This window comes from Rhinolophus sinicus, chromosome 14, assembly GCF_057876585.1.
Source record: "Rhinolophus sinicus isolate RSI-liver-muscle chromosome 14, RSI-T2T, whole genome shotgun sequence".
Classification (NCBI taxonomy): Eukaryota; Metazoa; Chordata; class Mammalia; order Chiroptera; family Rhinolophidae; genus Rhinolophus; species Rhinolophus sinicus.
In genome coordinates, this window is record NC_142514.1 from 175,802,540 (window position 1) to 176,062,752 (window position 260,213).

The following is a 260,213-nucleotide window of genomic DNA, read 5'->3' on the forward strand; positions in this document are numbered from 1 at the left end:
CTTGGAAAAAAGTCCTGGAAGTGCACACTGTTCCCCAATAATGTCCTCTTCCCCTTCCCCAATAAAATCTTTAAAAAAAAAAAAGTATTGTGATGAACATTTTTGATGGTCAAATTTTTCCTACACATGCTTAGGATAGAGTCCCAGAAAACAGATGGTAGATGACAGTCTCAAGACTCTTGGTGCATTATAACCCCCATTTTTCAGATGAGGAAACAGACTCAGAGTGAGACTCACCCAAATTCACCTGGCTCATGAACACACCGCTGACACTTGGGTCTAAGACTTCTGCTTCCTAGATGACATTCCTCGTTAAGCTACTCACGGTGTGCTCCATGGACCGACCAGCAGCATTGGTTAACCCTGGAAGAGTGTTAGAAGTGCATAATCTCAGGCTCCACTCAAGACCTTGTGAATTGGAATCTGCTTTTGCCATGATCCTGAAACGACGTTATACACATTATATGCTGCTTACAACACATCCTCCCCTATAATCCTGTGAAGTGCTCTGAAATGAGGCAAAACACCACCAGTTTTGGTGTTACCATTTTCTCCTCAGCTTTGAAATGCCTCTTTCACATTTCCTTGCTTAAGGGCTGTGCGCAGTGTGCCCACCTCATGAAGGGATTTGTTAATGTCATTGTAAAACACCAGAATCTTTAACTTGCCTCCATATTATCCCTGCATATGGCCAAACCCTCCTGCTCAGAATTGTACAAATAGCATTTAGGAATAATTTTCAGTAAGAAATTGTCATAGTGAGGGAGAATGAGCATTATACCAGGAGTTCTGGTCCAGGTTCTACCATTAACAAGCTGGGTGATCTTGGGGGCCATTGAATCATTCTCTAGTGAATTAGAGACAGTGATGAGCACACACTTTGTACATCATAAAGCACTGGACACCACTCTGTGGGAAGGCTATATTTAGATATCATCTTCCTTGTGAGAGAAATGAAGGCGTTTAGACCAGATGATCCTTGGGGCAAATATTCAGAGGATCACATCCTTCTAAGGAAGCCCCTTTTGGGTTGGATTCTACCAGAACTCTCCAGGAACATAATGACAGAGAGATAGGAGTCAAACCAGGGTGGGTAAGAGCGAGAGCTTGGAGTCACTGAACTTCAAAGTGTCTTTTAAATCTAAGAACTTAACGATCTTCTACCATTCCAACATGAAAAAAGAATCATAGAATTCTAGCCTCAGCAGGTCATTTTGTGCAGTGACCTGCTTCCAGGAAAGAGAGCAGCTATTCCATTCTTTAAAAAATTGGATTTATTTCAAATCCCATTTCTGGTATTAAAGTAGTGTTTCTTCTTGTATGAGATTCGATTAATTTCATTTTCCTTAAGCACGTAAGTAATCAGAGACCAAGCTCAGGTCTTCCCAATTAGACGTAATTATAGAAGGCACTGATGTCTGGTTCATTTTCCTTTTTTTTCTGTCCACATATTACCTCTCTTAGAGGAAGGAAGTTAAAACCTTTACATAGACTCTGTTTTGTAACCACATTTCTTAAATTTAGAGTTGAACATTATTATGACTAAATAAGCAGCCCTGACTCAGCCCCTTGGAAAACCAGATAAAGGAATGTATGTCACATGCAGCAGATTTCAAAGAGTGGCCAACGATGGCCATTGAACATCACAATAACTTCTTCAGAAAAAGGAAACAGAGAGTTTTGAGACTAAAATTCAAAGTTTCCTTTTATTTCAATGTATTACACAATCTCTTTTCTTATAATAAATCAGGTTATGTCTTTTTTTTCCTTAAAGCCCCTTTGATATAGATAGGGGTGTTAAATTGAGCTTTTAGATATTGAGAGGTCAGTATTTCTAAAATCCCCAGGTTCCAAGAGAGGGAAAAAAAAGGAAGAGGGAATATTTCTATCACTTTCAACAGCAGAATATCTGCACAAGTGTCTATCACTTAATGCCCATTATTTAGGCACTGGTGGGAAATTAATCACTCATTCATTTCACACACATTCCGTAAAAGCCTATTAGCTGTCAGGCACACTTAGACCTCCCTGGTGAAAAACATGGATCCTGCCCTCACGGAGCTTAGAACAGAAGGGCGTACTGGGTGCAAGGATAAGGGAATGCACAGATTAGTATAGTGTAGAGACATCAAAGACAGACAATTCTTCCTAAGGGATTGAAGAAAGCTCCCTAGAAGAGATGTCCCTCGGGCTGAGGAGGAGATAGCCAGGGAGATGAGGGAGTGAAGGGTGTTTTAAGCAGAGGGAACGGCAAATGCAAAGAAAGATACAGAGGCAACGGAGAGCTTGGCAAAGAATTAAGCATGACAGAATCATGGCAGGTGTGGGGAAGATACAGGAGTGGGTGGTAATTTCAGCAGCATTTGCTGAAATAAATCAGACAGATTGAGCCAAAATCCCCATTGTATAAAGATTTCAGAGATTAAAGTTACTTACAGGCACTTTAGCAATAATACCTGTTAGGAGTGAACTTTAATTTGGAGAAGGTACCATGTCAAGAAATACATTGGCATTACTCCAAAGTAGAGATTATAATTCTAATTTTGCCTGGGCTTCTTTTTTCTTTCCCGCTTTGAGCGTAAATGCTTCATTTTTCTCTGGAAGAGAATAATCTCAGCACAGACAGCATTTGATGCAGTGCGCATTTGATCTGGTTGATTCAGGAAACAGATGCATCCTCTTGGTCTCAGCACAAATTGTTGGGGTTTCTTTTTTCTGGTTTCACCAAAGCCAGATCTATGTCTCGATCAGCACAGAGGAAAAAAGTAATTACTGAAGTATTAGTGTGATTATTATTTCCTGATATGAACTGCTGCATTCCTTACTTGTATCTGGTTCTCTCCCTGGTCCAGGGATAGAAAATTTAAAACAAACTCTTTTTGAACAAAGCCTATATTAATTATTTTTAAACTTGTTTGCATTGGAGAACTTTTTGACAATGTAATGAAAAAGATAAACCCTTTCCTCAGAAAAAATTCATTATTTTTCTCACAGCTACAAAATGGAACATGGTTTCAATAGGTTCACAAGCCTCCTGAAGCCCCAGAGGACCCTTGGGGAATCCGTAGATCTTGGTTAAGACCCATAGACCTCTGGTCTATACAGTCAGAAATAAAATGGAAGAACCGCTTTTGAAATTGGACCGTGACAGCGGTCTCCTAATTCTGGCAGTACACTTTGGGAAGTCAGAATAAACTTGAATTGCATTGGCCATATAGATGCTCAAGCCTCTGCTACAACATTGATTCAGAGGGTGGGCCTTAGTTTCCCAAATGTCCCCACCTCTACGCCAACCCAAGCATGAGAAGAGGTCCCTGAGAGGAGAAGGCAGAGAAGCAAATCACTCAAGACTTTTCATTTTCTAAAGTGAAGTCGCTCCAGCCTTGGAGTTAGAAGACCTGGTTTTAATCAAAGCTCTCCCACTTTCTACTTATGCAACCTTGTCAAGTCCTTTACCTTCTTCGAGTATCAGCTTTCTCATCTATAAAATGGGGAAAATTTTAATACCCACCTCTCAGGGCCTGTTGTGAGGATTTAATGAGATAACAAATATGAAAGTACTGTTGACCTTAAACAAATAGACAGCCAGATATTTCTCCAGCAAAATGGGTGGATTCAGGAACAACAAAGAATCGCAAATGGGACCGTGCAGACTAATGGCATACCACACACAAGTCCAAAGAAACAAAGGAGAGGAAGCTCTTTTATGGACTTGGGAGGGGCTGTTATAAACAAAAAGTCCATTGGAGGACCTGAAAGTTGGAAGCTTAGTGGCTTTTCATTGGCTGAGTTATGGCAGTTTTCCATTGGCTGAGCTGTTACTGGGCGAGGAGGAATCGTTTCTTCCACCTGCAGAAGTAGTAAAGCAGAACCACTTCTTATAAGAGATGCAAGGTATGGCTCCTCATGTTGGGGTCAATGGTGTGCATTGAGTGACACGTGTGTGAGTGTTCTCTCTTCCAGGCTCCGGACTCCATTTTATCTGAGGTTTCTGTTTATTAATCTTCACAGTACTTACCAGACGTCTGGCTTATAGATAGTGCTTGACAAATGTTAACTGAAATTCAATTCTCCCAGGGCAGAGTAAGACCTTTTAGAGACCCTAAGTACTGAAAAAATTATGATGAGGGACTTCCAGTTTCCTGTCTGGCACGTAAGGAGCTTAGAAATTGCCACTCTGTCCTAACAATAAGTAAAAAGCTGAACAAACTGAAAAGTTAAAACTTTTCTGTGAGCCATCAGAAAAGTGAGGTCACATGGCAAACTGCTGCTCCACAAATTGGAAAGACAAGTGAATACAGGTAGATGCAGAGAATCACAATTTACAGGTGCAGAACTCGCCATGGGAACAAATGATGGGGTCGGAAAACCTGAATTGTAATTGACAAATTGCTGGAGGAGGCTCATGTGGAAACTCTGAGAAGTAAGAACTCCAGAGAAATACAATCATGGGGGGTTCCCACACTTTTTTGTAACATAAATTATTGTTTAATAGGCACACTAATTTATAGCTGACAAATACAGACTTAAATTTATGTCTCCCATAACAAATACTTAAACTCCAATTTTTTTTTAATTCAAGTTTATTGGGGTGACAATTTGTGGGGACAGAGCCAGGAGTGCAGTTTCCAGGCTCTCAGCCTCACGCTAAAAGGTGCTCACTTGGGTAGTAAATGGCCATCAACTGTGATTGGATGGCCATCAGCTGTGGCTAGTTGGCCATTGTAACCAGTGAGCCATTGGCCACTAATATAACTGCTGTGGCTACGCTAGCAGTAAAAACGAGGGCTAGCAAGAAGATGGTAGCTGAGCTAGCAAGCGCGGATTGCAGTTAGCATGGCGGGTTGCGGATCTTGTGGCTCCTGCCTCCTGTGTCTCCAACCCGGCTGCCAGTGAGACTATAGTAGTATGACTCCCCTATCTATAGCTCTGTGGGTGTTCCTTTTTTGGCCTCACCACATCCTGCATTCTTATGTGGGGAGCGGGACTAGAAACCCTGCGTGCCACCCCACGTGACACAATTGTTAGCAAAGTTACATAGATTTAAGGTGTACAATTCTGTAATACATCATCTATATATCACATTGTGTGTTTACCACCCAGAGTCAGTTCTCTTTCCATCACCATATACCACGTTTCCCTGAAAATAAGACCGGGTCTTATATTAAGCTGTTCTCCGAAAGACACATTAGGACTTATGTTCAGGGGATGTCATCCTGAAAAATCTGCTGGCGCTTATTTTCCGGTTAGGTCTTATTTTTGGGGAAACAAAGTATTCGATCCCCTTTACCCTCATCTACCAGCCCCTTACCGTCTGGTAGCCACTAAAATATTGTCTGTGTCTATAAGTTTTGTTTCTTCATTTGTTTTTCTTGTTCTTTTGTTGTTTTCAGTTTTATATACCACATATCAGTGAAATCATATGGTTCTCTACATTTTCTGTCTGACTTATTTCACTTAGCATTGAGGTTATAATGCTAAGCGAAATTAAGTCCCACACTTTTGTGAGTTCTACCTCCAGGAGCTCTATCAAGCAGAAAAATACTGATACTGCCAGCAGGTGGAGGTGAAAAAGCAACTATTTTGAAACACGCCAGAGCATTCTGTTCTTAACAAGTCCTGCTTTCAGGAGAAACTATTTTACCAGAGTTTATCCTACTGGGGTTTTATCAGAGCCTAAGCCACCTGGGGGAAGGTAAGTACCCCACTCCAGGCCCCTCTAGCCTTCCACATGGGGAAAGGGAAATACATAACTCCAGGCCCTCTAGCCACCTGGTGCCACCTAAGGTCGGGGGAAACTGAGATGCACTGGTGAAGTTGATAGTCCAGGGTCAGGGGCGCAACAGAAAGACTGAGATCTAATTACAGAACCATGGAAAATGATATGGGTCAGAATCTTGGATCTACACAAAGAAAGGAAAAGCATTGGAGAATGAATAAGTGAAGGTAAAATAACATTTATTTTTCTTATTCTTAATTGATCTAACAGATAATAGTTTGTTTAAAATAATAATAGCAATAATGTATTTGATTATGTACGCTTATGCTTATATATGCTTATGTATAAGTGAAATGAATGACAGCAATGATACAAGGGGTGGGAGGGAGGAATTAGGAATATTTTGTTATTATAAGGGACTTGCACTACCTCCGAAGTGGTATAGTGTTATTTGAAAGTAGACTTCGCTTAGTTATAAATGTGTATTGCAAACTCTAGGCAAAACACTAAAAAAAGTTAAAAAGTATAACTGATATACTAAGAGAGGAGAGAAAATGGAATCATAAAATGCATAGTAAAAACTATAGAAGGCAGAAAAATTACAGGAGGAAAAACAGGAATAAGGAACAAGAGCAACAAATAGACAACAGTAACAAATATGGAACTTATTAATCCAGCTATATCAATGGTCACCTTAAACATCAGTGGTCTAAATACACCAATTAAAACACAGAGATTGTTGGAGTGGATCAAAAACAAGACCCAAGTATATGTTGTCAATAAGAAATCCATTTTAAATGTAAAGAAACCTATAGATTAAAAATAAAGGGATGGAGAAAGACATGTCATGTTAATACATACTAATCAAAAGAAAGTGGGAGAAGCTGTCTTAATTTCAGACAGAGCAGACTTCAGAGCAAGGAAAGTTAGCGGGGATAAACAGGGCGGGATGTAATAATAAAGGGGTCAGTGCTCCAAGAAGACACTCCTTAATGCACAGGCACCTAGCAACGGAGCATCAAAATACATGAGGCAAAAACTGAGAGAACTGCAAGGAGAAATAGACGAATCTACTATTACAGTGCTAGACTTTCACATCCCTGTATCAGAAATGTACAGATCCAGCAGGCAGAAATTCAGTAAGGACATAGTTGAACTCAACAGCACCATCAATCAACCGGGCATAATTGACACCTATAGACTACTTCATCCAATAATGTGAGGTCACACATTTTTCTCAAGTTCACATGAAACATTCACCCAAATAGACCACACTCTGGGCCATAAAACACACCTTAACAAATGAAAAAGAATGTAAATCATGCAATGTCTACTTTCAGACTATAACACATTTCTAAATAACGCATCGTCAAAGAAGAAATCTCAAGAGAAATGAAAAAAATATTTTGAACTAAATGCAAATGAAAACACAACTTATCAAAATGTGTGGGATGCAGTGAAAGCAGTGTTCAGAGGGAAATTTATAGCATTGTATGCATAAGTAGAAAAGAATACCTAAAATCAACAATTTAAAGTGGAACCTCACCAAAGAAGATGGCAAGTAAGCGTATGAAAAGATATTCAGTGACGTATGTCGCTAGGGAAGTACAGATTAAAACAACAATGAAATACCACTAGCCAAAATCCAAAACACTGACAACACCAAATGCTGGCAAGGATGTGGAGCAAAAGAAACTCTCATTCAGTGTTGGTGGGAATGCAAAATGGTAGAGCACATTGAAAAACAGTTTGGCATTTTCTTATAAAACTAACCATACACTTCCTATGTGACCCAGCAATCATGCTTCATAGTACTTACCCAAATGAGTCGAAAACTTATGTCCACACAAAAGTCTGCACATGGATGTTTATAACAGCGTTACTCCTAACTGTCAGAACTTGGAAGCAACCAAGATATTCCTCAGTAGTTGATGGATGTTTTAAACAAACCGTGGTCCATCCAGACAATGGAATATTGTTCAGCTCTAAAAGAAATGAGCTTTCAAGCCACGAAAAGACATGGAGGAAACTTAAATGCCTATGACAGAGTGAAAGAAGCCAATCTGAAAAGGCTGTGTACTGTATGATTCCAACTGCATGACATCTGGAAAAGGCAAAACAATGAAGACAGTAAAAAAATTAATGGTTGCCAGGGGTTGGTTGGGGGTGGGGGTGAATAGGCAGAGCACAGAGGATTTTTAAGGTAGTGAAACTTCACTGTACAATACTACACGGGTGGATACATGCCATTATGCATCTGTCCAAACCATAGAATGTATGACACCGAGTGAACCCTAAACTGTAGGCTTTGGGTGATAATGATGTCTCAGTGTAGGTTCACCACTTGCAACAAATGTACCCCTCTGATTGGGGATGTTGATTGTGGGGGAGACTGTGCTTGTGTGTGGACAGGGGGTATATGGGAGCTCTCTGTACTTTCTGCTCAGTTGTGCTGTGAACCTAAAATGGCTCTGAAAAGTAGTTTATTAATTTTTTTAAAGCGCCAAAAAATTGCCGTGCACCTCTATTACCATAAGCTTCATTTTCCAAGTCAGTACCTAGCACCGAATTCCCCAAACACAGGTCATAACCAGGGAGGCCAGGAAGGAAGCATTCTTGGGTCAGTGTGGGGCGTCCTAGTCAGGTTGACAGGCAAGAGAAGGGTTTCCTCTGAGGGTTCATCATCAGGACTCCTGCCCATGGGCCACCCTCCTGGCCAGTCTGTCCCTTCCCTCTCTCTGTGCCCTTGCAGTGGCCACCTCAGCTCTTGGAAAGTGCTCACACAGCCCAGTGTAGCTGCCTCTTGGTTGTGTCGATCACCTCAGGGCTCAGATGTCATTTCTCTTTCTAAAGCAGAACTGAAATTTCACCTGGGCAGTCCGCTCTAGTGATCACAGAACTTTCGTTTCCTTTTTATTGTAGGGAGAAAGTTCTAAACACTATTATTTCACCAAGAGAAACTGGGTGCTGGGTGGTGAGTAGCTGGGGGGGTGGGGCTTGGTTCACACCTGTGGTTGCTAACCAGCAAAATCACTGGAATCACCTGGGGGATCTCATTAAGATGCAAATTAGCAGGCTCCACCCCAAGAGGAGGTTTGTGGAGGGCAGGAGCCTATAATTTCTTTTTTTCTGTTTTTTGTTTTGTTTTAGTTTTAAATTACTACTTTTTTGCCCAGTTTTATTGAGATATAATTGACTTACTGCACTGTATAAGTTTTGAGTGTACAGCATAATGATTTGACTTACTTGTATATCTATATTGTGCAATGATTACCACAATAAGTTAACATTCATTGTCTCATAGATACATATATATTTTTTTATTCCCCTTGTAATGAGAACTCTTAGGATTTACTCTCTTAACTTTCCTATACATCGTACAGCAGTGTTAATTACAGTTATCATGTTGTACATTACATCCCTAGTACTTATTTATCATGTAAGTTTGTGCCTTTTGACCACTTTTATGCAACTTCCCTTCCCCCTAGCCCCTTCCCCTTTGGTAACCACAAAATCTGATCTTTTTTCCCATGTATTTGGTGTTTTTTGTGTTTTCTTAGATTGTACATATAAGATCATACAGTATTTGTCTCTCTGACTTACCTCACTTTGCATAATGCCCTCAAGATCCATCCATGTTGTTGCAAATGGCAGGATTTCCCACTCCCCCCCTTTTTTTATGGCTGAATAATTAAGTGCTCCTCATGTGATTCTGAGGACCTTCCAGCATTAGGAATCATTGGCAGAGACAAATAGAGCTATTACCGCATTCTGCCTGAGCATCGTCTTCCCTAAACTTGCCGCACGTTTTCATGACTCATTACCTCTGATCACATCTCCCTCTCACAGTTCCTCCTCATTACATTTGAATATCACTTTATTATGTCGCTTATATGATATCATAGGTGTTTCCTTACTTCTTTCCTTGACCAGATGAGCTCTTCAAGGGCAGAGGTCATGTCTCGTTCATCTTTGAGTTCCCTGCACCCAGGGTTGCCACAAAGAGTTGAGCGGGGTTTTCACTGTACGAGGAGCACAGCGTGAGGAGCACGTGGGCTGAATCCTGCCTGACTCACCAGATCATGAGCCCTGATTTTGACCTTTGACTGTCTGGAGGAGGGGTGCCTTTTCCAATAGAACAACAGTGCTATCCGGGCTAGTGTGGGCCCTGTGTGCAGTAGCGTCACAATAGTAGCACCAAAGCTAATGTTCATCGAGCGTCCATTCCAAGAAGGGCCTGGAGTTAGCATTTTTGGTAGAGGGTAGGTGACTAAATTGTGTTTGTTGAAATAAAACCTTCTTCCTTCCTCCTCTATCTCTCATAATGTCATTCTGCAAGGCCCAGCCAAATACTGGGGGTGCCAAAAATATATATATACCAGTGGACGTTTTAGTCAGTAGTTTGCTGTAATCAGAAGTGTCTGGATGCAGATGGTAACCACTTTGAGCACCTCTTGTAATTGCAGAAGTTGAATGTGACTTGTATTCGTCTTTTGTTATCAGTATACGAAGATCAGACAATTAAGTTCACAAACTTGTTGCAACGATGTTGCTCACCTTTTCTGATCTCAGAGGGATTTTTCATTGTGAATTTGTGCCAACTAGACAAACAGTTAACCAAGTTTACTATGTGGAAGTGCTGAAAAGGCTGCGTGAAAAAGTTAGACGACCTGAACTTTTGGCCAATAATTCATGGCTCTTGCATCACGACAATGCACCAGCTCCCACGACACTGTCTGTGAGGGAGTTTTTAGCCAGTAAACAAATAACTGTATTGGAACACCCTCCCTACTCACCTGATCTGGCCCCCAATAACTTCTTTCTTTATGCGAAAATAAAGGAAATATTGAAAGTAAGACATTTTGATGACATTCAGGACATCAAGGGTAATACGACAAGGCCACTCCAGAAAAAGTTCCAAAATTGCTTTGGACTAGGTACTGGCGTCGGTGCGTAGCTTCCCAAGGGGAGGACTTCGAAGGTGACCGTAGTGATATTCAGTAATGAGGTGTGTAGCTCTTTTTCTAGGATGAGTTCACAAACTTAATTGTCCGACCTCGTATATTGAGTATTACAAATTTTAATACAGTTTTCCTTTCTTAAAATGTGTATCCATTTTTTTGGCGCCCCCAGTATAACTTCTTGGTGCGGTGCTCCTCCAGCCCCACTTCGTTGCTTCCTCCTCGGAGACACGGCAGTACCTGGTTTCCATCTCTAGAGTGCCACTTTTTGTGGTCTGACTCATATGGGAGTTGGTTCCCCCACTGCCTCTGAGCCCCTCAGGGCCAGGGACCACGTATCTCAACCCTGTAGATCCTGGGTGTCTACACATCGTAATGAAGGTTTATTAAGTGAACAAACACCCCAGCCCCAAGCGGCCCTTTAGACTCTCGGTTTCACCAGATCACATAAAGTTGTGGTAGCTTTCATCCCTTTCACCAGAAACTGGAAGTAAAATTTCAGTAATTAGTGTTAATTCATTCTATACATGTACAACTATATATATATATATATATATATATATATATATATATATATATATATATATATATATATATATAATATGTTTGTATGTATATGTATGTATATTTATACATGATATATATATGTACACATACTATATCAATATATCTGCTTTGTAGGCAGCATTGGGCCAAGTTACACAGGTGATGATTGGCAGACAATTGTGCTTGTTGCTCATTCTCTGATGATATTCAAGTGTCTGCAGTGCTGGGTTACAGCTACGTGTGAGGGATTATGCATTTAGGCTCCACTGATGCAGTAGACAGTTCTGGGGTTGCTCCATGTTTGAGATTTCAAAATAAGTCCTGCTCTGGGCTAGCATTCCTCTATCCAAGCAGGAAGTACAGAAGAGGGATTGACTCCCATAATTGCAGGAGTTCCTTCTTAATTGACCCACGTGGATCCTGACTTGTACAAATAATGTGGGACATGAGGGTAGGAAGTGAAACATACACAATTATGGCCAACCGTGGGGATGTTGTTGGGAGAGATCAGTGCTCACTCTGGCGCCCCTTTGTTGATTAGATTAATCTGATTGAGGCACCAGGGCCTCTAGAAGTCAAAAGAAGCTCAGGATCTTTCTGGTTTTTTCAGTTCCTTATAAATGAAAATATGAAGGTCGAAAGCAGTGTGATACAAAGTGTGGTATATTTTAAATGCTTACATTTAATATTTTTACCACAAAAATAAAAATGTAGTTTCATAATGTTATTCACAAATTATATGAGCTTCTAAAGCAATATTAATTCAATGTAGATTCTACCTGACAGGGTCCAGTATCAAGTATAATTCCACCCGTGTAGTACAGTGACTCTACGTGTAAGTGCTTTTGTGGGCGATGCCAAAACTCTGGGTTGGAGGTTTTTGTCCACATGAGGTCTCGATTACGTGCCTCTCATCTCTTCCCCCAAACCATACTAAGCTTGCCTAGTGTCACAGACAGAACTTACGCCCTGCTATAGAATCTGTTTATTGAATTAATGGGAGCTGAGAGCATAAGGTGTAATGGAATCAAATTGCTTTGGGGGTATCGAAGAGGGTGAACTGGGGGAGAAGCATGGGCCACATGACTGGAAGCCCCGGCCATTTAAAAATGCAGATTTTCTTGGTCTTCCACTGGAACTTCAAAGGAAAGAGAACTTGTTTCAAATTCAGGCACAGTTGGAAAAGCACAGGGTTGGTCTTAGAGAGTCCTTTTGACTTGTGGACTAAGCGTGTTCCTGTGTAACCTCCTCTTGAGTTAGGTGTACATACAGAATGGAATGTGCTGTGGTTATAGGACAGAGTTAATGAGGGTGGTTTTCCGGCAAATCAAATACTTGTTTATGCACATTCTTCCTTCCTTTGGATATGAAGTCATATACTCTTCTGGGGCCCTCTCTAAGTCACACCAGAAGAGGTGGAGACACACAGCAGTATCTGAGGTCAATCAGAAGAAGAAAAGCCCTGTGAAAGGTAGAATTTGTAGAACTGTAACCTTCAATAGCCCCGGGTCTCAGACTGACCTGTGACCCTGGCCAAAGACAGCAATCAAGGGAAGACAAGTTTATACTATACTGTGGGCCGGGATCAGCAGACTTCTATAAAATGCCCAAAATAGTATTTCAGGCTTGTGGGTCTCACAGTCTCTATTGCAGCTGCTCAGCTCTGCCGTTGTAACATGAAAGCAACCATAGATAATCCATAAATGAATGTGTGAGGCTGTACTCCATTAAAATTTTACTTACAAAACAGGTGGCAGCAGATTTGGCTCACAGGTACACTGGAGTCCCACAAGCAGAAATCTGTGCATCTTCCGGAAATATCAAGTTTAAAATATGATTGAAGAGCACTCTTGAATCCATAAAAGGGACTCCCCGCTTTAAGTGGGCTTGAATCTCGGATCAATTATGTACACATTGTGGAACTTTGGGAAAAACACATAACTTCTTTCATCTTAGGTTTCTCATTGTAATAGGGAGATGATAAAACCTGTCCCTCCTACCCCAGGATTATGGTGACACTGAAATGAACTGAAATGCATCAACAGAAAGAAGCTCTTATTAATGCTATAATAGAATTGCTGAAATGCCTTTTGAGTTAAAGACTAAAGCTCTTTAATAGAAGAGATTGTGCTTATTCACCATTGAATGTTTAGCACCTGCCACATATTGGCACTCTAAATGTACTGATGTTACAAATGAAATAGATAAAATATTTCCTTTCAGATCAGTGGGGTATTATTTGAATAGACTGAAGCAATAGAAGCCCATGGTGGATGATTTGAAATGAGGATGTGGGTCATTTAATGTTTGTAGTTTAGTGACATTTGGGGAGTGTTTTTGAACCAACCTGCCTACACGACTTTGGACATGGAGAGAAGAGCTCCCATCAGGATATTACATACGCATTTCCAACTCCAGTCAGATATATTGGAACTGTTCCATAATTAAGGGAAGATTTTCCCTCAGGCCTTTCGAAGTTTCTCATTCGTAATATCGTCATCACAAGAGAACCCTAAGCCACCTGAGTATCTCTGGGACCACCGCTGATTCAACACTCTATCCCATGATTGGACATGACCAGGGGCACATACTCCTCAGACTCATGATACCAGCTTGGTAAACAAGTCAAGGGCTTGTTTGGTGTTTTACATCTGTGTCATTGCCAAAAGAAAGGCTAAAGATTATAATTAGTTATGAATACTACCGCTGCCAATGGAAAGAAAATGAAGCAAAAACCTCAGACTGCTTGTATCCTAAGTGGAAGGGAATGGCCCCATTTGTCTTTTCATTTTGGAGGCAGTAGTGAACAATGGAAAGAACATGAGTTTTGGAGCTAGCCAGACATGCCTGAGTTAAAATCATGACTATAGCATGTGAGAGATCTGTGGCCTTGCATGGTTGACTTACTCTCGGTTTTCCATCTCAAGGTTGTTGTGAGAATAGAATGAATCCATGTAAATGAAAGTACCTAGCACAGTGCTGGTGGGTCCATTCTTGGATGAGAGTGGGGGAGCGTCCTGAGAGGTGAGGGTTGTTGTGGGCTGGGTCGCCTCCCACAAAGGGGTCTCCACAATGGCCTTCTTCCAGGGCTCTACCTTCTGTTCATCATGTTTCGGGTCAATGAAACCACTCTTGGCTGAGAGTAGTTGAGAACCATTCCTGATCAGGGTATGATGTGGGGAAAGACTCCTGGACAGTTGTGAAACGAGTGACCAAAAGACTAACGGGCAGGGAGAGAGGCCCTGAGTGACCATCCCAGGGAAAGGAGACACCACCAATGACCCTTTTATTCATTCCCTACTAAAATTTCCCTCTATTAGCTTATATAATAAGGACTTGCCTGCACTGAATGTAATGCAGGTGCTCTTGTAGCAATTTGAGAATATGGAGTGCTGGTTGGGAGAGCTGGCTTTAGACTTAGGCTACCTGTTCGGCAAGTGAGTTGGCTTCTCTGAGTCTCCACTTCTTTATTCCTGAGGATAATAGTCTGTGTTCTCTACTTTTGGTGTCTTTTCCTTGCATTGTGGCTGCTGCCTCCTCAGCTCTGCAGCTCACTCATAGCCTTCAAGGTTCATCACTGAGGTTTCTGGGTAGAACTGTTCATTTCAAACCCCACTCCCCAGAAGCTGCTGGCCAGCCTATGGTTGCCTGCCTTTGGGTCAAGTGCCCAGCCCAGATCTAATCAGCATGGCCAGCAGGGAGACGGGGTGGATGCGGTCACATAGAGTAACCCAGAGCTGGCTGTTTGGCCAGGGACTGTAGACGGGGCCATTTCTGGTAGGAGGCTGTGGATGTGATGTGCACCATTACTGATGTCCGGGACATAGAGATAAGACCGAGACCCTTAACACAAGGTAGACAGTGTTAACTTCAGTAGAAGAAATGCTGATAAAGAGCTTTACAAGTTCAGACTAGAAAGAACTTGCTTTCTAGCTAGGGAACGGGCCTCCAGAGCATCTTCTACCCTGGGTCAGTCAGGGCTTTCCCCTGACTTGAAGGTAGGGGTCAATCCTACCCACACCTCATGACTCGGAAATGCAGGGAGTTTCTAAATCAGCCCATCCCATCACCTGGCCACAAGCATTGATTCAAGGATGGGTGTACGACAAATGTCAGGCCAGTCAGGGACAATGAGATCTACCAGGAAACAGACGTTCCTCTTGTCTGCTGAATGTGAACACGGGAGAACGTGGCCTTAGAAAGCACTGGCAGCTATCTTACAGGAGCAAGGGGAGAGACTTCTGAGAAGGGAAGCCTCCCTGAGGAAGTAGAGTGGAAGGAAGGAGGAAGGAGGAAGGAGGAAGGAGGAAGGAGGAAGGAGGAAGGAGGAAGGAGGAAGGAGGAAGGAGGAAGGAGGAAGGAGGAAGGAGGAAGGAGGAAGGGGAGAGGGAGAGGGAGAGGGAGAGGGAGAAAGAAATTGGGCCTGGATATATCATTTTGTGAAAATACGGGGAGTACAGGGTGATAGTGAAAAATACAATTTGCTGGGAGCACTGGAGCAAGGACGTCAATATTGGAAAGGCAGATTAGAAGGAGATTACTGAGGGTCTTAGATGGGGGCTAAGAGCTCTTTCCTATAGGCAATTGGAAACTCTTGGAAGTATTTAAGTTCTGTGATATGAGTGGTATCGGGGATAAATTAATGTGTGCAAAGTAGACCGGAATGGTGAGAGGCTGCAGGTGGGGAGACCACTGGAGTTTACTGCAATAATCTGGAGACCCGAACTAGAACAATGTCAGGGGGGCTGGAAAGAGGAGAAGGATGTGAGAAAATGAGACTACAGATTCAAGATTTTAGAGTAAGATTTTGTCATTTACAAAAGGCTGCATGAATGAGGGAAGGAGGGAGGGTGCTTACATGCAAGCCGAGGCTAGAAGAGCACCACAGCTCCAGTTCTTGAATGGCTCCTCTAGGCCAGTAGCTTATCACCATAAAAGATGGATGTAAAAGATTAGACAACAGAGGAGACAAAATATGTTCTTTAGGTACATTGCCACGATGCAAATGGATGATGATGAAATTTACAACACTGCAAAATAGCCTGTGGTGTTGACTTCTGAGCCTCACCATCAGCAAACTTCAGGAGTTATTTATAGAGATTGCTAGCAACACACTTTGAAAGAGGTGGCACAATACACAAGCATCTGTTGAGATTTGAACTTTTTCTCTAACTAGCTCTGTGATTCTTTGTAAATCACTTACCCTCTCTGAGCTGTAATTGCCTCAACTGTAAAAAAAGGGAAAGATAAAGCTTTCCAGGCTTATGGGCCTTACCTCCTGATCTCATAGACAAACTCCCTGCCATGTTCTAATAAATAAAAGGTAAAACAAATAAAAATATTAAAAATAATAAATGAAATGTGAATATGTTTCAAATCTCCCTCCTTTTCTTTCTCCCTTCTTTTCTTCTTTTCCTGAGCAGGCTTTGTATTTGCAGGCTGACCCTCCACAGGTACTATCTGTATTGTCAAAGTTTGTTAGGTTTCACGCAGCTCTTATGGTTAATCAGTCTTCTGGATCCTAGTACCATCTGCATTACAGAATCAGGAAGGCCTTTGCTTGCCCTGTATTCTATAATGAGGGAATAACTAATGCACAGTATTTTATTACAATGAATTGCTTAAGGAGCTAGAAAGTAGCCCTGGTGTATCAAATGGGAGGGAGGGTGGTGTACCTCAGCAAGGGGCTGCGGGTGTGGCCAGCGCTGTGATTGACATGTCTGGAGCAGGGAATAATATGGATGGCTAAAATGCAAGGGAGAGTGACAGAGGGCTGAAGGAGAAGCATAGATGAAGTACCGTGGCTATGGGAGAGCCACCATTGTGGATCCAGTGTCATTGATCTGTCAGCAGCTCCCCATTTTCCCTCCACTACCATTTATCGAACGCTTACTATATGCTAAGTGTTTGCACTATTTTGTTCAATTCTTGAAATAACTCTACGAGGTAGGTAAGGCATTAGTATTATTATTATGCTCATTTAACAGATGAAGAAAGTGAAGCTTAGGTCACTTGTCCAAGTGACAAAGACAACTAGTAAATGAGAGAGCAAGGACTTGAATTGGGCTTTACTGATTCTATAGCCCATGGTTTTAATTGTCATCCCAGATCACCTGTGCTGAGATTTCCTGGGACACCCTTTCTTATCTTTTCTTTTATAGGCACATGATTTATATCACCCATCTGGACTGAAAAAGGGGATTCGGGAACTATTGTCTCTCCAAGATTACTCAGTGCTTTGATTTCTCCCCTGAGAGCCACACTGCCTGTCAGCTAGAAGGTGCTGGAAAGAATTAGATTGCTCCAGGGTATTCACTTGTATGCAATTTATTATTCTTAGAGATAAGGCCTAAAGAGACCTCTATGTTGCATTATACTTCCTCCAGTGAATGAAAGCAGAAGGGCGTCTGTTTAGCATTTGAGACCTGGCTCACTTTAGTTAAAATAGAAAAATAAATATTAAAACACAGTAATTCATAGGCTCACTCCCTCTGTGGCTGGTTTGCCCACTGCTTTGAGTATGGGACTCAGTGGCGATAATTTAAATTTGGGGCTGCCGGAAAAGGATGTCCTTGCTCTTAATTGATTGATTGGGAAGACTAAAGATCTCCCTTGGTGAGGGCTTAGACTCCCTCCTGGATCTAACTGTCCTAGCTCTAGATCTGAAGCTTGGAAAAAGTCCTGAGAATCTCTCGGAGGGTGGGATAGAAGGAGACATCATCTCATTCAATACTTTCCTCTAATTGTGGAATACACTAAAGCTCAGCATGACGTGCACCTGCCGCCTGCCCCTCCAGACCTGCTCTCCACCGTTCTCCATGCTGTGCTGTATTCTGGGAGACTGCCCTGTGTACACTACGTCCATGGGTTCCCTTACCCTCTGGCTTGCAGTTCGGTTAGGCCACAGGAAGCACCCACAAGAGATCAGAGGGCAAGAAGAGAGAGAGGAAAGGGCACTATTTCTTTAACTCCCTCCCTGCTTGGGTACCCTGGGTGGGCTGCATCCCTCCTCTGACGACCAAGCTCCTAGAACGTCGCCCTCTCCATATAAGCTGCCCTCTCTGGTCCAGGTGACTGCTTCTCCTTCGTTCTTTCAAGGCCTGCGGATGGTAAGGGCTCCTTGCGGTAACTAGCACTAAGATATTCCACTATCCATTTTGTGCACACGTCTTTGGAAATAGCCTTGTTATCACACTCTAATCAAATTACCCAGTTTGGATATGCCATCTGCTTCCTGCTGGGGCCCTGACTGATACACGCAGAGAGGTTAATGACTTGCCTGAGGTCTCAGGAGGATTTGATTACATACCAGTAGGTGCTAATAAGAAGAGATAACACTGGCATGTTTTATAGTTTACAAAGTACGTTCATAACCATAATCTCAGGTGCAGGAAAGGTATTAAGCTTTCTACTTAGAGACGAGAAATTGAATCTCAGAGGAGAGGAGGGATTCACCACAGCTGGTGAGCATCAGAGCCGTCCTCAGACCCAATGCGTGGGTTCTCCCAATCACACCATGACCCGCCTCCAGGTCAGGGCTGAACCTCTAATCCTTTACCAGCACAGCTCCACACCTGGAACATCAGGAAAGCAAACACACAGAATTCCAGCTTCCAGGTCCAGAGCTAATGATGCTACATATGCAACCCAACAACTTGTGAGGCAAGCGGTGTCATCCCGATTTCATAGATGAGGAAAGTGAGGCTCACGGGTTAAATATCTTCCTCAACGTCACGCAGCTGGGAAGTAGCTGGAATCTGAACCCAGGCCCGTCTGCCTGCTCCTTCCACTCCCCCCCTCCTCTGTGTGCAGAGATGTGGATTTCTGAAGGGACTGCAGGCTGCAGGTGTAGCACACCCCCTGTTGCTTCTCCCATCTAGCAAGCCTGGCCTTCACACTGACTCTGGGATCTTGGCCTGGCTTTCCTGTTGGGCAGCCAAGGAGTCTTCTGTGGATAAAACATGACAGAAAGTGGAGTGTAGCTGATTAAGACCAAGAAGTAACAAGGCAAGGCCAGGCGAGCCCTTTCCCTGAGACAGCCTGGGGAAAACCCAGCCAGGGTCAGAACCGCCTCTGCTCTCACTTCTCAGGGGGTAGAGGTGCTGGGAGCAGCTGGCACAGCATCCAATCAGCAGGGCTGAACGGTCGCTCTGATCTACGAACCTAGTGGCAAAAACATCCCTGTGCCCATCAGCTTTCATGGCGTAAAAGCAGAGTCAGGGGCTCTTGTTGGATGAACATTGACCTGGGTCACCTACTCTCTGGGTGGCCTTAAGGACTCGTTTCCCGAGTTTGGGCCTCTTTCCTCATCTGAAATATGGTGGACATGGGTGAATCCAATGCTCTGCCACCTGTCTTTCTAGTCTGTCCTTTATGAGTTTGGGAGTCTGGGGGAGTATGTGAGCCTTCTATGACCTCCCCACTCGTCCCCTGTCTCACACCCCTTACCTGGTCCCTTAGCAGCTGGGAAGTAGCAGGACATCAGGGTTGTAATATTGATGGATTTGCATCAATCAATTCACATTTTCTTTTCCCCTTTTGCTCACATCCATAAACAGCTGGCCAAAATCAGATGGTGGCTTGTGGTTGTGGAGGGGGCAGGATGGGGCTCAGGACTTTGTCTGCACAGTATTTTCACCAGCCGCCAATCCTTGAGTGGTGTTTTACAGTCTTAGAAAGTAGTACAGGTGAAGAGCTGGTCCAGTTTCCCCTTTACAACAGCGACAAGCATAGCCTGGGGTACTAAGCGAGTTGCCCACCTAGTGACCCAGTGTTAGAACTGGGCCTGTATCCCCCCACTCTCATCCCCATGCACTGTACTCTCATCACCAAAGGAAACCATTACTATGCTTCGTGATGGTCTCCACTTGAAGCTACTGCTTTAAGAAAGAAACAGATCTAATACACATCCAGTGTGGGGGAGGGGAGACATAGAAAGAAGAGGGCAAAAAGAAGAAAACAAAATGGGGTGATTCAATGCCCTGCCATTTTGGGGTAAGCAGAGCAGGGCTATTGTGAGATGACCTGGAGCCTGGCTTAAAATCCAACAGAGACTGAACTTGTTCTTATTGGCAGGTTCAAGGGCTGGTGGTCACTGTGCTTTCTGTTTAAGGAGGGCCCTTGGCCAGAATTTCTGAGTACTCAACTCAAGCCAAGTGATAAAGCAATTACCAGTAGACTGAAAAAGGGAGAATGCTTCTCCCGGCCAAGTGAGGAGCAGGGCCTCTTGGTATAGCCCAAAGGATGGTGTGGTCCCCGGGGTAGGTGGTGTGGGGACAGAGCCAGGAGTGCAGTTTCCAGGCTCTTGGCCTCACATAGAAATGTGCTGGCTCAGGTAGTAAATGGCCATCAACTGTGATTGGATGGCTATCAGCTGTGGCTAGTTGGCCGTCAGCTGTAACCAGTGAGCCATTGGCCACTAATATAACTGCTGTGGCTACCCTAGCAGAAAATGGGGGCTAGCAAGAAGATGGTGGCTGGGCCTGCAAGCTGCGCAGTGAGGGTTGAGAATTGTGTGGCTACTGCTTCCTGTTTCTCCAACCCAGCCGCCAGCGAGAGTATAGTGGTATGACTCCCCTACCTATGGCTCCGTGGGTGTTCCTTTTTGGCCTAGCCACATCCTGCGTTCTTATGTGGGGAGCGGGAGCAGAGACCCCGCAGGCCGTCCTGCACGACAGGTGGGGTGCGTACATCTTCAGGGACGTTTGCTGTGTGGGAAGATTTGCTTCCCTCTATTGCCTATCTTTAGACATTGGTCCTTCTTTCATGTATCCCAAGGAATAACTGTTTCCCGGTGCATTTTGGCACTGAAGACTGTGCTTCCTCTGGCCTATTTTAAAAAGTCCGTTTAAAGCTTAAGACACAGAATTTCAGAGTGTCAGAGCCCAGAAAGACCTAACAGTGCATCTTGTTCCGACCCACTTACTTACCACGTGGGGTAATTGAGGTTCATAGGTGACAACTGGCTCACTGAATGTCATGCAGTTATTGGCAGTGCCAGGCCTAAGACATAAGCTTTCTGATTTCATTCTGTGTGCTCTCGTGTTGGGCATCAGTTTCAGACACACGGGAAGTGTGTTCCAGCCAGCATGGGATGGTGAAACGGAGTTAGTGCTTCTAACTACGGAACAGTAGGCTTAACTCCATAAACATAATAATGAGCTGAGATTTATTCAGAACTTATTATATCCTAGCCATTATCTCATTTAATGTCCATAGTAGCCTATGAAGGAAATGTTATTATTGCAAGTTTTTCAGATGAGACAACTGAGGCTTAAAGAAGTGACATACTTGCCCAAATTCACACAGCCAAAGAGTAGCTGGAAGGGTTAGAAGGTTAGAACTGAAGTCTGTTTCATGCTAATCCCTGCTTCCAGGTCACTGATTAACCTAAAATAATCCTGTAACATTTGGTCTGAAATGAGACACAACTTTTAGGCATCTTTTCCCTTCATCTCTGAATGTTTTAAGTAAATCTACATAGGACTGAACTTGTTCTCAAGCTCTAGTGGCCAAAAGAATCACCTAGAGAGCTTCTGAAAATCCAGATTGCTGGCCTCTCCCCCAGAGTTTCTGATACAGAAAATCTAGGGTATTAGAATCTCTGGGATAGGGACTGAATTTCGGATTTCTAGCAAGTTCCCAGGTGAAGCTGCTGCTGTTGATCTGGGGACCACACACAGAGACTCCCTTGTTTAAAGGGATCATTAAACAACTTGAATGTCAGCTGAATTTTCTTGCATTGGGTCTCATTTTCCGACTATTCAGGAGCAAAGCTGTAACTCCTCAGTGGAAGAGATTCTTGTCAGGAAATAGGAAATCAAGTGATAATATTGTTTCCCTTAACTACCATCTCAAAAAGGGTTGCTGAGGGGGTCTTCAGTTGAGATGAATTGTCAGGAAGACTAAGGATTTAGACTAAAAAACACAGGCTGTTGCAGCAGAAAGGAATAACCAGCCATTTCTTCAGTTCCTGCCTGACTCTCAAGATTGAGAGTCCAAGATTGAAAGTGTGACTGGCTGAGCTCAGGTCACATTCCTGAGTGATCATTGTGGCCAGGGAAACGCGGTGCTCTGATTGGCCAAACCTGAGTCACATGCCCACTCTGAAAGCAGGAAGTGAAATGAACACCAGAGCCTGAGAAGGGGATGTGGGTGATCCCCCTAAAGGAAACCTGGGGATGAGGACAACAGAAAGAAGGGTGAAAACCACACACGCCCACTTTTCTAGTTGCCAAGCAACCTTTACCTTGTTCTGGTTACTCTTCTTCCCCCAAGTTTTCCTGGCACAAACGCTGACCTTTCTATAGATGGAAAAGGGCCAAAACCAGGAGGCCTTGAGAGAAGTGAAAAGAGATCTGGGCTGGAGATTGGGGTTTTAGTCCTGTTTCTGCCATGAACTTCCTTCCCTTCGTGAGTCTGTTTTTTCTTCATCTGTAAAATGAGGAAACTCTGTGGGCCCTTGCAATTCTGATAGGCTGTGGCTCTGGGCAGTGTCACAAGCAGTGGAGCCCTCCCAGTGCCTTTCACATGATATCTCGGAAATGAAGGACGCTTTCTCTAAACAAGGGTGGCCCCTGCCATGGAATAACATGGCCTGTGAGAAAAAGCCTCTAACTCCCCAGCATCAGTTAGACTTGTTTTGATTCCCGACTTTGATTCCTGATTCCTCTATTACCTGTATGACCTCGGCAAATTAGATTAACCTCTCTGAACTTCCTTCTATAAAGTGGAATTAGTGATAATTCCTGCCTGGTCTCAGAGTTTGTTGAGAGAATGAGACAATGGATGTGAAGTGATTCGTAAGCCCCAAAGCGCTGTGAATATGGAAGGCGCACCCACCCCAGGCTCCTGCCTCCCTGGCTGGTGAGGTTCAGGGACTCAGTGATCCTGAGAAAAGGCTGGTGCTCACATTCAATGAGCATGAGCCCTCCCACAAGGCACATGTCTGCTAGTTGTAGTGCACTGGTCCTAAACTTTGTTGTTCTGCACATGTGTGCATTTCAGGTGGTAAACTGAGGCAACTGGAAGGGTGTGGTAGGCGTAAGAGGGGGATGGCACTGATGATTCTAAATCTTGCAGGCAGAATCCGGCCTGGAGTTTCAGTATGGGGTCCCAGGACCCAGTGGCTGGCAGTGAGGGAGCAGGAAGCTTGGCTCTGCCCCTCTCTTCTGATCACCCTGTCTCTCCAAGCAGGCATTCGGACCGAGGCTTCCCTCTGACTTTCTAGTGGGGAGGGGGCTAACCATCTCCACTCTGATATCTCACAGTCATCTCAAATTAATATGTTCAGAATAGGTTTCTTGCTCTCAATCCCCATCTCCAAAATTTTTCTCCTGATTCTGTAAATGTCACGTACAGCCATGCGGTCGCCCGTGCCAGATACTTATGGGTAATGACCTTTGATATCTCTCTTTCTCTTTCAAATTCCCCTCCCCCCATCTATCATCAAACCCTATTTCCCCTCTAAAGTATATTTTATTTCCACTCATTTTTTTCCCACCACTAACATGCCATCTAAAACTGTCATCTCTTAACTGCAACCGATGCCTAACTAGTTTTATCATTTGGGGTCCCGTCCCCTCCATTCCTGTGTACACATGTCAGCCAGAGTAAACTTTCCAAAATGCAAATCTGATGGTGTTATTATCCCTCTTGCAAATCTTCAAAGGCCTGTTACATTTGGGATGAAACCCAAGGTCCCCAGTGAGGCCTATCAATCCCTCCCGGAACTGGCCTTTGCCCACCTCCCCAGCCCAGCCACTTCTCACTGCACTCCCCGCCTTGCTCCCGACACTGGCCACACTGGCCATCCAGTTCATGAGCAGGCCAGGTTCCTGCACACCCTAGCATCCCAATGTCCTTTCCCGTGTGCCCATTCTCCTTTCTTCACATGGCTCCTTCTGTTCATCTTTCAGGTCTCAAATGAAGGGTCACTTTCAGAGAGGCCTCCCTTAATGACCCTGTCCAAGTATCCAAGTACTAATCCCCCTGCCCCTCCCCACTTCCCACCTGTTTTTCTCTCTCTTGGGAGTCTGTTTGTTTCCTGCATGGTACTTACTGTAGTTCAGACTGTGTTTCCCCGAAAATAAGACCTAGCTGCACAATCAGCTCTAATGTGTCTTTTGGAGCAAAAATTAATGTAAGACCCGGTCTTATTTTACTGTAAGACCCGGTCTTATTTTACTGTAAGACCGGGTATAATATAATATAATATAATACCGGATCTTATATTAATTTTTGCTCCAAAAGACAATTAGAGCTGATTATCCTGCTAGGTCTTATTTTCGGGGAAACACTGTAGTTGTCACTGTGTTCATTTAGTTGCTTATTGGCCAGCTCCACCATAAGCTTCACAAGGGTAGGGAAAGGTAGGCCCAGCACCTATTTGCTTAATAAATAGTTCTGGAATCAGAGGACAAATGCAAAAATTACAGGCCTTGTCCCTGTGATGTCTTTAGATTTTCCTCAAAGGTGCTACACTGTAAACCAGTAATTGTAGGTACCCCATGGGAGTCAGGAATAAAGAGAAATGCTGGCAGTGCCGAGCTGTACCCAAGTTGGTAGAGTGGTCTACCCTGTCCCTTGGTCTTGACCTTGACTGTGCCCTTCCCCTGCCACATGTCCACAGGTACACAGCTGGACCCTCAAGCTCTCCTAAAATGGCTTTTAGGAAAGGCTCTGATAAACTCTGGTACACTGGGGAATGAGAACAGATACTGTATCCTTCAGAACAAACAATAACCCAGGATACTTGGGAGGACAAGGATTTTTGTGACGTTTCCTGCAGGACTGACTACAGGGCCCAGCACAAAATGAAAATGTGGACCCCTTGTTAAAAACTTATTAAGAATTTCAGATGGTGACAGCATAGCATTACACCAAGTGCAGGGGCCCCTCTGAGTGCAGGCTGCACCCCCACAACGCTGGTCCTGCCTGCTGCCTGCAGAGATAGGCAGGAAATTAGTTTGGATTTGCTGGGCCGGCCCTGCCACTTGTGGGCCCTCCAGCTTCCACGAGACCCTTTTCCTTCAGTCTGAGAATGATACTGGTTCTAGACAGGACTCCCAATGTCCAGGATGTACCAGTCACGCAAGAGGCTGCTGCCACTTCTCTATCCCCAATTTCCCCCAGAATCCGTGGTTTCTAGCTAAGCCAGTTGACTCAGCAGAGCCAAGTTTATTTTCTTTTATCTAGTAGCTTAAGGAAGCAGGGAAGTTGCTTTTGTGAAACTCCCTAGATGGTAAACATGACGACATTCTTTCCTTCTGTTTATAGGAACACACTGGTATGGAGGGAATTGCTGTTGCCACCACAGGGTACTGTTTACCTGTCCTTCACACACCTCCAGCCAGCCAGTGGGATAGCCCTCTGAGGGGGCCCAGAGTTCAGGAATTTGGCTTTCTTTTAGGGGTGGGGAGAGACAGAAAGAGGAAGAGTGAGGGGTGTGACCCTGAATGAGAATGGGAGGGGACACTGGCTTTCATTTCCTGGAAGCCACCAAGGGAACCTCTGAATACATTTGTCAGAACTGCATGACTCAATCAACATATGTTTTAAATATATAAATATACTTGTTTTAATTGATTTTATTTTTGAATAAGTACTACATTCTTTTTCCCCCTTCTTTTTATTCTTTTCTTTGTCTTTTTTTTTTTTTTTTTTTGGGTCTTTAGGTAGTATATTCTTTTTTTTTTAAAGGAGGGCGCAGCTCACAGTGGCCCATGTGGGGATCAAACCAGCAATCGTGGTGTTATTAGTACCACACTCTAGCCAACTGAGTTAACCGGCCACCCAAGGTAATATATTTTTATGGTTCAAAATTCCCAAGTTGCAAAAAGGTGCATGTTCCTTACAGCCTGGTGGAGAACCTTGGGTCAGGGCAGCATGGTCTTTATTCCCTATGAGGTCCTTGGGACTGAAGCCGTGACCCCCATGTCCAGTCCATCCCCCGGAGCCTGGCACAGTAGAGCCTTGTCCGTAGTAGAACCTCAACACACGTGTGTTGTGCATGGTGTAGAAGGGCCGCCCTGGTTTGTAAGGTGACACTGTGTCCATACATGGGCCAGCTGGGGATGCTTAGGGGACTGTGATTAGCACATTGCTGTTACTTGATGATGTTCTAGCGGGTCTATCCAAGTCAGCACTCTCTTGTTTTCTATTTTGGGTCTTATTTCACCAGAATGATTAAACAAAGGGGAAATCATCAAAAACCACAGCAAAGCCTGATGGGGCAGAGGAAAAGGCAGAAATGAGCATGTGGGACAGAGAAGGGTGATGAATATACAGTAAGCCAGCAAGAATCCTAGGGACCAGCAGCCCGGACTAAGCTGGAGTGAGCAGTGGCTGCAAAACAGGACCATCTGGCAGAGTCTTTGGGGAAAGTGCTTTATGGAAAGGGGGCTGAGTCCGAATAACTTCACCCTGGGAACCTGTTAATTGTCCTGACTTGTAAGGGACGGAAGCCACAATTGCTTCAGAATTTTTGTGTGTTTTTTTTCCCCCTGGAAAGTAGCATGAACAGAAATTCCAGCTGAAGGGCCAGTTTCCCCCTCCCTGCTTCATTCTGGGGGCTGGGCTGGGCAGGCAGTTCCTTTCTCTGAAGAAGAGGAACCCGTGTTTGCATTCTATTCCTGGGGCTGCTGGGAGGGAGGGTCTGGTTTCCCCGCATTCTTCCCGTAGGTGGAGACTGACCTGGGATACTCCCTACTGCAGAGGCTCTGGGTCCCCTGTGGGTCACCGGAATGTCGCCCGGGGGATACCTCGAAGTGGAAGAGACCTGAAAGGAGCACTCAAGGGATCCAAGAGCACTCCCTTGGGTGCTCTTGGATCTCCCCACAGCACCCAAGGGAGATCCAAGAGCCTAAAGTGGCCTAGGACAGAGGCAAAGGGTGGAGGGGAGGAGGCTTGATTGCCACTGGAGCTTCCGCTGATGCGAGTTTTTTTTACCAACACTTTTGGTCAGAGGCTCAAAGCTGCTGCTCTGACACCATGCACCCCACACCCTCTCCTCCAGGGACCACGGAGCTGCTGTACCCACGTGCCACTTGCAGCTATCCAGCACTTTTGATGTGGGTGGTCCAAGCGGAGACGTGCTGTAGGTGAAAAATACACCCTGAACTTGGAAGTCTTTGTATGAAAAGAGAGTGTAAAATATCTCGTTAATAACTTTTATATTGATTCCATGTTAAAAGGATAATATTTGGATATATTGAGCTAAATAAAATATATTATTAAAATTAGTTTCACCTATCTACTTTTCTCAGTGAGGCTATAAGAACATTTAAAAGTACGTATGTGGTTTGCGTTCTATTTCTTTCTTTTGGGGGGTAAGGGAAACAGGACTTTATTGGGGAACAGTGTATACTTCTGGGACTTTCCCAAGTCAAGTTGTTGTCCTTTCAGTCTTAGTTGTGGAGGGCGCAGCTCAGCTCCAGGTCCAGTCGCCGTTGTTAGTTGCAGGGGGAACAGCCCTCCATCCCTGGCAGGAATCATCCCTTGCGGGAATCAAACTGGCAACCTTGTGGTTAAGAGCCCGCACTCCAACCAACTGAGCCATCTGGCACTGGCCCACGTGGCAATCGAACCGGCAGCCTTCGGCGTTAGGAGCACGGAGCTCCAACTGCCTGAGCCACCGGGCCGGCCCTGCATTCTATTTCTAGAGGCCAGTGCTGGTCTGGAGTATCTGTGTGTGAGGCTGGGGGTAAGCCTGCAGGGACCTGGGCAGATTTTAAACTGGGAGGTGTCACTAATTTAAATATTTTTAAAAATACATCATTTTGCTGAATCAGTCACCTGTGAGCAATAACAAAAATCAGGGGGTCATAGGGAGAAGGGGATTCTGTGACATTTACTGTGCCAGGAGATAGATTCCAAATCTGGAAGAAGACTCCTAAGAGAGTGGAGCTGAGCGTTCATTCTACATTTATTCAAAAATAGGTACATTGAGGGCTTTCCTATGTGCATGTTCTAGGGGCTGGGCATCCAGTAGGGAGCAAAGGAAAGATTTCTGCTCTCCTGGAAAGGGTAGGTCTACGTGGGAGATAGACAGTCCATAGTCTAAATGCATGCAAGAAATGCAAGAAAAGATGGCACGTTAGACGGGGATAAGTGAGAGGGAGAAAAGTCAAGCAAGGAAGAGGGCTTTGAATTTGAACATGGTCGTCGGGGAAGGCTTCATGGAGAAGGTGAGATTGGAGCCAGCTCTTAAGGAAGTGAGGGAATGAACTAGAACTAACTGCACAGGTCCTGGAGAGGGGCATTCCAGCAGAGCAGCCGGGAGGCTAGAGTGCATCTGCTGTGTTTGGGGACGTGCAGAGGGGGAGCAGGAGATGAGGACAGGAAAGTAGCAGGGAGCAAACTGCTCAGGGCCTCTAGGTTTACTGGGTGAAGTGGGGCATGTCAGGTGTTATGAGCTGAGGTGTGACGCACAGATTTACATCTTCACAGGATCATTGTGGCCACTGAGTAGAGAATAGACCCTAGGGGGCCCCGGTGGAAGCCAGGAGACTGATTAGAAGGCTTTGCATTAGGGTAAGATGGAGGGGCTCCACTGTGAAGTCCCAGTGGAGATGAATGCCCAGAGTTGTCTGGGTGGCCCTCGGGGATTTCTTTTCTCAGCTCAGAGCTGAGGTGGCTGTGTTCCCGAGGCAAGGATAACTGGTGGTCCATTCCCACACATCTAGTGCTTTTGTCCTCCACCTCATCAACTCCGGGCTGGTCCTCTGGTTCACCTCAGGGTGGTGGTACTCTCAGTACCTCCGTTCTCCCTACAGCTGGTTCCTCCTCATCACTCAGGTCTCAGCTTAAATGTCACCGCTCAGAGAGGCCCCCAACCAGTGCCTCAGGAAGCCCCTTGCCCTCTGATGTCTATATTACCATAATTTATTCATTTCGTTGCCTTAGTCACTGGCTGAAGTGATGCCTTTATTTGCTTACTCTGTTGTCTCCCACCTGCTTGGTCACAATGTGTTCCCAGGGCCTAGAGCAATGCTGAGAGGACGGCAGCACACATCCCGCCTCCTGCAAACAGCCAGAGGTCTGTCTGCCTTACTCAAACTTGAGGAAAGAGCGAAATAGGCATAAACTCTGGTGCTGGGTAGATTGGGTTCACTTGCTTGCTATGTGATCTGGGGCAATTTCCCCTCTTTCAGCCTCAGTTTTACCATTTGTAAAATGGGGATAATACAGGTATTTACCTCATGAATGTGATTTCAGGAGTGAGTGACAGTCATATAAATTGTTTAATCAAGTACCTAGATCTATTATAATCATTATAATCCTTAACAGCTGCCTATTTACATCTTATTCTCTAATTGTTTGATTTCCTATCCAATGTTCTGAACTCCATTTTCCTTAATCAAACACTCTAGAACAGTGTTGTCCAATAGAACTTTCTTTGATAGTTGAAATTTCTATATCTACACTATTCAATATGGTAACTACTAGCCCTAAGTGGCCACTGAGCACTTGATATGTGGTCAGTACGACTGAAGAGCTGATTATTACATTTTGTTTCACTTGAATTAACTTAAATTTACATTTAAATAGCCACATGTGGCTAGTAGCTACCATTTTGGACAGGGCAGCTCTAGAAACTAAGAGGCATGGGAAGAAAAACTTTCTCCTTTAAAGAAAAACATTTGGGAGAATTTTAAATAAATGCAGTAGTTTTAAAGGGTGTTTTACAGATCTAAATCCACTGTATCCAATGTGGAATACAAGTATATATTATATGGACGTTGATTTGCTCACAAAATGTTGGGATGTTTAAATATATGAAACTCCTGAACAAAAGAGGACATCTCTTCCCTTCATTTTCTTTTTCCTCCTCCACTTCATCGACTCTGGTTACTCTGCTTCTTTTCTGTTTTTCTCTTCTTTCTGGGGCTTCATGCTCTGGCTAGAGCTGAGAGCAGCCTCAGTGGGTGGAGGGTTGACAGGGAGAAAACGGCCTTGATTCACTTCTCCCCTGTTGTCCAACGACACCCTGGCTCCATCTCAGGACTAGGAGGGGGCTGCCACTTTGGTTGTTCATTAGATTCAGATAACACAGATCAGCACAGGACAATCCAGTTGTAAAATCATGAATTTTTGAGCTGGGAGGTACCTTAGAGACAGTCTAATCCAATTCTTTCATTTTATAAATAAGGACGTAAAAACCCAGAGAGGGGAAGTGACTTAATGGAAACGTCGGACTCTGACCCTATCCTTTTGCTTGTCCTATCACTCAGTGGACAGCCCACGCAGTTTTCCCATTCGTTTTCTTAAAAACAAAAGCAATTCAAACTCAACTACATTACACCAAACCAGACGTTTAGATTTTGTTTTCCTACTCCCGAGTCTTTTAGACAAATCTCAGTAAAAGTTTTTGGACTTAATGCACGGGGGGAAAAAAACATTAAAGACATTTTGGGAATCTGGGTGAAAGAAATAGTGTCATTCTTGTATTATTCTTATAATATTTTTGTAAGTCTGAAATTATGTTACAATAAATAATTTTTTCAAAGCTAAACTTTTACAAGGCCCTAAAAAAGAAAAAAAATAGGGACAGAATTTTAAAACGCAAAAAATCCTTGTTTACTTTGGTAAAAATAATGTCTATCTGGATGGAGAGAGACGTTACTTAAGAAGGGATTGTTCTCAGAATATGTATAGTTGAGGGAGGTCTGTCTGTCTGGGCTTCTGTTTAAGCCTCTGTGGATTTAAGGATCCAACAAATGCTGGCGGAGTACCTCCAATAGAGGGCGATGCAACATTATGAAGAATATATCACATCCCATGGGTTTAGGGTAACATTACTTAAAGTGAATTCTAAAGTGTTAACAAATAGAGCAGAGGCATTGAGAACCTTAGAGCCAAATTCTGTCTACATCCCATTTTACAGACGAGCAAACTGAGACTTGAAGAGGGAAAACAGCTGGCCCAGGGTCATAGCCATAAGCGGCACAATTGACTTGCAAAGAATAACCACAGCTATCATTCACACCTCCCTATGTGCCAGGCACTGCATTTCCTAAGCACTTTATATGCATTATCGATTTAATCACACCTTCACCCAACTCCGTTTTTTTTTCAATTCCGAAGCTGAGGCTCAGGGAAGTCAGTAATTTATTTGATGTCACTAATCAATGAGATTCTGGCTGTGCTCATAGCTAACATGCCATTCTGTCCCACAATTTTACTGGAGTACCCACCCTTAAAGAATTGATTGCCTAATAGGGGAAGACAGGACACAATCATCAAAAGAGAAATTATCTCAGCACCTACTGATGGATACACACACACGCACGAGGAACCAGAGATTCAGTGAAGGAAGATTCCTGGGACTGAACAAAGCAGAAAAGGAAGGGGCCACTGAAGTGGTGGCGTGTGAGTGGCTTATGAAAATGGGCAGGTTTAGAGATGGTGAAGAGAGAGCAGAGAGCAGAGATGGGGAGAAAATAGGGGAAAAAACATAAAGTCCGGTTGCGTAGGGCAATGAGTCTAAAATCTTGACTCCTATCTCTGCTACCCCATCTCAACCTCTATTAACTCCATCAGCTGGTCTTGTTACCTCTACTTCCAGAAACATCTGTGATCCCTCCACTTCTCTCATCTGCACTGCCACCCCCAGCTCAAGCCATATCACCCCTTACCTTGACTCTTCAAAAGCCTCCAAAGTGGTCACCTTTTGGAGGTGCTTTTCTTATACTTCCCACAATTCCTTCTCCACACAACAGCCAGAGTCATGTTTTTCAAACATATATCAGGTCATAGCTTCCCATGCACTTAGAATAAAATCCAAACTCCTCACCAGGCTCAGCTTGAGCTGTCCCCTGCCTACCTCCCTGACCTGGTCTCCTACCAAGCTCTTCCTTGCCTGTGTTGCTTTGGCCATACTGGCCTTCTTTCTGCCCTGGGCATATGTGAAGTATCCTGGTCACCTCAGAGCCTTTGTCCTTGCAGTTGTTTTATCTGGAACACTGCTCCCGGGTCTCCACATGGCTCTCCCTTTCTCACTCTGAACTTCCGTAAAAGTGGCCCCCAGAGAAGCCTTCCTGACCACCGGACCTGAGGTAGTCCCGCTGCCTATCTATCACTGTGTCCTACTTTGTGCTGTGTAATGCGCCACTGTGATCTTAGCACAACAGTGATGTTACTGTCCGAGATCATTTTGTTTACTTGTTTGCTGTATTGTTCATCTTTTCCCCTCTATAATGTAATCTTCACAGACAGGAACGTGCCTTATTTACCACAGTGAAGCCTAGAGCTGTGAATGTCTGGGACATAGTAGGGATGTCATACATAGTTACTGAATGAATGAGTTGAATTGATTGAAGCAGAGAAGTCTGGTGCAAAAAAGCAGGGTGGGGTGGGGAGATAGCTATGTCTGAAAGGGTCAGGGCAAGATGGAGAAGGGGCTCAAATAGTAAGCTAAACCCTCCCACTGTATTCTGTACACAGTGAGGACCCACTCTAAAGGCTTCGATTTCCTGAAAGCAAGGTTTGTTCATTTAGTTTTCAAGTAATGTGTGAGATGCACTGAAAGGGAAAGCCTGGAGACAGGCAGTCGAGTCAGGGGACAAGTGGAAACCCAGGCAAATGCAGAATGAGTTTTTTAAAAAAAACTAAGTAAATTCCCTGCTTTGACCAGATATCAACGACAACAACCACAACTCATCATTACATAGAACTTACCATATGCTTTTGTTTGACTGTCTCAGCAGACCCAGCCGGAATGTCCCCCAACGGAGTGAGGTCTGGAAGAGAACTGGAAATGGAATCAGATGGACAGAGGTTTCAGCTCGTCCTGATTCTGCAATTATGGTTTGTGGGTAAGACCATGTGAGTCAGTCTTTAAAGGGTTAACAATCAAGCGGATTTAAGAATTTAAAAGCCTTAGCCCCAGAAGGTGCCTAGTCCATACCTTTTCATTTCACAGATAAGGAAAGGTAAGATGAGAGGAGGGAAGTGAATTGCCCTAGGCCAGGAGGCCAGAAGAGCTGCTTCCTCTGTCTTCCAGAAACATTTCTTCTCTCTGAGTTAGGTTTCTTCGCCTAGAAAATGCAGACACAGTCTTCTGCACAAGATCAAATAAATATTGTAAGAGGGCTTTGCAAACCACGAAATGAGGGGCTCACATGATGTCTTATTATTATTTGGCCATAGCTGCCAGCTTGGCTTTAGCTCAGACCCAGATTCATTTTTTCAAAAAACTTTTTAGTGCCTAGTGATGCATGTCCTGTTCTCAGCACTGGAGATACTGCAGTGAACACAGCCCCTCGCCCTCTCAGCGCTTACCTTCTGGTAGTTGTGTGTGTGTGTGTGTGTGTGTGTGTGTGTGTGTGTACGTGCGGGGGTGCGTGCGCGTTCTGTGGTGCTAAGCTCTATGGAGAAAAGTAAAGCAGGAAAGGTGAATGGGGAATTGCCAGAATGGGAGGAGGGCTGGAATTATAAATAGGGGTTGGGGGGTCCAAGAGGGTCTTTCAGAGAAAGTGGCCCAGATTCTGGACTGCTCCTAGCACTCAAGTGGGACCTTTTAAAATTTAAAAATGTGTTTTAAAGAATGTTATTTGTTTGGGGGCAGCAGAGCCTCGAGGGAAAGGCTGCTCCATTGTTAGGGTGTGCAGTGATGACCACCTGACACTGTGGCTGGGACCGTGAGCTGCAGAAACGAAACCTTTGTCATCAGCACTGTTTTAGACCATCAGCTGCAACTTTCTGCTTCCTTCTCACAAACCAAAGCCAAGCAAAAAACTTCAGGGGTTAGCAGAAATAATTTTCATAAATTATATTTTCACAATTTTCAAAATTTTCATTCATCCTCACGTCTTCTTTGAGGAGTTTGGGAAAGGTGGGAGAAGTGTCATTGGTTGAGCCCCACTGTGTGCTGAGCGCAAGGCTAGGCTCCAACGCACTCCATCCCATTTTATCTTCCAGGCAGCCCTACAAGGGAGGTATTATTGTTCCATTTGGTAGGTAAGAAAACTGAGGCTCAGAGTGCCAGTGTGACTTGCCCAACATCAGCACAGCTGGGAAGTGACAGACCAGAGATTGAAACCCAACTCAGCCTGGCTCCATATCCTGTGCTCTCTCTGTGACAGCCCCTTCCCTGGACTGAGAGCCGAAGGTTTTGAAAGCAGCTACTGAAACCTTTCCCAGAAGGAATCTGGAAATTACATAAGCCAACTCCTGCATTTTACAGATCAGATGTTAACAATACAAGTATGCCTACACACCTGACAGCATGGATGCAATTAGGGTTTCCAGGCGGGAATTCCCACCTGGCCCAGGCTCAGGATTTTTTTTCCGCTTTCCCATCCCCAAATCCTGAGATACAAACTGTTTTCTGTTCTCCATGATGAATTGTTTCCACAAAGTGAGGGCCAATACTACCAATTTCAAGGAGCCGATTTTCCCGATTTCCCGACCAACTTTTCTCGGATTCAGGAATGGAAAAGTGAAAAAAATTGCCAAGAACGGGTGGGAATTCCCGCCCGGAAACCCTAGCGATAAATAGGAAAAATGTCTCAGAGATACACTAAGTAGTATGTTTATTTCCCATTGTGGGTATTACTGGGTTCAAGGAGCCAATTTTCCCGATTTCCCGACCAACTTTTCTCAGAATTCGGGAATGTGGAAGCGGAAAAATAATTCTTGAGAATGGGTGGGAATTCCTGACCGGAAACCCTAGGTGCAATGGATGTTGGTTCACTGTCTTTGCAGATTAGAAAACGGAGGTTTACAGAGATGCCCAAGGTCCTTGCCTGAGGTTACACAGCAGGTTAGCTGCAAATTCATACTTGAAGGCAGCTCCAGGCACCTAGAGCTTTTCACTACCCTCTGAGACACTTAAGGCTCAGAAGTCAAAGGCTGTAGAGTCAATGACGAAGAGAAACAGTGGGAACTGTGGGGCCTACAGAGGCGCTGATGTCCAATTCACAAGACCCCATGGGCAGGAGGAAACTGAGAATAAAGTCTGAAAGTCCCCCTTCCCTCGGCCCTGCCTCTCTTCCCCAGAAAGGGATACAATAGAAAACCTCTCTGGGTGGCTTTTATTCAGATTTACAGCCAAGCAGTATTTATTTAGCTCTACTGGGCACCAGGCATTGAGCTCCACCCCTCCAGGCCCTGGCAGGTCAGTGAGCGACAGATAAGCAAACAGACACTGGAACCTGTGCCTTAAGTGCTACCCCTGGACTCAATCAGCATCAGGTGCTGTGGGGCTCAGAAAAAAAGAGGTTAAGTGGTGTCTCCAAGGCCACTGGAGCTGACAGGCACTTCCTATAGTATCTTCACAGAAATTCCCCGAAAATATCCACTCCTGTGTTTCTCAATGAACAATTATCTTTTAAGTCTTCTATAAAAATGATTATTATAGAGGATTGGACGGGGGGATGGGTAGGGATGTGGGGCCAATAACAGGGAGCAGCCATGAGCCAGCAGGTGATGCTGAAGTCACCACTGAGATTTGGTGCTGCTTAAGCTGCACAGACATGCCTCTGCGGTTACATCAGATTTGCTTTTCCAGGTGCTTCGCTTTGAGAGGCAGGCTGAGGGTGCGCGCTGAGGGCTGATGTGTGGCTGCTTTTCTTGGCTCCTCATGCACCGGGTGAACCTAAATAGCATTAATAATGGCAATAGAGAACATTTAACGGGCCTACGTGCAGGGGCTGGGGAGCTGATGTGTGTCCCACTGAGTGCCTGGTCTGAGGGGTGGGGCTAAGGCTTGGGGGAGGGGCTAAATCAGAAGACGGGCGTGGCTCACATTTAGTCTTCCCAGCGCCAAATCAAGTCACTTGATTTTCCTTCCCTGTTCACAGATGAGAAGGCAGAGGCTCAGGGACTTCAAGGTCTCACAGCAGGTGAAGCTTTAGAACTCAAGTTGGTCTAGACTCTATTTCCCCACCTGTACGTTGGATATGTGTGTGTGTGAGGGAGGACTTGATTCCTTTTTCTATTTTAGTGAGTAAATGCTGGGGGTGGAGGGAAAGGGGGAGGGGAGGGATGCTGGTAACCTTACTATTAATACTTTTGGAGCTGTCTCTCTTTGTTTGGGAAATTCACCAGGATGGGCCCCTATCCAAACATGAGACAGTCTCCGCCCATTGTCCTTAGGGAGCAGGGTGGGGTCACCCCAATCTTCACACAGATGCAACATACTGCCTTGAAAGTTCTCTTTAATGAAGCAAACTTTCACCCTTGAGGAGCGGGGAAGAAATAGTCTTGCTGGAGAGAGATTCCAAATACTGGACATTAAGTGCCTCCCTGGAAGTTTATTGAAGATGGAATAATGGAGACCAGGAAGGTACCACGGGCCCTTGTGACTCTAGTCTGAGCCATCAGGTCACTCATTCATTCATTCACTCATTCCTGTGTGTCACCAGCTCCGCTAGACTTTGGGAATACACTGGTCAGTTGCCCCTAGCTGAATTTTGGGGAGTTAAAAGGGCAGCAAAGCAGACCCAAATATGGTAACTAAGACTGGAGCTGACTATTGGACCTGCGAAGCCCACCTGGGGTCTTGATGCTAGGGTGGTGGTAGGATGGAAGGCTCCAGGTCACAGTATTATTCAGCTATTTTAAAATCAGGATGATCAAGTGGATGATGAATTAATGGTTAGAGGCTACAGTCAGGGAAATGCAGCTTAGAGACACGTTTGGCTAGTAAAGAGTGTCTTCTAATTTGAATTTAAATGCCTTTAGGTGGGGATTACATTCCCAACTTCCTTGGTTCTTACCACTCCCTATTGGCCCCATGGGATTCACATAGTTACAAATCGACCATCTGTCCAGCCCCTGTGGCTAACAGTTTTCCACCCTAATACTGTGTTTCCCTGAAAATAAGACCTAGCTAGACAATCAGCTCTCATGTGTCTTTGGAGCAAAAATTAATATAAGACCCGGTCTTATTTTACTATAGTATAAGACTGGGTCTTATATAATATAATATAATCATATAATATAATATAATATAATATATTTTACTGTAAGACCAGGTATAATATAATGTAATATATAATATAATATATAATATAATACCAGGTCTTATATTAATTTTTGCTCCAAAAGACGCATTGGAGCTGATTGTCTGGCTAGGTCTTAGTTTTGGGGAAACACGGTGGTAGATGTCTCGATGTCTCCAAGTTTTGAGAGTCTATTATTTTATTCAAGTATTAATGAACCAAAGGTAGATGTGCAGAATGTGGTGTGGTTTTAAACTTTGAGCCTTTCTCTGTTTTTCACTGCAATGGAATAATCATGGTGATCTTTATTGATGACAACAATAACGGGTGATAAATAATGATGAATAAGCTGACATTCATTTCCATTCATCCCACAAATGTTTATTGAGGGCTGCTATGTCTCATCCCTTTTCTAGGTCTAGGGAATACATCAGTGAAGAAAGCAGATATTATAAAAATGGAACTTGAATTTCAGTGCGGGTGGAGGGAGACAGACAATAGAGAAGATACATGATTGACATATTAAATGATGAAAAGTACTAAGGAGAAAAAGTTGGGAAGGGAGTAGGAAGAGTTGGAGAAGGAGGAGGGGTTGGAGAGGGTGGCCATTGCAAGCTTCCCTGAGAAAGTGAATATTTAATAAAGGCCTGAATTAAGAGAGGGAGCTGGCCATCTGGGGCAAAAATTCTAAGCAGAGAAAACAGCAAGTGCAAAGGCCCTGGGGTAGGATCAGGTCTGGTGCGTTAGAGAAACCCTGTCAACACACCAGCACTGTTCTAAGTCTTTCCCTCCTGTGAGGGAGTTACTGCTATTCTTCCGACTTACAGATGGCAAACGGTGGCAGAGACGCTAAGAAACTTGCTCCAGGTTAAATAAGAGGCAGAGCCAGGCTTCTAACCAGAGCCTGACACCAGAACTCCTGCTCTTAACTACTAAGCTGTGTTAAAGAATGATTTCATTGGCCTGGGTAGACCCTGGTACTGAAGATTTACACTTCCAGCTCTAAGCAGCCTTCCCAGTCCTGGAGGAAAACCCTGGGCGTGGTGGTAGGGGATCGAGTGACTCAGGCCTTGGCTGGCTTCCTGCAGAGTCACTGCTGATGCGTCCTGAAGGGAGGAGAGCGGTACTCAGGCCTTACCTCCTCACACCGGCAGCTTCCTGCCTTTCGGGGGAGATGCCTGGTGCCAGGCCTTAACCACACACACTGTAGTTGGGTGATTCCGCCTGGCTTCCCCAAGAGCTCTGCTGTGAAGTTGTGGGTGGGCTCCATTTCCTGGTGTGGTCCCACCACCAGCGAGAGGGAACAGCCCTGGAGGTTGACTCTCTGCCCAACCTTGCCCTGCAGTCTCCAGCATGTCCTGGATGGACACGTTCTGTCCCTTGTCAGGCTGTCTGTCTTCTCATGTGACCTATTCAAGAACAGCTGTGTGCGTGGCCTGCCAGTGCAGAGGAGAACAAGGAGCAGAGGGCAGCCACACACATGCCCCTGGGCTGCACAGTGCCCACCCCTCGACATACTCATTCACAAATGCAGTAAGGAAGGATTGGGGAAGTTCTAGCATATGTGTACCAGGTTTGTTCAGATTTCAAAACAGGGATTAATGAATAATAACCGTGTATGGAGCACTTACTATGTGCTGGGCAGTATTCTAAGCACTTACCATGTTTTATAGGCTCAAAGAGGTCACAGCTAGGAAAGGACAGAAAGGACTGTGGGAGCAAAATCCTGGAGTCATGAAAGTGCAGGCTGGATGTAGGGAGCTGTGAGGGGCTGGAACAAGAGGATAGGGGAGTTAGAGTGAGAGCTGTATGTGGAGACGACAGTGGCACCAGACTGTAAAGCTGGACTTGAGTTCACAGGTAGGGAACCACTGAAGATTTTTCAGCACATTTCTCCTTGGTACCCCAGAGCTGGGCTGTGTTGCTTTGGTTTATGGTCACCTTGGAGCACGGATGGTGGGGATTGAACAAAAACAGTGGGAGGAACCCAGATTGTTTGTGTGGTCAGGAGACCTCTCACTTGCTCCTTGCTCACCAAGAACTTCTGTATTTGCTGAACATCTGTTGCAGAGTACCCTTAGATAAGAACTGCATGTTCCAGGAAGTGTCCTGACATGGACAGGTGCTGCCCGCAGCTGGCTTTGGCCACACCTGCCTCCCCTGATTCATCTCTTTTCCTGGCTTTCACCTTCTTGCTCTCCAGTTCTAATGTGCACATTAGTTATGTCTGTCTAGCTAGCCTTTCTACTTCTTTACCAAACTTCTCCTCCTCGTTCCTCTTGCGTGATCTGGTGAGGCCTCACAACACCTTCTAGTGGTAACGCCATTAGTTACCTACCCCATCTAGTTTCTTTCCTTCCTGGTGTAAGAAACCCCAATTTTGTTCAGGATAACCACATGGCCAGCCCCAGGCAATGCATCATGATATGTTTAAGCCATGACAACACTATTTCCCACTTTCCCAGCATCCCTTGCAGCTAGAGGTATCTATGGGACCCTGCTTTAGCTAAGAAGACCTAAGGGGAAGTCTGCTTTGGGGCTTCTGTGAAACCTGTTGATTTTTTGTCAAAAGGGAACAGTCCCAGCTTCCTCTCCCTGACAAGCCCTTCCCCCTGCCCCCAACTGAAACAGAGTTCTGATGGCCTGAACTCTCTGCAGCTGGGAGGGTGTCAACTGAAGGTTGTCAGCAGCAGTCATTTGGAGAAAGCCTGCCTTCTGAGGAGGGAGTATGATCAAACACAGACAGAACAGCAACAGGGCAGGGAAAGAGAGAAAAAGTTGAGGCCTTATTTAAATGTTAGTATTCATACCTGAAACCAGCACACCTCTGGAATTTTAAGTTATGTGAGCAATACATACTTTCTTTTTTCCTTGTGCTTGAGATGGGTTTGCATAATTTGTAACTAAAGGCCCAGGTCCCCTATCTTGACAATGAATGTCTAGCAGGGCTCCCACGTTCCTCTGACTGCAACACATATAAACTTGACTGACCATTAGGATGTGTATGAGGGCTCCAGTCACACACAACATCTACCTGCCCACCCCCAACCTCAGCACTTCCCTCCCCAACACACACACACACACACCCCTCCATCTCTACCCTCTTGGTCAAAAACTGGCTTAGGGGAATGAGGAATGAGGAAACCCAGGTGTCACCATATACCAAAGCCACTTCAACTCCACAGTGTCCTCAGAACGCCCTCACAATATCCTTGTTTGAGAAACAGTGGGGTTAAGAAATGGGAGTCAAAGAAAAACCAATGGTGTGGACATGGGTGGGGTGCCGTGGGGTCTGTCTGATCTGGGAGGGACCTTAGAGATCATGTACCCTCCCTCACTGGTTTGTTCATTCATACAATACATGTTTTTAACCTTTTAAAAAATTATTAACTGACACATAATTGACATATAACATTATATTAGTTTCAGTGTACAATTTAATGACTTGATATTTGTATATGTTGCTAAATGATCAATATAGTAAATTTAGATAACATCTGTCACCATACATAGTTACAATTTTTTTCTTGTAGGGAGAACTTTTAAGATCTGCTCTCTTAACAACTTTCAAATATACAACACAGTGTTATTAACTGCAGTCACCATGTGTACATTATATCCCATGACTTAGTATATTATAACTGGAAGTTTGTACCTTTTGATCCCCCCTCATACATTTTTGTCCCCCTCTCCCACCTCCCGCCTCTGGCAACCACCAGTCTGTTCTCCATGCAGCACATTTTTGTTGAACACCTGCTTTGTGCCAGACTCTAAAATGGTCCCTGCTTTCTCGCTATAGGTGAGGAAATGTGAAGTACAGTATAAGAAAGATATAAAAGAAAGAAACAGACTGGTGAGTCTCCATCTTCCCTCAGGCTTTTCAAAGAGGAAATGACCTTAAAGTAAAACAGATGAAATTCAGATCGTCAATGAGAGAGCCTTACTATTGGGTGGGATTTGGGATGTTAAAAGGACGTGTCACACGGGGATTTAGAGTCTCCTTTCCAGGAAACCTTCAGGAATGAAGACCTAAACCACTGACTCATCTTTCCCCGGCGTCTCCATGGCGTAATGCATAAAGACAGGGCTTCTGAGTGAACAGGCTTATGTTTGCATCCTGATTCCTTTCTTGGAATGTGTGGGATTAGACAAACTGCTAAACCCGAGTCTCGGTTTCCTTAGAGCTCTTGTGAGCATTGTATGAAGACAGTAATACTATGTAATGCTTTTTGAGGACTTACTATATTCTGGTTTTCATCTAAGCTCTATACATCTATTCACTCATTGAATCCTCACAACAAATAAGGAAACTGAGGCATAGAAAGTTCAAGTACTTGCCAGTCAGTTGCAGAGCCTGGCTTTGAACTTGGGGCATCTGGCCACGGAGCCTGTACTTGTAACCAGTTCACTTCCTGCTGCCCTTATTGGTAAAATGGACATGACTCCCTTATTTTAATCACTAGAGAGGATAGAGAAGGGGCAAGAAGCATGTGCCCTGGAGCCACACTGTTCAAATCCTAGGTTTATCACCTGTCAGCTGTGTGACCTGTTATGATGATCCCTGTCTTGGTTTCCTCATTTGTAAAATGGAGCTGATACTAACAGTCCTAGAATTTTTATGAGGATTGAGTGAGTTAACACAATAAACTTGGAATTGTACCTGCCACCTGGTAAGTGCTTAATAAATACTGCCCACTATTTTAGGTCTCATCAGGGAGGTCTCCCTTCCCAATCTGATTTATGTTTCCCACTGTTATTTACCCTCTTAGCACCCTATTCCCTTCCTATACAACCCTTAGGACAATTTGCAATCGTATACAGTGTTTCCTCAAAAATAAGACCGGGTGTTATATTAATTTTTGCTCCAAAAGATGCATTAAGGCTTATGTTCGGGGGATGTCATCCTGAAAAATCATACTAGGGCTTATTTTCCGGTTAAGTCTTATTTTCGGGGAAACACGGTATAAGAGAAACCACCTCACAGGGTTGTTACGGTAGTTCAGTGAGATGTGAGTAAAGCACAGAGCTTGGCACATGTTTGGTTCTTGGCAAGTGCAAGTTGTTATATTATTATCCTTATTATTTACACGGGATTCCTTCCTCGTTGAAAATCGCTGACATATCTACATATCGATAATATCACCAAATCTAAGGCACCCATCAGTTGTAACCCACACCATTACTGGTGTATTTCTAAAAAATAAGAGACCATGACACAAAGCCTTCCTGTCACTTAGAATTTTCAATCTATGCATATTAAAAAGGCTCTTTAAAGTCTTACTTAGACATAGATTTTTATCATATATTAAGCTGTTCTGTTTCCTTGCTGTTTTAGCACACAATAACTTTTCATTTCAGTGCCTAATTAGCATGGAACTTTTTGAAGACATTGTAAATGGTGATTGAATGCAACACTTGTAGTGTTACTCATGCGCAAAATGCAAGGAAACTCAAGAGGGGGAGCTGTGACCAAGTTTGTGCGTGTGCAATCGATGGCAACTACATCACGACTTTCTCCCGGCTGTCAGCAATTTGAGATGCCACCAACACCCGACGTTATTTCAGAGGTGTAAAAATATGAAAAAAAAGGGTTATACATTTCATGAAATACACTATTAAAATTTCAAGGTTACCCCCAACAGGGTTATGGTTCCTTACGGTTTTCCAAAAGCCACCGTAGTTTAAATCAAACCTATTTAGGTTTTCCTTCTATGAAAACCTATTTAGGTTTTCCTTCTATGAAAACCTATTTAGGTTTTCCTTCTATGTAATGACCTCTTCTTTAACATTCAGCTTTGTGTTGGTTAAGGCAATGCTAGCTGCTATAAAAGATAAACCCTAAAACCACACCAGGTATTGCTAGAAAGGTTTATTTCTTGTTCATGTGAAGTCCAAATCAGGCGTTTCTTATGGGCAGCAAGGGCTTTACCCCCTGTGGTCATTCAGGGACCAGGTACATAGAGATTTTGCCACATAGGACTGGTCATTTCAAAGGGTTGCCCAGGGTCCACAGACACAGAAGGTTTTATGGGCTGAGGCTGGAGGTGGCTTGTACAGCCCACTGTTTCTCACATTCTGCGGTCAGAGCTTGATCACATGGCCACATCTAGCTGCAAGGGAGGCTGGGAAATGTCCTCTAGCCGTGTCTACTGGAAGAAGAAACGGAGTTTGGTAATCGGTACCAATTTCTGCTCCAAGCTTTACAGGGAATCAAAGCACTGTGATGGGCATGCTGGGTACATTAATTCACGTCATCCCCACAGCAACCCCACAAACGGGTATTATCTTCATGCTACAAAGAAAGAAACTGAGAGGCTCCAAGAGGTAAAATGACATGCCCAGGGCCATGTTGCTCCACAGCCATGGAGGCAGAGTTGAGGCCTTGTCTGCCTGTGTTCTTCCCGTCATACCCACTTGCTTCTTTGAATTAAACAAGATGGGATAGGGGAGAGAGACAGACCGTAGTCTTTTTTTTACAAGGCTGAATCACATAAACGGTATCCTTCGTTTTCGTTCCAAGGCCAGAGATTTCACACATAGTCAGTCACTTCTTACCAGTGGGTGGGAGGGGACCAGGCTACAGCGTTTGTTACCCACTAATCGCGTGGCTTTCTTTTGGCTGGGTCTGGCTATGAGCTGTCCTCTTCTGGGTACATGCCATTTGGAAGCAGTCATATAGACAATGGAGATATAGCTATAGATCAGATGTTGATGTACATGAGCTGTAGATATAGATATTAAAAAGAGACTTAAAAGTAAAAACAACCAGACAATACAATGTGTAGGTGCCGATTGGATGCTAGTTTAAAAAAATGGCATTAAAAATATTTGGAGGGTCTGGCCTGGTGGCGCAGGTGGTTAGAGCTCCATGCTCCTAACTCCGAAGGCTGCCGGTTCGATTCCCACATGGGCCATTGGGCTCTCAACCACAAGGTTGCCAGTTCAATGCCTGGAGTCCTGCAAGGGATGGTGGGCTCTGCCCCCTGCAACTAAAGATTGAACACAGCAACTTGAGCTGAGCTGCCACTGAGCTCCCGGATGGCTCAGTTGGTTGGAGTGCGTCCTCTCAACCACAAGGTGGCCGGTTCGACTCCCGCAAGGGATGGTGGGCTGTGCCCCCTGCAACTAGAAATGGCAACTGGACCTGGAGCTGAGCTGCGCCCTCCACAACTAAGACTGAAAGAACAACAACTTGAAGCTGAACGGCACCCTCCACAACTAAGATTGATTGAAAGGACAACAACTTGACTTGGAAAAAACGTCCTGGAAGTACACACTGTTTCCCAATAAAGTCCTGTTCCTCTTCCCCAATAAATTCTTAAAAAAAAAAAAAAAAAAATATTTGGAGAACAATTGTATATATTTGAGTACTAACACAGTACTTGATTATATTAAGGGATTATTATTAATTTTGTTGGTTGTTATAATGGTGTTGTGTCTGAGTAAAAAATGTCTTTGTGTTTTAGAGATGTATACTGCAGTATTTAAGGTGAAATGTCATGATGCGTGTACTTTAAAACACATCAGCAACAAAAACAGCAACAGAAAACTAGATGAAACAAACTAAGCAAAATATTAAGAACTGTGAAATGTCGGTAACAAATATGAGGATGTTCATTATATTATTTTTTTTCCTCTGTGACATATACTGTTTGATGTAAGACAGTGGGAATACATGGATGAGCCTTAAAATTTTGTAGTGCTTGTCACTGTCTGGTATTTTTCTTGCTCTGTTCCTTCATTGATGGATCAGTCAATTTTCTCTACTCCTTCCACTCCCCTCCCCGACTGTAACTCCATGAAAACAGGGACCAACCTATTTTCAACGAGTTCTAGCACCTGTATCCCATTTAGCACAGTACCTAGTACAAGGTTGGGTTTTTAATTATTTTTTTTTGCGGATAAGCTGAATTCTCACGGATATTGTTGGCGCTCGTCCATCATTGCGGGCCTCTGTTTTGGTTCCCCCTGGTTCTGGCTGCATCTCTGGCTCCCCAGTTTCCCCTCCACAGCCCTCCCCTGCCTCCCTGCTCACCGGAAGCTGCAGGCCGCTGGTGGCTGCAGTGCCTATTAGCGTCACAGCAGGAGCTTGCATTGTCTCCCACCCTCCCCTGTGACTGGCTGCCACCACGCTGCTGACTCCTGGAGGGTAGGGACCTTGCCTTCCACTCCTTGGTGGTTGCTGAAGCACTCGCCTGCGGCACACAACCGGTGCTCCAAAAACCATTCGTGGATTGCTCACATGTACTCATCCTCCTTCTGGACCCACTTCCCTTTTCATGGATGAGAAATGTTTTTCATGTGTTTATTCCCCCCCTCCATTATTTTTAATTATACAAGTAACACGTGGTCATTGCAGAAAAATTAGAAAATGGAAGTAAACTAAAAGAGAAATGATGAAAGGGTCTGAAATCTCATCTCCCATAGTTACTATGGTGGTTGCATTATTAACTTTTGTGCGTATGTTATAATAAAATGTTTTTCTCATAAAGAGAAAATAAAATGGGATTATTACGGGATCCCATAAAATGGGATTATTTTCATCTTGCTTTTTCTCCCCAACAAAATATTGAAAATATTCTTCCAAAGCGATAGGTATAAATCGATGCCATTTTAAATATCTGTAAAGTATTCTCTTAGAAGGTTATACTGTCATTTATTTAACTAGTCCCCTCTTGGTGGGCATTTAGGTTGTTTCTAATTTGCTAGTGTACTGACCATCCTTACATATATCTCTCTTTGTGCACATGTCATTTGTCCAGTCGTTCATTCAGCAATTTTCCATTGAGTCCCTTCTTTTCTAGGCAGTGGAGAAAAAAACAGTGGATTTTCTGGGGGTAAAAATGACTTTATTATTGTGGTTGTTGTTATTGTTATTATTATTATAGACTTTTAATACATTGCGAAGCTCCAGAGAGACTGGATTCGTTTCCATTCCCACCTGCACTGTGTGTGTCCTGGGCCCCATCCCACCATTGTCCTGAAGAGCCAGCTCCCATGCTTATACAATATGACCCTGTCCCCTCAGCCACATTGATTGGACCAGGGTGGGCATGGGATCCAAGCTGTGCCAATCAGATTCCTTCTGGGAACTGGGATTTGAAATGGACTGGGAGCTGCTATCAGAACCTGAAATAGAGGTGAGGAAACCAGGAAGAAGGGCACAAAAACACAGCGACGTGCGCCTGCAGGGGAGAAGCAAGAGGCAGCTGTGCAGAGACAGCTGGCCTGGCTCTTGGTGGCTTTCCAGTTCTTGGTGCCATGCCTGGGGGAGGCCCTGTGTATTCCTGCCTTGGGGAGTCTGCCAGACACCCCAGTATTCTCATAATAAAGCCCCCCCTTTTACTTCAGCTGTCTCTATAACCTGCAAACAAGTGAACACAAATGTCACCTAAAATGGGGAGGAGGGCCAAACATCAATCTTTCTGAGCCTCCATCTCCTCATCTGTGAGATGGGAATAGTACAGCGCCCATATCTCTGGACTGCCAAGAGGGCCAAGTGTATGAATGTTTGTAGGGCTGCAGGCGGTGTCTGTCCTGGTTCACCAGAACCTGTGCCTGACAGGGTAAAATACCTTGACTATCATCCCTGACTGTATGTGAAAGAACTTTAAACTTTAAAATGGTAGTACACTGTGTGCACGTGTGCACATGCCTATGTATATGTATGGATTCCTCCTCCCATCCCTGTCCCCATTCTGACTTTTCCTGTAACTCCTCCATGGCTTTAGACAAGTCACTATCCTCTGGGCTTCATTTATTTATAGGTAAAATCAGGATTGAATGCCTGACCTCTAAACTCCCTTCCAGGTCTGGCAGCGGAAGTTTGAGTTGGCTGACTAATACCTGGTGTGGTCCAAGCATGCGGAGTACACACCTGCCTCAGGTTGGTGCTGAAGGCCAGGTGCCGGGAGCCGGGAATCCTCCCAGGTAACAGATGCCAGGTTGAATTAGGGAATTGGGCAGGATCCCTGCACTGCTCTGCCCTGTTTAGGTTTATGGTTCTGCTATGTGGATGTCTTGCTCCAGGCATAACGAGTCTCCAGGTTGTCATTGTGTCAGCGAGGATCAGAGTAAAGAAAATCTAGCTCTGCCAGAAAAGCCAAGACCTTGAGGATACCTGCTGTAGCGTTACCTACACTGGGATCACAGCTGGTCTACAAACTCCTTTTCTGCTGGATTTCGCTTGGGACCATGGCGAAATCAGTACCAGGCCCAAGATCAGCCCAGCCCAGGCCAGTTTGCTCTCCCAGGGCCCAGTGGCTCAAGGCAAAAATGCTTCATGTTCTTTATGTCTTTGGTGATTGCGAACTTCTAGGCTTGGCTAAATCAAGCAGACTGACACTTCTTAATAGCCCAGGCATTCACAGAGGTCAGTTGAAAAGGGTGGAGGCCCAGAATGAGGGCGATCTTATTTCCTTCCCTGCCATGCACCCAGGTGAGGGAGCAGTGTGAAGCAGGTCGTAGAACAGATGCATTATTGCTAAAGCACCGCTGATACCTAGGTCAGCTGTGCTACCATTTAGAAGTCACTTAACCTCTCTGAGCCTCAGTTTCTTCATCTGTAGAATGAGCAGGTTGGAGTGGATGGTCTCCATGGTTCTTTGTCATGTGTTACTTTTTTTTTTTTTTAAGATTTTATTGGGGGAAGGGGAACAGGACTTTATTGGGGAACAGTGTGTACTTCCAGGACTTTTTTCCCAAGTCAAGTTGTTGTCCTTTCAATCTTAGTTGTGGAAGGTGCCATTTAGTTTCAAGTTGTTGTCTTTTCAGTCTTAGTTGTGGAGGGTGCAGCTCAGCTCCAGGTCCAGTTGCTGTTGCTAGTTGCAGGGGGCGCAGCCCACCATCCCTTGCGGGAGTTGAGGAATTGAACTGGCAACCTTGTGGTTGAGAGCCTGCGCTCCAACCAACTGAGCCATCCGGGAGCTCAGCGGCAGCTCAGCTCAAGGTGCCGTGTTCAATCTTAGTTGCAGGGGGCAGAGCCCACCATCCCTTGCGGGACTCGAGGAATTGAACTGGCAACCTTGTGGTTGAGAGCCCAGTGGCCCATGTGGGAATCGAACTGGCAGCCTTCGGAGTTAGGAGCATGGAGCTCTAACCGCCTGAGCCACCGGGCTGGCCCCATGTGTTACATTTTATAATTCCCTGAATCACAGGATGAAAACCCTGAGAACAGCAGCAGCATCTTTCAACAGAGTGGACACAAAGCTCAGGAAAAATGCCTGATGACCATGTCAACCACAGAGGAAATGACAGCAATAGATGAATAAGAATCGAGCGAGATGAGGAATTTGTGTATATGTCCCTGTCTTGAAATTGTTCATTTATTGTGTACATGTAGGAAATTCAGGGGTCTCTGTGTCATGGTGTCCTTGGGAAGAGGCTGAAGGTTAAAGGACCATGTGGGAGACCTCGGGGTGGGAAACGAATTCTGCAGAGGGACCTCTTAGGCCAGGATGCTTGCCCTGGGAAGCCATCATGGTAGTTGACACAAGGGTTGGTGTTGTGCGCGGAGGCCTGCTCGCCGCGCCAGTTTTCAGGCGGGGCGGCCTGCGGGGTCTCTGCTCCCGCTCCCCACACAAGAACGCAGGACATGGTGAGGCCGAAAAGAAACACCCACGGAGCCATAGGTAGGGGAGTCATACCACTATGGTCTCACTGGAGGCTGGGCCCACCGGACACGCAACCTGCCGTCCGCCTTTCCGCCAACCGACCGACCGACGACTGTTGGCTTCAGGCAGATCTGCTTCCTGTGTGTCTCTGAGCAATTCCTTCAGCTTTACATGTTGTAGATCCCTTAGCATAAAGTGGGGGCCATAACAGTGCCCCTGGTACAGGGTTGTGGTCAGGATGACATGAGATCAAGTGTATAAAGTGGCTTGCACGGAGCCTGGGACATGCTTAGCTGCCAATAATGGCAGTAGCCATCATTACTTAGATTTTTACCCCCTGTGGGGACAGAGCCCCAGAGAGCAGTTTCCAGGCTCTCGGCCTCATGTGGAAAGGTGCTGGCTTGGGTAGTAGATAGCCATCAGCTGTGGCTAGTTGGCCGTCAGCTGTAACTATTGAGCCATTGGCCACTAATATAACTGTCGCAGCTACGTTGGGAAGTCGAGGAGAGTCAAGGAGAGTCGGTTGGTGTTGGCAGCAAAGCAGGCAGCAGGTTGCATGTCGTGTGAACCCAGCCTCCAGCGAGACCATAGTGGTATGACTCCCCTACCTATGGCTCCATGGGTGTTCCTTTTTGGCCTCACCACGTCCTGCGTTCTTATGTAGGGAGCGGGAGCAGAGACCCCGCAGGCCATCCCGCACGACACCCCCTCTGTTGGATTATAGTTTCCAAGTAAAGGAAAGGAAACTCTCAAGGTAATCTGCTTAAAGGTGATCATCTAGGCCTTTTAAAATTCATTTCATTTCATAGGAAAAAATCCCACAGACCCCAAACAAATGTGAGAGGATTTTCTCAAAGTGTGGGTGGAGGACACGAGCTGTATCTGGATCACCTGTGTGCTGCTTAGTGCAGAGTCCTGAGCTCTAATTCCAGTTAGAAATAGAACTCTGATTCTGAGTCTCTGAGGGCGGCTCAGGAGTAAATGTGGTAACCAAATCCGCTGAGAGAGGCTGAGATCCAGGCTCGTAAGCAGCGTGCTGCCCTGGTACCCAATAGACCAGGCCAGCGCTTCTTAAACTTTATGTCTGTAGGACTCTCCTGGGGATCTTGTTAAAATGCAAAGCCTGACTTAGTAAGTGTATCAGGCAGGGTTCTCCAGAGAAACAGAACCAGTAGCAGCAGCAGCAGCAGCAGCAGCAGCAGCAGCAGCAGCAGCAGCAGCATGTGTGTAAAATCAGGCATTGGCTCCTGTGATTATGGAGGCTGAGATGCCCCCGCAATTTGCCATCTGCCAATTGGAAACCCAGGAGAGCTGGTGGTGTGGTCCAAAGCCTGAGAGCCAGAGAGTTAATGATGTAGATTCCAGTCTGAGTGTGAAGGCCTCAGAACCAGGGACTTTGAGGACAAGAGGAGATTGATGTCCCAGCTGAAACAGTCAGGCAGAGAGAGAATTCCACCATCTTTCACCTTTTTGCTCTCTATTCAGGCCCTTAATAGATTGGGGGAGGCCCACCCACACTGGGGAGGGTTGTCTGCTTTCCTCAGTTCACCAATTCAAATATAAATCTTTTTCAGAAGTACCCTCACAGACACATCTAGAAATAATGTTTAACCAGCTATCTGGGCATCCCGTGGCCTACTCAAGTTGACACATAAAATGAGCCATCACCATAGGTCTGGGGTGGGGCCAGAAATTTTGCATTTCTAACAAGCTCCCAGGGGACATCCATGCTGTTGGTCAATGGACCACACTTTTAATAGCAAGATTTTAGAGGCTCTGTAATTGTGCTGGTCCTGAGGGCTACTCACCAGACATTCCTAGCTTTGCTTTCCAGGCACATGGTAGGGTTCTCCTTCCTGGCCCTTTGTAGTTGGGTCAGGCCACATGGCTAGTTCTGGCTAAAAATCTGTACTCGAAAGAGATTACTGTCACTTCCAGGACAGAGTATTTAATTGCCAGTTCAAGGATCTCCAAAGTTCATTTCCCTTTGCCACAGCAATTGGCAATATTTCAGATAGCGTCTGCTCCAGCAGATGGCCTGTGGGGTGGGGATGACATGGAGCCCAGCCTATAGCTGACCTGTGAGGACATGGGTTGAGGACAACACATACATGTTTGCTGTTTTCAGTCACTGAGATTAGGTGACCTGTTTGTTACCACAGCATAACAGAGCCCACCCTGACTGACACACTCATCTAACCTCCACTTACAAGGGAAGAAACTAAGACCAAGAGTGGTGACTAGTGTGATCTGACAGCTAGGTAATGAAGTCTTAGGGCTTTGACTCCTAATCTCCTTCTCCTTCTGTTAATCACTATGCCTCTACTACTCAGCGTTCCTGGAATACAGGCCCGACACTTCTGTGTGTGTCATTTCCTGTCCTCATCACAACAATGAATTATCATCCCGTTCATTATGTGAGGAAATGGAAGCCCAAACTGTGTAGCAGGTGTATAGGATTTGAACCTATGACCATCTGATCCAAAGCATATGTTCTTCCAATTACATCACCTGCCTCAGATCTGCCAAAAACATATTTTAATAATGGCAAATACATGGTATTTGCTTTATTTCAGGCAATATTACCAGTGCTTTCACTATTTTAATACTTACAACAATTCTGTGAAGGAGAAGTTATCAAGAACATCCTCATTTATAGATAAGGATATTGAGGCACAGAGAACTAAAGTAACTTGTCCAGGGTCACACAGCTGATAAATGGCAGGACCAGGATTTGAACCCAGGCACCTGACTCCAGCATCCATACTCATACCCACTACAGTTTATTTGTATGAGCAAAGCTCATGCAGATATCTATCAACTATGATATATATGTACATATGTGTTCATCTACCATTTATATACATAATGTATACACATATACACAAATTTATACACATAATGTAACTATATTGCCACATATGATTTTTATTTGCTTATTTAGATTGCAGGGTATTTTCTTCCCTACTAGTGAGATTCCACTACACAATTGTTGCAAGTTGATGTCTTACCCTAATTTCTTACCCAGGTGGTCTATATATCCAGCACAATGTGATTAAGATTTTTTTTTTTAACCTGAAAAAAAAAAAAAGAACATTTCTTTTCAACCTGAACAAAATTAATTTATTTTTAACAAGCCTGGAAGGACTCAGCTGCCGAGAAGCCCTGGAACTCTGGGCCTCCTGCTAACTCTCCCTCTTGTCCTGACACCTCTCAGCCGTTTCTTTGTTTGAGGTGATGTTTCTGTTGCAGGCTTGACTGCCTCCTGTTCCCCCTCCTGCCACTTCTGGTCTTTGTGCAGAAGTCATTCTCAAGCCCTGGACAAAAGCCCCTTGTCCCCTAGGACCCAAGTCTCTTTGTCACGTACTCCCTGTGTTTCCAGGTGCCCTATGACAGAGGTCCTGGGTCTGTCCTGCCAGAACACGAAAGTACCTGCATGTTCACTGGGACCTTGACTGCAGACCTACCTAACAACTGTGAGCACAGAGACCAGTGAGCTCATCCCTGTGGATGCCTAAACTTGGGGAAAGGGTGGGGACTTCTGAAGGCAATGGTTCTGTTTCTGTTCTCCAGACCCTGAGTTGGCTACAATAATGGGCTTTCTTTTCTGCACTGAAAATCTGTCACATGCCACTGTTTTTTTTTGTAAGTCAAACTCTTTCCTATCTCACACACACACACACACACACACACACACACACACACACACTCACACACACACACACACACACACACACACCCATACAAATTAGGAAAATGCTTAATGTTGCAAGTGTTTAAAGAACGAAACTGAAAAGGCACAGCTAAGATACTCCCTGACTCTGCAGGGCAGGTGATTAAGGCTCTGTTTAGGGAGGAACTGAGGTCTGGTGGACAAACATGGAGCTCTAACCACAGCCCAGTTATTAGTCCACAGGAAACATCCTGTTACTATTATAAAGATGAAGTGCTATTTTTTTTTTTTTTTTAAAGAACTTTCTAAAAGTCTTCCTTTTCCTTCTGATTCAGTTCAAATCTGTGAGGCAGGAAGGTCTCAGGGCAGCCATGCCTGCAACATTAGCTAATCAGACTCCCAAGAAACATTCCATTCTGCTTAGGAGGACTTTGGAGAATGGTTTGCTAATGGTGGCTTTTAAAATAAACTGAGGGTTGCCAAGCTGAATGGACTCCCTGTGGGGCTGGTGACCTGGTTCCAGGCTGGTGCCTCACAGGTTTACCTCCTGGTGGGATGGTGGACGTGCCATTAAACATGGCTGCTTGCCTGTTCCCAGTTCTTGGACAATGAAGTAGAAAGTCTTGTATCCTCTGTCCCTTCCCATTTTAAAATTGGGAAAACTGAGGCTCAGGAGAGTAATAATAAAGGTAGTAATAACAGCCAATACATAGAGGACTTTATACAAACTTATCTACAAATGTCAGGTGGGGGTCCCCATGGCAAAATGGCAAGAAAGACATGGTTTCATCCTGGTTTGGCCACTCTGAAACTGTGTGACCTTGTGTCAGTAGCTAAAACTCTCTGAGACTCAGTTTTCTTGTTTGTAAAATGTTGATAATGATACCTATTCTACAGGGTTGTTGTAAGGAGTAGAAATAATGGATGTAAAGCATCTAGTGTAGTGCCGGGCACCTGGGTACCTTATCAGTGGTCTTTGCTGCTGCTAGGGACACAATGCAGGCCAGTCATGGCATGCATAGTGTTTTCCAATCTTGCTTGACAGCAAGAATTACCCAAGGAGCTGGTTAAAAATACAGATTCCCAGGCCTTATCCTCCACAGTCTATGGAAAGGCCTGGGAATCTGTATTACAACAAGGCACCAGGTGATTCCCGTCAGGCCCTTTTGGAACACATCCAGGAACCTTCCACTCCAACCTCTTGGTTTGGCTCTTTTGTTTTTCATGCACTTGGCCCTACATTCCGTAAAAGATGTAGCTTTTGCTGAAGGTGGACATGATTAAAAGGTCAAATATTATTATATATTCTCAAAGACAATGTGCCCTGAACTTTGCACAGTAGATTTATCCCTGAAAAGCTGTTTGCAAATGGAATTTGGGGTGTGTGTGTGTGTGTACAGGCATGTATATAATACCTTAGTTTGCAATTCAGAGGAATGTATTCAACTAAATAAATATTATTTGAGTGACTGTTATGTGCTGGGCATGCAATGATAAGATGCAGGCCCCATCTTCAAGGGGCTTACTTAGAGTCCAGTGAGGAAGATGGTCAAGTAAACAGGCAATTACAACACTGCGGGTAGATAAGTTTTACACAGGGAGCTAGGAGAACATGGAGTGGGAAGTGCACCCAACACACGGTTGGTGCATCTGGGAAGTTCCAGGGGAAGTAGCAGCTATGAAAGAGACCTATAAACTGAAATCTAGCCTCAATTTTTTTTTTGCAAAGTGAATGATTCTTCTTTAATTTATCCTTGCAGAAAAATGAACTTTCACCATGTTACCCCTGGATGTATTTATACAAGCACGCAGTGGCATAAATATCTAGGGGCAAGGCACAGAGTGAGGTGAGGCAGGGCACCCATGGGGAGACAGGCCCAATCCCTGCCCGCAGGGAGTTGTCACCACACCTTCCCAGGATTAACTTCTTTTCTCATCTAGGTCATTAATCCAGTGTGATCTGTTTATGATTGAACAGGTAGTTTACTATTCAGGTCTTAACTCCTTTTACTGAAAAGGCTGTTTATTCTCTTTTCATCACCATGTGGTAGAGAAATCCGGTTCCATCCAAGACTTCGGCACTGGTATACATTTCATCTAGGAGAAAACAGAAGTGCACGCTGGAGTTTACAGAGCGGTTCACAGACCCCAGCCAAGAAGCCATGGAAGCCTGGATGGATCTATAGGGTCTGTAGGGTCTGAGTATCGGGGCGGACATGGCAGTACCCGCTGTACTGCTTTTCCTTCCCTCTGGGCATCGTGGATATGAACGCCTTTCAAACCACCTGTCTCTGCCCAAGAAGGAGAGGAGGCAAGAAGGATCAGAATTGCTTGTGAATTATAATTCCATCATGTTTAAACAAATGATGGCAAGGTGTGGAAGTCAACAGCTTGAGGTCTCCCTACCTTCTCCGCTGACTTGGGTGTGTGGTCTGGTAGGAGCCACTTAGCCCCTCTAAGTGAAGGTACATCCCCATCGCCCAGATGGGGAACCTGAGCTACCCTGGTGTCTGGAGGCAGTGTTGGTCATCTGGCTGCACATACAATCCAACTCAGACTCGTTATTCTGGCTTTCAAAGTCTCCCCTAAATATGAGCCCCCCTCAAACTCCCACTCCCTGTATTTCAGAAGGCCAAGCCTGAAACATCCATCTGCCATTTTTTTTTTGCCTGTTGCTTCCACTTCCTGACATGTTGCCCCCCTCAATCTGCCCGGTGAAATTCAACCCATCCTTCAAAGCCCAGCTCAGGTGTCATCTCTCCCCCTGGTTGGAATTCATCTCTCCCTCCCCAGCACCCTTTGGTTTGGCCTTATCTCATTATTTTTCCTTGGGCAACTGGCTCAGCCTCCCAGGTCCCTAGTTCCTTCCTCTGTGAATGGGCATAATAGTAACATCTGCAGGAATCTTTAACCCCTTAGGGTCCTGGACTTCTTTGAGTATGTGATGAAAGCTTCCAGGAGAGCTAATGTTTATTGAGGCCCACTCTGTGTCCGGCCTGATGTTTAGGACTTTTCTTCTCATGATCTCATGTAATAGTCAAGTCTCTCTAGCTAGGTACTCGTATGACCTTTACTTCACAGATGAGGAAAAGATGTCACACAGCGAGTAGTACCAGCAGAGCCAAGTGTACATGTACTAGAGCGGGCGTCCTAATCCCAGGACCCGCTCTAATGCCAGTTCTCTGCTTCCCTAGCTTGGCGCTGGGGGCGGGGAGAACACAACACATGTCTCCTATAATTTAGGGGTTCAAGCACCCAAAGCCCACCCACAAGGTAGGTCAACCAGGCCTTCGCCAGGTTGCTGTATTCACGCCGGCCTGGCTGCGTCCTCGGCAGGGATTTCGGTTAATATCTGGTGACCCAAACCCGAGGCCATGGAGCGGGCCCGAGGCTGGGGCGCCCGTACCGAGGGGGTGCGGGCTCGAGGTGCGAGAGTAACGGAGCTGCGTCCCGGGTCCCAAGTCCCAGGAATGTGGGAGGGCCTGGCGGAGAGGGCGGCTAGGCGGGGGCGCTTCCTCTGCCCGCGGGAGGGGAGCTGCCAGGGCGCGCGCGGGGCGGGGGCGGGGGCTGCAGCGGAGGGCGGCGAGGGGCCGCGGGGCTCGGCCGCCGCCGGGCCGGCGGGGCGGGAGGAAGCGATGAATATTCAGAGGGGGAGGGGAAGGGAGGGCGGGAGCGCTCGCCGCGGCTCCCTGCAGCCGGAGCCGCATGACGCGCGGAGGAGGCAGCGGGAGCCGCCGGGGCCGCGGGAGACGGGATCCGGGCGCCGCGCACAGGGGGTGGGCGCCGCTTGCTCCGCCCCGCGAAGCCCCTGCTCGCCCAGGGACGCATCCCCCCCGCGGCCGCCGCGCCGGGCCCCGCCGTGTGGCCGCCGCCGCTGCCATGTCCCCGGGGAAGCCCGGGGCGGGCGGAGCGGGGACTAGGCGGACTGGCTGGAGGAGGCGCAGGCGGAGGCGGCGGCTGGAGGCGGTGAGCTGGGCGCCCGGGATCGGGCGCACGGCGGGGCCCGACTCGCGCGGCCCGGGCACGTTCCAGGGCGCGCGGGGCATGAAGCCGGCGGCGCGGGAGGCGCGGCCACCTCGGCGCTTAACCCGGCTTCGCTGGGCGCTGCCGCCGTTGCTGCTGCTGTGTCGCTTGGGCCAGGTGAGCAGCAGGGGGCCCAGCCGGGCGGAGGGAGGGCGGGGCGGGACTGGCATCCCCGGCACCTGCCCGCGGTGCCCGCCTGCGGGGTTCGGAGGGTGGCGAGGGCCGGATTCCTCGGAGCCCCCTCCGGGAGGGCTCGCGGGAACCCGGCCTGCCTCGCGACCGAGCCCCTTACTCGGCTGCCCCGCACCATTGGGCGGGCGGCGGGCTACGTGGTGCCCGAGCTTTCCCGTGGAAGCCCCTGCGGGCTCCAGGCCATCTGTGGCCCGCCCTTCCCGGAGCTGGTCCCGTCTGGCCGGCCCGGCTCTCCCGCCCGAAGCGGCCGGAGGGGGCGTGTGTGCTGAGGGCGCCCGGCACGGAGCGGGGCCAACCCGGCCTGCAGGGCCCGAGGGGCCGGGCCGAAGGGCAGCGGCGGCGGCCGGGGAGCGGGCAGGGCCGCCGGGCGGGGGTCGAGGCGCGGGGCCTCCGGGCCGAGGGCACCGCTTTTGGGGAAAGTACCCAACCGGGGAGAGGGGGCCACTGGCCCGCGTCCTTCCAGCGGACCGTCTTCTTCCCGGGGAAGTCGCTCGCTTCCCTGGGGGTTTATTTCGTGCTTGGTGGGCGCCGGCTCTCCCCCCACCGCCCTGTGTTCTCGCTTCGCTTTTTCAGATAATGCTGCGCCTGGCGTTTTGGTGACCGAGCTTTCTGAAAGCGCCGTTCCCCCTTGGTGGTATTCCCACTGGGGGGAGGGGCTCGGCAGCTGGGAGACGGTCCCACTGCACAGATAGGGAACTTGAGGGAGAGAAGTGAAAGAGCAGAAGCACCCAGCCCTGGCCGCGGGTTCGTCCTCACAGCCTTCTAGGAGCCCGCTGGGGTCTTGAACCCGCAGTGGGAAGGTCCTTGGTGATACCCTGCTGTGTATAAAAATGTTGCTTGTTTTATACAGAGAGCATCCCTCAGGGGATGATGTTTGAAACCTGGGAAGTGAGTTATTGTCTGAGGATGGAACTTGGTTTCAGGGAAAACTTTTCAGGAAAACATACGATTGTCTGGGAGCAGAAACATCGGCCTTGGGGCAGGGATACAGCCCAGCAGGAAGGATGAGAAGGAGCATTGGGGGCTAGTGTCCCTTCACAGTTGTCCTCAGCAGGCTTTGAAAAGGCTCTCCTGAGGGCCTGGGAGGCAGTGTGACCTCCAACAGAGAATAGTGGCTCAGGTCAGGTGTCAGAAGAAGCTCCAGGGCCAGACTTTCTCCAGCTCCCTCCGTCCTCAGGTAATGGCACTTGGAGGATGAGTGTACAACCACCTGCCCCGTGGATTGTTTGGGGCTTCCCCTGGCTAATGTCTGAACGAGTTTTGTAAACATTACAGGGTGGCCAGAAGGGATTATTATGAAGGTACAGTGTGTATGACTGCCTTCTCCCTGTTCTTGTGAGGAAATTCATGGAGAGCAGTCTCTGAAATTAAAAAAAAAAAGGCCTCATAATTGAAGAGCTCTTGCACCAAAGTCTACACTAAAGAAATACTTGATCTTCACTTATTTTTAATTTAGTACGTGTATATTTTATTATATTGCATTATTAATTTTCTTGCTTCGGTCTCGTGGTGGTTGCTAGCTATGCTTTGAATCAGCGAAAAATTTCTTGGGTAAATTTATTTCTTGCCCAATCCTTCCTTGTATTTCAATAGCATATTGCCACTCCACACTTGTCCCCTATTCAGATGTTTCCTTCCTCTCTAATTTGTTCTGTAGAAATGCAAGAAGACTCTCTTTATTTCTTGTTTTTTGGCTATGTTATAAAGTAAGAAATCTAAAGGGCTCTCTGAAAAAGCATCTTCAAAATTCATATCTATCAGTTCATCTTTACATTGGCTATTTCAAGGAATCAGTGCATTTTCATCTGGAATAGATTTTCAAGATAGCCGAAATCCCTCGTTTCTTTTAGATGAGAATATTGAAGCCCAGAGAAGACAGTGATCAGGCTGAGGTCCCCTGGCAAGACAGTAGGCACGCCAGAACTGGAATCCGTGTCTCCTTCCGGCCTGTGCCTCGTATTTTCCTGATGCTTTTGTGTGTCTGCCATATTTTCACTTTGCTCTTTCTTTTAACTATAGGCACAGTCCTGCCTCACTGTGTGTACTCCTGAAACTGTGGGTGTAACTTGAGTTTTTCAACATCAAATCATATTTGAGATTGGAAGTCATATTTGAGATTTTCAAAGCTTGTGTGTTAGGAAATGTGGTTGAAGGTATCTGACTACCCCCCTGACACATGACTGGTTTTGTGAGGCTTGGAGTGTGTATGTGTGTGTTTTAAAATGGTATCAATTGTAGCAGGTTATAAACACAAAGTCACAGAGAAGTCGCAGCTCTGTTTGGGCATTAAATGAGGACTGGTGTTGGAAAGCTGAGACGCAGGAGGAGTCATTGCTTAGTGGGGCCGGAACAGCAGTTTTTGAACCTGGCATCTCATTCCACGTTTTTTTTGTCATTTCACAAGACAGGAAGGATGGTCGGAGATGATTCCAGCCTGAAGACTTTGCTGGTTGCAGTGTCTCACTCCACCCATTCTCATAGCTTTTTGCACACTAATTTTGGTGTATGTGGAGTGTATGTTTTAGGCATTGTGACAAAGCGATTTTTCCCCTTTGCCTCCTTCTCTTGAGAAATGTAGTCCTGACAGATTCTTTATGAAATCAACTTGACAGTGGGCTGCTCAAAAATGAAAAAAAAAAGCTGGTGACTGACAGCTGTTTTGTTGGTCTTATAGTGTTTTGGGTTTGCTTTTTCTTTGCTTTCTTATTTCCTGGGGAATAATAATCATTTGTGTTTATTATCTAATATAGCTAATCCCTAAGCCTATTTACCTACCTGCTTCATTCAGAGTACAAAAAATATTTTGACTCTTTATATTGCTTGTTAAATTCTCATATGGGTGACTTTAAATATTTTTGTTTTGCTTCAGAACAACAACGGAAAAACCAAAGGGTTATGTTTTGTTTGCAGACAGTTTAAGAAAACAGAGCAAATTGGTTTATGGTTAGACTGTGACTTTGAGCTGACTTCAGGTTTAGCCCCATGATAAAGATAACTGCGGAATACCCAAGCTTTCCTAAGCAGAGCGAATGAATCCTGGCTCCCGAGTGAGTAATTTTGGTCAGTAGAGAGGTTATTTAGCTCCTAAAAGTAATTTTTGCTTGGGGTTGAGGCCTAGGCAGAGTTGCTGAGTGACTGTAGGCCTGGGTTTAGCCAGCACATAATCAGCAATTACTTCTGAGTTCATTCACTGCTCGGCCAAGGGAATTATTTTGAGTGCAGCGTAAGAGGCAATTTTCTGTGCATTTCCCTTCAAACATAATGCTGCTGGTAATATTGTAATTAATAGGTAACATTATATGTGGCAGGCACTGTGCTAAGGGTTTTAATGCATTATCTCATTTGATCATTTCAGGAACAGTAAGAGGTAGGTGCAGTTAATATTCCCATTTTATCTGAGAGAAAACTGAGGTTCAGAACTTACCAAAGATTCATAGCTAGTATGTGGCAGAGCCAGGTCTGAGGTCTCCACCACCTCAGTTTACTGTCCTGTCCTGTGGGAAGGCATGTATTTTAGAGAAGGGCTTTAGGGTGCAAGTGAGAGACGAGGTGACAGACTTTTGTGGGGCCTAAACCCTGATGGGGCTGGCAGTTATTTTGGGTTCTCTCATCCTAAACCCTGTAGCATCTGCTCCATTTGTAACACGGACAACTCAGGGACCCTCTTTCCTACTCATGTTTCCTTGGGAGCCTGAGTTTACCGGGCAAGCCTGCCTTAGTGGAGACAGAATGGGGTCTGGAATGGGAAGACCTGGGTTCGGGTCCTTGCTCTGCCACTTAGTAGCTGCATAATCTTGGGCAAGTCACCTAACCTTTTTGACGCCTCATTTCCTTATCTGGAAAGTGGGACTAACACTTCCTGCTTCACGGGGAGGTTGAGAGGATCAACTAAGATAGAAGAGGAACTGGTAGGTGAAATCTAAGGCACGATTCCACTGCTAGTTGTCGCTGCTGCTGTTATATGGGGAGAAGAGGGGCTTCAAACCCTTAGTTCATGTAAGAAATACTTATCAAGCATTTTCTGCAAGGTGGTACCTGGCGGGGTGTGTGGGTGCAAGATGAACTTAGTTCAGTCACAAAACATTTTTTTTTTTAATGTTGAGAATGATTTATATTAGGGGGTATTAGTTAAAAAAAAATTCGTTAAGTTGCATATCAAGCCTGTGATTTTATAGGTAGAGTGAGGCTATCTGTAGTGTCATAGTAAATAAGTTTGTTTAAATTTAACAGAAAGTTCATCTCTGAAGAAGAATACTGAGTCCATCATTATGTAAGGATGGCATGGTCATGGCCAACTTGTGCAGGTGGTAAACTGCTGAAGTTTGGGAAACACAGGTGCCGAGTGGAGGCTGTGGTGGTGAGCGCGACAGGCAGCCCTGCCTTCGTGACTCTTACAGACGTCACTCAGGTGACCCCAGCTAACCCATCACAGCTGGAATACAGGGTGTTCTTGTTGCCCCTGCAGAGAAAGGGCTGGCACTGGATTTGCCAGAGGAGTGGTGATGAGAGTGACGGGTCCAAGGGTCTTGAAGTGGAGATTCCTGGGAAGGGTGGCTACCTCAGACCAGAGAAGGCCACAGCAGTTTTTGTTACCACCTCCTATGGCTGCCTTTCCATTGGCTTTTCTGGTGACTTCTCACAGGACAGGAGCTGTAGGAAATTTGTTATTACTTCCTTATTAGTGAAGCTGCAGTCCTCCTATTGTCTCAGAATTTCCATGGAATGTAAATGCCTGGGTGAGGGGTGGTGGTAATGAGACAGCAGATGGGGGGGGGGGGCGCATTTTGAAAGTAAAGTAGTGTCAGCTCCCACAGAAGATCTAATTTTAAACATGCAAATAATTTTCAGTTCCACTTTTCCTTCTTCCTCTTAGAGGGAAACTGTACCCTGTTGCCGTTTTTTGAGGCTTGAGCAGACAATGTCGTTTCTATGATACAAACTATCATCTCATTCTCCAGGGAAGGAATGGGGTGGTGGTTTTCTGGGTGTCTGTGATGGGTCCCAGCCCATTATTACTTAATAGCTTCGCACCAACACGGAGTCTGTGTAACACAGTGTTTCTTACTCTTTCTGGGGAGGGGGAAGTATGACACCCTTACAGAGTATGTAAAAGGAAAGAAGCCTCTCTCCCAAAGAGATGCGCATATTTACAATTTTGTATCCAATTTCAGGGGTTTCATAGAGGCTTTACAAAAACTCGTGAAGCCCAGGTTAAAAACCCTCCAATCTAAAACTGTGTTGCTTTCCTTCTAAGGAAAACCTATTTTTATGTAATGTAGACAAGTATCTATGTTTATCTTTCTAAAAAGTTACATGAAAGGAAACATTATATGTACATTGTACTCTACTCAGCCTTTTAATTTACTTAGTTACCTTGGAGATTATTTCATATCTGTAGCAATAGCTTTAAGTCATTCTTTTAAATGACTGTAATATTGTGATGTGTAAGTGTACCATCATTTATTTGACTGTTCCTCTATCAGTGGACACTTTAGTGTCTCTCCTCCCCCTACAAATTGTGCTTCAGAGAATGTCTGTGGTGCGTAGTTTGTGTAACCTTCATAAGGATAGCTATAGTATAAATTTCTGATTTTAGGATTACTGGATTAGAGGATCCATGCATTAAAAAATCTGATACTGTTGTGAAGTTGTCCTCCGGAAACATTGCCCCAGTATGTACCTGCCCCTGTAAGTTTGGACAGTGTCTGTTTCCTCATGCCATCAGTTGAATTGAAGATTGTTAAAGTTTTCAATATGTGCCAGTCTGAGAGGTAAAAAATTATATCCTGTTGTTTTTATTTATATCTTTAATTTTGAGTTAGTTGAGCATTTTTCCCTTTGTTTTGGGCTGTTTGCATTTCTCAAAAAAAATTGACTTTTGTTATTGATTTGCACAAGCTCTTGGAATTGAGGAAGTTAGTGTTTTGGCTCCCATTTCTGTTGCAAATATATATTTTCCAGCTATTTTAGATGCAGCCATTGTTGCTTAGGAACTCAGAGATAAATAAGACCCCTGGATGGTGAAGAGAGTATAGAACTTGGAGCCAGGCTTCTGTTTGGGATGCTGGCCCCACCACCTAACTAGCTGTGTGATCTTGGGCAAATGCCTTAACCTCTCTGATCCTTACTGTTCACATCTCTCAAATGCTCACACAGGGTAGTTAGATAAGTTAAGTGAGATCACATTATGTTAAAGTTACCTGTAAATGGGTATAGAAATATAAGAACAACTTACAAAATATTCCATTTACTCAAGCGTTAGATTTTAAAGTGAGGGCAAGAGGGCATAATTATGAATTGTCAACATTGTGCTACAAAGTCTTTTAAATTGGATTTAAGAGAATAAATCCATAATAGATTGTATACAGACATGCATACATGTATATGTATGTATTAAAATGTGTGATGTGGAGCAATATAGGCCTCCCGATAGCACAATTTAAGTTATGTTTCTCTTTTTACAAGTGGATACAATGAAATTATTATAGGTTAAGTGACCACGAGATGTGACTGAAAAGTGGCCAGTGTGGTTCTAGCCCCAAAGGAGCACAGGGATATCGACCATGTCCCTTTAAAAAAATGGCCCTTCCTGCATTGGCTTGAGCATTTTTCTTTATCTTGTGTCCTGGCCGGCGTGGCTGTAGCTCTGGGTACATTTTCTGTGGGGCATAAAGTACGAGGAGTACTTTATGCCAACAACTGAAAGTTGAAAGGCATAATCCTCGACTGTAATTGCAGGAGATGGGAGGCCAGGGAGTCTGCGCTGACTGTGCCACCTGTTTCCATGGCAGCCAAGTGATCCTGCATTTCCTGCTGCTGGCTGAGGGGCCACCTCATTGTCATGTCCTGTGTCCTGGGGGTTCTTCCTTCCCCACTGAGAGTGGACCTGCTCTGAGGCCTGGAGATGGACACCTACAGGGAGGCTGTGGGTATGGAGGGAAATGGATGCTCAGTGCTTAGTGCACAGGTGTTGGAGGCAGACAGACCTAATTCCTCTATTTCCTCTCTGTGTGATCTTGGGCCAGCTCTACTGATGCTTGGGGCCTCATTTGTTCTCATCTGGAAAATGGGGACAATAAGAATTCCTACCTCATAGAATTGTTGGGGATTAAATCGATCTGCATAACAAGATCTTACCATGAAATAAAACTTCCAAAGATGTTGGCTGTTGTTCTATTATCTTTCTTTGCTGGGACACTGGCATAATTTGCTACTTCAAGAAATTAAAAAAAAATATATTTTTGCCTTATACTTTACAAAGCCTTTGTATGAGCTCATTCAATCCTTACAGCATCCCTGTGAGTTTGTCATTGCTATTTGCACTGTAGGTGTGGCTCAGACTGGCTTTAAGTGACTTGTCCAATTTAGGTGTCATTTGTCTTTTGCACAATAGTAATGTAGTTTCATAGTATAGCCCAGTTTTGAACATTACTCAAATTTAGAATTAGCTTACAAGAGGCAAATTGGCAGTCGAGTCCCCTAGTTTGGTTCATACATAATCATTAGGTTGAAATTACTGTTTTTGGTACTTTGACTATCGTATATAGTTCCACCTAATGTGTTCCAGAAACTGTGCTTTTAAAGTGAAGTTCGGAAAACCAAATCATAGACTTGCATGTGGTAAAGCAGTGTATTTAAAACTGTGGGTCATAAAATCACTTCAGTGAGTTATGGCTAGCATTAAAAAGTGGTAGACTAGAAAATAGCAGAGTTTTTCCTCTTGCGAGTAGGAAGGGAAGTATTGTGTCATGAAACTTGTTTCAGTTATACATACATGTGTGTGCACGCACGCATGCATGCCGGATTCCATATAAAATGAACTTCTTACCACAGGTTCAGTCATTGCACCCCCCGCCCCCCCTTCCCTAAGCTACTATGTATAGGGAATGGAGAGGTGAATGTGCGGGGTGTGGGGTGGAGATGGGCTTTGTTTCCAGAGACAGTGGGAAACCAGTATAAAGTCCCAATTATGCCTTGTCAGTGCCCAAACATATAGCTGAAAACCATCCTGCAGCTGCTGGTGTAGGAAGGATCAACTTCTGGAGAGGTCCCTTAAGAAGGGAGTGAATGGGCTGGAAGCTAAGGCTTAAGTAGCTGCCCTTCTGGAAACTTGGGGCTGGGGGCTGTCCCAGTAGGGCAGCTGTTGGCCATGCTCTGTGTTGTTTGGTAGATGGGTTTGGTAGAGAGCTAACACTGCCTCCTGTGTTGTGTACTTTGAATGAGATTTCAGGCCCATCTGAGGGGAGTGGAGGCTGTGAGGGCCCATCACCCATCTGGCGCACAGTGGGCACTCACACTCATAGCCCAGACTCTTACCTCCAGGTTTGCTGCCTTCACTCCAGTCTCACTGGTCTGCATGGGACTCACGCTGGCCCCTGTCTGGTGGCTCTTAACCCACTTGTCTGGAGGTTGGTTCGATTCCTTTTTGAGTCAGGTCAGGCTTTTTTTTTTTTTTTTTTTTTAATACAAAAAATTTAAAAAATAACTAAATACAAGAAGCAAGCAAAATTACCTAACCTCCACTCCTCCAAAGTTAACTCCTGGTACCATTTTGATGGTTGATCTTTTACTCTTTTTTAATGCATGTTCTATCTATTTATTCTAAAATAGCATTACCTTTACACATACTTTGTAACTTACACTTTTTAACCTAATTTCTTTTTTAAATAACTGTGGTGGATGCCTCCCTAGGGACTCGCCAGGAGGCCACAGCATAAACCTGAGGCTTCTTCCTGTAGCGTTGCTGTTACTCAATGGAAAGTCTTTTGAAATGTTTTTTTGAAAACAAACAAACATGGGCGTATTGTAGATTAGATACCAAATTTGTATCCAGAATTTTTTTCAGCAAATACAAGAGAGAATCAGGAAATCTACCCCTCAGACCCTCGGGGAGGTGAGGTCTCTTTCCAGTGCTTTTCTCAGGGGCAGTTTGTGAAGTAGGGACAATAGGTTGCAAACATTCCCCTTGCCAGTAAATGTATTCTTGTATAACTTTTAGAAATGTATTCTTGTATGACTTGTATAACTTTTAGCTGCTGCGACCCATTGCATCCTAGAGGCAGCTTATCTCGTTCATCCTGTGATTCGTCTTCTAGTTTGTTTCTGAAAGTTTGTGCTGCAATGAACCCTGTTCAGATGACTTTGTGATGAAGTCTTTACACACTATCTCTGCTGATTGTCTTAGGATGAATGGAGATGATAAAAATAACAACAGCAGCTACCACAGGTGGGAGATTTATCCTGAACTGTTATCAGCACTTGGTACCTATTAACTCATGTCGTCCTACGAGGTAGATGCAGGGAGGGAAACTGAGGCCCAGAGAGTTGTAATCTGGTCCATGGCCACACACTGGGCCAGAACGTCACCCAACTAGTGCGGGCTTCCTTGGGGACATGATGGGGAGCTGGACAGGATTGTCCACATGGGCCAGGGAGTGTGTGAGTCTCCGGGAAAGACAGCTGGGCTTGAGGCCCGTTCTCACCGGTGGGAGAGTCATCTTCCTGTGGGATGGGTAGCACAGTGACACCTGCTGCTCGGAGACAGGATGTGGCGGGATTAAATGCTCCCCAAAGCCAGAGAAGATGAGTTATCTTAGCCATGGATTTTAGAACCTGGAGCCATCGTGGTAAAGGCTGCCTGAAACTTTGGCGCGTTGGCCCCGATCAAAGGAATGACATAAGGGCATCTTCTCGGGGTCCTGGCCTTCCTGTTGTGAATGAATTTGGATTTCACAGAGTTTGAAATTGGGCACGGATGACATGAGTTCAGAGTGTCCTGTAAGAAAAGCAACAGGAGAAGGGCATGGGTTTGGTGTCAGCAGAGTCTTGGATCCAAATCCATGCTCTTCTCCGACAGCCAGGTGACCCTCTACCTGCCCAGGTACTTAAGCCCCTTGGAATCTGTTATGGCACCTTGAAAATGGGTGATAATTGCCAGTATTAGGGTTAAGTGAGGGAAGGTGTGCAAGGCACCCGCTCCATATTGTGGCACTTAGTAGGTGGGCCTTTAAGTGTTTGCTCCCACCTCAGCCCTCTTTATTCACACACACCCTGACTTTCTGCCTGCAGTTACCATGTGCCCAAGATTTGAGGAGACCTGCTCTGAGGTGTTCCGACAACTTCCAGCCTTGATGCCCGGGTGTGTGGTTGTCTAAAGTGGCCACCTAATCCTACGGTGGGAAGAGAAATCATAGGGCTGTTGGGGGGTAAGGGGGGGAGCTCTCACTTAAGGTGACGTGTGGGCATATCTGAAGATGTTGTCCTGTTCTCACTTAGATTCATAACTATCTCTAAAAGAGAATAATGCTGATTAAGCGAGGGCAGGACATCTCAACAGAGATCCCATAGCCAGAACCAGCCTTCCCTGGAGGAGAGTAATAGTCTGCTTGCCTTTTCTCTCTGCTGGTCAGGCCATCCCAATCCATCAAGTCCTTTGGGCAAGGATTTGTTCAAGAGCACTAAGCACGTCTTCTCGGTCTAGCACCCTCCAGCCTTGCTCGTGTCTCTTAAGATGCTGCCCCGAGCCTGCTGTGTCGAGCTTGGTCTCATCACCAAATGCCCATCTTCTGCCTTCATGCCTCAGCCCATTCCTCGAGCTCGTCTCATCCTGAAAACCCCTCTACCTGACACCACCTTTCCCCTTATTCTCTGACCTGCGTTCTCATTGTAGTTTACACCTAATGTGAAATTATTTTCACAGCTCAGACCTGGGCTTCCCTGAAATCAACAATAACCTCCAATTTGGCTTCCTGGGTTCCGGCGACTGGGAATCCGTCCCTGTGCTCATGGCCGTCAGACAGCACGGGGTCACCTCTGTTGACTGTCTCACTCGAGGTCTGTTCATGGGAGCTAGAGACAGCCTGTGCAGTTGGTGAAAAGCTTGGGCTTTAGAGCCAGCTGCCTGTTTGAGAATTCCTTGTATCTGTCACCTTGACCCTGCGACTCAGCCTCTCTGTGCCTTTGTTTTCTCATCTATACAATGTGATGAGGTGATTCAGCTCTTGGGTTGTTACAGGAAGTACATAAAATCATGTATGTATCACAAAGAATTATGCAGCGCGTATTAAACATCAATAAACACTAAAAATGAAAAGAAACGACGTGTTGGGCGTGGGGTAAGACTCAGACAGTCAGCCCGTCTCTGACCACATAGTTTCGTTTCTTTTGGGAGATGCGCGCGCAGCAGCTAGTATTTGCGCTGGAACCTGGCATTTGGGCTTTGCCGCCGACTGACAGTGTGGTTGGGGTGAGTGGGCACTTACCTCTCTTCCTCTAGACCAGGGTTTCTCAGCTTCAGCACTTGACACGTGGGGCCTGAGAATTCCTTGCTTTGGTGGCTCCCCAGGGCACTGTAGGATGTTTACCAGCCTCTCTGGCCTCTTCTCGCTAGATGTCAGAAGCACCCCCCACACACCCACTTGTGACAACTGAAAATGTCTCCTGATAGTGCCACTGTCCCCAGAGGGAAGTGCCCTGGTTGAGAACCATTGCTTTAGGCAATGCCTGGGTTGAAGTCATGGTGTAGGAGGCTGGCTGTGCCCTGGCCGTCTTGGTGGTGGGCCTGGCTGTCCCTCCCTTTTCATGTGATTGTCCCAGTGCCACAGGAGGTCTAAACAAGAGCATTTGCCATTGTGACAAATATCCAGATGGCCGGGTCTCAGGAGACAATTCACATGCAACTCCCTGACTGTATAGTGAGCACTTTTTAGGGATGCTGTAGCCCAGCGAGCACTGTGCCGGGAGTCTCAGCGCCTGGTATGGTTCCTGGGTCACATTTCTCCATATGTTCTCAGCCTGGGTTTCCTCCTCCACAAAGTGGGAATAGCTGACACAGTTTCCCCACCCTAACCCTGGTGGGAAAGGAAGCCAGTGTTGATGTGATATGTGTGGTGCTAAGCTCTGCTGTAGGGGATGTGAAGTTGGGGCCAAATGTGCCAAGTTCCACACAAGGGATAGACCCAGTCAAAGGGAGATCCCATTACAAAGAGATTCACTGCCAAGTTCCCCCTCCCAATAGCTCCCTGGAGCAGTTTTCAGCTCTTGGAGAGTTTAGAGGCCTGGGGGCAGAAAGCTGGAGCTAATGCCTTCAGAGCCAGGGAAGGGAGAGCAGCAGGACCAGGCAGGAGAGGCAACCCAGGAAAACCCCTGAAGCGGGGGCTGCCAGCCCTGGCTTCCTGGACTCTCTCTGTTCACACAGCTTTTCAGGAATACATCCCTTTGTGAAGCCAGAAAAGGGCTCCCAGCTCACTGTGGGTCAGACCTGGTCCGGACATACTGTTGTCTGTTCTTTTGCCCAGATTCCAGCCAGCTCTTCTGAGGTGTCCACTGTGCTGTCACACACAGTGTGCTGGGCTCTGCTTTCATCCTTACAAGTATCATATCCGTTTCAGAGATGAGGCCCAGAGAGGTGATGTGGTGTTTCCATAATCTCGCTTCGTAGCTTTCAAAGCTTGAATTTTCTCGCGTGTCAAATGGGGATAAATAAACACATCAGAAGGTGGTGATCAAGATTCCACGAGGAAATGTTTGGGAAGCTCTAGCACCCTGCCTGGCATACGGAAAGGGCTCCCTAAATGCCAGCTGCTGTCAGTATTATTGTTTCAACGATCAGGGATAGCACATGGCTCTTGCTTTGATGAGCTTTTCCAGGAATAAGACTTGTTTGCCCTTATCTAGTCATACAGTCTAATTCGGTCCCTGTTCAGTAAAGGTTTGGGGGTGCAGCTACTTAGGGTGGGGGGAGATGTCACTTGGGGAGGACAAAGAGTCTGAGATTCAGGACCACCCTCGGGTGGAACGGGTGATCTCACTGTCTGAGGGGGGACTTCAAACCAGCCGAGCTCATTGCCACACACCTTGGTGGTTAATCATTGCTAGTAAGAAGATGAAACGGATCAGTGCCTCCAAGAAGGTCAGAGAGAAAGGACCTAGGGACACTCTACTAGGGAAGGCAAATGGGTTCTGATTTGTGTCCATCTTTAAGTGATTGGTAGTGGCTGCTCGGGCCCTGCATAGAAAGGTTCTCAGATCAGTTGGGATGGCCTAGCTCAGCAGGACAGGGTGCTGGGATCAATTAGTGATGTCTGCTATGGCCACAAGAAAGGCGGGGTGGTGCACATGCTGTTTATTTGCTCTCATTGGATATAGCTGATGACACTGAGCCTTACTCACTAGAGATTTACCCAGCAAGTCAAAACCACAGACATCTTTTTTTCAAGGGATCATTTAAGAGTGTCCGATTCTTTTGTTTCACCCCTGAGGAAGTGACTTTTGTTTGACTGTCTTCAGTGAGGAGCAACTTGCTATCTCAAAAGGCAGCCATGTTCTGTCTTTGGGCCCCTCTTCTCAAGCATGGCTGCCCCGGGAAACTTCCAGAAACTACTGATTGGAGGCCCCCACTCCTGCCCAGTGGCATATCAGCCCAAGCTTTGTTGTTTTATTGTAATTTTTCCAAACTCCTCATGTAAGGTTAATGTGTAACCTCATGTAGGGGGTGGACTTGAGAACCACTAAGACCAAGTTTTTTCTTGGAAAAAGGCCCAGAAAGGGCTGATTGTCCACTGTTATGTGTAGTTAGTGGCACAAGGAGAAGGAAAACCAGGGGGAAAACCCTTTATGAAGTGCCAACTCTACACCAGTCTCTTTTACTTTCATGCTGAGACCCTTCTTGTCCCACAAAGTTGTGTTAGTCCACTGCTTAAAACCCTCTGTGCCTTCATATTACACTTAGATAAACTCAGAGGATGGCTGGCACGACCCCAACCCTCAAATCCGGTCCCCAGACCTTTCCCTCCCTTCTGACTCCATCTAGTCCACCTGCCCCTTTTACGGACTCCGGTCACATGGGCTCTATTATAGTGGATGCTGGCACCACCCCACTCTCCCTGGGGGGGGGGGGCTCTTTCTGCAGTGGTCTCCCCCAGGTCCTCCTGGCTCCTTCTCAGGCCTTAATTTGTCCTTGGCCACACCCCTGATTCCATTATCCTGTTCATTTCCTCTGTCCTCATCGCCACCTGAAACTATCTTACTAGTTTACTGTTTCCGCTTCCCCACACCCTGGAGTATGAACTGCAGGAGGTGGGGACCCCATCTGTCTGCTTCTCTGCTCCGTCCCTCATGTCTAGGACAGAGCTTGACTCAAAAAGTGTTTGTTAAATGGACAAGTTGAAAGAACCGCCATGCCATGGAGATGGTGTTATCCCCAAGTTACAATTGACTAGAATTCTGGTTTGCTGCCTCTCAGTCTCATGTTATTTCCAGTTATCTCATAATATTTTTACCTTTTGCCATGACAGCCCTGAGAGAGAGAGGCAGAGAGAGAGAGAGACAGAGAGAGAGAGAGAGAGAGAGAGAGAGAAATTGGGAGGGATCACAGTAATCCTTGGGGATGGGGTTTAACTTGCTGTAGTAAAAAGAGCACAGATTTTGAAGTCCTCTGGTCTTGAGTTTGAATCTCAGCACTGCTCTTGCTAGCTTTGTGATATTGGGAAATTACTGAACCTCTCTGAGGCCAGGTTGTCTTGTATGCAAAATGGAATCACAATACATTAGTGATTATTACTGATTGAATGCTTTCTGTGTGCCAGGCACTGTGCTAAGTGCTTTGTATGTTTCGACTGGGTGAATCCTCATGACCAGGTAATGAGGTGGTTCTCTGCTTGTCTTCGTTTTATAGAAAAGGAAAACGAGATACAGACACGTGAAGCAACCAGCCCGAAGTCACACAGCTAATCAATCGAGGAAACAGGGTCCAAGCTTTGGCAGCTGGGTTCTAGAGTCAGGGTGTTAGGAATTTCTGAAATCCTGCGCAGTGGCCCCAGAGCAGGTGGTGGTGTGAGGTACACAGTACAAGTTAGTTTCTCCCCACCTTTGACCTTTACTCACAGTGACATTTAAGTTTTTTTACTGTTTTGTTCTCAGGTTGGTGATAACGTATCAATTTCCTGTCTGCTGTAGGTGCTCACTTCCAAGCACAGCTTCTGTTGACAGGACCTCAGGGAGAGCAGCTTGCAGGCCCCACGGATGTGCGTTGTATGTTGGGCCCTGGCACTCAGGGAGTGTGGGCAAATGAGTGCGTTTTCCCACATAGAAATCTTCTGCCTCAAATATTTATTGAGTGTCTACTTTGTGCCAGACATTGTGACTATGACCAATAAAAAAAAATTAAAATAATAAACCTTTCTCCTATCACCCCAACCCATCAACCTCTCCTTTTACAGCCTGGTAACCCACACACTTTTCGTGGTTGTGATCATTTTATTTGGAGATGTGGCTTTGAGACTGTGATGGGCCTGGGGTGGGTGTCACCTTGCTGAGGCATTTTCTGGGAGGATTTGCCCTGTTTTGATAAACGGAAGTGTGAATAACCAAAGCCTCATTTCAAGTGGCTGCTTTATTTTGGGGTGGGCAGGACTCAGTCTTGATGTGAGACAGAGAGGCTTCAAAATGAGTTTGCTTTTCTTTTTTAATTTATTTTTTTCTCTAATTATGTAAGAGCGGTGTAATAACATTAAAAGAAATTTAGAAACCAGAGAAAGGAGAACAAAAGAAGCCTAAAGTCCCCCCACCCCCTCATTACAGAGCTATTATAATTTTAAAGTAGTTACAGCTATGATTTTTTTTTTCCAGGTGGCTTCTTATTTAAAATAATTGTGATCACAGAGCAGGGACAGTTCTAGGCTCTTTAATGCCAAAAAGCTAAGTGAAGAAAACATTTTTTTCCCACGGCGATACATGGATGATATAACCATAATTTTGAAGAGCTGCAGGATACTGCATGGAATGGATGTACTGTAATTCACTTAACCTTTTTCGTATTTAGAGATTTAAGCAGTAGACAATTTTTCATTGTTGTCAGTAGTGCAGGGATGAATATCTTCATGCAGATAGCCTTTTCTGTGAAATAGAAATGATTTCTTCTGGATTAATTTCCAGGCATCTTTATAATCTTTGACACCACCCACCAAATGACTTTCCAGAGGAGGTGCACTGTTTACATTGCTATTAGAATGGATGAGACTGCCTGTTTCATTATGCCCCCACCAGCGCTGGGTGTTACCATTTTTTAAAAACAAATTTAATATTTACATTTGCAGACATGCCAGCTGGGTGGTGTGGTGGCTGCCTCACACCGCGTTTTGACTGTATGTGACTCACATAGAACCTATTTTGTGTAATCTTTTAAAAAAATGTATTGGTTTTCTTTTTATGCTCTGGAAAAATGTCAAGTCACTGTCTACTGCATTCTGCATTTGTCTGGTGGTACCCAGAAAAATTATTAGTGCAGCCAAAACCAGCTAGGCCTAGTTGTATATTACCCGACTGCAGAGATAATCAGTTGTAGTCATTTCATTTTTAGGGCTAATTTTAGGGGTGCCTGCTCTCCAATATCTAGCTTAAACTCAAATTATGTGATGGTTGGATGGACACGTGCAGTATAAAACAGTACTGAGCACCTACTAGATATCTAGACCTTTGTGATGCCAGCTTAAAAATGGCCGCAGGTGGTAGCACAGTGGAAAGAGAAAGGTGAATTCAAACTCCAGCTTTGCCCCTTGCCTCATGATTCTTGGTGAGGCTCCCTGCCCCTCCTCCCCCAGCTTCCTTTGTTTCCCCAGCTGTAAATCAGTCTGATCGTGCCTTTGGAGGTCAGGATTAAGAACGTTGTGTTAATAAGGATTTGGCACACAGGCAGTCCTGGGGATCCTGCTGACGAGGAGGAAAATAGGCCAGTCCAGGTATCTTTCCTTTAGGAAGTTCCAGTTTAGCCGGACAGATAAGACGGGCTGGCTGGAGACAGTTTCAAGTCACAGACAGTGCAGGTGTCAGGGCAACAGCCAGGAGTTGAGGCAGGAGTAAGGCCAAGTGCTGTGTTAGGGGTGAATGTTGGGAGGCCAGGCCCGCAGTGGGGAAGACTCATTCCTCCACGGTGAGGGGTCATGTCTGGCAAATTCACTATGTCTGTGGCAGGTCACCTGGGGACTTGAAGGTTTCGGACGTCAGTAGGATTTAGACTCTTGTAGAGAATGAGGCATCATGGGAGGAGTTCTTTTCAGATTGTAAATATCAATCATTTAATGGTTTTACTATGTTTTTTGATGGCAATTTAAAAAATAACAACTTTGGTGCCGGTCCGGTGGCTCAGGCGGTTAGAGCTCCATGCTCCTCACTCCGAAGGCTGCTGGTTCGATTCCCACATGGGCCACTGGGCTCTCAACCACAAGGTTGCCAGTTCAATTCCTCGAGTCCTGCAAGGGATGGTGGGCTCTGCCCCCTGAAACTAAGATTGAACACGGCACCTTGAGCTGAGCTGCCGCTGAGCTCCTGGATGGCTCAGTTGGTTGGAGCGTGTCCTCTAACCACAAGGTTGCGGGTTCGACTCCCGTGAGGGATGGTGGGCTGCGCCCCCTGCAACTAGCAACAGCTACTGGGCCTGGAGCTGAGATGCGCCCTCCACAACTAAGACTGAAAGGACAACAACTTGAAGCTGAACAGCACAGTTGTGCAGGGTGTCAGGCGGGGTTTCTGCTCCCGTCTCCAACAAGAGCATGCAGAACATGGTGAGGCCAAAAAGGAACACCCACGGAGCCATAGGTAGGGGAGTCATACTACTGTATTCTCGCTGGCGGCACTATAGTCTCATTGGAGGCTGGATCCACACTGTCTGCAACCCACCATCCTAACTGCAATCCGCGCTTCCCAGCCCAGCCACCATCTTCTTGCTAGCCCCCCATTTTGCTGCTAGTGTAGCCACAGCAGTTATATTAGTGGCCAATGGCTCACTGGTTACAGCTGACGGCCAACTAGCCACAGCTGATGGCCATGCAATCACAGTTGATGGCCATTTGCTACCAGAGCCAGCACCTTTCTATGTGAGGCCGAGAGCCTGGAAACTATTTTCTGGGGCTCTGCCCCCACAGGCACCCTCCACAACTAAGATTGAAAGGACAACAACTTGACTTGGAAAAAAAAGTCCTGGAAGTACACACTGTTCCCCAATAAAGTCCTGTTCCCCTTCCCCAATAAAATCGTAAAAAAAAACACACAAAAAAAACTTTACTGCGATAGAATTCACATACCATAAAATTCACCCTTTTCAAGTGTGCAGTTCAGTTTTTATATTCAGAATTGTGCAACCTTCACCATTATCTAGTTCGAGAATTTTTCCATTACCCCAGAAAGAAACCCCCACACTCCTTAGCAGTCATTCCCTAGCCCCCCTTTCCCCAGCTCCTGGCAACCACCAAATTGCTTTCTGTTTCTAAGAATTTGCCTAGTCCATGTATTTTATAGAAGTGGAATCATACAAAATTTGTCCTTTTGTATCTGGCTTATTAGCATAACGTTTTCAAGGTCCATCCTTACTGGAGCATTTATCAATAATCTATTCCTTTTTATGACCATCTAATATTCCATTGTAGGTATAGCCATGTTTTATTTTTCCTTTCAGGAATTGATAGACATTAGGGTTAATTCCACTTTTTGGCTATCACAAATAATGCTTCTGTGAACAGCTGTGTACAGGTTTTATGAGGACACCTGTTATCAGTGTGGGAGGATTTTGAACTGGAAAGTGGTGTTTGGAGCCTTTGAGCGGGTGCTGTGTGGAAGCCTGTGCATGTCTCTGCTCTTTCCATGCCAGTCCAGGGCAAGCTTTAAATGACCCTGTGAGGCAGGGTCTAGTATTATCCCCCTTTTATAGGTGAGGATGCTCAGCTTCAATGCGATTAAGTCAGCTGCACAGCTAGAAAATGGTAGATCCCAACTCTGTCCAGCTTTGAGCCGGCCAGCACGCCCCAAGCCTCAGGTAGGCCAGGTGGTTTGGTGGCTTTGCTGGGAGGGGCCTAGAATAGAGGCTGAGTGGCGCTGTAGAGTGGCAGTAAGCTGCACGGAGTGGGGCGGTGCGTGTGTACCAGTGTGAGGAGGGTATGGGGGGAGGGAAGGTGCTGGAGAGGCTGCATGAGCAGGACCTGGTGTGTGGATGTGACACAGAAAGAACACCGAGTTGGAGTTACAAGAGTGGGTTGGATTCTTAGCACGACCTTTGTGACCTTGGGCTAATCTTGTCTCCTTTGAGCCTCATCTTCCTCATCTGGAACCTGGGGCCCTTCTCCTTGCCTCTGCCTCCCTCAAGACTAACGTGAATGGTGTGGGGGAGAGGGGGGCGAAGGGGGGGGAGAAAAGGAGGAAGGGGGTGCAGAACCTGCTAGAATGTGCAGAGCTAATTATCTAGGAGGCAGAGTGTGTCTGGGGGTGGGGGTGGGTGGGACATGCAGCAGGTGCAGGCAGGTTCTGGGGGAGGACGTGGCCAGCTTGTCTGAGAAGACATCCCTGCCCATTTGGGGGAGTCCTCAACCCTGTGAAAGCTGCTACCTCGAGGCTAATGAGCTGGTTATAATCCAGAGACTATTGATTTTTTTTCTAGTATTTGAGTTTGAGCCTTTGTTTCTGGGAAGATGGTGTTGACCTGCCCACAGCACCAACAGCGTCCCCCAGGACATGCTCCCCTCATTCTGGCCAGGCATCACCTTCAAGCCATCGAGGTCTTCCTGGGTCCTAGAGGTCACTCGGGTGGCCTGTCCTGTCTGGGCTTGTCTCTGTTCGAGTCAGGGCTGACTATCCCCTTTATCACCAATGTGCAGCTTGCCTGGGTTTTGTGAAAAGCCTGTCATTGACAGTTAGGAAAAAAAGACAGAAAGCTCGCCTTTAGATTTGGCATTGCAATGACTTGCTCTTGTTCTGACTCCAGTATTTTGCTGGGTTGTTATGAATCAGTCAATTTTTTTTTTTAAGCGTGACAAGCACATTTGTCTTAAAATGAGGAGGTAGGCTTATGGGATGCAAGTTAGATGAGTTTTTCTTAGACTAAGTCAGAATCCTGCTCCTACCCCCGTCAGAGAGTGATCTGCTGTGTTTTCCTTTGTCCTGACTGTGAGGACATCCGGAGTGTAGGTGTGACAGCCTTCCTCTGTGTGTTTCTGCTCTCTTGCCTCCAGGCAGCAGCTGTTGGTCGGTGGCTGTCCTTATCGATTTTCATCATGAAGTACAGTCACTGTTCATTTATAAAATTGGTCAGGCCCAAGAGCCTCATTCAGAGAAGGAAGAGACCTTAAGGATCATCTAATCCAGACCATTCACTTTGCAGGTGTTGAAACTGAGGCCCAGAGAAGGAAGGCGACTTGCCCAAGGCCACACAGCTAGTCACAGTGGGAAACCAGCTTCCGGTTCTTCCAGACACTGATGTTCCAATAGTGAGCACACAGGGTACTCAGGGAACATACCTAGCGTTGATCTGTTTCTAATGATGCAGAATTGACTTTCTGGGGGTTGAATTCTGATGTGTTCTTAGTGATTTGCTGGGGGGAAGTCCGTTCCTTTTGGGAAAGAGTTGAGGTGTCTGCTGGATTCTGGCATCTCTCCTATTTTTGGCCATTGGAGGGGAAGGTGACCATGCCTGGATCCTGGAGGTGTTGCTGCCAGGTGGCTCCCAACTGCCAGCGCCATTCATTGTGTTTGTAGCTGACAGAGAAACCAACCCAGTAACGAAATGCACTGATGGTCGGCAAAGCTGGGAGGCTGAGTTTGGGAGGTGGATTGGGGAACAAAAGGGTAGGGTTCCTGCTGTAATAAAATTTGCTGACACAACGTTGAAAGTCATTGTCTTACTCATCCTCATCCGAGATAAGTCACACAACGGGTGGTAATCAGGGGTACAGAGCTTCCCCCCATGAGAACACAGTGAGATGAACTTTGTGTGGGCTGGTCGGTTCAAAGAAAAACAAGAAGCTGTGGGTTCGAAACAACCTAACTGTTAAGCAGTGGAGGATTGCTGCAGTCATGGACAACTATGCAGTCCTTACAAATGCTTTGAAAGAACGCTGAACGATGTGGGAAAATGTTCATAACAGAAGACATTTAAAGATGTGGGCTACAGAAGGACAGAAGGTGTAAATCCAGTTGGGTGAAACAGTCGCCCAGACTTCAAACTCACAAATGTGTTTCCTATGGATATGTGAGCCCACTCGGAGCGTGGTGTGTAAAAGCACGCCAGGCGGACCAGGGCCGAGGCTGGCGGTGCTGCCACAGAATGGCCATGTGCCTTGTGGGCAAGTCATGGACCTTGGCAAGCACAGGCTTCTCGTCTGTGCTGTGGCAATAGTACCTCAGCTCCGGGTTGTTGTGGGAGTCAAGGGCGATGTCCGGGCCTCCATGCTTCCAGCCTTGACCTTCCCAGTGGAGTTGTGGCATGGTGCCTGAATGGTCAGACCAGACCATGTTATCTGCTGCTCCAAGCCCCTCACAGCCCCCATGCCTCCGGAATCTGGACACGCACACTGTGTGGGCTCACCACACCACATTTCTTGGCGTTCCTCCAGTGTGCCATGCCCTTTCCTGCCACCAGGCCCTTGCCCACGCTGAAGTAACTAACTCTTGGTGTTCTGTCTCCCTCAATAGACTGGGTTCCCCAAAGGCACCTGGTCCCAGGGCCTGGGTAAGTGTTTGTCCAATGAATTGAAGAGGTGGGACTTGAGTTGGGCCTTTAGGTGCATCAGGAGGCCGGCAGCATGGAGGGCAGTGGTGGTCACTGCTGCCTGTTCAGGGACCAGACCCACTGGGCACAGCAGAGATTGGCATAGACAGACACAACCTGCCCTTGATCGTTCATTGTTGCATGGGAGTCACCACACATTGTAAGACATTTGATCTATAAGGCTTGATCAGTTTGGGTACTTTTTGTAGCTTGGGGCCGTGTGTGCTTCTTTACAAGAGAGATCCATTAAGACCAAGCCCGTGCGGTGATAACGTCCGCAGTACGGCGCCGGCATTGTGCTGAGGTAAGACGAGAGCTGCAACCCGGAGGCAGAAGGCAGCCTGGTTTCTGGTGTTTGGCCTTTCCACTTACTAGACTGGCGATCTTGAGTGCAGTGACTGAAGGAAGGAAAGTAATACTTACCAGAGTGTTCCAAATTACTACTTTTCCACACAGTATTTTCATTAGTTCTCATAGCAGGGGTGCGGCTCAAAATGTGATGGGCCACCCGTGCGTGATTGGTGTTAATGAGCGGAAGGGAGTAGCGGGGGCTCTGGCAGACCAGGAGAACATGCCGTTTGAAGGGGAGTGCCTCCCCCCACCAAGTTTTTAACATTTTTTCCCCTAGTCTTATTGAGAAATAATTGACATATTTCACTGTATACGTTTACAGCATGATGGTTTGACATATATACATATATATGTATATATCTTTATATATTGTGAAATGATTCCCATAATCAGTTCAGCTAAAATATATATAACATCAAATTTACTGTTTTAACCATTTTTAAGTGTGTAATAGTAGCATCAAGTACATTCACGATGTTGTTCACCTGTGACCACTATCCACTCAAACACTATTTTTTTTTTTTTTTTGTGCTTTACCAATTTCAACTCATTTCATCCTCTCTACAACCCAATGAAGTAGCTCCGATTTTCAATCCACTTTTGAGAGTTGAGGAATATGAGTTACAGAGGGGTTAAGGCACTTGCCCAAAGGCCAAAAACTAGTTTGTGTTGGAGCTGAGATTTAAACCTGAGGGAACCCAGTGTTGTCAATTGTTCTGATTCTTAAGGAAAGTTGGACATAAGAGAGTTTTTAATGTTAATTTTCCTTCTTTCAAAATATATTGATCAAATTAACCAAACAAAATACTGTTAACCAAACAAAACACAGTTGGGGTCCAATGACACCCATCTCCACTGCAGGCCAGGCATAGTGTCACAGTAGCTTAGTGCTGAATACCCCCACCCTCCCATCTCCAGGATCCAGGGAGATACTGTACCTGAAAATCTATTGTAAGCTGTGGAGAGCAGTATGAATGTCAGCCATGGGTTAGTAATAATAGTAACAATAGCTACTATGTATACTGGGAACTTCCTGTGAGCCAAGTGTGCTCTGAGCACTTCCATTCTCACGAGAGCCCTCTGAGGTCAGGATATTGTGACCCTCCCTTTGCAGGTGAGGAGACTGAGACACAGAGAGGTCAGATACCTTGTCTGAGGTTGCACAGCGAGGAATGGTGGAGTCAAGATGAGACCTCGGGCATTTGGGCTCCAGAGTGGGGCTCGAGACACTGTCCTTATTGCCTGTTTGGGCCCCACTCTGAAGAATTCCCAGGAATGGGGAAGTGACAAACATCTGTTAAGCCCTGACAATGCCAGACCTTGTGCCAGGCACTTCCTCTGACTGTCATTTAGCCGAGGCCCTGGGGGCCTTTCTTATGGATGTGGATACTGAGACTCAGAGGTCTAGGGCCCTGGTGAGATCACACAGGGAAGGAGTGGCAAAGCTGGCATTTCACCTTGGACTTGAGGGACTGCAGAGCTCACAGTCGTCTCTCCTCCACGTGGGAAGGTGGTCATGAACTGATTTTCAGTTTTTAAAAAATACCTGCTTAAGGAGAGAGCGCAGAAAAGTGCAGTTGGGAGGCTCTAGGCAGGTCTGTGGAAATGACCGAGCTATCGCAGTTTCCTTTGAGTGTGTTTTGGTGGCTCTTGGGGGTCGCATGAGACTAGATCTAAAGCAACTTGGGGGGCATGGGCTGGGGAGCACTGAAGTGGGTCTTCCTGGAGTGAACGCCGTGGTAGCCGTTGCCCTGGTTTTCCTCTCATTCCTTTTCCTGTGAATGCTGGGCTAGTAGCATCCCTGCAGACCACCTTGCTTGGTCGCTACGTGGTGCTAATTGAATTAACCACAGCCCAAAGTGGTGTTTTCAAGGTTGGCATCTAAGAGTCTTTGTCGGAAGGTCTAGCCAACCTAAATGTTGACTGCCACTCCTGTTCATTCAGTACAGTTCCCCTGAGCGCCTGCTCTGTGCCAAGCCCTGTGCTGGGTACCAGGGGAATCAAAATGGAATGGAATGTCACTTTTGTCAAGGACTCATGATCTAGTGGGGCCAGAGAGGGGCAGCTGCTCTGCCTGTTATACCAGCAATGCAACCTTTAGGGAGGACAGTGTAGGTTGCAAGCAGGACATGGCAGACAGGGTGGGGGGATGGGAGAGGTGCATCTGGAGGGGGCCTTGGGAGAAGGCCTCCAGTGTGAGCCCTTTGATGGCGCGCTCAGGGGTCTCATCCGTATTTCTATCCCTGGCACCTAGCTCAGGGCTTGCACGTGGGGGCTGTTGGGAATGTACTTCAAGGTTACATTCAAAACGTCAAGCCCTATGGGACAGAAGGTAAATGACAAGTGGTACTAGACTCCATTTGGGCCCAGGCTTCTCACACGCCACTTCAGTTTCTTTCAAACACGTGGGATAGGCAGACCTCTACCAGGAGGACGGTGAATCTGGTGACCATGTAACTCCACATTAAGTGTGGACAGCAGTCTTGGAGCCCAGCAGCATACGGAGGTCTGAGGTCAAGGCCAGCATTCTAGTCAGAAGTCGGTTCCCTGCTGGTACTTGGTACTTGGTACTCAGTACTCGGTACTTGGTAGGTACTTGACAACAGTTCACAGATGAGTGACTAGGCACCAAGACCTGCTGGAGGAGCGAGTAGCTGAGGCTGGGAGCAGCCCTCTGCTGTCCGGAAGTGCTCAGTAAATACTCCTTAATCATTTCCTGCCTGGCAAGCCCTGTGGTGTGCCTAGGAGAGCTCTGGTTCGTGTGGGGGAGGGGGTGCTAGTCATTTGTGTGGCCTGACCTCCGGTCCTCTGGCTCTCTGGGAACTGGGGTGGTGGCACCAACCTGCAGAGGCGGCAGTGACAGCATCAGCGTGGGTAAATAAGCAGTGAACACAGCCAGGGGAGCCTGTTGCCAGGCAGCCTCTGGGCTTAGTGAGCTAAACAGAAGCATGTGACGTACCCTGCGGGCAGCAGCAACCCAGGGACTCTGGCAGCTGGGGGCCTGACTCCGACACACACCCAGACCCTCCTCCCCCACTCTCTTCAGAGGAAGTGCCGCACCCAGTAGGTGGTGAGGACCCTTCCTCACCCGTCTCTGGGATTTTTGCTTTGACTTGGGTGTTTCTCTGAGTGTAGGTGACCCTTAGCCAGGAGCCTGGGATTTGGTCTTGCTGAAGCTGAGCTGAGCAAGTGGGTTCTGGAATGTTCATGGGCAGCCAAGAGTGTCCATGTGTCCAGACAAAGGGGGCTGTTTAGGTCTGAAGGATCCATTTGATTTAAAAAAATGCAATGTGTTGCAGAGTTAACAGGTGGTTGTGGTAGACAGGTTTGGCTTGGAAAGTGGAGATGCTCTTTGCTCCTTGGCTCTTTTGGGACCATCTCTTATCCCTTCTCTTTTTAGGATCAGCTAGAATCCCCTAGGGTCCTGAGGTTCCTTGTGGGTCTATCTCCTATTTTGTGGGGGGATAAAAGGGGGTGTTGTAGTCAAGAAAGTTTGGAGAATTCTGAGCTAACCAAAATCAAACAGATGTCTTTCCTTGGACTTGTAAGAACCTTCAGTATGCTTATGACTCTTTAAGGGGGAGGAGGATATAAAATTCTTCGTTTCCCCAGGTTTTTGTTTTACCTTGTATCTGTTTCTCTTTTTAGAAGTATCTCATGAGACTAGTGTTTTCAGGAACACGACGCAGGAAATTTATTCATTCATGCTACAGATATTTATTGAATACCTACTATGTGCCAATGATCATTCTAGATGCTTGGGATATATTCAGTGACCAATTCAGACCAACAACCCTACCCTGGAGGAACTTATATTCTTGCAGAAGCAATGAACTGATCTTTATGGAGCACCTACTGTGTGTCATACATGTGAATTATCACACATTATCCTGTTTAACCCTCACCATAGCCTGGTCAGAAAGGGGGGCCATTTTACAGATCCGGTAACTGAGGCTCTAAGGAGTAAAGTGCCTTGTATGCTTTGGCTGAATTGTCCTTTTTGGGATTATGCCTTTGAATTGCAAGAGGAGCTGGTGAAGTAAGGAATATGTGGAAGAGACTTCAGGGCCTGTGGTGGGGAGGTTCCAGGCCTCACTGCTATACCACTTGTCCCTTTACAAAGGTCTGGTGGAGGAACCTCTCTGAGGCTATGATTCAGGTAGGGAAAGACGTGCTTCTTTGAACAACTGATGTGTTTTTCTGTTCTGGGCACCGAGACTCTTGTGTCTGATCGTGTTTCTCTTTGGCTGTAGCTTCTAAGCACCTGAGAGCTAGATTTGTGGCCATCTTGCCACTTCTGCAGAAAGAGGCCATATGGTACATACTTCTATGTGTGATCTTACCCCGCCTTTGTTATTTTCCCTGCTCTTATTTTCTGTTGGCCTGATTCCCTTGACTGTTTATTTTATTCTTTTACGTTGTTTGTATTACTCTAAGCCACCGTAAATCCTTGGTGGATGGAGCTGAGTGTAATTAAATGTAAAAAATAATGGTAATACGCCTTGTGTGAGATCCCCAGCGAGCCTGTGGGGAGGTAGTCTCCACCTTCTGTCCACTGCATTAGGTGCCTTTCCACATTAGGATTCACCGGGAGCCAGGTCTGTTCGCTTGTGCAGCCACTGTTTTGTGGGTTCCACAGGAAGCCAGGCTGGCCGGAGTGGCGGTCTGGAGTGGCTTGAATTGACCTGACTGTCACACACGAGGCTCGAGGAAGGCTCTGGCTGTGGATTCCTTCTTGGTGGGGGCTGCTCTGCTGCTTGCGGTGCGTCAGGTTTCAAGCAGGGTCAGAGAAGGACAGGAGAGCAGGTGGCACTGAGGAGGAAACGAGGCCTGGAGAGGTTAAATGACTTCCCCCACTGGGGGATGCCTGAGCCTGTACCCCAACAGAAAAGCAGATGGCCCCAAGGAGAGCACACCGAACCCTCTGTGGGGTAGGTGGCTGCATGGGAATGGGAAAGAATTTAGGATTGTGGATTTGGACCAAGGGGCCTGAGACCTGCCCACAGCTGTGTGCATGTGGGTAAGTCACCTTTCTGAGCCTCTGTAGTCTCATCTTTAAAATGGGCACCCTAATTCCTGCCCTGCCAGCCTCCGAGGATTGTTGTGAGAAAGCGAAGGAGAAGATGAGCGTGGCAGTCTTTGGTGGGAAGCACCGTGCCGGTGTGCTGTGCTGTCTGCATTGCGCTACTGCTGCTGGTGATGCTGCTGCTGCTACTACTAATAATAATTTTAGGGACACTGACTTCTGTGCCAGTCAGCGTGGTCAACTTTACATACATGATCTTAATGAATGCCCAAAACAAGCAGATGAGTAGGGACTATGATAGCCCCTTTTTGCAAGTGGAAAAGATGAAGTCATTTGCTTAAAACAGATTAAGTAATGTGCACAAGGTCACAGAAGTGTTCGTAGGTACAGCCATATTTGAACCCAGGCAGCTGACCCTACAGCTGAACTTGTCAGCACTGTCGTATAGGGAAGGGCAGAAGTCTGGGACCTTTTTGGGTGACGGCATCTGTGCATCACCCAGTGTGATAGGGGCAGTTAGGACCGTCTGGGGCAGGGAGTTGGGGGGGGGGCATGGTCCCCCGAGGAGCAGTAGAACCTGGGAGACTTGGGTGGCTGAGCTCATCTCCATGCTCAACTTTCTCACCTGTACGATGGGGCTATAATAACATGTCTCCTGGGATTAAATGAAAGAGGAGGTGCATAGGTGCTTGTGCATTGCTGTAAAAATGTCTGTGATTTGTAAATGACATTCTGCAAACTTGCAGAGTAGATGTAAATTAGTTGAAACGGCCACCTCTGTTTTTATGTATTATCCCTTTGCTGAGATGGCTGGATCACTCACTCCCATTGTCTGGCAGTGGGTCATCTCCCGGCTGGGGAGTGGCATCTAGCCATTGCATTCTAGCCACTCTGAGCAAGCCATGGACCCTTGCTGACTCCCCACGTTTTCAAATGTGAGGGGAATGCTACCTGTGCCCTTACCTGTGTGCACCTTGTCTGTGCTCTGTGGGACACGGAAAGCACCTTGCCGAGAGGCCTGCCAGCTGCAGAGTCCTGCTGGGGGAGGGACAGGGATGAGAGTGAGTGAGGAAAGTCCAGTGTGTTGTGGTTTTTCACAGAGTTCTGGGCAGAGACATCAGGCTCAGCCTACATGTGGGGCTGTCAGGAAGCAGAAAGCCATAGGTCCCTCGTTGACTCCTGGGAAGTTTTACGGTTTTAAAAGTACTCTATAAACTGTAATGCACTTTAGAAATGTAAGTTAGTTCCTGCAGTGACACGGAAGAAAACAATGATGGATCTACCTGGCTGGGCTGAAGAGATGTGTGTGAATTTGATTTGTTTATGATTAAAAAGAAACATGCTTATTTATGTGAAACTTGGAAAGTAGAGAAAAGCACAAAATTGAAAATAAAAGTCATCTCTAACCCTAAGTAAGCTATATCATTTAATATTAGAGTGTACATTATATGTATTCTTCCAGGGTTGTTTTCTTTCCCTCTGTATATGCAAAGGGATTGTAACTCTTTACATTCTGGAAACTTCAACACTTACTTCTTTTCTTTGTCTAGCCCCTTTGTTGAGAATCCATTTTGCAAAGTCCTAGCATGATGTCAGGGGCAAGTTACACACCCAGGGATGTCGCTGGGCCTGGGGCTGGGAGTGGCAGGAAACCCTGGGCCTGCCGTCCAGATAGTTGGAGAAATCTTAAAAGTGAACTCTCTGGGATGAGGGAGAGGGGTCCCCAGGGCTCTGAGGTGGGATAGAAACTTCTCATTGTTTAGATCTGTTTTCTTACCATGCACAAGTAATAATAATAGTTTAAATTTATGTAAAAATCAGCTAATGAAGAATATAAATCCAATCCCCTTGGAGACTGGAAACTGGAGAAACAGGTTAAGTGAGAACAACATCCTTAGTCGTGTGCCAGTGAGGGGGAGTGGCAGGGGCCGGGAGGGGGGGAGGGGAAAGGACCCTGGCGAGCAAATCCCTCATTCTGGAGGGAGGGGGACGGGATGGGACAGCACACTCCCTGTAGTTAGACTTGATGAGCTTTAGATTTGAATAAGTGACAGCCCTTTCATTTCCTGCTTTGTTCTCTCCCAGGTACAAATTGACCAGAGTCACTCATGGCAGCTACCAGAGGAAGGGTTAGATACCGGGCAGGATAAATCTGAGGCCTTCGTTTTCCCTGTGCTTCTCCAGAGTGCAGTTACTCCTCTCTCCAAGCTTCCTTGGGGTGTGTGTGTGTAGGTTGGGGCGGCCCCCTCTCCCTGGGCCCTGTGGAAAGGCTGGGTACATGGGGTAAGGCTGTCGGTTCTGCCCTTCTGGGCTGCTGGGCATTTAAATTGCTGCCTGCCAGTCTCCTGGGTTTTTTTTCTGCTTTGGGGACAAACTCTATTTAGGAGCGTGGAGGTAGCAGGGGTCTGGTGGGCACTTGGGTTTTATGAGCGGCAGAGAAGTACATTGAACCCCACTGGGCAGATGCATGGGACAAGCGTGTCCTGAGTTATGCTCCCCACTGCCCCCCAACCAAACCAAACCAAACCCACCTTTCTCTGAGCCTGAGAGGACTTAATTGTGTTCAGGGGATGTCAGTACACTCCCTGTATTGACTATTCAGCAAGCTTGTGTTCAGCAAGCTGATTTGCCTCAGTCTAGAAAGTAAAATATGCTGACTTAGGGTAAGTGATGAAAAAATATTGTGAGGGACATTTCGCCAGGGTGCCAGCAGTTTGTCACCTCGTCCAAGGTATATGCTAAGATTTAGGAACATTTAGGTTTTTTTCCTCCTTATGGTATTGAATGCTGTCAGTGTTTCCTTCCTAATTATTTATCTTATTAAATTATCTGAGAAATGTTGATTTGCTTTTAAAAATCAGCATCTGAAAAAAAAAAAAAAAAGCCAAAGAGGAAAGAAAAGACAGAAACAAACAAAAAAATAAATAAAAAAGAAAAAAGGCAAAACCAAAAAAAGAAAAAAATCAGCAACTGAGCATGCCCTATCACACAGCACACAGTTGAGAGATTGATGCAGTTCTTGAGAATTTGTAGCCTGTGTAGTGTACACAGTAACAGACCTGGTGGTAGTAATGTGTGCAACTGGGGACAGAAGAGGAACCATAAATTTTGCAGGAAAGAATTTGTTTTGGTACACTATTCTATTTGCTTTGCATCGCATATTGTTTAAAAGAGGGATATTTTTGTGAAGGGAAAGGAACTGTGTATTTGAGATAAGAAGTAGAATAAGGTGAAATAAATGGTTGGGTTTTGTCATGCAGGCATCAAATTGGCACGCATCTGAGATCACCCTGTTTCTGCACTGTTCTAATATTTATATGAAAATTAGAAAATACAAAGTATGGGTAGGTCCCGAGATCCTGGTTAGATTGTGAATTATAATGGTGTTCTTTTTCATTTGTTTTACAGAGCTGAGTTGGGTGAAACTTCAGGAGGTTTTAGCCAGTGGTCATCCAAAGATAATAAATATTGCTTTGTGGGGAGTGTCTCCACCCTGGCTCTTATTTGGTGACCGTTAAATGGTAGCCAAATGTCAGAACCCATTATGCAAATGTGGAAGTGGGTGGATTTGAGTTATTAGGTTGTTGCAAAAGTAATTGCGGTTTAAAAGGTTAAAAATAATTGCAAAAACCGCAATTACTTTTGCACCAACCTAAGTGTTACCGCTGGTCTGTGGCATGAAATACCCCAGTTTTTGGTGGTGATGGTGGAGGGCTTTGGCACAGAAAGTTGGGCTGTTCTTTGTTCCTTGCTGCTATGGAAATATCTGTCTCCCCCAACCCCTTGTTTGGGGTGGCCCCGTTCCTTTCGTAGGACAGTTAGAGTTCCCCGGTTGTCAGAACCTTGTGCACGTGTGCCCCCATTAAGCTCATATTTTGCAGATCTCATAACAGAGCATTCTGGCTGCATAGTGAATGCTCAGTGAATGCAACCATTACAGCCCAGGTGCCCGAGGTGGGCAGGCAGCTGAGGAGGCAGAGATTTCAAAACAGCTCAGAACTTCTGCAAGTACCTACCGTTAACTGAGTTGGGTCTCAGTGCTGGACGCCCCTACCCTTCTTCCTGCCCTTCTCTGATGTGGATGTCCGAATGAGCTACCAACACGACAGGTTGTCGACAAGTGAATGACACAGTAAAGAAGCCAGGAATTTGGACAGTTCATCTCTGGATCCTGACTTTATTTTGAGGGGCACACGCCAAAGTTGGGGAGAAAAAAAATCCCCTCGTAGAGACAGAGAAAGATCCCCAAAAGGGACGGCTGGCCACTGAGGATTTGTTTTTCAAAGAAAGGGCTGGACATTTTACTCCTCTGTGGTAGGAGGGTAGGCTGGCCATAGCCCCGAACCACTAATAGGTTAGGTTTTGTATGTGGGTGGTTTCAAGTACAGTCGTTGTTGTGGAAGCCCCAGGGTTTGGGGCACCAGGGGTGGAAACAAAGTCATCATGGGTATGTATGTGCGGAGGACAAATGCACTGAGAACAGGTTAAAAGATTGGGGCTACCATGTAGATTAACGTGTATTGCACTCCCCCCACACACACACATCCAAGCATGCAATACCCTGAGAAAGAAAGCTGACAAACACTTTTTAATCTGAGTCTAGCACGTTTAGCTTTTCGCTGCAATCTCCAGTGTTGTTGGTGTTTAAAAATAATTAAAAAAATTTTTTTATGGGTCTTTGTTTTGCTTTTTAAGGCAAACTCTGGGCATATTTAATTTGTCAAATGGTTAACAACATAGAATTCCTTTTTCTGTGTAAAGGCAGAAGTGATTCCTTCTGGCAAACTACTTAAGAACCATGGATATGAAGCCAGGCTGCCTGGGTTCAGAAACCTGCTCTGCCACATACCAGCTCTGTGACCTTGGCCAAGTTCCTTAATGTCTCTGTGTCTCAGTTTCCTCCTCTGTAAAATGGGGGAGAATAAGAGAGCCTCTGTCATAAGATTGTTGTGGGCATTAACTAGGTTAATCTGTGTAAAGGGTTTAGAGAAAGGCTGGGCGTGGTAAGTTCTGTATATGCATATTGGTTATATAAGATAATTACTGTGCAGTCTGGTGAGTCTGGACACAGACTGTGTGTCCTTGGGCCAGACACTTTCCCTCTCTGGGGTTCTGATTTCACACCTCCACAATGAAGACATTTAATTCGAATAGTGCTTTTTTTTGGACTGTAGTAAGGGGATAGGCAGCCTCAAGACAAAGTGACCGAGATTTCTAGACCTCGATATTTGCTTCAGTCAGAGCAGCTGGGGTTCATTTCATTTATGGATTTTTGGTTTAGGGGGAAGAAAGAGTCCTTCTGCGTGTGTGTGTGTGTGTGTTTGTGTGTGTGTGTGTGTGTGTGTGTGTGTGTGAGATATAAACACAGAAGTGTGGAAGTGACTGAACCCAAGGACCCATCCTGGGGAAATTACAGGCAGGAGTGGGTGAGCTGAGGGGAAGCTGGTGGGACGGGCCTGGTAGGTGTAATGGGGGTGGGAGAGGGATGTGAAGGCCTGAGGCTTCATGGTATAAGATGGGACTAAACACAATGTGCAATAGGGCAGTGGGGAAGTACTGCTGTCAGTTTTGTCGAAGGGGACGGGCTGATTTACTTCCTGGGGCGGTTCAAATGGCTGCGTGTTGTAAGGTGACCAGAATTTGGAGGAGAAATTCAGAGAAAGAAAATGGAGAAAAATGACTATTAAAAGCATAGAAATTCAGTTTTCTTTTAGCATGGTAGTTCTTGCTGGATGTCATCCCACTTTGAACAAAACCGTTGTTGCCTTTGCCAGAATTTAAACCCGAGGGGGCCTGCAGGTAGCTTACGCTCTTGCTTCTACCTCCCTCTTTCCTTTCCCTTCTAATAATCACGGGAGATTTCCCTGATACAAATGCCCATTCATTTCTGTGTATTACTTAGCGACGAGGAGCTGTCTTGCCAAGTAGAAAACCCATTCACAGGCTGAATCTGTGGCTTTCTGAAATACAGTTTTCCCTGGCACTTTGAACTTTGCTGTTAGTAAAGTGGGATTTAGTGTGTCCTACCATTTCTTCAACTGGAGATTTATTAGATCCACAACTTTTTATTAAAGGGAGGGTCTAATGATGGGTCAAAACAGAATTTTGATTATTTGTGCACTCCTAGGCTGTCTCCTTGGTTCACAAAAATCATAGAAACCCAGCTGTAGCACCCCCTCTTCCATTGGGCATCCCCCGGACCCCGCCCACAGTCACATTCCTCCCACACCTGTGTCAGTGACTTTATGAGTCTCTAGGGTTCCATGTTTTGATCCCCAACTAGTCTGTATTTTCATTGAAGATAGGATCTAGACTTAAATTTCTTTCCTTTTTTTCTTAAAACCATGTCCAACCTTTTCTTTCTTTCACTTTGTCTCTAAGAGCAGAACAGTGGAGTAAATTTCCTTGCATGTGTCACAAACAGCTCATGCCAGTGGGAGTAAGTGTTGAGGACCATCCTTTTCGGAAACACGGTGACTGCTGCCTTCTTCACTGGCGAGTGAGTGTTGAACATTTGGTTGCAGAATGCATGTGGATTGCCAGGGTTCACGCATGAGCTGTGTTGTTATTTCATTCATTCTAAGTGGCATCTAAGCCAGGGATACCTGGAGGTTCTCCATGTCCACCAGACCTGGCAAAGGCAGGGGTCCCACCTTATCCAGCAGCCCTGCTTAGAAGATCTGACACACAGTGGGTAATCAGGAAGAGCTGAGTTGGTCACAGAAAGGAGAGGAAAGGTGTATTAAATTTCTTCTGAGCTTGTTGCCTAATTCTCTCGAGGGGCTTCTGATTTCTTCCGGCAGTGCCATCTGCCAGGGCCTCAGAGTGTATGTGCAGGAGTGAAGTGCTGGGTCTTGTGGGTGGGCTGTGGGATCTGGGTGAGGGGTTACTGGGACCGGAAGGGTCAAGAAGGTTGTAGGCCCACATATCTAGGCTAAATGTGGAGGGGCGGTGGAAACTCAGAGGTCTTTAGCGGTATGGTAGGTGGCCTGGTAACAGATACATGAAGAATGGATGTTTATTCGCAGCCTTGGAGATGAAAAAGAGATGACAGTTCAGGAAAGTGGAGGTTGCATGCTCTGCCTAAAGGGGGCAGCTGCCGGTCAGCTTCTTTGTTGTCATGTAGAAGTATAGTTTCTAGGAAAAAATCCAGATTTTTGTGTGTGATGTCTCTTAATTTTTAAATGTTGGCAGCCAATTCAACTACAAAATCATGCCTGCTGGCCTCTGAGTGGGAGGCGAGGCTGGTGAACGAGGCCGCCAGGGGACACGCACATGCCATAGGGTCAGAGTAGGTGGGTGTTAGTCACCATCCAGATGGTCAGATACCGGGATTGCCACGGAAATGGACATGACATGCGGAGTGGGCGGAGCAGATGCCAAACGTTGGCGTCAAGGAGGCGTGATGACAAAGGGCAAGGTCTTTGCCCACCGGAGAGCCTTCTGTTCCTTGTCTCCTTCCCTCCCCCAGGCCTTCAGGGCTTCTCACTGCTCTCCGTAGTGTAAGTTTGAATTCTCCAGTCTGGCATTCAAGGCCTTGTGTGGTTTATACCGGAAATGCTATAAACTGTGTCTCCGCTTCAATGGGTGGCCTCAACTTACCACTCCAGTGTTGTCTCCTCTGCGTCCCTCCAGACTCCCCTGGCTGCAGCTGCCTCAGACTGCAGGGTGGGTGGGTGGGGAGGGCTCCCGCGACACACCCACGGTTTCCTCCCTCCTTGGTTTCACTCATGCTGTTCCCTCTTCCTGGAATGCTGTCCCCCCAGTTTATGGGAATCCTACGCTCCCCTCATCCTTCAAAGGCTCTGCTCAAAAGGCGCTTTCTCCCTGAAGTTGGCTGCCCTCCCCATCTGCAAATTTGGAATAAACTGCATATTGCTCTTAATTTCTGCAGCGCTTTCACTCTATCTCCACCAGTCTTTCGGTCCCCGTTGTTCTGAGGTCCGTCCTCCATGGTAGATTATAAGTTCATTGTAGAAGGGTTCCAGTTTTCCTCAGCACTATGTCCCCTCAGTGTTTGGCACAGGGGAATGGTCAAAAGGGGTTTTTATCAAATTAGACACTTCATGTTGGGGTGTGGAGAACTGACCCCCAAGAGGAAGCTGCTTAAGGTCAGTGAAGAGCATGGGAAAGGGGGCAGACGGCTGGAACAGCAAAGTTGAGGGGAGCAAGTCCTGCGGGATCTAACTCCTCTTCAGGGGAGGGCAACACCCAATGTTGCACGTAGGACTTGGAGGGCCCTGTCCTGCGGGTCTTCTTCGGCGTGGTGGTGAGCCCCGTGGGGGTCTGACTTGAATACTGGGATTGTGGGCCTGTCCTTGACACCCTCAAGAAGCTGAAGGCAGTGACAAAACAAAACAGGCCCAAGTCCATGCTTTCCCCTCCAGGATGCCCGCCCCCACCCCAAGGTGTGTTTGCTTGCTCACCACGACCCACGTCAGAGCTAACGGAGGTGGTGAGGGGGTGGATAGAACCTAGGGGTTGTGAGCAGGTGGAGCCCCAGCTTCCAGGACAGCGGGAAGAGGCAGTGTGTTATAGGGAAAACCGTGGTTCTGGAGTGTGGAGACCTAGTGCTAGCTTAGCCTCTTCTAGCTGATGACTGAGCAACAATCTCAACCTCTGAGTTTATTGCCTCACCTGGTTTAAGCAGTTGCTGGGGTCCTTTGCGGCCCTGACATCCCATGCCTCAGCGTTTTGTTGGGTCAGAGGGTCGTCGTTGTAGGTTCTGAACCCCTTCATTGTTCTCTGTTCCCTGCCACACACAAAGTACACCCTGACCCAACACAGGGGTCACACTGGGATGATATAGAGGAAATACTTTTTAAAGGGCCCTTTTCAAGATTTGAAATAGGGTCTCATGACAGTGCCCAGTGTGGATGAGCCTTGGAATGCCATGGAGATGTCATAGCCAGAAAGGGCTGAGGACAGGCAAGATCCCAGGACAGAGTCTTTCCATAAAAGGAAGGACCACCAGGCGAGATGTACAACTTGGTCCTGATATGGGTTGGGTTAGAATTCCCAGGTTGTTGCTGATAATGGGGAACTGAAACCCTTCTCCCCCAAAACACAGCAAGTTGCTGAGAAATTTGGGACAGAGTTACCTTTGGCTTTGAGTTTCTGTTTTAAGGAATGAAAGCTGTTCCCTTGGTGATTATTTTAATGTGTTTTGCACTAGGGGTCTTCAATTCATTGACCTCAATGAGAACAAATGTTGGGTACCATTTTTGTTTTTCTCAGACCTGTTTGAGATTCTGTGATTAGGGTTTGAAATCTGCTCGTTGTGGCCCAGTTCCTACCTACCACTGAGGATACTGTACAGGCTTCAGGTGGTCTGGTACAGACCAGGTCCCTAAGGGTGGTGGAAAGGTCAAGTCCAAGGTGTTGTTTCTTGGCCAGCAGGACTCAGGAATGGTCAGTGTGTGGCTGGGGTTGGGGGCTTGAGGCGGAGTACCAAGAGTGACCCACAGAGAAGGGCTGTGGCCCTGGAAGGGTGTGGTGCCTTATGGTCTTACCTGAGAAGGAGGAAAAATCTAGTATGTCCCCAGATTGACCACGCCTTCCACAGGAGGCCATGTGCTCTCTTTTAAAGGGCAGTGATCTGCTGAACCTCACGTCAGGATGGCTCAGAATCCACCTGTTGTGGAGCTGGCTTCTCCCCGACAGCAAAGGGACACGTGCCATTTGAGTCTGCATGGCTGCCAGGGGTCAGTTTCTGCGCTTGCCCTTGATTTCTGCCTGCACCATTGACCGTCCTCCACCCCTGACCCCCAAAGCCAGCAGCCTGTTGCCTATCTCTGACTTACTGACAGTGACCTTGGGCAAGTTGTTGGCTTGTCAACCTCAGTTTCTTCATCTGTAAAATGGGGTGGGTGAGACCTACATCATGAGGTTGTGAAGATGAAATATGATTACACGTGTAAAGCGTCTGGCATTCGTATCGTCTGAATAAGGCAGATGCTTAACAAATGAGGGTTTCTGCCCTCCTAACATCCTTTCCAACCCTCGGACACTGTGTCATTCACATCTGTGTCCTGAGCATTTGGTGGCCATTCATTCAGGTGTATCCAGAGGGCAGGGGCAACCAGATGTATGGTCCATTCACTCTTTAAATAAGGCTATGAGGTCTGTGGGGTGGTCTGGCTGCCTTCCTTTGGCTAGGGACTGTTTGGATCACTGTCTGGCCCCCAAAACCGGGTCCAGGGGGCCTCGTGTGTCTCCCAGAATAATAACAGAGGCTTGAGATCAGACATCATTCTAAAATACCTCACTCTGGGCAGTTGTGGCCGCACACTTGGCAGTGGCCTTTGACTGTGGTCTAATGGTCTTTGCGGACTTCAGTGGAGGGGCTGCCTGCCCCCAAGGGAAATCTGCAGTATTGTCAGGTTTGTTACTTTTTCTCCGTAAAGCTCTTCCTCAGAGAGTTCTTAGTTGCCAAGCTCAAATGCATCCAGGGTTCAGGCAGTGAGTGGGAATGTGAGAAGCTCCCCAGGTGGCAGAAAAAGCACCCTAAGTTAGTAAATATTTCTTCACAGTTGTACTTGGCTTGCAAATTGGACAGAAAGCAAAGGTCTTTGCGACTGCTGAGTCATGCTCTCTCACCTGTCCTGAAACACAAGGTCTTCTTGGTTTGTCTTTCCATTTTGTGCTTCAGATAGAGGGATAGACACCGAAAAATATTTCTCTTCTGGTGGAGATATAGGTTTCAGGATGAGTGTCAACAGGGGTGGTGCTGGGAGCGGCTTGGGGAGTGAGTGCTCCACGACCCCTTTCTCTACGCCACTGTCCTCCCTCACGGCCAGCCCAAGGATGTGGACCCACTGTTCCCACAGCACCACCCAGTTCTTCATGAAAAACCAGAAATCGGGCTTTTAATGTGAAATCTCTTAATTGTTGAAGTTGGCTTAGATTTGTTTCCAAACATTGTGTGGGTGAACCAAACTCACATGAGCCGAATTCAGCCCGTGTCTCACCAGTGCTCGGCCTTTGTTTAGATCCCTAGCGGAGAGGGAAGTTAAAGCTACAGGTTAGGCCCCCTGCAAATGGAAGGTAGTTTGGAAGAGGACCTCAAGGAAGAAAGAAACATTTTCAATTATGCCTGTAGGATTTCCTATCACATCCTCCTGCTGTCTGACACAGGTTCGTCCCTTTGAGCACAGCATGGGTGCTGGGTTTGTGGGGTGTGGGCCAGGCCCTCTGCTGCGGGCTGTGTGTGGACGCGGTCCTGCCTTGTTCAGCATCCCTACCCGTGCCTCCAGGATGTGCGTTCTGGGAGTCAGGCGAGCCTCACACCTGTGTGCATTGCTTAGCCCTTGTGACCTCATACATTTGGTCCAATTTTCTCTTTTCAGAGCCACAAAAAAATAAATTTATTGTTTTTTAAAAGGAAAAAAAAAGATCAAATAATGCATGTACATAGTTGTATAAAATTCAGATTATTAGAAAGATATAAAGAGGGAATATTACTCTTGGCTGTTTCCTCTTTTCCCGTCCTAATTATTTTAGCAAGAAGAATGTCTGACTAGCTATGCGACCTCAGAGAAATCTTCTAACTTCTCCAAACCCAGGTTTCCTTATATGTTATGGGATAAAAGTAGAACCCCAGCTCATGTGATCATTGCTTTTTTGTTAGTGAGGATTAAGTGAGGTGACCCGAAATCCCCCAAGTCTTGTGCACTTATAAGGGGTGCTCATGGAACTTTCTTTTTTTGGTATGTTTACCATTTCTTTGGCAATCCCCTTTGTAATTATTTCATAGTTTATATTTGATAAACATGCAAGTTTAATTGCATAAGAGAAAATAAAAATATTAAAGATGAGCTGTACTATTTTCATCTTGAAGTTTTGTCCTGCCCTGCTTCCTCCCACATGGGAGCTTAAAATTGCTTTCCATACCCTCCATCCCCCGTACTCCTGAAGACCTCTGAGGAGTGCCTGTCAGTCAAATGGGAGGAAATTTTTCTCTTAATTAGAAAAGGACATCGAATCTTAATTGTATGTTCTTTGGAGCCAGTGATAGAGATGATAGTATAAGAAGTTCTGGACCTTCAAATGTAAAACAGATTAATTTGTAGGAATGTTGGATTTTTATCTGGACACATGTTTTGCTTTTCATGGAACTGGTTGGGCATAAGAGATGGGGGCAGGGATTTGTTAGGATTTTATTTTTGCGTTGGGTTTATGTAGTTGGGATTAGCCTTAGCTGCATATAACAAAAAACCAAAAAGCCTCTGATTAACAGTAATTAAGCAGAGTCTGAAGTGATGTAAAGTTTTATTTCTCACATAAAAATAAGTTAGAATTAGCAGTTCAGAGCTCTAAGAGCCCCAGGCTGTCATCTGGGACACAGGCTCCGTCTTCCTGCACGTGGCTTCCATCCTCTAGGTCACCTCACTGTGAAGTCTAGGGTGTTCCTGGAACTCCAGCTGTCATGTCTGGTCTGCATGCTGGCAGAAATAAGAAAGGCACTGGCCAAAAAGGAGGCACTTCTCTGCAGAAGCAGCTCTCCATAAGCTCTTTCCTGAAATTTCTAGAGGACTTGTCTGCTTACATTTCACTGGTCCTAACTTAGTCACATGCACATACCTAGCTGCAAAGGAGTTTGGGAAATGCAGCCTTAGTGCGGGGTGCAATATATAACATTAAAAACTGAGGGTCCTGTACTAAGGAGGAAGAAGAGACTGGATGTTACGGAAGTGGGCAGCCAACAGAGTCTTAAGGGACTTTAGTAGACGGTAGACATTTGTAACCTGACCTCCTTCCTACTCTTCTGCTCGCCTCTAACAAAGAATCTCCTGATGGTTCTGTACAGCGGTCGACTGTTAAGAGTCTTGGTGTGCAGAGTCCTAGCCTGAGGTTTCTTCTTATGAACGGTAGAATGAAGATTCAGGGAGCCTGAAGAAGTGGGGGTGCTGAAGGTCAACCCAAATGGGGCAGAAGGTAGATACTGTAGCCCGGGGCCGTGGTGTCAGAAGACCTGGGTCCCCTCTGGTCCTCCTGTGGGACTCAGGCTCTCCTCTCTCTGAGCTTTCCACATCAGTGAGATGGGGAGAGACACCACCTTACTGGGCCCTCCACATGAGCCTGCGGAAGCCCCTAGTAGGCTCTAAAGCATGATGCAGGTAATTAATACTCTGCTTGGCAGGAGGACTTCCAGCAGACATCGTGTGGAAGTGCCCATCACGTAGAAGGTGCCGTGGGGTCAAGGAAGACAGAAGAGGTCCAGCCCAAGTCTGGCTCAACGTGCTGGAGGGGCTGGTCCGACGCTGGCTGTGCTCCTTACCCACTGTACATCCACGTTTGGCCTGGAGGGAGTGTGGGATTGGAAACGCACCTGACCTTTCTTGTTGGTGTCCTGGTACCTGTCATGGTGTGGTTCTCCTGTCATGGGAGTGTGGTTCCAGGAATTAAAGATGTGTAGTTTTGCTACAGTGTGGCTCCTGAATGTAAGCTGCTAGGCCATTACTTCATCTACTCTGGTGCTGGAACTCAAGGGGACGGGGGTGGGTCTTTCTCTGACAGATGCCTATGCTGGTACGTTTCAAGGGTTAGTATGCTTATGCCCAATTAGAACCCAGCCCCATGTTAGACATGGCGTCCCTGTGACTTTATAATAAGGTTGTCACGAGGATGAGCGCTCAGCTAAGTGCACGGCTCTCGGTCAAGGCTCAGTAAGTGACCGCTGTCGTTGCTGCGTCCAGCTGGCCAGATCAAGCCAGGCGGCAGAGAGTGACTCAGTTCCCCAGCATCTCTTCCTGCCCTCTACCTGGCCTGGTTCCTCCTGGCCTGGTTCCTTTTTTTTTGTGAAGTTCACATCCCTCAGCTCTGGACTTTCATGTGTGATCAGTTTAAAAAACATTATGAAGTGAAATATAGAGGGGAAGGGAGAAAAGAGAAACTGAGAAGTGCAATTTAACTGGCCGCTGAGCAGCTCCAGGAGACTCCTCAGCTGGGCTGCAAGTACTTCTTGAAAACTTTCTTTTCAGTGCAGCCCCAGATGTGATTTTTGTTTTTGACCCTCTCTTTGTTTACCTTGGCCTCTAATTAATTAACCAATTAATGGATTCATTCAGCACACACAATTTGTTCAACAGCTGCTCTATGCCAAACATTCTTATGTACTGGGGGTATTGATGGAACCCAAACAGACCAAGTCTCTTCTGTCGTGGAGCTTATATTTGGTGAGAAGACAGGTAGACTTCAGGGCTGTGAAAAGAAGTGAAATAGGGTGAGGGGATACATTGTGATGGTGGTCAGGGAAAGCTTCTATATGGGGGCGTAGGAAAGGGCAGGTGCAAATGCCCTGAGGTAGGGCTAGTTGACTTGTTTGTGGAATAGCAAGGAGACAGCGGGCTGAGGACTGGCATAAACTGGGCGGGAGGGGAGATTTTGGACTTTTGAGCTTGAGATGCCTGTTAGACATCGACGAGGCAATGTTGAGCAGACGGTTGGAAACCGGAGCCTGGATTTCAGAGAAGACATTGAGGCTGGCATGCTACATTTGAGAGTCATCAGTTATGCGGAGCCATGGGACTGAATGAGATCGCCATCGTGTTAGATCGGTGGTACCAGCCAGGTGGTGCACGTTTCCTGTCTTGGCAGAGGTTCAAGGAATACAAGTGCTTGTCTGCTTTGTTGGCTTTGGATTTGCCTCTGCGCAAAGTGACCAAGGACCAGTTACTGGTGTGGAAATCCCTCAGAATGATAAGACAAGTAGTGGTGGAGAAGAAGATAGGCACTGGTGGGCGAGATCTGGCCTTGGTAGCTGTGTGGTAGGCAGTGCCACTGATGGTGGCCCTGCTGGGGCTGGTCCTCAGATCCAGAGCATTGGACCTGTGCTAGGCAGCTGAGTATTGAATAAATACTTCACTTACTAGAAGGCTTCTCCCCAAGGCAAATTGGCGGCAGGGACTGGGGAGGACTTAGTCTGAACCCCAAGGTGCTAACACTGCTACAGTCACCTAGTGGAGCCCTTCTCACTTGTTTGAAAAGTAACCTATAAACTTGGCCCAAATCTCTCTTTTCCTTTCCTTCTGCCTGTCCTATCCTGGTGCTAAACTTTGGAGTGAACCTTCCCTCTGGTCATCTCCTCGAGACGGCATGTGAGAAGGATGTGCTCTGTTGGGAAGAACTTGCTGTGCAGGCAAAGACTTGAGCTAGAAAAAGCATAAATGGTCCTTCATTTGGTGATTCCCATGAACCAGAGCCTTCTTTTTTTCTTCTTTCTTAAATGAAACTTAAGAAAGGAAGATTCCCAGGCATTGCTTAGAATTTAGGCCCCAATTTTACATCATAAGATTATTTTTCTTGGGTTTCAATTAAAAGCTTAAATAACAGAGTGGATATGAAAGCATAATACAGATATTAGTAGCTGTTGCTATTGTTGCATTAAAGGACACCTCTGTTCCCCAGATACCTATTGATTCATCTTATTTTAATTTGTATAACAGATGGTTAGAATAGTGCCAGGCACATGTATATACATTGTAGAATATGCATTACACATATTACCTCATTTAGTCCTCATAGCAGCCCTAGGAGGTAGGTGGTATTATTTTGCCCATTTTAATGATGAGGAACTATGCACAGAGGTCACCCAACTAACAAGTGGTAGAGCTAGGACTTGAACCGGAGGAGCATGGCTCCAGGGTCTAGGCTCTTCAATATTACACTTCAAGGCCTGTTGGTTTTTCCACAGATCTTTACTTGAGAATAATGACGACAGCCATACCAACAATTGTTGCTCCTTATATGCCAAGTACTTTGTCGTGCATTTCAGATGCATGAGTGAGAATCCAACCCTGCGTGGTATTCAAAGCCCATTTTTCAGAGGAGGAAGTGAAGCAGTTAAGTAACTGCTGGAAGTCCGAGGCTAAGGAGTGGAGCCACGATTGAAACCCTGGTCTGTCTGGCTTCCCCATCCTGCTGTTTTCTCAGCATAGGGGCCTCCTGCAAGGCCGGAACACTCTTCTTCCCTGGTGATTCCTGGCACCTGGTTACCTCCTTTCAGACTCACTTTGTGACCCATGGCACCAGTTGGGCCACAGGATGGGACAATGACCCATGTTTTCCCAGGCCTGACTGAGGCCACGTCAGCCACTCCACGGAGGCCAGCGAAGTTGGATCTTGGCTTTGAAAGCTGCTAGCTTCTACAACCCGCACTCCATTTTGTTAAGCCTAGGGTTTTCCTAAAGCGTCACAGGTCCCCTTTTCCTGTGTGAAGAGATTAGGCCAGTGCACACACACGGCCATGTGTGAGCGGCTCGTTTCCGGTCAGCATCGGGCCGAGCAGTCTCCAGTGAAGTGCCTGGGCCTGGAGAACCCTCGGGAAGGGTGGGGACCATCTGTGCTGTCCTGTAAAGGAAATTGTGGTTTCTTTCTTTCCTTTTTTTCCTCTTTTCTTTTTTAGTTTATGGGAAAGGGAGACTTGTGTCTCAATTGAGTCTTTGTGGCGTTGTGTTACAGAGAGTCACAGAAAATGTTCTATGTAAATGACTATGTGCCCTGATTAGAGCCTCAATAGGCGCCATTGTGTCATATTGCTATTATTGGCGGTGGCAGGATACTAAATGATATTCTCATCAGGCTGAAAAAGTTCAGTGTTAGCAGTGAAACTCGGGGTTAATTATACTGCTCTGAATTAGAGCATAGAATTAAGTTGTAGGGAGAGCTGGGCTCTGGCTTGCTCCCCCTCTGTCTCTTCAGGGTTGTGGATGAGGGTTTGATCAGAGTATTGTTTAACCCATGTTCTAAATTTGTACGTGCTGGCATTTTGCTTTGCATGAGTTACTACCCCTTTTGGGGTTGGGAAACACAGGACCAATTTATAGGATAGTCGGAGAGGGGGAGAGAGGGTCTACTTAATAGTGCATTCTTCTTCGTCAGTAGCTGGGGGGGAAAATAGCATGAAGATTGAAGTCTTGGTGCAGGGAGGGGCCGGGAAGCGGGATGCCGGACTCTAGAGAGGCTTCTTTAATTTAGCCCTTGTCTCTCCTGCCTTTGAATTATCGGCTGCTCTGATCCTGACTCACCTTTTGAAGAAATGACACACTGACCTACATCTCAGCTGAAACAGATAGAAGAATCTCTCTCTGTTCTGCTCCTTCTTGGCATTCCTGACACAGCGTCCGAGGGAATCTGTCTGAGGGCTGAGGCAGGCCCTCTTGGGTTTCATGCCACTGACTGCGCTGCCTTGTTTTAATGGAAGAGCTTAGCTCTTTTTGAGCCATTTCTGATTGTATACTTCCTGCATTCCTTTCACTCATTCTTCTGGCTGTAAATTTTATGTCACCCGTATCGGGTCTAAAGCCACATTCCCCCCTTCTTTGGGCTGTGGGTATAATTATGATAAAAAAAATCTTTGAAAAGTGATTTTTAGTGGTGGCCTCATAGGTTATCATATAGATGTGTCATTATTTAACCATTTCACCATTTTTGGACGTTTAGGTTGAATTTTTTTTTGGTTATTATATGTCACATTATATTGGTAATTAGGCTAAGACAGTTTCTTAGAAATGACTTTACTGAGAGTGTGAACTTAAAAGTAGAGGAAGGATTTAAACCCAGATCTGTCTGCCTTGAGATCCACTGTCCCGTCTACTGTCACTGGTTCTCCTGTCCTTCACCTGTCAGAGCTCTAGAGTTCTAGAAAAACCAGCCACGTACTGCTCTCCATGAGGGAAGGGCTGCTCACCTGGGGGGTCCAGGGTGAATTGTCTCTGGAATTGTTTTTTCTTTGTCTTCTGTTTTAAATTTGACGATGGTGAACCATCCTTGGAGCCGCCCTGGTGAGCCCTCTCCTTGACTGGGAAAGAGCACAGGTGGTCATATGAGCACACAGCCCATGCAAGTATCACATGGAAAAGAACGGCACATTGTCAACAAAATTGCATCTGAAAGAATAAGGTACTTTGAAAGAATAAGTTTGGAGATCATACTGAATGTGCTAATTTAATCTGCCTACTTCAGACCTCTTTGCAGGTGCCTCAAATTTGTATTCGGAAACATCAGTTATCAGCTGGGGTCAGTATATAGGAGCGTATTTTCTACATTTATAATATACAACATAGACTTTCTGAAGCAGAGGCCTGATCAGCACAGCAGTCTTTTCCAAACTGTGCGTTCTCTCAGAACCGGGAGAGAATGGGTGGGTGGCGGCGGGGGAGGGCTCTTTGGTCAAACAAGCTGGGGAAAAAATCTTCCTTCTAAGGACATTCCCAAAGCCCTTAAAGCTCCTGAAAGCTCAGACACACGCTGGGGTCAGGAAGCCTGTATAATTCTGTGGAAGCCAGTTTGTTCCACAGGACACCTGTTGGTAGCCTGTGGAAGAAGCAGCATGTGGGCCGACACTGCCCTAAGTCTAGATTCCTACCTTTCAAGCCCTGCGGGAGGGCCTCCATACCTGCCGTCCCCTTTCCATTTCCTGCTGTTTCTGGCCTCTGTGAGTCTGCGGTTACCATTGTCTCTACCTGGAGTGCTCGTCCCCTTATCGCCACATGGCTAAGCCCAACCCCTTTTGCAAGGCTCAGTCGGATCCTTTTTCTTTGCTTTATCTTTATACATAACTCGGTACAATCGGCCCCTTGGCCTCCTGTACCCTTACAGCTGCTCTCTGAACTTGCCGTATGGCACGGTTTCCTATCTGGTATTAAAATCGCTTGTGTACGTGTCTTTTTGGTTGATTCATCTCCTTGAAGACAAGACAGGTCGTCCTGTCATGGTTGCAGTATGGGCTGTTTTCTTTGGAGACAAACTGCAGGTCGGTGTTGCTTCTTACAGAAGTTTCCAGGTAGCCCAGGATTTGCTATGCAACACAGCATCAAGAGCTCTATTACGACCCCTCCCCCCCAAGATGCTGTGTGCTGGTGTGTGCACGAGTGTGCACGCCTAGTTTCATCAAGGAGATGAAACATTTACAGGGAATAAAAGACATTCTTTCCCCAGAGTCAAAATTTGGATAGTCTCCTTATGTACACAACTTTGACAGTGGTTCCATATGTTTTGTTCATCTTTACTTTTTTGCACCCTCCACAAATTTAGTTTCCCTACTGCTCCCACCAACAGGAGAGAAGTTTCCAAAATGCAGATCTGATCATGTCATTGTACTGCTAAAAACCCTTCTTTGGCCCCCTGGCAACCTCGGGGTGATGGGCCCGTTGGCAGTTCTCACCAGGTTCGTATCTTCTGTCCTTCACCTACGTCGGCTCCAGCCACGGCAAACTCCATGTTCCTGCAGTTGGGTGCTTTTCTCTCACTTCTCAGGCCTTCCTGGCTGGCTGCACCCTCTGTGCAGGTCACTCTTCTCTGACACCTGGCTGATCCCTGTTGGCTGCTTTCTGGAAATCTGTGCCCAGTCAAATCCATCACAGGTCCCTTCTGCTGAGTGTCACTCAGCTCACTGTGCTCTGTTCTGTTTCTCTGTTTCTCCCTCGACTAGACCATTCACATCTTGCTGTCTTTGTCTCTGTGTCTCCTCTCTGTGTCTCCCAACTCAGTGCTGGCACACAGGAGGAGCTCAGGGACTATTGAATGAAGGGTTAGTCACGTGGGTTTATTTCCTGTGAACATGCAGGGAGGTAGAAAACCTGAGCATTTCTTGTTCCTTGAGCATTCCCAGGTTTGCATAACAGTGACAATGCATACTACCACTTATCAAATACCTACTATGTGCATTCTGTGTGCTTTACATAGTTTATTGTTGTCCTCATAGGATTCCCATGTACACAGTGTTATTACTAACGCCCTCACAAAAAGGAAGAGCCTGGGGCGCTGTTTCTCAGGTCAGGGGTGCTGTTTCTCAGGTCTCGGGCTCTGTTTCTCAGGTGAGAAGTCTTTGCTCCAGAATAAACCGGGGCTTCTGAGCATTTCAAGTTACTTTCTGGATTTAAAGCTGAAAGGCAGCACCACTGAGACTCAGGGAAATATTATGACAATATTTCAAATAGAATTTTAGGTGGTTGGGCCCTGATTGGTTGCCAGTTGCCAAATTCCTGAGTCGAGGCGAGGGGAGGGGAGAGAGAGGGAAGAGGGGAGGGGAGGGGAGGAGAAGAGAAGAGAAGAGAGGAGAAGAAAGAGTTTTCCTTCTCAAGTAGTTTATATTTATGTGAAGGCCAAGTTGGACTTGTTTACTGAATCAATAAAGATACCATCTATCTCTTTGAATAATTCAGAATCTACTATCGCTGTTAGACTGCGTTCACCTTTTGTGAGAAGCACAGGGCTGCCTAGGGGCATTGCAGAGAGGCGGAGTTATGTATAAGGGGTCTCTTCAGTGTCTTCTTGGTCATATGAATTTTATTTGCCCAGTAGGACATGACCGAGGCTCTGAATAGTCAAAGAAAACATCTCTCTTATGTTTTCCCCATGAATAGAACACTCTGTGTCCTGAATTGTTGCTCCACTGGGGCCAGCACGTGGTATATTTTCTTAATGTTTGAACCAATAGGCTTTTTCATTGTGGGGCAATCCAGGTAAAGATTTTCTGGTGCTCCTGTGTGGCCAAAAAAGCATGTCTTTTCCCTTTCTCTTTTCCTTCTGTCCCTGAGGTTGAGAAAGTATGTGTTGAATTACATGATTCATCTTAGCACATGTACTAGAAATTAATGTTCTGCTAATGATCGGAAATTTCTTCCTGTCCCTCTTTCTCCCAAGTCTAAACAGTGCTGTGGGCTGGAAGCAGGGGGAGTTCAGAATCAGAGGACAGCAGTTCAGAACACTACAGACGTTTATAAGAACAAATCTATGGCCCTGGGCTCTGACTGTCTTGTGTCTGTTGGGTGTGTGTGGGGTGTGGGGGAGAAAGACAGAGAAGAAGATTGATCGATTGAGTAGGAGAAGCCTGCTGCACAGAGTGGAACAGGGCTTCCTGAAACATGGGACCCAAAGAGACATCATACAGAACTGATTTTTTCCAGTATTTCCTTTGAATCAGGTTCAAGGTCTGATAAAAGGATTTCTTATTATTTGTAAATCTGTCCATATGAAAAGTCTTAAAAAAATGCAGCTGGTAGACTGCCTTATGAAAGAGAATGAACCCCTTCAGAGTGGGCATTGATCTGGGAGGTCTCCTGGAACTTGGTGTGAGTGCAGACTGTGGTCTTCACAGCCTTTGATCAGCTCCCTTTTGGGTGGAACCTTCTCTTCTAGCCCAATGAATTCATAAATAGGGTCAAGTTTGGTCTGAGGTCTTTTTCTTTTCCAGAAGAACAGAACCACTCCCCTGAGACCAGGAAGACTTAGGTAGAGCCCCGGAGAGATCACCTCTTGGCTAGAGGACTGTGGGAGCCGAAGATCGATGAGTGAGTGCAAGAAAAGAAGTGGTTTCTTGTCTCTAGAGAAAGTTCAGTGCTCAGTTGACTAAAACAAGTGCCACCTGTATGACCTTGTGAAGGGTCAAAGCAGAATAGGGAAGGAAATGGTTGAATAATTCTTGTTTATTTTTCCTTTCTTGAGTTTTTTCCCTCACAATCTCCCCCACCCCCCACTAAGAGAGAGATTTCATAATTGGCAAGGGCCAGTGAAGTGGACCTGGGGATCCGTGGGGTGGTAGCTCATCTCAAGGTGACTTAAGCTGTCCTCACGGAGTGTTCCTCGCCAGCACCTCGCTTAATTGCTTAATTAACCATCCTACCGTGTTTCCCCGAAAATAAGACCAGGTCTTATATTAATTTTTGCTCCATTAGGGCTTATTTTTCAGGGAATGTCTTGTTTTTTTCATGTACAACAATCTACATTTATTCAATTACAGTCATGTCATCTTCTGGAACATCGTCATAACGTACTAAATGCGTCCGTCTGGCTGACGATCTTAACTGGGGCTTATTTTCAGGGTAGGTCTTATTTTTGGGGAAACACGGTATGGGTTGAGGAAGTGGAGGCTTAGAGAGGGTGTATACTCAGTATCTCACAGCTAATGAGTGGCTTTGATCCATGCTGGTGGGCAGGTGGGAGAAACCTTTGACATATTCAGAAGGGCCATAGTGCAGCCCCTCTCCCCTCCCTGAAGCTTACCCCTTCCTCATTGCCTTGATGCTCTGGAAAGTTCCAGAACTAGGAGATCAGTTTGTTCAGAGGGCTCCCCAGGGCTGGGTTTCTGTTCTACGGGGGGCACTGGTCAGGTGGGAAAGGCAGAATCTGGGGCCGTGGGAGGCATGGGCCTCGGCCCACCCAGCCTCCTCCGGGATGGAGAGGTCCACGCTTGTGCTTTTCACTTGTGTTTATTTTGAGGCATATATGCTTCTTGCTTGGGTGAGGTTGAACTGGTTCCTTGCCCAGCTGGACAGAGGGTTGACTTCCTCAGTAGGTCCCACCTGGGGGGTGGGAGATGCGATCTCTGGTGAGGGCTGCTGTGTAGTTGGGCAGATTCACAGCTGCTCTGAGGTCAGGCCTGACTGCTGGTGGGGGCCTAAGAGGCATTGGCTCAGCAAGGACCAGCCTGGGGCTGGGATGGTTGCATGTGATTTTCAGCATGACTCTAAGCGATCTCCAGAGTTGGTGGGCTTGGCTAGTGACTTTGGACAAAGGAATGACTCATTTGCATAACGCTTTTATAAGCACCAAGTGGATTTCAGTTCTCAGAAGGTGTCAGGTCAGTCAGTCAGGTCAGGTAGTCTCTTCCTCATTTCAAACGAGAGAACACGGAGACCTGTGTAAGATCAGAAGGTAGTTGGGACTCAGCTACTCTCCCCACTCTGGTAGTACTTCCAGGACCCTGTTAAAACCAGGGTAAGAACACCGGCCAAATCAGTCCTTTGGTGACCACAGCTACAGGGAAGGGAAGAGCCAGCCGGACGTAGCAGTGACCAAAAACAGAATAGATACTTTGGGGGTGGGTCGTTTCTCTGCAGTGTCCCTAGTCCCTAACATGGCCTGGCCATAATGGGTTCTCAGTGGCTGAGAACATGGAGGCATTTCTTAGGTGTGGGTGATGATCTTGGTCAACACTATCCAGAATTTTCCCTTTCCTTTTGTGATCCCCTCTTCTTTCCTCCCTGCATAACACTTCTTACCCCGAGAGTGGGGAGGTGTCTGAGCAGCACCCTTGAGATACCCATCCAACTTTTCTTTTTCCCCACCAATTACGGGATTTGGGATTGTCTGTTAGGAGAAAGAGATAATTTACAGGTTCAGTACATGAACTTAAGGTCTGGATATTGTAGGTTACTTCTGATGCAGATAGACTCCCTTTCATCTGGAAGAGTGTTCTTATAACCTCTTTATTTTGACATTTGGGGGGAGTGAGTCCCTGAGAGGTTTCAGGAGCTGCCTGGGGCCTCCCGGTGAGCAGCAGTCGCGTGGGGCATGAAGCTGGACCTGTACCTTCACTGCAGGGTTTTCTCTGCACTATTCGCTTTTGCCCCATGGGTGGCCTTGGACCTCTTGAGATTGAAGTCTCAGATTTGTGCCAAGTGGAGCTGAGTGGGAGAACCTTTGGTGCAAATGATAGTGGGAGTGAGTGTCTCCATCCACGTTAACACTTGGGACTGTTTGCTCTCCAAGCTTCTTAACAGCTCTCAGGTAGGATCTCCAGGACTTTTCTTTGGAGAGTTTGGTTTTCTTCTCTTCCCTCTGCCTCCTTTGTCTCTGCCTACTTTGTGTTTTGAACTCCTCCTGTCTGCCTGGGGGGGAAACATGTGGAGGGAAACCCGGTGAAGTGTTTGAATGTGGAGCCAGCTTCTCAGACCTTCTGTGGGTCTGAGTGGTAGTTGTGGTCCAGGTTGCATGGCCATGTGGTCTGAGTTCTGTAGGCCACACCCTGCCCTGCCAACCCCCAGGGGCGGGGGGCTGGCCACCTGGTACTTACAAGCCCGGTTCTACATGTGTGCCTGTGAATGGAGGAGAAAATGAAAATGCCACCTGATATGTGCATATAGTAGGTGACCGTTTTAAAGCCTAGTTCCGTCTGCGATCTCATTTGAGCTGAACGAGGGGTGGATTGTGACTTAATAGGCACCTTATGTGGAGGCCCTGCACAGGGCACCTTCTCATAAGCTCATTTCATCTTCACGATCATGCAGGGGGATAATGTCTCTGTCTTATGCAGACGGTGGAAATGGAGACCTAAAGCCTTTGCTCACGGTTACTTTCATTTAGCTCTTCATTCTACAAGTAGCTTTTTTTTTTTTTTTTTTTTTTTACTTTTATTGGGGAATATTGGGGAACAGTGTGTTTCTCCAGGGCCCATCAGTTCCAAGTTGTTGTCCTTCAATCTAGTTGTGGAGGGCGCAGCTCAGCTCCAAGTCCAGTTGCCGTTTTCAATCTTTAGTTGCAGAGGGTGCAGCCCACCATCCCATGCGGGAATTGAACTGGCTACCTTGTGGTTGAGAGCTCCCGCTCTAACCAACTGAGCCATCTGGCCGCCCCGCCGGCAGCTCAGCGGCAGCTCAGCGGCAGCTCGTTGTCTTCAATCTACCCTGTTTCCCTGAAAATAAGACCTAGCCGGACATTCAGCTCTAATGCCTCTTTTGGAGCAAAAATTAATATAAGACCCGGTATTATATTATATAATGATTGTGCGGCTAGGTCTTATTTTTGGGGAAACACGGTAGTTATGGAGGGTATAGCTCACTGGCCCATGTGGGAATCGAACCGGCAACCCTGTTGTTCAGAGCTTGTGCTCTAACCAACTGAGCCATCTGGCCGCCCCTCAACAAGTAGTTTTTGAGGACCTGCTGTGTGCTGGGTCCCATCCTGAACTCTGCCTTGAATAAGTGGCCTTGAATAAGCAGACCCCCTGTTTTCATAGAGCTGAGAGTCTGGGGATGGGGACCCCTTGTTAAGGTGTCTGTGGTGGGAAGTGGTGAGCCAGGAATTGAGGGCTGGGGGAGAGTGTTAGGGTTTAGTCCATTTTACTCAAATGCCTCATACTATATATACCTTGTTACCAACCTTCTTCCTCTGTGTGCTCCCCCTCCCCCAATGTGGATTATTAGCACAGTTTACATATGTGCAAACCTAGGCTCAGAGAGGCAGGGTAACTTGTCCAAGGTTGCACAGTAGATGAGCTGGAATTTGAACAGACTCTAGGTTAACTTCTATCACCCTATGCTGGCTGCCTGTGAATAACGTGTTTTCATAAAAATAAAAAAAGGGAAGCATTTGGTAGAAGAATGATCTGTCAGTCTGTTAAAATTTGGTGAACTCTCTAACAATTTAAAAAATTTAAAGTTGCTAATAAGGTGAATCCATGTGTCTCATCTTGTAACCTGGACTCAGGAACATGGGTGTCTGAAAACAGGGGCTTGGCATGATGTCTCCCCATTGTGTTCCCGTTAGGATTGGGGTAGAAGGCTCTTAAAATAAAGCCCTCACATTTGTTGCCAACATTAACCCATATTCATTTTTAAATGCTGCTCAGACTTTTAGAAAACAGAAGTGTGGAAATTCCAAGTGAAGCCACTGATGAACTCCCACCACACGTGAGCGTGATTGTGACATGGGATTGGGGAGGGTGACGTGGCCTTGGGACAGATGCCTTGGTAGTTCTCTTTAAAAACAGAAGTTTCGCTGCACATGCAGTCTGCACCCCTTTGGGGGCTTTTGTGGGGCTCTGAACCTCCCTCGTTGATTCTGACTAACTTTATTTGGTTGTGGTCATTAATGTTTTTCTTGAGAGATGCCTTGCAGTGAGTGGGCCTGTCTGAGAGGCCCCTGAACACTGTCTTCTCAGTTGTGGTTGTCACATTAATTCTAGGACAAATTGTGGCTTGGTCTGCTGTCTTTCCTTTGGGGTCTGTATAAGAACTCTGACTAGTGCTTTTCTCTGATAGTGTCTGCCCTATGCCAAATGCTGGCCCGGAAGTGGTCTGGCCCCTGGGCCCCCCTCCTCCCTACCTTTGCTCGGTATGTGATTGCCCCCTCCCCCCCAGGACATCTTGAGGGTACAGGTGGCCCCAAGAAACTCTGCTTGGGTGTTGGTGTCTCTTTTCAGAGAATCCTGACCTGCTCTAGATCTCAGCTTCCCACGTGGCCCTGCCCCATGCTTCCTCAGGCCAGCTGCTCCACAGGTTATGGCAGTGATGGCTGGGAGGGTCCAGCTGTCTCACTGTGCTGGTTAGTCTCTTGTGTGTTTTGTGTTTGCATTAGTGCAAGACACTGGAGCGCTCTGAACCCTTTATGTACATAACCGTACATGGTTTTCACCCACACCTTGGGAGGCAGGCATTTTTATTGTTCCCACTTTAGAGCTGAAGAAATAGAGGCTTGGATAGAGTAAATCACTATCTAGACTCACGCAGCTGACAATGGAGGACTGGGCCTCTCCAGAGGAGCACAGTTCCGCTTTGGAATCAGCCTTCACTTACAGTCCTGAGGTGGGAGTTTTGTTTGAAGGCTCCCTCAGCGTTCTCCTCTTCAGCTTTCCAGTTACGGTGGCTATGGGAGCTGTCTTGTGCATTTAGGTTGTGGCAGCCCCTCTGACTTCTACCCGCTAGATTGCAGCAGCACACCTACCCCCTCTTGCCCAGTTGTGACCGCCAGAAATGTCTCTGGACGTTGCCAAGTGTCCCCTGAGGGGACAAAATTACAGTCAACTGAGAACCGCTAAGTTATGGCAACCATGTCAAACTCCAAACCAGGACGTACAGTGTATGGAGGCGGAGAGAGGTCGACCATTTAAAATTGGGACTGTTTTAGAAAACCTGAAACTGCTGCTTTAACTACATTACAGCCCCTGTGTGGGAAGACAGACAGACAATGGGCTTTATGTGGGCATAACCTTTCACGATGAAATTTAAATCACACTGTGCTTCTTGGAGGCCCCATTACGGAGCCCCCTTAAAATATTTTGTCTTCATGCACTGGAAACTTGTGGGGAAAAATTTAGTCTTAGATTTATTGAAGTGTTGTGGTTAAAAGCACTTTATGTTGAAAAGAACCAGGTGAAAATGAGAAGGGCCTCCTTTGAGCCTCCTGACATGTGGAGAATAAGGAGTAGAACATTCCTGCGTTTTCTGTAATGCCCCTCCCCTGGTGAACCCGCTTTACAGGTTTCATAGCCTTTCCCGTCACGTGGTTTCAGAAATGCTTTCAGAAATGCATGTTTTGTGGTGTGTGTACACAAACCCAAATACATTGCTGGTAAACGTGTCATGTTGTGACAGATGTGACTTCTTTTCCTCAATGTACGGTTCCTGTTTGTTCATACGTTCATATCTCAGAGTGCGGAAGTGCTTACTATGTGCGAGGCTGTATTGGAACCTCTGAGCATTTATTTGGAGAGTTAAACATTAGAGCACGTCACGTGCCAAGATGCCTTGTGGTGAGAAAATCCAATTTTTTAAAAACCTCAACTAGAGCAGTAAAATTGGGGAACTTTTTTTCTTTCCTAGATGATACAATCAGATTATAACTTCATTTCTTGGATACGGTGAAACAGAGCTCCCTCCTGTTATGTCGTAAACAGGGTTCAGTTTGCAAAGTCCCTTTACACGAATGTTTTCAGCAACATGTGTAAGCTGAGGTGTGGTGTGCTGCTTTCCATAGGCATCGCTGGGGGGATGTACTAGTGGCGTTATGTTCAGTACATCTCATGAGCATGCCTGGTTTTCAGGAAGTGGTGTACTTGTCAGTCTTGGTAACTCAACAGCAGTTTTGCAAAAGTGCCTGGGGAACGTCTCTGTCTCCTTGCCGTAGTAACAGAGCTCCTTCAGGGGTGACACTAGTGAATTGATAACGTCTTTTTATTCCATAGTATCTATTTCTATTCCTAGGACTTAACTCCCTCCCCCAATAATAAAAGTAATAATAATAGCTACCATTCAGAGTCATCTCTGTTATTATTAGTAGTGTTTTTAGTTGGGAGAAGTTAAACACCCAGCCCAGGGTCACAAAGCAGGTGAGTGTAGAGCTGGGATTCCAACCTGCGCTCACCACCAGGCTGTCCCACCTCTGATGGTCATTGTAGATAGAAAACAGGGAAACGAAGGGAAGTATAAAGAAGAAATGAAAATTCCTAGTCTATCTAGAGATCAACATTGTTAACATTTTACTATATTTCCTTATGACTTTCTCCCCCAGAATACGTGTTATAAAACTAATCATATTGCACATAGAATTTTTGTGTCTTGTCTGTCTTACTTAGTGTCTTATTGTGAGGACAGTCTCATGTTGGTAATTGTTCTTTTAAAGCACCACTTGTTACCTGCATAATATTCCAGTGTCCACTGTAACATATTTGATTGTCCTACTGTTGATCATTTAGTTGTTTCTGATTTTCAGTATCATAAAGGGCTGTCACTGCAGTACTGTTTTTATGCTTGGGACGTTTGTGTGGGAGCATGTGTGTGTGTGCATGTGACTGTATGCGAGTGTGTGCACACTGACTCAGCATCAAGGTTATGTGATGGGCCATTGGGATTCAGGCTCGAGCTGGAAGATTCTTACATTTGACTTCCAGGCCAACCAAGCTGCTTGTGGTCTTTCTCTTTTCTCTCTTCCTTCCTTTCTTCCTTCCTTCCTTCCTTCCTTCCTTCCTTCCTCCCTCCCTCCCTCCCTCCCTCCCTCCCTCCCTCCCTCCCTCTTTCTCTCTCTCTCTCTCCTTCCCCTTCCCTTCCCTTCCCCCCTCCTCCCTCTGTTCTCTCCCTCCCCTCCGCCTTCCCCTCCCTCCCTTTAGAGGAAGTCACTTGATCATATTTTCCCCTCTCCCGTGGCTTGAGGTAAATGGTGTTTCTGGTGACTGTGTTTATCTGTAAATGTGGAAGAGCCTGTTCCTGGTTTTTAGAGAGGTGTTCCAGGTCACTGTGAGGTGGCTGTCATTTGGATGGCCAGAATCATGAGGCCAGCAACAACTAAGAGCAGTGAGCCCTGGCTGAGCCACCACTGACCTAGCTGCTTTGCGTAACTAGTCTCACGTACTCTTCATGTCAGCCCTGTGAGGGAGATGCAGGATCATTCCTGTCTTCTGAAGGGGGCCACCAGGCGTGTGCCCGGCTGGGACTTAAGGGCAGGCCCCTCTGCCAGTTTGCACCTCTCCTGCCTCACGGTCCTGGGCCCCACCCTTGGTATGCTATGTGGTTCACAACTGGGGGCGATTTGGCGTCCCCCCTACTCCCCATGGGACAGTTGGCAATATCAGGAGACATTTTTGATGCCATGACTGAGGGGCAGATGAAAGGGTGCTATTGGCATTTAATACATAGAGGCCAGGGATGCTGATAAGAACCCCACAGCGCAAAGGACAGCCCCCGACAACAGTGGATTCTCCTGCCCCAGGTACCAGCAGTGCAGACATTGAGGAGCCCTGCTGCAGGTGGAGATGGTGAGGAAACACAGGCTTTGGGGAGGTAGCTGGGAGGAAGTGGAAGAAAGTGGGCTTGGGAGAGAGACCTTTTCCTAGTTTTATCATCTTGGACAAATTACATGATCTTTTTGAGGCTCAGCCTCCTCATCTGAAAATGGAGAAATGATTCTTCTCTGGCATTTCCAGCATGGGTTCAGGAGTCAGCCTTCCTGGGGTTGAATCCTAGTTTCCTCCCTGACTTTGAGCAAGTTACCTTAACTTTGGCAAGCCTCAGTTTTCCCACTGTTAAAGAGGCAGCTGATAGTCACATCAGAATGTGGTAATGAGAGTGACATGTCTGCCATCCAAGCTGAGATGCAGTGAGCGCTTGGTGAGCTGATAGCAACAGTGATGAGGCTGGTACTTAGCGAAGTGCCTGCTTCTTGAAGGCAGGGTTCTGGCCTGTGCTCTCTCCTTAGGGTCTAGGATTGCCTTAGGTTTGCCCCTGGATCCTATCAGGGCAGGCCTGAGTTTAGAAAGACATGAGATAACAAGGCTGGAGTGACACTTGGCTGAATGATTATTCTTTGTTTATGACGCAGTGGAGTCATGATTCTACTGTGAGTATGTCCTGGGAGCAGAGGCAGATGATTTTCAGGTTCTTGAAATGTGGCAGTATGGTTCCCTTGGGGCAGGCACTTGCCTCTCTCTCATAAATCATAATCTTTTCCCTGTCAGGACTTCAGGAGCTGCTGACATCTTTGGAGCCTATGGGTGGCCTCACTCCCCCCTGGCTCCAGCCTCAAATGGATGTGCTCACTATTCCAGCCCTTGGGACAGTGCCAGAGCTGTGCTCATGAGGCCCCCCCAGGTACCTCCGTCCTGCATGGCACAGGCTTGTGCCCTCCCAGTGGGGGAGGTGCCTCGGAGGCCAGACCAGGCTGGAGATCTGCTGTGTCTGCGTTTCTTTATTGAGACTTCTGGGGGTGGGGATATGACTGAATCATTGGGGAGCACAGATCTTAAAGGGTGGGATGGGGCGGCCGGTTAGCTCAGTTGGTTAGAGCGCGGTGCTCTTAACAGCAAGGTTGGCGGTTCGATCCCCACACGGGCCTCTGTGAGCTGCGCCCTCCACCAGAAGATTGAAACAACTACTTGACTTGGCGCTGATGGGACCTGGAAAAACACACTTAAATAAATAAAAGTTTTAAAGGGTGGGACAAATGGACTCGGCCCTGAGGAGAGCCTGGTGGAGTATCGTGCATGCTCGCCCAGAAGGGCTGGCGTCACATTCCTGTCATCTGTGAAATGGCCTTCATGTGTGTGGCACCCTTCCACCCGCCCAACAGGGAAGTGGCACCAAAATCTTACAGTGTAGTCAAGACTTGGCAGAGTTGTAGAAACGAGTGGCGGCTGAGCAGCTGTCCCATCTCACAGCCCTTTACCTTTGTACAGGACCTGGCAGCCACATAAAGCAGGGAAATGGGCTGAGGGCACTGGTGTTGAGTTGGAGGGGTCAGGCCCCCCAGAGGGAGGCCACTTCTCAGCCCCAGCCCTTGTTGTCATGCGAGAATGTGGCCCAGTGTTCCTCCATCTTCTGATTTTGTTCTCCAAGAGAAGCAGGAAATTATATTTTTATGGGAAACAGGCTCTTTTAGAAAGCCCCTAGCATGGTGCCTGGAACTAGTGGGCACTCTACAGATACACCCCCAGAGTGGTCAGGACTTGCCTTTTATGGATCGTGGATTCTTTTGGTGGCAGTGGACTGTGGACTGCGTTTTTATGCCTGGCCAATCGCCTGCGAGCATGGAGCTTTTGATACAAGAGTGATTCTTGGAGCCGGAGGGGCCCCAAACCTCCTGCTGAGTCTCTGGGGTTAACACATAGTCAACCTCTTGCTTTTCTTTCTTGGCCTCTGTTCCCTCCCCCTCCTCCTCCCCCCAGTGTGACAGTCACATCCTCTCTAGAATGTTTCTGATGATTTCTGGCCTTGGGAGGCTGGAGGGCTGCTCTCGTGACTGACATGTGAAGAACAGTGCCACCACGAGCCCAGATCCTATGTGGGGCCCCTAGGCTCCATACTTCCGGGCAGGTTAGCTTCCAAGGCTTGCTGACAGGTGCCCCTTCTGCCTGCGGGCATGAGGGTCCCATTCCACTGCAGGCCTCAGGGTCGGGTGATGAAGGTGGGTCCCTGAAGTCAGGTGCAGAAAAGGCCACTGGGGCCAGCTTGTCTCAGGTCCGTGACGCTGATCTCAGGATCCAACAGGACGCTGCTAGCTTGCTTGGCTTAGCTCAGCTAGTGCTGGGAATAATAAGTAGCGTTGAAGACGCGAAGCATTTCAGTCCAAGGTACTCTGATCCCTTTCCAGGCGTTGGGAGAATGTTTTTCCAGCTCGGTTACTTGCTGGCACGCATGGGTTATTATACAAGGTGTTCTCGGAGAAGCTGGAGCTGGATGTTGACTTTTGCTCCCCGGGATGTGTTCTGGGGAGGAAGTGGGTTTTTAGGTTGTGGCGGGTATAGGATGTGGGCTGGGGTGATTAGTATCACACACACTGTGGATGAAGTTAACAAGAATTGTGGAGCTTTTTTTCCTTTTGTAGTTTTGGGCTAAGGTGCTTCAAAAGGAGTCTTGTGTATCTGCGTGTATTTTAAACATTTGTTTGGAAGTAAGAAGCACACTTGTCGCTTTATTTTATGTAGTCCATATATTTCTGGCAAGTAACTTGTGAGACCTGGGTGCGGTTTCTGACCTTGACACTTAGCAGTTGGGTGAGCTCTGCGCTTCAGATTCCGGAGTGTGAAACGGGGACAAAACTCGCAGATTGTTGTAAGGTTTCAGTGAGTGATTGCGTAAAGCACTTAGTGTACAATTCTTGGCACGGAGTAATGGCAGTTATTATCCTAATTACTAGAGAGGCAGCTTGGTGTGGTAATAATAGTTATAATGATAGTGGTGAGAATGACAGTTATTGAGTGCTTACTATGTGTCAGTTCTTCCAAGGACACCAGTTAACTCATTTAGTCTTCACGATAAACCAACAAGGTAGATGCTGTCATAATCTGTTTTATAGATGATAAAACTCAGGCACAGAGATGTTAAGTAATTTGCCCAAAGTCACACAGCCCAAAAATATGAAAAGAGTATGGACTTTAGAATCAGAAGACCTGAGTGGTATATCATCTCCTGACTGTGTGGCCTATTGCAAAGTACTTAACTCTCTGAGTTGCCTCCTCTCTCTCTCTCCCCCCCCCTTCCTCCCTCCCACCCTCTCTCTCTCTGAGTTGCTTTCTTAACTGTAAAATGGTTTCCATGATAAGCCCTCCCTCCCACCCCAACTCTTCATTGCCTCATGTGGTGCTTAATTGTGAGTGCTTTGTAAGAGGTGCTTAGGAATAGTTTGCTGATTATCTGACTATGTGAGGGGGGGTTATTATGAGGTTCCAATGAGCTGGAGAATGCTGGACAAAAGTTAGTTGTCATTTTAAATGGCTGGGGTGCTTATTGCTGGGGTTGAAACAGCATGCCTGTTTTTCAGATGTCTGGACCATTTAAAAGAGGCACAGAGTCAAGAAGGTAAAGATCACAATAGGTAAAGACCCTTTATCACTGTTAGAGGCTTGGTTGGAGGATGTGGCTTAGGTGTGGGAAAGCGTGGATTCCCTCCTAGGAATCCGATATTAGATATACCCACCTAGTCATGGGTGGCCCTGAGCACCCAGAGGCTTCCTCACATGGGATGGTGAGGTGGTGGTGGCAGCCGCAGTCCCTGTGAAGCTTCTGATGGAAGAACGGACCATCAAAGTGAGATAAATGACTTTTGCACCTGGGAGAGCTGGGTGGAGAGGTTGGCGGAAGCCAGGAGTTTTGAAGGAAAAATCTTTCTTTTTGGAAACGAGAAGTTGGAAAGAAGCATGATGGCCACAATTACTATTTAAAGAAATATTCCCCTCAAACAAAATCCCAGCACAGCACATGGTTGCTTTATCTCCCACCTGCTCATACCCGCTGGACTCTGCTTCCTCCGTCAGACCCTGTATCCATCCCCCTGCCAATCTGTGGGCTCCAGCCTCAAAGCAGATCCAGAATCGCACCACTTCTCACACCTCCCTGGTTACTGTGCGGATCCAAGCCAAGCCATTGCTCTCTCTGTCGCTCTCTCTCCTGGATGATTGTGGGGCCTCATCGCTGGTCTCCCCACTTCTGCTTTCGTCTCTTTTTAGTCTGTTTTCAGCAACGCAGTCAGAAGGAGCCTTTTGAAAAACAAGTCAGATCACGGCCTTCTGCTCCAAACCCTGCAGGAAAGAATAGGGTCCTCCCAAAGGCCTGTACGTCTGACCCTGGCCCCTCAGCCTCCTTCCTCTGTCAGCTCTGCCCCTCTGCAGAGCCACACACGCCTGCCCCAGGACTTTGCATTGGCGGTTCTTTCTGCTCAGAACACCCTCTGCCCAGGTACTGGCCGGTCTTGTCCCTCACTTCCTCCAGCTTCCAGGAAGGCCTGCCCTGACAGCCCCCTGAGAGAGCAGCACCACAGCAACCCTCCCCCCTGCCCCGCTCTTTACCCATAGCTCCTACCACCTCCAATATACTGCATCGCCCCTCCCCGAATTAGAATGTAGCATCATCTGTTTTGTTGATGGACGCATCCCCAGCCTCTAGGGCAGAATATGGCCCTGCAATAAATACAAGAGATCCAGCCGTGTGCACGTGGGCAGAGCAGGAAACACACTGCCCCACTGTCATGGGGTGGGGGCTCTGGGCAGTAAGGATAGCCTGCGCTTCCAGCGCTCTCACTATGTACTTGGCAGTGCCCAGGTGCTTCCTTGCAACCACCTGACGAGGCAGCCACAGTCATCACCTCCATTTTATAGGTGAGGAACCTGAGACAGCGAAAGAGAAGTCACACAAGGTGACACACACCTGGCATGTGGTGAAGCTGAGCTTTAGTCTTAATCAGCTCCCAGGGTCTGTGCCCTTAATATTCACACCTTCGGCCTCCACTAACACAAACCTGAATCACAGCCAGAACTATCAAACCCAGTTTTGATTGAGGCTGTAAAGGAGCTTTGTACATGGTTTTGAGGGTGTGTTATGGACAAGGGGTTCTGGGAAGCCTTCTCTGTGGAAGGGATGTGTTGTAAAGTAAAGATGCCCCTGGTAAATGGATTGTTTGCCCCCAAATTAGCTTGTTTTTGGGGTCAAAAGTGGAGATATGCTGATTTCATTTTTCTCTCTAGGTCTGGGGAGTAGATTTTTTTCTATTAGTAAAATGTAAAATGACCGGGCCCTAGAGTTACTGAGAATTCAAGAGATGGATTAACGAAATAGCATTTGAATGCACTTTTATCTTTTGAAAGATGTTTGGAGAAGTCCTGTTTCTAACCAGGAAGGCAGCTTCATGAAAACTCTCTTCCACTAAAGTGTGTGTGGTGTACTGTAAACAAAGATTGAGCTACCGTGAGCTCCTTTTTTCATAACTTACAGAAGCTATTTTTAAAAAAAGGATCCAAACTCATGTTGCCACACAAACAACAAAATAAACCAGTATGTTCCAAGAACAAACGTTTGCTGTAGCCACCCACAAACTTGGAAAGATTCAAGACTGAAGGAGAAGTCGGAAGTTAGGGAGCTTTCAGGGGCTCCTGTTAATTTTAGTAAGTTTGGAAGAAGCGCTTAAGCTTTTGATTGTTTTTATTAGAACACCACCTCAACAAATTTGTCAGAAAAGGTATTACTGGGCTCTGAATTCCTTGAGTGACTGGGAGTCCCCAGCTCCTTAACGGGGAGGAAAGCTTCTGCCCTGCCTTGCTTCTTTATCCCTATGTTTCCAGAATAGTGTGAGGAAAACAGGCTTTGAGTGCTATGTGACTAGTGGCTTCTTAGGGAGCCTCAGAAGGGGGAGGCTGTCACTGCCTCAAGGAGCCTCCTCTGTGAGGTGTGGGCTGGGGCTCCTTGGGGTCCATCCTGGCTCCACCCCCTCAGGTGGACAGGCTGTTTTCCCTCTCAGTTCCCAGTCTCCGACTCTCCCTCTCTCCTTCCTACCAGAAGCTTGCTTCTCCTCCTCTCACTAGCACACAGGGGCAGCCGCGTGTCCCTGTCCTGGTAAATGGTTGCGCGTTGTTGTCACTGGATGGGGCTCCCAGGAAAGCCTTGTCCCTGTGGATTGACTGGTTTGCTCTTTGGCCAGGTCCTTCTGACCGGAGTATGGATGTTGTGCCTGGAGGTGTAGCCGTAATGCTGCTAATGAACGATAACAATAACAATAATAAATATTAGGACAGTGTGATTGTGTGTCAAGTACCTTTCTGAGCCCCTTTTATTCACATGTTTACGATGGGTAATATAATACTCTGCGTGAGATAGATGAGGAAACAGAGGCTGAGGAAGGACAGGGGACCCTCCCAGGTCCTCACCCTGAGTAAGTGGCAGAGCTGGCAGAGTAAGTGGACCCTGGCACGAGAATTTGTATCTGTCACCTCTCGTTATGCCGCCTCTCACAAAGGAGCCCGTCCTGTCCTGAAGGCTGGGAGCAGGAAGGAACCTCAAGCAGCTGCTAGTGTCCTGGGCTGCCTGCCTTTGGGTTTGAGAAAAAGGAATCCCTTGCAAGGGCCGAAGCCTTTACAGAACTGACGGAAACACTCTGTGCTGCGTGACTTTGGACAGGTTCCTCACTCTTTCTTCATCTTGGTCTTCTCATCTGTACAACGGGGACCGTAATGGCACCAACTCATAGGTGGTTTTAAAAAGTGCCTCGCGTATGCTTGTGTCCCACTGTTACGTCAACAACTATTGGCAGTGAAGTCAACAACTGTTGATTGTCTACTGTATACCACGCCCAGTGATAGGGAGACAAAAGTAACCTGAGAGGAATGGGCAGGTGCTGGAGCAGCACTGAGGATGAGGGATAAGTCTGACAAGACCAGTTTGTCCTTGGACAGCTTTGTCCCTGAAGCACGGGCTCATGTAGCTTCCCCTTTAATCACCCCTCCCTGCCAACTTGGCCAACAGGCACATCCTTACCAGCCCGGGCCTGAGATTTGTTGCTGGGCAGGTTGTCCATATGTCCACTTGGAAGGACGCAGGGACAAGGGGTGGCCATAAATCCCAGGCTACTAGGTAGGCAGAAATAGGAGCCAGGTAAGAGTGGGTTTACGGGCGTGGAGGAGAATGTGGGGGGATGTCTTAGGTGTCATTTCAGTTGTAAAAAATAGAGAACCGATGCCTTTATTTTAAAAATCCAACTTTGGAGACATTAGCCCCACAAAAAGAGAGGTTTTTGTCTATTTTGTCCATTGCTCTAAAATCGTGGCTGGCACATAGTAGGTGACCAATATGTATTTGTAGAATGAGTAACGAAAGGAAACTGGCTTTCCTTGCCCAGTCCTCATTGAAAATGCTGGTTTTTGCATCAAGGGCCGGGTCCCAGACAGGCTGCCAGAGGGTGGCTGCTTGCGGTCGCCTCCCCAGTCTTTCCTGATGGAGGGAAGTACACATTTTTTAGCTACTTTTGCTCTGACCGATACACTTGGCTGCCTAACAAAAAGCCAGAGAAGAACTAAGATTTTTAGCATCATTCAAAATGCTTGCCATTCCTCTTGCTTTGCGAAATCATGAGCTAGTTATTTCAAGTTCACGTAAAGGTCAGAACTTGATCTGCAGGAAGGAGGTTCCCCTTGGTTTATGCTAGGGGAACATTTTCCCCCTTCTGTTTATTTTACCCAAAGGCTTCTGTTTTTCTCTCAAGCTGAAATCTGGCATTTGTTGTACAAAGTTCTCAGCGTATTTTTTTTTTTAAAGAGCTCATGTTTTGGCTTTAGTTTTGATTTTCAGTGATTTTTTTTTTTTTTCTGCCTAAGAGTTGCTTTTCTGCTCCTTGAAAGGCCAGCTCTTAAGTGGGTGCCTGGAGTTCACTTTCAGTTTTAGAGGTGACTAAAAACCACCTTCCTAGGCCGTCTCAGTGCTGCTTCCAGCTTGTGTTTCCTTCTGTTGCTAGTTGCTAGGTGTGACTGCCTCTCAAAGTACATGGACTATTCTCTTCACCCCTTCACCCCTTTGGTTTTTAATGACTGTGAGACAAGTGAGTCCTCTTTCTCCTTCATGTGTAATTTGTTGGGCGGGAGGTGGGGAAGGCCCTTGAGCCTTAGCGTTTGTCGCAGCCCCTACCCTGGGAACTGGAGGTGTCTTTTCCTCAGGGCTGGATTAGTTCAGAAAGAGAAGAGTTGGGGGGAGGATACTGAAGGGGCCGGACGGGGAGGTGGAGACGGACAGCATCCCTGCCATGGCCCAGTTGGCTAGCTGGGCACTGCCTGGTCAGGCGAGGCTGCCTGAGCCGTTTCTGCTCTTCCAGGATCCGCAGAATGACTCCTTACTGAGCAAGGGGTGGCCGCCAGTTTACAGGAGCGTCTGGGAGGAGGGGTTCTCCCTGCGCTGGGCTCAGACCTGCTTCTCACTGGGTTTAGTTATTTCGCCCCTCCCGGTCCTACAGGCCTCCTCAGCATGTGTCCCTCCCAGGACCCCAGACCCTACTCTGACCCTTTCTGTCTTCATTCTCTCTCCCTGTGGGACCATCAGCTTTTCCCCATTACACAGATTTGCATTTGCAAGTTCTGGAAACATCTGTTAGTCTTTGTCCTGTTTGTAAACTGTATATTTTCTGTTAGATTTTAAAACGTTTAGTGTTTTAAAGATCACAGAAAAAAATAAGTGTTTTTCTGTGATCTGCTTGTATAGAGCACATCGCAGATTACAAAGCACTGGTATGCCTTAGAAACAATAGCAACGGCAGGCTTACTGCGGTCTAAGAGCGCTCTGAATTCCAATTTGCTGAAACCCTGGCTGCACTCCACGGCACTGCCCATCACCTCTGCCCTGTGGAGCCACAGAGGTTAAATGACACTCCTGGGCTGCACATTTGCCAAACAGAGGCTGGGATTTGACCGCAGGCAGCTGGCCTCCAGAATCTTGGTGTTCCACCGTTATCCCACACTGGGCGTCCTATTAGCAGGATTAGGAATTTTCTCCCTTAGTTTATTTCTCAAAATTGAAATATTCTTTTTTTTTTTTTTTAAACTTCTTCCCTTAAAATATCTCAAAAGTAATAAATACTGCAGGAAGAACTGAAATAATACAGATGTGTAAAAGGAGCAAGTGAGATATCCCCCTTCCCCGCAGTGCTCTGAGATAGACCAAACTGTTAACAGGAGATGTCCTTCCAGACTGTCCATTTGGAATCCTGACGTATTTAGACACTAAGTATTATAACATACGAGTATATAATTACACGGATGGGCCCCCACCGTCATCCTGTAGGTGGTGGGACGGAAGCTCAGGTGTCAGGTCTACTCCAGGCACATGGTGACGCTGACCGACAGCCTGGCTGGCTGGACTTGAAGCCACATCTTTTGTCTCCACTGTAACCTGCCTCCTGGGGAACTAGTCAGGGGATGGTCTTACATGAATCCTCTGCCTGTATTGTTGACAGATGGTCTTCGAAATAGTCGTGGGTACCTTCCAGGGTCATAAGTAAAAATGGAATATTCAGGCAAAAACAGAATCATGCAAATCTTCAGTTTCAGTTTAGAAAGTCTGAAATTTGTGGTGGGGATATAAAGAAGGAAGTAGAGTGATTCTCCTTTTCCTCTCTCCCTTCTTTTTCTCTTTGAGAGGGAGAAGGGATTAGGAGGCCGCCTGGAAGAGTCCCTTTCCTGTGATAAACCAGCCCCTTTCCCTCCCCCAGGGCAATTATGGAGCCTCCGCCTGGAACCCTCCTCACCAGCCTGGAGGAGACACCATTCTACAAACAATGGGGGGAAGGAAAGGAAAGCAATGTGTCTGCCAATGGTGCCGATGACTTCCTCAATGCAGATCTCAGGGCTTGTACTTAGAAAGTCCCTACTTGGAGGTCCCCTGGTACGACGTGCCTATGGGATCTGCTTTCACTCTCCTCATCTTATTGTGCAGGAAAGAACATTTAAGGCCCTAGGGACAGGCCCCTCTGATTGTGAGTTCATGTGGCAATTTGACAATGAAGGGAACCTTATCCTAGGAAGCTCTGCTCTCTTTCTGGATTGCATTGGTCTGGCAACAGAAATTATCCAAACTACAGCTCTGCACCAAGAGGCAAACCACAGGAAACAGAAATCTGAACAAGCAGAGAAAATAGAGGTTCCCCAAAGCATGCATTCATGTTTTTCTCAGAGGAGAACCTTTTATTTCATGTTTTAAAGACTGGTCCAATAAGTGTAGTCCTGGTTTCCTATCCCACAACACACAAGTGGGCAATTAGAAGGATTAAGAATGGACAGTCAGGGTGGAGATGGGAGAAACTGGGAATGGGAAGCATGTGCTTAAACCCCCCTGGACCACCTAGGGACCCTTAGGTGCTTAGTTTCTAACAAGAGTGCAGAAGGGCCATATCTCAGCAGGCCTGGAAGATATTAATCCAGCACAGTATATACTGGCTGCTGATAAAATGACTGGGCATACTCAGAAGATTAAGTAATGACCAGGGTAATAATATTAAACTCAGAGTACTCAGTTTAAGAAGATGAGACAATGTGATACACACAGATTTCCATTATTTCTTTATTCATCATTTGGAGAGGCAGCACGGTTGAGATAGACATATGAGTGATTGCTAGACTGCTTATTGATTGAATAAATGGTCTGCTCTAGCAATGAGACACTGGATAAACAGTTATACGTGTATTGGTCCAGGTCCAGGTTGGGAAGTGTGCCAGTGGCTGGGAACAGGTAGATGAGAAGACGTGGATCTTGTCTGCATGGAGTTTGCATTTTCTTGGAGGTGAGAACTGGGTGGTCAGCCTGGAGGTGGGGTGAGAGCCCAGGCCGGGGAGCACAGAGCCAGGAAGAGCAAGTGGCATTACTCTTGCCCTGCCACTTGCCTTCTCCAGGAGTGCTGGCTGGGTCCCTCTCCTTCCTAATCCTCATTTGGCTCACCTGTGAGGTGAAGAAAAGGTGGAAACTGCCTTTGGATACAGCCTGGCATATCCTGAGAGGTGTCACTCTTTTTTTTTTTTTTTTTAAAATTCTCCTTCAAGTCCCACATCTGCCTCAGGGGGAATTCCAGGATAGCTTTGAACCCTACTTTGAAGTCACCGTAGTAGGTGCAAAGGAGGTGACACCAGTTGAGAATAATTCCACAGGACTGTTGATAGACAGTGCACTTCAGTGAATCTGTTTATGTGGAATGCCATATTGCGCGATCGTGGTGGCCAAATGCAACTAAACTTCATAATACTTTGAATTTTGGACCCAGATCGCCATGAATGATGCCAAGTGGAGACACATCTCAGTCGGAGCGTCAGTTTTTCATCAAAGTCAATGCTGTGGCAGAAATGCTGTTTGGTTAAATCACGGATGAAAATCATTCCTTGAGTCATCCCCAAATGCTGTTCCTAAAGTGGTATTTGTCTCCCTCATTCTGAGGGAACATGAGCCATCCCTTAGGAAGCCCCCCTCAGCTAGTTACTCCTCTACAGTTGAAAAAGGTACCATCTGTGGTTGGGCATCAGATAAAGTGTTATATTTAGGGGCGACATGGAATGGAAAATGCATCCTTCATCACTAGACCACTATGAGGATGGTGAGAAATGGCGCACGGGGGCTGCAGTCAATTTGGGTCTCCCAGCTCAGGCTCACTGGAGTGCGGGCGAGATAGTCGACATTATTGAAATTATTGTTCTTTCACTTCCCTCCTCCTTATAGCTTAATTTATCCAAATAATATGCTTATATGATGGGACCCAACTTGGGCTTTCTGTTTTTGCTATGACTGGGGATCTGATTTTAAATGCAAATATGCCATTGCTAAGAGTTTGACATATTATTCTGTGTGGAAATGTCTTAATGTCGCCTGCATTTTTTATTCCCTGGCAATTTACCAACAGCAGCAAGTATCATTCATTATTATTGTTTGGAGGGACAGACTGTACAATTAAAAGTGCTTTTGACATTTCAGCCGTAGAGGGAAATTTGATAATTTAGTGTTATGTGATTCTGAGACCAGAATGTCGTGTGGTCGTGCTCACTGCCATAGAGGTATGTTATTACCTGCTTTCTGAGGGGGAGAGGGACTTGGTTTTCCTGGGATTGCATCATTATTGACTCACTAGACTTGTAGACAAGTTAAAAGAAGGATTAGCGGTCGACCATCTAGTTCACCCTCCTTTCACTCCAGTGAATCTTCTACAAGGTTCTGAGCAGATATAATAACATATGGTTATAATATGTTAACCAACATACTAGCCATTACCGATGATCATTGATAACCATGTGAACAATACCAGCAGAGGTGGTAAGAAGTATCAAACTACCAAGTCCTTAGCTACTACTGTGCTTAGTACTGGGTGTATTTTTTCAACAATGCAAACAGCAACCCTAATAGCAGTAGCACTGTATCATATCCATTTGCAGGTGAAGAAACGCACAGAGAGAGAGTCAGGAGTTGTGATTTAGAATTGTCCAGTTCAGAAGCCAGTGCTCTTAGGTTTCGCTTGACTTTTTCTGACCTGTGGTTCTAAATGTGTGGTGGTCATAAGACTGCTGGTGCGCGAGATTGATTTTAGATGCTGCTCAGATACATATTTATTTTAATAGCCATCTATTTTCCTATGTGTTAGGGAAAAACCCAGAAAACAGTGGGCCTCATGGTTTCTTGAATAGTATCGCATAGAGTGAAGCTAAATTCATTTCTGTAAAACAGGTAGGTCAATTTAAAGAAAACATTAAATAGATAAAAATGTGGGTGGTTTGCGGCTGTGGCGAAAATGATGATGGTGGTATTTGAATGAATGAAGTACTTTCAGGGATGCGTTTGTCTGTAGATTCCGTTCTTACACTGGGGTGCTCCCCCTGTCTGCACAAGTTGCCCACTAGTTCTGCTTGGTCCCCTTAGAGCCATACACAGGAGACCTGCATACACCGTCCTCATTTCCTTTGGTATTTTCTTCTCCGGGTTTAACGTCCCTAGCCATCTTAGCCGTTCCTCATGTGCCTTGCTCATTCTTGCCCCAGTCATTTTTTACCGGCAGTATTTCTTCTAAACCGATCTCATTCACACGAGGTCAGATTCTCTCCTGGAATCTCTGGAAATGCTGCTTCTGTGATGGTGATCTTCTTTATCAGGTGCTCGGGGACAGTCCAGCCTCCCACCAGTGCCACACCTCTTGATGTTTTTCTCAGGAACCATTTACTTCAGTTTTCTCATCTGTAAAGGGAGCGATAACATATATGTAAACTGCTTAGCGCAGTGTTTACTATACACAGACTATTGTTGCTACCGTCAAGTCGCTTCTTTGCTGCTCAGGCGTCATGTTCTCTGATTATTCCCCTTCAATATGAACGAGTCAGCTGCAACGTGAAAATGTACACATTTAGGACTTCTGGCCTCATAGTGAAAGGAACCCTTCCTGATTCCCTTTATCAGTTTTTCCTTTCAAATTTTTGTTTTAAAAAATGATGTTTAACATCTTTTCACTTTCAAGTTCCGTTTCTCTCTTCTCCTTTTTTCTGGGTCATGATTAAAGTTATTGTTTTTAAAAAAAATTATGTACATGGGATATAAGGTAAACTGATATAGCCAATAGTGTCTAAAAGTTTTTTTTTTTTTTTGCATTTTTAGTTGACCTATTCACTTTGCAAGTCGTTAGGATATTATAGTTAAGACAGATTTTTATGTATATTTTAGAGGGAAAAATTTATAATTACAACATAGGAAATTCTTTTTAAAACAGACAGGAAAAAACTTTCCAAATTTTAAAAGCTAAAAAAAAGTGTCTAAAGCACTTTAAATTTGAGAACTTTAGGTGTTCTGTGTTCCCAGTTTAGTTGTTTTTTTTTTTTTTTTTTTTAAAGATTTTTATTGGGGAACTTTTTTCCAAGTCAAGTTGTTGTCCTTTCAGTCTTAGTTGTGGAGGGCGCAGCTCAACTCCAGGTCCAGTTGCTGTTGCTAGTTGTAGGGGTCGCAGCCCACCATCCCTTACGGGAGTCCAACCGGCAACCTTGTGGTTGAGAGGACGCGCTCCAACCAACTGAGCCATCCGGGGGCTCAGCGGCAGCTCAGCGGCAGCTCAGCTCAAGGTGCTGTGTTCAATCTTAGTTGCAGGGGGCGCTGCCCACCATCCCTTGCAGGACTCCAGGAGTTGAACTGGCAACCTTGTGGTTGAGAGCCCACCGGCCCATGTGGGAATCAAACCGGCAGTTAGGAGCATGGAGCTCCAACCGCCTGAGCCACCGGGCCAGCCCCCTCAGTTTAGTTCTTGCAGCAGTAATTATTTCAGCCATCTTTAGTATTAACATGTTGGAATGTTGGACTGATTTGTGCATTAGTACATGTAGAGGCTCTTACATGATAAAAGGCTTCCAATTTTCCCTCAGCTGGTTACTTTGCTCTCCAATATGACCTCGTGGACATCAATAAGAATGTTTATTTTATTCTATCTAATTATGAATCATGCATATCATGACTGAATTTGTAGTTACCCAGCATGGGACCCAAATTGATATACAGTATTTAGACTCCAGATAACAATACATTATATAAATGAACATCATTTAGGTGTCCACCTATTCTGTGAACTTGGACAAGGTCTGTCACAACCCAAAGTCTAAGTCGCCTTATTTATCCAATGGGATAATTAGTCCCTTTCTCCTTGTAACTCACAAGGGTGCTTGTAAAGGTGGTATGAAAGGAATCAATTGTACCAATGCAATTTGGGTGAAACCGTGAAGTTCAGTGTTAATGTGATGGCTGGACACTTTGAACATCAGTCCCTAGGTCAGCGCTTCACAGTGTTTTACTCTCTTGTTTGATGTTCTCTGAAGTGCAGTGTGGCAACATTTTTAGGTATTGTTGAGAATAATAAAGCACTTGCTAGAATAATTGATGAGAATATGGAATTCCACCCAATTAAAGCCAGGAATCAGTGCTTTCAACATGGAAGACTCACCTTGTATATATTTATGTAGTAGGTTTAAGCGAACCTACTACATAAAATTGTACCCTAATTGTACCTCCACCATGTTCGCCTGTTAAACCCAGTGGAGGTACAATTAGGGGAACAGCCATTGCTATCAGACCCAGGTTTTTTTGTTTTGCAAACAAAGGAGCTAGTGAGAGTACATGAGATAAGGCATTAGCTTAAGGAGGAGAACAGAAAGAATACTTGAGACTCATTGAATCTCCAAGAGTCTCTGGTCTTTGTTTACAACGAACAGCTATGTGCTAGCCTCTTAGGCCTTTTCCAGAGAATTCGAGAAGAATATAGTGATGTATGGTCATGTCCTTTACCTGCTCCAAAGCCCTTGGTGGCTACTACTTTCTGCCACATTGCACCTCATCATTCCACACCCTCTACCGTGGTTCCTGTCCCAGCCTCACTCCTCTAGACATAGGCCAAGTTCTAGTTCAGCCAGTCTGCTTATTGTTTTCCCTCCGAGTGCCAGGTGTTTGGGCCTTCTGTAGAGAATGTTCTCCCTTCCCTGCTATGTCTACTGAAGTCCTGGTCATCAGGTTTCCATCTTGAAGGCCTCTTGCGCAAGAAGCTTCTCACAGTCTTTCCCCGACCCCAACCAGGCATACTTTTTCTCTTCTTGGGACTAATCTGTGGGAAGAACGTGGTGACTTGACCTGGGTTCAAATTCCCTCTTCTGTGTTTACCTGAAGCATGATCTTGAATGGGTCAATCCATGTTCTCAGAATCTTAGAACAGCTAACTTCCATGAGACAGTATAGCTGGAGCATCCAACATAGGGCCCGAGCTCGGGTTCCCTCCAAGCATTCTGCGTCCCTAATTAGCTGTTGTATTGGAGTGTGTGTTTTTTGTCATATCTTGTTTAAGTAAGATAAAATCTTAGGGAGGGAGATGCTGCCTTTGTCTCCCCAGTGGGTCCCTAGCACAGGGCGCTGAACGGGAATAGGTGTTTCGCTGATTTCCATAGAATCAGTTTGGTCTGGAGTTATGCGGTTAAGGGAAGAAATTTGGGAGCTCTTGGGTTCAAAAGGGCCTTCTTCTCCTTTTTCATCCTTGTATTTCTGTCTTTTCCTCATCTTTTAGCTTCCATTTTTTTGCTTCCTTTGTACCGAGAAGCCGCCAAGCTCACTTCAAAGAGTGGACTTCAAAGCCCCCTTGACTGAGAATTGCTCGCCACTGAAGCCATAGGAATTGGTGTCAATGGAAGATCTTGTGTAGATTGCATTTAAGAGTTTTCAGGACTTCTATTTTTATAATCCTTTTAAAGGGGGAGGAGGCGGGTTACAGTAACATCTGCTTCTTTAAAAAAAATCAAACACAAGCCAATGCACTTCCAAAAAAAGTGAAGATATCTTTAAAAAAATGAAAGTGATTTACAGTTGGTGGAAAAGAATGACATTTTTCCTTAAGAAATTATATTTGCTGTTTTGTCCTAGTTACAAAGGCTTAGGACAGAAGCATAGTCTTAATTTCTGTGCAGCATTTTCCAAGATGGCCAAGCGGGGTTGCAGGTTGCAGAGCAGAACACAGGGCCTGGGCCTGGTGAGACCTCGCCCCCAGCTCTCCTCTGAGCTGTGGGTGTGCGCTAAATGAAAAGAGGGGAGACTAAAGACCAGCCACCTCCCACCATGGACCCTTTGATGCTCTTGTATGTTGGCTTTTTGAGGCTTGGCGTGACTGACTCTTCCAGGATTGAGAAATGGAACCCTCCTAGTTTCGGTGGTAGTCCCAACATATATTTACTGAAGGCCTACTGTGTGTTTCAGCACCATGCCAGACCTCCCCTGGCAGCCTTACTGAGCATGCTCCTGAGCCAAGATGCTCTTCGTGGTCTGACTTTTGCTACCTGCCCAGTCTTCACTCCCTGCTGCACCCCATCCCTCTGAAGAAGTAGTTTCAGCCTGGGATGCTTCTTTCTCCTGCTCCAAAACCCTTACCCCTTATTGGCTTGGTGACTTCTTTTTCACCTGGTTCAAGGGTTAAATCCTTTATGGAACCTTCTTCCAATTTTCCTTCAGCTGGTTACTTTGTTCTCTAGTATGACCTTGTGGACATCAATAAGAATGTTTATTTTATTCTATGTAATTATCTATTTACACTTGTATCCCTGAAAATTATAAGCCCTCTGAGGGCTGAGTGACATAAATAAGTGCTATAGGAATTGAGACTAAGTTGAGGTTAGGTGATTAGGAAAGAGACCTGAGTCCAATCTATAAAGATGGATATAATCTTTTTGCAAAATTGAAGAGGATGGGCTTAGGCAGTTCAGGCCGTTAGGAGACATGGGTGGAAAGGTGTCTTGGAGCCTGAATGCAACAGGCCTCAAATGCCGGTCAAGATATTTGGCCATTTTTAGAAAGGGAATGAGATGATTAAAGCGGAATTTTGGGGAAGATCTGCGTGGGTAGGAGTGAGCAGGATGGATTTAAGGGGTAGTAAGAAGAGCCAGGAAGGTCAGGAAGCAGAATATTGCTGAGGTCTGGGGAGGTGACAAGAGTGTAGACCAGAGGTCACCAAACTGCCATGTGTTTCTGCGCAGCCAGAGAACTAAGAAAATATGTTGGGACATGTCAAAACTATATGAAATTCAAATGTGAGTAAGTAAATTCAAATGTCCATAAGTAAAGTTGTGTTGGCACACAGCCATGCTTCTTCATTTCCGTGTTGTCTGTGGCTGCTTTCACACCAGGATGTCAGCCTCGAGTAGTTGCAACGGAGACCATGTGGCCTGCAGAGGCTAAAATATGTACCATTTGGCCCTTTACAGAATAAGTGTGCTGACCCTGGCGTAGACCAACCAGGGTGAGTGAATATGAGTTGCAAGGGAGGGGCAGGCGGGATCAAGGGACATTTTTGAGGAAGATGCAACCTAGGAGAGTTTTTGTGAATTTTTGTCACTCTTCTCTTCTGTGTGACCCCATGTCTTGCTGGCGGTGCTCCAGATGTGGGCATCTTCGGCCAGGGAGCGTGGAAGGGTAAAGGATTGTGCTTTCAGAATGGGGGCCTGGGCTAGTCTGAGAGTAAAGCCAGACCAGGTGGGTGGCTCCAAGTCCAACGTGGGTTCCTCAGGCCTAGACCAAAGACAGTGCTGGTTTCTGAGGAGGTGGGACAAGACTGAGAGGGAAGCTGAGAGGACCCCACCTGACTGACGGAGGGCTTGGGGGTGGGTAACTGTTTTCTGCAGAGGCCAGGAGGAGAGGTGGAGGGGCCATCAGAGGCTGCCTTCTACCCCACTGCAGCTTCTCAAGGGTGTGTTTGTGTGTGACCTAGGCAGTGGGGGCTCTTTGTTTCTGGCTGGTGTTGACGCCTCTTTTCCCTGCCTTTGGGGATGGAGAGGAAGCTGATGACTCCTTTTAGACCCAAGTGAGGAGAAGGCTGGAAGGTCAGTCCCTACATCCCGTGCCTTCTGGGGGCGGGGCATCACCCACAGAGCTCTTTGAGTATGAAAAGATACAAAGAAGCAGCCTGGGGTGAAAAGGGAGATCCAAGAGGAAAGAAAATATCCTGAGGCATCTTCCCAGTTGCAGAGGTGGGGGGTGGGTGGATGGAGGGGTGGGGTGGATGGAGGTGGGTGGGAGGGAAAGGCCTGACTCTTCCCAGCGTTAGGAGCCCTGAATGGGCATCTCAGACACCGAGAATCAGGGAGAACATGTCCCTCAGTCCAGGACAAATTCCGGGAGGTAAAGTCTCTCACTACTTTTAGAAAAATGCAGTCTTATTGCTAGGAGAGATTATACAGAGTCTGGTCTAAACCTCTCATTTTGCAGCTGAGAAGCCGGAGGCCTGAGCATTTACCAAAGCTGGTTAGTGATGGAGCTTGGGATTTAATCTCAGGCCTTTAATTATTATTGCTAAACAATTCTGAATTCTTTGTGTACCATGTGCCAGATGCTTTATATGTTGGCTTAATCTTCACTACAACCTTGCCCCCATTTTACAGATGAGGAAAGTGGGGCATAGAAAGGCTAACTTGCTCACGCTCCAATTAACTGGAAATGGTAATCAGACGCTAGTCAGTCGCACTCCAGTGTTCTTAACGCCTAAGTGCACACCAGCCTGCAGGAGCGGCTTCCTAGCTCCCATTCCCGTACTGTTCATCCTCTATTTCTCTTCCTTCACGGACATGTACTGAGTCCCCTCAGGAAGTCAGGAGGATACTGGGTTAGCTAAGGACAGGATGGAGGCCATCTTGGTTTTGGCCAAGCAGGAAGGTATGCCAGACAAAGGTAGGGAGTGATTGTTCCATAGCACCCCCTGTCCCACCCTCTTGCCTGAGCTCCAACAACCCCTCTTTTGTGAAGCTGCCCCGACACCCCAGGCAGAGTTGATGTCTCCCACCTTTGAACTCCTGTGGCACCTCATGCTTTGTCTTTAGCACTTCACACTATATTGTGTCTCACGGACGCTCAGGCTAAGAGCATGTGTCATCTATCTTTGTATTCCCACTTCATGAGCGCAGAGCTTGGCATACTGGGGGACTTGGCACACGTTGAGTGAATGAATGAATGCAGACCCAGATTGTCCATGGTTCTCAAACTCTATTTTGCAAAAGAATCACTTGAGGAGCTTGTTAAAGAGTCAGGCTCCTGAGTTCTACCCCTGGGGATTACTCTCGGTTTGAGACGGGACCCCAGAATCTGCACTTTCTGGAAGCACCCAGGTGTTCATGATGTGGTCGTCTGCAAGCCACGCTTGGAGCCGCTCTGGCACAGGTGCCAAGCCTTCTGGAATGCAGACAGGAACCAAACAGTAAAAATAGCACTCCATTCATTTGCTTGTGCTGAGACGCCAAGTGCCCCCTCCTGCCAGTGACAGGTCCGGATGTGGGCCAGTTCTCATCCCAGGGAAAATGAACAGTGTCTTCTCCACGGTGCCCAGAACAGTCTGAGTCAGTGGAATGTGCCAGCCAGTCAGGCTGAAGGGAACTTTAGCTTCTTTTTTAAACCTTGGTGGGAACTGTTTTGGCAAGGTGACCTGGGAGGCGAGGAAGCATGATGTGGGGTTTGAGGTTGGCCTATGTCATGGGGCTGGTGGTACTGCCGAGGGCTATTGCTATATATGCCCCTTTCCTCTTGAAATAGTCACTTCCCCGGCAGGCTTGCATGTTGGTTGGCCGCCACAAATGCGTTCAAGGGGCCTCCTGAGATGACAAAAAGAGAGAATTGGGCCAGGCTGTGGCCAGGGCTTCTTGGGAAGACAAGAGAGCTAGCTTATGCCCCTGTCACACCTCTGGCTCATTTTAACATAACAAAGGGAGGGGCTTCAGGGCGCTGGGCTTGCCTTTCCATCTGTAAAATGGGTGGGGTGAAGCGGCAGAGGAATAAAGCTTATTTCTTCTCCTGAAAGGGATGTTTCGTGGCCAAGATTGAACACAGAGCTCCGTTGTTGGTCTGGCGCTATTGATGCAGGCTCAGGCAGCTCACATTTTGGAGTTAACTCTTAGGGTGTGTGTGGTGAGTGGTGCCATGTGTCTTAGTGCTATGCTGATGGTAGTCCACTAGAACTTCAGCTCTAGGAGGGCAGGGATTTGGTCTTTCTTCATCTCTGTGTCCCCATTGCTCAGAGTTGGGCCTAGCACACAGTAGGTCTCCATAAATATTTGTGGTGCCAATAGCGTCAAATATTCATCCTAGGAAGCATTGGGCCACATCTCTCTTTGTCTTCTTCACAGGTTTGACTTGCTGTTTGGGGAAGGGGATTATCTCTAGCCAGGACATTTTTGAAGGAAGAAACTAAGCTTATGCCTCGGTTTTGAATGTTTCATCCATTTCCTCGTCCTTACATGAAGAAATGTCAGGTTAAGGAAATAGTAAAAATCTGTATGGTGCAATGAACTGTGCAAAAGAGTCTGGGTACTTGGGTTCAAGTTCTGAGTTTATGACTTTACGGGTGTGTCATTTATTAACTGCTCCCAGGCTCAGTTCCTCATCTGTAAAAGAGGTGAATACTATCCACCCCGGCCACGTCTCAAGGAGTCGGGCGAGGCACACTCACCCAAATGTGCTGTGCATGCACGGGTTTGCAGAAGTGATCATGTGAGGAAGCAGGGAGCGTGTAGTCAGCCCATTCAAGGGGCGGGAGCTGTAAGTGAGGTGACTTCTGAGGTTTACCCCTCCTGCAGCAATTGGAAAGGAATCCAGCCTCAGTGGTGAGCTCAACTCTTCTAGGGCAGGTCACCCCCTTCCCCCCACCCCCTGCCTGTGTCCGCAAGTATTTTGGTTTTTAAAGAAAAATACCCCCTATTTTATGGTAAAACCCTTAAATTAGCAAATCCCAGGCTGGCTGAATTAGTCTTCCCAGGCAAACCACATGCCCACGTGCATGCAGATGTCTGGTGCAGGGCTCCATTTTCGCTAGCACTTATCACTACCTGGCCTTGGAGTGTACATTCACTTATTTGTGTGTGGCCTGCCTTCCTCAAGAATGTGAGCAGCACGAGGGCAGGGCTTTGCTCTGTTCACTGAAGAATTCTTAGCACCCGGAACAGCTGCTGGCACATAGTGGGTCCCCAGGAAATATTTGTGGAATGAATGAATGAATGAATGAATGATACACATATGCAGTGGGTGTCAACTTCTTTGGCTTTGATCTAGACCCGTCGTTCTCCAAGAGTAGTCCTGGGACCTCTGAGGGAGCCCAAATCTCTCTCGGGTTCTGTGTGGTCAAAACAATTTTCATAATAACATGGAGCTGTTATTTTACCTTTTCACTCTCTCTCATCAGTGCAAACTTCAGTGAACCAGTCTTTTCCAAGTAACCAATGCGTGATGGCACAAAGCCACGTAGGGTAAAAAAAAAAAGGCATTCAAATTGCAATAGATGCAAAGACCAATGGATTTACATGTAACAATATAAGAAATCATTGACATAGTTTCAAATTTCACATTGCAACCAACTTTCCAAAAACTACCTGCTGGGGTGGGGTGGCTGGATGTCTCAGTTAGTTAGAGCCCGAGCTCTGACAACAGGGTTGCCGGTTTGATTCCCACATGGGCCAGTGAGCAGCGCCCTCCACAACTAGATTGAAAGACAACTACTTGGAGCTGATGGGCCCTGGAGAAACACACTGTTCCCCAATATTCCCCAATAAAATTTATTAAAAACAAAACAAAGAAAAATACCTGCCATTTGTCACGTTTTCATGTAGTATCAAAGAAAAAATACATATCAAACCCCCTTGTGAACGAATGCAGAAGCACATAGGAGAATCCAGTGCTGTCTTCTTCAGCCAGACACTAAAGAGACTTGCAAAAATCTACAATAATGCCGTTCCTTTCATGATTTTTTTTTTTGTATTGAAAAATATCATTTACTTTAAAGATGATTTTTGTTAGCAGGTAATAGATGTATTGTAAACAAAAGCTCTTTGGGGTCCTCAATAATTTTGAAGAGCATAGTGGGGTCCTGAGACCAAACAGTTTAAGAGGCACTTGTCTAGATGGAGCCTCATGGGCTGTGGAAAGGGCTGCATTGATCCTGTAGAGCATATGGGATTCTCAATTGGAGGATTATTAGTGTTTATTGAGCATCTACTATATTGGGAGGTGCCTGTCCGAATAATATGTTTGCCGCATGGCTTTGGGCAAGTTGCTGTCTCTTGGGCCTTGCTTTTCTCATTTGTTAAAAGTTGGGCCTGGGGGCTGGGGGTGGGTGGTAAGATAATGTGTTGGTCTCCTCCGTCCGGCTCTAGTATTTTCTTGGAACCTTCTCTGTGTGTTAGCTCGGTTTGCCCCTCTGAAAGAGATGAGTGAGAATTGAAACAGTGAGACGAGGTTTCAGGGAAAACATGAGGCTTAAAGCTGAACAAGGTTCGCCTGTGAGGCATGGAGGACTTCAGAAGTAGGGATTATGGCGTCTTGCAGAGGGCCAAAGATCCGAGGTTCTCTGTTTGAGACCTGAGGCAAGGACGCTGGTCGAGTTTCAAGTACATTGATTCTGGGTCCTAGACTGTGTCCAAGCTGTAGCCTGGCGCTTTCCTTCCTTACCCTGTAGTCCATGATGACAGCAGGGACCTCACATGGGGCCTTTCCTGGGATTTATTGAGCAACTGAGGTCAGTAGCCTGGGGCCACCTGTCCTTCCCGACTGACCAGCTAGTCTGCAGGAAGACACAGTGTGTGTGTATTTATTTTAATTGTTCCTCTATAACTTCCTGCTGCTCTTCTCAGTGCAATGTGCTTTGAGAGAGAGAGAGAGAGAGAGAGAGAGAGAGAGAGACAGAGAGAGAGACAGAGACAGAGACAGAGACAGAGAGACAGACTCCATGTTGAGCCATGAAAATGGTTGAAATCTGTTCTTTCCAATCAGAAAATATTTCCATATCATCATGCCCTTGGAGAACTGTACACCTGGATAGAAAATGGGCAGAAGTTGAATATGGAGAATTAAATGAACCGATGCATGTGAAACACTGAGCATCCTGCCTGCCTCAATAATAATAATGAAAAAATATAATAAAATTAAATAATAATTATTATGATGATGATCAGTGCTGTTTCTTTCTAGCAGCCTTGATAATTGATTTGTACAACTCATAGTATACCAATTTATTCTGCGATTAAATGGATTTTCTTCCAGTGTGCCAAGCAAAGCATTGGATAGTGTCCTAGGGTTAACATGGTTAGAAATGCATATGACAGTGGTCTGCAGACTGACACACAGCCTGTGAAAAGTGTCCCGTGGTCAGTGTTAAAAAGAAAAAAATAAGGGCAAACATCCTAAGAGTCTCATGACACTAAGTCAATTCCAAGGATCGTCCTTTCATCAGAATATGTCCTTCCTATATTTTTAGGGGGAAAGTATTTCCTTTTGTGAAACAAGAATGGCAGTAGGTGGTAAGTACCCTTTATTTGACATTACGGGTTGACCCGTAATATTTTGAGTATGTAATGTTTGCACTGATCTGTGAAATCCAAGCCCCCCCACCACTAGGTAAAATCATAAAATGTCAGGGTTACAAGGGACCTTAGGAATCAGTCCAGGCATGTTCCCCTCACTTTACAGGTAAGGACCCCGAGACTCAGAGAGTGCATGAGACTTGCCCAAGGTCATCCAGCAAATCTGAGGCGAGTCAGGCCTAAGACCCAGACAGGATGGCTATGAGCAGTGGTTTCGAGGTAACTACTCCTGCGTTCAAATGCCGCCTTTGCCACTTACGAGCTGCTCTTTTTTCTGGGAAATTGGGGTACCTCCCCAAGAGTTAACACGAGGATTTAGTGAGATGATTTGGTTTAGGAGAGATTTTGGCTGCAGAGCAAAGGGAACGCTCTTCTCTTTGTGTCCCCTTCCCCATTCAGAAATAGTTTCTTACGTGCGTCAGTGAGTGACATCAGTTAAAGGGTTTTAGTTTAGCACGGTCCCCGTATTCTCTACTTGTCATTCGAAGTAATATCACCTGTTGTTTGTGTTGATTTCTCAGCCCTCTCTTGGTGATCATTCTCTTTGACGGTTGAATTATTTCAAAGATCTGACCTGAGCCTCCCTGTCCCCAGTCCCAGGCACAGGACCTAGGAGGCTTGCCAAGAGTCCAATACTATGCACACAACTTGGGTGCTTTTCCGTTTCTTGAGGGGACCTGCCTCCCTCCTAGAGACCCAGGATGATTGACAAACATCTTTCGCATCTGGGGCACTGAGAGGCAGCTTTTGAACAGAGATACTGCCTAGTAGCAAGCATGCAGAAATTCTCATGATGTACAGTCAGATTTAGACACCAAAGAACATCCCATGCTCCCCCTTGAAGCCTTGTAATAACGGACATAAATTATCTGTGGGAATGGAATGGCCCTGGCCTCAGCTGAGCTCTACCATGCTCTCCCAGTGACACTTTAGTGACTCCATATGTTCACAGATGAAGGAAGCATGGTAACTTGGCGAATGGCCCCAAACACTTCTGGCCTGCTGCCACGGGCTCGTCCTAGAGACCCGGGTAAAGTGCTCTTTGCAAAATGCCCACCTTCGCTCTTGGGCCCTCCCCAGGTGGTGGCCATCACTGCTGGGGTTCCCGATTCGAGACCGCCCTGAGGTCTTCTCTCATTTGAGCATCCTTCTGAAGTCTGTGTCCTGCAGGGCGGATGAATTCAGTGTCCGTGATCAGCCCATCTGTGCACAAAGGCAGGAGTCGCATGTGGCTTCTGTACTAAGGCCTGTTGTGCTTGGCTTGGGGCGACCTTAGCAAAAGCAGTTTCCATCCTGGCATGTCATATTAAGGAAATTTATGTTGCATGGGCTTCGGCCAAGTCAGCCAACATGCTTTGCTTTAGTAAGTCTGCGAAGAGTTTATCGTCTGTTATTTATTCAGGTAACACACGGCCTTTCTTAATTTTGGGGATGCTCCACTTGTCATCCCTTGTCAGTGGGTTGTGCATCCAGAAGGGCTGTCTGCTGTGTCTGAGAACCACTTTGAACATTTTTATTTGGGTTATTATTCATTCCCAAATGTGTGTTACATGGAATCAAACAAAACCCCATTTTTCAATTGTAGAAGGAAGCCATGCCCCATATGGAAATGATGGCAAGTACAGAAACTCATTTTTAAAAAACGTTGCGTATAACCTAGTACCCAAGGAGACCACTGTTCACGATTTGGTGTGTGTGTTTTCAGTATTTGTTTAAATGTGTTAAGATAATTTAGTTGATGTCATACGGTACATATAGAAATTCTTAAATGGAGATGATGCATTTAACTCAAAGGGCTGTGGGGAGGGTTTACTGAGATAACAAAGGTGAAATGCTTAGCACAGTTCTGGAACTTAGGGAAGTTCAGTAAATGAAACGACTTTTTATGGAGTGTATAGAGCGGTGGTGGTGGTGGTGGTGGTGGGGCTCCAGGCCTGGTTTTGTCACATCCTAGCTCTAGGGCGTTACACAGCCACTGACATGCAGTGCCTTCGTTTCCCCATCTATAAAATAGGGCTAATTATAGTATACCCCAGACATCACAGATAAGATTCTTGGAGCAGTGCTGCCTTATAGCCAGCTCACAATCGATATTGGGTGTTACTATTCAAGAGAAATGTGGGAAAACACGTCTTAAAGCAAAGGAGGTGTGCAGTCTCCCCCCTCTCCCCAGTCTCCCCCCTCTCCCCCCAAGTCTTAGTGGGTCAAAGGAACTCTCTTTAATTTACAGCCTGTTGAATGCCCCAGTGTCAGCCGGAGCAGCCCTTGAGAGCAGACGCAGCATGTCACTGTCCTTGTATCCCCAGCCCGCTAGTGCTGCCACCTGGCCCATCTTTAGCTAATGAATGAAGGCTCAGCCCCAGGTGGTCTGCACCTTCCCCTTCTTCCTGACACATTCTTTTCTCTCCTCCATCCACTTCAGGGAGGGATTAAGGTGGGCTCTCCTTCCCAGATCTCTGACCCCCCCCCCCCCCCTCCTTGCCCTTCTTGAAGCTTCCAACACTTAATCAGGGGCTGGCTGGCTGGCTTTCATTTCTGCCTCATCCTCTCAGTCACCCACAAGGAGAAGGCTTGGGTGTTGTGCCCCTGACCAGAGCTGAGCACAGCAGCCTTCCTCAGAGACGGTCTGTGCCACCAGGGTGGCCTTGTGCACCTGCATGGTCCCCACAGCCACGAGTGGGTGCACGCTGACCCCCACACCCAGCCCCACACCCCTTGGCCTTGCCGCTGTCTCCCTGAGCAATGTGGTGCTGCGCTTATTTCTGACCCACCACACCAGTGTCCTTTCTTTCCTGAAAAGAGCGTGGGCTCCGTGTGGGTGTGGTTGGGGGGCCCAGCTTTCCCTATTGGGGTTCCTTGGGTGCCCACACCCTGGAGCTGTCAGTCCCGCTTCCTCGACTCTGCGGGCCCAGTTCTTAACCTGCTGGTGCGTCCCCCTCAGGACAGCTAGCATTTTAGGAAACACTCCCTGTCCCCCCCACTGAGTATCTGTGCGTGGCAGTGAGGTGCTGCCCACACCAAAGGCCCTTGATCAGACCATGTTCCAAAGATGAAGGCATTCACCTGTTTGCCTCGGAGCATGTCTGCAATCTGCAAGGAAGCCGACTCCTCCATAAAAGGTGGGGAGACATGGTCCATGTAGCAACAGGTGCTGCCTGGAGGAGGACGGGGGCTGGAGAAAACAGCCCCACTGACTACAGGCTAGTTGTGTGGTCTTGGGCCATTCCTGCGTTTTGACCTCAATTTCCCAATTTGTAAAACAGAGATAAGAGTATCCCTTTTCTTACAGGGATTAGGATTGTAAATTATTAGGATTACTTACAATGTTGGAAAGTTTCCTGGCATAGAGAAAAGCTCAGTCAAGGGCTGCTGTTGCCATATCATTATTGTTATTATCATAAATTTGCATCTTGTATTACTTCCTCATGAGGAGTTAAGAGTGTGTGTGTGTGTGTGTGTGTGTGTGTGTGTGTGTGTGTGTGTGTTTAAACAGTTAGGTTACCAAATAAAACGCTTTAAAACCTGAGGGCAGGATGGGCCTTGTTTAGTTGGCAGTGTTGGGAAAGTCACCCACCCAGCTGTTATCACCATGACTCCCATCTAAAGGCCTCTTCTAAGCGAAAAACATGTAGTTGTTTATGTGACTTTCTTTTCCCTCTCTGCTCCAGATTTGACCTTTTGTCCCATTGTGTGACTGAAACATTTCTCGAGACACCTGCTCCCTTAGGATTGATGTCAAGTCAAGGCCAAGTGAGCCAACCGGATGAAGTGATCTCTAAGCACCTTGCTCTTTGCTCAGGTTGTTCTTGCCATCACAGGATGCTGTCCCGTCCCCAAACCACAGGAAAGCTGGACGCTTGTCTTCTCGGGCCCAGGATGAGCAGAGGTTGCTGAGTGTCGGAGCAGACCTGAAGCGTTGCTGCTCTGTGGGGGAGCGTGTAGTCTCCCCTATGCAGTGTGTAGGTTGTAGTCTTTGCAGTGTACATTGTTATTTCTGATTCCCCTGGATGTTATGCAGAAATGCAGAACTTCTAACCACTGCTCTGGGGTGGAGAGGTAGTTGCCAAACGGAAAAGATGACCGCTTACTTCTGAAAGACTGTGTTAAGTAGGGACTTTTGCAGAAAGGAAAATTTTGTAAACGTCATGTTTGAAGAGTACAGCTTGCAGAGGGCTCATTGGATCTTCGACCAATCCTGTGAGCTAGAAAGCAGGGGTGACAGATCTCATTTTATGGACAAAAGTACGGAGGCCCTATCAAGGTGAGGCGTCTTGAGTGCAGGGTTGGGACAGGTAGTTTGATCCAGGACCGGGAGGCAGGTCTCCAGACCCACGGACATCATTTCCCTTTTGTCTTACATTAGTTCTGGAGTCGGAGGGGGCCTCTGCTCTGATCTGTTACCCGCGGCCTCCGGCACTGCCCCTCTGCCCCCTCAGCAGATAGCCAATCGCCTGCTCACCCAGCCGGCCCATCAACTGACCAGCCTGCTGCTGACTTCCTAGCCCTTTTCCTTTCTCTCTCCTCACTTCCCTTCTCTCTCACTTCCCTTTCTAGTTCTCTCTCCCCGAGCCCCTCTCTTTTTCCTTCAAGGCCAGTGGCGGTCCTCAGTACCTCCCCACCGCTACCCTGCACACAGGCTATAGACCTGCCCTTGTCCCTCCTAGTAAAGGCCTGTTGAACTGTGCCAGTGATGGCTCTCTGGAGCGAGCTCTGGATTTGTTCTGCTTCCTCAAGATACCAAACATTTGTAAGCTTATTAGTAACAGATTAGGGGTAGTATTTCTCACACCAGCAACCTACCTTTCTGTGGCCACTTTGTCAGCTAAGAACCACTTTTCTAGAAGCAGAGGATTAGCTGACAATCAGATAAAGCCATTGGTTCTACAGTGTCCATGGATGTGCATGGACTAACTTATGATGATCTACATTAAACGACAGAGCACGTTACTGTTGAGGCCCTGGTGGACTTCACGTGCGCATCCAGCCTGCATTTAGTGGGCACCTACTATGTGCTAGGCACGCAGAGGGGAACTTACACTTAATTGGGGAGATGAGGCCAACACCAGATACTCACAGGCCGTGTGGAGTGAGGCTGCGAGCACAGTGGAAAGAGCACTGGCCAGGAGTGAGGAGGTCTGGCTGTGTCCTCTGGTTCTTCCTCCCACCTGGCAGGGCGACGTTGGGCACGTCACCTAACTTCTTCAGTTCTTCGTCTATAGAATCGGAGCAGCGCCCAGCCTTTAGCGATCGCCTGATAAAAGTTGGCTGCTGTCATCATCATGGGTGACGATACCTGAGATAGTGGATCATGTCAGTGGTTTAAACATTCTCCTCGTGTAATTTTCCATCATCTGAAAGAATGTGGTTGAGTTACAAGTACATTAATCAAGTGCACACCTGCCAATCTACCACTCACTCATTTCATTGACCTGGGGTCCTTTTTAGCCTATCTCTTGCCTACCCCCAAACAGATGACCACTGTCCTGAATTATGTGTATCACGTTTCAACATTAAAAGTTTCTAAAAATATATTTGTGCATATACCTAAGCAATATGTTTTTTAGCTTTGCTTAGTAAGGAGGGATCTCACAATTTTCTATGACTTGCTTTTTTTACTCAGCATTGTCTTTAGAATATTCATCCCTCTTGTGTGTTGGCTGCGGTTAATTCAGTTTTATGGGTATAAACGGTTAACCAGTGTGTTATTCTGCAGTTTATTTATCCATTCTCCTGAATGATGGTTATTTGGCTTTACTCACTTTTTTTGGTTATTGCACATGGTTTGCTGTTCACGTTCTGTTCATGTGTCCTGGTCGTGTGCACTGAGGTTGTCTGTGGGGCTTATTCCTGTGAATGGAATGGTGCGTCTTAAAAAATTGCTGCTTTTCTTATATAAGTGGAATCACTATGATGAAGTTGAACTTCACAAAACCGCCAAATTGTGTCCAGAGTGATTGTGTCGAATTTTTCTTCCCATCAGCACTGAGAGTTTCTGTTGATCCATCACTGGAGTTCTTCATTTTGGCAAATCCAGTGGATATAAGATGATGTATTTTTATGGTGTTCATTTGAGCAGCTGTTTATATCTTTATTGGTTACTTGGATTTCTTCAGTGAAATGTTTAGGGCTTTCAATCATTTTTTGTTTCCTGTTGGGTTATTTGCTTTATCTTATTGATTTACTGAAGCTCTTTGTATATTCTGAGGCTTAATTCTCTGTTAGCTATCTGCATTGCATCTTCTCTCAGTTTGGGGCTCATCTTCACTTTCTTTAAGATATTTTAAGAAACTATAAGCTCCATACAGAGCTTACATGTCCTTTCTTAGTTTTGATGAAGTCACGTTATCACTCACTTTTTTTTTTATGGTTATGCTTTTAGGTTTTAAGAAATATTTCCTTGCCTTGAAGTTATAAAGATCTTCTACTCTGTTTTATTCTAAAAGTTTCAGGATGTTGCCTTTCATGTCTTTAATCTGTTGAGAAGTGATTTTGGTATGGTGTGACGGCAGAGGTCCAGTTTCACATTTCTCCATGTGGACACCAAATTTTCAAGCCCCATTTGATGAGTTCTTCTTCTTGTCAATGCTCTTTAATGCCACGTGAGCTATATACAAGCTTCCGGAGGTGGGTGGGTTTGTCTCAGGGTTCTTTATTCTGTTTCATTGGTCAGTTTGTCTGTGCCAGCACTCCATGTGTTAATTACTATTAACATTATAATAAGTCTTAATAGGCAGTTGAAGAAATCCTTTCACCTCATTCTTCAGGAGGAGGTCCTGGCACTTCCTGGCTTTCTGCACTTCCGTTTAAATTTCAGGATCAACTTACTGAAAAAAACCCCACCTCCTTTGGATTTTGGTTGGGATTGCATTGACTCGATAACTGAGTCAATGAGAATTGACATCTTTCAACACTGAGTCTTCTAGTCCTGGAACATGGTGTATCTCTCCTCTTTTAAGTCTTTTTATAAAGTTTGGTGATTATCTCCATACAAAGTTTACATATCTTTTATTAGATGCATAGGTTTTTGTTATTATAAATGATAACAAAAGAATTATGTCTTTTGTTTATAACTGATACATGGAAACACATTTAATTTAGTAACTGTGCTAAATTAAATTCTCTGATTATTTCTAATAACGTGTCTAGAGATTTAAATTGTTTTCTATACAGCCAATTCTGTTATCTCATTTACTGTAAGCAATGAGAATTTTATTTCCTCCTTTCTAATTCTTATCTATTTATTTCCTTTCCTTTTCTTGTCTGTTATATAAACAGAAGGGGTGACAGTGAGCATCCTGTCTCTTGGTCTTGAACATGGATCTCCCCCCGCCCCCCTTCATTGAGGTATAGTGACAATTCATGTCTTGGTCTTGATTTTAAAGGGACTCTTCCTCAGTTCCCCTGGCTTCAGAATGATGACTACTGTAACTGTTCGGTAGATTATCGAGTTAAGGAATTCCTTTCTACTCTGAATTTGCTAAGAATTTTTCACGTATGGGTGTTGACTATTATCAAATGCTGCATCCACTGAGATGACCTTGTGTTTTTTTCCTTTAATCTGATACTGTAATGAATGCTATATTTTCTATTTCTAAGCCATTCTTGCATGCCTGGAATAAATCAACTTTGTCATGATACTATTGTTTTCATATGTTGTTACATTCATCTTTACTAATATTTTGTTTGGGATTTTCACAGCTATGATCATGTGTGAGGTTGGCCTGTAATTTTCCTTTCTCATGTCCTCGTCTGTCTTAGTATCAAGATTATATTGGCTTCATAGAGTCAGGGACTGTTTCCCTCACTCCCTTTTAAAATTCTTTAGTAGAGTTTGTATAAAATTAAAAGTATAGATGGGTAGTTTGTGAAACGTTTCAGGAGTTCTGTTAAATGTTTCGTTCAAATTTCTTTTTTTTAAAATTTATTTTTCATTATTTAAAACTTTTAACACAATACTGTGTTGTATATTTACAAGTTGCTAAGAGAGTAGATTTCAAATATCCTTAGCACATAGACACACACACATACTATGCGAAGTCATGGATGTGTTAATTAACCTTGATGTGATTATTTCACAATGTATACATGTATCAAATCACCACATTGTTCACCGTAAACTTACACAGTGTCATATGTCAATTATATCTCAATATAGCTGGGAAAAAAACCCAAACTTTGAACATTGGAGGCTACCCATGTGCTTCTCTGTACTGTTGACTTAACTTTCTTTTTTTTTTTATTTTTTATGATGCTCTTAGGAATAAAACCTCTGATCTTGGTTTAATTGAGATGAATTATTAAACTTTCACCATTTGCAGCTACACTCTCTGGGAATCAGAATTTTATTGATTTTGTGTAGCCAAATGAAACCCAGAAATGCATGAGATACAACACGTGACTGAAGATTTTTATGTTCGCCCAGGGTACTGTTTTGAAAAATAGATTGATGCTCCATCATAAGTGGATGTTATTAATTTGAACTTTTAAAATTAAGGCTTACTTATAATGTTGTCCATCTTATCTGGTTTTATTTGAGTCTCACGTAAGATTTAATTTGTCAAGAGGACTTTGCTGTTTGAAAATAATGAAAAGAGAACACACTGATTGCTAATGGCTCTTGCAGTTCTGATGACCCATGATGAAGTGTTATTTGATTGTCTGTCACTATGAATGGTGCATACCTTTGACAGACACACAACTGTGGCTGGAGAGAGCCCAGCATTAACTGCTGACCTTGCCATCCCAAGTGAGCAGGTGCTGAACATGCTTAGTTCCCTGTCAGTCCTTATTTTTCCCTGGTGGGTCATTGGCTCCTGAGTAAGATAGATGCATGCAATAGAAGAGCTGTTAATAGCATTTACTCTGTCTTAATCCTTTTTAATCCCATTCATATTTCAGTGTCTGAAACTTGGCAGGATGTCAGAAGCCACAGTGCAAGCAGGGAAATTTTCCTTTGAACAGGGAGGACCAAGTAAAATTGTTTTCTTGATATTTAATTTGTTAAAACTTGTAAGAATGGAATATTCCCTCTTAGATCCCAAATAGTGTGTCACCAAAAGATCTTGCCAAAATGACCTTTCTGGAGCTTTAATTATCTTTATTTAAAAAAAAAAAAAATGGCGATGAGGTTATTTCTCAAGCTTACTAAGTACCGTAATAAGAGATTCCTGGCATATTAAGTTTACTGAATGGGGAAATCGCTTTGACGGAGGTTGATGTCTGAAATCAAGCGTTCTCCGTCTGATGTCAAACTTGCTGGAAGTTTGGACCTCACACTGTTTACTGATAAGACTTGAGCCTCTCCTGGGGTCCCACCTCTTGATGAACAGGCCCTGCCTGTTTCCTTGCATATCTAACAAAAGGAATTTGGAGAATTCCAGTAAAATGTTGGGAAGATGGAGACCTCAGTCTCTGTTGACATCTGTCAGATCTGAAATTGGGTGGGCTGGTTTGCGGTGTCTGCTGCGGTGTGTGTGTGTGTGTGTCTGTGTGTGTGTGTGTGTGTGTGTGTGTGAAGTCTGTTTGTGGCCCTCAGGGATGTTTCTGGGGTGCAGAGGTCCTTGGTAGCACAGCGACTCCCCAGTTGGTAGCTTGTGGATCCGACGTGGGGTCAACTTCAGGGTAACAAGAGGACAGACGCCCAAGAACACGTTGTCTTCCACTTCCTGGCCTTCCCGTTCTGAATGCTGGCCTTTGCTGGGCGGAGATGGGTCTTGTCTGGTGGGGCAGCCCGTTCTGCCATTTGGGTTCTTGCCCAGCCCTGGGGTGAGGGCTGGTTGAGGGGGGTCCACACCATTGTGGGAGAGGAGGCTGAGAGCTCCTTGAGGAGCATTTGGGGTTTGAGTCAGTTGTGTCTTTGAAAAAAATTTACCCATTTTGGACTTGTCTGTGGAAGCAATTAGGGAGATCACAGGACCGTTTCTGATTCCCGATTCTGTACAGTGTCTATTCAGAAAAATAGAAAACAGTCAACTGGAACAGGGGATTATTTGAGCACACACAGAGTCCTGTTGTCTCAGAGGCATGCCCTCAGACAATTTGCCTTTTAGTGAAGTTTAAGCCCATGAAAGGAAATAAAAAGTGTTTTATTAGATGGCAAAGAAAGATGGACTGGACTTATGAGACTTTGAGAATTTTAGCTTTGTCTTTGTTAATGCAAACTTTGGAAGAGAGTGACTTTTTATATAATGCAACTTATTTGTACAATGCGGTAATTATTGTTAATAGTTAATAATTATCTTCGACTGGGTAAAATGCATGTGTGTGTGTGTGTGTGTGTGTGTGTTGTATATCTTTTGTTCAAAGCTACATATTACTACTGCTGAAGATGAGTGTACCTTAGGGATATAACCTGTTAACATTTATTAAGCATCTTCTTTGTACAAGACCTTATGGAAGTTCTTGCTTGCCATAACTATGGGAGGTCAGGCAGCATTATTTTCCCAATGAATATGTGGAAAATAAAGCTTCAAGAGAATTGGTGACTCACCTAGTGTCATCCACCTCATAGGTGGTGGGGTGGGGATTTGAACCCAGGTCTGACTTCCACATCTGTTCTTCTGCAAAGTGCCGACTCATTCACTTTAGGTCTGGCTGGAACCCAAAACAGCTCATTGCTGTTTACAGAATGTGTTTCTATCCATCATGTCTTGTACATGTTGAATTTCGTTTCCTGAAAACACATAAGGAGAAGTAAGGGATCCACAAATGCAACCAATAATGTGTTGTTTGAACAGATGGTGCCAGTCAACGGGAAGGAAAAGAGTTTATTAAGTGTGGAGTGACAGAGTATTGGTCTTCTGACCTCAATATGAAAACGGTTCAAGTTCTTGATCAGTGTGGAAAATCACTCTTAGCCCAAAGTCCTACATAGGCTGATGGGATTACTTTCTAAGATTTGTTGGATTGCTGGATTTGTGGAAGGGAGAACTGGAAAAAGCTGCCAGAAATGTGCAAGGCATGTGAGGGAAACACTCCCTTTGGCCCACCTTCTCCACCAAGTGTAGTGTGGTTTTAGCCCCTGGGCAAACTGGAACCCCCTGGGCAAACTCTGCCTGGATTCCAGAAGACCAGGCCCTCCCTTGTTTAAAGTTCATTAAAGGAAGTCTTCAGTTTGTTCTGGGTTGAGTTTTCCTCAAACCAAAGCAACTCCCAGTTTACCCCCTGGAGTTGTTCAGGGCTTTCCTGGGAGCTTACAGGTGTGGCTACATCAGACCAGAGAGGACTCTGGGTCTGTTCTCACTCTCCCTTTAAGATACCTTAAGCCAATGGTTCTCAAACTTTAGAGGGTATTGGAATCACCTAGAGAGGTGACAAAGAACACAGAGGCGCAGGCTGATTGAAGTACGATAGGGCTGGGCCTTTGTCATTTTAGCAAGTTCCCCAGATGGTTCTGATACCTACCAAAGTGAGAACCGCTTCTGTGTGCTTTCTTGCCATTGTGTTTGTCTCTCACACTCTTTTGACTTGAATGCTCTGCTTCTTCTTTCCTGCTGTCCAAATCAAATCCACTTCTCACGTCTAGATCTTGTCCCCATCCGCGTCCTCTCGGCCTGCCGTACTGCTTACCACCCGGCTGTCCAGTAGCCAGTTCAGGCGCTGTACTTAGGTGTGAGTTATAGAGTCCTCAGCGTTTGCCGCCGGTGAAACAGACAGGTACAATCACAAGTGGTAAGAGGTGAGGTGAGGGGCTGAGCTCACGGCTGAGGAAAGCTTGGGCTGTGCTGGCGAGTGGAGTTTGGGAAGTTGTTGGGCAAAGGAGGGAATGAGACAGCTTTCTCTTTCTGGGTGTTTAAGTAGGAACAGCACGAGCCAGAGCAGAGAAGGACAGCACACATTATTCAGGGAATTTGAGGTACATTGATATGTGGAAAAACGCACCTGAAATGTGAGTCCTGCTTTTAAGACTCATACATTCCTTTACGGCAGGCATTGATTACATCTGTTGTTAAAAAAAAAAAAAAAGACTGTGTACGCGTATGTGTATGTGGAAAAGTTCAGAAGAAGATATAAAGTGGCAAACGGAACATGTTGCTCTCCTCACCAAATCAAGTGGTTCTTAAAGGGAGTTAAAAAAAAACACCAAACAACCAGCTGTTTATTTCTTTGTCTCTCTTGCCATTCTTTCGGCAACTTGAGACTAGGGAACTGTCATCTTTGCGTCCCTAATGTGCGCGGGACCTGGCATATAGGTCCAGTCCGTGAACGAAGGTAAATGAATGTTTCAGGCCCAGGTACTTTGGACAAATCACTTTACCTCTCTGGGCCTCTGTTTCTTCAACGCTAAATAGAGGCTGAGTGGTACAGATCATCCCTAAGACTTTATCCTGCTTTGTGACTGACCACCTCTATCCCGGTTGATTGCTTCGAGGGCCTGAAGTTCACTCTCATGTGTTCAGCTTTCCCATTCAATGGCCAGGCCAGCACTGGTGTAGGCCCTGGAGATCCAGTTAAAAGCCTCTAGTCAGCCAGTGGTGAACGAGCAACAAGGGAACCCTTGTGCTGGGCACAGGTGCACCTGAAGTGTGTGACTCTTACCTCCAGGGCGAGTTCGTGGTCTGGCTAGAAAGGGAAGGTGAGCATGTGGGACAGTAAGTTGGCTTATGCTAAGTTCTGAAAGAGGACGTCAGACTGCAGATGTGCAGGGCCCCAGAGGATGCTGCTCTGGGAAAGAAGCTCGGTGGCCAATGTGTTTTGACGACCAGGCACCATCCTCTGTCACCAGTGGACTGATATTGCAAGTTATTTTCTCTCTCACATGCCCTGTATTCATCAAGAAAAATTTTATTCCTTCCCATGTCTTATCAACCAAAGACTTCCAATTGGAAATTCAGACTAGCATCAGAGATCATGTGTTCTTACCCTGAGTTGATTGAAATCTAGCCCAAAGCAAAGAAACAATGTTGATAATGATAGAGTAATCCTCTCTTGAACATTTGCCTTGTGTCAAACATCAGTTCTTTGAATTTTCTCAAGTGTTTGGGGAGGGCAGTGTCATCATCCCTACCTTCAGATGAGAAGATGGAACTTCAGCTAGTCATTGTTGGAACCAGGATACGGAACCAGACCCAGACCACAGGCTCAGGCTCTGAACTGCTGTTGGTCTGTGCTTGTGGCTCTGTCCAGGGTAAATAATGTGATTTAGGGCAGTGGTCCCGAGGGCCATTTCTAGCTGCTGCTTGTTTTGGGGCAGCCTGTGAGCTAAGAGTGTTTTTTTCATTTTAAATGATTGGGGGAAAAAAAAAATCAAGAGAAGAATAATACTTTATAATAGGTGAAAATGATATGAAACATGCATTTGATGGTTACAAATAAAGTTTTATTGGAACACAGCCATGGTCATTAGTTTACGCATTATCTGTGGCTGATTTCATAGTACTACAGCAGAGTTGTATGACCTGCGAAGCCTAAAATCTGTAATGCCTGGTCTTTTACGGAAACAGTTTGCCGACCTCTGATTTAGGGCATTTTTTTTTTTTTTAAGTTAAATGCTAGTAAGAGCAGAACTAGCAAGTCTTTATTTACTTATTAAGAAGGGCACAGCTTACAGTGGCCCATGCGAAGATCAAACTGGCAACCCTGGTGTTATTAGCACCATGCTCTAACCAACTGAGCTAACTGGCCACCTGATTTAGGGCATGTTTGAGGCTGCATGATATGTTGAAAATCACCCGGCACTTCTCATCACTGTCTTCACCATTCGTGGACAGGCTTTGCTGAGTCTGCTCTACAGTACCCCAGTACTCTATGACTCTGAGTTCTCTTTTCAATTGCTTGGATGTGAAATTAAAGTATCTACTTTGTGGAGTCACTGACTCAAGAGTACCTGCCCCATGCAATTTACCAGGTTACTATTTTATCAAAGGTCATTCTCTTAGGACGGTGGTATGGCTTTGCCTTGGAACCTTATTTTGGTTGTGGTTGTATTTAGGTTATATTGTTAAAAGCTGAGTGGAAAGCAGTTGAAGTTTCCTATGTTGTCTGGATATTTCAGTGATGCACTTTTTAATTGGAAGGGAATAGTGTAGGCAAAAAAATCTGTAGAAGAACTGGCCGGTCACCACCACCTGTGATTTCTGAGCCCATCCTGAGATTGTCGTGTCACGTGGGGAGAAGCAGGGCCTGAGTCCTGTGCTCGCGGCCAAATGGACAGATCCTGCTGGCAACAAGGGGACTGAGGTTAGTGGTGCGTTTGCAGAAAATGTCCTTCTCCTCGGACTGATGCAGGATGGCCCTGATGGGCAGTGGAAGACATCAATGCAGTGTCTGAGAATTTTAGCCCAAGTTCCTCTCATCGTGCAACAGAATCTAAGATACCAACTTGTCCTTCTCTGCTGTTCTTGCTTCAGTGTTAGCAGAAATACCTTCTGGTTTGCTTTTTCTTAGTTTTGTTGCAAGGCAGCTCACCCTTCCCTGTGCTTCTCCTTTGGAAGACTCCTGTCCCAGCTCCTGCTAGTGGTAATAACTGCAATAATAGCTAACATTTGTGGTGCCCTCACTGCATGTGAAGTGCTTCAATTAAGACTTGTCACAACAATCCTATGAGCTAAAGGCTGTTTGTAGCATTTATTATTTTTCTGTTACAAAAATTGTCAAACATACACACATGAATCTCCATATACCTGTCTTACTTATCAATACTTATCAGTACTTCAGCACCCCCTTGCTCAGGCGGGTGCTGTTATTATTGTTGCCGAAAGAGAATGAGGAGCTTGTCAGGTTCATGCAGCTGATAGGGCTGGACTCCAGAGTGTGTCCTCCTACTTCCTGTGCTCTCCCACCTTGATGACTGATGTTTGCTGCTACATATAAAGCATCTACTATATGCCACTTAATGCCCACATCAAGCCTACAGAGTAGATGGTAACTTACAGGTGAAGGAACTGAGGTCACTGGCCTTCAGACTCCTTGCTGATAAGTACTGGGGCCAGGATTCAAATACAGACCTGACTCAAATCCTGTGGATTGTTTTACCCCACCATGTTCTCTGTCCTCCCTAAGTCCACAGTGCTGTGGGAATCAGTGGGGTGGTGCTTTGACTTGTGGGAACCTATATTTGCAAATCCTTGGGAGAACACAGTGTTATTTCAGGATGGTTCTATGAGGGTGTGAAAAGCATCTGGGTTTGTTGAAATCACTGCTGACCTTTCTGGCCTCTGAGAGGGGATCTGGCCTTGGCTCTTTGGCCAGAGTGGATAGCTAGTGAGAGATCCCTTAGCTTTTTGTGGTCAGTCGAAGGCAGAGCTCAGAAAGCTAGGACCTGGGGTCCTGATGTTTGGTCCTCCTCCAGGAGGAAGTGGGAGAGATGTGGGAGACTGGGGAGTCAGGAAGGCATAGATTGTGGCTACTGCCAGCTGGGCAGGGTGGGGAAGGGGAGGATTCCATGAGGAGCTGGCCCTGAACAGAACAAGCACTCAGTAAATGGTGGCTATTAGCTCTTTTTCTCATTCTTTAAGGTAGGAGAGAATTGGTGGCATTTATGGAATGGTTTTATTATTCAGATTCAAGAATAGGAAATTAAGGGCCGGCCTGGTGGCTCAGGCGGTTAGAGCTCCATGCTCCTAACTCTGAAGGATGCTGGTTCGATTCCCACAAGGGCCAGTGGGCTCTCAACCACAAGGTTGCCAGTTTGATTCCTTGAGTCCCGCAAGGGATGGTGGGCAGCGCCCCCTGCAACTAAGATTGAACACGGCACCTTGAGCTGAGCTGCCGCTGAGCTCCTGGATGGCTCAGTTGGTTGGAGCGCATTCTCTCAACCACAAGGTTGCCGGTTCGACTCCCGCAAGGGATGGTGGGCTGTGCCCCCTGCAACTAGAAATGGCCACTGGACCTGGAGCTGAGCTGTGCCCTCCACAACTAAGACTGAAAGGACAACAACTTGACTTGGAAAAATGTCCTGGAAGTACACACTGTTCCCCAATAAAGTCCTGTTCCCCTTCCCCAATAAAAAAATCTAAAAAAAAAAAAAAAAAAAAGAATAGGAAGTTAAGGTCTTCATTGAAAAATCAGAGCTCTCTGCTCTGTGTTTTGCTCCTTTCTTGGGATGGTGGTGGCGTGGGGGTAGGTCATGGATGCACAGAGAATTTCAGGGCAGGCAAAAATGGTTCATTTCATATTCACATCGTACACACTGTTCACGTTCGACATTGGCTAGAGATCTCTTCCTAAGAGAGAAACTTAGCAAGTAAACAATTCGTTAATAATCACAACCCATGAACTTTGATTGCTAGGTGCACTTCAGTCAAAGGTCAGAAACTCAAATGTCTTCAGGAGTAGTTGGGAACATACATAAATGGAATGAGCCAAATAATGAAAAGTCACATCTCTTCCCAATCCTTTATGTGCTCCCGTTTGAGAGAGTAAATGAATAGTGTGGGTGCCGTGTTGCTTGGCAACTCCCATTTGTTCTCAGTGTTGAGGTGACAGTACTAGGAGTGGTGGTGAATTCCTAGCACCTACCCCACTGCAAGGGGGAGCTGACGCTCAGATACAGTTAATTGCTTGAATGTGGCCAAATAAGGAAGCCAGAATTTCTTCATCTTTTCTTTTTTTGAGAAGCTAAATATCAGGATGTTTGCAATGCTTAAGTCTCTTAATTTTTAAATATTTGCTCAAGATTTTAGGAAATATTGTGCCAAAACATCACGTTTTATACCTTAAATATAAACAATTTTTATTTGTCAATTATACCTCAATAAAGTTAAAAAAATACACACACGAAAGTAGGAGAAAAATAGGACAGTGTTCTGATAGAGGTAAATTGGAAAAAGAATCCACTGTGGGTAAAATAAAACATATCAGTGGGCTAGATTTGGACAAACGAGCTCCAGTTTAGGGCCCCCAGATTTATCATATGATGTGGAGAAAGTCTTAGACAGGGGCCTGGGGCTGCCAACGTTTTGACCTTCTTGAGATGAGACAAGCCCTGTCCAGGGATTTGGGCCTTCCTCTCTGCTGGGTGGTCTGGGTTGAGCTGCTGAACCATTCTGGGACTTACTTTCTTCCTTTATAAAGTCAAAGGCTTGGGTAGGTCACTAGTTTTCAAGCTGTGTTCCTTTGGGAGTGTCAGGGGGTTCCATAAGTATTTGCTTTGAGTTTCATTAAAAACATGCCCCCTCCCTCTAATTTGGCTGTGTTTGAAATTGTAATGAAAACACTTGTCCAGATATGTGTTACTTGAAATTTTAATACAGTGGAGAACACCAGTGTCTTAACTCGGTTATGCATCGATTATATTCAAAGTAAGAAACTGGTAACTTGAACTTGAAAATAAATATATCATGAAAAAAATTGCTTTTATCCAAGTATTCGTCTGCATACATATTCATTTATACATATGTAGATATATATGAAACGTGGAGCTCTATATGTGTCACTCTTTGTGAGATTCTTTTTGAAAAAATAGTTCTGCTAAAAATACCCGTGGAAACTTCTGGCCTGGGATTCTAAGGTCATCCTGAGCTCCGCCTCTCAAAGTTCACATGGCCTCACCAAAATAGCCCCTCTGGTTACTTTGTTCTGTGTGCGTTTGGAGGAGTTCATCATGCTTCCAAATGACCCAAGAAGAAAGAGATGAACCAGCTGATGGTTTGTATGGTGGTTGGTGTCCATCCCTTCCATTGAAGCCTTGCCTGGCTTTCTGGGGGCACAGAATTATGGCTTATGCAGGCCCTTCTCCACCATTCCTTTTGATGGCATCAAAGTTGAGAGAGCCATTTAACTGCAGAGAGTAAGCCAGCCCATTCTCCCCTTGCTTTACCTGATGTCTTGTGCTGTGTGTAGCACCTACCATGCTGCCTGCTGGTCTGCCTATCTCCTGCCTTTTAGACTCTAGAGTGGAAATGGATGGAGGCCAAGTGCTCAGGCCACCCTGTAATGTCATGCCTGCCTTTTGGGAAATTTCCTTTAATGGCGTTTATGATAAGAGGTGGGGCCCAGATTCAAATCCGGGCCTTGCTTCTGGGTTCAGTGGGAGAGCCCACCTGCCTACCATTTTCATGATCAGTGATTTCCCTTGCAGGGGCCCATTTTATAGGGAGCTATTGGATAATTTCACAAGGGAGATAAATGAGAGCAAGGAAGAATGATGGGCTTTCAGAACTGAAATCTGTGCTTATTCCAAATCCCATAAAATGCTATTTGATTTTAAAAATTGCTTGAAGCGGTTCACATTTTGGTTAATTATGTCAGTGGGTAAAAATAACTATTGTCATATGGTGTGTGGGCTTGGTTTTAGAAGGATAAAGAGTCTATTGTTACCCTTTGTGTTATTCAGTCACTTATTAACCATCCCTAAAACCCGAACATGTATAACAGAAAACCCAACGCTCTGTCACTTGGTAAAAATCAGGCTGCTTTGTGAATTTACCCTCAAAATCTCCTTTTGAAAACAGTACAAAAGCCTTTTTAATTCAATCGATTTAAATCAGTTGATAGAACTTGTCCCCAAGACCCACGGCAAGTAGTGGTTTGTGACAGGCAGCCCTGGAACCACCTTTGGGTTCCGTGGTCTCAGTTGAGATGTGTCCAGGGATGAACCAGGTTAGTGCCTCCTGGGGGGTGATGAAGGTCAAGAGCTTCAGAGTCAGGCAGACCTGGGCCGGAAAGTTAGAGTTACTAGTTGTAAAATCCTGGGTTGTTGTAGGGCTTAAAGAAGATAATGAATGTAATACCCGTAGCACAGTGATTGGCCAATAGTTAGGGCTTAATTAATATTGTAACAAGTAGAACCGACCAGCACTCTGTATCCTCATGGGGTCACTTCAGGTGGTGTTTTCTATCCCTCCTCCCCTGTAGGTTACCATCAAGCCACCGAGCCCCTATCTCCCGGTCCCCCAAGTGCACCAGGTCCTTGGACACCCCCTGCCTCTTCAGCTGGGGCTCCTGGCTGCCTCTCCTCATTGCACCGTCATGCTCTTTGGTGTTTCTCTTGCCTGTGAGCTCTTGGCGAAGTGCTTGAAGTACTTGAAGTACTTGAAGTGCCCTGGGTATCTTCGGCACCTAGCCCCGAGCCTGGCGCAGTGCAGGCCCGCAGGAAAAGGCAAGAGGGACGTGGACAGAAAGGAGCTCAGACCCTGACGAGCTCCTGGGGGCCTGAGCTGTCGCAGAAGGTCATCAAATGCGCTAGGGGTGGCAGCTTCGGAGGCTGGATGAGTCAGGAAGGGCTCTTAGGATGGGAATATAGGAGCCTTGTCTTGTTTGAGCCTCGGGAACTCAGATGTGGGTTCTGTAGTACATGTATCCTTCTGCCATTTTATAATTGATGAAATGGGTGGCTTGGTGAGATCCTCGAGTCCCAGAGCTCACAAGTGCCAGGGACTTGAACCGAAATCACTGCGGTGGGCCGGCCTACCTGAGTCCTAGGTCCTTAGCGGTGGTTTGACATGAGCTCTTTGCCATGAATCTTTGCCACAGAACCCTGCCCACCCCTCTGCACCCTGCTCTGCCCACAGGGAGGAGCCTGACCTTTTCTATACCAGTGGGTGCTCTTGCCTTCGGCTTCCCATGGGGCCAGCCCAGCAGGAGGCCCCAGCTGGAGATGGGGGGGAGGCGGCCCCTCAGCCTGCATCCTTGTCCTTTCTCACTGCCGGTCCCTTGGGATTCTTGCCTGTTTCTTATTGGTTTCCCTTAACCTACTCACACCCATGTATACAGACCCTTTTTTTCTTTTAAAGATTTTATTGGGGAAGGGGAACAGGACTTTATTGGGGAAACAGTGTGTACTTCCATGACTTTTTTCCCCAAGTCAAGTTGTTGTCCTTTCAGTCTTAGTTGTGGAGGGCGCAGCTCAACTCCAGGTCCAGTTGCTGTTGCTAGTTGTAGGGGGCGCAGCCACCATCCCTTGTGGGACTTGAGGAATTGAACCAGCAACCTTGTGGTTGAAAGCCCACTGGCCCAGGTGGGAATCGAACCGGCAGCCTTCGGAGTTAGGAGCACGGAGCTCTAACCGCCTGAGCCACCGGGCCGGCCCTACAGACCCTTTTAAGCTCTCCTCATTTACCCTGATTGAGTGTGTCATCTGTCCCTGCCAGGATTCCAACAATTATTGTCATGTTTTAGAAAGTCTGATCTAGATTTTCCATTTATTTTTCACTGTGCATTGAAGGGAGAGACTAGAAGAGAGGCAGCCAGGTATGTGGATGAAAGACTACGGCCTGGCTCTCACCTTTGGTGTTCACAAATTGAGGTTTTGGCCTTTTATGTTCCCAGTAAAGGATTATAGATGGAGTCACAGCGATACTCTGTTAGGATTGAAACAAAAATATAGTGCAACAGATATAACGCTGTTCTGACACTTAACCGTGTGTGTGTGTGTGTGTGTGTGTGTATGTGTGTGTGTGCGTGTGCTGAGAGCTTCAAAAAATAAAGATGGAAGTGGTCTGAGTCTTTATCAGCCCTAGGACGAGGCTGTTTCTGTTATTTAGGGCTGCGGGTTATGAGGAGTTGGTTTATGGTGGCCACAATACGGAAGTGGGAAGTCAAGCTGTGTTGGTCAAGGAAGCATCTTTAGGACATGGCCACTGAGGGTACCTTTGATTGATGAAGGAGGGAGGAGTCAGAAGTTCTTCTGATGTTTATAGACCAGGAGACAGGTTTAAAGAGGGACAGGGGGAATCACAGAGGGACTCAGAGGAGAAGAGAATATGTGTGGGTCTGTTTTGGTGTTTATATGTGGAGGAGTTGGGCAGAATTGAGAAGTTTTAGGTAAATGCAGCTAGTGAGATCCTTGTGACGAGAGTGTGAAGTAGAAAGAATCCAGTGTTCAGAGTGGACCACTGATGTGATGGCAGTAGCTTGGGCCGAATTGGGATGGCATCAAGGCCAGTGTGAATAGTTTTGTTTTCTTAGGGGCCTGGCGGGGAATCCTTGTGACTAGAAGCACAGTTTTGGGATGGATGGTGGTTCCCAAATTGGGGAAGAGAGAGCTTTGGCTCTTCAGCATAACCAAAGGCGGTTGTGAAACAAGAACACATTTCTGGGGGAGGGGAGTTATGAACAAAGCTGGAAGACTCAAAGCAGGGTATGCTCCTCGGAAAAGAAGGGGGAAAAGATTCTACTGTGCAGGGTTGGGTGTACTTGGGCACAGTTAATGTCTGGCCATCTGGTTGACCAATCAATTTCTATCGTACCTGGGGTGTTTAGGTAACCGGAAGTCCTTGACAGAACTGAGAACAGTATCATATCTTTTCTCATATGTCAGTATGTCTTCCTGCTAAGTCAGTGAGCTTAATCTATCTCTCATCTCAGTGTTTTCTCCTTTTGTCCAGCTATGGGGGCTGCATAAGCCTTGGGTTATCTGTCCGGCTTTGCAGAGGAGTGGTAAGAAGAGGGGTGAGCTATGAGTACTCCATGTGGGCTGGGTCTGGATCTCAGGAGAAAAGGGGTTGGGGAAGTTTGGCTAGAGTCATTGAGGTCAAGGCCTGGGTTCTGGTTTTCGTGCTTCCTCACTGGCTCTGTGTCTTTGGGTAAGCCACTTACTGTCTCTGGGTCTCAGTGCCCACCTCTGTAACTGAGCTGTTGTTCAAATTATTTAAATATTTTGGAGAATATGATTGCTCATTGGTTTTGTCAGTAGGATCTAAGCCTTGGTGCTGTTATTGATAAAGTGGGGATAAAAATACCTTTGTGGAGTTGCTGTGAAGATTTGAAAGGTGATGGTGATAGCAATAGCAAATACATAGATCATGTAATTTCATCCTCACTACAACAAGGCAGGTGTGACTATCGTCTTTGTTTACAGATGTAGACACTGAGGAACAAAGAGGTTAAGTTACCTGGCCAAAGTCACACAGCCAGTAAATAATGGCTCTAAGTGATTTCCCCAGGTAGTCTGGTTCCAGATCCCATGCTCCTAACCATGATTCCATGACTCTGTGCTCAGACAAGGGATGTATTATAGAAAGCCCAGCTCAGTGCCTGACACACAGTAGGTGCTTAGTAAACTCGAGTTCCTTCCTTTTTAACCAGAATGCATCCTCACAGTTTCCCATAGTGCTTTTGGTCAGGCTCTTTTGCCCAGCCCATGTTTTCTAATTCCTAGTTCAGTTCAGGGTGGTTCATTTCCCCTTCGTTGTCCAAATCCACCTTCCCTATTTAGTACCTGCTTTTTGTCCCCTCACTCCCTCCACCTCCTCCTTCAGGAAGCTTCCTTTGCCTCTTCCCTCCCTCTCCCGGCCAGTGGCTGAGCTTGCTTCTGCAGTTACCCACCTACTATCTTTGTTTAAAAAATTGAGGTGAAATTCACATGACATAAAGTTAACATGTTAAAGCATACAATTCAGTGGCATTTAGTACATGCACAGTGTTGTGCTAACATCACCTCTATCTCGTTCCAAACATTTTCACTACCCAAAAGGAAATCCAGTACCCATTAGCAATCACTCTCCCTTTCCCCTTCTCCCATCCCCTGATAACTACTAGGCTGCCTTCTGTCTCTGTGGATTTTCCTATTTCGGACATTTCACATAAATGGAAGCACAAAATGTGGGCTTCTGTGTCTGGCTCCTTTCATTTAGCAGAATGTTTTTAAGGTTCATGTACATTGTAGAGTGTATCATTTTTTCATTCCCTTTTCTGGTCGAATAGTATTCCATTGTATATAGATAGACCACATATTGTTTTAACATTCATCTGTTGATGGACATTTAGGTTGTTTCCACTCTTTTTGCGAATAGGGCTGCTATGACATTGCCCCCTGATTCAGGTGGGGTCCCAAAGCTGTGACTTTTGGGGTCTCTGAGTTAGGACCATGGGTGGGCTCATTCATACCCCTCTTATCGATGGGTCTGCTGAAGCCAGGAGGGAGAGGGCTTGGCGCCTCTGATGCAGAAGGGAAAGCGCCTTGGAGCCCTATGTGCCCCTGGCACTGGGCTTGGCCCTGCCTACCTTATCTGGTTTCACTTCTGCCCAGAGGGAAATAGAGAGAGGAAAGTGCTGGTTTTATCTCCATCCCAAGCAGCTCTTTTCATCTTTCCCTCCTGGGCCTTGGGCACGTTTATACAAACCAGGAAACTCTGTGACCTCAGGTTGTGTCCTCTGAGCCTCAGTGCCCTCCTCTGTAAAAGGGGAATGATAATTCCTATTTTCCCGAGGTGCTGTGAGTATTAAATGAGATGAAGCCTGTGCAAGTCTCCCTTCTTTCCCTTACCGAGACTTGGCACTGCTGGGTGAGGGATTGGTGGTGGGAGGTTACTTGCATGCAGGTTGAGTTCAGTAGAATCCTTGCTGATTAACAACCACCAGGGCCTTTTTGGGTTCTCTTAGAAGGGGAAGGAGCTGAGGCTATTCTCGTCACCATGCTTAGCTGTCACTTCTGGAAACTTGTCCCCAACTTCCTTTTTCTGCAGTTAATTTTGGCGCTTAGTGTATGAATCTGTGGAAGTTGGTTTCTTCCCATTTCACCCTTAGGCACAATGAGGCTTTGAGCTCATTTTAGAAAAATGAGCTTTCTGTGGATTGCATTTTTTTTTAAAATTGGGCAATATTGGGGAACAGTGTGTTTTTCCAGGAGCCATCAGCTCCAAGTCAAGTCGTTGTTTTCAATCTAGTTGTGGAGGGCGCAGCTCACTGGCCCATATGGGCATTGAACCGGTGACCTTGGTGTTATGAGCACTGCGCTCTAACCACTGAGCAAACTGGCCGCCCTAATTGTATTCTTTTAAAAAGTATTTTTGAAGTGTCCACCATGCTGGGTATCTTGCAGGGTGTTGTTTGCAAGGGTCACGTGGCACGGAGGCTGTCTATCTAACTCAAGCCTTTAGCACAGCGCCACCCATGCAGGCGCTTAAGAATTGTTTGTTCCACGAGTTGGCGGGGCTTTCTACCCTGAACTACTTATTGACAGACATGTGTTATTTCCCTTACTTTCCTGCAAATAGTTTGAGGGTGGGCCCAGGGCTTACCTGTGTTCAGATGACGTTTGGATGGAGGGATGACTGAATGGATTTGAACGCCTAGATGCATGTACACAGAGATAACATTATAAGGGGCGGGGACATGCCATCCTAGAGTCATGAGGTCATGTAGTTTCATGTTTTCCAACTACAGCACTCCCCCTAAAAAAATGCTGCTCTGAGCTACTTGTCTAGCAACCAGCTCATTGTTTTTCTCCCTGTCTCCTGTGATCCATCCTGGACTGTATGGGTTGACTCATAGCATCGATTGAGGGGCATGGCTGGAGGCAGGAAGATGAGCTGAAAAAGTTTAGGCTGGGGATGATGAGGGCTTGAGGGTAGAGTGGGTGGTGGGGATGGGAAGTTTGGAGGGGGTAACAAAGGCGAATCAGCAAGGCTTGGCATCCTTTGTGGGGCCTGCAGAGAGAGGAACACTGGATTCCTCTGAGGACTGGTGTCGGGGCCGCTGGGAGATGGGACGGGAACAGACCCTTCCTTCTGTCTCCCTAACCCATGGGAGGAGAACCGGTGTTGACCTTGTCATCCCCATTTGATAAGTGCAAGTGGTGGGATTAGGGGAAGGGATGCTGGGCTGGAAAATCAGGCTCCTGGACCCAGGCGGCCTTGGCCTTGCCCTGGAACCTTGGGGCTAGTCTTTCCCCCATTGCTGGGCCTTCAGGATTGCCTCCTCTCCAAAACGAGAGGCACATTCTTTCTTTTAGTGGCATTTATTGAGTGCCTACTGTGTGTACCATTCTAGGCTCGGGGCAGGGACAAGGTGTCTGTTCTCGTGGAGTGTACATTTTGGTTGGGGGAGACTGATGGTAATTGAGGTAAATACTGAGGAGAAAACACACCAGTGATGTGATGGGGAGTGAGGGGCACTGGTTTCCCTTGGTTGGTTGCAGAAGGACTCGCTGAGAGGTGGCATTTTCGGCTGTGCTGCAGGAAGGTCTGGGACCGAGTGTTTTTGGAAAAGGGAATAAATATGGAAAGGCCCAAAGGGGGAAACCAGCTTTAAGAACACTGCAAAGGGCATGAAGGGGTGAGGAGATCAGAGGGGCCACATCGGCTGTAGCTCAGAGATTGAATTTTATTCTATGTGTAATGGGAAGTCGGAGAACATTTTTTCTACTAGGGTCCCTTTTGATTATTTTCCTCTTCACGAGGACCATACTTGGAAAAATCCTGTTAACCAAAAAAGGTGTGTTTATTAAACCATAGAATGCACAGCTTGAATGATTTTAGGCTTTTAAAGTATGGGGAAATATTTTACAGATCACAACGAATATCTTTGAGGACTCCCAGCGACCTAAAGATGGCAGATGGAGACCCTGTCAACTAAACAATCTTTAAGGTCCCTCTGTTTTAAATATTCATTCTTCCCAAAGCTGCATGCCACATGATTAACAGCAACAAAAAAGATTACCGCCACCTATTGACAGAAGGAATAGGATGAATTTTTGCACAATGAAAACCCCAAACCCAGTGGATTTCTTCTGTCCCCCATCTGGCTTTACACTCTGCATTGGAGACCTGGAAATGGCTCTGGGAAGGGGTGGCACGGTCCTGCGTTCTTTCTGGCTCGGAGAATCTGGATTCTGTTTCGGTGTCCTTCTACCTCCATTCATAATGCAGTGGCAGGAGAGAGGGCTGACCCGGGGAGCCGCTGCAGTGTTGGGTGTATCTGTGGGGAAACATACTGGGAAGCCAACAGCCGGTTGTCTCCATATAACCGAGGGAAGCCATTGTTTATAACTGACCGCTCTTACACAGAGTTCCCACATCCAGTGTCCCATACCTTAGACCCGGCCTGCAGGCCTTTGTTTAATGGACTTCTTAGCAGCCGGCCCGCATTATTAAATTCACAGCTGCCTTATTTCTGATTTGCATTTTCCATGGCTGAGTGAATCTGCTGACTTTCGTTTTCTTTTTCTGTTACAGATTTTGTGCACAAGTGACAGCTGTAAGTACCAACACCCTCTCCACTCTCTTGTGTTGTTCGCTACTGCCCCCTAATGGACAGCAACATTAACAGCGATGTGAAAAATCACAGAAAATGCTCGTGTTAAAATTCGCTTAGTTTCCAATTTTTCTGTAGATGTGGGGTGAGAGTGGAAATGGCAAGTGAGAGAAAAATCCAATCAATTGTGTAACCTGGAAAAATAAAAAAATTATGTTTTCTGTGATTTTTTTTCCCCCAAGCTACATCCATGGGTGATTAAAAAAAACAAAACAAAAAACCAACTTAGTTGAAACTATGATGCAGTATGATTTACGTTTATTTTATGTACTGTGACCCCATAAGTATTTCCTTGGGTTGCTACATTGCCCCATGATTTTTAAAGTGGTGTGCAGGGTTTGTATAACCTCTGGAAAACCAGACAGCCTCCTGTATATTTAGCTTCTGTGTGGAGGGCTGCCTCCTACTTGCTCACTAGTGCTCGTCCATTGAAGTCCTCCCTGGTCTATAGTAAAATGAAAAAAATAAGGACGTGATAGTAAGTTTTTAACGAAGCTAAATGTATTCATTTGAAAGCACTGCCCATTCTGGGATTAAGTACTTGATATTTTTTTTTGGTCGTAAAATGTTTCTATAAGAAATAAAGATAATAGTGGTCGGTAGTTTTTTAAATTTTAATGTATCCTTTTGGAAAAATTGGTAACTTTTGTCTGTCCTCAAAATTTGGGGACTTTTTTTTTTGGGGGGGGGTTGGTAAAAGCCCAAAGTCTATGAACACAGAGATAAAATAATTAAAATGTTCTCAGAGTGACACACAAAGTGGGCACGTCTTGCCTGAAACCTTCTAATAAAGCAAATCTCTGTTAATACCTGTAATTAAGCAAAGTCTGTGCAAACAATGGGAAGAGCTCTGCAGTTGCTTTTTTTCCTTGTTAATCAGTTTGGTAAATAAGGTGATATTTTAAAGCAGGACAAGGGGAGATGAGAGAACTATGATGCATTTAAAAAATTATAATAAAAAACCTATTGTATAGCAAGTATATGGTGGGAGGTGCCATTTTATTAGTTTATGCTTTATTTTTCTTTCCTGTGTTCTAGGTTGTAGTGGGGTTTCATTCACATCTACAACCACCAAGATTCATTTTAGTGAGGTACCAGAAAACATTTTAGTAAAAATTGTTCCTGACTCCGGCTTCCAGAATCAGCAGAGTTCTCAACAGCCGAGTGACAGGAAGCCTTCATCTGGAGAGCTGGCTCCTGGGGTGAACCAGCTCAATGTTACCTATTCAAACAGCTCTAGTATCTGCTGCCCACAAGAACTGCAAACACGTGAGCAAGACTCTTCTTTTGGGATGGATTGTGGGATTCAGAGAATGTAAATATCTTCACATCTGCAGTGTACTTAAGAACAGTTGATCTGAGCTTTAACAGTAGAAAGCAATTATTTCTTGTATCTCTCTTCTCCCGACTCTTGGCCCCATTGCCTGACTGGAGGGTATCCTGGTTCCTCCGAGAGCTGCACTAACGTGTCTCTCATCCTGCTCTCTGAGTAATACTATCAGGGCTGAGCAGATAAGAGCATGGGCTTAGAATCAGAGATCCAGGTTTGCTTCCTGGGTCTGCCAGTTTCTAGCTCTGTGACCCTGGGCACGTCATTGGTCCTCTTAGACCTCAGTTTCTTCATCTTTATTAAACACACACACACACTCACTTTAAAAACATACTTTTAGATGTGCTTTATTTTCTGAACTACTGACACTTAAGAAACTGCTTTTCTAAAACCTCAGAATCCCTATACGAATAAAAATGAGTTCTTAGCCCATTTCTCCTTTGTAAAAATGGTGCCATAGCTTTCCTGGTGAAGTTGTTGTGCAGCATAAATGCGAGAAGGACACCAGGCCTGGGACATGGTCAGCCGCCCATCAGGCTGCTATTCTTGATGCCTCCACCACTGTGGCCGTGGTTACTGTCGTGTCCTCCTCCTCACCATCGTCAGCATTGATTGCAAATGGCACCACAGCCCTAACCTGCCAAAAATGCTACTGTGAACTTGGCACTTTATAAAGAGGAAGCTCAAGTCTGCAGGGCCTTCCTGGCATGAAGTTTATTGAATTGTAGGCCGCAAAGCTCTTCCCTGCCTGTTTCTTTTTTCTTTCTCTTGTTCCCTCTCCTGCCCTTTTTTATGGATTGGGTAAATGTTTGCATCTTCTAGGTGCCAGGTAAGGCACACGCTCCGTGCTGTCATTTGAAGGTCCTGTGCATGCCGAGGTAGTGTTACCTGCACTATCTTTTCTCTTCTGGGGTCCATCTCTAGGTCCTTGAGAAGTAAGGCCTTATTGCCTGTGCTTCCTCCTCTGTTGCTGGTGGGTACAAGTCAAGCTTGAATGCAGTTAGGATGCATTCATTTTGAAGTTTTAGTTACTGTTGATAGTCATAGTAACTTCTAGGGGCGGCTGGATGGCTCAGCTGGTTAGAGCACGAGCTTGCAACAACAAGGTTGCCAGTTCAGTTCCCGCATGGGATGGTGGACTGTGCCCCCGGCAACTAAAGATTGAAAATGGCGACTGGACTTGGAACTGAGCTGCACCCTCCACAACTAGATTGAAGGACAATGTCTGATGGGTCCTGGAAAAACACACTGTTCCCCGATATTTCCCAATTAAAAAAAAAAGTTCTTAAGAAAAAGAACAAAACCATAGTAGCATCTGTAGTTTTAAGAGCCTGTATATCTACAATTTGACAGATGACGAAAGTGAGGTTCAGAGACGTGAGAAGATTTTGAAGAAAGTCACATGACGAATGACTAGCAGGGTGGGACTCTAAACCCAGATTTTTAAAATGTCCATATCCAGTGAGCTTGATTACCATATCATGGTGCCTTAGTAATAATCCTTTAAGTTTAATATAGTGTATTAGAGCTGTCAACAGAGGAACCTGAGACAGAGGTTTGAAGGGACTAATTCCGGGCCAGACTGCTAAGGGTCAGCAGGTCCTTATGTCCAGGTCTGGATTCTGAGACCACTTCTTTTCTCTTTATGCTTTTCTGTCCCTTGCCATCTTTTTTTTTTTTTTTTTAAAAAAAGGGCGCAGCTCACTGTGGCCCATGCAGGGATCGAACCGGCAACCTTGGTGTTATTAGCACCATGCTCTAACCAACTGAGCTAACTGGCCACCCCCCTTGTCATCTTTATGCCAGAAAACTACAGAGCTTCCTCCTGATATCAGAGTTGGGCAAAAAAAGTTATCACATGCTGCTACACCATATATGCCTCTGCACATGCCATGTTTTCTGAGAATTGGGAGATAGACTCACTTTGCATCTTAGGTCTCTGTTTGTAGCAGCTTCTGTGCAGTTGTAACCCATGCTCAGGTCACAGTCAGCATGGCCACCCTCTCATTTATATCTCCGTTTTAAAGTCTTTTGTTTCACAAACCCACGTGCGTGCACTGATGTATGTGTCTAAATGTATTTTGTTGGAGAAAATTCTAGGAGGCAATAAACTAATGAAATTCTATGATTGCAAAATTTACTTCTGGAAAGTAGACATCTAGGGCAGTCTTTTCTCTTACGTTTCTTTCCTAAATATAGTTTTTCTTTCCTTTTTTTCTTTTTTAAATTAAAATAGAACACAGTTCTGCATTTGACATTGAAGCTGGTTCCATTAGTTCAACCAGTGTGAGCCTAACATGGAAAAACAACGATTCAGCTGCTTCTACTTACATGCATAGAGTGAAGAATGAGACAGATCTTACGTTGCAGATTCCTGTTGCAAATCACACAAGCATTAACATCACAGACTTAAGTCCAGCTACTTCATATACATTGTCCATCACTCCACAAGTAAACGGGCTTTCAAGAAATGCTGTGACCATAACTGTCACGACAAGTAAGTTGACTAGCCTCCAGGAATGTCATGAACCATTCCTTCTTGTCCTGTGTCCTAGAGCCTTGTCTATTCAAGTTGCCTGTTGGAAAGAGATTGGTTTTCATTAACTGTGGAAGAGGAGAGAAAAGATTCTGTGCTGTTTCAAGCCCAGGAGTTCAGATGGTCGGATCATTCAGTATTAAGGTCCTCTGTGATTTGGGATGTTTTAACTAATTCCAACTGTTTGGTTTTTAAAAATCTTTTCTTCTTATCGGTTAATACTTACTTTTCTGCTAAGACTTGGGAGCAGAGACCCCCCAATAGAAATACATCTTGATGGTGTCAGTAATTACTAGGCTTCTTGTAAGCTCCCAGGGAAAGTTGTGCTGTGTTTATATTCCCAGGAGTTTCTGCTGGGCATGAAATTTTGGTATATTTTGTAGAGGAACGTGTGTTTCAAATGAGATACTAGCCCAGTGATGTTCTATTAAGCTTAGATTTTTATAGCTTAGATGTTAATATGTTGAACCACCTGTTGGAGCTGCAAAATTAGCATTTTTTGAAGCTGAAAAGAACCAAAAATATAAAAAAGAGATGAGAAGCCCTTTTTAAGTTGAGAAGAAGCAAAAATTTAAAAAAGAGGTCTTCTGTTAGTTTTCGGATGTGGCGATGTGATCGCAGTGGCTGGGGAAGGCCACGGAAGCCTGACCTCTGCGAGCCCAGGGCTTGAAGTGACCACCTAGCCCGGCGCCTCCTGCACGTGGAACGGGCAAACACTGAACCACTCGTTTCCATCCCTTTTTTAAAGCCAGGACATGATTTCTTTAAAAAAAAATCTTTCCCAGGAGCCCAATAAGTAAAAAGAACTGGAGAGAGAAGAGCTAAGGGATGGGGTGTCTCAGGGACGACCAGAAAACTCCCAGAGCTCCTCGGAGCACAGTTCTAGAGGAACTCTTCCCCCCCCGCCCCCACGCCCCTATAAAGGTGTAGTATATTATATTGTGGAATGAGGACGAGACGGAGCGGGCAGAGAGGAGCTAGAAGAGAATTAAGGAGGAAATTGAAGACAGAATTTAGAAAGGGTGATGAGGACCAGGTGATACAGAATTGGTGACCCTGGGCAGGAGGAGGTGGAGAGGTGGCAGGAAGCATCCAGACGGGAGCTGAGCATCCTTACTCCACATTAAAGTTCCCGAGGACCAGGCTGTGTTCACCAGTTACTAGTTACTGAGCATGGACTGTGTGCTTAGCTGTCCTCAATACATTATTTTGTCCTCACAGTAACCCTGAGCGCAACAGTGGAAGAAAATGTAATGCTGGAAAGTTGTTTCTTCTGAGGTCCCACAGTTACAAGTGGTGGGAAACCAGGGGGCCTGATTCCGGACCACTGCGATACAGTGATATTTGTAATAGGTACCCAGGGTCATGGAGCTGGCTAGTTTATTGATGTTCCATTAACAAAAAAGACATATGAGTGACCCGATTTAGAAATCGTTGCATCAGAAACATTTGCTATGAAGCCTAGAATCATAGAGTGGACCAACTCGCTTCAGAGCTGGATGGTGCCTTGCAATCATCCAGGCCACTGTCTTCACATTTAGCTGCATGCAGACCTCAGGCAGGGTTTCTGGTCTGTCTGCAACACTTGTCTGTGTTTTTACGTGCTTAAGGCTGGAGCCCTGGGTCTAGTCTCCCCAGTGCTACCAGTATGCATTCCAGAGCAAGTCACCCACCTCTCCGTAGCACCATGTTCTCATCTTAGAAATGAAGGGAGTGGATGTCGTTTTGGCTGAAACGGTTTGCTTTATGTCACCGACAGTCAATTAAGGGGATGGAAAGAATGGTGGGGGGAATAGTATAGATGAGAAAAAATCCCCTCAGGGTTGGAATACAGGGATGAGCTCCTCAGTGGAAGTATCTTTGTATTACGGAATGGTATTATTTGTATTATCTCGACTCGAGACCTTTACACATAGCAAACAATCACTTTATTTCATGCTTTGTTCCTGATGTCTAAAACAAATATAATTAAATGCTGCTGTTTCTTTTTTTAATTTTAATTTTAATTTCTTGACTTTTTAAAAATTAAAATCTATTGGGGTGACAATAGTTAGTAAAATTACATAGGTTTCAAGTGTGCAATTCTCTAATACATCATCTATATATTACATTGTGTGTTCACCACCCAGAGTCAGTTCTCCTTCCATCATCATCTATGTAACCAAATGCTGCTGTTTCAAAGGGACAGTTTAGAAGAGTGTCAAATCACTGTTGGACTTCATTGTCTTGGACAATAGTATAGATCCTAAAAACTGTTGGCTTTAGGGTTTATTCTCTTGTCCTCTTTTATGTATGATGATATGTATTTCCTGCTGTGGAATGATGGAATTGCACTAGACTCTGTTATAAAGTAAGTATTTTTAGTGGGTCATGTTGAAACATGAGTGTCCCCCAGTTTTTCTTTTCCTTTTTTTTTTTTTCTTTAAAAAATTTTTTTTAGGGTTGGGACAAGGTTAGTGTTAGTGTTAGGGTTAGGGTTAGGGTTAGGGTTAGGGTTAGTGTTAGGGTTGGGACAAGGTTAGGGTTAGGGTTAGGGTTGGGTTAGGGTTAGGGTTGGGACAAGGTTAGGGTTCCCCAGTTTTTCTTAATGAAAGGTGATTGCAAATATCTTGTTTCATCCATGACCATTGTGTGTTTTTAAAATAGAGCCTCTTCTAGTTTCTGACCTTCGTGTTGTATCTGTGGGTATGAGAAACGCTTCTCTTGCCTGGAAGAATGACAACGGCACTGCCACCTGCTGGATACTCCTTGAAGACACTGGACACCATGAGGTGTTGGTTAATATGTCAGACCTGAAACCTGAGAGTCAATACAAAGTCTTGTGTCTTTTAGAACCAAATGAGACACAGGGAGAGCCCCTGGTTACAGAAAGTGGCTCAGGTGAGTTATACGAGTGTGCTTCTCATCTGCTTGACGGTTTTGACTTTCAATAACTGAATAGTTTTTAAAAATACTGTTCTTATATTTGTATAGAATTTTAGAATTTATTGAGGGTTCTCCTCCACATTTTACTTTGACCCTATACTTGTATGAGGAAAGAGGGAAGAATGTTCTTATTTTAAGATCAGCATATTGGGGCTCAATGACAATGGGGTTGAAAGTGTTCGGGTCTGGCATCCAGGAAAGCAGCTGGCCCCGTTAAGTTTTTACACTCTCACTTGAACGAATAACTGCTGTGTTAACCCAAGTAGGGCCACGGAGGAGCTTACCACAGCCACTGAGAAAGGGATGCTTCAAGGGCAGATCTGCAGACACCTCCTGCATTGACAGTGGAGTAGTCACATGCAGATTTCATAGCATTTTCAGGGGTAACTTTGTGAATTGAGAAGAATAAGTACGTCATTCCCATTTTACACATAAGGAAACAGAACTAGAAAGTGAATGTTAGCATTCTTGATTGCAAGTGATGGAAACCAGGTTTCAATAGCTTCGATTAGAAGAGCAACTTACCACCTTGTGTATATTTCCTGGCCATGGGCAGCAGGACCTTAAAGAGAGACGGGGTGATGCTCGTCTCTTCTTCCTGCCTCTTTCTTTTTGTCATCTTTGTTCTCAGAGTGGATCCCTCCACACAACTCAAGGAGAAATGGCCACCAGCAGTTCCCCTATTTCACCCCCTACCAGCCAGGTTCTGGTCCAGGGGAACCATGCCTTGAATGGGTGCTGATAAACCATGTTTGAATTATGTGGCTGTTCCTGGAAAACCATGTTTGGAGTTGGGTGGGAAAAGCTGATTTCCCAAAAGTAGGGAAAGATGCAAATAGCTGAGTTTGAAAGAGAAGGTCAAATATCTGTGGTGCTACTGGAATAAAAGTACAAAGTAAAATACCTGACCCCATTCAGGGCTTTTTCAGGCAGATGTGTTGCTGTCTGGGGGAGGAGGGCAACAGATGCTCGTGGAATACCCACTGTGGGGACTGTCTCATGTGTCATCTTAGCTTGGGGGCGACACTGAAGGAAGACAGGGATGTGCTTCTGTTGCAGTTAGTGTCTTTGCCTTTTGTGTGTGAAACAGATGTCACCTGCACAAAGAGCTTGGCCCAGCTACCCAGCAGCCCCAAACCCAAAGTCGAATCTGCAGACCCAGCCTCCGTCCATCCTGTGATCAGAGACACGGAAGTCCTGCTTCTTGGGTTAAAGCCTGGCACACAGTACAAGGCCACTGTTGATTGTGGAGCACCAGATGGCACCAGCTTGCTCCCGGCCACAAACTTCAGTACATGTATGTTGGATTTTGCAAAATGGCTTCAGCCTGAGTTTCTAGCACAAAGTTGTGTCTTCTGTGATTCTGGTTCTGAGTTATCTCTGGCTTCACAATTGGTTTTGTTGTCAGAGGGAGATTTCTGGAAGGGATTTTGGACAGAGTAGACTCAGTGAGATTCTTCTTAGCTCTTGGCTGAGGCACTTCTTTCAGTGAGCTCAATAAAGCAGAGTGAGCAGGGGCTATGCGCAGACACGGGGCGCTGCCTTGCGTCTTTCTCTCATTTCTCTGCGCACGAGCCCGTGAGACACACTGGTATAATATTTTCCCCATATACACTGATATTCATTTTGTCAATGTTGGTTAAGTATTTTCCCCTTGAGATAAGAGAATGAATTTTCTCATTTTCCCCGACTCTGGAATGCATGCACATCTTTCTGCTGAAACTTGCTGACGGTACACATTCCAGCTTTCTACCTCTCCTTTATCAGCACCCCAACTCTGTACGTTGACCTGTATTTGGAGGCTTTTGGATTGGTGCTGATGATGGGGTACAGACATGCACAGTCCCTACCCTCAGGGAGTTTCTATACAGATGGGGAATCGAGACACATGTGCTGGAAAAGCATGCGGTTGGACTCTCGGGTTCAGGAGCAAACGCTGCAACGTTATCGTTTTTAGAGGGTTGGTGGCAGGCGGTATAACCTGACTCTGGTTATCTTATCTCAAAATGTATCTGTTTTGAAAGGCTGTCATAGACCACAGAACAGAGGGGTGGGGGCTGGAGGACCAAGGACAGAAAACAGACGAGCATCCAGGAAACTCTGGAGTGTTGGACCATCCTGGACCTGGTGACATTCGCTCAGGATTCAAAGTCCCGAGATAGAAAGTGTCATATATCTGCTTTCTGGGTTTCTGTGCTGGGGAAGGGAGACACTGTCCCCCCAGCCTCTACTGGGTGACAGGCACTTCCTCCCACCAAGGGGGGTTGGGCTGGGGGTTGGTAAAAGGAGTTGGGTGCTACGTGGGTAACACATGGCAACTGTCCACTGTAGCTGCCGACTAAGTGCTGTGGACATTGGAAGGCTGGAGCATGATTTTTACATCAAATCCTGAAGAAAGGCCACTTCTACAGGCAGGATTTGAACTGGCTTTGAAGGGGGAATAGGATTTGGATAAATGGAGAGAAGGAGGTGGACACGCCAGTGGAGGGAACATCATGAGTGAAAGTGCAGACGATGGACACTGAGGGATGAAGGTGGAGAGGCCCTGGGATTCGGTGACGCCTCAAGGCCCCTGATCATGCTGGAGGGGTTGATTTAATTCCTAGAGAGATGTTATGTGTACGTTTGAGAGTTGTTTCTCTCTTTTGGAGAGTGGGGGCATGCTAAAGAGTACGTGGAGGTAATTATTAAAATTATTAATACTAGCCAGGCTGTATTACTTGCACAGCGCTAGAAAATTGGGGCAGGAAGCCAGTGACAAGGCATGTCTATAAGGAACCGTTGCTTTTCCTGGTATCCATGTTGGAAGGGGCTCCACTTGTGCCCTTCTTCCTTCTTTCTTCTTTACTGGTGATGCTAATGTGCGGGTGAGGAGGGGAGGGTGCAGCTGTAGGAAAGACCACTTGGGGCCCTCAGTGACCCTGCAGGTTGGCAGGCAGGAGGCTCCCCAGGGGAAGAGGGCTTGGCGTTTAGGGGGTGGGTAAGGTGCAGGGAGGATGGTGCTCCTCGAGGGGTGCCACTGACAGTGGGGGGGAGCTGTCCTACACACAGGATGCTGTGCAAGAAGGTAAATGTGGCTGAAATTGAGTCTGTGGGCCCCTCACCAAGCCATGCACCCCAGGGCTGGGTCTATCCACAGGAGGGGCCCTTTGCCTGGTTTGCTAAAAGGGGTTATGTGGATTAGTGTGGCCCTGGGCCCTGCTTTTTAACAGGGTTTGAGCAGAATTAAAGTGATAGTGATTGCATCTTAGGCTCTTGGTCATATGATACACACATGCAACCTAGTTTGTGTTGTACTGTCCTAGCACTTGATAAATAATAATTGTAGTAACCTTAAATCTCCCTACACAGTGAGTGTGTGTGTGTATGTGTATGTGTGTGTATACACATACATACAAAATACACATATGTACACACGTACGTACATATACATGTATTGTACCAGGCATTTTTCGAGCGACTTGTTAGGTGGGATGGGGTTAAAGAAACCATCAGAGGGTGTTGAGACACCTCAGACTAGTCATAGTAGAAAACCACCCCGAGGTTGAAGATCAACGGAGAGGAAATGGTGTTTCTGGAGCCCAGTGAGGCCTGGGGCAGTGGAGGATGCGGTCATGCCAGAACAGGTGGCCAGAAGAGGAAGCAGTCGGGAGAAAGGCCCCTTGCTTTCTCCTGCAACCCCCTGCTGGCCTGCCCATATTGTTCCGTGGCAGAACCTGATCCCAGGCTCTCTGGCAGGGTCCCCCGCCCCCCAGTGATGCTCTGGTCAGGGGTCAGCCTCCTGGGGCACAGAGCAGGCAGGAGACGGACAGCAGATGGACTGGGTTTGGGATGTAGGGTGGGCAAGTGGTGAATAACTAGACTTTTGTGTTATCTTTTCTTGAGCTTAGGATTGTTATCCTGATTGTTTTAGATGAGGAGACCGAGCTCAAGTGATTTTCCTAAGATCTACGTGGATGTGAAAGCAGGTCTAGCCTGGGAACCCAGCCTCATGCTGGAGTCTGTGATCTTTCACTGATCACGTAGAGTGTAGGGTTCATTCTTGGGTGGATACATATATGCTTGAGCACTTTCCTGGGTCCCCCGAGCACCTAGGACAGGGTATGTTTGGAGTCTGTGTTGGAGGGGCCCACCATATCTCTTAGGCTCAGCTCACAAGAAGAACAAAGAACTATGCACTTGCAGTTGACCAGGTTGTTTCTTCGTGGAAGATGATGCCTGCCTCTTGCTGGGACCCCACACATTTGTGGGTGTTATGGTTGTGGTTGAGTCGAGTGGAATAGGAATAATCGCTAAGAGTGTTTCTTAGACTAGATGACGTGCCCTAATGACAGCTTCTCTCTCTCTCTCTCTCTCTCTCTCTCTCTCTCTCTCTCTCTCTCTCTCTCGTGCTCTCTCTCTCTCTCTCTGGCTTGGCCACTCTGGTTATTGTTAACTCTTCTTGTGTCTTCACAGACCTCAGTCAGGTTTTGGATGTCAAAGCTGTAATCCATGCCACGAACATGACTCTGACCTGGAGAATTAATGATACTGACCCATTCTCTGCCTATACCTACAAGATAGAAGTTGCTGGAGTGACCGGTTTCCTCAATTTTAGCGTCCGTGAGACGCAGGCTTTCATCAGTCCACTCAGCTCCAGTACATTATACAACATCACAGTGCGTCCTTTCCTTGATGGCGGCTCGGAGGGCAAACACGGATTTCTCCAAGTGTACACTCGTGAGTTCACACATTGTCAGTCTTTCTTGCCTGCCTGCTATGTGCCAGGCCCAAATACAAGACAAAGCTCTGTTCTGCCCTCAAGGAAAACACAGCTCAGCGTGTGGGTCCACAGGACTCTTACCCCTTCCGATGGGCGATGAACGGTGATCATTGATGGACCCGCCCCGCATGCTAAGCATCCTGTGACTTGCTTTCCTTGCTGTCTCTTTGGATGTTTACAGCCCTGTGACATGGTTTGCATTAGCCTGTGTTGTGGATGAGGGAGCCAAGGCTGAGAGAGGTGCTGTAGGCAGGTGTCACAGCTGGCAAGTGACAGAGATGGGGTTAGACAGCTGGGCTATCTCTACTCCAGCCTGTGCTTGGAATGACCATTCTAGTGTGGTAGAGGCCTGGAGCAAACTAGTACGCCGAGACAAAAAAGAACCTGGCCCTTCATGTCCCTTTGTCTGAAGATGCTGATGTTATGTTATAATGAAGCAGGGCACAGCTGTGTCTTATCCTTTGCTTGCTTGATTGTCCCTTAAAGATACGATGATAGGCAGCATATTAAAAGCTTTTAGTTCGAAGAAGGTCTGATCATTTAAAATAAAGCAATAATGGTGTACCAGTAGTATAGTAATATAATACTATAATAGTATCGGTATCACAATGACCTTCATGGGAGGTATTAGGATCCCTGTTTAACAGATGAGAAAACTACAGCACGGTAGGACAGTTTGCCCAAGGCCACAGACCTAGCATGTGGCAGAGGAGGAACTTGGCTCTGGACCCAAGGCTCATCTCACAAGAATGCTTTACTCAAGTGTCTGTTCCTTCCCAGAAAGCACACCAGCAAAGGACAAGGTCCTACTCCAGAGCCTGAGCCCTTGCCCACGGAGTTCACGCCTTCTCGCGTTTCCTGTGAATGACTTTGTACAACCTAAGCAAATGGTTCCTACACTCTTGTAGCCAAGTGTTCTCTCAGTGGCCAAAATGCCAGTTTCTGAGGGGCTCGCATTGTAGGTGATAATGCAAAGGAGAGAGAAAGAGGTCAGGTGTCCCAAGGCTGTATTTAATCTCAGCATACATATTTTGTGAGGTTTACTCACCTTTGTCTTCTGGAGAAAAAGATTCTTAATCTAGTCGTTTACTTTCTTACCTCAGGCCCTTGTCCAGTTTCTGATTTTCGAGTGACGAATGTCAGCACAACGGCTATTGGCTTAGCTTGGAGCAGCCATGACTCGGATTCCTTTAGGATACTTACCACACAGAATGGAAACCGTCTGGAGGAAAAAACCACCAACCAAAGTAGTATTGTCATTGGTGACTTATACCCTGGAACCAAGTATTGTTTTGAAATATTTCCACGAGGACCAGATGGGAATGAAGGGATTCCCCAGACAGTTTGCCGTACAACTGGTAAGTAAGCAAATGGGCTGTGTTTTCTGTGAAACTGATGTCTGATGTTTCTTAAAGAAAATCGGTATAATTTATAAATGTCGGGTTTTCCAAATATTGCTTTTCTTTTAATTATCAAAGAAAAATCTTAAAAAAAAATTTACGACAGGAATGTGTTGTAAATTAATCATTCTATGAAATATGGATAAGAAAAAAATCACCGTCAATAAATCATGAATCAGAGCTAATCACTGGTTAACTTTTGATGTATGAGTTTTACAATTTTGAGATATGTATAGGTATAGGTATATATATATATATATATGTGTGTGTGTGTGTGTGTGTATATACGCACATTCATGTACATACATATATTTTTACAAGCATTGAACTCACTTTGTACATGTGCTTTTGTGATCTGTCTTTTTCCACATACAAGTTTATTACAAGCATTCTTCCCTGTCAGTATAAATATTTCTGTATTTCTACAAGATATTTTTAATATCTTCCTGGCAATCCATTGTATACATCAGGGGTCAACAGATAATAATGGCCCATGGGCCAAATCTGGCCAGCTGCTAAGTTTTGTAAATAAAGTTTTATTGGCACACAACCATGTTTATTTATGTACTGTTTATGGCTTCTTTTGTTCTAGAAATGAGTAGTTACAACAGAGAATACGTATATGGCCTGTAAAGCCTTATAGAAAACGTTTGCTGACCCTGGGCTAGATCATTGGGTTTCAAAGTGTGATCCAGGGATCTCTGGGAGTCCCCTAGATTCATTCCAAGGGTCTGCGAAATACTGTTACCATAATAGTAAAATGTTATTTGACTTTTTTGTTCTCATTCTCTCATGATGAGAGTACAGTGGAGTTTTCCAGGTGCTGTATGACATGGGATAACATCACTCTGACAGCTACTGGAATGTATACTTGTATATTCTTTTGAAACTAATATAAAATAATATTGAATGTCAACTCTAATTGGAAATTAAAAAACAATAAATTAAAAAAGAGGAAATTGTCAAGACATGTGCAGCATAGTTGTTAGACATTTACATAATTTATGAAGTGATCCTCCCCATTAGTCTAGTACCCATCTAGCACTCTACATACCAAGTTTCCCCGAAAATAAGGCCTCGCCAGACCATCAGCTCTAATGCGTCTTTTGGAGAAAAAATTAATATAAGACCTGGTATTATATTATACTATATTACATTATACTATATTATATAAGACCAGGTCTTATATTAAAATAAGACTGGGTCGTATATTAATTTTTGCTCCAAAAGACACATTAGAGCTGATGGTCTGGCTAGGTCTTATTTTCGAGGAAACAGGTAGTTATTACAATATTATTGACTATATTCCCTATGCTGTACTTCACATCCCTATGACTATTTTGTAACTACCAATTTGTACTTCTTAATCCCCTCACCCAGCCCCCCAACTCCCCTCCCTTTCTGGACTTGTATGTCTATTTCCTTTGCCAGATTATAGAAGTCTTTAGTCACTATTTCTTCAATTCAAATAGGTTCTCAATCCCATGCTGTCTCTCTTCTCCTTCTGTTACCCCTGTGATGCAAATGTTATTACACTTGATGTTGTCCCAGGGGTCCTTTAAATTATCCTAATTTTTAAATTATTTTTTCTCTTTGCTCTTCCAATTGGGTGTTTTCTGCTACCTTGTATTCCAAATTGCTGATTCTATCCTCTGCTTCATCTAATCTGCTGTTGATTCCTTCTGGTGTATCCTTAATTTCAGTTATTGTATTCTTTAGTTCTCACTGGCTCTTTTTTGTGGTTTCTATGTCATTTTTTATGTTTACTATCTCTTTGTTGAAGTTCTCATTGAATTCAGCTATTCTTCCCCTAAGTTCATTGAGCATCCTTAGAACTAGTGTTTTGAATTCTGTATCTGGTAGATTACTTGTCTCCATTTCATTTAGTTATTTTTCTGGAGCTTTGTTCTGTTCTTTCCTTTGGGACATGTTTCTTTGTTTCCTCGTTTTGGCTGCCTCTCTGTGTTTGTTCCTATGTATTAGGTAGATGCTATGTCTCCTAGTCTTGGCCAGGTGGCCTCATGTAGTAGGTACTTTGTGTGGCCCAGTGGCCCAGTCTCCTTGATCACCTGGGCTGGTGTTCCAGGAATGTCCCTTGTGTGGGTTTGTATGTGCCCTCCTGTTGTAGTTGAGCCTCGATTGCTATTGGCATGTCAGTGGATGGAATTAACTCTCAGGCTGACTGGCTGTGAGTATTGGCTACGTCATAACATATGAATGGCTGTGTGGAGGCTGACCCTACGGAGTGGAATTCATACCAGCTGGCTTGTGTGCCTGTTGAGACCATGCTTTGGGTGTGCTACTTATGGAGCTAATCAAGTAGTGCTCTGTTGTGGTCTGAAGCTGGCCTCTGGGTGTGTTGGTTCTGGGGCCCCATGGGAGGGGCTCCCATGCCGGCCAAGGTTAGCCGCTGCCTGTGACTGGTCTGGGGCTACCGGGTAGGAGCTACAAAGCTATCTGTGGTTGATCACTGCCTATGCTGGACCTGGAAGCACATGCTGTGAACTGAGGCTGGCTGCCATCAGTACCAGGCCTGGGGTAGCTCAGCGAAAGGCCTGGGGCACTCTAAGGCCTGAAACCACCTGCCGGCCTCAGCCACTGAAAGAGCCCTGGGCAGTACATGAGTTGGGTGAAGTGGGGGTCTCAGGGAATCACCCATATGGGGTAAGTGGTGTTTACCAGAGTAATGCAGATTCAGGGTTGGCACCATTGCTGAGCCTGGAGCCACTCACAAAAGTCTCAGAGCACACCAAAGCTATCCACTGCCCACCTCGGGCCAACAGACCCCTGAGAGTCATCCAAGAAAGACTGCTGCTCAGGCTGGGGCTGCTTGTCTGCCACTGAAAGTGTCTCTGGCAGTGCGCATGCCAAGGTCTGTTGACTGCTGCTGAAAGAACCTCCTGCCTTGCATGGGGTTGGGCTGGTTGTCCAGCCACCGAAAGTGCCTCTGGTGGGTGCCTCTGGTGGGTGCCTCTGGTGGGTGCCTGTGGTGGGTGGGGGTGGGGTCCTAGGGAGTCACGACTCAGTCTTTCCCTGTAGTTCTCTTGGTGCCTCCTGAGACACCGTTCTTTTGCTGGAGCCCACGGTGAGTGTCTGCGAGTGAGTGAGTCTGTGTGTGGGCCTTTTTAGAAGACGCCTGGGTTTCCAGCAGGCTCCATCTCACCCCAACGGATGGAATCCCTGTGGATTTTTACAATCAGATTTTGTGGGGTCTCTTCTTCCTGTCCCTGGAACCCTGGGCTGGGGAGCTCAGTGTAGGGGTGGGGCCCCTGGCTCTTCAAGGGGGACGTCTGCATCCGAGATATCCCTCCTGATTCTTGACCACCATATGCAGGTGTGGGGCAGCCCGTTTTGAGTCTCCACCCCTCTTGCCAGTCTTGATGTGAGTTCTTCTGTATGTCCTTAGTTATAGGACTTCTGTTCTTGTAGACTTCAGATGGTTCTCCAGCTTGACTGTTCTATAATTTAGTTGTAATTTTAATGTCAAGGGAGGAGGCAAATCAGCGTTACCTTCTCCTCCATCTTGTACCTCTCTCCAAGACTCTTTTTATTTTGAATATAGTAAATATAATCTACATAAACAAAAATTCTCTGAGAGCCTTAACAAGTTTTAGGAAGGTAAAGGTGTCCAAAGACCCAAAATTTTAAGAATTGCTGGTCTGGATGTACCATATTTTGCTGTGTACTTTTCCCCCCAAATTTGTGAGGGAAAAATAAGGGTGCACATTATACATGGGTAGTACTAATTCTGTATCTATATAAATGTTTTAAATTCTTTTATTTATACTTATGAGTTAAAAGTGTAACTCTAGAAATCAATAACGATAGCTATATGCAAAATAGTTCCTTGAAATATGATACTCAGTTTTGTTGAATTTACTACAAACTTGCAATAAAAGTGATTTCAGCCAACGATTAAACAAAATGAAAGGAAGAGGGATGTATTGTTATCCACAGAGTAAGTGACTTGATTAGATAAGTGATGCCAACTTTATTACCATAGGGTGGATAGTGCGACATTTCTCTTCATGCACTTTAGGTGGGAGCTAGCAATCTAGCCGATATTTTTACAAAAGTTACTGGAAAATCCCTTGGAAAATTAAAATGAAAGATTTTTCCCCCTGAAAGTTTGGGCCAAAAACATGGGTGCTCATTATACACGGAAGTGCATTATACATGGCAAAATATGGTATTGTAAATTATTTAATGATTCCCCTATTGTTGGTCAGGTAGATTATTTACAGCCTGTCATAAACACCATTGTGATGCAATAGTTTTGTTAGTGCTAGAGGCTAATTATTCTAGAGGCTAATTGATATTGATAAAAGTATTTTATGAAAATAATTTAGTGTTCATCATTGTTTCTAAAATTTGAAATAAGATATTTTGGAAAGCTTGGAAAACATACAGTACTCCTTGATCTTTGATTGCAAGAGAATTGAAAATTTTCATTCAGAGGGGAAAGATAAAGAAAGGAGACTGATTCCTTGAACCACCTGGAATTGGTTGGGCTCTTGAGATTCTCCTTGTGTATGTTTCTTCAACTCTGTTGGTTGAGTTAAATAAACATTGATAGTTACTTGGAAGATCTGCTCCCAGAATAAGGGAACTGCATCCCTCAGATGAAATTGATTTTCAAGTCTGCATTTTAGATGAGATTGTTGACATAGGGTCGTAATATCAACATATATTTCTTCTTTGTTTTTGAGAATGTTGGTAATGGTAACGGGAGACCCTTGATATTGTGTGACTTGCCAATGAGCAGAACTTAATGTAATAATTCTGTAATATATTAGGAGTCTACAAAGTGCTGGGCTCTCATCCTGTATTTAATTTTTTTTTTAACACAGTGAGGTGGGTGCTATTACCAGCTCTATTTTCCAGACTAGGAAATGGGGGCTCTGTGTGCTTAAGTAACTAGCCCAGAGTGACAAGGTATTGAACTGACCTCTGCATGGCTTTGAAGACTGAAGGCTTAATCACAATGTGGACTGACACTTTGGTATGGTGCAGCTGCAAAGTAACTTAGGACTATTTGTGAGAAGAAGGTATCTCTTATACTACAGCCTATAGTTGGGTCCCATTGAATGAAAATCAACAAGAATTGTAAGAAGGCAGTAGACTTTTAGGGGGTTACTATTCTATTACTGAACAACTTTCATTACTATTGGAGAAAATCAATGTAACAGCATTAAATGCAATTTTGAAAAAGGGAACAAATACTGTATGACCCAGCAATTCCACTTGTACGTATATGTGTCTCTGACAGAATTGAAAGCAGGAACTTGAACAATTATCTGTGCACTAATGTTCATAGTAACGTGATTCACAATAGCCAGAAGGTGGAAGCAACCAAGTGTCCATCAACAGATGAATGGATAGACAAAATTCTATACATAAGATAGAATATTATTCATCCATAAAAGGGAAGGGAATTCTGATATATACTATAATGTGGATAGGCCTTGAAAACATGCTAAGTGAAATAAGTCAGAGACAAAGGGACAAATATTGTGTGATTCCACTTATATGAGATGAGGCACCTGGAATGGGCAAGTTCATACAGAGATTAAATACAGGTAACCAGGGGCTGGGGGCGGGAGGAATGGGAAGTTGTCAATTGATGGGGATAGAGTTTATGTTGGGGATGATGAAGTGTTTTGGGTATAAATAATTTATGGTGATGGTTACATAACATTGTGAATATACTTAATGCCACTGAGTTGCGTTTAGTTATATCTGGGCCCTGATGTTTGCATTCATATTGTAGCTGGTTCAGTGTGTAGAGGTGAGATGATCAGAGGACAGTGCTAAGAGTACTCGGGTAGGGGGTTTCACATCTGACCCCCAGCTGTGAGGGTGGAGGGCGTGTGTGTTTTTTCCCCTTCCCCACCCTGGCCTCACATGTTCCCACTTAGTAAATATCAACTCTCCATTTCAGTTTTTCTCTTCAGTATGCCTAACTGTGTTTTAGGAAGATGTTTTCTTTTGAGGGAGTGATTAAAAACCATTTGTTGAGAATAATATACATACTGAAAAGCACACATATCTTAAGTGCATTGTTTGATGAATTTTCACACACTGAACCCCTCTCTCTGGTCAAGAACCTAACATGATTTTTACTCTAGAAGACCCCTGAAAGGGGCATTTTTATGACAAAAGCAATGGACCAGAGAACCGATAGGGTGAACTGGTAAGTTCATCTGTTATGGGGGAGCCAAACTTTTTGAAAGAACTGAGTGTATGTATTTCTCACCGATGTTTTGGAGTTTGTCCTTTGTGAACTCATTTGAGAGTTTGATGACAAAAGAGCAAATTCTCGGGACAGACACGTTTAAATAAAGCTGGGCATTCCAGTGGTCATTAACAGACTTCCTTTTTGCTCCCTTTCCTCTACCAGACTCCAGCGCAGTGTTTGACATCTCCGTGGTCAATGTCACCACAACTGAGATGACGTTGCAGTGGCAGAGTACAGACATTGCTTCTGAGTACATCTATCATCTACGTGTAGAATCTAAACATGGCTCTCACCAAACGAACACTTCTCACAAGGAGATCACTCTTCCGGGCCTGACCCCGGGCACCTTATATAACATCACAATCACTCCGGAAGTGACCTCTACCAGCGGGAATTCCAGTTTCATTTCACAGTACACACGTAAGTGTCCTAGGAAGCCTTTCTAAGGGAGTAGTCTCCCTGACTCTCACTTGGAGGGTGGGATGTAAGCGTTGGCTAGGGGGCCATTGTTTCTGGGCTCTTGGTCGAATGTGAAACTAATGCTTAAGCTGAAAACATGGGCCTCGACAAAGGTTCTGCTCTTCTCATGCGGCACCAGTGTTGAGCCATGTGAACTTGGAGTTGTCTTTAGAAGCAGAAAGTGATCTCACGAGCATGGGAAACATAACTGTTCCATTCATTCCTTGGGAATACAGACTAGAGGAGGGTCACCTTGTCATGTTGGCGTTGGAAGATAACTGCTCAAATGAGGAGGTTTGCATGCAAGCAGGAGGGAGGGGTGTTTCTATTATTTGATCTAAATAAATGTATGGAAGAGATGGTAGTTTATAGTATCTTTTTAGTATTTTTTTCTTTCATTAGTCAGAGTTCCAAAACAGGTAGGAAATTATATCTTGAAAATATATTTCAAATAAATTTGAAGTATTAAAAGAAGCCTGAAAAACTTTAATTTTTTTGAGATTTAATCTGGACAGACATGTTGAAATAAAGCTGGGCATTCTGATGGTCATTGACAGATTTCCTTTTTTGTTTCTTTCCTCTGACCAGACCCTACTGCGGTGTTTAACATCTCCGTGGTCTATGTTGCCACTGAAATGTTTTTATTTATTATTTATTTTCAGTGTCTTTTAAAATTTATTTTCTGAATGTCTTTTTGAGAAGTCTTTTTGAGAATGTGTTTTGAGCCAGCCAATGTTAGATTTATTTATTGTTTCCCAAAAGGAGCCAGACTATTTTTAGATGTAGTAAATAAAATAGTCCTAGAATTCAAGCTAATCCATGTTTTTTTTGTTTTTTTTTAAATCAAGGGCCCAGCATTGTGTCCAACATTGAAATATATACTAACACCACAGCGGCAACCTTCACTTGGAAGAACGTTGATAATGCCTCTTCCACGTACACCTACCACCTTCTTATTGAGAAGGATGGAAGTTCCAGCAAGGTAACACAAGAAGTCACAGGTGCCACCTATGCTACAGTCACCAAATTAATCCCTGGCTCGTCGTACACAGTAAAGATCTCCACCCGAGTGGGGGACGTTGAGTCCCTGGCACCTGGCTGGCAGTCATTCTGTACAGGTGAGTAGCACTAGGAACCTCTGGGATTTCCTGTGTGGTGCTGACCCTGCAGGCAGGTCCGCCCCAGACTTTAGTTTATCAGGTTTTGTGTGGTGTGTAATAATAGACACTGAGCTCTGTGAAATATCCAATTAGCTTGTTAATACTGTCTTCCTGCCCTCATCATTTAGTCATTCAGAAAATATTTATTGAGCACTTACTGTATGCCAGGTACTTTTAAATGACTCAGATAAGTTCCTGCTTTCCTGGAACTTTTGTGGGCAAGATATAATAAGCAAGATAAATAAGTTATTAGACGATGATTACTGCCAAAGAGAGGGGAAAAAAAAAAAAAATCAAGGAAAGGGGAGATGAAATGTTGATTGAAGGTGCCCAGGGAAGGCCTCAGTGAAAAGGTGACTGTTGAGCAAAGACCTGGAGGAAATAAAAAATCCAGCCACGTGGACATCAGGGTGTAGAGCATTACAGGCAGAGAAGCAGCCAGTGCAAAGGCCCTGAGGCTGGAATATGCCTGCTGTGCTGAAGGAAGAGCCGCAGGCCAGGGTGGCAGGAGTGCGTCCACGAGAGCAGGAGGGTGAGGGGGTAGGAGGGGAGGCCCAAGGGATAATGGCTGGGGCACGGTTGACGTCTAGGCTTGTAGTTTATAGTTTGGCTTTTACACTAAGAAGATGGAAAGGATAGTGTTAAAATGGGTGCTCAGCTTTTCACCTTTCTTCATCCGTATCTTTCACCACAAAAAGTGTGATAAAGAGAATGTTTAGCTGTTTTGCAGGTTATGAGGACCTCTGTTCATAGTTCTGATTGTGGCCTGTGTCTCACCTTATTCTCCCCTCTCTTTGCACCCATACCTTCCCTTCCTTAGACAAAGCCATCCAAGTGTGTTCAGGCTGATTTGGAAGGGGGTGGTCTCCTTGGATCAGCCTCTTTAAGTAGTGTAGGAGCTGGAATCTCAGTGACCTCTGACCTTTCACATGGCGTGGCTAAAGCAACCCCTGCAGCTTTGAATCACCTGTGCTAACTGAGGCTCCATCCCACCTGGTCTAGACTCCGACCTTTGATATTTGGGTAGCTTCCATTGCGGACATTTCTCTTAGCTATAATTATTGCAGCCCAAAGCAGGAGAAAAGTGCACAAGAGCACTGATGACTGGGGTGGATGGAATAGGAGCTGTGGGACTAGTATGCATTGTGGACATTACCTTTCCAGGCTTCAGGTGAGAAGGTGGGAGTTTCACTGGGTCACTGGTGAGGGCTGTTCCTGCTTTAAAATGCTGCAGCATGAAAGTAATGATGATATTCTCTCTCAGTACATTAATACTGACTTTTCCATTTATATCAGTTTGATGTTGGCTCTCAAGAAAAGTCTGTTGGCTTTCAGATAGGTAGAAACAAATCGCACCTCATTTTAAAGATGAAGAAACTGATCCCACTTACCATTGATCACTGAGCATGTTGTATGTATAGAAAATGTCCTGGACTTGGATTTAGGAAACCTGGGATCTAGTTTTGGCCGCCCCACTTACCAGCCCTGTCCTCTTAGGCCAATTACTTAACCTCTCCAAGCCTCAGTTGATTCATCCGCAAAATGGGACGGTAATCCCCAAAATTAGATGGCATGGGTGAAGAAGTTTCTATCACCAAACTGTTAAGATGTAGCCAACTCTCATGGAGTCCTATTCTCTTCTAGTTTGGTGACTGACAGCCAGTGTGTCATCCTCAAACAGTCCTGCAGCTGAGGCTCAAAGCAGTTGGGTGACTGACCCAAGGTCACGTAGTTCAGTAATGCCCGATTCAAGGTCAGCCTCTGCCACGTGTCTGTCCCCTCATTATAGATGGACCAGGCTTCTGCTCCCCTAGGTTTAATGTTTGCAAAGGCAAAAGCCCTAGAATCTCATGCTGTGTTATACTTGCTTTGCAGATCCTTCCCCAGTGGCCTCTTTCCACTGTGAAGCGGTCCCCAAAAACCCAACTTTGATTCTCAAGTGGGCCTGCCCTTCCGGTACCAACACAGGCTTTCAGGTGGAGATCAGCAGAGGAGACTGGAAAAAAACGATAAACCTGGGGGGCTGCTCCTCGAATAACAGCACTGAGTACAGGACGGACGTCACAAATTTGAATTTTTCTACCTCATATGATATCAATATCACTACCTTGTCCTGTAACAAGACGGCACTCCCCACTCTAAATACCTGCTTCACGGGCATCACAGGTAGGCTCTGTGGCATCAGGGTGGCCTGGTGGTATTTCGGTTGCCCCTGGAGAGGCTGACCCAGTGGGTCTGCAAGTGTGGCCTAGAAATCTGTTGTGTGTGTATGTGTGTGTGTGTGTGTGTGTTTTTAAATTTGTGCTACAATATTTTTGTTGGCATAGACTAGTAATCCAATTCTATAGAAATCTAGTCTAAAAAAACAGAGTGAGCGGGGCTCATTTTTCACATTCCAAAAGTTTCCTTTGCTTTATAGAATAATTCACTGCCACATTTTCTAAGTAGTGAGTTCCTTTTCTACATCAAAATAAGCATTTTTATAGAAATATTCAAATATACAGAAAAGTAGAGGAAGGTATAAAGAAACCCATGTAGCCATCATCACCCAGTTGAACATCTGTCAGCATTTGACCAATTGGGTTTCATTTAAATCCCTCCTCCTTACGGGATTACTGTTCGACCAGCCATGATCCTTCTAGAATTTTATTTGTAAATAGTTCTGTATGTATTGCTCCAAGATAGCGATTCCTTTTTCCTACCTTTCAAACAGGACCACATTACTGTTACCATCACACTTAAAAATTTAACGATACTTTTTTTCCCTATTATCAGATATTCAGTCAAGAGTCACATTTCCCTAGAATCCATATTAACAAGCTTCCCAGCTGTTTTGGGAAACAGGATCACTCACTGCACAGATGATCCACCTAATTAATCTGCTGATGACCATCTCTGTTTTTTTGTTTTTTTTTTTGGTTGTTGTTCTTGGAAAAATTGCTTCTTATATTTGGCTCACTTTTATCTGTCTTTTGCTCTCCATGGTCTTTGCCAAAGATATGTCTTAGGTCGACCTGGTTGAGTTGGTTTTGCTTTATGCTTTTAGACTCCTGGATATGTTTCCTCTAGGGTGTCAGAGTGTTTGTGGACAATTTCTAAAGAATTAGTGGTTGTAATATAAGAAAAAAACAGCCTCTTCAGGGACATTTGGAAAGTAGTTAAGGGATTCTGTGGACAGAGCCTCAGACTTAGAAAGGCAGACTTCGGTTTGATTCTAAATTCTGCCTTTTACCAGTGGTGTGATCTCAGAAAAACTACTTAACCTTTCTGAGCCTTGTTTTCCTTCCAACACTGTTATACAAATTAGATGAGATAACGTGTGTGAAAGACCACTTCAGAGCTGCCACGTATGGCTGCTCAGGTTGTGCACTGCACCATTCCAGGGGACACCATTCCTAGGGACTCTGGTGTGCATGGGGCTCCTCGGAGTTGTGTAGTACACAACTGCACAGGACGATGGGCCACCCTCCTTTGGGTTTCTGCAGCACTCCAGAGCATAATAGAAACCATGAACCTTGTGGGTAGGTTTTTGTAGTTCTCTGTTTTATGATGTCATCTCTTCAGTGGGTATAAGCTACTGAGAAACAGAAAGCATGTCTGGTTTGATATCTCCAGGCAGAGCATAGGGCCCAGGGCTGAGTAGGAGCTTGTCAGAGGTAGTTGTTTCTGAAGCTGAACAATATGTGGGAGGGTTGGATAATGACCACTGTTGTTTAGTCCGGTGATTCTCTCACTTTTGATCTGTAGCTCCCTTTCCTCGCTTGAATTGTTACGTACAAATTTCATATGGTTTTCATTTAATGTAAAAGTGGAGCCTGAGTTTTCTCTGAGAGAGGTAGGAAGTGTTGGCAGGAGAGTTGGAATGATAGTCTTTTAGCCAATGTTGGTTGGTGCTTACTGCGTGTCCGGGTAAAGGGCTCTGTGGTGAGCAAGGCAGGCAGGGCCCCTGGAGCATAGGATTGAGATAAGCAGTGAGAGGAAGGGTTTCCAGGCTTGGAGGCGGGTGAGCTAGCGTGCCAGCTGACAGTCTTGGGGTGGGGTGCTGGCGGGCTGAAAGGCCGCCTATCACTGCTGGGAAATGTGGGAGCCTTGTTACGACGGCTCTGTTGAGACTGTTGACAATTAGACATGGGGACATCGCCTCCAACTGGCCAATGCTGTCACTCACTTGAGAGTTTGCTGAAGCATGGTTTTCTGTGCTGTTTAATAGAAAATAAACTGAGCCTCATGTATAATTAAAATTGTTCTAGGAGCCATATGAAAATCTAAGAAGGAACAATTGTAATGAATTTTGACCACATTTTATTTAACTCAGTCTATTAAATGTGTTATGATTTCAACACGTAATCTGTGTAAAGTGTTATTAATGAGATGTTTTACGCTGTTTTTGCACTAAGTCTTTGACACCCAGTCTATACATGTCTCTACATCTGAGTTTGGACTAGTCACGTTTCAAGTGCTCACTAGCGACGTGAGGCAAATGGCCGCCATATTGGACAGGGCAAGTCTGGAGAATTGCGTTGTGGTTTGAGTTTCAGTTGCCTTAGTCTCCCTGAATGTGAAACATAATAATGAAAGCTCTCTAACTGTTTGTGGGAGGCAAGTTTATGTAGAGAGTGTGTGTGGAGAGGGATCTTCTTCAATTCAGAGTTTTCTTCTTTTTGTGTTAATTCAGGGAGGGGCTTCACACGCTTACCTCAGGGAGGTGAGGCCTATTGTTATGAAGATCAGCCATGGGACAGTCCTGTGTGGGCTTTTCTGGTTTCTGGAAGTGGGTCGGTTGGGTTTCTCTAGGTGGCATTTTAAGCCAACCCCAGCAAAATGAGGGTTTTAACGTGGAGGACGTAGAGCAGGGATGTGGCCAGTCTCAGAGGAAGCCCAAGTCCCCACCTTCGCGTTCCACCCACACAGCCTCTCTTGGCCTCCTTGTCCTGCCCCAGTTCTCAGGGTAAGAAACCTGACCCCTGTGGGTCTGGAGGGGCCGGGGGAGATAGAAAAGGCAGGCTGTCTTCAATCCTCAGGGCTGTGTGCTGGAGGCTGCCCCAGGGATGTGGCTGGACCCACTGAAGTGAGCTAGGCGGGTGCCCCACCAGTTCCCTTCCCTGCCCCTTGCTTCTGGATTTGCTTTGCATGAGCCCAGCGTAAGGCTTCCAGAACAAGGGCTGAACTGGAAGAGGGTACTGCAGCAAATTCTCTACTTAGTAATTTTGTCCCGGCTTTGGTTTTAGATGTTGGATGATCATGTATTTTGTTTTGTTCTGTTTCAGCCCCCCCTTCTCCAGATGAATCTCCTAATATTACATCTGTCAGTCACAATTCAGTAAAGGTCAAGTTCAGTGAGTTTGAAGCCAGCCATGGACCCATCAGAGCCTACGCTCTCATTCTCACCACTGGGAATGGTAAGTGGGGGGGCGGGGGGGGGTTCATTACAGGTTAAATAGCCAGTGAGTGATATGGTGACTGGGTGCCATTTCTGTGCCCACTAAGGTACATTATAGATACAAATACAGTTTTTACACTGTAGCCTATGATTGGCAGTCAGATGGAGGTGGGACGGAGTAAGCCATTTGCCTGATGATTTTAGGTCAGAGGTTGACAAGCTTTTTGTAAAGAGCCAGACAGCAAATATTTTAAGCTTTGCAGGCCTTACAATATCTGTCGCAACTATTGAACTCTGCCGTTGTAATGTGAAAGCAGTCATAGACGATACATAAAGAATGAGTGTGGCTGTTCCAATAAAACGTTATTTACCCAAAGGATGGCTGGCGGGATTTGGCCCATGGACCCTAACTTGCTGATATTTGATCTAGATTTTTCGTCTATTTTATAACACAGGGTTTTTAAATTGGCAGCATGTGTCTTAACCAACTCTCTCTTTCTCTCTACCTATCACACACACAAATGCACACGCACAAATCATAGTCAAAGGCTGACTTTCTCTTGAAAGAAAACAAAACGATTTGCATATGTAGTGGAAACTTGCAGAGGGCACCCTCATAGCTGAGAGAGGAGGTGGGTGAAAGGCTGCTTTTCCTTAAAGGGCTCCAGGAGAGTCTTTGAAAGTAAGAAGAAGATGATTTGAAGGTGTCTCTGCCAGCTGCCTGTGGGTGCTTTGCACAGGGCTTGCTTTTAAAATGCCAAGTTTTGTTATTTTTGGTGATTTAAAAAAAAAAAAGTGACTAATGCAGTGCAGCTCCTTCTCAGCCTCTCAGCCTGTGATACTGTCTTCATCTCCTGGAGGAAGATGGAGCTAAAATTCTGCCAAGGGTGTGGGGACCACAGGAGACAGGAATTTGCTTCTGTCATAAACCTGTGGCAAAATTTCAAAAAGTGATGTTGCAATCTCTCTCTCTCTCTCTCTCTCTCTCTCTCTCTCCTTCTTCTTCCTCTTCTTTCTCTTTCCATCTTTCATTTTGGGTCTGTTTCAAGCCCCTAGTTATTTTGCTGTGAAAGTTTTCAGCAAATTCCACATTCAGACCTTTGCTGAATGAGGGAAACAATATCGCATAGTGACCAAACTGACCAATACCAGCCTGTGGTGGATGAGACCACACGCTCGAGTCAGATCGTCTGGGTTAGAAATACAACTCTACTATGTAGGCAGTGTGGCCTTGGATCCTTTTGCGTTCTGTGCCTTCATTTTTCCATCTGTAAAATGGGGATAATAAACCTATGTGATGAGATTACCATGGGAATTCAATGGGTTAATGTAAATAAAGCACTTAGAATTTAATACACATAATGCCTGACATCGAGAGCATCCTTGAAGGATGACAGCTATCATCCCTGTCACCCAGTGTCAACGTGAGTGTGGGAGACTTAATTTGTTTGCATTTACTTTTCTTAATGACTTCTCTTCTGTGTGCCTTAGCTGTTGAACCATCTGCAGATGCTTTGAGATATACGTATGAAGATTTCAAAAAAGGAGCCTCGGATACTTATGTGACATACCTCATAACAACAGAAGAAAAGAGACATTCTCAGGGCTTGTCTGAAGTCTTAAAATATGAAATTGATGTTGGGAATGAATCAACAACGCACAGCTATTACAACGGGAAGCTGGAGCCCTTGGGGCGCTATCGGTAACGTCTCCTGGTTCTTGTTGTTTGGGGCTGAGTCTCCTCAGTGCAAAGCTTTACAGGCCCGGGTGTTGGACACATCTCAGCTGCCTCTTTTTCCTCTTGTCCCACAGGGCTTGTGTGGCCGGCTTCACCAACATCACCTTTAACCCTAACAAGGACGGACTCATAGATGGGGTTGGGAGCTACGTGTCCTTCAGTCGCTATTCAGAGGCCGTTTTCTTGCCCCAGGATCCAGGTAGAACAACAATAGTACTGTTAGCAATTCAGTGGGTTTTTGCTGCAGTGTCCAGAGAAAGCTGGGTGTCTGCATGCGTGCTGGGCCCCAAAAGCATTGGAGTGCCTGGTTTCTCCTCTCAGAAGTTGAGACATCACTCGGCCAGGAAGGCCCAGCTCAGCTTCCTCGTCTGAGGTCCCCACGCGCCCCCCCCCCCTCGGAATGCCAGTTGGCGTCAGTGTGCACATCATCACATCATTTAGTTCTCTTTTCTCGGTGTGGTCATCTGTGCGTCCACGTGCCAGACATACAATGTACTTTTAGTACATAGAAGCCTTGAAGGAGCCACAGAAACCGTCTTGTCCAGCTCCTTTTAGAAGTGAGGCTGCTAAGGCCCAGAGAGGACCAGTGATTTGCCCAGGGCTGCACCAGGTTAGAGGCAGGCCTGACATTCTCATCTCAGACTCCTAATCAAGTGCTGCAAGGGTAGGGGATGTGCCCGCCTTGATCACACAGAGCGGAGTGATCGAGGAGCTTCAGGTACCCAAGGCGGGCACATCCCCTACCTTCAGGCCAGAGACACATGGACCACCTGGCTAGTTAGCTTGTCTCGTTGTCGGCTGCAGGAAACAATTCCTGTCACAGATGTGAAGTTTGGGGAGTCCCCACACCCTTCCCCAGTAAACAGATGGGTTTTACGTATGTCACCTGAGCATGGTGCTGTGGGTACTTCTGCTTGTATGTGGGTGTTTGTCCCAAAAGGTCAGAGGTGGTGGGAATGAGATGGAACATGGTTCCCTAAATTTGCAGTTGGGGAAACTGAGAGCTGGAGAGGAGCAGTGGTTTTCTCAGGACCTCCACTTAGTGGTGGACTGGGGATAAGTAACCCGACTTCCAAATGCCTGGACTGGTTTTAGGTCCAAACATATTTAAGAGTGTGTGTGTGTGTGTGTGTGTGTGTGTGTGTGTGTATGTTTGTGTGTCTGCACATGACACAGACACCCCACCCTCTCTGGTTCGAGGGCTCTTCCGGTTGTTGGTAAACACACCACTTCAAGTGCCTCCCATTTGGATTTTTCCCAGGTGTCATCTGTGGAGCAGTTTTTGGATGTATCTTTGGTGCCATGGTTATTGTGGCTGTTGGAGGCTTCATCTTCTGGAGGAAGAAAAGGTGACTATTGTTTATATTAATAATAATACCCGACTTTTTAAAGGGAGCTTTTTCTTATGGAAAATTTCAGACATTTGCACAACTGGAAGGAAGAGTGTGATGAGCCCCCATGTCCCTGTCAACCACAGTCTTGACTATCTGGCCAGTCTTATTTCATCTCAGCCCCCGAGCTGGAGGATTTTAGAGCAGATCCCAGCCCTGACATCAGGTCATAGGAAGCACTGCCGTGGAGGGTGCTGCTTGCAAACGGTGCCTTCTAGTTCACAAAGCAGTTTCTTGGTGGTAAGAGATTTTGGGTGAGAGTTAGCTAAGTTTAAACACTCGCTTGGTCTCTGACTAAGTAGCTGTGAGGGAGCTGAGCGTTGTCAGAGTCCTTATCTGTGATGTGGGGATAATAACACTGCCTAAGTCGTAACGCCAAAGAGCATTAAATAAAGCGCTTCCCACAATGCCTTGTGCCTCGTGTGCTATGATCATTTAATCTGTATCACCACCATTTGGCGTAGTTAAATAGTAAAAAGAGCAACTCTGTTTTGAGCACTTACTGTGTGCCTGCATTTCTGCTGTCTGTGAATGCTCTCACTTGTGGGTGTCTGTCAGGCAGGCCTCATACACTCTGCTGTCAGGAAGAAGCCGAGTGTAGAAAGTGTGGAAATGGATTTGAACTTGGCCTTTGCTCTTCCGTGGCTGCCCTCTTGCCTGACCGTATGATGTGTGAAGCCTGTGTAGCAGCTGGGATTCATTTCTTATTTCTTTCTAATGTGGTTATGCCTGGTTCTTCTGTTGCCACCTTGCCCTATTGAGTTGGCAGGAAGTGCCTGGGTGCCAGTTTTTGAATTAGTTTCTCATCTTTGTTTTTGCAAGACAGGGGTCAAAACCAGCTTTATTATTTTTTATTAAAATAAAATTAATACATACTATGGCAAAACCAAACCAAACCAAACAAACAAAAAAACCAACAAAACACCAAACAAACCAGAAAAGAAGAGCAAACAAAATAGGTAGTCCATAACTGCAGCACCCACACAAAACTACCCTTCACTCTGATGTGATTACAAAACTCACACACAAATATTTACACACATACATACACAAGTGGAATCATAGTATACATATTGTTTTATTGCCTGCTTTATTCACTTAAGCATGGACAGCTTAATTTTGTTTTCGTTTTAGTGGCTATGTAGTATTGAGCTGTATGGATATTATTTAACAGTTTCCTAATTTTTTTTTTCTTTTGCCACAGTTATCCCTGTCCCTAAATCTTTGGGCACATTCATGATTATTTCCTTAGGCTAAGTTCCAAGCTGCTTGGTTGCTGGGTCAGTGGGTAGGCATGCTTTCCATTTTGATACTTATGCCAAATTGCCTTCCAGAAAGTTCTTTTTAAACACCAGTGTGAGGTTTAGCCAACAATGCAGGAGACCACCAGATGCCCCCCTACCTGGCTATGCTGGATATATTTTCTCATCTATCCCATTAACTTATTAGAAAGGCTTTCTCAAAAGCAGAGTGTGAAATAAAGAGTCTCACTTTACAGTAAGGCAATGCTGTAAAGAGAGGCCTAAAAGCTGCTGGAGTAAGATTCTTACATACTTTTAGAGAGTACAAAAGAAAGGAACTTCACGGAGTTATAATCAGCATTTTCTGCTTACTTAGACACTTAATTTTAGTATCAGTGAGCCGGATTTAGTTTTGTATATGAACTAATGCCCAGGGAAAAGGCATTTTGAGATACACGAAAGAGACAAAGCACACAATTAACCGTTTAGGTCTAATGCTTTATTTTTTTCTTTGAAAACAGGAAAGATGCAAAGAACAATGAAGTGTCCTTCTCTCAAATTAAGTAAGTCTCTTACTTACTTAGACTTATGAGCTTTATTATAAGACATTCAATCTCCCACCTGTTCAGTGATTATCTAGAGAATTTTTGATGGGACTTGCTATCGTGTTTCCTGATTGACACCTTTGGCCATGACCATCCAGACGCCTTGCTGGCTTTGTGATTCTGCAGGGAATCTGTGTGTGTTGGTCTCCTGCAGCTAGCTTCCTGCCATGGTCTGCTGTGGCAAGCAGAACCACACTTGCAATAGTCTACCAATAATTCACCAATAAATATATATTTTGTGATTTAAAAAAAGGTTACCAAGATCTGAGAGCAGAGAACTTGCTCAAAGCCACAACGCCAATCACAGGTTCTAGAAGTCGGATTTCCCTTTGCATGTTTCAGAGTTTTGTAAATAACATTATACAACCCCTCCCCCAACTTCTCTTTCCCCTCAAAATTATACTGTAGTTTTTCATCTTTTGGGAAGATGTTTACTATCATCTTCAGAGGCATGGTTAAGTTATTTTTTCTAATTGCTTGTTTTTTTTTTTCTTTCTCTTTCCATGATGAAGACCTAAAAAGTGAGTAAGCGCTTTGCTTTTTTTTTTTTTTATAACTTGTATTTTTCTATTCTGAGTGTGAAGTAACTGAATGTGAAAAACCCAATACATTGTTTTGTTTTCTTAGATCCAAGTTAATCAAAGTGGAGAATTTTGAGTCCTACTTTAAGAAACAGCAAGCTGACTCCAACTGTGGGTTTGCAGAAGAATACGAAGTACGTGGTCGTAAATATTAATGTTTTTCATTGCTTTATGTTTTCCCTGAAAGTTGGAAAGCTGCCCGTTTTTGTTTTATGGTGAAACTCTGGGTAAGCGACGCCCCTCTTAGTGGGGAGACAGGCTCTTCCGTGTCCCCCCTGGGGTCACACTGTTACTCTGTTGCTTGTGAACACTTAGATGGACCTTCGATTCTAGTGGATTATATGTTTAATCTTGTTCATACCTGAAGATTGTGCAGAACTGTATAGAAACTGTGAATTCAAGTTGCAGGGCTATTAAGTACAGTCATTAGGAGGCTATATGAACTGGAAAGACACCAGAGGGGAGATTTGGCGGGCAGGGGCTGATGGCTATGTGGCAGAGGTGGGTCCTGGAGGATTATGTGATGTCCTGTGGAGAGAGCCCCATATGCCCTCAAACCACCCAGGAGCCCCTCCTCCAGGACGGCCACACACATTGCCTTCCATGTACTCCGCCTGCTGCAGCGTGACCTCCTCCATTGAAGTGCTACGCACCATTTGTATTGGTGTCCTGTGGCTGTTGAAGCAAAGGACCACAAATGGTGGCTTAAAACAACAGAAATGTATTCTCTCACAGATCTGGGGGCCAGACCAAGTGCAAAATCAAGGTGTCAGCTGGGCTGTGCTCCTTCCCAAGCTTCTGGGGGCAGAATCCCTCGTTTCCTCTTGCAGATTCTGGTGGCCCCATGTGTTCCCTGGCTTAGGGCTGCCTCACTCTGGCCTCTGCCTGTTTCCTCCTCCTCCTTCCTGTGCCTCTCTCTGTGTGCCTGGGATAAGGGCACCATTACTGGATTTAGGGCCCATCTGGATGATCCAGGATGACCTCATCTCAAGATTCTAATCCATTACGTCTGCAAATCCCTGTTTTGCAAATAAGGTCACATCACAGGTTGTAGGGTTAGGATGGAGAGGTGTCCTTTTTGGGGCCACCATTCAACCTATTGTACAACTCAAAGCACAGCTCAGCGGCCACCTCCTCTATAAAATTTTTTCTGGTGCCTTTAGGAGGACTTGATTTCCGTGTCTCCAGGCCTGTTTCTCCTGTGCCATGGTGCTGGTTACCAATATCCTGTGTTTATTTAATTCTGCCTTGTTGTATCATTAGTTATTTCTGTCTGCATCTCTGTCCCAGGTCGTAAGCTCCTTGAAGACAACGATTGTCGTTTTCTTTTGACGTTTGCATTAGTTTCCAAGGGCTGCATAACACAGTACCACAAACTGGGTGGCTTAAAACAATGGACAGTTGTTCTCTCACAGTTCAGGGGGTAGCTTCAAACAATAGACAACTGTTCTGTCACAGTCCTGGAGGCCAGGCCTCCCAAATCAGCGTGTTGGGCAGGGCCACACTTCCTCTGAAACCTCTAGGGGAGGATCTTGCTTTGCTTCATCCAGCTTCTGGAAGCCCAGGCATTTTTGACTTGTGGCAGCATAGCTCCAATACCTGTCTCTTTCTTCATATATCTGTCTCCCCTTGTGTGTCTGGCTCTGCGTCTTTCCTCCTCTAAAAGGGCATCAGTCATAGTGGATGAAGGGCTGGCCTACTGCAGTATGACCTCGTTGTGTCTTGATTACATCTGCAAAGACCGTAGCTCCAAATAAGGTTGCATTCATAGGTGCTGCAATTTTGAACTTCAACATATCTTTTGGGGGGACATAATTTAACCTATAACATCCCTGCATTCCCCCTTTAAAACAAAAACAGTTTTATTAAAGTATAGTTACAAACAATAAGTTGAGTATATTTATTTATTTCCCCTCAGTTTTACTGAGAAATAAATGACATACATCACTGTATAAATTTAAGGCATACAGCACGATAGTTTGACTTACATATGTTGTGAAATGATTACTTCAGTAGGTTTGGCTAACATCTATCTTCTCATATAGATATTGTAAAAAGTAAGAAAAAATAGAAAAATTTTTTTTCTTGTGATGAGAACTCTTAGAATTTACTCTCTTAACAACTTTCCTATATATCAGATAGGGCATATGTGATATATAACAGTGCATACAGTCGTCATGTTGCATTCCCACGTTACTCTGTCCGACTCTGTGCTTGGTGTAAATAGTGTTTGAACACTAACTAAATATACAACTCATTTGTTTTGTTTTCAGGATCTGAAGCTTGTTGGAATTAGTCTACCTAAATATGCAGCTGAACTGGCTGAAAATAGAGCAAAGAATCGCTATAATAATGTTCTGCCCTGTAAGTTGTTTTTCCCCACGATCTTCCTCTTTTTGTCACTGCCCATTGCAGCTCTAACAGTAGAAGGGAGGAAATCATGATACTATCTATCTAGCCACTTCCACAACCATTCATTAGTCACCTACTGGGTGCTAAGCACTGCGTTTAGGCACGTTCCATTGAATTCAGTACTCATGACAACCTTATGAAGTAGGGAAAGTGAGGCACAGAGTGGCTTGTCCAAAGTCACGCAGATTGTCATGGCAGGACCAAGCTTGGACCAGATCTGTCATTTTCATTCAGGGACAAGGCCAGAGCATAGGCTCTTAACCCCTCTATCTCTTCAGCCCCGTATTTCAGTTAATGTAGTTCTGGAATGAAGGAACAGGAGAACAGGCAGGGAGTAGCTTTCTACTTGTCCAGACACGTCTCTGGTGGGCTGAGAACACTGCACAGCTAAATATAAGTTATATTTGGATTCACTCCTGTTTTTGAGAATTAACAATGTCTGCAGCCCTAACCTATAGGCATAACAAAAAAATTGAGTTTAAAATGAGCATTATATATTACAGCATCTGTTAAGATGAAATATAAACCCTCCTCCATAGAGAGTTCTTTGTAGTTTTTCTTTTAGGTGGGGATTCAGGCACAGAAAGATCAGTAGATTGCAGCTATGTTCTGATTCAGCTGAAATTTATAGGCTGTACTGATAATTTTTGCACTAGGACATTTAGAAACGTTGTCTTTTTTTTGTTATTTGAAGCTGGTTTTTCTTTCCTGGCCTAAAATGTTACCTTCTGTTTAGATTCAGTATTTTCTAGCTCCCAGTGGGTTCCTTCTCTTCATTTTTTCCCCTTGTATTGACAGTAGACACTGACTCACGTTCTGAGAGAAATGCTTTTAAAACTGAGCTGGTGGGACCTGCTCTTCTAGGGTTAACTTGGAATTGTTGGTCTCTTCTCATGACTGTCTTTGGAAAATTTGAGATCCAGAGTACTGAAGATTTTAGGCTGAAACTCACGTCGGTAACTGGGTTTAGAACTCTTATATATTTTGTCCAGGGGAGGATGAGAGAGTGTGCAGTCACAGTCAGGGAGACAGAGATCGTGCCGCTTACAGCTCAGCCTGACATTTGAGTCTAAGGTTATCATTTCATTTCTTGAGTGGGCAAGTTTGTATGTGTGTTTTTGAGATGACAGTTTTTAGAAAACGTGAGAATTTTGTGTTTTAGACCCTCTCACGCATAGCAGTCTTATACATTCAGTTTATTCTTGAATTTCGTACTGTCATTTCATAACTTTTTTATGAGAATAGAGAAATTGTGAGATACTTCATAAATTATGTAAAGGTCAAACCACTACGCTGTACACCTGAAACTAATATAAAATATTATTGAATGTCAACTATAATTAAAAAAAAAGTCACAAGGATATATAGTGCAGCATAGGGAATATAGTCAATAATACTCTAATAACTATGTACAATGTCAGATGGATAATAGACTTATTGGAGTTATTACTTTATGAGGCGTATAAATGTTTTATCACTATGTTGTTTTGTGCACGTGAAACTGAAAAAAACAAAAGGTTAACCTGGATATCTACCCTGCCATGGTGGAAAGGGCACTAGGTTTGAATTCTGACTGCCAGTCACCAGATGTAAGTGCTTGGAGAAGTCCCTTAATCTCCTGGACCCTCAGTTTCCTTATCTGTGGCGTGGGCATAAAAGCTTGCAGGTGGTTTTGAGGAATAAGTAAGATTGCTTAGGGCCTTGCCTGGCTCATGGCTCGCACCCAAGGATGCTAATAGCAGTGTGTTTGTGTCATCTGACAAGGCCATGTGGCACATGTAAGAGCTGGTGCCAGACTGCCTGGATTTGATCCTTGACTCTGCCACTTACTAGCTCTGCCCGGTGATCACCTAACTTCTCTGTGCCATGGTCACATAGGGTGACTGTCAGGATTAAATATGGTACTATACACAAAATGCCAACCTATGCACCTTAACGTGTGACAGAAGCCCCTGAGTTGACCTTTTCTACTTCCTTTTAATTGTATGCAACTCTCTGGGAACATTTGCTTCTAATGGGGACCTTCTTTGTTTCCACAGATGATATTTCCCGTGTCAAACTTTCAGTCCAGACCCATTCAACTGATGACTACATCAACGCCAACTACATGCCTGTAAGTAGGCAGATGTGCTCATAGCGTTGGCTGGTTGGCGTGACATCTTCAGAGCTCCTCTTTCTGTTTCGTTGCCATTGAGTACGTGTTGCTTTCCATTTCTAGGGCTACCATTCCAAGAAAGATTTTATTGCCACACAAGGACCTTTGCCCAACACTTTGAAAGATTTCTGGCGTATGGTTTGGGAGAAAAATGTATATACCATTGTTATGTTGACCAAATGTGTTGAGCAGGGAAGGGTAAGTATCTTTTCAAAAATTATTATTAAATTCATTCATTCATTTTTACTGCGGTGGAAGGGTATCTTAAAAACCATTTGTCTTAAAAAAAACCCAAACCCAAACATTAGCACCTGTATGCTTAGAAACTTGTTTTCTGTCTTCTTCTCTGCTAAGTGAAAAGTTAAAAAAAAATCTTAAAAAAACCCTGTTTTATCATTACCTTCCTGGGTGGATAAATATCAAAGTTGGTTAATAGAAGGAGTTGGGTTTGTGTGTGGAAAAACTCCCAGCTCCGCCCTCCTTTGGCTCTGTGAATGGGCAAAAACCCATCGTGTCGCTATGCAACCAGCTTCTTCATCTGTGAGATGGGGTATGCGACCAACTTTGTGATTTTCAAACTTGGTTTTTAGCACTGGAACCCTTGACGCAAAATCTGACTTATCCCCAGATAAAGCTCAGCAGTTTCCTCTCCCCTGTGATGGCCTGAAATCCTCCAGCCACTTCCATTAAAAATAAGGTTCCTTCTAGTGATAAAATCCCAGCTTTCCATAAATGCATTTGAGGAGAATTGGAAAACACATGCTAAATTCAGAAATCCTGTTTCCGAGAAGCAGGACCTCATGTTGCTCTGTGAATAGGTTTGTAGGTAGATTCATTCTTTGAAGAATAGGCAGGACTCGAGGCCCTTAGCTGGTGGCTCTCAGACCTGGGGGTGTTTGTCATTCAGAAGGTCTGAGGTGGGAACCGAGAACGGCCTTTCTGACAGGTCCCAGGGGCTGCTGCTTCTGTTGCTCCAGGACACGCCTGGAGTAGCACATCGTAGGTGACAGTGGAATCCTGTCAGGTGTCATTTCTTTTAATGTTCTTTGTTTCACTTGAATTGACCACCTGTGTTTCCAGCCCCAAGTATGTGTGAGGTCCTGTGTTTAGGGGCTAGGGATGGAGGAGGGAGAGGTAACAAAGAACAGTAAGAGATGGTTCCTATCTTCATATTTCTTGTGATACAGAAGGTTGGGCTCTGCACCCCTTTCTTGCATCAGGAGAACAGGCTGTTGTTGCAAACGAAAGAACATTCATTATGAATGCAAATAAACTTTATGGTGCTCTTCAGCCCAGGGTCTCGCGCAAGGAACATTCTTATAGACAAATGAAAATGACGTAGTACAGTTAATGGAGAACACGAAGATGAATTTAAATGGGTCCTTGGACCCAGACATCTGTTCTTAAAGCAAAACAAGCCTCCCAGGTGAATTAGATAACGAACCAGGTTCGGGAACCATCTGTAGTAAAGCACACCTGGGAAGGTTGTGTGTGTGTGTTTTTCATGCAGAAACGGGGGCTCAGTGTTGGCCAGATCTGATTTTTGAAGAGAAGCTAGAAATCTGGATTTTTATGAAAGCCTCCCAATTTAAAAAGAGTTGGTAACAATTGTAAAACAAACAACTAAGAAAACCAATTTTAACAGAACCCAACTAAAGGAGTGATTTAGTCCCTAACACCAGTTGTCAATATCTGGTCTCCCTGTGAGGCTTTTGTGATAACAGATGGCGTGATGTGAGTCTTTGTATAAAAATGCAATTTCATTCTAGACCAAATGTGAGGAGTACTGGCCGTCCAAGCAGCCTCAGGACTACGGGGCCATAACTGTGGCAATGACATCAGAAATTGTTCTTCCTGAATGGACCATCAGAGACTTTACAGTGAAAAATGTAAGTAAGAGGTCAAGATGGTTAGGTCTCATAGAAAATTACCATATATTAATTGTTCTGGGGGGGCGATACTTTTTAGGTTGTTGCTATTAACCAATACTTTTTAATGCACCCGAAAAAATATTTTGGCTTTCCTCTTTACAGAATAAAACAATTCATATTTATATATACTCTAAGGCAGCCCTTTAGCTTTACTTTCTTAAGGAGAATTTCCTAAGTTATTGTTGAATATCATGAACCTGAAAAGCACGGCTCCGTATCAGTAGCTCCTGTCCTCCCACTTCCAAGGGGTTTACTCATAGAGTTTTTGTTACAAACCAAAGCCATTTGGGATTATTTGGTTGGAAATATGACATCAAGAGTTGCCATTAGCTGTTGGAACAGTTTATGACAACAGTTTCATTAATAGGATTCCATGGCATGTACACGTGGCCTTCCTTGCTGTCCCCTGAAGTTATGAAAACAAATTCAATTATATTGTGTAGGCACTCTAAGAAGTCAGTTTATGTGTCCTTACTTTTTCTAAGGATGTTTAAAAGTACTGTGTTTCCCTGAAAATAAGATCTAGCCGTACCATCAGCTCTAATGCATCCTTTGGAGCAAAAATTAATATGAAACCCTATATTATATTATATTATATTATATTATATTATATTATATTATACCTGGTATTCTATTCTATTCTTTTATATTATATTATACCTGGTATTATATTATATTATATTATATTATATTATATTATGTTATGTTATGTTATATTATATTATATTATATTATACTATATTAAACCTGGTCTTATATTAAAATAAGACTGGGTCTTATATTAATTTTTGCTCCAAAAGACACATTAGAGCTGATGGTCCAGCTAGGTCTTATTTTCAGGGAAACACAGTAGAAGTAGTGTCAGGAAGGGCCACTGATAACTTTTGGTGAGGGTGTAAATTGGTATAACCCTTTGCAGTTTATATCAAGGACATACAAAAAAATGTCTATTCCCCTTTGATATGGTGATTCCAAATTTGACAATCTGTCCCAAAGAAATAATCTGAAATACAAGAGAAGAAGGCTTATTATTCGTAAAGATGAATCTCAGCATTATTTGTAATGGAGGGAAGATTTGGAAACCATGCAAATATCCAGCTTTTGGAGATTGGATTACTAAACTATAGGTTATCTAGTCACTGTGTCATTATTCAGCTATTAGAAATGATAGTGAGCTATGTAGACTATATAATTACCATGCAGAGATGTTAGAATATAATTAAGTGAATTATACTAGGAGATAAAATCTTATGCGTATTATGAGGAGCGCATAAAAGAAAAGCCTGGAAGCAGATTCTATGGAGTTGAATCATACGGGGGTGTTGGTGGGTTAGGTTCTAGTTTATGAGACTTGTCCTTGAAGATTCTTTGAGTCATGGATGCAGTGCAGTAGATTAAGTATTAACTCTTTACTCATTGCTGTGTCTCAGTGGCTCTGTCCTCCATTAATATTTCAGCTCCTCTCCTGGAGATGCAGTCAGAGCTCTTATCATGCACTGAGTTGCCGCATTCAGTGTGTGTTAAGAGCTCTGACTGCATCTCCAGGAGATTCACATGGCATTTAGTAAAATAGTACCTTTTGATTACAGAAAATGCATGTGTATGTTTTCCACTTGAAAAGCGGGAACATAACAGACAGAGTTAAACATTTCCTGGAACTGCCATCTCTAACCTGGGCTTCTTTGCCCCTCAGTGGAGATAATACTGAAAAGTCTGGCTTTCTCCTCTCTTACCTCTCCTGGCTGGCTTCTTTCTTTGGATGAATACTTTGGTTAACTTTGTGAATGTTGTGTTTGTGTGTGATGAGGCTTCACAGTACTTTCTCCCCTCTCTCTGCCTTTTTTCTTTACTGATTTTCATATTTTGAATAATGTGAATGCACTGCTTTTATAACGTATATGCATTTATACAAGTAAATAAGCTTTCACGGGTAGCTGTCATAAAGGAGACGGAAATGCCTGCAGTCCAGATGTAGGCATACGCGGGTGAGGGCAGTGCCCAGCTGTGGGCATACTGAGTCCAGTTGAATCAGGGACAGGAGTGGCCCAGTCTGGGCGGAGTTCTGGTCATTAAAGATCCATGCTTCACGTCCATGGTAGGAAACCAGTTTGTGAATAACAAACTGTTGTAGCAAGGGCTACTCTCTTTCATCTGTTGGATGTTGAAATAGATTTTTTGGGGGATGGGCTCCTTTCTCAAATGCCTACAATTCTAAATATTTCCTTGGTGCTTGCTAGTTGCTTATCACTTTATTAGATTCTTTGGAAGGTGTGAATTATGAGGCAGTTCTTGCCCCATACTTGTGTTTATGTAAATTTATTTGTAGTCAGTGACATTCCCAGGTGGGCTCAGGGATGGGTTTCATGAAGCGCTAAGGAGGTGTAGGTGTAAGAATGTGAGCACGCTATTGGCAGGAAACTGGTGGAAAAGGAAAGAGGTCTGAACTCAAAATCAGAGGATGAGGGACTTCTCCTTCTGGGGTAAGTGTTGGAGATGTCACTTTACTTCCCGGAACCTTCGCTTCCTTGTCTTTAAAGGGGGATAATAAACCCTCCTGCTTGGGCGTGTTATGAGGATTTGGTGAGCACGTCGAAGTCCATGCAAGCACTTTATTAGCTGTTGCCGCAAAGCAAAAGTCTAATTTTCAGTTGTAACCATTCCTGTCTAGCTGCCTTTCAGCTATCCGGTGTGGTTCAGCACTCAGGTACTGCTTGATTTCACTGTCTATCTGATGTTGCTAGGCGGCCTTTCTCTCCGGATCTCACCTCTTTTCTTGGCTTTTAGAACCAGACAAGTGAAAGTCACCCCCTGCGACAGTTCCACTTCACCTCTTGGCCTGACCACGGCGTTCCTGACACCACGGACTTGCTCATCAACTTCCGGTATCTTGTTTGTGACTACATGAAGCAATGTCCCCCCGAATCGCCAGTTCTGGTGCATTGCAGGTAGGCAGCTGGTGGGCACTCCATGTGTGACACACTTCCAAGGCAATTATCAATATGGACACTTTTGAAAAGCAAGGTGTGGGATTGAATGCAGTAGGCATTTACAAATTCAAGAAAGGTTTGGGTAAGTGTCCATGGACTTTCCCCTAAGCCCTGAGACAGGGGTTAGCAAACTACAGTGTGGGCGCCAGATCTGGTAGGCGCCTGTGTTTTCCGTTTTTAAGCCATAATGTATTTTAATTTATTTCTCATTTATACTATTTTCTTGTAAAATATTTAAACCTTACAAAAATATAGAGAATAACAATTTAATAAAGCATAACATGAGGCCATATATGTTCCTTTTTTGTTACTGATACATTATGGACATAAAGTCTCTGCTTACCAGTCTCCTATCCCATTCTTCTTCTTACACAGGTGAACAGGGTTCTAAAGTTGATCTGCATCATTCCCTTGCGTGCTTTTATATTTTATTACATACATATATCTCTATGGTTTTATATTGTTGTAAACTTTTACCAGATATTATTGTGTATACATCATTCTTCATTCTTCATGTATACCTGCTTTCTTCATTCAGCCTGTTTGTTATTTAACAATGTTGAAACACATAGTTCTATTCCTTTTATTTATTTAAAATATTTTTTGACATACAAAAACTGTAGATAGATTAATATATGCCACTTGATGAGTTTGGGGATAAGTATATACCCATAAAATCATCACTACAATATATTTGGTTCCCCTTTTTAGTAAATAAAGTTTTATTGGCACACGGCCACTCTCATTTGTTTACATATTATGGTTTTCAGCTGCAATGGCAGAAAGAGACCATTTGGTCTGTAAACCCAAAGATATTTACTGTCTGGCCCTTCACAGAAAAAGTTTGCCACTCCCTCCTCTAGAATAGTAAGACATTAGCTTTAAAGGTAAAGGAATTAATTTAAGACAGGAGAAAGGAGGGGCTTTGTTGCCCTATGGGGAATAAATTGATGAAACTTTCCATCCTTGTTTATGGTGGCAACTTGAATGGGAGTGGGATTCAAGAATCTCTAGCAAGGTGTTTTATCTGTGTCATTTGACTCCAAAGGCACTTTAGGACTTGGACCCCAGTCCCAAGCTGGTGCAGTGTGACTTGCTGGGGTTGCAGCTGAACAAATGTTTAATGATCCTGGGCATCGCACTGCAAGCCTGGTAGACATATATGCAGGGATGGGGCAATGTGCGAGTTGTACAGTAGAGTTAACACGGTGATGTGCTCATTTCCCCTTTGTTTCAGTGCGGGAGTTGGAAGGACGGGCACTTTCATTGCCATCGATCGTCTTATCTATCAGATAGAGAATGAGAACACTGTGGATGTGTACGGGATTGTGTATGACCTTCGAATGCACAGACCTTTAATGGTGCAAACAGAGGTGAGCTCAACATCTGTGTTTGACATCCCACCCTTCTTGTCCATTTTTAAAAGATTGCACCCTGTTACAAACTTGTGTTAAACCATTCACCCTTCCAGATCTTTCTGGCCCAGGGCCGTGACATAACACTGGATTTCTTTTAGATCCTAAACTAACATGGGATTGAACTACCCAATACAGTGACACATAGTACCGATATCAGCAATGGAGCTACAGACCTCGATATTATCAGGATTCTTACCTGGTCCACCAAATAATCTTAGCAAGTCTCTGAACTTTGGCGTCCGGATTTCAAACTTATAAAACTAATATTTTCCACTCTTCTGTTTCTAAGAAGCTCTTACCATCCTTAAAATAAGCTAATGAAATGGACTTATTAAATTTAATGCTGTGAAGTAGCATAATGCTGCTTTAAGCATCCATAGAGCAATGTGTCCTCACCTAGCCTTGCGAATGTTGAAGAATGCCAATTATCGTAGCCACAGGAGGATGCTGACCAGTTGAGAAAATGAATACTAGTACCTACAGTGTCATTTGTGTCAGACTGTTGGATTTGGCTTTCCCTGAAATGTTGCCGATAAACATGGGTTTTGAGGCATGGTCTCCACAAATATATTGGGAAATAGCCTTTCTCAAAGCTGTAGGGCGAATGTGCCTTGACGAGGATGAGAGCGGAATATTAATTTTGTATCAGGCTGTCGCCCTGTACCAATTTAGAACTCTGTGAATATGTGCTCTGTTTTTGAGTCCAGCAGGGAACATTCTAGAGGTCTGGGTACATTTTGTGCTTTGGGGTGAGTGGTGTGGTTGTGATAGAAAGAGTGGAATCTCCCTCCTGTGTTGGTCACAAGAGACATTTTCTTTTACCTACTATAATTCTATAGAGCAGCAGTTCTCCATCTTTCATTCTCTTTTGGGAAACACAGGAATCTTACACCTGCCTAGTTTCTTTTCATGTCCCTTTTTTCTTTTGAAAATATAAACCTGTTGCTATTAAAAAATCTGACAGTACAGGATTATATAGAATATGTTTTTTCTTTTCCCCCAATCCCACTCTAGAGGCAGCTGATGTTTACAATTTGGCTATATCTTCACAGACTTCTTTATATACAGCTGTAGGAAAACACATGTGTACACACATACTCACACACACAGACACACACGCATAAACACATGTGGAATAGTTTTTAAAAATTGAATCCTAGTTTATATAAAAGGCTGCCCTGTGATTTTTTTTCTCTTACAACATCATGGATATGTTTCTGGGTCAGCATATACCTCTTCTTCCTCTTTTTAGTGGCTCCCTGTAGCTTCTGATAACGCTTGCCTGCAGGGAGGTCCTCACCCAACTCTACCTCCATCATTCCCACTGTTACCCACCCCCTCCCCTGAGAAGCACGAGTTACTCCTTGTTCTGCACATTCTCACTAGTCAAGAAAATCTTGTAGGACTTTGATTATTTGAACGTTCATGTGCATTGTCACTTCCACATTGTTTCTTTGCCCTTTCCCAAGATTCTGGTATTGCTCCTTGGGTGTGAAACTGCACATGTAACTCATGACAAATGAGAACTTGGGGCTACCAGGGGCTGTGGATGGGTGGTGAGCTAGTCATCTACGTTCCTGGTTAACCATGGTAACCAGGAACCACTTTTTTTTCCCTTGAGAATTGTGAAAAACCATGAAAAGAGAGCTATGATTTATTTTCTTTGTCAAAACAGATTTTTTTTTTTTTAAAAAGACTGTTTTATCGGATTCACATGCGAAAGCCGGGATCCTGTTGGGTTGAATATATTTTAAGGTGTATTTTACCTACTGTATCTTGGACTGGCTGAGGGTAGGTGTGGGGAATCTGCCCCTCTGCCTGAGAATCATTGATGATGAGGCTCTTGCTCACTGTGGTTACCTCTTAACACATGTTAACTTGAAGTGTTCACTCTGGGGCAGATGGCGTTGAGGGGTGGAAATCTGTTTGAAAATAACCTTGGGTGCTAATCTCCGGGATCTGTGCTCATTTGTTTTCTCTCCTTCCTTTTTTAACAGGACCAGTATGTTTTCCTCAATCAATGTGTTTTAGATATTATCAGATCCCAAAAGGACTCAAAAGTAGATCTCATCTACCAGAACACAACTGCAATGACAATCTATGAAAACCTTGCGCCAGTGACCACGTTTGGAAAAACAAATGGTTACATCGCCTAATTCCAAAGGAAAGCCTTGTTGGAGTTAACTAGACCATCACACCCACAGAAAGGAAAATGCCGCGATGTTGACATGTTTTTATATGTCTAATATCTTAATTCTTTGTTCCGTTTTGTTAGAACGAATTGAGGGTGTGAAGCTGCACACCTAACACACGACAAATGAGAAGTTGGGGCTACCAGGGGCTGTGGTGAGCAAGTCGGCTACGTTCCTGGTCACTGGGATGAGTTCACTTTTTTTTCCTTGAGAATTATGGAAAACCAGGAAAAGTGAGCTATGATTTTTTTTTTTTCTTTTTCAAAACAGATTTTTTTTTAAAGACTATTTTATATGATCTACATGCTAACGCCAGGATTGTGTTGGGTTGAATATTTTTAAGTATCAGAGGTCTATTTTTACCTACTGTATCTTAGGATCTAGCTGATGGAAAAGACATACTGTGGATGGTTATCTTGCCGGGAGGGGTATGTGGCACCTCTCCAGCCTGGGTTTTCTATTTGAACATGTGCCTTTTCTGAATTATGCTTCCACAGGCAAAACTCAGTAGATTTCTATATTTTTGTATTGAATCTCATCATTGGAATATGTGGAATATTTAAACAGTAGTTTAGTATCAGAAGTCCAGCCTTCTCAGTAACATTCCTGTACTCGTTTGGTTGGGGGAGGCCTCTCTCCCCACTCCCCCTCCATCCCCACCCCCAGTTTAGTGCTATATTCTTTCTTCCTTTTTCCCTCCCAGTTTTCCCCAAAGACACATCCGTTGGTCACATTTTCAGCCCACTGGTTGAGTGAGAGTGGAAACTAAATATCACCTTGAGAATTTTGGGGGTTGGGGGAAAGCCAAGGAATCCTAGAGTGATGTACTCTCCTTGTTCCTGTTTTATCCTTTTTCTCATTTCTGTATTTGGTAAGAAGGATTATTTAAAGGTGCAATATGTGACTTAGTGATTCATGATACTCTAGGTTTTTAGTAACGTTTTACTCAGGTTGGCATTTTATGTGTGTCTGTGTGTCTGTATATGTGTGTGTGTGTTTAAAAGCGTGGCAATTTGTGAACACTTCAGTGTGAAAACAGTGTCAAATTAATCCCTCCTCCTTCAAAGTCCACTGGCTTTAGTCTATCTGCAGTGACACATATTGCTATCTACTGTGTATGTATATATATACGCATATATGTGTATATGTATACATTTATGTATACTAAACCTTTAAAAACAGTCATTCCTTTGAATTGAGGTGTACAAAGTTTGAATTTGTATCAAAGATGTAATTATTATTTCTAAAACCTCTTTTCACTATACTGCTGCTGTAATTACTTTGATTTTTTTTAAGTGTAGATTAACTTTTTTTTTTTTTGCTTCAGGTGTATATCCACCAAGAATTTCAGAATTTATGTGGATTTATTTTATTGGTACATAATCTGTAAACTCTCAAGGCATTAACATGAAAGGATTTGTTTCTTTTTATTTTATATTGTGTCTCAGGTTATATTGTGAAGAAGTTTTGAGTGTATCCTCCAGTAGGCAATGAAGTATACAAGGTCTTATGAAGGAATTACCAGGTCCCTGGAATTCTGTGGCCATTTGCCACAGTCAGAAATCCTGCTGTAAACTTAGGTCAAACGTTTCCTGTTGAAGATGGGAACGGGGTCTTCTCTGAGGGCCCTGGTCCCTGTTGACCTGTGGGAGCGCGTCTCCTGACCCCACCACGCTCCTCCACTCGCCTGCACTTTGGTAACTGACTGGACATGTGAGTGGGTATTTTAAGGCTGTGAAGGGTGAACCACAATGTATGACAGCCCTTGATTTGGTTCAGAGGTTTAGTGCTGTACGTCTTTCATCCCCCTTCCCCTTTGAGGTACTGAAAGGATTAAAAGGAGAGGTGGTGGTGGTGTCACGTTTTGGGAGAACCTTGCTTCCCAAATGGAAATTGCACTTTTTGCTGAATCCTTTGCTCCCTTTGGAAATAAGCGCTTCATTCAGTATCAGGCCCCTGAAGGAATGGGTTAGCCAGGCCAGGCTGGGTCCTCTTGACTCAACTTCAGAGGGCTTTCAGCTCTGTAGGTCTGAATCAGGGAAGCCAGGCTGTTCTGGGGTGTCGAGTGCAGCTGGGTTTGGGCGGATTGCTTCCAAACCACACTGGTCGGCCCCGCAATGCAGGCAGATTTGGGAGAGGTCCAGAATTTCATTCAGAAGTCCCTGTGCAGGATGCAGTTCTGTGGGTCACATCCCTCCCCACTCTAATTTGTCAGGAAGCCATCGTGATGGATGTCTAGGTGTCAAATCCCATGGAAAGGCTAAGCCCTGCCCTGCTCACATCGCTGCCATGGAGAAGTCAGAGGGAAGGACTTGGCTCTAAAAATCCCTTTAAAATTAATGAAAGCAACAATAATGATAAACATATTGTATAAAAACTCAAAACACAGAAACCCTCCTCCCTTCTGCCTGGTATGGGCTTGGGAAATGGGCCACTCCCGGACGTCATTCCCAGTCCCAGAGGAAGGCTTGTGCTGGAGAGGTCTGGATTCCAAATGGCAGGTCATATGAAGGTCACGATGCTTCTCTGCATCCTGAAGACGGCTAGGGGGCGGGGCCAGTGGGGGTGGTGAGGGTATTTATAGCATTTGAAAAGGGAAGATTACTGTGTAAATATACAGGGCATACAGGCGGGGTTGGTTCATAGGAAAGAGGAAGGTGCTTTTGAGCTCCTGCCCCAAACCCTCCCAAGAACAAAGAACTAAATTGAGGAGTCCAGTTGAATCGTGGAGATGGCGTGATCACCCTGTTTTAGCATTTGACAGTTACATAGAAAAAGGCAGCCAGGGTGGGATTCATGGTCAGTGAAAGGGCTAAAGATTGGTGGTTAATGGTTTGGGGGATTTGGGCCATTGAGCTCTTCTCCCCAGAACAAGGACATTTAGCCCCCAAAGTTAAATCTAGCGACACCAGGAGGGAATAACTTTTGGAGTCTGTTCTCTATGGCCATGTAGTGTCCTCCAGCTAGACTTTGGCATACTTGACTCCACTGGATTTGGGCTTTGTCGAGTCAGAGGCTCCTGAGGGTTGGGGGCAAACTATGCAGCTGATTCCTGTTTGCTTTTCATCTGGGATGAAAAAAACCTGCTTTTCTTTTGAAATGCTTGATTGTGCTTATTGAGCTAAACAAGACTCGGTGACTGATGCTGATTTGCCTCAAAAGTCCAAGTTCTGGGTTTTCAGACCATACAGAGGAGTCGAGCGTTCAACATACTGTAGCTTTTTTTCCCACGGGGCACATATGGATAGGATGTGTTGATGTAGATTCTAAAACTGTAATTTTCTTGTAACTATTTTGGAATGATGCATATTTCTAATGTTTGTTTATACTTGTACAGAGTATTGCTGTTGGTTGCTTTTTTTTGTTTTTAAGAAAAAAATGGCCTGAAAAAAACTTTTTTAAAAAGACTTACAAATACCAAATATAAAAGATGTCAACACATCATGCCTTTGTGTGTTTCTTTTCCCCCTCCTCCTTACTTGATGTCCACACTATTTCATTTACCACATGGTTTACTGGCCTGCATTCAACTGGGGTAGCCTGAACAAAAACACGTTTCCCTTTTATGTTTCCCACGTCGTATTAGTTTGCGTGGGCAGCTGTAATAAGTACCACCGCCTAGGGGGTTAAACGACAGAAATTTATTTTCTCACAATTCAGGAGGCGAGAAGTCCGAGATCAAGGTGACAGCAGAGTTGGTTTCTTCCAAAGACGCTCTCCTTGGCGTATAGGTGGCCACTATCTCCCTGTGTCTTCACGTGGCCTTCTCTCTGTGTGTTCTGTGTCCTAATCTCCCCTTCTTACAAGGACATCAGTCTCATTGGATTAGAGCCCACCTGAATGAACTAATTTTACCTTAATTATCTCTTAAAGACACTATCTCCAAATACAGTCACATTCTGAGGTACTAAGGGTTAGGACTTTAACTTTGGGGGGACATAATTCAGCCCAGAACACATCCAGGGCGACTGAATAAGAAGATTTGGAAGAAGTGAGTGTGCATCTAAGATGTGACTTTATGCTCTCAGAGAAGGGTCGGGTGCATGGGTCTACACATGGACAGATAGCCGCGTGGTGGTGGCATACGTCCCTCAGGCAAGTCCCCAGGGTTTGTGGAGGGTTTTTTATTGATGGATTTGGGGGATATTGTAGCAATTTGCGTAGTTTTTATTTCATCCCTCTCTCTACGCTTGATGCAAATGCTAAGCAGACTAAGATGACTTTGTTTTGAGATCTCTCTTGTTTCTTTTCCCTGAGACCAATTAATCCATTCAACAGTGCTATTGAGTGCCTACTATGCACCAGCCACTATAGCTTAGTGGCTGAGGGTTCAATGGTGATCACAACTGACCAAAATCTCTGCCTTCTTGGAGCTTGTGCTCTGATAGGAGGAGTCAGACAAACAACATGCAGATAAAACCTTCAGTGTGCCAGATGGCGAAAATACAGAGAAAAAGAGCATGCCACCCCCTGATGCAACACGTTGTCGTTTTCACATGACAGGTGGTGCAGTTACTCCGTGTCAAGAGAAAGCTCTGTGTGCTCTCCACACAACCCCTGCTTTGGGGGAAACTCAAAAGGGAGAGAGATGTTTGGACGGCAGCAGTGCACTCTCTCAGGACGCTCTCAGGCCCGTCAGGAAGAAAGGTGTATGCAGCTGGAGTCCTGCCCATAAGAAGTGGGCAGGCTAGGCGGAGAGGCCAGGGGTGTGTGTGGTGCAAATGCGAAATGAACCCTATGAAATACCAGAGGAGGTTTAAAGGAGCAGGTAACAGGGATCCAGAAGAATTAAGAGGGGTGGTATTTAAGCTGAGTCTTAATACAGAATTTTAGCAGGAGGATCAAAGAGGAGGGAAGGCCTGGGGCATGGAAGTGCTTGCTTTGCTTGGAGAATGGTGAGGGCTTCTGGGTAACGAATATGATCATGCAGGAAGGGGCGGGGTGAGGCTGATGACCCCAACAGGTAAGAAGAGCTCTAGGACTGTATGAGTGGGTGACTAAAACTGTCACCTTGAATATGTGCCAGGCCTGTGTGTGTACAGACTTACACATATGTACATACGTATACACAGATACATATATACACATGCACAATTTTACCTTCACTATTTTCTTTGGGTTGAAACTGCATGGTGGTCACACGGTGACCATGATAAGATGTAAGGAAGTTCACCACCAGACACTTGGCTGGTTAATGGGGTAAAGTCCTATTCATGTGAGTGAGGATAGAGGATGTATTGTTTCACACAGACCAGGGAGCACTGTAGCACTTTCAGTGGGAGACATGTTTCCCGGGCCTCTAGGTCCCCACTACTAGGTTCTCAGCAGTCACTAATACGACCAGATCAGGCAGGACTGTATCAGGGCTTTCAAGGGGTTTGCCTTGCCAATCTTTTTCTCTGTCTCCATCCCCCCACTCCCTTTCTTTTTATCTTTCTCCTATCCTCCTCACCTCTCCCAACCATATGGAGACGACAGCTAGATGCTGGCCTGCTTGCCAACTGCAAAATAAGGAGTAACAATTCCAGCACATTTCTGAGTTGTTTACTGTGCAATACTGGGTGGAAGAAGGTCAGTTTTCCAGGTATGGTCTCCCTTAGTATGTCCAGGTCTGCCCAAGGTCTGTTGCTGTTATTCGTATTTTGTTTAGGCAAAAAGCACAGATCTGGATCATATCACAGTTTAATGATTCCAGATGTAATGACTTCCCTGGTTGAGGACAAAGTCTTTTGCTTTTAAAAAGATGCTTCTGGATGTATGGTGGCTTGAAGAATGGTGCAGGTACAACAGTTTGGAGGCCTGAGCTTTCATTCTCCCCCTGCCCAAACGGACTGAGTATAAGGTACAGAGCCTTTCTGCAGTTGGTAAGCATTAGGTGGCGGGGAACTAAGTTTGCCTCGAGTGTCGGGAGTGCAGTATTTGTGGCTTATCGAATATAGTTGATTCTTGAACATACAGGTTTGAACTGTGTGGGTCCACTTATATGAGGATTTTTTTCAACAAATACAGTTGTCCCTTCGTACCTGTGGGTTTTGCACCTGTGAGTCAATCAACAAAGAATGGACAAAAGTATTTTCACATGCCCAACTGTAGATTCACAACTTCAGGTTCCCAGCAGTGGGTTGCAAGTGCTGTTTTCAATCCCTAGTTGGTCGAATCTGACAATGTGAAGCGCTGACAGTGGAGTCAAAAGTTATATGTGGATTTTCCACTGCGAGGGTGTGGGCGCCTCAACTCCGGCGTTGTTCAGGGGTGAACTGTGCACAGCCCCTCCTGCCTGAGCAGAGGGGGACGCAGGTGGACTGCTTGTTAAAGCTGAGGAAGTGTAGAGACCCAGGCCCCTACTAGGACATCTTCCCACAGGAGTTTTGAGCACGATGTCGTCTGGCCATCACACTATACCTTCAACTGATACGTTTCTAGGGGTCCACCCTCATGTCGCAGACCTTGGCACTCAGCAGAGAGGGACTTGAGGTAAGCTCAGTAAGGAAAAAGATGACAGGTAAGTTTTTTGCACATATGAGTTAGTTATAATTTTGGTGCCATGATGTGCTGAGCATATTGCCTGGAACACTCAGTACATGGTGGTTATTCATTTATCAACCTAAATTTTTCTCGATCATCTACTACGGTCTGGCAGTGGGCCCTGGGGATGTACGTTTGTGAAGAAAAGAGGCAGGATCACTGCCCTCGTGGAATTCAAAGGCCCGTGGGAAAGACAGGAAATTAAAAAGGAATCAACACACGTCTGCTGACACACTGCAGCTGGAATGAGGAGGCAGACCTGCAGGGAGCGGGCACGAGGGGCAGAGTGCGCCATCACCTTGAGGCAGGAACGAATGTGGCGCTTTTGAAGAGCAGTTAGGAGACTGCGGTCTCTGGAGCGAAGCCGGTGAGGGAGCTAAGAGCACACTGTGCAGTGGGAGAGGTAGGCGCAGGCCCCACAGTGTTGGGCTTCGGCTTCGTAAGTCCTGATATGGAGATGTGATACTAGCCTATGAGCAGTGGGAGGCCATCAGGGTTTCAAATGGGCGTCATGATTGTCCTGGTCACTGTGTGGAGAATGGGTTGTAGGAGGGAAACTGGAGCAGAGAGGCCTTTTAGAGGCTCTGGCTTCACAATGGTTTGCAAATCGATGACGGAAACTTGATGAGGATAATGGCAGTGAGACAGAGAGAGGTGGGTAGATTTGAGATAAATGATGGTAGTAGGCTGATGCCCTCCTCCTCCCTTGTCTTTGATTCAAGACAAGACTATGCCATTTGGTTTGGTCCATGAATGTGGGCAGAAGTGACAGTACTAGTTCCAAATCTAGACCACAAGAGACTTTGTTTTTGTTCACCCGCTTGTACTTCAACAATTGAAGTTGCCCTGGGCAGCTGCTGCCCCGTGAGCGTGGGAGCAGAGCTGCCCCAGCCAAGCTCAGACAACCTCCTCCTTGGAGCAGACACTCGGCCCTGCCCTGCCCAAGTTAGCCGGTCTCTACCTGACTGTACATCCATGAGAATAATTTACTCCATGAGAACCTATGACTTTGGGGTCATTTGTTATGCAGCATTTTTGTGGCAATAACTAAAACACTTAGCTCCACAGCTAGTGATTGGTGGAATTAGGATTTGAATCAACCCCAAGGCTTGGTTCTTTAATTTTTTTTTCAGTTTTATTGAGAAATAATTGACATACATCACTGTATAAGTTTGAGGTATACAGCATGACGGTTTGATTTATGTATATTGTGAAACGATTACCGCAATAGGTTTAGTTAACATCTATCATCTCATGTAGATAGAATACAAAGAAAAGAAAAAAAACTTTCTCCTGGTGATGAGAACTCTTAGGATCTAGTCTCTTAACAACTTTCCTGCATATCATGCAGGAGTGTTAACTATGGTCATCATGTTGTACATTGCATCCCTAGTAATTTTTTTTTTAAATTTTCATCCCATACCTTATTTATTTCATAACTGGAAGTTTGCACCTCTTGACTCCCTCTTGGTTCTTAGTCACCTCTTTCAACAGTAGATGATTTTGTTTAAAAGAGTCACTTTCTTAACATAGGCAATTCTGAACAGAACCTGAGAGAAAACAGTCAGGATTTGCCTACACCTCTGTCCTAGGGGCCTGCACTAAAGATTGTATTACAGTGAGTTTTGTGGGCTTCCTGCTCAGAGACAATACGTGGGCTGGGGAAATGCATCCACAGTCTTCACACTTGGATTCAGGCTAAAGTTGTCCCCAGAGTCTTCTGCATACACTATTGGTTTGGAGAAGGCAGGAGGATGCAAAAATCCTTCACATTCTATCGCTGACCTGTTGATAACTGCGTACTTAAAAAAACAAAACAAAACAAAAAAACAGGCTAAATGGTGCAGTAGCCCAGCGCTCAAGTGTCTTCTGTTCCCGGCACTTAGTTCGATGATTACCCAGGTATGGCCTAGAAACTGAGATATCATGGGAAATAAAAATCAGGTAATCCCCTGTGATGTAAAGTAACATGTAAAGTGAGAAAAGCAATTTATAGAACTATAAGTAGAGAATAATCCCATTAAAAAATTAGGTAAGTGCATAAAAGAGAAGGAAGACATCTCCAGAACTATGCCATGGTGGGATTAGAGTGGCTTTTGTTTTTATTTTTGCTTGCCTAAATTTTCTAACTTCCCCCAATGAATGTGGAGTAGTACTTGTTAATAATAATTCATTAAAATTTTAGCACTTTTTGTCCTTGGCTCAAAAGAAAGTCGCAATATATTTTAAAGTATGTTTGTCAAGTTCTACAAAGTTTGTGAACCCAAGGCTGTTTTATGAATACCTCCTGTTGCTAGCAGTTTGTTAAAAATTAAAGTTTACTTTTAGATGTTAGATTCTGGCCTATAAAGCTGGAGGAAACAAGGGACCACCTTCTTGCTCCTGGCTGAGTGTGGGTCTTCCAGGATGGAGGGTTAGTTGGCTTCTGGGGAGCAGAAGGGGGAGGCAGGGAGAATGGAGGTTTAAGCCCAGGTTCCAAAAGTTCTGACAGCCCATCCCTCCCTTCTGGATTTCACAGCTCCCTTCAGGGCTGGTTGTGGAAGATCTCTGGGACCTCCGAGGAAAACATGGGACCCTAGGCTTTTTCAGTTACATCCTATCAAAGTCACTTTCCTGCAGCCAGGTAAGGCCTTGGGACCCAAGAGTTGAGCCCCATGGGTGAGGGGGCAGCAGTTTTGATGTGGCCACGAGGTGGCGCCAGAGGACTGGGCTGAGGAAGGAATCCTTGGTTAGGCTGTGAGAGGGCAGTGGAGGAAAATAGGACTGGAAAAGAAATCAGGAAGTTGATAGGGGATGCCTAAAAATCAACAACAGGGTGAAGGAATTTAGCCACATAGGCAGAAGATCTCCTTAGCTGGGGGAAGGTCGGGGTTGTGGCAACCTCTGTCGACCCTGTGAATTCTCCTGGTGGTCCCCACACAGTTCCGCCTGGCTTGGGTTGTTTCTCACACAGAAATCTTACCTGTCAACAACAGGGTGAAGGAACAGGGTGGGGACAGAGCCCCAGAGAGCAGTTTCCATCCAGGCTCTCGGCCTCACATAGAAAAGTGCTGGCTCAGGTAGTAAGTGGCCATCAACTGTGATTGGCTGGCCATCAGCTGTGGCTAGTTGGCCGTCAGCTGTAACCAGTGAGCCATTGGGCACTAATATAACTGTCATGGCTATGCTAGCAAAAAATGGGGGCTAGCAAGAAGGTGGTGGCTGAGCTAGCAAGAGCGGATTGCAGTTAGGACAGCGGGTTGCGGACAGTGTGGATCCAGCCTCTAGTGAGACTATAGTGTCGCCAGCGAGAATATAGTAGTATGACTCCCCTACCTATGGCTCCATGGGTGTTCCTTTTTGGCCTAGCCATATCCTGCGTTCTTATGTGGGGAGCAGGAACAGAGACCCCACTGACGCCCCGCACGACAGAAGTGCCCTTGCCATCAGCTTTTTCCCCCCTTAGAATGTATTAATATAATATGTTCATGGTGATTTAGGAAGTTTAGATGAGAAAAGGAAGGAAAAAAATCTTATGTGGTCTCTAACCAACAAGATGGCCCCCAATGTTACCACTTCCTGGTAGTCACACCTCCTGTAGTCCCGACCCACATGTACCATTGTTGGTCTGAGTGACCAATAGAATACAGCAGAAGAGTTGGTATGCTACTTCTGAGATTAGGTTGTAATCTCAGCTTCTCTCTTGGTCTCTCTTTTTCTCTCATGAGCAGCCCCCTATGGGAGGCCCATATGGTGAGGAACTGAACTTCCTGCCAACAGCCCATGGCCTTGGAAGCAGATTCTCTAACCCCAGTCAAACCTTCAGATGGCAGCAGCCAGGGCAACAGCTGGACTGCAGCCTCCTGGGAGACCCTGAGCCAGAACCACCCAGCTAAGCTACACCCAGATTCCTGAGCCTTAAAAACTGCTTTAGGCTTTGGAGTCAGATGGACCTGGTTTGTGTCCTAGCTGACCACCTACTAGCTGTGATAGTGTGTCACATCCAGTGCAACACAGGCAGTGGGGGAACGAGAAGGGGCAGCGTTAGGTTAAATTTTTAAGAAAGAAAGAAACAGAGACTTAATGCAGTTACATCACAGAGGGCCAAGGGTCTCACAGTCTTTGAAGGACTGGAGCCCCGAATCGGGCCGTTCGGTGGCTTTTATTGATCATACAAGGAAGTAACACTGTTTTTTCCATGGTGTGTGAGTCTCATACATCATACAAGAAAAATGATTTAAACCAATCACCCTTGCCTGCAAACTCCAGAACAGAAAGTCCCATGATGTCTTCATAATGATGGTATGTGCCTCCTTAGGGACAGGTTTCTCGTATAGAAACTTAATTATAGGGTAAAGAAGGAGAGCTGATGTTATCGTCTCATTGACTCATTTCCTTAGCAGGTCATGCGAAGGAATTTAGCCACATAGGCAGAAGATCTCCTTAGCTGGGGGAAGGTCGGGGTTGTGGCCACTTCTGTCGACCCTGTGAATTCTCCTGGTGGTCCCCACACAGTTCCGCCTGGCTTGGGTTGTTTCTCACACAGAAATCTTACCTGTCATTGGCTGGCAAACCATCTTTTGGGGGCCAAACAAAGAGGCATGAAGCATAAGCACAAAGGTGAAACAAGGTCCCAGAAAGGCACAGTCTCACAGACTCTTCTTTCTTTAAGGAAAGGCACTGCAGGGGTGGAGGGGACAGTCGGCTAGGTTGTTGCATGACAACAATAGTGCAGACCTCTAGCTTTTCATCTGTAAAATGAGAGAAATAATAGCATGTGCTCACACCTTTAAACGTGATAACGTATGCAAAATTCAAGATTAACCGCTAGCCAATTTTTTATATTGGCAGAGGCAGAAAGTTTCCTTGGAGTAGATGTCTTTGTTCTGAGAAGTTGATTGCCCTGCTTAATAATGCAGATGTGGTGAGTGTTGGTACATATTATTATTATTATGTCTTTCCTGAGGCACAGGGAAAAGTGCCTCTCCCCTTGGTATGCACAATTTTTATGCAGATCAAGGGGTTTTCTGGGAAGGAAAAGGCTGTGATCCCCTAACTTTTGGTTTCTGAGATTTGCAATTAAGGAAACCTGTTTTGGTGGTCCAGGCTGACATTGACGATGATCCATCAGCACAGAAGAATACGAAAAGCCCCAGGAGTGAGCCTACCATGAGGAGAAGGGGCACCAGCTGGTTCAGCATTGGGGTTTGGGCGGGAGGTTTCACTTGGTGCAGCATGCACCTGGGGCTGGAAGCCCCTCTGAATCCAGCACATCTGGACTACTGCGTGTTTGAGAACAAGAGCTGAGCATGTGAGAGTGGACAAAGAGAACCATGACCTTGGGGCTCACGTATGGGGACTAACCATGGCATGGCAGGGGTCTAGACCTGCAGCCACAGCATTGTAGGAGTGGGCAGTAGATCCAGGCCCATCAAATTATGCAGGACTGATCACATGGCAATGACCAAAGACAAGGTCTGCTCAGATTTTTAATTCTTCTCTTCCTACACGGTCTTTGAAAGCAGGAATCCTTTGGACTGAGCATTGCTCAGAAGTTCTTGGACAATTTGGGATAGAGATAGGGTCCAGCATGTGTGAGAGATAATGGATTTCGCTATTAAGGCAGGTGTGGTCTCGAGCCATTAGCTGGGCTAATAAAAGACATGATTTAATTTGTATTTTCAGTTTGGTGCAATAGATTGTATGATTTGGGTAAAGTAACTGATGCAATAACAAACAACTCCCAGACCTCAAACGGCTTAATACCGACATCACAGTTCAATGTGGCTGGCACCATTCAAAGGACCTAAGCTGTTACAGGTTCCACCACGTTTAACACAAACTCCTCACGGTCATCCAGAGTGTCACCATTCAGCTGGCAGGTGAGGTGGAGAAAGTGGAAGACAATGTGTAGGAGGTTTTTATGGGCCAGGTTTGGAAGTGACACGTTACTTTTACCCTCATTCTATTGGTAGGGAAATAGCATTTCACTGTGTACCCAGGGAGAAGAGGAGAGTTATGGATACTGGCGAGCACTGGTGTTCTATGCCACACTGGTCAGGTTGTTGGATAAAGTGCTTAGCATAGTACCTGGCACACAGTAGGGATTCCACAAATGGTGGTATCCTCCCTTCCAGAGCCACCTGCCTGGGGCAGGAGTAGACAGGAAAGAAATGGCCTCTATTTTCATGCATTGGCATGGTGACTGAGCTGCCTGTAAATATCTTGTTTTATGAATCTAATAGGCATATTGGGAGCTGCTGTATCTTGGTTTTGGTCCACAGTATAGTTACAGGAGGACTCTGGGACTGTAAGCTCTGGTTCCTCAGCAACTTGTACATTAAGTTGGGATGAATTCTCACAGCCTCCAATCATGCCTTTAATTACTTACCTGGAGCTCCTGGGAATTTCAAGGAGGTGAAAGAAATTCTGCATCAGTGCTGAAGAACCCCCAAGGGATGACACTAATTTGCTCCTTTGCAAACTTTTCCTAACTTTTTGCCTCCGCTCCTTTGGGTATAATTAGTTTCCAAAGGCTGACATTGTGCCATCGCCTGGATGTGGGCCACAGGAAGTGGAGGACTCACTGATCCTGGAACTCACAGAACACAGAGCTAATGGGCTCTCTTTCTTCCCTTGGTGATCATTGTAGCAGCAGAGAACTTTTTCTACTAAACGCGAAGAGGCCAATGTCTGAGTTGTGGAGGGTTAAGTGGAAACAACTGAGAATACAGGGATTCGATAAAGTTATTATTATTGTTATTTGACGTCTATAGTATTATGTGATGCATACTTTTTTTTTTTTTTTTTTACTTAATAATATAGTTTGGAGCTCTTTCAATATGAGATGTACCCCTATTTGTATTAGTCAGCTTGCTCTGCCATAACAAAATACCATAGACTGGGTGGCTCAAACACCAGGAATTTATTTCTCATAGCTCTGGAAGCTAGAAGTCCAAGATCAAGCTGCTGGAGGATTTGGTACCCCGGTGAGGGTTCTCTCTCTGGCTTGCAGAGGCTGCTTTCTAGCTGTGTGCTCACATGGGAGGGAGGGGGAAAGAGAGAGAGAGAGGGAGAGAGAGAGGGAGAGACAGAGAGAGAGAGACAGAGACAGAGACAGAGAAAGAGACAGAGAGAGAGAACTCTTCTTATAAAGCTGATAATCACATCATGAGGGCCCTATCCCCACAAACTCATCTAACCCTATGCCCTCCCAAGGCCCCATCTCCAAATACCATCACACTGGGGGTTAAGGCTTCTACATGTAAATTATTTTTGGGGGACACAGTTAAGCACCATTCTTTAAAAATTTTCTATTTTTTTATTTTGTTATCTTAAAATTTCAGCTTTCTTGAGGTATAATTGATAAATGATATTGAAAGTGTATATTGTGGTGATTTGATATTCATGTACATTGGGAAATGGTTCCCCCATCTAGATAACTGACACATCCATCACCTCACAACTTCACATACAGAGAGTGCCAAAAAATGTATACACATTCTAAGAAAGGAAAAAACAGTATTAAAATTGTATTGTAATACTCAATATCTAGTAATAACAAAGATTAATACAAGTCATGTGTGTACATTTTTTTGGCACACCTGGTATTTTTATCTTTTTTGTGTGAGAATATTTAAATTCTACTCTTTTAGCAAATTTCAATTATACAATACAGTTTTATCAACTATAATCACTATGTTTTACATTAGCTCTTCAGACCTTATTCATCTTATAGATGAAAGTTTGTACCTTTTACCACTCTCCCTAATTCCCCACCCCCCAGCTGCTGGCAACCACTTCTCTATTCTGTTTTTATGAGTTTGACTTTTTTTTTTTGGATTCCATATGTAAGTAAGTATTTGTGTTCATGCGTGACTTAGCATGTTTCCCTGAAAATAAGACCTAGACGGACAATCAGCTCTAATGCGTCTTTTGGAGCAAAAATTAATATAAGACCCAGTCTTATTTAATATAATATGATATGATATGATACAATATAATATAATAAGACTGGGTCTTATATTAATTTTTGCTCCAAAAGTCGCATTAGAGCTGATTGTCCAGCTAGGTCTAGTTTTCGGGGAAACTCGGCATATCATTAGCATAATGCTATCAAGGTCCTTTCATGTTTTCAAAAATGGCAGGATTCTTTTCCTTCTCATGACTGAATAATAATCCATTGTGTGCATGTCTATTTATATCTATATTTGATCTCTATATCTGTCTATATCCATGTGTCTATATATCACGTCTTTTTTATTAATTCAATGTTGGTGGATACTTAGGAGTTAGATTGTTTCTTTTTTGGAAGATTTTTGAACACTGATTCAATTGGTCTGTTCAGATTATCTATTTCTTCATGTTTCAGTCTTGGTAAGGCTGTATGTTTCTAAGGATTTATCCATTTCTCCTACATTGTCCATTTTGTGGGTGTATGACTGTTCACAGTAGTCTCTTACGATCTTTTGTGCTTTTGTATTATCAGTTGTAATGTCTACTCTTTCATTTCAAATTTTATTTATTTGAGACTGCTTTTTTTTTTTTTTTCTTGGTAAGTCTAGCTAAAAGTTTGTCTATTTTGTTGAGTTTTTCAAATACCACCTCTTAGTTTCATTGATTTTTTCTATTGTTTTTCTTTTCCTTAATCTCTATTTCATTTATTTTTTGTTTTCTCTTTTTATTTCCTTTCTGACCCACTGATTGTTCAGTAGCATGTAGTTTAATCTCCACATATTTGTGAATTTTCCAGTTCTCTTTTTGTAATTGATTTCTAGTTTCATTGTGGTCGGAAACGATACTTGATATTATTTCATTGAGACTTGTTTTATGGCCTAACATAGGATGCAAGTCCTTGAATTACACTTTCATCGTGAATTGGCCAGTGTGTGTGTGGCTTCCTATGGCAGCAGCATGGACTGGGGGCTTGCTGCACTGTGTTGGGCAAACCTTCCCTATTTTTCAGCTGCCCTCCTGTGGCCCCAAGGTCCTCGGCCACTACTTCTGGGGCGTGCACCCTGTGCTGAAGTTGGCCTGCTCTGACACCTCCTCACCGGCGTGCTAGTCGTCACCCATGGCGGCTCCCTTTCGGGGATCAGCTTCAGGGTCCTGCGTGCCCCGGACGTGTTCATCCTGTAGTCCTCGAGGAGCCAGACCTCGGAAGGCTGGTGCAGGGCCCTCTCCACCTGCGCCCCTCACACTGCAGTGAGCCTGTGCTTCATACCCTGTTCCTTTGTCTACACGGGGCCGTGTCACCCTCCCTGCAGACAAGATCGTCACCGTGTTTCACATGGTGGTCACACCTTTCTGAAACCCCATCATTTACTCTTTTAGGAATGCAGAAGTGAAAGGTGCCGTGAGGAGACTGATGGGAGGAAAGTGAGCTGGGAAGAGCAATGGATGATTTAGGTAGGGCAAATAGGAGAAACCAGGGATGGGAAAGTGGGGCCCCGCGATCTCATTCTGCCTCTACTTTTAGCTGAGCAAGTGGCCTTTGGGCCAGCACCTTCTTTCTTTAGGTTTCAGTCTCCTCATCTTTATAGGATTGGACATGATTGAAGGGATCTCTAGGATGAAGTCTAGGAAACGTCTTCTAAAGCTGCGCGCCACATTTGATAGTGACCTTGAGGCAGATTGGCTGGTTTTGAGAGAATAAAATCTTCCAGTAACCAGGGTCTCTCGGGGATTAATGATGAAGAGGGAGATGGAAGAGGAAGAGGAGGACTGCCTCAGTGAACATTGGCCATATGTCCTTTGTGTTTGCAAAGCCGGAACTTTTGGAATTTGGGAGGTGAATGGTTGGGAGGGAAGTAGTGATCACTCAATGCTTAGAAATTCTATTGACCTGACAAAAAGGATTTGCCTAGTGAGTTCTGGGCAAGCTGCCCTAGAAGCGTTTAGCCCTCAGAACAGGTGTTTTGACTCTTGACCGAGATTCACATGAACTCATGCTAGTATTAGACTCAGGTTTTCAATGAAATTTTAAGTGATTTGAAAGCGCTAGACAATGGTATCTACTTTATAGACACAAATTTTATTTCCCACATAACACTAACATTTTGATGTCTAAAATTTCTCGTCTTCCACACCCGTCTGTCATTTTTTCACTCCTTTTTTTTGGTTTTGTTTTGTTTTCTCTCTATTGCCTCTGATTGTCTGGCCCATTAGTTTTATCCTTGTTCAGCCTCTGGGTTTCTTGTGCTTCTCAGCCATTCCCAAGAAGTGTCCGATAACCCGCTTTCTTATACCACCACCATATTGAATTCTCACTCCTCACCCATGAGCACCCCACTCCTTTCCATTCTCCATTCTGGAGCTGCCTATTGATTAAAGTACGGGTTTACCTGCTCGTGGGTCCTCACTGCTTGTCCTATGATATTTTTATTATCATTTTTGAGTCCTACTTCATGTAGCCAGCACCCCATGCCACAAGAATGTACCCCCAGACCCTAACTCCAGTACTGACCATAACTCACAGCAGATGATTCTTTTTTCCCACATGCATTCCAGATTAATCACCAGCAAGTATCCCTCGGATTTCATCATTCCCCTCTTCAAAAATCTTCAGTGACTCCCCATTGCCCTCTGAATGAATCACAGCTCCTACTTCACATGCAATTCCTTCAAGACATGGCCCTTTCTTAATGTTCTATTTTTATTTTCTGTTATACTCTGGTAGAGCTCACTGTTTTCTGAACATCCCCTTGTGACTTCCACTGAAAACATTTCCACCATTGCTACCTGTTAATGTCTCACCCACCCTCCAGTGCTCATCTCAAATGCTGCTTCTGTGATTTTCCTATCCGGATGTGTCCTTTTCCATTTTTGAATTCCAAGAGCACTCAGCTAGAATCCTTTAAAGTCTTTACTACCTATATTTCAGTGTTGATTTCTCTCCTTGACCCCCAAGACTGTCACTCTCTTGAGAATATTGTCTAAATCTTACTCATATTTGTACCTTGCTCTAAATGACATATAGTATGTCATTTAGACTCAATAAATACTCAATAAATATTGGGTTGATTAAGTTTCTGAAGTCATTATTGTTATATCTTTTTTTGTTGTTGTTATTGTTGCTGTTATATCTCTATTTCATCTCAGTTATTAAATAATATACCAATGTTACACCACTTAAGAAAACACAGTAATTACTCTTGATATTGTTTCTGAGATTGATATTTATAAAGAAATAAGGAAGATGTATGTGTGTGTGGATATTTTACTATTAACCAAGAGATTTCATGTATTTTACCTCATTTGACCCTAAAACACTCTGGTGAGGTTGGTATGAGGTCTCTGTTTTATAGATGAAGAGACTGAATCTTGAGAGGGCAGTGTCTTTTTTTAAAAAAGATTTTATTGGGGAAGGGGAACAGGACTTTATTGGGGAACAGTATGTACTTCCAGAACTTTTTTCCAAGTCAACTTGTTGTCCTTTTAGTCTTAGTTGTGGAGGGCGCAGCTCAGCTCCAGGTCCAGTTGCTGTTGCTGTTGTTAGTTGCAGGGGGTGCAGCCCACCATCCCTTGTGGGAGTCCAACCGGCAACTTTGTGGTTGAGAGACCGCGCTCCAACCAACTGAGCCATCTGGGAGCTCAGTGGCACCTCATCTCAAGGTGCCATGTTCAATCTTAGTTGCAGGGGGCGGAGCCCACCATCCCTTGGGGGACTTGAGGAGTTGAACTGGCAGCTTTGTGGTTGAGAGCCCACTGGCCCATGTGGGAATTGAACTGGCAGCCTTCGGAGTTAGAAGCACGAAACTCTAACTGCCTGAGTCACCCGGCTGGCCCGAGAGGTGAGTGTCTTGATCAAGGTCACATAGTGTTGTGCGGGGCGTCCGGTGGAGTCTCTGCTCCCGCTCCCCACACAAGAACGCAGGATATGGTGAGGCCAAAAAGGAACATCCACGGAGCCATAGGTAGGGGAGTCATACCACTATATTCTCTCTGGCAGCACTATACTCTCACTGGAGGCTGGATCCACACTGTCCGCAAACCGCCATCCACACTTGCCAGCCCAGCCGCCATCTTCTTGCTAGGCCCCATTCTTCTCTTTCTTCTCTCCCTCTCTCTGCTAGCGTAGCCACAGCAGTTATATTAGTGGCCAATGGCTCACTGGTTACAGCTGACGGCCAACTAGCCACAGCTGATGGCCATGCAATCACAGTTGGCCATTTACTACCTGAGCCAGCACCTGTCTATGTGAGGCTGAGAGCCTGGAAACTACTTTCTGGGGCTCTGCCCCCACACATAGTAACTCACAGAGCCTGAGTGCAAACCTAGGTCTGCTTGATTGCTAAGCCCCTGATTTCTCTGTGCATTCCTCTGCTTCTCTCTAAAGATCAACAGAACATAAATACATCTAAGTCTCTGAATTCTAAATCTGAGGCCTGACAATCTTCTTTTTGTCAGGTACTTCCCTCCGGAATGACTTCAAAGTAAAGGAAAAGTTTAAAAAATATAAATAGCATGAACTGCCTTATGGGTGTTCACAGGTATTCCTGGGTCCACAAAAACCTGAGATGCCAGGTCTAGAATTGGAGGATAGGAAAGCAGGAAGATACACTGCTTCAGCTCTGGCTCCTCTTTTATGTAGGCAAAACCTGCGTGAGTTGCAAGGGGTACCTAATGCATGGGATCAAAATTCGGTGTGCAGCCCAAGAAGATATATAGACATCAGATAGAGATATGGCTTCTCTTGGAAAAGTCTGAGAAGCCAGGTGTTGCAATGGAATGAATAACATAAGTAGTTATCACGGTGAATCTTCTGGAAACAGCTTTCTTGTGTGTGGGTGAAAACCCACCCTGCAGAATCACACACAGTGTTAGAGCTGGCAAAGTCATAGCTATCACAGACAGGGCATCATGTCTCATGGGCCCTCGGGAAGGTGTTAACGACCCCTATTTTACACGGGTTCAGCTAATACTGAGATAATGTTGGCTTACATCACAGAGTAGATAGGTAGAGTGGAGACTTGCTCTCACAACTGTTTAATTCTGGAAGGCGTGTTCTTCATACCCAACACTTGCACCATCAGGGAATTGAATTCACATCTTCCTTTCAGAACAGAAAACTCTTTAACAATCTTTAGTGCACCTGAAAGTCACTTAATATTCCACGTTTTATTCAATATAAAATCAATCAAAAATGTGGGCACCGGATGTTTGTAAACTCTCCCCCCTCCCCATACTGGTTGGGCCCTGGAGCTGGGCAGAGGGAGAGCAGGAAACTGGTCCCCCACCGGCCTCCTTACCCAGAGTCTCCCACCAGGGCCCCGCCCCTCCGCAGGTGCTATAAGAGCAGCAGGTGACTCCCTTTCAGGTGAAGGCTGGGAACCTTTGAGGGAGCTGCTTCTGCGCTGGGCCCTGGGGCGGTGAGTCTGCATGCGGGCTCTGTAAGAGCCTTTTCTCATTTTGTTACAGCCCTTTGGGTCTCGTGGACATGAGTCCTGTTGGTTTTCAAAGCCAGATGTTTTGGGGGCTTGTCTCTCAGGTGCAGGTCTTCAAAGTTGGGGTGCCTAATGTGTGAACCCTTCGCTCTTCAGGGAGAAGCGCTTGGTTTGTGAGTTCCCTGCTAATTATGGGTCCCTGGGCCGGGGTGAGGTTTATGTGGAGTGTGTTGCTTTCCTATTGCCTTGCACGTGGACTTTTTCTCGTTTTCCTCGTGTGAAGGAGTTGCTCAGGTAGTTTTCAGAGGAAATTGTTCTATAGGGAGCTGTAGCTTCAGTGTGTCCTTGAGAGGAGGGGAGTTCAGGCTGGTCTTACATTGCCATCTTGAATCGCCTCTGATTTTTGAATGTTAAAACAACCTTGCTTTCCTGGGATAAGCCCACTTGGTCATGATATATTATCCTTTGTATACATTTGACTTAAATATGTTTTATTAAGGATTTTATTGCATCTGTGTTCATGAGTAATTTTCTTTTAGTTTTTTTTTTGTTAGCGTTTGGTGGCAGAGTTATGCTGGGAAGTTTTCTGTTTTTGAAAACATTTGTGTAAATTTGGTGTTATCTATTTTTTAAATATTTGATGAAACCAATGAAACCATCTTGGCTTGGAGTTTTTTGGTGTGTGTAATGTTTGTAAATTATAAATTCAATTTATTTAATAAAGAGAGGGTTAGTTAGATTTCCAGTTTCATTTTTTGGGTCAATTATGTAAGTTGTATTTTTCTATAAATTTGCACTTTTTATCTAAGTTGTAGAATTTGATAACTTTAGGTCAACAAGAGACATTAATATTAAAAGTTAAGGTTGATCATAATATTCATTCATTATGTCTCATAAAAGTCTGGCTTTTGTCCAGATTTCTTCCTCAGTTTTTGTTTTCTATGTAATTAATTTCTGTTATCTTTCATATGTCCTTCCTTCTACTTTGATTGTATTTAAATTTATTTTCTTTTTTCTATCTTTTAAGGTGTAAACTTAGGTCATAAATTTTAGAACTTTCTTCACTTCTGATATAAGAATTTAAAACTGTCAAGTTTCTTTAAACAATGTTTTAGCAGCATACCATAAATTTCACATGTATTTTCATTATTATTCAGTTAAATTGTATTCTAATTTTTAAAATGATTTCTTTAACCAATGCATTGTTTACAAATGTGTTCTTTATTTTTAAAATATTTGTTTTTTTCTTTGATATCTTATCGTTATTGACTTCTAATTTAATTCCATTATGAATTATGTCATTCCTTTTACATTTATGAAACTTGTTTCATGGCCTGATAGAAGGTCTGTCTTGGTGAATGTGCCACGTATGCTTGAAAGAATATGTTCCTTAGTTTTAAAGTGTAGGGCTTTATAAATATCAGTTAGGTTAAGGTGGTTCATATGTTGTTCAAATCTGTTTCTTTACTGATTTTTAAAGTTGAATCATACTGCCACCTGCTGGAGGGTGGTGGTGGTATTAGTGTGTCTAGCTACTATTGTGGAATTGTGTATTGATTTCTTTAAACCTGAGAAAGAAAATGGTATCCCGAGATGTTAAGCCACTTGTTAAAGGTTAGGTATCTACCAGGTGGCTAAGTCGGCCTTAGTTCATGTTTTTAAGCTCTATATTATGCCTCTTGTCTGTCTTACTCTCCTCACAGGTGGAAACACTTCCAAGTGCTATGTTAACATGAGGCAGTAATCAAAGCACTCGTGTAGTTCAAACTTATCCTTGCTACTTAAAAAAAAAAAATCAACAGCTATTTGACAGCAGCTTATTTCCCCAAATAGATGGCACAAAAGTTTATATAGTAGCTGCTTAATAACTATTGTTGAAGGAATGAGTTTGGGATGATTCAGTATAGAAATCCAAAGTCAGGATAAAAACAGTGGCTTCCTTGTCTTGTAAAGTTTGTCTGAACCACTAAGTTAATATGCCAAGGGGGTATGGCTGTCCCTATGTCCCAATCCTTTAATTGGGATGTAGTGCTCCTGGGGTCTTATTAGCAAGCCTCTAGGTACTTTTGGTAACCATGAATGTGCTCCGGCTTCCAAAGCAGAGGTGTTCACGTCTGGCAATGGCGTTGGCTGGGGTAATTCCCCATGAATTTCCCCAAACCCTCTGTGCTTGAACGTCTGCTGGCCAGACTTTTGACTTTCACCACTCACCTGAGGAGGGTAGAGCTCCCTCAGGTCAGTTCTCATGTAGTCTTGGTGTACTGGGGAATCTCTGGCTGGGATAAACCAGAACTGGCCGAGGACCCTTATAGAAAACAGATGTCCTCACTTGCTTTGCTCTCTCTCTGTCTTGTGCTCCATGCCAAGATGAAAGTCCTGCCTCACAGTATCTGAGTCTTTCTCAGGTTCCTGCCTTCAAATGCCTCATGGGAGTTGATTTTCTTTCCAGTTATTTTTAAATTCATCAAGTACTGATTATCATTAACGGTGAAATTAATTTTTGAGGCATTGTGGGGACAGAACCCCAAAAAGCAGTTTCCTGGCTCTCGGCCTCACATAGAAAGCTGCTGGCTCAGGTAGTAAATGGCCATCAACGGTGATGGGATGGCCATCAGCTGTGGCTAGTTGGCCGTCAGCTGTAACCAGTGAGCCATTGGCCACTAATATAACTGCTGTGGCTACGCTAGCAGAAAGAGAGAAAAAAAAAGGGGGCTATCAAGATGGCGGCTGGGCTGGCAAGCACGGATTGCAGTTAGGATGGCACTTTGCAGACAGTGTGGATCCAGCCTCCAGTGAGGCTATAGTGCCGCCAGCGAGAATATAGTGGTATGAGGCCCCTATCTATGGCTCCGTGGGTGTTCCTGTTTGGCCTCACCATGTCCTGTGTTCTTATGTGGGGAGCAGGAGCTGAGACCCTGCAGGCAGCCCCGCACGACAGGCATATTTCTACTTTTCCAGCTTAGAATCACAGCGCTTACTCCAACCGTCATTTTGTGTAGATGAAGAAATACAACACCAAGCAGATGGAGGGAATTGTTTGTCACTGAGATACCAGTGACAAAGTTGGGACTAAAACTGAAGTGTTTTGGCTTCCAGACCAGTGCCCTTTTCATGGTGTCATGCTGCCTTCTTTGGGCAATGTCAAGTCCAATGTTAAGTTTTTCAGTAGCGTGAGTCTAGAGAAAGTAGGAGGGTGTAGCAAATAAGCCTTACAAGGGGAGGAGGTAGGGGAAATAGGGGAAAGGACTACTGCAATGGAGAAAACTCTCTGACAGTGAGATATGCAATGTCTCCCAGATTGGGTTGTAACTCCTGTGACAGCGCTTGCTATCTGTGACTTTGAGCAAGTCACTTAAACACTAAATGTTTTGAGTTTCCTTTTCCTCATCTCTAAAGTGAGGATATTAACAGTTATCTCAGAGGGTTGTGATGAGTGAACTAGGATAATGTGTGAAGCTCATGAACAGTGCCTGACCCACGGCAGCTCCATGTGGTGATACCCTGTTTCCCCGAAAATAAGATCTAGCCGGACAATCAGCTCTAATGCGTCTTTTGGAGCAAAAATTTATGTAAGACCCGGTCTTATTTTACTACAATATAAGACCAGGTCTGCTATAATTAATATAATATAGTGTAATGTAATAATATAATATAATATAATATAATATAATATAATATAATATAATATAATGTAATACCAGGTCTTACATTAGTTTTTGCTCCAAGAGATGCAATAGAGCTGATTGTTCAGCTAGGTCTTATTTTCGGGGAGACACGGTAGCATCATGAGCTGTAGGAAGTGGGAAGTCCCATTAGCACTCAATTCAGTCTTGTTCAGGTCCTCACAGACCATGAGGTCCAAGGGCGTGTTCATGGCCTAAGGGTGGTGTGAGGAATTTGTACAGAAAGAGAGAGGAGGAAATAAGGACAGGAGGAGAGGTTGCAGGTGTTCGAAGATATTTAGGTTGGAGAAAAGTAGTCTGGGTTGAGAATAATAATCATCCTTGTTTTATCAGTGTCTTCCCTAATTCCTGGAAGAGGAAATGACGTTGTCTTCATACTGCATGAGTGTGGGGACAGAGTCCCAGAGAGCAGTTTCCAGGCTCTTGGCCTCATGTTGAAAGGTGCTGGCTCAGGTAGTAAATGGCCATCAACTGTGATTGGATGGCTATCAGCTGTGGCTAGTTGGCCGTCAGCTGTAACCAGTGAGCCATTGGCCACTAATAAAACTGCTGTGGCTACGCTAGCAGAAGATGGGAGCTAGCAAGAAGATGGTGGCTGAACTAGCAAGCACGGATTGCAGTTAGCTCTGCGGATTGCAGCTAGCAAGTGGAGTCGGTTGGTTGGCAGGCAGAGAAGCGGACAGCAGGTTGCAGATCGTGTGAATCCAGCCTCCAGTGAGACTGTAGTGCCACCAGTGAGACTATAGTGGTATGACTCCCCTACCTATGGCTCCGTGGGTGTTCCTTTTGGGCCTAGCCATATCCTGCATTCTTATGTGGGGAGCGGGAGCAGAGATCCTGCAGCCGCCTCGCACGACAAATTGCACAGCAAGCAGGGTCCCCCACACGACAATGAGATTCTATCTGGACCCTAAAAATTGTTCATGTCCTTTACCTCAGCCTTCCCACTTTGAGGAATTGACTTAAGGAAAATTGCCGAGATTTATAGATGAAGGTCATACACTATTGTACCAAATGGGGAGTTACATAAAAGCTCATAAATAGAGAAATGATCAAATGAATTATGGTACTTTAGAAAAATGCACCATTAATAACATATTTTGAAGATTGTCACCTTGAGGGAAATGCTTAAATGAAAATTTAAGGGAAACAAGCTGAATATAAAACTATGTGTACCATTCATTCAGATGTGTAAGAAATGTTGGCATAATTGAAAGGAAACAATGGAAAAAATTCACCGTAATATTAATAATTTCTAATTTCTCACTGTATTTTTCTCTACTTTCCAAAGTAGTTCTACTGCATATGTATGAATTTGGGCAAATTACTTAATCTTTCTGAATCTCACTTATCTGTAAAATGGGGCTAAGAATAGTAAATACTTAATAGGAATGTTTCGAGGATCAAGTAACATAAGGTAGGTATTGTTTTGTCATACAAAGCATGAAAGTAAAATGCAAATGATGATGATGGTTTTTGTTTTGTTTTTTTTGTTTTTGAGGGCAAGCATTTTGTGTTTGTATTTTGTTATATTTTGAATTCCTAGAACAGTACATGATCCATAGTAAGAACTGAGTAAATACTTGTTGTTGAGTGAACTTGTATATCCAGCAACAAATGACTTAAATTAGTCGAATACATTATCTAATACATTAAATTAATTTTTACAATAAACTATTTTGCAGTCATTAGGATGATATATACTGATACGTATTGTCATAGAAAAACATTTATGGTATAGTAAAAGGTAATCAGAATTCTCATTTGTATAAATTATATATACGTAAATTATTTTTGTAAAACATATACTTGAAAATTATATATGTGCATCTATACATGCAGAGTCATAGTCTTTTTTTTTTTTTTTTCTAATTTCTTTTCTGAGGTTTTATCTTTCCCTTTTTTTTAAATTAAATTTATTGGGGCGACAATTGTTAGTAAAATTACATAGATTTCAGGTGTACAATTCTGTATTACATCATCTATAAATCCCATTGTGTGTTCATCACCCAGAGTCAGTTCTCCTTCCATCACCATATATTCGATCCCCCTTACCCTCATCTCCCACCCCCCACCCCCCTTACCCTCTGGCAACCACCAAACCATTATGATGATTTTCTCTGGGAGAGTCTGAGTCAGAATAGAATCTCACGAATGGACGGGAAGGGAAAATAAATCTTGACTGGAGCACCCACCACGTTGTTCCCTCTTTACCATTAGAGGGATTGGCTCTGTGAGCAAATGGCTGAATATTGTGCCTGTTTGGTATCCCAAGTCTTATGATTCTTTCTACTTGAAATTTAATAAAAATGTTTGAAATGAACAGAAATGAAAAATAACTTTGGAAATAAATCCTATGGCATTGCCCTTGTAAACCAATCTCCCACTTGAGTCTGCCATGCAACTATGGAGATGCAATAATACTTGATAGTTACTGAGCACCGACTAAGTGCCTGGCAGTGTGCTAGCTGCATGAGTGCACAGTCACACACTGCATAACAGTGTTTCAGTCGATGACGAATTGCACATATGACACTGATCATGTAAGATTAAAATGGAGCTGAAAAATTCTTATCAGCTAGTGACATTGTAGCCATTCTAACATTAGTGTAACGTATTACTCATTTTTGTGGTGATTCTGGTGTCATCAAACCTACTGTGCTGCCAGTCTTATAAAAGTATAGCAATAGAATTATGTACAATACATAATACTTGGTAATGATACTAAATGAGTGTGTTACTGATTTATGTATTTATTATCCTTTTTATTGCTATTTTAGAGTGTACTCTTTCTACTTATAAAAAGAAAGTTTGCTATAGAACAGTCTGCCGCTGGCAGCAGCCTCATACGTCTCATGTTCACTGCTCCCTGGATGGCATCATTTTCTCTTGCTCTTGACTTGATCTCATGTTATTTTGTCCAGTAACATGCTGTACAAGCTTATAGCCTAAGCAGTAGGCGCTACCAGGTAGCTCAGGTGTCTAGGTTTGTATGATCGCACTCTGTATGTCCGTGCAATGATGGGATCGCCTAATGACGCCTTCCTCAGAACGTACCCCATCATTAAGCGATGCGTGGCTGTGCTCTTACCTGATCCCACCACAGCCATCCTAGATGATATGGATTATTAGCGCCATCTGAATATGAGGAAACTGAGTTTCTGAGAGGTCAAGTTAGTTGCCAAATGCCATTCAGCTGGGGTGTGGCAGAGCTGGGAGTCAGTCCCATGGAATTGGCCCCAGAGCCTGAGGTCTTGCTGACTGTGATGCTGTCTCCTAGGGGAGTTTTCATGACGGCCCCAGTACCAACTGTGCAACCCACGCAGGCATTTGGTCTTATATCCCAATGTCCTTACGGATCCTTTTTGGAGTGTTACCAAAAGACCAGATACAAACAGTGCATGCTTTACACTTATTGTAAGCCTAACTAAAAACAAAATATGGTAGGATTTCTTTTTCATGAACTAATAGTTAGTGTATCTACCTGCTACCAAATTCCTTTTTGGGATGCACACAATGAGTATATTACTTTTGGTTACAGTATTCTCCTTTAATGATAGGAACTGGCTGGCTATTTCCAGGACAATCTCTCCTCTCTAACCTGTGGGTAAATGTAACCATGTGATCGAACCATTTTCAGAATTTTAGAAGAGGATAGAAGAAGAATTTTGCTGTAAAATACATACTTTTCCTGGTGGGAAATTTCTGGGAGAGGGAGATGCTTAATAAGCCTGGGCAGAATATCCTGAGGGATGATGGTAGTTTCTTTGTTGCTGCCTTTGGCAGTGTCATTGCTTATTCTCATTTCCAGCTGTGCCTTAATTTTGCCTGAGCCAGACCTTTTGTGCCAACTTCAATGAGTCTGTGTCCCAGGCATTTTGATTCTCTTCTCAGACTTCTGTGAATCCTTCCCCAGGTTTCTGTTTCTGGAGATGCAGAGACTGGAGCTCATCTAACTTCTTATCATGGTGGAGGATCCTCTTCACTTTTCTAGTAACAAGCATTATTTTTTTTATTTGTTTCAGGTATACAAAACAATGTAATAGTTAGACATTTATACCCCTCACAAAGTGATAACCCCCCTCCCCCAATCTACTACAACTCTGACATCGTATGTAGCTGCTACAGTTCCACTGACTCTATTCCTTATGCTGTACTCCACATCCTGTAAATATATATATATATATATATATATATATATATATATATATATATATATATATATATCGTTGACATTAATTATTCAGCTTCAGCTTCAGGTGTACACTGCAGTGGTCAGGCATCTATACTGTCCGTGAAGTGGTCTCCCTAATAAGACAAGTGTCCATCAGATACCCTACAAAATCATTACTACATTGTTGACTATATTCCCCAAACTGTCTTTCGTATCCCCGTGGAAAAAGTGTCATTTGACTTGATATTTTTGCAGCCACAGTAACAAAATGTGATAAAAGCAATTCTCAAACAGAATCCTATGGGAGTTTACTTCTTTGTCCCCACTTTCTAACTTGTTCTTGACAATGAATCATTAATAACCACCCAGCTTCCTCCAGTTGTTGGCTGATGTACTCACAGTAGAAGTTATTGCAATTTTCCATATTTGTTGAGTGATGTATCCAGAAGAGAAGGCCTGAAGCCCAACTTCCTAATGTTAACATCTCTCTCCTCTTGCCTTTAAAAACCTTATCTTGTCCTTAAAACGGCCCTTTGGGAAATGCATTCTATATGGTCCTAGACACGTAGGGTCAGTGACAATCTGTGTTGGCTCTTAAGAGGCTCAACTATCTTTGTTGAATTTAAACAGTTTTAAATCTTATAATCATTGAATCACAAATTACTTAGACTCTGAGACGTTTGCTTGTACATTCACTTATTCATTCATTCATTTAACATGCTTTCACTATTTTCTTAAGTCTGTTTCTGGTCTGTGTTCTGACACTATACATGTTCCAGGGCAGACATTTGCATCAATCTCATAGTTTCTAGATAACAAAATGCTTTCCACATACAGTATTTTATGTGTGGCATAGAAGGACTTATTGCCATTAGTTATGATCTTGAGAAAATAACTATGAGTTTTTGATCCTGCCCATGTAAAAGGAGGGAATAAGTAAAATGTATTTCCAAAGGTGATTGTGTTGATTTGAGCTAATACTGTATATGTAAGGAGCTAAGCCTGTGTCTGGCACATATTAGTATCAGTAAATATTAGCTCAGTGAACTAAGATTATGTACAACTGTAAAGTCTTATATATGTACAGATTGGTATTATTACTTTTGACCTCTGCCTGTCATTTATTCATTCAAGAAATATTAATTGAGCATCTACAATGTGCCAGGCAATGTTCCAAGCATTTGGGATGCATTAGAGAATGAAATACACAATGAACCCTGCCTCATGGAGCTCATATTCTAGTGTGTGGGGGGGAGGCAGACAATAAAATATAATAATTATATAATGTGTTTGAAAGCAATGTGTGGATGGAAAGAAGAAAAAGCAGAACAGAGTAAAGGAGACGGGGAGTGCTGAGAGGTTGTGATTTAAAATAGGGTGATCAACTAGCCTGCTTGAGAAAGTGTTATTTGCACAAAGACTTCAGGGAGGTGAGGGAGTTGCCAATAGATACCTAGGTAAGAATGTTCTCGGTAGAAGGCACGACCTGTGCGAAGTTCCCAGGGTGGCAGCAGCCTGATGTGTTAGATGAATAACAGGGAGGCCAGTGTGCTTGGAAGAGGGAATGGGGACAGTGGGAGCAGATGAGGTTAGAGAGGCTATGGGGATAAGATCCCGCAGCGCTGTGTGTCATGGCAAAGGTTCTGGTTTTTACTGTGAATGGAACGGGCACCCATTGCAGGGCTTTGAGGGAGCTCTCTGTTGTCATCAAATTGCACTGCAGGTAGGGTCTGTGGTAAGAGGAGAGTTAGGGACACGAGTTAGGAAGCGAGGGAGAAGTGACTCTGGCTCAGAACGGGAGTGGGGTGGGGGGTAGGGGAGCTGTGGAGGTGGTGAGAACAGATTCTCCTTACATTCTGGAGCTAAAGACAACAGGAGTTCTTAACTGATTCCATGTGAGATGTGAGAAAAGAGGAATCAAGACGACTTCAAGATTTTTCGGCTGAGCCTCAGAAAGTCGGAGCTGCCCTCAACTGCGGTAGTAGGCTTCCAGAAGAATATGTTTGAGGGGAAAGATCCGGAGTTTATTTTTGGGCGTCCTGAAGTGGATGGGGCGGGTATTGATTAATTCCTTATTCCACAAACACTTCCTAGCATCTATGTGCCAAATAGTGAACATTATCTAGAGCCACGTGGTCAGGAGCTTAGTTACCAAGCAGCTCACAGCCGAGTGGGGAGAGTGGACATGTGAATAAACAATAAAGAACAATGTTACAAATGTGATGGTGTGTGTACCAGGGACAGTGGACGCAGAGGAAGTGACAGATATCCTTATCTTTTAAAACTTTTTTTTAAAAATAATTTTTATTTTTCAATTACAGGTGACATACAGTATTATATTAGTTTCAAGTATACAACATAGTGATTAGATAGACATTTATACAACTTACAAGGTGATTTCCCCCAATAAATCGAGTACCCACCTGGCACCATACATAGTTATTACAATATTCTTGACTGCATTCCCTATGCTGTGCTTTACATCCCCTTGACTATTTTGTAACTGTCAATTTGTACTTCTTAATTCCTTCCCCCTTTTCACCCATCTTCCCAGTTCCCTTTCTATCTGACAACAATCAAAATGTTCTCTTTTTTTCTGTTTTATTTGTTCACTTTGTTTGTTTTTCTAGATTACGCATATAAGTGAAATCATATGGTATTTGTCTTTGTTTGGTTTATTTCACTGAGTATGATATCCTCTAGGTCCATCCATTTTTTGCAGATGGCAAGATTTCATTTTTTATTACCTAATAATATTCCAGGCAAGATATCATTTTTTTTGACCAAATATCCCACTGTATTCGAGTATACTGGGGGTTCCAAAAAAAAAAATGTATGCACATGACTTGTATTCATCTTTTGTTATTGGTATATATTAAGTATTACAATTTTAACAGTTTTTTCCTTCTTAAAATTTGTATACAATTTTTTGACACCCTCTGTATGTACCAGTTCTTATTTATCCACACATCTATTGATGGACACTTAGGTTGCTTCCATGTCTTGGCTATTGTAATCAATGCTACAGTGGACATATGGTTGCTTGTATCTTTTTGAATTAGTGTTTTGGATTTCTTTGAATAATTACCCAGAAGTGGAATTACTGGGCCCTTCTTTGTCTCTTGTAATAGGCTTTGTTTTAAAGTCTGTTTTGTCTGGCATAAGTATTGTTACCACAGGTTTTTTTGTTTGTTTGTTTGTTTCTATTTTCATGAGATATCTTTTCCCATCCCTTTACTTTCAATCTCTGTGTGTCTCTTGATCTGAAGTGAGTCTCTTGTAGGCAGCATGTGTAAGTGTCTTGTTTTCATATCCATACAGCCACCCTGTGTCTTTTGATTGGAGCATTTAATTCATTTACACTTAAAGTAATTGTTGATAGATATGTAGTGATTGCCATTTTATTCATATTTTTGATCTTTTTTTCCCCTCTTCTTCTTAGAGAAGTCCCTTTAACAGTTCTTATAATACTGGTTTGGTGGTGATGAACTCCATTAGCTTTTTCTTATTTGGGAATCTTTCTAAACTTTGAAAATGGGGTACTGAAAAGTTAATTGAGTTGCCAAAGTTCACAGTTAATATATAGCACAGCTGGAACCTTGTGACTTAGAAATAAATGTTTGGTCTTTGTCCCCATTTGAAGCACAGAGCTTCTAAAACTTCTGGAATTTCCTGACCAGTGAGAGAGATGAAGGTGTCTTTTGTTGTGTCAATGAGGTGACTTTTGGAATGCCCCTACATCAACTAAGGGTGGGGGCTGGTTACCAGGGGAACCCTGTGATTTCAGGGTTGGTACTTTCAGTCTCATCCCTCAGACTGGAGGAGGGAAGAGGGGCTGGAGGTTGAACTGATCTCCAATGGCCAATGATTAATCAAGCATGACTATGTAATGAAGCCTCCATAAAACCCCAAAAGGAAGGGGTTTACAGAGCTTCCAGATTGGTGAACAGGTAGAGACTGGGGAGGGTGATGTGCTCAGAGAGCATGAAAGAGCTTACCACACACCTTGCCTTATGCTTCTCTTCCATCTGGCTGTTCCTAAGTTATAATATTCTTTTATAATAAACAGATAATCTTGTAAGTAAAATCTTTGTCTGATTGCTGCGAGTCACTCAAGCAAATCAGTGGAGCCCAAGGAGGGGGTTCATTGGAACCTCCAATATATGGCCATTAAGTCAGAAGCACACAAATGATAACCTGGGCTTGCAGCTGCCACTTGAAATCGGCGAGGGCAGTCTTGTAGGACTGAACCCTTAACCTGAGGGATATGATCCTCTCTCCAGGTAGACAGTTTCAGAATTGAGTTGATTTGTAGGACTCTCAGCTGGTATCTGAGAATTGCTTGGAGGTGTGGGGAACGTCTCTCCACCAATTGAAATTGGGTGTTAGAATCATTATTAGACCTGAATTACAGTTTTCTGACTCCCTGGAGTTGGGAAACTTTCTGTTTTTTAATTAGTTTCAGGCATGCAACAAGTGTAATACTTAGACATTTACACGCCTTGCAAAGTGATAACCCTCTCTCCCATAATCCATTAACTACCCCTGTCACTTTGTATGTAGCTGTTACAATTCCACTGACTCTATTCCCTATGCTGTACTCCACATCCTGTGACTATATATATATATTGGGAACCTTTTTTATGTCATGTGATTTGTGTCCTTGCAGAGCTAACCACGTTGTCAGTGCCATGGGCACCAAGAACAACGTGACTGAGTTTGTGTTGTTCGGCCTTTTCCAGAGCAGGGAATTGCAGCACGCGTGCTTCGTGGTCTTCTCCCTCTTTCAAGTGCTCACTGTCCTGGGGAACCTTCTGGTCATCATCACCATCAATGCCAGCAAGGCCCTGCATGCTCCTGTTTGTTTCTTCCTCAGCCACTTGTCTTTTGCTGACATGTGCTGTCCGTATGCTATCACACCCAAGATGATTGCTGACACTTTCATGGAGTACAAGACCATTTCCGTCAATGGTTGCATGACCCATCTCTTCTCGGCCCATTTCTTTGGTGGCACTGTGACCATGAGAGGAAAAACTGACACTATGGGATACATCTGTTTGTGTCAAGGAGTAGGAACTGAACATTTTGAAACTGCTATGTTAGCCCAAACCATGACTGGATTCAAAATAGGTCAAAATAAATTTCTTGGTACCTGCTATAATTGTGGGAAGCCAGGCCATATCAGAAAAGAATGGAGAAAGAAAAATGAAAACAGTTCCTGTTTGCCTACTGCTAATACTGTTACGGGACCTAAACCACCTGGATTGTGCCCTAAATCCCAAAAAGGAAATCATTGTGCTTCTGAATGCAGATCAGTTTTTCATAAGAATGGGACCCCTAGTCAGGGAAAGGAGAGGTGGGGCCAGCCCCGGGCCCCAATGACAAAAACTGGGGCATATGTAAATTAGACTGCTTTTCAGAATTATCAGGCAGTACCTCCCCCCTCTCTAAGGAAAAATTAGAGGCATTAACAGAATTAATACAGACTCAATTAGAACAAAATCATATAGAATCTTCTAGCCCTTGGAATTCTCCGGTATTTGTTATTAAGAAAAAATCAGGAAAATGGCAAATGCTCACAGATCTACGAGCTGTCAATGCTATAATTGAGCCCATGGGTGTTTTACAGCCTGGGCTCCCACAACCTTCAATGATACCAAAAAAATTGGCCTTTAATAGTTATTGATTTACAAGATTGTTTCTATGCAATCCTTTTACATCCTCAAGATTGCCCTCGATTTGCATTTTCTGTTCCTTCAATTGACAATAAGCAACCTATGAAGAGATTTCAATGGAAAGTTCTCCCACAAGGAATGCTTAGTAGCTCAACAATTTGTCAGCTTTTTGTAGCCAGATCATTACAACCTGTGAGAATTAATTTCACAGATTGTTATATTATTCATTATATGGATGATATTCTGTGTGCTGCGTCCTCTATAGAGCTCTTAATGGCATGCTTTGAATTACATAAAAAACAGCTTGATTTGGCTGGACTTTGCATTGCTCCAAATAAAATTCAAACTACAGCACCGGTCCAATATTTAGGGACAGTTGTGGACCGCCATTCTATCAAACCCCAGAAAGTCCAAATTAGAAGGGATCAAATTTTTACTTTAAATGATTTACAAAAAATTATAGAGAGATAGTAATTGGCTACGTCCAACTCTGGGTATCCCCACTTATGCTCTCAGTAATTTATTTGGTCTTTTGCGGGTCCCCCCTCAACTGGATAGCCCCCACACCCTAACTCCTCAGGCCAACAAAGAGTTAGAATTAGTTGAAAAGAAAATTCAGGATGCTCAAATTCAACATATTAATCCCTCTTTGCCTTTACAAATGTTAATTTTCCCTACTCCACATTTGCCTGAGGTGGCAATTGTTCAATTCAATGACCTGGCGGAGTGGCTTTTTTTACATAACAAATTCACTAAGTCACTCTGAGCTATGTAGAGTTAATCTTAGAACTCATATCAGGAGCTCGCACCAGGGTGCTTCATTTAAATGGATAGGAACCCAATAAAATAGTGGTTCCCTTTAAAAAACAGCAAATAACACATTTAAACGTTCATTCTGAATCTTGGCAAATTGCTATTAGTGACTTTTTTGGAATTGACAGTCATTATCCAAAAAATAAGTTATTTCAGTTTCTCCTGAAAACTAATTGGATTTTACCTAAAAAACTCAGACAGACTCCATTCCTCAAGGCTATACAGTTTTTACGGATGGATCTAATAATGGTAAAGCAGTAATGGTTAGCCAAAAAGGTCATCAACTTATTCACACTAATTGTACTTCAGCACAAAAGGCTGAGTTGGTTGAAGTTTTAACTGCATTAAAACTTTCTCAGGTCCTTTAAATATTATTTCTGATTCTGCTTATGTTCATGCAGTACAAAGTATTGAAACAGCATCTCTCTCCAATAATTGTAATCAATCTCTTCAGCTTTTGTTTACCCAACTCCAACAGATTGTGAATCGTCAACAACCTTTCTTTATCACCCACATTGCGCTCACACTACATTACCTGGCCCTATGACTCAGCATAATGCTATTGCAGACTCATTAGTAGGAAGTGCCCATGTTACCGAGGCAAACATTTTCATTCTCTGGCCCATACCAATGCTGATGGTCTTTGCTGTTGGTTTCCTATCACTAACAAACAAGCTCGACAGATTGTTTGAACCTGCCCTACTTGTCAGATTCTTAGTGCTCCACATGAATGACCTGAAGGAGTAAACCCTAGAGGTCTTGTACCCAATGCTTTTTGGCAGATGGATGTAACTCATATTCCTTCTTTCGGACGTTTATTCTTTTTGCACGTAACCATAGATACAGCCTGTCTTTCTTGTTGTTACTGCTCAAAGTGGTGAGACTACTGCCCACACAGTATGCCACTTGTTTGTCTGTTTTTCAATTGTGGGGCTTCCTCTAGCTATCAAAACAGACAATGGTCCTGCATATACCAGTGCTAAGTTTGTAAAATTCTGTGCTGAATGCCACATTACTCATACCACTGGTATTCCTTACAACACACAGGGTCAAGCCATTGTTGAATGTGCTAATGCCATGTTGAGAAAACAATTACAAAAAGAAAAAGGAGAAATAGGGGACCCCCGACAGATACAATTAGCAACAGGTATGTTTACTTTAATTTTCTTTTTCATTCATCTGGCTCAGATACCAAGGCTCACCTTGGACACACTGTAGCTGAGAGATATTTCAATAGTCTCCAGAGTCCAAAACCTTTGGAAAATCTTCCTATTTGGTGGAAGGACATTCAAACTAACCAGTGGCATCTAGGAACTTTATTAACATGGGGACGAGGCTTTGCTTGTATTTCTCCAGGTCCTGAAGAACGACCTTTGTGGATACCTGGTCGGTGTGTCAAACCATACCATGAGCGACAGCCCACGGAAGAGAAGACATCTATAAGATACCCATCCACGCCCCTAGGGTGTGGGAAGGCTCTCACTCCTCCCAGGAGAGGAGACACTTTCCACGGCTGTGGAAGAACTATCTCATTTGAATCCACTCACTTGGGTGGAAACCCTAGGTGGAAGATTTGCTGGTGCTATTGCTATTCTGTTTATTGTTTTAAGTTTATTTTGTAGTCCTCAGAAGTGGACAAACAGCCCTCTGATGGGCAAGGATGAAAAATCTATGAGGTCTGTGTTTCTCACGCTTCAAAAACAAAAAGGGGGAGATGTTGCCGTGCAGAGGCCTACCCGTCTGTCCCCTGTGCCTACCCCTAAAAAGAAAGAAGAGTCTGTGAGACTAATCCTTTCAGGGACTTTGCTTCACCTTTGTGTTTACACCTTATGTTTCCCTGTTTGGCCCCAAAGGGTGGCTGGTTAGCCAATGACGGGTAAGATTCCCCACGGGGGGAACGACCTAAGCCAGGCACAGTCATGTGGGGACCACCTGGAGAACTCGCGGGGTTGATAGAGGTGGGCACAGCCCCCCACCTGCCCCTGTCTAAGGAGAACGTCTGCCTTTGTGGCCGCATTCCTTCCCACAGCCTGCAGGGGAAGTGACTCAATGATGTGCTCTGCATCTATTCCCGCACAAAGGTTTTGTCCCTTGGGAGGCACATATCACCATTACAAAGATATCCTGGGGCTCTCAGGTTCCGGCTTCTGCAGGCAAGGGTGATTGGCTTAAATCAGTTTCCTAGTATGATGCATGAGATTCACAGATCTTGAGATGAAGAAACTTTACTTCCTCACTTAACCAATAAAAGCTATGCGTTAGCCTGATTCAGGGCTCAGTCCTTGAGGCTTGAGTCCCTTGGCACCGCTTGCACTCCATTCTTGGATGCTGTCTTAACCCTGTGCCGTCCTTCACTCTCCCCACAACTCTTGTCGTACGGGATGCGACAGATGTCAGTTGTGGGAATTCTTTTTTCAATCAACCTGTTTTCAGCTGTTTGAGCCAGCCTTTTCAGTTGTCCCCAGGTGGGAGGTTGGGCACAGGTCATCTGCAGGGTTTTCCATGGAATCACGGTTTGAATGGAGATTGAGGGCACTGGACAAATTGTCGTGTGAACAGATTGAAAGGAGAGGTTGGACACCTTGATTGTTGGAAGCTCCACTGTTTCCATGTACCCTGCGAGGGGTTTCAGCCAAATGTGGTGTCTGTTTCACGGGTTGCCGCTCATGATATGGCTTAACACACTGACCAGTTATCCACATAGGTCATTCTTCAGGACCTGGGGAAATACAAGCAAAGCCTCGTCCCCATGTCAATAGAGTTCCTAGGTGCCATTGATTAGTTTGAATGTCCTTCCACCAAATGGGGACATTTTCCAGAGGTTTTGGACTCTGGAGACTATTGAAATGTCTCTCAGCTGTACTGTTTCCAAGGTGAGCCGTCGTATCTGAACCAGATGAATTAAAAAAATTTAAAGTGAACATAGCTCTTGCTAACTGTCTCTGTGGGGGACCCCTTATTTCTCTCCCTTTTTGTTTTTGTAGTTGTTTTTTCAAAGTGGCTTTAGCACATTCAACAATGGCTTGACCCTGTGTGTTGTAAGGAATACCAGTGGTGTGATTAATATGCCATTCAGCACAGAGTTTTGCAAATTTGGCACTGGTATTTGCAGGGCCATTGTCTGTTTTGATCGCGTGAGGAAGCCCCATAATTGAAAAGCAGACAAATAACTCTCAATAAGAATGGGTGGCAGTTTCACCAGTTTGAGCTGTACCAACAAGAAAGCCAGAGGCAGTATCTATTGTTACATGTACAGAGGGCAAATGCCCAAAAAAGAGAATGTGAGTTACATCCATCTGCCAAGGAGCATAGGGTACAAGACCCCTAGGATTTACTCCTTCAGGGAGTTCTTGTGGGGCATTAAGAATCTGGCAAGTCGGACAGGTTTGAACAATCCGTTGAGCCTATTTGTTAGTAATAGGGAACGGAGAGCAAAGGCTGCCAGCATTGGTATGAATTAAAGAATGAAAGTGCATTGCCTCAGTAACATGGGCGCACTCTACTAATGAGTCTGCAATAGCATTACCATGAGTCATAGGACCAGATAATATAGTGTGAGCCCGAATGTGGGTATTAAAGAAAGGGTGTTGATGGTTTCTCATAATCTATTGGAGTTGGGTAAACAAAAACTGAAGAGATTGATTAGAATTATTGGAAAGATATGCTGCTTCAATACTTTGTACTGTATGAACAACATAAGCAGAATCAGAAACAATGTTTAAAGAATCTGAGAAAATTTGTAAAACAGTTAAAACTGCTACTAATTCAGTCTTTTGTGCTGAAGTACAATTGCTGTAAATAAGTTGATGACCTTTTTCGCTAACAATTGCTGCTTTACCATTATTAGATCCATCTGTAAAAACTGTAAAGCCTTGGGGAATAGGAGCCTGCCTGAGTTTTTTATGTAAAATCAAATTAATTTTCAGGAGAAACTGGAATGGGTTGTTTTTTGGGTAATGAGTGTCAATTGTTCCAAAAAACTCACTAATAACCTGCTAAGATTCAGAATGAATATTTAAATGTGTTGTTTGTTGTTTCTTAAAGAGAACCATGATTTTACTGGGTTCCTGTCCGTTTAGATCAGGGGTGTCCAAACTTTTTTCAATGTTTTTCACCAAGGGCCATATGCGGTAAAATACACAAACAGCCGGGCCACTCACTCGAGGTGAAGTACGTATTGCCTCACCTGGTTTATTTAAGTAAACTAAATAATGTTTTTGGAATTTGCTGTGGGCCAATAAAAAATGGATCGCGGGTCACAGTTGGCCCACGGGCCGCAGTTTGGACACCCCTGATTTAGATGAAGTACCCTGGTGCAAGCTCGTGATATGAGTTCTGAGATTACTTCCACATAGCTCGGGAGTGACTTAACAAAGTTGTTAGGCAGGAACAGCTATTCCCCAGGTCATTTTGTTGAATAATCACTGCTGTGGGCAAATGTGGAGTAGGAAAATCTAAGATCTGTAAAGGTAGGGAAGGATTACACGCTGAATTTGAGCCTGTTGTATTTTACTTTCGACCAATTCTAATTCTTTGTTGGCCTGAGGAGTTAGTGTGCAGATGCTATCCAGTTCAGGGGGCCCCCCCGCAAGAAGCCAAATAAATTACTGAGAGCATATGTGCGAATGCCTAGGGTCAGACGTGGCCAATTAATATCTCTTAGCAATTTTTGTAAATAATTTAAAGTAGAAATTTGATCTTTTCTAATTTGGACTTTTTGAGGTTTGATAGACTGGTGGTCCACAACAGTTCCTAAATATTGGACCAGTGTTGTAGTTTGAATTTTATTTGGAGCAATGCAAAGTCCAGCCAAATCAAGTTGTTTTTTATGTAATTCAAAGCATGGCATTAAGAGCTCTATAGAGGACGCAGCACACAGAATATCATCCATATAATGAATAATATAACAATTTGTGAAATTTATTCTCACAGGTTGTAATGATCTGGCTACAAAAAGCTGACAAATTGTAGAGCTACTAAGCATTCCTTGTGGGAGAACTTTCCATTGAAATCTCTTCATAGGTTGCTTATTGTCAATTGAAGGAACAGAAAATGCAGATCGAGGACAATCTTGAGGATGTAAAAGGATTGCATAGAAACAATCTTGTAAATCAATAACTATTAAAGGCCAATTTTTTTGGTATCATTGAAGGTTGTGGGAGCCCAGGCTGTAAAGCACCCATGGGCTCAATTATAGCATTGACAGCTCGTAGATCTGTGAGCATTTGCCATTTTCCTAATTTTTTCTTAATAACAAATACCGGAGAATTCCAAGGGCTAGTAGAAGGTTCTATATGATCTTGTTTTAATTGAATCTGTACTAGTTCTGTTAATGTGTTTAATTTTTCCTTAGACAGGGGCCACTGTTCTATCCATAGAGGCTTATTGTTTATCCATTTAAGGGCTCCAGGGGTCTGTAGCTGTTCAACAGTGGCCCCTATAAAAAAGGTTTTTGTGTTTCTTTCAGATATCCCAATCCTGCTCGTCCTTGTTGGGACAGGGCTGAATTGGCTGAGTAATTCCCTGTTTAAATTTTTCTAGAACTTTTCCTGGTTGATATCCCATTTGACTCATGATTTGTTGACTTTGAGGACTATATTGTCTAGGTGGTATCCAAATTTCTGTTTTCCATTGTGGAAGCAGATCTTGACCACACATTTACTGGAACATCCACAATATAGGGCTGTAAAAATCCCTTTTGTCCCTCTGGCCCAAGGCAGGGAAGAATGCAGACACTTGGATGGAAGCTTGAAGCTCGGCCCACACCCACAATGTTAATGTTTGGTTCTTGTACTTTCCGATTCTTTGGCCATTCCTGAGAGCTAATTATGGAAACACCTGCTGCAGTATCTAAAAGACCTGTAAACCTTTTAACCTATATTTCAACTTGACAAACTGATCGAATTCCTGATCTCTTTTCTGCTAGAAGAATTCCTGCCTGTCCAGTGCTTCCAAAACCTCCCGTTCCCCTTCTTTGAGTTCTCTTTTTCCCTGGAAGAATATATGGAGTAACTGAACAGAAATAACTGAGCAACCCGTTCACCTTTTTTTGCTGTCCAGGGAACAGATGAGGACATTGTAATTTGAATTTCTCCTTCATAATCAGAGTCAATGATACCAGTATGAATGGTAACTCCTTTGGATGTTAAACTAGAAGGACCAAGGAGAAGCCCAACAGTACCTGGGGGAATCGGTCCAATAAATCCAGTGGGTACATGTAAAGGAGATTCTCCAGGAAGTAGTAAAATATTTTGTGCTGTGCAGATATCTACGATGGAACTCCCCTCCATAGCAGGACTTAATTGTTGAACTGAAAGTTGGGGAGAGGTACTACCTGATAATTCTGAAGAGCAGCCTGTGTCCTGTATGTCCCGGTTATTGTCAGGGCCTGGGGCTGGCCTCGACTCTCGTTTTCCTGAAGAGCGGTCCCATTCTTATGAAAAACTAATCTGTATTCAGAAGCCCAATGATTTCCTTTTTGGCATTTAGGGCACAATACAGGTGGTTTAGGTCCTGTAACAATAGTAGCATTAGGCAAACGGGAACTGTTTCTAGTTTTCTTTTTGCATTCCTTTTTTGTATGGCAAATTTTCCACAATTATAGCAAGTGCCAGGAAATTTATTTTGACCTATTTTGAATCCTTTTCCTCTGATTCCTGTCTTTCTTCTTCCCCTTCATCTTCCTCATCAGTGTGTAAAGATTCTAAAACTGACCGGATTAATTTCCACATATCCCAGATGGTTACTGGGAGAGAAACTCCTTTATGATATAATTCGCGGAGTTCTGTACCAACTTTTCCCCATGTTTTAAAATCTAACATCCCTAATTTTGGGAACCAAGGACAAGAAGTTTCAGTTACTTTGAGAAGCTCCTCTAATTTCTGATCAGGCACTCGAGCTTCTGCATCCTGGGCCAGTGCCACCCCCTCTCCTCACTTCTCCCTTCCTTCTTCACCCACTCGTGCAAGTTGCCCACCTTTAGGTCATTTCAGTAGTGCGCTTCTGAGTCTTGCCTGTCTGCTGTGCAGGGAGTCCTTTGTGGAGTTATAGTTGCTCAATTTGTTGTAAGTTCCAGGGGAGATTTCAAGAGGCTCACCTCACACCACCATTTTTATGACGTCACTCCCGTGAACCTTTTAAAATGATCCCAGCAACCCTTATTTGTGCAGATTCATCAAGAAACTTGTGCTCAGGGAAGTACCTTGCTTATTGTCACTTAGAGTCATAAAACTATAATTTTCAAGTACTATAGAGGATTTTTTTGTTACTATGGAATTTTAATTTGTCTTTTTAAAAGACCATACTCTTAAGAAGGTATGTTAAATAATGGTTTTTAAAAATAGAAAAGTGTTAACTTAGTAGTTTAAGTTGAAAGCCCAGTAACATTGTCTTCCAGTTTTTATAGTATAGAATCCTAGGTGGTATAAATGACTGAGAACAGTTTATATACCTAATTTTTATATCTACAGTGTTTAACTGGCTAGTACAAGATTTATCCTGGTGATAAATATTGCTGATTAAAAAGAGAAAGGGCAATCAATAGATGCTGCAGAAAGTAAAAAGTGGGAAAGAACTGGTTATAGACTCCCAGAGACTACCTGATATCTTTATGCTCTTCGAGAGGTGTGCCTTTATCAGTGTACAACTTCAGTCAGTGATAGGACTCTTGAATCACCTGGAAGCAGCAGGTGACGGAAGCATGTACAGTGCTCACAGCTGGCTTCTACAGAAAGCTCAGCTTCTTCTGTACACGTTCCTCTCTCTCCCCCTGCCACATCTATGTGAATGGACTCAGCTTGTCTACATTTGAGGTTTAGGAATCCTGTAATTTTCCTCAGCCGTGAATAAGCAAAAAGATTGAGTTTGTAACGATAGATGTACAGTTCTTTTTTCTTGTTTAACTTTGTCCTTACTATCAGATGTAGGGACTCTGTGGAACCATTTCTTTTTTCCCCCTTTTTAAATTTAATTTATTGGTGTGGCATTGATTAATAAAATTATGTAGGTTTTATGTGTACAATTCTACACTACATCATTTATATATTGCATTTTGTGTTCACAACCCAGAGTCAGTTCTCATTTCATCACCATATATTTGACCCCCTTTATACTTTTCTACCACCCTCCCCACCCCTTTGCCCCCTGGTAACCACTACACTGTTGTCTATGTCTGTGAGTTTTTGCTTGTTTGTTTGCCTTTCAGTTGTATATCCACATATGAGTGAAATCATATGGTTGTCACCTTTTTTCTAACTTCTTTCGCTTAGTGTGATAATTTCAAGATCCATCCATGTTGTGACAAATAGCACTATTTCTTCTTTTCTTATGGCTGAGTCATATTCCATTGTGTATATGTACCACATCTTCTTTTTGCAATCATCTATCAAGGGACACTTCGGTTGTTTCCATGTCTTGGCCACCATGAAAATGCTGCAACGATCATAGGGTGCATATATGTTTACAGATAAATGTTCTCAGACTTTTTGTATAGATACCCAGAAGAGGGATTGCTGGGTGAGATGGTAATTCTGTTCAACTTCACTGGCTACTAGGGAAATGCAAATCAAAACCACTATGAGAAGCCACCTTATACCTGTTAGGATGGATATTATCAACCACATAAGCAGTAACAAATTTTGGAGAGCTTGTGGAGAAAAAGCACATCCCATGACTATATTTATATTTAATTATAGTTGACATATAATGTTATTTTATATTAATTTCAGGTGTATTGTGTAGTGGTTAGGCATTTATATAATTTATGAAGTGATCCGCCCAATAAGTCCAATAACCTCTTGACACTCTACATAGTCTTTACAACATTGTTGACTATACTCCCGTACTATATCTCATATCCCCATGCTAAGGCTTTGGATTTTAAATCTGTTTTTCTTTGCACTTTAATGTATTTCTATTTTTCCCTTTCTCTTTTTCTTTCTCTCGCATGTTCTTTTTCTTTGCCTCATTTTTTCTTCTACTCCCTCAGTAAGTGCTTCATGAGTGATTATATTTTGGCCAGCACCAGAGATACAAAAATGAATAAGATGGCATTTGAGGTAAGGCCAGTTTTGCCTTCAAAGACCCAAAGTGTTGAATAGAAGGATGGAGGAGTGTGAGACACATGGCAAGTGCTATAATGGATGCCAGAGTCCTAGACTAGAAGGAGGTAGCAACATCATTTTTCAGAAAGCTTCCAGATAGGCAAATTAGGGAAGAGGATGGCTCATGAAAGAATATTTATATGTCTTTGAGTGTTTTTATAATACTTAAATAGTAGAACAAATTAGATATTTCACTGGTGAATATGTCCCGCCATTTCGGCGATATAATAAATGTATCTTTGTGTGTTTATGAACGTATGGCCACAAATATGGCCACATCCTGGACTGGCTTCTAATACTTGATGCATAGTATTTTTCTTTTCTGATTTTAAAAGTTTTGCATTTTTTTGTTGTTGTAGAAATTTTAAAAAAATCAGGAAATTAAAAAGAAGAAAATAAATAACACCTATTTTGCCACTTGTAAGAATAAAAGAAATGAAGTAGTTGGTATGGTTTTGTATTTGTTTTCGCCTTCTGCTAATTTGAAAAAAGAGTGCACTCCAGGATATATTTATTAGGTAAGTAAAGGTGTCAGTATTGAGGATGAATGTGACTTTCTTTTTAGGAATGTCACCTGTCACCTGAACTGAATTGATGGAGAGGATGAATAATGTCACGGAATTCATTCTCCTGGGCCTGACTCAAAATACGGAGCTTCAGAAATTCTCATTTCTTGTGGTTTTAGTGGCCTTTGTGGTCACCTTGGCAGGCAACCTGCTCATTGTGATCACTGTCAGCACCAGCAGAGCCCTGCGATCCCCCATGTACTTCTTTCTGTCTCAGTTATCCCTAATAGATTGGCTGCCTTTCTTCCTCCATGACCCCTAAAATGCTAGCCGACAGTCTGACTGTGAGAAAAATCATCTCATTTAGGGGGTGTATGTCTCAAGTCTTCACTGAGCATCTTTTTGGTGCTGCTGAGATCATTCTTCTCTCTGTGATGGCCTATGACCGCTATGTGGCCATCTGCAAACCTCTGCACTACATGGCCATCATGAGCCCATGGGGTGTGGCCTCCCTGTGGGAGTGGCATCTTGCGCTCCCTAAGGATCTACAACCTGGAGGGGAGGCACAAAGCCCTCTCCACCTGTGTGGCTCACATCACTGTCTTGTTCTTCGTGCCCTGCATATTTGAGTATCTGTGCCCAGTGACCACCTTCTCTATTGATAAAGCTGTGGAGTTACCACGATAACTCTGATGTTAAATCCTTTAATCTATCGGCTCAGAAATACAGAGGTGAAAATTGCTATGAGGAAGCTATAGATGAAAAAGTGACTTCAATGGAGAAATAAGCACAACAGCATAAAATGACTTTGTTTTAAGTGGCAAATGAAAATAATATAATTTCTGTGGTTTAGGATGAACTGAACACTATATGTAAATGTATGTTGATGTAAATGTATTAGTGAAAATATCCCATTTAGATTTATTTATTGCCCATTTGGTTGTTGAACTTTGGTGTGCTTGAAATTCTTGTTAAAATGCACAATCCGAGGATACAGCCCTTGAGAGTCTAATTCAATAGGACTGCTGGTGAAACTGCACATCTACATTTTAATCAAATTATCCAGTGGTTTCTAAGCAGTGATCTATGTATACACATTAAGTATTAGTGCTATAGATTCTGTTGTATCCTTAGCCTGTTAACAGATCATCTTATCAAGGTATTTTTTGGGAAATGTCTTTCATAGCAGGTGCTGTGAGAATCAAGAAACTCTCAATTCTTCATAAATCATACAATTGAAGCTCAGTACCTTTGCAATTACAAAACAATAACTTGTAGTCTATGAAAATAGATCTTTTTTTGGTGTGTATTGTCCGTCTTCTCTTTCTATACTTTTTAATCTTTTGCTGCATCTGGTCTGATTGTTTTTATCTCTGTGCTTTCAAAAGGAAAGTCTACCATCTATTCTTACTCAATTATTTGGACTAAATTTCATTTTCATTGTAGTTTTACTAGTTATTGAGAATATTGTTTTCACAATTTGGTGTGTGAAGGAGATTGTACATATCATTTTTTTGTTGTTGTTGTTAAAGATTTTATTGGGGAAGGGGAACAGGACTTTATTGGGGAACAATGGTCAAATTGTTGTCCTTTCAATCCCAGCCATGGGGAGCTCTGCTCAGCTTCAAGTTGTTGCTCCCTCAGTCTTAGTTGTGGAGGGCGCAGCTCAGCTCCAGGTCCAGTTACCGTTGCTAGTTGCAGGGGGCACAGCCCACCATCCCTTGCGGGAGTCAAACCCGCAACCTTGTGGTTGAGAGGACGTGCTCCAACCAACTGAGCCATCTGGGAGCTCAGCGGCAGCTCAGCTCAAGGTGCCGTGTTCAATTTTAGTTGCAGGGGGCGCTGCCCACCATCCCTTGCGGGAGTCGAGGAATTGAACTGGCAACCTTGTGGTTGAGAGCCCGCGCTCCAACCAACAACTGAGCCATCTGGGAGGCAGCTCAGCTCAAGGTGCCGTGTTCAATCTTAGTTGCAGGGGGCAGAGCCCACCATCCCTTGCGGGACTCGAGGAATTGAACCGGCAACCTTGTGGTTGAGAGCCCACCGGCCCATGTGGGAATCGAACCGGCAGCCTTCGGAGTTAGGAGCACGGAGCTCTAACCGCCTGAGCCACCGGGCCGGCCCGTACATATCATTTAATGTGCACTTTTTGGAGGAATGTGTGGTAGGGTTTAATATGGTATAACGGTTAAGGGAATGACCAGTCTCTGAATTCAGTCTCTGCATGACATAGGTCTGAGATCAACATTTAGTTTTGCTACATTGAGTGTGAACTTGGCAAACGACAACCTCTTTAAGTTTGAGTCAAAAGAGAATGATAGAGATATTATCAGGATTAACTAATTCTTTTAAATCTTTTATTACCAATAAATGCTCAATAGCATGCTCAATAGTCTCTGTAACTATATAGAACCACTCCTGAGTCTAATATTTTTTAAGCATTAGAGAGAAAATCCATAATTTCTCTGTAATGGTTGTGAAGAATAATACTCTGAGCTGAATAGTCTTGTAGAATATTTTGGGGATTGGGGTCCTTCCCAATATCCTCGGCCACTTGCTGTATCCCTGTCTGGATGGTTTTCTCTTTTCTATTGGCCTCGTGCCTCCTAGGCCTTGGGGCTGATGCATTTATGGGTATGATTTTTCTCCCATAAGCCTGATTGTGGAACTGAATGGTCATTTTCCTATGAACCTGAGGTCAATACAGCAGGCAACAAAATATGAATAAAATTAAGTGAGATATTTGTTTAGAGTAGGTAGTATGGTGCAGAGGTAAGAGCAGATTCTGGAGTCATTTTCCGGGGTTTGAACGTGAACCTAGAAGGTTATTGAACATTTCTGCCCCTTATTTTCTGTATCTATAAAAATGGTAACACTAATACCTATCTCATAAAGTTTTGGGGACAATTAAGTAAGTTTATATGTGTTAAGTGGTTGTGAAAGTTTCTGGCACGTAGTATGTTATAAAAGTGTGTTTAAAAGGAAAAAACTCTTGACTAGTGCTGACCGATGTTGGCTTATGTCTCTTCTTGAACTAGCAAGAATCATTGAACAATCATTGATCGTGAAGAATCATTCTGTTTGAAGTAGGACCTGTAGGGATCTTCCCTTGGTTCCTATTTCCTTAGGTGTAAAAGGTACCTCCTTCTATGACCAGTACTACGTCAGGCAACTTTTCCCTTGAACTTCAGGCAAGAACTTTATTGACTTTCAGGGTTATAATTCAGCCTCTGTTAGCAAAGTTTTGGGTGATGTGGAAGCATTTCGATGATGGAGTCAACACTACTGGTATTGAATTTTCTCTCATTAGTTTATGTAACATTGTATGTATTACACAGACTCTCAGGATTTTACTGTAATCTCAGCTTATATGTAGAATGAAATAGTAGTAAATGTTTCATAGGGTTATTTTTAGCATAAGACAAGACACTGTCATTTAAAGTATCCAGGACAGTACTTGTCACTCAGTGGGTACTTAATAAATGTCACCTATCTTTGTGGCTTCCCTCACTTCTTCATCAGTGACATTTTCAGTCTGACTTTTAAAAACCTCTATGATTTATATTTAGTATTTAATTCTATATAGATAGTATATTAGGAGGTCCTAGGGAACTTTCAGGATTCTGAGTAAACCCCCCCCCCCCGCCCCAGATTAATGCAAGATGGATGAGACTCATTCTCTAAATAATTCACCTTCAAAGTGAATCTGTCTAAAGTTAAAATGAGGTTAAAGAAGACCTCACAATTTAATAAACTTTATGAGAAGTAAGATGTGTACACAATAACTAGGAATTGTACTTAAAGCTATTCTTAGTTACTACAATTTGGCTGGTGCTACAAAGGTAAGTTGTTGTTGAATCCCCATAAGCACCTGATGAAATATGTATTATTATTTCTGCTTTCCAGAAGAATTCATTGATGGGTGGGAAATGTAAATAATTTTCTGTAGGTCACAGAACTAGAAAAGGTCTGAGGTGGGATTTGAACTCATGTAGTTTGGCTTTGTAACTTGCACTGTTAAACACAGTGGTATATATCATAATAATGACATATACCAGGTAACACTTTCCTAGTGAGGGGAGATAGGCAATAGTAAGCAAACATAAAAACAACAAGCTGCATTCGGCATGAAAAGGGCTTAAAAACTGATGTGATATAGAGTGACTCAGAAAGCAGGGAGCCACTTTAGGTTGTATCTTCAAGGAAGACCTAAGAGCAAGAATTTACAGCGTTTATCTACCAGTGTCCAGGGACGAGAGACAATGAAGGTCATGCGTAAAACCACTAGACAGGAGTTTCTATATGTGGGAAGGGGAATTTATCTGTCCTGGGTGAATATCATTAACTGTTATCTTCTGACTCAAAGATCACCAAGTGACTTTAAAGTTGTAATTAACCCAGCTCTGATTATATTAGAATGAAGGAAAATAAAACATGTAGAGTGAAGTAACCACCTTTCCCCAGAAGTTCCATCTGCTTCCCGGCAGGTGTTTTATTTAATTAACTCTGGTGTAATAAACAGGATGGATCTTCACTTTGTCTCTCCTCGGGTTTTTTAAATTACTGCCTTTTTTCCAATGTAAAAGCACTCACTGAGAGGAGCTGTGGTAAACTGATTGGTAGAAGGAAAAAAGTTTAGTCCAGTTTAGTCCAGTTTATGCTAAATTATATAATTTTCTTCTTTATGGCCTATCAGATTGTACAGTTGGTTCTACTCAAACATGCATCTCTGACCTTATCCTGTGTCATGCTCTTCATTTTTGCCCAGGATTTTTGAACTAGTTCTTCTTTATTCCCCAAATATGCTTCCTCTAGAACTTCAGAGAGCTGGATTATTGTACCCACTCAGTCTTCAGTGCAGCTAGCTGCGACCTCCTTAGAGGTCTTCTTTATGACATGAGTCACTCTCAGTCACATCAATGTGTTACGGTTTCTCTACAGCATCTTCACAATCTCATTACTTGTTTATTCTCTCTCTCTTGTAACTAGAATGTAAACTACACAAAAGCAGCAGAGGCATTGACTGTTTTTTCCACTGTTGCATTTTTAGCACATAGAATAGACTTGGCACAGAGTAAATGACCAACAGATATTTACTGAATAAAAGGCTACGATCTCCATTGAGCCCTCTTAAGAGTAAATGCATTTTTAAAAGGGACCCTTGTTAACGGGAAGATTCCCAAATTGATGACTTTTCATTCTTGGTGATAAACTGAAATGGAGAATTTTAGGTCAGGTTGGGCATGGCAGGGAGGGTTTTTAGGCCACCAAAACGATTGTGTATGATAGTATAATGGTGGATGCATATTGTTATACATTTGTGCAAACCCATAGAATGCACAGCACCAGGAATGAGCCCTAATATAAACTGTGGACTTAATGTGATAGTGGTGTTTCCATACGGGTTCATGAATTGTTGTAAGGGCAGCATGTGGTGTGGGATGTCCATCGTGTGGAGATTTGCATGTTTCGGGGCAGAGATGATACCAGAACTCTCTACTTTCTGCTCAAATAACTGTGAACCTAAACCTGCTCTAAAAATAAAGTTTATTATTATTATTTTTAACATGAGTTGTGTCCAGGTAGAAAAAGCACACAAGTACATGTGGATAAGTAGATGACTCAGGTGTCTGCATTTGGAGCTGAGGTCCAGCCAGGCAGAGATGGAATGTATTTTAAATGTCTCTACACCTCCGTTTTTTTAACCTCTACAATGAGAGAAAAATAGGTACTTCAAGAAGTTATTTGCGACACATGGATGGATTTTGAGATTATCATGTTAAGAGAAATAAATCAAAGAGAAACAGGAAAGGAAACAAACAAATGCTCACAAACAGAGACAACAGTTTAGTGGTTGTCAGCGGGTAAGGGGGAAGGGAGAGGTAGAAGAGGTTAAAGAGCGTCAAATATATGGTGACGGAAGGAAAACACTCTGGGTGGTGAACACACAATGCAGTAAGTAGATGATGTATTATAGAATTGTACACTTGAAACGTATATAATTTTACTAACCAGTGTCTCCCCGATAAATGTAATAAAAATAGGGATCCCAGGAACAGATATGTGCTTAATAAATGTTCATTTAATAATGGAAAAAAAGGTAATGATTAAATGGCACAGTGTATGGAAAGTGATAACACAGTGTCTCATACACACTAGTACACTATATACTTTTGGGTGGTTTTTAGAAAAGATGAGTCAGTAAATTAAGACAAGCATTTTTTTTTAATTGAGGAAATCTTTTAATAAGCATCTCAAAATTAAAGTAGACGAGGCACTCGAGAAGTGCTACCAAATCATATGCTATACTATGCTACTGCCCGAAGATTAAGGACTGTGTATTCATTTGTATTTCTACTTCGGCCCTAACCACAATTACTAGCATAGCAGGTATTCAGTAAAAATAAATGCATCATTGTATAACTGTATGGTGTCACTAATTTTGCTGCTCTCAGCTTCTTCATGGTCTTTTATTTCTGAGTTTCTTCCTACTTGTAGGAATATATAGAGATATATAATTAATTTTTGACTGTGTATCCTGTGACCTTACTGAACTCACTTATCATAGCTGCTTTTGTAGATTCTTTCAGATTTCTTAGGCATACAACTATTTTGTCTGGGGAGAGGAAAATTTTAATTCCATCCTTTCAAATATGATGAATTGTATTTCTTTTGCTTGTTTTATTGCTCCAGGGAGGACATACATCTGGTGTTGAATACGTATGTTGAGAGAGGCCATCTTTTCTTATTCATCATGTTGGGGTGAATGCATTTGGGTTATTATGATTAAGTATGACGCTAACTGTAGGCTTTTGGAAATATCTGGTATCATATGGGAAGTTATTGTCTATTCCTTATCTGTCAAGGTTTTTTATCAAAACTAAAAGTTGAATTTTGTCTCAGTATTTTTTGCATATTGAGATGATCATATAATTTTACTTTGTCTGTTGATATGGTGAATTACATGCATTGATCTTAAAATATTGAACCAGCCTTGCATTCTCAGGAGAAATCCCACTTTGTATCATAGTTGTGATTACGAACTGCTAGTATTTTGTTGAGTATTTTTACACTTAGGTTCACATATGAATCTGCACATTTCTTTTAAACTGTTTGATTTTGGTATCAAGGTAACACTGGCCTCATATACGAATTTGGGGTGTTTCATACTCCTGTATGTTCTGGAAAAATTTCTGTTCAATTGTTAGTATTTCTTCCTTAAGTTTTTAGTAGAATTCATCAGTGGAGTGATTTACCTTTGGATTCTACTTTGTTGAAAGGATTTTTATTATGAATTTATGTTTTTTTATAACAAAAGAGATATTCATATTATCTTTTTTTTTTTTTGAGTGAGCTTTTGCAATTGTGCACTACAGGGACTTAGTCCCTTTATATTGCCACATTTATAAGCATAGAGTCATCTGTAGCATTTCTTTATTATCCTTTTAATGTCCGTAGGTTTGTATTATGTCCTCTCTTTCATTGCTGATACTTATAATTTGTGTGTTCTTTCCTTTTCATTCTAGATCAGTCTGGTTAAAGGTTTTTCAGTTTTATTGATTTTTAAATTCTTTATCTCATTTGTTTTTCTGTATCCTTTTTCTGTTGTCAATTCGATAGAAGCATTCACATTTTTGGTGGGAGTTCTGAGAATTTGTATTTTATAATTCTTGTTTTTGGCTAGAATGTGTAAGCTCTCTTCAGTAGAAGTACTAAAGAGGATCAGAGACATCCTGAAACCTTATTATTCTAATTGTATCTCCTGTGTTGCTATTGTGACAAAAAGACTTGCGTAAAGAGGAGGAATATTCTGCTTTAAAAACAATCATAAGTAAGAAAGATACTTTTTATGTTTCACTATTAAGAATGATACTGATTTTGGGTTCAAATATACTTTATTTTATATTAAGGAAACTCTATTATAATATAACAATAGATTTTTTCTGAAAGTGAGGATTAATTTATGCTTAAGAACATATAAATATGATCATTTAGTTAAGTTTAAAAATGTTTAATTATTATACTTGGAAGGTTAATTCAGGCCAAGATGGGGGAAACAGGGACCAGATTCACCCTGCTGTTTTAAACAAGCCAATAAATCAGAAAAAAATACATGAAATAATGATTTTGAAGACACTAGCCCTCAGAAACAACTCACAGTGATCACTGAGAGATGGGAAGCAAACATTTGAGCCCTGGGATTGTCCCAGTTTGTCGCCTTTAAAACGTTTCCCTGCTGTGGTACAGACAGGGATACCCAGGAAGATCCTGGTAGATGCCCTGAGTGAAGAGATGAAGCTGAGAGTTGAGGACTGCAAGGCAGCAGGAATTCTGCAGGTAGAACACTGGAGAGGCTAGAGCTGGAGAAGGAGAGTGATTCAGACTTGTGGTGCTTAATTTACAAATCCTGGGAAATGTTATATTTTTGTTATTAATTCTAGTTGAATTACCTTTTTATAAGGTACATATTCTACATGATTATGTCTTTTGAAATGCGTTGCAGCTTGTTTTACCGTGTAGTATACTGTCTATTGTGGTGAATGTTCCATGGTCGTGTTGAGACAGATGGAATGAACAGTCCCGCTGTTTTCTCTTCCCCACTCCCACACCAACACAGATCCTACCAACTTGCCTGTCTGAAACTATGTGACAAACTGCCGCACTTTATCTACATTTGAAATGAGTTTCAAATCACTTGTTCTGAAATTAGCATTCATCATCTTCTGTAGTCAGTTCAGATGTCATCTGCAAAGACATAGCTTAAATTTAAACAGGTCTGCCTATTTTGAAGGTCATGATTTCAACAAGAGGGTTTTTACATATTTCATTTCTGCCCAGACTGGACTTTTCCCTTTTGGTCATTTGACCTCCACTTATTCTTTTATGATTTTCCCCCAAGGACTTGGTCTGTAAATGCTGTTCTACACGGTGATCATCG

The 260,213-nt window shown here is 44.6% G+C and overlaps 1 protein-coding gene across 1 annotated transcript; it reads left to right on the forward strand.

The window, feature by feature from the left end:
- The first annotated feature begins 56,130 nt into the window (after positions 1–56,130).
- PTPRJ (protein tyrosine phosphatase receptor type J) lies at positions 56,131–210,875 on the forward strand. The gene is made up of 25 exons (XM_019743598.3): positions 56,131–56,597; positions 162,515–162,536; positions 163,632–163,862; positions 166,160–166,420; positions 169,106–169,339; positions 170,475–170,681; positions 173,840–174,103; positions 175,250–175,504; positions 181,947–182,204; positions 183,092–183,361; positions 185,279–185,569; positions 188,671–188,802; positions 190,275–190,485; positions 190,596–190,720; positions 191,783–191,870; positions 193,675–193,716; positions 194,271–194,279; positions 194,386–194,473; positions 196,613–196,703; positions 198,791–198,864; positions 198,970–199,104; positions 200,676–200,795; positions 203,622–203,782; positions 205,062–205,197; positions 207,240–210,875. Exons 1-25 carry the CDS (start codon positions 56,163–56,165, stop codon positions 207,396–207,398), a joined length of 4,299 nt encoding a protein of 1,432 aa, XP_019599157.3. The 5' UTR covers positions 56,131–56,162; the 3' UTR covers positions 207,399–210,875.
- The last annotated feature ends 49,338 nt before the right edge of the window (positions 210,876–260,213 follow it).

Coding starts and splice junctions, on each gene's coding strand:
- PTPRJ (XM_019743598.3), top strand. CDS start 56,163: ATGACGCGCGGAGGAGGCAGCGGGAGCCGCCGGGGCCGCGGGAGACGG. Junction 191,871..193,674: donor ATCTTCTGGAGGAAGAAAAG/GTGACTATTGTT, acceptor CTTTGAAAACAG/GAAAGATGCAAAGAACAATG. Junction 194,474..196,612: donor GGTTTGCAGAAGAATACGAA/GTACGTGGTCGT, acceptor TTTTGTTTTCAG/GATCTGAAGCTTGTTGGAAT.